Source organism: Chionomys nivalis, chromosome 19 (assembly GCF_950005125.1).
Source record: "Chionomys nivalis chromosome 19, mChiNiv1.1, whole genome shotgun sequence".
NCBI lineage: Eukaryota > Metazoa > Chordata > Mammalia > Rodentia > Cricetidae > Chionomys > Chionomys nivalis.
This window is the reverse complement of record NC_080104.1, coordinates 29,713,908-30,002,265: the sequence shown is the minus strand read 5'-3', so window position 1 is coordinate 30,002,265 and position 288,358 is coordinate 29,713,908. Positions and strand designations below refer to the sequence as shown.

The following is a 288,358-nucleotide window of genomic DNA, read 5'->3' as shown; positions in this document are numbered from 1 at the left end:
ATGGGACAGGTTTGTAAACAGTGGCTTCTGCAATGTGGCCTTGACTGGAGGTAAGAAGATAAGAAGACAGCCGTCCACCCAGAATGAGCTTCTTATGTAAGGGGGATTATAACAAGAAGACATGGTGGAGGCTCTCCTCCACGCTAGTCTGTCTTGGTGGCATGTATATTATAGGTACACACACAGGTACATCCCCAAACAGAGATGTGGACACAGACATGCAGATCCACACACAGATATACCCATACACAGAATCGTGTGTACACAGATATAAACACATACATAAGTATACCAACCCAAAGATACACACAGATATACATGGACACAGTTATGCTTACACAGAGATGTGCACACATACACCGAGAGATCAGCACACACATTGTCACGTGGACACACAGGTGGAATACATTCAAGTCAGCTAGAGAACCATCCCTGCTAAACTGAAGATTTTATGAGGATAAAATCAGTGTTCTTGCTCTGTTCTTTTTCACTTAAAAAGTAACATATAGCAAACAAGAGTAGGTATGAAATTATGATATTGAACATGTTTGGAGAGAAAAATAACAGTTCTTCTGACATTATCAAGAGTAAAATAAGACAGGTATGGTGATGAACACCTTTAATCCCAGCACTCAGAAGACAGAGGCAGGAGGATCTCTGTGAGTTTGAGGACATCCTTGTATATACAGTGAGTTCCTGGACAGCCAAGCCCACACAGTGAGACTCTGCCTCAAGAATAATAATAATTGATTCTTAATTATAAACCTAATAAAACATGAGTGGGATTACACAGTGAAAAATTACAAAATGCTTTTGGAAAAACCCTGGCTTAAAATTTTGAGAAATGTAACATCTTCATGAATTAGAAGGATTAATAAAAAAGGATGTCAATATTTAAAGGATTTTTCTAGTTGCTAATGCTATTCCTAGTAAGATTTTCAAAATCCTAGTAAGATTTTCTTTTTTGTCAAAGCACATCATTGTAATTTAAATGCATTAAGAAAGAAACATAGAAAAGAAGTGAGACAGAAGTTCCCTTCAGACAGTTAGGAGTCAAGACACTGTGGGGCTAGCAGAGCAGTGACGCTTTGTCCACTGAAAAAGGAGAGCAAAGGGAGCTGGGAGAGAACTTGGTGAGCATGTGTTTAGTTTCCAGAAGGCACAGACAAATCCCAGAAACGGCAGAACCCCCTCACAATCCCAGCACTGGGCAGACAGAGGCGGGTGGGTCTCTACAGCCCATTGGCCATCCTGTCTAGCCCTACTGGTGAGCTCCAAGCAAACAAGAGACCAGATCTCAGAGGAGGTGAATGACTTATATGTATAATATATAGAAAACTCTCAAAACGTAATGATAAGGGGGCTAGAGAGATGGCCCAGTGGTTAGAGCATTGCCTGCTCTATCAAAGGTCCTGAGTTCAATTCCCAGCAACCACATGGTGGCTCACAACCATTTGTAATGAGGTCTGGTGCCCTCTTCTGGCCTTCAGGCATACACGCAGAAAGAATATTGTATACATAATAAATAAATTAAATAAATAAATAAACCTTAATGATAAAAATACAAACAAAACAGTTAGAAAGTGACAATAAAAATGAATGCAATTTCTTTGAAAAGGGCATTTGAATGCCCAATGGCACATACCACACACTCAACACCATTGTGTACCCATAAACATACATTTAAACCATAAGACCATGCTGCACCAGGGAGAGGGCTCAGCTGGTGTAGTGCTTGCCTTGCAAGCGTGGTGACCTGAGTACAACCTGCATCGTGGTGTACCATTGAAATCCTACCCTGCGGAGCACAGACAAGTGCATCTCTGAGGCTCGCTGGCCAGCCTAGCTCAGAAAACGCAGTGGGTTGTACCTGAGAAGCAATACCAATACCTCTGGCCTCCACATACACAGATACACAGGCATGCACACAAAGATGCATGTGCGCGCACACACACACTTAAACACAAAAATACATACTAACAAGTTAGCACCACGTGCCTATTGAGATGATCAACATGGGGATGATGACAAAGCCACATGCTGGTGAAGATGCTGAGAAACTGGGACATTCCTTCTATTAAATGGGAAGACACTTTAAAAATAGTTTAGCAGTGTCTTTTAGGGCTAAATGTGTAGTTACACAGGATTCAGAAATTTCACTTTGGGGCATTTATCCCATAGAAATGAAGACTTATGTTCAAGGAACAATTCTGATATCACTCATCAGTATAACCAAAGATTAAGAGCCCACACTTCCTCAATGGATGAATGGTTAACACCCAACATCCATAGCACAGACTTAGAACTCAGTAATGGGAGTGGACAAACTAGCCACACCTGCAACACTTCCACTCATGAACACATCCAACACACACACTTGCAACACATGATATACATATATACAAGCAACATGTGCACACATGCAATAATATGGAGCAATGATTCTCCACCTTCATAGCGCTGCAACCCTTTAACATGACTCTTCATGTTGTGGTGACCCCCAACCATAAAGTCACTTTGTTGCTGTTTCAGAACTGTCGTTTGCTACTGTTATGCATCATAACGTAAATATCTGATCTGCAGGATGTCTGATATGTGACCCCTGTAAAAAGGTCGTTCAGCCAAAGGAGTCATGACCCACAGGCTGAGAACCACTGCTATAGAGGCAACTTTAACGAGTGAAAAGGACACTTTCAATTGGTCACACACTGCTCGCTTCCATTTATAGGTTACTCTTAAAACAACAATATTGCAGAAATAGTAGTAGACAGTAGTTAGGGTTTGACCGTCATAAAGTATAACCAAGTCTTGTGCTGGCATGGCTATGTGTCGGGAATGTGACGAAGATACATGTGATAAGGCTGCGTACAGCACTGATGCCTTTCCCCCCTCAGAAGCCTGCACAGCACCTTCTAGCACTTTGGACACTCCTGTGCACAGGGGACATTTCTGGTCAGTTTGAGTTTCACCTCTCCATGTCTTGAAGCTAAAATGAGTGGTATCTTCAGCAACGGGGTCTTACCGTGTAGCTATACTGGGTAGCCAATGGTATTGGCAATAGGTTGTGTTGCTTTGGAGACCTCTGCAGTCTCCCTGAGTGAAAATCTTTTTCAAGAACCATTTTTTTTAAAACAACTGCTCTCTGAAAGCTCTGTTGGCTGAATTTCCGAGCTCCTTGTAGATACATCACTGAGTTGTTGCTGACTGTTGGGGTGAGAACAGCAAACTGTAGCTTCACACAAGACAGGGAGTTGTAGGGGGAATGAGTCACATTTGAGTACCTGAAAGCCTGCTTTCTGGAGTCATGATTTCCTTGACCTTTCTGGATAAATATACGCCTTCTCTCAGTGGGCAACTGGCCATGAGACCATGAAGTTTGCACCCAGATGCTAGCTACTGTCTTAGAGAGTGTCTCCAGACTCTTAGGAAGGCTCTTTGCTTGTTTATTTGGTTTTCTAAGTTTATTCTATTTATTTGTGCGTACGCCTATGGTGTGAAGGTCAGAAGACAACTTATGGGAGTCAGTAGGCCCCTCCCACTATGTGGGTCCTGGCTCTTGGGCTCAGTTCATTTCATCTCACCAGCCCTTAGCTTGTTTTAAAATGTGGTCTCGAGTTTTAATGGCTAAGGCTGCGGAGGGTGACGACACTTCCTGCATCTGTCTCCCCACAGCCTGATCCTGAGGTCTGATCCCAGTTGACAGCTTCATTGGTGACGTCATTGAGGTATTAGCGTGCTAGCACACACAAGCCAAGAAGCTGACCTATGGTGCACAAAATTTCTTCCAGGGATAGAAATATTTTATCCCCAAGAGCTAACTAATTCCATTATAATTAAACTAAGATAAAAACCCCTCCATACCTCCAAAAATAGAATGCAAAGAAAACTCTGCCAACTCTACAATGCTATCCTCCTCTACCTGGTCTCCTGTGAAGTCAAGCTTCTCCACACATGCTCTGCAGGCCTGTATGGGAGGCACCCATTAGTCCAAGTACATCAGAGCCATGGCCCTCTAGATGAGCCCACATCTTTTTGAAAGCATGATTTTTTTTTGTCCCTTTCTTCTCTAAAAATAACGATTATCTGAATCTACTGAGATCACCTGTGCCGGGGGCTCGTCGTTAGCTTCCCACCGCATCAGCAAGATGCCTAGATGTAACAGATGATGCAGTTTTCTAGAGATTACACAGAATCTAAACCAGATTAACTTAGTTCTAAAGTATGAGCTTTCGCGATCACCCCACTGCCCCACGTCTGGCACTGAGGTAGATATCACGTAAACGGGAGCAAAACCTAGAGTTTCTCCTTCAGAGTGGAAACTTTTGGATGCATGACAACTGCAGAAGAGCCTTGAGTCCCGTATGTGTGTTTCAGGTCATAAGGGCTGGAAGGGGAGAGGAGAGGATATGGGGGAATGGGTACCACCTGGAAGAATTAGATCCATAGATAAGGTGGTTATTTGCTATGATATCAAAATTTGTGATTTTTTTCATTGTGTTTCATCTTACTTTCTGTTTTATATGACTTCCTAGAGCAGGTGTGCCTGAAGAACAGGTTGGCTTTTCAGAAAAGTTCTCATTTTTATTACATTATTTAGTATATCCTAGGTGCAGAGGCGATGACTCAGTAGCAAAGTGCTTGCTGTAGAAGCATGAAGATGTAAGTTTGATTCCCAGCACCCACATAAAAATCCCAGCACAGGCACATGGTTCTAATCTCAGCACTGGGAGACAGACATAGGTGCATCCTTGAATCTGGACGGATGGATGGATGGATGGATGGATGGATGGATGGATGGATGGAGAGTCTAACCTCCTTGATGAACCCTAGGCCCCAGCGAGAAACCCTATCTCAAAACAAAAGGTGAATCACACCTGAGGAACAATGCCTAAAGATGACTTCTGGCTGCGCGCGCACGCGCGCACACACACACACACACACAATAAAACCACTATTTAGTGAACTTTATATGCTTAGCTTTTATTTGTTCTAACATTGCCTATGAAAAATTTATGCAGACTGAAGAAAAATTGAGGTAGAGTTCCAAACCCTGCTCCACACTTAGAGTAACTGAACATCCTGGTGTGTGGTCAAGTCACCTGTGAGGACATCAGACACTACTTACTGAAAGAATAAATTTGATCTCCCACTATAATAATAATAATAATAATTTTATAATAATTTGGGGGAGTGAAATTATAATTGCATCATGTTCTCATCCCCTCCCCCCACCTGCCATGTATCCATCCTTTGCAGCCTACTAAATGCATAAAATGCTTTTTATATGATCTCAGGGATGCTCATTTGGTATTGGATAACCAATTGATTTCCCCTTCCCTGGGGAAGACTGTTTCTTCCATTCTCAACTCTCCTCAGTTGCCTCTTCTTTGCCTAGAGTTGAGGTCTCATGAGCTTTGCCCCTTCCATGTCAGCATGCCTATCGGTGTCATTCTTCTTCAAGTCTTGTTGAGGCAGCCATGTTGGTGAGACTTCAAGGGTGCAGCTTCTCTGAGTTGTCTAGGAAACACAACCTCATAGTGAACTTCCTGCTCCTCTGGTTACAGTCTTTTCACTCCCTCTACCACACTGACCCTGAGGCTTATGTGCATCTTGTCAGCACAGGTTTGCAAGCAGATCCCGGTGACCTCATTCAGAACAATTTAACCTACCATAAAAGATGGCAGTATCAGAGCTTTGTTGAGGTCAAGAGAAAGTTATAGCCTGCCCCCTCATCAGAAGAGTAGGATCTGAGTTCAGCCTAGAGCCCTGGGTGGAGACAGGACAAGCTATATAAGACATTACATAATATTGTCTCCTCCCTTCATAGCTAATTCACCTGTGCCTGTCAATCACTTGGCCAGAAGTGCACCCCTCGGGAAGGTCAATTTACTTGAAGACATCCTAAGGAAATGGGAGGAATAATTATCCTCAAAATGGTCATTCCTTGTTTCTATGCATGTGCGTGGAGTCCCAAAAACACCCCAGACTCCCATTGTGCCAGACTTTACCAGCAGTTAGAATCCTACCCCAGGAGAGGTTCATCTCTCTCCAGGGTCTGTTGCTTCTGTTTCAATTGGAAACTTTCTCAAGAAGAAACTTAGTAATGAAATCTGTTTATCAACCATTGTAGCCCAGGGTCTTGGTATAGTTTCCCTGAAACTGGGAGTTAGAGTTAACATGTTTCGGGAAGTAGACAAACATGCTTCTCCCTATTGTTGCCAGAAGAATGAGCTATAGACATAGTTCAGTATATTTTGATAGTATCAACCAGGAGCTTGTTAGGGGCTTTGAGAAGTGATACCACCACATCAACACACAGATTTGGTATACATTCTGGAGTAAACAGTGCTTCACAGCCATGGAGCCCTCCAGTAGCATCAACCCCTGAGTCAAGCTTTTGGGTCTTAGCGCTCCCCCTGCTGGCAGACCTGCACCATCACAGGCTGTTAGTCCTGTGTTCGCTACCATGGAGAACAATGGAGAAAGGATCTAGTGCCAGACTCCGCAATCAGGGATAGGGGGATATCAAGAATCTGTCACTGACCACCCAAAGGACATTTCCCAGAGAACACAACGTTAGAACTGAGCTTAAGAAAAGAGACACAGCAAAAAGCAGCCTCCTTGGGTGGAAGTACCTCCCACCTAGACCAGCGCCCTCACAACAATGGTGCACAGACTTGCTGACAAAGCTTGACAAAAACCAGCCGAGAAGAGCAGATGTCTGACGACACAGAAGGGAAAACCAGGCGGAGCCTGTGGGGCTCAGGAGGAAAAGGACCTCACATTGGAGATGAGAGATGGGGGAGAGGGGAGGAAGAGACAGGCAGGCAGGCAGACAGACAGAAAGAGACTGGGCTGTCTCATGTGGGAGTAGGTATTGAAACATGTTTAAGGTATGAACCAATTGTGTGTATGTGAAAATGAGTGCGTACAGGAGGCACACGAGATTGTGATTCACGTCTGGAGAGTACATGTGTGGGTGTAAATGCACGGTCAGCTGGCTCCCCGATGGAAATCGAGGATAGGCAAGGGGACCCTCTCCAAGTGCTGGCGATCAGTTTCCTCCAGTGTTACCCTAAGCAGACAGAAGCAGCCGCAAGTGGCGCCCTCTAGTGTCCCAGGCCCTCTGCAGACTTGGATTATTGGGACCCTTGGAAGAGGCTAGTGTTAGAGCTCTCAGCCAGGGGTCTCAGAATATTGACCCTCAAAAAGAGAGCTGACAGTTCTCTCTACTCTTCTGGCAACCAGGACCAACCATATTCTCCTCTCTGGCTTCTTTCAGGCTCTTCTCAGCTCTCTGCTCTCATCTACTTTAGCTGCTGAACTTCTCCCTGCCTGGCTGCTCCTTTTTGTTTTTTCAACTATCTTTTTTTATTTATTCTTTGTTGCTTTCACATCATGCATCTTCATCCCATTCATTTCCCTTCATATCTGCCCTCCACCCTTGCAACCTCCCTCACCAAAATAAAATAAAATAAGACTTAAGAGAAAGAGAAAAACCAACCCCATCCTGGAAACTGTAATGTCACATAGTGAACCATACATCTTTACTTGCAAGTGTTCCCTGCAAAGAGTCATAGATCTGGCTCGAGGCCTCTCTTGTTTCTGCTGAATCATTGATGCTGGGTCCTCACTGGAATTCTTCTTGGTTATCCTGATATTGCCCTGTGTTGTGGAGATCCTGCAGCTTTGGGTCTGCAGGACCAGTCCCTTCATGTGCTCCAGGAGATCATAGATGGGGTGGATGTTGGAGTGGACCAACACATAACCTTGGTTCTAAGCCTGGAAGGTTGCAGGGTTACTCAGCGCACCAGCTCTCCCGTGTCCTCAGCACCAGGGTGAGCTCTCCTGCATTTGTTCTGGCTAGTTCACCCCTTGCAGCCATGAGCAAGAAGCAAGGCCAGTTCTCCTACACCTACACCTTCAGGGTCTGCTCTACTGTGTTGCCCAGGTGTGACATAGGGGCCACTCTCCCAAGTACAGCAGCTGATGAGGGACAGGGACAGCTTTCCCACTCTTATGGCCTTGGGACCAGCTCTCCCACCTGCCTCAGGCACTGATGGAGTTGGACATTTCTCCCCGCCCATGCCACCTCATGACAGATGTGTGGAGAGGGAACCTCAGTTGTGGAATTTCTTCTATCCCATTGGTCTGTAGGCATGTCTTTGAGGCATTTCCTCATTGATAATTGTAGGAGAACCCAACACTACTAAATCAAGATGTAAGAGTTAGCCAATAAGAAGTTAGAGCTAATGGACCAGGCAGTGTTTAAAATAACACCGTTTCTGCATGGTTATTTTAGGTGTAAGGTGGCTGGGATGAACAAGTGGGCTCACCCTTGCAACAGTTAAGAGTGCTTGATACTCTTGCAGTAAACCAGAGTTTGCTTTCCAGCACCTGCATTGGGCAGCTCATGACCACCTATAACTCCAGCTCTAGAGAATCTGATACCCTCTTCTGGACTCCTTGGACACCTGTGCATGCATGTGTACACACACACATACACACACACACACACACACACACACACACACACACACTGTAGTGGTTTGGATGAGAAATGTCCCCCATAGGCTCATGAGCTTGAATACTTGAATCCAGGTTTGCTTTTGCTTTTAGATGGTTATGCGGACACAATGGCACTCTGATGGCTAATGTTCATTCTTTGGCTCCAGGCATCCAAAACAGCAAGGAAAATCTAACAGTTGCTAATTAAGGAACGCAATTCCCCCCTCCCGCTCCAATATTTTCACTTATTTACATGAAAATGAGCATTAGAAGTGCTTATAGTTAAATAAATTTTCATTAGCATTAGCAATTTTAATAGATTTTAACAATGTCAATGCTTGACCATTGTCTTAAGACAAGCAAACTCCCCCTGTGGCCGGACTTTTCTTTCCAGTTCACCAGTTTCCAAATAACCAACACATTGATTCGATATGAATTATAAATGTTCAACCAGAGCTGGAGAGATGGCTCAGAGGTTAAGAGCACTGGCTGCTCTTCCAGAGGTATTTATTTCAATTCCCAGCAGCCACATGGTAACTCACAGCCATCTATAATGAGATCTGGTGCCTTCTTCTGGCAAGCAGGCATACATGCAGGCAGAACACTGTATATAATAAATAAATAAAACTTTAAATAAATAAATGTTCTGCAAATACCTCAGGCTTATTACTAACTCTTACATTTAAATTAACCCATATTTCTTATCTGTGCTTTGCCACTTGGCTTGGCAACTTTTCTCAGTATGGCATGTCCATCTTGTTTCTGTGTCTGCTGGCGACTGCCCTGCTCCACCCTTCTTTCTCCCAGCATTCTCAGTTTGGCTCTCCTGCCTAATCTTATCCTGTTCAGTGATTGGACAGCCAGCTTCTTTATTAAGATAATCACAGTGTTATATATTCACACAGTGGGAAGGAACATTCCACATACCCCTGTCTGTCTCTTAGGAGTGAGTGTAAGAGTGTGTGTGTGTGTGTGTGTCTGTCTGTCTGTCTGTCTGTCTGACTGCGCACAGGATCTACTTCCAGCTCCTAGCTGACTCCTTGGCTCTTTTCCTCCTTGTCAGGATGCCACTGGGGCTTTGTTTCTAAGGAACTCTCTGAAGTCATTTATGCTTGCCTCATCCACACCTGTTAGCAATGCAAGGGTTTAATTTTCACCTTTCAGAGGAGGAAACAGGCCCAGGGTTAGAAAAAGAAGAAACAAAAGAGAAGGAGCAGCTCTCAGCTCTTTCCAATCAACCCCTAGGCTCAGTGTTTCAAGTCCCAAGGTGGCCCTTGGATGGGGACCGCAGCCACTTCTCAAACTCCATGTGAAGAAATGCCACTCCTACAACCAGAGAAATAAGGATGCCATTTCCCCTCAGCCTCTCAGGTTATATTCCCTCCACATGTGCCCAGAGTACACCCCCTCTGTCTGAGAGATGGGACTGGGATATTGTGGATATCTGATTCCCAAGGCCCCCTTAAGAAGAAAACAGATGCCACTGTGCTAGATGAAGCCTCATTCTCCCCAGACCAAGAAAACACGGCCCAAGGGATGCTCTCCTTAGATTCAAGCCACAGCATGGTCAACCACTCAGGTTGTTTCTACCTCGGAATGCCTCTCACCACCTTCTGTGCATGTGCAGTGCATTTTTGAAAGGCTTCTCACTCACCTGACATGAATATGAAAGAGGATTTTACCCCTTCGCCCACAGTGACAACGCCAGTCGATGCCACTACTGTATTAAAGAAGCTTTGCAGGAGAAAGACAGACAGGATCAGGCCAGCCTGGAGCCTATAGGAACCACAAAGCAAGCCACAGCAATACGTAGCCCCCTGGAATAGTAGTGTAAAATAAACCACTTTAAATCACTGGGGGAAAGAAGCAAATAGATGCAAATGGCCGTTCTCCAAAGAACAAGCGGCAATTAGTACCCTGGTGCAAGACTGACCTCACAGCCCATTATAGGGCACAGAGCTCAGAAGCCCAACTCAGACTTCTGGCAGGGCTGGCAAGATGCCCAGCTGCATCATCTTCAGTCAGACTCGGTTTCAACCGCAGGCTGGCTAGATCACAGGCTCCATACAGGGATGAGGCAGAGCCACTCGCCTGTCTCATAACACTCAAGCTGATGGGGACACAGATGCAGCGTCTTGCCTGTGCCCTTTGTGTCTGGATGATTCTGTTCAGACATTTGAGTGGCTGTTATAAATCTGATTGTATTCTATCAGCAGACAAATAGGCATCGCTCACGCAGCTTACATCACAGTGAGGAGAGAGAGACACGGTAAACAAGATAATGAGCATTAGTGAGCAATGAAGGCAGAGGGGGCAAGGAAAGAGGTAGGCATGACATGGTGCGTCTGTCAAAAATGACAAAATCTTCCCAGTTGCTACAATGCGGATGAGCCTGTGAGACTTTTTATACTAAATCAAATGGGGCACTGCTGTGGTTTCAATGTGAAATGCCCCCCATAGGCTCACATGTTTGAATAACTCGTCACCAGCTGGTGGCGCTGTCTGGGAAAGTTGTGGAACCTTTCGGAGGGCCTGTAGCACAATCTCATTCATACGGGGGTCTTGTGGAAGTAGGGAGTGGAATGGTGGTCCCCAGAGGCTAGGGTGGGAGTGGGGCGGAACTGAATAGCTGATACAGGGGTGCTGTTAGTGAACAGGAATAGGAGCGGGTGCAGGATGACTGTCCTCAACAATAACTCTTCTATGTTTCAAAATGGGTAGGAGATAATACTTCTAATGCTTTGCCGCAAATAAGTGATAAATGTTCGAAGCGTTAGATATATACCATGCACCGAATACCACATTGTAGCCTATGTATATACATAACAATGTATCAATTAAAGTACGTTTAAAATACAGAGATGAAAGGGCGTGTTTCAAGAGTGCATAAAGTATGTTCTTCAAAAGCTGTGTAGTAGATTGACAGGGATGTCACTCAGCCGGTAGAGCGTTTGCCTAGCACACGCTGAGCCTTAGGTTTGTCGCTAGCATTTATAAACATGGTGAAACATGTCTATAATTCCAGAACTCAGAAGGTAAAGGCAAGAGGATCAGAAGTTCAAAACCATCCTCTCCCTGTGTCTCAGGATCAAGCCAGCCAGATCTTCCTGAAATCTGCTTATTTAAAAAGTCAAACCATAGGAAAGGGGGCAAGTGCTGTCACTCAGCTCTAGGGACTTGCCTAGGCTGCAAAGTGAGTTCTTTTACCAGCACAGAAATGTGCATAGATTCTCACGACACAGTGAGCTCCTGAGGCAGGGCTTGGGTGTTGTCCTTCTCACACTAATGACGTCAGACAGGCCTTCAGTTTCCACTCTGTCCATGGGATTCCCAGAACCACACGGTGGACAGCCATGGCTTTTCAGTAACACTGAACACTGTGAGCAATAACGACAACAAGGGCACATGTCCAGCAGGGGGCCTCTGGCTCCCTGGTACTTCAGCCTCAGGACCCTGTTCTCAGCCCCAAAGAGAGAGAGGATGCTTCAGTCAGAACACATCAGCCTGCAAACAGTTGAAACCCCAATATTGGCAGGTTTGGGGGTAAACTATGAGATGTTCTGCTTGCTTCCTAATACAGTTCCTCATGTTGTGGTGACTCCCAACCATAAAATCACTTGCTTTGCTACTTCACAACTGTAACTTTACAGAGGAACAGTTAGAAACAGTATCTCAATTCCTAAGACCCTAAGAAATGTCTCCCCCCTCACCTCACCCCCTGGTCACGATCCACAGGTGGAGAACCACTGCTTTAGAGGAATTATAACATTGAATTCTATGTGTTTTAGAGTTATGATTTCAACTCCAATGTTCAAGTGATTTCTTGTTCAGCCTCTGTTGCTCCCTCTGGAACCCGTGGCAGAAACCACATTGATCTTACACCCTAACTGTCAATAACTAGTTATATTATTTCATGAATAAATATTTGCAGAAATAACATAACCCAACTATGCATGCTGCCAGAAGTCAATAAATGGAAGCTGTTAGTTTTAATGAGTGAGTTCTTTTCCCCAAAAGGGAAAGCTCAAAAGAAGTGTAATAAAGCAATCTTCTGCAAAGAGACAAAGACAGAGACGTCAATACTGATGGACACGAAAGATGTCCTGACTTTCTCGCGTGGGACTTCAAAACTTTATTTCATATGGGAAGCCTTTGGGAGAGGTGAATCCAAGAGTCAGACTCTGGAATGGTAATGTTTTCATTTTAACTATAACAGCTATGTATCGGTGATATGGCAACCACAGATGAGATATTCCTGTATGTATCGCGAGATCCTCCTATGTGTACCACAGTGAGGGTCCCTTGCTGAAATCCCCATAGAAGCTGTGGTCAGCAAGATAAGGGATGTATGAAAAGGCTCTATGGAAGCCTACAATCTTTCAGCTCAAGTGAAAAATAAAGAGGGAATAACAGAACATGTATTATATGAAGAAATGGGGGTGTCCAGATATCTTCAATTGGGATTAAAACTTTAAGCAGGGATCAGGGAAAGGAGATGGGTTAAACAGGTGCCCTGCATAGATAGACAACGCTTCCCCCAGAAGATCTGAATTTTTAAATGACACTTCGATGCCAGACATGGGTTACCTCTCTACAAGATACTGGTTAAGAAAGCCCCAGAAGCTTCCAAAACAACACATTCTGTTGCCATTACCCTTGGTTACCCACATACATGATAAGACTCTATTGCTTAAGAAGCCACACGCAGTGCTAGGGAGATGGTTCAGTGGTTAAGAGCATGGTTGCTCTTCCAAAGGACCTGGGTCCTATTCCCAACATTCACATAGGAGTTCAAAACTGTCTATAACTCCAGTTCCAGGGGATCTGGCATCCTCACACAGACGTAGGTGCAGGCAAAACCCAAATGTACATCACCACGGGTTTTGGCTTCAAGATACAGAGAAATCAGTCTCAAACTGACCAGGAAATTTCCTTCTTGATAGCTAACTGAATGGTGCTGGGCAGGCCACTGAGAAAGAAAAGACGTCAGTGGCCTTCCCCTGTACTGAGTCTTGCGTGCTATAACACTGACCTGCCAGGACGTGTGTGTCCACTAGTGCAGTAAAGGCATGTTTAGCCCCAAAGAAAATCACACATAGGTCTCTATAAATTATAAGCTGATTGTCCCATTAGCTCTATCCTCTCACTGGCTAACTCTCACATCTTGATTAACCCATTTTTCTGATCTATGTTAGCCATGTGGCTCAGTACCTTTTTCAGTGGGGCAGATCACATCCTGCTGCTTTGGTGATCTGGGCAGGAGTGGGAGGAATCAACTTCCTCCTTCCCAGAATTCTCCTGTTCTCGTTGTATCATTTCTACTTCCTGTCTGGTTTTCCCGCCTATACTTCCTGCCTGGCCAATCAGCGTTTATTTAAAACATGATTGACAGAATACAGACAATTCTCCCGCACCATCTATGCTTATATTATTTTTCCCTTCTTTGTTCCTTGTAGTCATTTGTGAGGTCTTATATATTACACCTAGGCTGTCTCTATGTCTAAACTATTTTAGAAGGAAAAAGAATTTGCATTTTTAACAGTTTCCAGAGGAAATGTACAAATACAAGTCTCCCTAAACAGAAATTACACATTGTCACAGTTCTATTGCTGTGAAGAGACACCATGGCCAAGACAACTCTTATAAAAGAAAACATTTAATTGAGGGCTTGCTTCCAATTTAGATGGTTATCCTATTATTATCTCAGTAGGGAGATAGTAATTGGCAGGCAGGCATGGTGTTGGAGAAGTAGCTGAGAGCTACATACTGATCTACAGACATCAGGCAGAGAGAGAAAGACACTGGGCCTGGCATGGGCTTTTGAAACCTCAAAGCCCACCCCCAGTGATGCACTTCCTCCAATCAGGCCACACCTCCTAATCCTTCTAATCTTTTTTGAACAGTTCACCATCTGATGAATAAGCCTGCAGATAAACAAGCACATGGGGGATACTCTCATTCCACCACCCCACCCTCTGCCCTGTTTGTGACCCTGTTATCTGGAAACTGCCTGTTGTCAAGAAGAAGAAGAAGAAGAAGAAGAAGAAGAAGAAGAAGAAGAAGAAGAAGAAGAAGAAGAAGAAGAAGAAGAAGAAGAAGAAGAAGAAGAAGAAGAAGAAGAAGAAGAAGAAGAAGCCAAAGGGGTCATCTAAGGCCACCCTAAAAAGTTGAACTGTCAACTTAAGGAGTGCCACTGAGCCCTATGTAAATGACAAAATATATATCCTAAAAACATAATCACTTAAACATTTATTAAAATGGTCCTAGCTACACACAGCAAATGAGAAGCACTTCTTCCATACAACCTAAAACTTTGGCCAGAAAGGCACGCACAGCAATTCCTCTTGTCTACAGTTCTACTTTCTGTAGTTTAGTTGCCTGTCTGTAGTTGACAGCACTCCAAAAATATAAAATAAAACATTCAAGAAATAGCTGGATGTGGTGTATCACCTTTAACTCCAATATTGGGAGTTAGAAGCAGGTGTATATCCATGAGTTCAAAGCCAACCTGATTTACATAGCAAGTTCTAGGCTAGCCAGGGCTATGTAGCCAGGCCTGGTCTCAGAAACAAAAAGAAAACAAAATACTCAAAATTTAAAAAGTGCATATGTTTTAAATTGTACAGTGTTCTAAAGAGAGTGATTAAATCTCACACAGACCTGTTTCCAAGAGCACAAATAACCTCTGTCCAGTTCATTCAACCCTGTGCTCCACCTGACTGTTAGTCACTGGGTGTCTGTCCCAGAAATCACTGGGGCTGTGACTGGCACTGCTGATACCATCTAGGGTGCAGGAACATGTGCATTTCCCCAGTGATTAAAGAATTAAAATGCATGAAAGAAAGTTTGCAAAGCCAAATGTTATTCATAATGAAAGCAATCAAACAGAGAGAACTGGAGCCAGAGTTCACCTTTCCCCCAGAGAGTTCAGGACTTTCACTGTGGGTGAGAGGACCGAGTCCCAGAAGGGCAAGCTTTTCCCGCATTCCCTCCAGAAGGGGTCACTCATATCAGAAGGGCTGGTTGGTACAGCCGTGTCAGACTGCACAGGTCTAGAGCAAAACAAACCCATATGTAAAGAACCCGTGGCCAGCTGGTCTGGGACTGAATAAGCATGGGTTGATTCCGGACTCTCTGAGCATGGCGGTCAATGAAGACTGATGAGAAGCCAAGGACAATGGCACTAGGTTTCGATCCTAATACATGAACTGGCTTTGTGGGAGCTTAGCCTGTTTGGACGCTCACCTTTCTGGATGTAGATAGAAGGACCTTGGTCTTCCCGCAGGGCAGGGAATTTGGACTGCTCTTCAGTATCGAGAGGGAGGGGGAATGGAGTGGGGGGAGGAGAAGAGGAGTGGGGATAGGGGGAGGGAAGTGGGGGGAGGGGCAATATTTGGGAGGAGGGGAGGGAAATGGGAAACGGGGAGCAGGTGGAAATTTTAATTAAAAAAGAATAAAAAAAAAAAAAAGATAGGCTCCAAAGCCACAGAGAAACCCTGTCTCGAAAAACCAAAAAAAAAAAAAAAAAAAAAGAACCCATGCTTCCTGGTCCCAAGGAAGAAGGAACTGGGCACCATCCTGCCATCTTAGGAGGCTTCAAGGTGAAACTGTATCCCTCAGAGCTCCTCTCCCCTCACCATCTGCCTACTGAAAGGACTAACTCCTAATATCACTCAGTACTGCGGTGCTCGTGTTCAAGACGTAATATCATACCTCACACATCTCATACAGCAATACCACATCTCAGAAACACCAAAATAGCTCTGCGATGTTTTCTTTGATTCATATGCAGACATTATTGTGGATTGCATTTTTAGATCTTTTAACCAAAGTTATTACTGCAGATTTTAATTAAAGGAATAAAGCTAATAAAAATAAAATTAAAGGAATAAAGTCTTGCTCATGCTCTGGGTTAACTTTCCCTAGATATTTCATACTTTGTACTATTGCCTCTCTCTGTGTGTGTATGCGTGCGCATGCGAGTGTGGGGGTGTATTATGTCCACGTGAACGTGGATGCCAGAAGACAGCCATGGGGAAGATAACCCCATAAGGCATCACTCCTCAGAGTACCTTCTACCTGGGTTATGAGGCTGAGTCTCTCACTAACCTGGAACCCGCCAAGTAGGCTAGGCTGACCAGGCAGCAAGCGTCAAGGTTCTTTCTGCCCATCTTTACCTCCCAGCACTGGAATTACAAGTGTGGATCCCTGCACTCAGTTTATTTAACATGACTTCTTTGGTTCAAATTCAAGTCCTTGAGCTTGCAAAAAAAAAAAAAAAAAAAAAAAAAAAAAAGCAAGCCTTTTATCAATTGAGATATTTCCTCAACCTGATGCTGTGATTTTTACATTTCAACTTCTCAACATGTCCTTGCAGTGAAATACAGTTGGTATGTTGATTTATCTCACTAAATTTGTACATTGGTTGAATTGCACTGTCAATACACTGAACATCCCACTTCTCCTATCTAGTCTGGACATCTTTTATTTCTTTCTTGCACCCTATGAGACTGGCTAAGCTTTCCAAGACAACGTTAAAAGCAGATGAGCATCTCCCATGTCTATCTGATCTTGGAGGGCTGATAGTCACATTTCACATTAAACATGGTATCACCCATAGGCTTTAAGCATATACTGTTTTCAGTTAAGATTATTCCTCTTATTCTTAATTTGTAAATAATTTTTACTTAAAATAAATATCATTCCCACTGTTAGGAGTCCTACAAGAACACCAAGCTAACCAACATAATATAAATGCAGAAGACCTAGCACAGACCCATGTGGGCTCCGTGATGACCACTTCAGTCTCTGTGAGTCCCTAGAAGCCCTGATTAGTTGAGTCTGTGGGCTGTATTCTCCTAGGGTCCTTGACCCCTCTGGCTCTTTATGATTCTTCCTTCCTCTCTTCCAGGAGTTTCCCCAAGCTCATCCCCAATGAGATCGCCAATTTGAACTTCCTCTCCACGTGATATTTGTCTGTGGGTCTCTACATCTGCTCTAATCAACTGCCAGAGGAAGCCTCTGAGAAGATGATTGGGCTACGCACCAACCTGTGAGGAGAGCAGAATATCATTAGGAATCATTTTATTGTTTTTTTTTTTTATATGAAAGTTTGTGCCTAGTCTTATTGTAACTCGGGCCATGTTCACTTGGTATCTCTGGGGTGCCTGCTCTCTTCTGAAGGGAAAGAGAGGAGAAGTGGATCTGGAGGAGAGTGGAGGTGGGAGGCCTGGGAGGAGTAGGGGCACTGCAGTCAGGATATATTTAATGAGAGAAGAATGAAAAAAGAATAAATGTCAAATTTTATCAGATGATTTTTCTACATCCACAGAAATGCTCCTACAGATTTTACTTTGAGGTTTAATAAAATGTCAAAAAGCAATAATTAGTTCTCTCTCTCTCTCTCTCTCTCTCTCTCTCTCTCTGTGTGTGTGTGTGTGTGTGTGTGTGTGTTTGTTGTTCCTCCACCATTTTTTTTGTAACTGGGTCCCCCACTAGCCTGGAACTCAATAAGTAGGTTAGACTGACCAAACAGCCCTAGGAATCCATCTACCTCCATCTCCCCAATTGCACACACTTTAACACACACACACACACACACATTCTGAAAATTGAAATCAGGTGTTCCTACTTGACCAACTCAGCCATCTCCTGAGGCCCCCAATTATGGTTTTTCAAAGGATAAGGCAATCTTGCATTCTTCAGATAAACCACACATGACAATAGTGTTTACTCTTTAAGAATATTTCTGATTTATTCAGCTAAAACTGTGTTTATAATGTTTGCATCTCTTCTATCAAGTGATGTTGGTGAGCAGATTCTCCATAGAGTCTTGCCCTGATTTGATGTCAGGGAAGTGCCCACCACCCTGGGTGAACTGAGAGTATTCACCCTACTGCTCTGCCTGACTGCAAACTGGATATCAATTCCCCCGAAGTATTTACTAATCTACGAGGCACTAATGAAGCCATCTAAGCCTGGTGTCCCTTTGTGTCACCAAATTAATGTGCGAGATGACTCCGTTTATCTATCTCATCTTCAATTAATTTTTTAGGAATGTTTGACTTTAAAGAGGTTTGTTTAAGTGGCTGAAGGGCTGGGGACATAGGTCAGTTAGCATAGCCCATGCCTAGCATGCGTGAAGCCTGAGTTTAATTTCTAGTAACACGTAGGCCTGAGCATGGTGATACAGTCTTGTCATCCTAGCCCCTTGAAGTGGAGGCAGGGGGACCAGCAGTCATCCTTGGTCAATGGTAAGTTCAAGGCAAGCTCAGGTTACATGAGACCCTGAATCAACAAAACACTAAGCTGGTGAATATATGGAGGTAAAGTTGCACAAAGACCCCTAGAGCTGGAATCTGACAATGTCATTCAGCTCATTATTCATTCAGGATGGTTCATACTATCCTTGTCAAAGGGGGAGGCTCTAGAAACATCAGCATTGCCCAAGGATCACAAGATGAATGCAGATACTCCATCCCTGTCTCCCGGAGCAGATAGTGTCAGATGACAAGGATGTGATAGACATACCCTAAACGGGCAGAGAAATGCTGCAACTATCTCAGCTGGGTGTTATCACACACCAGGTCCAATGTGAGCTTCAGGACTCCCTGGTAACTTAACTGCAGGTGGAAAACATGTGGATCAAATCAATGTGAGCATGTGTAAGTTCGCTCCTTAGGAGCCTCTGTAATTGACTCCTGTGTGGTGTCGGGCCCTCATAGGGCTCTGGGAATCCAAGCCAACTTTGAGAGCAAAGGGATGCAGCAGATGCAGGCCTGCCCAATGCAGGGATGAGAGGCCATGTGGAAGGAGATTATCAGGGCAAGAATAGCTGTCAGGCCGTTCCCCTTGCGATACCCAAAACTTACCACAATTCCTCATGCCTCTGGCTCTGGGGGCATTTCACAAAAAAAGATTATCCAAGCAGCAGGACAGTGCATCTCAAAGAATCAGAATTCTTCATTTCAAGCATAATAGTAAATTGTAACTGTAACTGATCTCTCTCTCTCTCTCTCTCTCCCTCTCTCTCTCTCTCTCTCTCTCCTTCTCTTCAATATTTTAACAAGAGGCACAAATAAACAAGCAACTGAAGCCACACACTTTTACAAGCAGAGTGAAGAAATAAGATCCCAGTCACAATGAGCTGTTAGCCCACAGGGATCAGGGTGGAAGGTCAGCGGTCTCTCCCACCCCTGTGAACACCAGCTAGCTCTGTGACTGGAAGCCATCAGGAACCCCTCCCTGTCCCTGTCCCTGCCCCCACTGTCTGAAGGGTGACAGAAGAGTCTGCCGAGTTTCCAAATTTCACAGAGGAGCAATAGACTGATCTAAGTACAAGGAAATGAGATGGCTCCAAAAGCTCTCATCTTCATGAAATGTCACCCACTTGGGGCCCTCCTGTCACCTCTGCAACTCCAGCAAAGTCATCAGTCCCGATTCTCACTGGAGATCTTTGTCCCTTTCCCGGGAGACAGATCCCAATAAAAGGCATAGAACATTGGCTAGAAAGACAGCCCCGGGGCTTCTCGTTTCTTCCTCTAGACAAGTTGTTCCAAAGAGATAATCCAACTCTCCCCATTTCAGGCCCCCATTCTCCAGGAGGAAAGTGGAATGAACCGCATGCAGCCTGCCAGGAATGAAGCAAGAAAAGCTTATGGGGGTGACCCCAGCCAGTCTCTTTCATAACCATTCCATATACCCCACAAAGGTCACTGCTGTCCTCACTCCGACTTTACAATTCCAGCTTGTCTGTGTCCACCACCTCCTCACAAGCCTGTCTCTCTTACCCAAAGAGCTCCCCCGTCCCTGTTCACACCCCCAAAGCAGAGATGCCAGGGGCACACTACTCCATTAAAGCAACAATGAGTCTTTAACCAGAGATGAGACATCACCCCCAGACCCCATACCAAGACTGGGGGAACACCACTGAAGATAGGGAAAGAGGGGAGGAGCTGGAGGACAGAGAGAAAAGGAGTGTGAACTGTTATCTTCTGAACATTACATCCTGCTACACACACAATCTCACAGCAGTTGTGCTTGGCTGCCCAAGGTCAAGCCAGTTAAAAATTCCAGCACGGATGGATCAAGGCTATTAAGCCTCCAGCCCTAGCAGAGTTGCTATTGGTAGTTGATGACCGCTAAGACAGCGAGAGTCACTTTTCTTTGGGTGACCACTGATAATTTGTCCATGCTCCAGCGGATAACCACACGCCCATGTGTGTATGGGTAGTACCAATTAGGCTCAGTGGATTCAATTATAATATTGATTGATTGATTGATTGATTAACTGATTCAAAAGAATCTTATTAGGAGAAACTTACTTAGCTTTCCTCTGACCCCCACATCCTGGTCCTTTGATTTCCAGAGCAGGTATGCGATTACACTATGCCTACTTCAGTCTCACATGGATCCCACAGATCTTTGGGGACATCTATTGTGATTCAAATTTTAATGTGGCCTAGTTTATCACACTTTTCCTTTGCACCCACTACTTTGTGTTTTAGTTAAGCCGTTCTCAGTTAGGCACATCATCAGCGCACGCCTGTAATCCCAGCACCCAAGAGACTAAAGAAAACAAGATCTTGAGTGCAATGACAGACTGATTTACATAACACGTTCCAGCGTCCCCTAAGCTGCATACGGAGTCCTGGTCTGAAAAACAACCCGAAAAACAAAATAAATAGGTTGGGAGAGTCATCTGGCTCAAAGAATAGAATTGCTTGCCACTAAGCCTGACAACCTACATTTAATCACCAGGACCCATACGGGTGGAAGGAGAGAACCAAGTCCTGAAAGTTGTCCTCTGACCGCAACACATGAGCCGTGGCACATGTATGCTGTTCTCCCCCACCCCCACATACAAATACATTAATGTAATTTATTGCAAGATTTTTAAATAAGAACAAGTAGCTATAATTAATTTTCATTTTTTTCATTCCTGGTATGTACTAATCCAACAAATTCCATGGCTGGACCCAACTGTAAGCCTATGGAGAAAAATGCTACCCATATATCCAGAAGTAAAGAGAGCTAGGTATCAGAGAACAGGAGTCCTGTATGGCACACTCCATTTCCAAGAGCCTGAAGGCTGGGGAAAAACACCAGGATTTACGGTTGCCAGCCTCATAGGAAATCAGCAAAACCTCCCAGCAAAAGTAGCTTCTGGCTGTGCCTGACCCTGGCCTTGCACCCCACTCACTGGCGGGCTTCATTGGCGAGTGCTGCAGCCAGCCCATTGGCCCCATCCTGACCTGGGTAGCAGTCTTCCCAAACCTAGGCACACAGGGTTGCTAGGACAGGAAGTGTTGAAGCTCTGTCGCCACTTTCATTATCTTGTTTCAAAAGTTCTAATTTTCCCTGGCAATGCTTTGCACTGAGCAAGTCAGTGCTAAACTTATTACAAGAAAATTGCCCTTGGTAATGATCTGGACTTTAAAAATCCATTTTCCATTTCTGAAATAAGAGCTCAATTTCTCCCACGTTCTATTTGTTTCATGACCCAGATTGGAAACAGTATCAATTTTCTGCCAGCATATTAAAACATAATTTTATTAACTAGCAATTGCAGTGAGACTTAGAAATCAGCAGCAAAATGCTTCTAGAGAATTGAAAAATATACATTTCTTACTTAGTTAATGAAAATTACAACTCTGTAGTTGCTTTAGTTTTTCGTGTTCATACATTCTAATACACAGTTGCATCACGGGAATTTTTCTAATCCTCTTCCCATAATTTCAGTATTGAGAAACCCAAGGTCAAAGGTAACTTGAAGGCAACACAATAGCCTTGAATAAGTACACTAACCAGGCTGGGGATGAGGCTTGGTGATAATACCATTGCCTGCCGTGTGCATGGTTCCAGGTTTAATACCCAGTACTGCAAAAATAAATAGTTAAGGGTATATCAATTTATTGAAAAGTTGGTTTCGTATCTGGAGAGATGCCACATAAGCATGAGGTCCCAAGTTTGGGAACCAAGCACTCAAGTAAAAAGCAAGGTGTGATGGTGTACATCAGCCATCTCAACACTGGGAGGTAGAAGCAGGACGATCCCTAACACTCACTGGCCAGGTGAAACTCAAGAGCTCCGAGTCTAGTGAGAAACCCTGTCTGTCCACAGTATAAGGTGAGGATTGATTGAGTAATAAGAAAAACATTTGACATCAACCTCCACATACATGCACACATACATGAACATCTATACACATACCCCACACACATGCACACACACACAATAAACAATAACCAGTAGACTTTACTAACAAAACAGACATGGCTGATGGAGACAGATCAGAACATCTCAGCCTGGGAAACAGTGGAAGGTGCAAAGTGCCTAGATACACGAGGTCCAAGCACCAGCCTCACAGATGTGTGAGCTTGTAAAATCTCCCTGGGCAGAATTCCCTTGCCCACATAGATAAAATCTGACTTGCAACATTATTACTATATACTTTCAAGTGTAGAGCCCAACTCCAGGGGTCCAAAAGAACACGTTCTCCCGGCAGTCAAAGAAATGGGCAGTGCTGAAGAAAGAAAGGCAACATCGGGGAGCTGGGTGGTGACCCAGATGTTAAAGTGCTGCCATGCAGGCCTGAGGACCTGAGTTCTGAGCCCCAGACTTCCACTAAAAACTTTGGCATTGAAGGGCTGGAGAGATGGCTCAGGAGTTACGAGGGCTTGCTGCTCTTGCAGAGGACCAGGGCTCCTTTCCATGACAGCCTACAACTGTTTTTAACTTTAGTTGCAGGAGATCCAACACCCTCTTCTGGCTCCTTGGACACCAGGCACACATGTGGTACACACTTATACATGTAGACAAGACAAAATATTAATGTACATAAAATAAAATTTTTTAAATATTTTAAATTGTTTTTAAAGTCTGACGTGGCTGTATGCATCTGTACTCTCAGCACTGGCAAAGGAGAAAAAGGAAGATCCTCAGAGCTTATTGGCCAACCAGCCTGACCAAATTAGTCAGATCAGGTTCAGTGAGAGACCCAGACTCAGAAACTAAGGTGGAGAGTGGGTGAGAATGGCATCTGATGTTAACATACAGCCTCTGCACGCAACCACACCCATAATCGTGCATACCTGCACCCATATGTGCATACACATACATATGCACACAACATACATCTGTGAAAGAAAAATGAGCTTCAATCAGCACAGGGCTAACAGGAGGGCATGGGGACCTAGCTATGCCTTGGCAGTACTAGCGTGCCCTCAGGCTTAACTAGGAAAAGAATTAGGGCAGAGGCCAAGAGTTATGCATGATTAAACAGTCCTAGTTATACTGAGGTCTGGTTGAAGATTAAACAATACACAAAACAGAGACAGCATGTCTGTTTCACAAGTCAGTAATCCCTTAACTCTGGCACCTAATGCACATGACTTGGAGGAACTTTCAGACAAATAATTTAGAAGAATGACTATGAGCGTGTTCAAACAATTCAAAGATATGAATATAAGAATAAAATGAGGAGATGCATGAAATAAGGAAGTTGGAAATGAAAGTATGAAAATTGAGCGAGAAATGCTGAGGAAGACACCAAATGAAATCACACTGGAAGTGGAAACCTCAATAAGCCAAAGAAAGCCTCAGTGGAAAGCCTCACCAATAGAATGGATCATGTGGAAAATACGAGAATCAGGGATGGAAGACAAGATAGAGAAATTGGATCACTCTGTAGAGGTCAATGACAATGTATACATGCGCATACACACACACACATGAACAGAAAGTAGGAGAGCTCTGGCACACTGTGGAAATATCTAACCTTTCAGACTGGGCAGAGAAGAAAGAGTGGAGGTATATATCACATACATTATACCATAGTGAAGGTATACCGAGTATTTTCTTTTATTATTATTATTACAAATTTTCACCTCCTCTCCTCCTCCCATTTCCCTCCCCCTCCCTCTTCAGTCCAAAGAGCAGTCAGGGTTCCCTGTCTGTGGGAAGTCCAAGGTCCTCCCCCCTCCATTCAATAAAACTGTAGAAAAAAATTCGCAGACCTAGAGAAAGAGGGTGTCCATTCGGGAACAAGAGGATCAGAGAGGAAATTCCCTATGGCATATTATGGCTAAAATATTTTTAAAAACACAGAACAAAGGGTTTTAAAAGCTACAAGAGAGAGAGTATACGTTACTTTTAAAGGCAAACCTATCAGAATAGCACCTAATTGCTCACCAGAAACTTTTAGAGCCAGAAATGCCTGCAAAGATGCATCCCAAGTTCTGAGAAGCAACCACTGTAACCCAAAATATTATACAAGCAAAACTATCTATTAAAAATCAAAAGATAATTTTTCAAACTATCCATGCCCAAAACAGATTAAAGGGATTTATGGCCAGTAAGCCAACAATACAGAAAATCCTGAAAGGAATACTTCAGCCTGATGACAAGAATAAACCTGCCCAAAGGCCAAAGGGAATCAAGAAACAATTCCAGACCAATTATTCAAAAGACACCTAAGAAAACACTACACAAAATAACAAGAACCAATACACAATTACTCAGTAATAACTTGCAGTTATTAACAGCCTCAGCAATGCCAATAAAAAGATACAGAGTAGCAGACTGAAGTATAAAACAGGATCCATATTTTTGTCGCCTTCAAGAAACAAACCTTACCACCAAATATAAAGACCATCTTAGGGTGAAAGAGTGGAAAAAGATATTTCAGGCAAATGGAACCAAGAAACAAGCAGGCATAGGCATATTGCTATATAACAAAAAAGGCGTCAAACCAAAACCAGTTAGATGAGTTAAGGAGAGTCATTTCATATTCATTAAAGGAAAACCTCACCAAGAAGATACTGCAATCTTAGAAATATGCACACCAACACGGGTGCACTCAACTTTATGAAAGAAGCACTAATATATCTGAAAGCACAGATTACTCCCCAACACAGGGATAGTGGGTGGGTAGCCTCCATATTCCACTCCCACCAATAGGTAGATCATCTAAACAGAAACTAAGGAAAGAAGCATTGCAGTTAAATGATGTCACAAATCAGATGGACCCAACAGATATCTACAGAACATTCTGAACAAACACTAAAGAATACATCCTCCCTTCCCCCTCCCGCCCTCTCCCTCCTTCCCTCCTTCTCTCTCTCTCTCTCTCTCTCTCTCTCTCTCTCTCTCTCTCTCTCTCTCTCCCATTTGCCTATAGGGTATCTAACCAGCAAACTCCACTTGTCTTTACCTCCCCGGTGCTAGGTTCTGGGGATTCAAACCCGGGTCCTTATGCTTGGGAAGAAAGCATTGTACTGACCAAGTCATCACCCCAGTCTACCCGAGTCTATCTACCGCTGATCTAATGCTCTATGGCTTGTGTCTGCCTCAGTTTCTTTGTCTCTATGATTCACATACTTTCAACCCATTTCCCTGAAATTATCAAGCATTCTTTATACTGGCCATCTGCATTGCCAGAAGTCAGTGTATCTCTTAGGCTGGCTGGCCGGCAAGTCCCAAGAATTCACCTGTGTCTTTCCTCCCTTGCACAGAGCTTACAAGATTGTGACCCCCATGCCTCGCTCTATTTCACATGGATTCTGAGGGCAGAACTCATTTTCCTGTTTGTGCAGCAAGCCTTTTATGAATGATCTGTCTTCCCAGACTAAAAAGATGTGTTTCCTTGAGGAAGAGTATTTTGAAATTACACGTCTGTGGTTTCAAGTGTTTCTGATATCTACCATATTATCGGTCTCTGCCATTAAGCTGGTCTACCAAGATGAACAGAAAATGCATGTGCTCTGAAACTTAAGCTCCTGCCGCTTTCCATGCAGATAAGTCCTTAAACTTTAACATTATGTATTGCTTAGGTGGAATTATAAGTGTGCTTTTAGGATTTATTTACAACTTCAAGTGAGTGTTTCTCAAAACAGATGTTTTGGCAGTAGAGAACAATCACTCTGTTAGAATTTAACAAATATCAAAAATAGACACACACAGCTCCATCCCTGTAGTCCATTCTTTTATCAGGTCCCTAAGGAAGCTAATTTAATTCTGAAGATCTGAGATACTGACTCCATTGTGTGCTCCCAGCTGAATGAAACCATTCATGAGGAAGCCCTTCTTGTATCTCTAGGAACCGTGAGATGTACAAAGACTTCCTCGTGGGGAAGCACCTATAAGGCACAGAAGGATCCAACATATGACTTCCATCAAACCCTGGTGTAGGAGTTACTGCTATAGAGAAGACAAAACACTCAAGGCAAGAAGTTTAGTCAGTGTGAGCCAGTTAAGTACATAATCACATCATGGGACCAATGTACTCTCTAGACATATAGTCTTCACCTCTCGCTTCACACAACTCGGTTCATAAAATGTGGGAATTTGAGCCTTGCCCTGTTGCATTAACTCTTTTTTTTTTTTTTTTTTTTTTTTTTTTGGATTTTTCAAGACGGGGTTTCTCCGTAGCTTTTGGTTCCTGTCCTGGAACTAGCTCTTGTAGACCAGGCTGGCCTCGAACTCACAGAGATCCGCCTGCCTCTGCCTCCCGAGTGCTGGGATTAAAGGGCATTAACTTTTTGAGTGAAAACATAACTCATGTCTAATCACTCCAAAATGGGCACCAACAGCAGACCAAACTTTTATTTCACCAAAAATCACCTTTGTGAAATAATGAATTTGTTGGGCTTTCTTATAGATCATGGGTGCTGGTTTACTTAATAAAGTGTAGTTAATTCCAAAATAGCTATATCCCTGCAAAGTCCTACCCCATCATGGATGGTGACCTCATGGAAGCTGCAACGTGAAATCTTGGTTTTCATAAGCCTTCCACTGCTTATCACAGTCTAGCTTCTCTCAAGACTGTTTACAGGTTGGGGAGGGAAAAACAATGACCAGAATTTCAAGCAGCCGTCTCCTGACTTACCTTACTCTAGTAACTAGAGAGCATAAATAACTGTATTAGCATTGCCATAGGCCTGGACATCATTATCTGTCCTGGTCACACTGGCTACTGAGAACAATTCTGAGATGGCATCCTGTTATAACTGGAAGAAAAAGTACCACATAGCACACTGAAACACGCAATTTATCTCTATCCACTGGGATAGAGAAAAGACAGATGCTCTCTCTAAGCAAGAGCATGACTCCATTGATCAATGGGTCTGTATTTATGACACTCCCATGCTGTTTTTATTACTATAGCTCTGTAGTAGAGTTTGAAATCAGTTGTTATACAACAAAGTTCCTTTATTATACAGTACTATTTTAGATATCCTTGGGTTTTTTGTTTTTTCATATGAAGCTGAGTATTGTTCTTTTGAGATCTGTGAAGAATTGTGTTGGAATTTTTGATGGGGATTGCATTGAATCTGAAGATTGCTTTTGATAAGATGGCCATTTTTTTTTTCCTGTGTTAATCCTACTGATCCATGAGCATGGGAGATCTTTCCATCCTCTGATGACTTCTTCAATTTTTTTTCAAAGACTTGAAGTTCTTGTCATATAGGTCTTTCACTTGGTTGGTGAAAACTCCCATAAATCTACAAAGGTAATCCCAGAAAATATTCCTAGCAATAGTGGATAGGTAGCCTGAACTGGCCATCTCCTGTAATCAGAATCGCAACTACCCCAATTGTCATCAGAGAGCCTTCATCCAGTGACAGACAGTAACAGAGGCAGAGATCCACAGCCAAGCACAGCGGTGAGTTGCAGGAATTCTGCTGAAAAGAGGGAGGAAGGGAACTCACGGTCATCGCAAGGGAATCCACAGGAACAACTTACCTAGGCTCATAGGAGTTCACAGACTCTGGGCTGACAACTAGGGAGCCTGCATGGGACCAGCCTAGGCCCTCTACGACCTAGACAGTTGTGTGATTTGATCTACTTGTGGGACTCCTATTGGTGGGAGCAGGGCCTGTCCCTTACACTTTGGCTGGCTTCCAGGAACAGATTCCTCTTACTGGGTTGACTTGCCCAGCCATAAATAAGGGGAGGAGCTTAGCCCTACCTCAACTTGATGTGCCTTGCTTTGTCGACATCCATGGGAGGCCTGGCCCTTTCTGAACAGAAAGAGAGGAGGAGTGGATGGCAGGTAGTGGTGGAGCAGGAAAAGGGAGGAGAAGAGGGAGGGAAAACTGTGATTGGGATGTAAAACAAACCAATAAATTTAGTTTAAAAAAAAAAGCATGAGCAAAAATCCAGCCCACGACAGCCCAGACGGCTCGCCTATGGGAAAGCCCACCCCACTCAATGCAATGCTTAGTTGAACGCTGGCAGACTTGTCAGATTTCTTGCCTTCACCTCTAGGCTCACAGGAAAGGGTGCACTTCCTGGAAACTTTTAGCTTTGTGTGGCTGATCTCTGACACTGGCCTGCTAAGGAAGGCAAGGGGGCCGTAGACCCCAAATGGGCTCCGCCAACCATGGTCTGCCTGTCTGTAGCCTTGTATCAGTGCACGGGGAGTTAATATTTGGGACTGACAGGAAGCAAGAAAACAAATACTAAGGTGTTAAGTCATGCCAGTAAGAAGCTAAATTTTATGTCGTAATGACTAGCTTTACCTTTTTGGGGGCGGGGGTGGGGTAGTTTCAAGGCAGGGTTTCTCTGTGTAACAGTCCTTGCTGTCCTGGAACTCACTTTGTAGACCAGGCTGGCCTCAAACACACTGAAATCTGCCTGTGTCTGCCTCTTAAGAGCTGGGACTAAAAGTGTGCGCCACCACCGCCCAGCTGACAAGCTTTATCTTAACAGACAGAAAATGAGCAAGTATGGGTGGCACTCCAGAGCTCAAGGGTAATACCCCATTGCTGAAGGTACCACACAGCGGTCACAGGACATGAGGAAATCAAGTCATCACTGATGAGGAAGATTCCTTCCCACCGGCTGCCTTTCATAGTACTGGAAAATGCTTGCTAGGCAAGCTGACTGGGGAGTCGGGTGGGGAGGTCATCAGCTGTCTTCCTTAGTTGTGACCCCTGTAAGCCAGTGTGGATGGTACCATCATGAGCACAACAGGGGCACATTGTTATGGGGATAACCAACACCTTTCTTATCAGCTTTATTGCCCACTCGCCAGGAGGAAACACATACCTGGTACTGCAAATCTGGCCAAGAACCTGTCATCGGGGAGCACATAAGCCCCAACCTACTTCTATCAATCTGCTAAATGGAAATGTTTCAAACCACCCTTTAAATGTGTCTCTCACAAGTTAGTACTTGTATGCCCACAGATCCGTACAGCTCTCAGAACCCATCAGCAAAGGTTCTGGGCAGTGGACAAGAGTTCACACAGAAACTCACAAACGGATGTGAGATGACCAGCTGCTTCAAGCGGCTGCTGCCTCCACTTCCCCATCATGGTGGACTGTACCCTTAGAACTAAAATAAACCCTATCTCCTTTAAGTTGCTTTAAAAAATATGGAGAAAATAAAAGACACCATCCTCATTCCTTCCACTTAATCCCCTATGTATCCAACACTGTCTTGTATGATTTTATGGAGGCAGAAAAAAATGAATGGCATTATCTTATGCTAATGCTGCTGGCTGCACTTCACCTCATGAATACCAAATTCCCAGTGACAGGCACGATTTCAAAACCTACTGGGTTCGTATCACTGATGAAGCTGGTAAAATATTTATAGTCTTGAAAGATAGAGAACCATAATCCCAAAGTCAAAACTGGAAAAAGATTTGAAATTTGAGAATCCAATTAATTTTCAATTCATCAGAATTTAATCAGGAAAGAAAATTGAACACACCCAAGACAGGGGAACATTCGGTTCCAATGCAGATGTGTTCATACATACATCTGCATGCACACGCCTGTCCATCAGACATTCGTGTTATCACAATATTCTCAGAGTGATGGCTCGCAGGCTGCTGCCTATTCAACTATCAATGTGCTGGCGTTCGCATCATTATTATCATATCTAAAACCTTATTTATTTCACTTAAAAACTGCCTGCAGTGGCCAGGCATGGTGGCCTTTTAGCCCAGCAGTTAGGAGTCAGAAGCAGCCTTAGCTCTATGTGTTTGAGGCCAGTCTGGTCTACATAGCAAAGTCCAGGACAGCCAGAGCTACACAGTGAGACTCTGTGGGGGGAAAAAAGAATCGTATGTTTTTTTTCAAGTACTTTTTAAGCTAGAAAAGGAGAGAGAGAGAGTCTTCAAGGATATCCTTAGGATTATATCACACTGGAGAAAGAGAATGAGCATCGTATAAGGCTGGATTTATTCTTTGGTGGAGAGAGAGCAGCTAAAATCTCCCACTAATGAGAAGCTTCCTTCATGCTTTTCTTGGTTCTATGTTATTAAACTTCATTTTCTGAAGAGAGAGATAAGGCAAATAAAGTTAGAAATCACCACATCGCTTGATGTAATTGAACTTGGGGGTCCCTGCACTCAGTAGCTAAGGCAGGTTTCTGGGAGTTCAAGGCCAGTCTGAGTCCTGATGTTTGGGTTTTAGCTACTGAATTGTTTAGCTACAAGACCTCTCTGCATGCCAAGTACAGTGGCTCACACCTTCAATCCCGACATTCGGCAGAAAGAGTAGATCTCTGTGACTTTGAGGTAAGCCTGATCTACATAGTGAGACCATGTCTGGGGGATGGGGGAGGCTCTTTCCCTCAAAGTTTTAAGAAACCATGATGAATGTCTTAGGAGATAAAGGACGTTCCCCTCCCAACTTCACATGTGTTAATACAGAGTATCAAGAAGCCCAGGCTGGTCTCCGACTCACCATGTAACCTAGGATGACTTTGAACTTCTGATCCTCCATTTCCCATGTGCTGAAACCGTAGGTGTGTGCCACCGGTCTAGATGATGCTAGGGGCTAGATCAGCGCTCACTCCACTCCATTCCGTGTTGAGGAGGCACTTTAACAACTGAGATACATCTCATCACCTTCTCTTTCCTTCTGAGAAGCCCCTGTTTTCTCTTATTAAGTTCGGGTTTCCTGCCCCCAGCAGTCGCCTGTTGCCCAACGAGTTTCTCAAGCTCTATAAATTCACGTCCCCCACAGATCAACACAAGCTCAGAAGGTCATGCATCTTTTTCTTTTTTAAGATTTATTTATTTATTATGTATACAACATTCTGCCTCCATGTATGCCCACTTGCCAGAAGAGGGCACCAGACCCCGTTACAGATGGTTGTGAGCCACCATGTAGTTGCTGGGAATTGAACTCAGGACCTCTGCAAGAGCAGCCAGTGCTCTTAACCACTGAGCCATATCTCCAGCCCCCAAGAAGGTCATACATCTTGATGGGAGTCCCAACCCAGCCTGCGCTGATTTGTGTCTGTGAACGTGACACAAACGAGAGTTATCCAGAAAGAGGGAAACGTTACTGAGGTATTTTTAATTTCACACACAAATTTTTAAAGGTTCTGACTGGACTCACAACATTCAATTTAGTAATGCCCTAAATCCCAGATACTCAGTCTCTCACTAGGTCAGGGCCAAATTCTGGGATAAAGTCCACCATACTCCTTCAATCTCAATTCCTTCTTCATCCTGAGAGACCGACATCACTTCACACATCCACTCTAAATCCATGATGCCCATATATGAGCCCCACAAACCTGACCCTCTCTTCCTGTAGTCTGCTCACAAGTCATTTTTAAAAATTTTCATCTATGTGTCATATGTGTGCATGTCCAAATAAGAGTATTGTGGGTATTTATTAGAAGCCTTTGCAAGTACTTATATACAAGCATATACATTTACTCTCTTAAAATCTATTAGCATAGTATCTTTGGGTCTATTAGATCTTTTTAAAAAATCTTAAAATTCCTTTTGTTTATATAAAATGAAGTCCATTGGGGTCATCAAATAAAACTTTTATTAGGGCTTAAAAGGTAACATTGCACACAAAGATTTTAATTAAAAATAGCTTATTTTTTAAAAAAACGTTCATTTCTTTTGTTTGGTAGTCACAAACAAATGATAAGATGTGATATTGTTCTGTATCAGCTGGGATGCCTCTGGGTAAAGCTGTAGATCTTGATTGGGGAAATAGTTAGGGACTTATCTTTCAGAATTGTTCCTAATATATAAAAGGGAAATGTACGATTTTAATTCAACTGTTATGTAAAATTAAAGATAGATGTTTATCATATATCTACGTGCAGTTTCCTTTGAATAGTGAGGATTATAACGGGCACAGCACCAGCCAAAAATTAGCATTCACAGTCTAGGCAACCTCATCCTGTACAAAATAGAGATGGTTGTGTTATTGCGATGGTTTGAATACAAATGGTCCCATAGGCTGTGTGTTTGACTACTTGGACCCTTCTGATGGAACTACTTGAGAAGCATCGGGAGGTGTGGCCTTGTTGGAAGAGGTATGTCACTGGGGTGGGCTTTGAGTCTTGAAGAGATTCCAGCCATTTCCAGTTTCCCATTTGGCCTCCCGCCTGCAGATCGGGGTGTGAGCTCCCAGCTGTTCCTGCTACCATGCCTGTGCTCCACCATCGTGAAATGTAACCCCTGGAAACCACAGGCTCAAAGAAATGCTGTCTTTACAAATTTTCCCTGGCAATGATGTTTTAATGCAGCAATGGGAAAGTGACTAAGACAGTTATTTCTGCGATAAATTTGACACATGCTTAGAACATTAAGAAGAAGAACAAGGGCTAGAGTGATGTCTCCGCTGTAGATCAGGCTCACAACAAAGGAAATGAGAAGGGAGAACCATCGTCATCCACCTGCTCTCCTCGCGAGAGACAAGTCTGTCAGCGTTTTTATCCTGTCCAATTTAAACAAAAGCAAAAACGTCCTCTAAAAATCAAGTTGCTAGTGTGTGCTCAGCCTGCTTAAAGCCTCATCAGAAGCCAGTTTAGCCTCTGTGACTCCAAGATCAGAGGTCTTCTGCTTTATATCAAAGCCATGCCTTTGAAAACCCAGACTTTGGATTTTAAAAAAATCACTAATGTGGTTAAAACGTGATCTGACCAACAGTCTAACCCAAAACTGACAGGTGGTACAAGACCCAGTGTGCTTTTAAATTTATTTTTGTGACTATGTTGTTCACGTATGCTTCTGTTTGTATGTATTGTTTGCACTGTATAAATTGGCAAAATCAGCAAATGATTTAATTAAGACTGTCAAATTAGCTCAAATTCTCTTTAATTCATAATATAACAAACTTTTTCTTTTTTTCTTTTTCATTTTTTTGAGACAGGGTTTCTCTGTATAACAACCCTGAGTGTCTTGTTGTAATAAGAGCGGCGGGGCTGCTTCCCACCGCCACCCGGCTAGCTTTACCCGAAATAATTACACGGAAACTGTATTCATTTAATCACTGCCTGGCCCATTAGTTCCAGCCTCTTATTGGCTAGCTCTTACATATTGATCTAACCCATTTCTAATACTCTGTGTAGTACCACGAGCTGGCTTACCAGGAAAGATCTTAACCTGCGTCTGTCTGGAGTGGGAGAATCATGGCGACTCCTGACTCGGCTTCTTTCTCCCAGCATTCTCTTCTGTTTACTCCACCTACCTAAGGGTTGGCCTATCAAATGGGCCTAGGCAGTTTCTTTATTATTTAACCAATGACCTTCCTCCATCAGTGTCTTGGAACTCACTTTGTAGACCAGGCTGGCCTACGAACTCACAGAGATTCACCTGCCTCTACTTCCCAATTACTGGGATTAAATGTGTGAGCTACCACCACCTGGCTACAAGGTTTAAAAACAAAACAGTCAAAAAGGAGTGATGATCGAGTCCGTTTAATGTTTTAAGTCAGTTTATTGTCTTGTGTTGAATCACTTTCTGGGGTACAAGTGGCACATGAGCTTTTGGTTTGGACAAGCCTACATCTTTCTATGTTATCTGCTAGGGAATCATGCAGGTAAATCAACCAGTGTTCCTTGGGGGCAATCACAGCAGTTTGAATCCAGGTGGCTGCAGTCATGTCCCTGGGTCCATGCAGCAGCCAGGTAGCCCCTCTCTTTACACAAAACTCTGCCTTTGGGTGTTTCTCACAGAGCACCCATTGCCGTGGACAAGTGTGAGCAGTTCAGGCTCAGCTGCAGCCGCCGGAATCCATTCTTCTGCTAGTGCTGTCGCTGCAGGCACCTGGGGACCTGTGCAACATCAGAAATCGCTCTGCAGCTCTGGCTCTGGCCCTGGCTCCCCAGCACCCCAAACACAGTTCATGCCAGGAAGGGAGGGACATCAGTGTCTTCAGGGACCATGGGAAATTGGAAAAGTGGATGTTCACAATATCTGGAATTATGTACTCAATTGCAGTCCGTCTGTTCTATTTAAAAAGTAGACAACAGGGGCTAGAGGGATGGTTCAGCTGTTAAAAGCACCAGTTGTTCTAGCAGAGGATTGGGTTCAGTTCCCAACACCCACGTAGTGGTTCACAGCCATCCAGAACTCCAGTTCCAAGGGATTCGGTGCTGCCTTCTGATCTCGGGGACACTGGGAACACACGTGGTGCGTGTACACATGTACAGGCAAAAGACTCATGTCCATAAAATAAAAGAAACTGAATCAAAAGTAGAAAATGAAAGTTGCTAGGTTTTAAAGAAAAATAAGAAGTAGAAAACATTCCGTGTCAGCTAATAAGAATTCCACCAGAACTGAATCCTTCCAAAGAGCAACAGTATTCCTGTGGACATTTCATCTCTGACAGCACAGAGAACAGCAGCCTTATCTTGTGTTGAGGAGATGCCTCGGCTTGTAAAGTGTCAACCACAAGGACCTGATTTCCATCCCCAGAATCCATGAAAAAAAAAAATAATAAAACCGGTCAGGAATGGTAATGCATACCTGCAATCCTAGTGTTTGGGGTAGGGAGAAATGAAAGGATCCCAGGACTTGTTAGACAGTTTGCCTAGCCTAGCTGGCAAGTTCTAAGCTGGTAAGAAACTCTGCCCGTGGGAGAGGCAGACATGGGGTCAGGGATAGCCAGGCATGGTCTGGAGGCAGAGGCAGGAGGATCTATGAGTTTGAGGACAACCTGGTCTACAGAGTGAGTTTCAGCCCTCTGCCAGGGCTACACAGAGAAACCCTGTCTCGAAAGGAAAAATGGAAGCAGAGGATAGCCCCTGAGGAACAACGGTTGAGGTTGTCCTCCAGCCCTACACAATCCACACAGGCACCCTCACATGAACGCATCCCTGCACACACGTGTGTAGTGGATAGCAGCGGAGCTGCATCCCACCACCCGGCTAGCTTTACCCAAAATAATTACACGGAAACTGTATTCTTTTAAAAACTGCTTGGCCCATTAGTTTTAACCTCTTATTGGCTAGCTCTTACATATTGATCTAACCCATTTCTAATATTCTATGTAGCACCTCGAGCTGGCTTACCAGGAAAGATCTTAACCTGTATCTGTCTGGAGTGGGAGAATCATGGCGACTGACTGACTCGGCTTCTTTCTCCCAGCATTCTGTTCTGTTTACTCCGCCTACATAATTTTCTGTTCTATCAAAGGGCCAAGGCAGTCTCTTTATTTAACCAATGAAATTAACACAAAGCAGAAGACTCTCCCCCATCACACGTGTGCAGCCATACACATACAAACATGCACAGACACACACACACCAGAAGAACCTTAGCCTGGGAAAACATCAGATTCTGAACAGGAGCCTTGAGCTCATAGATAGGATAGTATTGCTTATTTTTTTAAGATCTATTTGGGAAGTATGTAGATTTCATATAGTTATAATTCACAGACACCTGTGTGTATAGTTTTAACTGATAGACTGGAGATGTATTTCCCAATGGCCTTGTCTAATGGTCCGAAATTACATTTGTCTCCTTTACTGAGGAGACGATTTAATTGTCTCTTGGCAGTGAGACATTATCTGAAAATTAGTTCAAACAAGTTCAATGAACACGGACTCGTTTTTCAACCTCTTATTAATCATATTCCGAAAAGAAATGAAATTGTCTGCCTGCGGCATTTCCAAATTCCTTTCGGTGTAGATTTTGATGCTTGTTTGAAACTGCTTGACAGACTGAAACCAAAGAAGGACGCCTGCTATTTACCGTTTTAGTGCCTAGGGAAGCTGCAAGTGTCCCACGATTAAACTACTTGAAAAGTCCTAACGGCTTGGCACAGACACTTAAGAGAAATTGAATTGGGCCCTGGCTGGTAATCAATTTTAAAAAGCACTAATACTGAAAACTAAAATCACATTTGCCCATGTGTCTATCTTCCAAATATCTAGCTAATTTCATGTTTTACTGCCTCTTAAAGAAACTGGGGCCGTGGGAGGAGAGGAGAGAGACGGCTCAGCCGATGAACGTGCTTGCAAGTATGGGGACCTGAGTTCAAATCCCAAGCACCCACATAAAAACAAACTCTGTAACTCTAGTGCTGCAGGCGGCAGAGACAGGAAGATTGCTGGGGCTTGCGCGTCACCAGATTAGTTCCAGGTTCAGTGAGAAACTCTGTTATGCACAGGGGCATGCATATCCTACATACACAGAGAGAGAGAGAGAGATTAAAAAGGACAACTTGGAAATGGAGTTGAGGTCCTACAGTGAAATCCATCACTGTTGATACAATGGGTTAGTAAGCATTCTTATGGGATGTAAATTGGGAACCTTTCCATGAGAGAATCTGTCTCCAAAAGAGAGAGCATCACCACTGGACCTCGCCCCCTCAGTTATCAACTTCACTTTTGCCTCTGCCACACCTCCCTGCTCATGCAACATCCGAGCGATTGGAACACAGCCTTTATAGTTCAATAGAAAAGCCCTTGTTTGAAAAACTAAAGCAACTGCATAACCTTGGCCCCAGAGGCACATTCTCATTTGCACCTCAGCAAGATCTGCTTTGGAGCCACCTGAGGTGGGGAAGGCAGCAGCATTTGCTTCCCCTGGCTCACAGCAAGAGCGGACCAGGACCCAGCGGACTAGGACCCGCCAGGGCTCTTGGCAGTTGCGCTCGGCTTTCTGCAAGCCCTGGAACTGGAGGCTGGAAGTCAGCTGCAGTCCCTGCCAACCCCCGGCACCATGGGAGCAAGACACCTGCGGGTCACTCTCAGGCTAGCTGAAGCTCTTCTGCCCCCGACTGGGCTCACTAAGGTGGAAGTGGAAAGGGTAATGGTTGATGGGGGAGGGGTGGAAAGACATTTCTGCAGTGGCATAGCTGCTGGTTTTTCACGTGCTCTGGTAAACTGCTCCAGTGAACTCTCACTGGGCTGTTTTTTAAAGCAGAACCGTGAGAGTGGAAGGGGATAGAGGCCAGCAGGAGGACGAGGGAAACAAGGGAAACATGGTGGAGATGTGGCATGAATGTGATCAAAATATATTATACACATGTATGAAAATGTCATAATGAAGGGGCTGGAGAGAGAGCTCAGTGCCTAAGACGTTTGCTGCTCTTTCAAAAGACCCAAGTTCAGTTCTCAGCACCCATAGCCAACTATAATTCTAGCTCCAAGGAATCCAGCACCCTCCTCTTGCCTTTCTGGCCACCAGGCACACATGTGACACACATACATACATACATACAGGCAAATCACTCATATACATAAAATAAAATTTAAAAGTCTTTTAAAATAAATTATAATGAAACCCATTATTGTGTATAATTAATATATACTGAAAATTTTTAACTGTTAAATAACACGTTGCAATGGGAGTAGTGTACTACTGCAGGCCAGAATGTGCAGAGGCCCAGAACCAGGGTTTTCATGGGAAGATGATGGGGACTGGCTAAACCATCTTGGAATGGAATGTTAGTTCTTGGCCATGAAGATCGGTAAGGAGGATAGGGTCAGTCAACACCAGACAGCTGCTGTGAACAGGACCCCTTGTAGGGTGTCTTAGTCACTTACCTACTGCTGTGAAGAGACACCATGGTCAAGGAATTTATCAAAGAAAGCATTTAATTTGGGGCTCCACAATTCCAAAGGGTTAGAGTTCATGACCATCACCATAGGCAGGCAGCCATGGCACTGAATCAGGAACTGTGAGCTCACATCTTGATCCACAAGGAGGAAGCAGAGAGTGATAACTAGGAATGATCTGGGCTTTTGAAGCCCCAAAGCCCCAGTAAGACACCTCCTCCAACAAGACCACACCTCCCAATCCTTCCCAAATAGTTCCATTAACTGGGGAATGAGCAACCACTAGATGAGGTGTTTTCCTTTTCTTATTTTATTTATTATTATTATCAGTAGTATAAACCTGTTTTATTAATATATAAATTAGTATACAAAATAATGGATCTCCTTATAGCATTTTCATGCAAACTTCCTACTTGGTTGATTCTACCCCTGTCCCCAGTCTTCTTCCTTCTATGCCTGGCCATCTTCCCATGGAGATCCCCTTCTACCTTCTAGTTTTCCCCTTCCTCTTCCATATCGTTTGTGTTCTATTTCCTTCCCCTAAAGCTTTTCTCCTCTCATGAACCCTTTTCTAGTCCCTGGCCTTTTCCCACACATGTCTCCATATAAATGCACAAAGATGAGAACTAAGATCTGTGAAGACATTTAGCATTTTGTCTTTCTGGGCCCCGGGTTACCTCACTTAAGAAAATATTTTGCAGGTCTATCCGTTCTTCTTTGCGGGGTTACTTTCTAAATAAATTGCAAGGAGGATTTTGTGCAAGGCCTTGTGTTTAGTGGAATCGCCTGCAGTGACTTCTGAAGCACTTCACAGAGGACAGCCCTCCTTCATGTCCTTTGTCTCCATTCTGCAGGGACCTGACGTCCGTGACTTCACTGGCTTGTTTTGTTTTTCAGACATGGCCTCACTATGTTGCCCAAATCAGTCTTAAATGTCTGGGCTCAAGTGATCCTCCTGTCCCCAGCCTCCCTTCAGGAGCTAGGACAACAGGAACACACTATCACTCCTGGCCTGCGATTCTTTTCCATCTGACAGCTCTCACCAGAGAGAATGGCACCAAGTGGCTCATTGTGGTTTTTCTGCTTTTCCTTGGGGCTGCCTAGGCAACCTGAGCAGGTCCTGTCTTTTTCTCTGCCAAGACCCAGGGCCCTCACAGCAGCTCTGGCCTCCCCTGGGAGCTGTTCATGGATACAGGATTCCACCCAGCCCCCATATCAGCCTCAGTGACACCTTAATGAGCTCTCCAGACATTTGGGGTGTGGGTACATACAGTTGGATGCCACGTGAGACCGCCTGGCCAGAGCTAGCTCTCTGGTCTCTCGACTCCTTCTGAAAGTTGTACAGCACCACCGCAGGGGTTCTCTCCCAGGGCAACCCCAACCATCCTGAATCTCCTAGCACTCCTGGATGGCCTCTCTTTGGTGCCCAAGGACAGGGTGAGGAAGCGGTCATGGAGTGGTAGGATTTTTGATAACACAGACACAGAAGATGAGCTTCAGAAGAGAAAAGAGTTATCCACTGTCTAAGTATCTTTGACTGATGCCTTTAAAATGTGCTTCCTGGGTGCGAGGTTACAGCTCAATCAGTAAAGTGCTTCATATGCAAGTATGAGAACTTTTGTTCCCCAGAACCCACACTTAAAACGTCAAGTGTAGTGGTGCATGCTTATAATCCCAGCCCCGGGAGGCAGAGACAGGCGGATCCTGGTACTTGATGGCTAGTCGAGGGTTCTAAGCTAGTGAGATTCTGTCTAAGATAAGTCTGTGGCTTCCTGAAGAATGACAGCCAAGGTTGACATCTGGCTTTCATGTATACACATATACACGTGCACACACAAGTACACATATGTACACATCCATACACAGAGGTACACCCATACACATGCACAGATAGGTACATGCTTGTACACAGATACCCACATGCACACACATGTACACACATATACAAAACATACTGTATAAAATCCAAAAGCAATATAAATAAAACTGTGTGAGAGGATGGGGGTTTAAGGGAGACTTATCCATGTGTCCACAGAAAGGGCCCTTCAGAAGCCAGGCTCTACTCCAAGCAAAGACACCGAAGGCAATCAAGAGTGGTTATGGTTGAGGGCGTCATCCTGAGAAGATGTTGGGAGTCCAGGGAAGAACTGGAGAGAGGCAGTGGAGGGTGCATATACATTGCATACATTTTGAAATTTACAAAGAATAAACATTATTTAAAAGAGTGTGGTGTGGTGTTGCATTGATAACTTGACAGACTTTAAACCATCTGATAGAAGATCTTCTAGGCACATCTGTGGAAGGCTTATCTTGAAATCATTGATTAATGTGGGAAGACCTGCCTATTGTGGGCATCCCCATTCCCAGGCTGAGACCCTGAACTGTAAAAATGAAAATGAGCAATGGCGTGCATTCCTCTCTCTCTGATTCCTGATTGTGGGTATGACATGATCAGCTGCTTCAAGCTCCTGCCTCAACCTCCCTGTTGTGATGGATTAAACCCTCTAGCTGGGAGCAAAAATCAATGCTTTCTTCCTCCAGAAAATGTATTTTATCACACAACAGAAAAATACTTAAGACAAATGTAATTTTATCTTAAGTTATGTGTGGTGGGGCCTGGTGCGTGCTGAATGGGCACTCTGCTGCAGAGCTGCAGCTCTGGAACCCTAGTGCGTGCTGAGCAGGCACTCCACTGCAGAACTGCAGCTCTGGAAGCCTGGTGCGTGCTGAGCAGGCACTCTGCTGCAGAGCTGCAGCTCTCGAACCCCCATGAGCCATTTTATCTCTGAAGTCTCAATCCCACCAATTCCCAACCTCAGGACTGTCAGAAATTGCAGAAAGTTCCGTGGTAGCGAAGTAGGTTAAATCAACAGAGACAACAGACATTCCAGAACTACAGCCCTCTTCTCGGAACCGCACTTTCTGACATGCTGAGGCACCGCAGCCCTTCCTCTAGAAGCCTGCTGCTGTTGCTGCTGCTGCTGCTGCTGCTGCTGCTGCTGCTGCTGCTGCTGCTGCGACAATTCCTATGACAACTATAAGTGAGAAAGGACACCTCGTAGACCTTGAAAAATAGAGTCTGTCACTCATGGAGAGATCCAGAATAATACAATGTGTCTGTCATGTGCCTGAGTTTGTCTTCCATTTCATAGACAAAGCCTGGACAATCACTGGTACATTACCTTTGACATACATGGGCTGCGTCCTCAGATTATATCATAAGAGACAATACAGAACAATATTCTACAATACAATAAACAGAGCAGAGCTGGGGACATAGCTTAGTTAGCAAAGTGCCTGGAGTTCACTAGCCAGTCAGTTGTCTAACTGGTGAGCTCTGTGCCAGTGAGAAACCTTGTCTCACACATGCACGCGCACACACATGCACACACCCAATAAGTAAAATACAGGACAGTGTAACACAGTATCTTATTGGATACACATTGCCTGTCTTAGTCCCTTTCCTTGTTGCCATGACAAAAATACCAACAAAACACCTCAGAAGCCTATCTCTCAGATGATACTTTATCCTGTTAAGTTGTCAACCCCACAAAGATTCAATGCACAATATTTTCATTTTATGATAGTGCAATGTGATATGCATTCAGGAGAAGGCAGAACACTCCAAATTTTGAATTTGATCTAGTGGATTGTGATAAGTAGTTTCAAGACTTTGTGAGCCACTGAGTGGCAGCAGTGAGTCACAGCTCCCCCTCAGCCCAGCTCCACCAAAGGCGACAAGCCGCATGGCCCTGTGCTGTGGCTGAGCTGCAGTGCCCACTAGGATCTTTGATTCTTGCTGGGTTCACCAATAGGGTTGGAGCGGGTACATAGGCTGGATGGAAGTCCATTGTAAATAGGGGTGTATAGTGAATTACAGCCCAGTACAATATAATACAGTAGACGGTGGACTGAAGGGCTTACCTTGCAAGCAAGAGACCCTGAGTTCAATCACAAAAAGCTATATTTAACGGCCAGCCATGGATTGGAAAGATGGCTCAGTGCTTAAGAGCACTTACTACTCTTCCAGACGACCTGAGTTCAGTTTCCAGTGCCCACAATGCGTATCTCACAACTGCCCATAATTCGAGCTCTGGGGAATCCAATACCTCTGATTTCTACAGGCATCCGCACTCATATATGCAAAAAAACACACCTGTATGCATGCACGCCTGCACAATACATATATATATATATATCTATACACATACACACAAAAGAAAACCACGATATAATATACAACCATACAAAGCAACACAAAACAGCAAAATACAGTGTGGCATAAGAAGGTGGCAATTCAGTCCCTCGCCATGCAACAGGACCTAACACCACGCAGCATCACATGGCTCAGCACAACACGATAGAGAATTGGCTAGAATTCAGATGGTCAAGATATGATTCCGATTCTGACTGTGAGGAAGCCTGTGGAATACTGCACAGCAGGAGAGACCACTTCCAGAGTTGATGGCAAGCAGTAGGGGAAAGCAGCATGCAGCGCTACAGCCCCACCTTGTGTCTGTATCAGCTGCTTCAGCACCACTCTGTGCTTCTGGGAATGGAGCCTGTGCACAGGATGATACAGGCTTGGCATCTGAACTCCCAGATGCCTCTCACACCTGGTCACCTGGCTGGTGCTCACTTTTCCGATCCCTGCTTCCTCTCTGTGCTGATGAACCTTGGAGATGCCTAGCCATCAGCAGATAACCTTGGCCCCTTCCCTGCCTCTGAACCATGCCTTGAACCTTTTCCTGCTGCATTAGTCAAGTTTCTCTAGAGAAGCTGAACCAACGAAAGAAGCATATATTAGAAAATGGATTTATTAGATTGGCTTACGTAATGTGCACTGGGCAATCCAGCAGCGGCATTCTGCATGCTGCAGAAGATGAGACTTGATATCTTCCCATGCATATACCTGAGATGCTTCGGGGCTGAAGGTTTGAAGGATTCCTGGAGAGCCTCTGGTCCCCAACTTGGCATTGGGAAGCCAAATAAGCTGGGTGCTAGCATCAGAGTGAGAGACGGCAGCTGCAGTGATGGCACCAGTGAGATGCACTCACCAGCAAGGACTGCTTAAATAACACTGCAGGAAGGCAAAATAACACTGCTTTTCCCTGGGGCCTCTATATCTGGACTGTGCTGCAGGAAGGTGCTGCCTGATCAGAGGGGAAGTCTTTCCCCTCAGTTAATCCTCCCATCAAATGGCCTCACAGACTCACCCACAGCGCTGTCCCCTAGTCGATTTCAGAGCCAGTCAAGATGACAACCACTAGCAACCATCACACCTGTCAAGCCGAGAGCTGTACAGCCTGAACCTCTTCTGTGTCAACCCCAGAAGTGTTCCTGTCCTACAGCTACGGTGGACTCGCTCCTCAAACTAAGCACCAAGCCTCCCCAGCCTGCGCGGAGCTCCATGCCTCACTTGGTACGTGTTAGAATGCGACCACTTACCATAGCTGGCAGGATTTTTCAGAAGGAGGGAGGGCTCCATCCTTTGGCAGTATTTATAAGGTTGTCACCAGGTGATGCACACACACTCACAAAGATAAAAGGGCCTCCTGCCACCTCAGCTTTACAGTGAGCTGTGGATGCAGACAGCTTGAGCTACACAGAGAAATCCTTCTGACAGGGTGATCAAACCAAAACAAGCCTTCCACGTTTATGCACAGTTTCATCTCAAAAGTCATCTAAAAAGAGAATCTTCAAGACATTGCCAGCTCCAGAAGAGACACCGCTAGTCATTGGGCTTCGAGCACTGCACTCCAAACTCTTGTCCCAGGACAGAGATACCTAAGTGACTCATCTGGCTCACTGAGCACAGAGCCCCAAGTCCAGAATCACAAACCTGTGGCCACACCTAGCATGGCAGATCCCCGGAGTGCTCAGGACTGCACAGATGTTTCCACCACACCTGGCCTATGAACCAGAGAAGAAACCAAGGTCTCTGCCCTCTACTTCCATACCTGGATCGCCAACCTCCCCACAACTTCCCCTGCCACAAATGAGCAAGCTCATGTCAAAAAATGAGTTGCAGCCTCTGGTGGAGTTCACAATGTCCCTGGGCCCTAAACACCTCCCACCAGAGAATTCCTACTTCAAGGGAAGTCTTAAAAGAAAGTTTCTATAAACAGGTAAGAGTGGTAGCTCAAAATGGGGATCCCTGGTGCTCTACAGCAAATGCCTTCTTCCCGCTTCTGTGTCCAGGATGCTGCCAAACGTATAACCACAGAGCTGGAGTGTGCTGTCTAGAGCACCATGGAAACCACAGCATGATAAGGCCCATCCCAGAACATAGGCAAGGCCCTTATAGGATGTGCTCGTGGGGTTGCCCATGGAGGTGACAAATAAATGGCTCAGATTCATTCCTTGGGCTCTAAATGATATCCAGGCTGCCCTTCCACAGATCTACATCTATGGCCAGAGTATTGGCAAAGCCTTAACCCTCCCTCCTCCAGCCTCTGCCAAACAGACAGATGTTGGCCCAGCTCACAAGACCGACAAGCCTAGATGGGCCTCTGAAGCTTACTGACTCCACTGGACGGACTAGGAATCACCAACTTGCTCAAAGAGGTATTCTCTGAGTAAGGATTATGAGGACAGAGTGCAGCCACCAAGCTGGGTTCAGCTTCTTTCTCTTCCCTGCTCATTATGACAACCTCACCTAAGAGAAGCAGAACAGGCAGACAAGAACATGGAGGCGGTGCTATCCCAGAGCAGAGACATCTCAGCCCTGCGGCTACTGGCAACCCAGGCACATGGCACCACCAAGATCTTCACCCAACTCATGAGTTCCCTCTGCTCTCCATACCTGGCCTGGTCTTAGTTATGACAGAAAAGCAGTTATAGAGGTGGAGGAGAAAGGGGACAGCAGGGTGGCATGGTGGTAGAGCATCGGCCTTGCACAAATTCCTGGGTTCCATTCCCAGCACCCCTCCAAGAGAAAGAAAGAAGAGAACAGGAGAGAAGGGGAGAAGGCCAAAGGTAGGTGCTCTAGCAGCAAGCTATTCCTGCTAGCATCCTTTCTCCCCATCTTTGCAAGTGTTTGTCTACCATAACTGAGACTAGGCAGCGAGTGGTAGGGTGGGGTGGGATAACAACATATGTTTTCTTTTGTTTTTTTTTATTGTTTTTATTGAGCTATATATTTTTGACTCCTCTTCCTTCCTCTTCCCTTCTACCCTTTCCCATGGTCCCCATGGTCCCCATGCTCCCAATTTACTCAGGAGATCTTGTCTTTTCTACTTCCCATGTACATTAGATCCATGTATGTCTCTCTTAGGGTCCTCTATGTTGTCTAGGTTTTCTGGGATTGTGAATTGTAGGCTGGGTTGTTTGTTTGTTGTTTTGCTTTATGTCTAAAAGCCACTTATGAGTGAGTACCCAGGTCAGGGCTGGGGCTGGTAGGACACTCACCTGGCAGGCACAAAGCCCTGTGTTCAGTCCCTAGTAAACCAGACACAAGTCTCACACTTGTGATCCTGCACGTGGAAGTTAGAAGCAGGAGGATCAGGAACTCAAGGGCTTCCTTAGCTACATAGTGGGCTTGAGGATAGCCGGGGTTCTATAAGACCGTCTCAAGAAGAAGAAAGGAGAAAAGGGGAGAAGGAAAACGGGGGCTAAGAAATATTCACTTTGACGCTCTCAATATTTGAGTTTTTCTCCACGTGTTACAGGTTCACCTGGGGAGACTGAACCTCAACCAAGGAATTATCTCCATCAGATTGCCCTGTGGACGTGTCTATGGGGAGTTTTCTTGATTAATGAATGATTAGGGAGGGCTCAATCCATTGTGGGCAGTGCCACCCCTTGGCATGTGATTCCGGGTGAAAGCAAGCTGAGAAAGTTAGGGAGGGCAAGGTACATACAATGGATGATCTTGACTGTCCGCGTGACTGCATCTGCAGTCAGCTAAACCCAAGCAGCTTGGCAACGCATGAGGGAATTTTTTCTTGATTGAATCATTTGACATGGGAAAATTGGCTCTGAATCCAGACCATTATGGTGGAAAGACCCACCCTAGATTTGGGCCACACCTTCTGGTGCCAGCCTATGTAAAAGAAGAAGGAAGCATTTGCTTTTGCCTACTTGTCCTCGCTCTCACAGGTGAAGTTTGTCGATCTTGCTGCGGAGGCATTTCTTCACCTATAGTGGAACCTACTTCTTTGGGATTCCAACACAGACTGAAGACCAGATGAGAAATCAGCCTTGTGAACTGAACAACTATGGGATTCTTGTGTTTTTGAACTTTCCATCTTGACATAGCCACTGTTGGACTAGCCAGACAACAACCTGTAAGCCGCGCTAATATATCCCCTATATAACACAATGTTAATATATTGTGCCTGTTCTGTTCCTCTTAAGAACCCTGGCTAATACAATGCCCCTGTGCATTTCTACAAGCAGTGTGAGAGGATGCTTACCACTCTGCCACCTCAAAAGTGGCCCAGTGAAGCGCCTGCATCCATGGTCCCTGAGCAGAGCGGGACTAGCCTGCCTGATGAGAAGCCACTGAAGCTGGATCAGGTGTGAACTCTAAGCTGTACTGATTAGAAGGGGACACTGCCAAGAGCCTGCCTCTGGGATCTCTGATCCCACAGTGGGCACCAGGAAGCAGAGCCCACTGAACAAACGAAGCCAAGTACATGCTAGGGCCCGTTGAAGAGCAGGTTTAATTAACAACGCTCATCTCTGTCCGCTTTCTGAGGGCAGATACATTATTCACAGCAGCTACTTCAAGCTCCGGCTGCCCTGACTTCCCCTTGAACTGTGAGTCAAGTGTAACTCCTCCCTTCCTTGAGTTGCTCTTACCAGGTGTTTTTAATCAATGATCTTGCACTCTTGGCTGTAACTCCTCTTGAGTGGCCACCTGTGTGTCAACCTTCACCTTGTTGCCCCCCCCAGGCCACCTGCTGTCGTCATCCACCAAACAAAGGAGGCTGCTGGGGCTGGGAGAAGATGTGGGTAGGGAACAGAGACAGCCTAGTCCTCCTTTCTCTAAAGATCCTTACTTCTGTACTCTTCTGAACTAGACGTGGCCTCCTCGGGCTAGTGGCCACGGTCTCTTACAGACCCCCTATTGTCCCACACAGCACATGGGCAACACGAACAGCCACGTCCAGGCCAGTCATGTAGCTGATGGAAACTAACTTCACACTGACAGCAAAACGATCATCAGATAGAGGTAGCTACTTGCCTGCATGTAGGAGGAAGCTCATGGCCCACCTCCAGTACCTACAGTGTGAACATCCCTCCCTCACTCACCTAGGGTCTGCCACTGTGGCAGAAAGAGCAGGAAAGAGAGGTTCCCAACTCTTAGGGCTTGGCAAGCCCTCTTTTTTCTGAGTACCTCATCCATCAGACATCCCTTTGCACCTAGAATGTCAGCAACAGACAGGCTGGCTTCCCAGGACCAGGAGGGGTACACAGTTCAGGACAGAAACAGGAGTGCAGGGAGGTGTCTCCTCAGCCCAACTGACCCCCAGCACTTCCTCTTCTTGTGTGCTAAGCCTCCAGCTCAGCTCTAAGGCCACTCTGTAGGGATCTGTGTTTCTGTGTGACAAGAAGGGGCTTTTCCTGGGGGCACTCTGACACCCAGTGGCAGCTCCCAGAAGTGGCATCTGCCTGGAGGAAGAATAGAGAGTTAGTGGTGGAGGGTCTAGGCAGAGAAGAAACCCTTCCTCAGCTAGTTCCTCCAACTTAACTTGCAGTAGAAGCATGCTGAGGGCTGGTTTGGATTCTGGTCTGAGGGATTCTCAGAGACTGTGGAGCAATGAGGCTGAGATCCTTGGGAACCACAGGCCCAGGAGAGCAATGGAGAGGCTAGAAGGGAATCTGTATACCTACTACATGCCTGGGAGGTGAGACTATAACACGACAGGAGGAAACGAAGGTAAGAGGCCATGCTCATCCAGATCTAGAAGAGCAACGGAGAACTGAGTTCAATACCCGCTAAAGTACAGTGCCCCATACAGGAAGTATGGTCCTTCCTGCAGATTCTGCTGAGCAGGTTTCATCCTCCATTAGGTGAATGGAGGCAGCTTCTGAAAAGAGACTCACCTGATCATAATATCTCCCCACGAGTATCCAAGGCTCAGCCTTCCCCTGCCCTAGAAACCCATCAGGTGCCTACGTGATGGACTGGGCTGCTTAACAACATCCCTGCCTCACGGCCCACTGCTGGTGACTATGATTGCCAAGCTGGGCTGGACCTCCCTGAGCTGCCAGCTTTCCTGGGGGCCAAGGTGAGTGATCTTGGTTTGAGTCTCACTGGACACTGGACAGGTGTCTTTATCTCAGTGGGAAGGAGGACGGGGCAGGAGTGGGGGGATTCTAGAAGCATCCAAATTAACATCTGAAAGAAACCAGTTGCAGGAGATAACCATACCCACCCCACCTCTGCACACACTACCACCACCACTGCCTTTATTCTACACTGTGTGTAACCAAAAGCTGCATGCACAGAAAGAACACAGGATGTCTGACAGAGTATTGCCTTGCATGCACAAAGCCCTCAATTTAATCCCCTGGTAATGAAAAAGAAGAAAACATATGTAAATGACCCACGAATGGTCACAGAACACACACAACACACATATAGACACACACAGTCTCTTTGGAGGCTGCATCTGACTCCAGCTCCAATCAATTCCAAGCTTGGAAATGTTTCTTTCATTTAACAGTTATCTCCTCTTCTGTTACTAACCATGTATCTCTGTTCAAATCCTCGTTCAGAGATATGAGAACTTGGAAACTTTGAATTTGGATCTCCACCTGTAACCCAAAGCCGTGTAAAGCCAGGGCTGGGCACTCATCTCTTTCCCACTGGCTGGGGACCTAGGAAAGGAGCAAAGCCATGGTTGGCAGGCCTGGGGCAACCGTGCCCATCCAATATCAGTCCTTTGTAGAGCTAAAACAAGGTGAGAAAGGCATCCAAGAGAGGACATTCACCCCATACCTCAGGAGAAGGTATGTGGGGGCCGGAAACTCCCCCTGGCAGAGGAAGGCTTGTGTCTGAAGCACTAAGCAGGGCCTGGGTTGGGAGCCAGAGGCACAGAATCACCTGGTGGAGGGTATGAAAACGTACCCGACCCCAAGCCTCACCCTCAGGACTCCGATTTGAGATCTGTAAGATGTGGCTGTGTGCTGTTGTCAGTACACGTAGCAGACAACTCAGCGTCCTCCCACAAATATTCTCTATAATTTCTTTTAAGACGCGGTCTCTCGCTGGCCTATAAGTCACTGAGTGGGATACGGAGGCTGGCCCGCCAGCCTCAGGGATCTGTTTCTGTCCACTCAAAGCTGGAGTTACAAGAGTGTGCCACTGTATCCAGCCTTTGGACATAGGTCCTAGGGGTACAACTCAGGCTCGCATGCTTGCAAGATAAGCACTTTACTAACTAAGCTTTGGCTCAAACTGACAAAGTCCCAACCCCCCTCTACCATGGGGGGGGAGAGACCAGCAGTTCACAGGTGATTTGTGCTACTAGTTTTACTGATCAGCAATGTCAAAATCAACTGTCAAAATGAAGGAGGTTAATACAAGCATGACCTCCATTAAAAGTTGAGAATGGTGAAGATCATTTTAAGAACAATCTGTGCTTGTGTGTAATCAAATGCCTGTGTGTATTGGGTACACACGTACTCATGTATGTGTTTGTGTGTGAGCGTACAGGCCAGAGGGTAAGACAGTCTCCAAGATTGTTGTCAGGAACACTGTCCATCCCCTGAAACTTACCAATCAGGCTAAACTGGATGGACAGTGAGCCCTGCAGATCTGCCTGTCTCCTCCTCTTTGCTCTGGGATTATAGGTGCACACCAAACATGCCCCAGGGTATGTGTGTTGTAGTTGTTGACTTATATTCTGCCCACGTTGTCTTCCTTCACACAGAAGTCTGAGGGGATGCTCCACCCTGCCTACGACTCGGACTTCCTCAATGGGGTTTCCTTGGTCAGCTCTTGCTGGATGCTTTGCTCTCTGTTTCTTTTTGCTTGTTCTTTTGTTTTGTTTTTTTTCTTTTGCTTTGGTTTGCTCTATATAATAGGCTCACTCATTCAGAAAAATGCGGCTGGCTGCTGTGGGTTCCCTGGACCACACAGAACATCCATGTACCCAGAGAGATTGGTTGGAACTCTGCCAATTTGATCTGCTCAAGGAAACTCTTCTCACAGCCATTGTAGACGTGTGACCACACAGGCTACCACATGTTCTTGCACAAATCATATGTGGTGTGACATCAATGCAGACACACGCTAAAATGACTGACTTCCCCTTCCTCAGAATAGTTAGCTTCTGAGCCTCGGCCTCAACAACAGTAACGTGAAAAAAACTTCCCTTATATATTTATATATATATATTGCAAGAATTAGTGAGTCGGTTTTCTTTCAAGAGCAGTACAAGCTCTTAACCACTGAACCATTTTTCAGCTCCAGTTTTTTGTTTTTGTTTTTGTTTTTTTTCTTTTGAGACAGGTTTTCTCTGTGTAACAGCCATGGCTATCCTGGAACTATATTTGTAGATCAGGCTGGCCTCTAGCTCACAGAGATCCACCTGCCTCTGCCTCCTCAGTGCTGGGATTAAAGGTGTGTGCCACCACTGCCTGGCTGACCCTATCTCAAAAATAAAATGAAATAAAAGGAAGTCTGAAAAAAAAAGGATGGGTGGGTTTCTTCTGCCGACAACAGAAAACGCAGAAACTGAGCTACTCTTTTTTTTTTCTCCCTATATAATCCCAAACTGGCTTCAAATTCATAATATTCTTGCTTCTACCATCTTAGGGCTGGGTTTAAAGGCATATGTCACCATGGCCAGAAATTTATGTGTATGTGTTTGTGTGAAGACCAGCAGTTGATGTCATGTGTTATCCTCTATCATCCTCTGTGTTATCTTTAGAGACAGGGTCTCTCAATGAATCCAGAGCTCGCTGATTGGCTAGAAGGCCGGCCAGCAAGCTCTAGGGCTGCCCTTTCTCCAAGGCCCCAGGTCTATGATTACAGATGTCTGCAGCCATGCTCAGCTTTCCCATGGATGACAGGGATCTGACCTCAGATTCCTCTACTTGTATGACAGGCACTTAACTATCTCTCTCCAGCCACCATGAAATAATTTTAAAATACAACAAAAATCACAACAAAACATAGCTTAAGGTTAATGATCATTTAATATTTTAACAAGTTCACTCACAAACATGTGCACACAGGGGGAGGAAACGGGCTCTGTAGACACAGCAGAGTAACAGAAACGCAAAAGCAATCACAAGAAGATTGCCTGTGTCCTCCGCCTTTCATCTACACAGACTAGAAGGCAAAATGAAAGGTTACATAGGAGCAACAACACATGTGAAAATAAGTCTGGACCATCCTGTCTCCACCGCAGGAACTTCCTCCGCTCCACGAGCTACTGTGGGCACTCATGACCTAACATATGCGAAGCCGGGCCTTCTTGACAAGTGATGATCTGAGACATGCCATCTTTCACATGGAAAGTTGTTAATTCAAGGAACTAAGAGAGGAATGAAATCGGTCATGCACATGTCTGCAGCCAACCTCTTCCAGCCTTGGGTTATAATGTAAAAGTCCATGGACCTGAAACGCTCCTCAACCCTGAACTCATGGCTCCCGCCAACTCATGAACTCCATGACTGACTGAGGTGCAAAGGAAATGAAATGCCTGAGGCCATTCTTCACATCCAGAATGTATGTATATTGTTCCAGAATCAAGCAACTGGTGGCAAGATACCATCAGGCTCAGCTATGGCTGCCTGATAAAGCTAATTCCACTGGGGCCAAGGTCTAGGCAGGGCACACCCAGGGGACAGTAGGAGACAATTCTGTTTCAATAGCACTTCAGGGGCATGATTCAATACTCTCTGGTTCTAGGAACCCCAGTAACTACATTCGAAATCAATGTCCCTGTGCAACACTGAAAACTGATTTTAATGTTTTGTAAGTAAAGCATGGAGTTTAAGAATGATAACATTTGAGAAAGCCATTCTTACAACACGGGATGTAAAATCAACATTACATTCATCAAGGTGACACTATAAACCATCAGAACCATGTTGCCACCATGAAGCCATCTACCAGAGACGACAGAGAAGCAAATTTCAGCCAGAAATGGGCAGTGCTGTGTCAACAAGTCCCCTAGGAGTAGGCAGAAAAACACCATGGGCACCATCACATCTACTTGGCAACTGTCTCACATGGAGATACGTTCAAGACTTGAACCAACCAAGAGAAAGCTACCAAGCAGGGTAGCAAGGCAGCATGCATGTGCTGGGCTGGGCACAGTCAAAGTGTGTGCTCACTGGGAGCACTCTGGAAGAAAGGGGGCTGTGTGAGTAGAGGACAGGGTCTTCACTGTGCTGCCCCCCTTTGTGAAAGGACCCGGTTTACAGCACGCCAGTCACCAAGCTGGACTTAGAAGCTTTACGACGTGAATGAACAGAAGATTTAAATGTATGCAACATGTATTTTCTAATATTAGAAATACATTTTCCCCAGAAAATAGGACTGTGGGCTTCCCAGAGCATCACACATTTGGAGACTTTCTAGTTGAAGGCTTTTGTAGTATGAGTGGGTCAGGCATGGAAACGGGACTGGATCCCCACTACCATGGATTAAAACAAACCCCTGAGACTCGACCCAATCTCATGTCTCCCTCGGAACCTGAGTCGTCCCCACCCAGCTCTGGTTCATCCCCACACTCTGGACAGTCATAGGGCCCTACCACTGCTCAGGACACGCCTCTCCAGGAGTTCAAGAGTACCCTGGGCAGCCTGGGCCCCAGGTCTGACACAGGTACAATAGAACTAAGGCTCTCCCTCTTTCCCCTCATATACTTCCTCTGCAAGTAGAAAAATAGGCTCTAGACACACTGAGCTGGCAACCAACAAACCTAAAGCAAACACTGGCAACACATCACTGGGCAGATGTCAGCCTCTCTCCGCCCACTTGCCACTCACTATTCTTCATTCAGCAGGGTTTAAAGGTAAACGTCCCCAAATTCCGAGGCTCAAATCAATTCCTAACTTGAGACGATTTCCAATTATTCCCGGGAAAAGCAAACCGAAGCATAACAAGAGAATAAAACCGGACAGATTCCTGGGGCATAATTTATAAAGGGAGCGAGTGTCCCTTTTCACCCTGGGCAGTCAATCTGGCAGGCGCCTGGGAGCTACCGAGGGTAGATCATAGGGTTCTCACATCGCCGCCCTGCAGGGGCCACCAGCCAACAGCTCTACGGTAATATGCGGCCAGGTCTAGATGAGGTTTCACAGTTAAAGAAGCTGAATTCTTCTTACCACACTCATTCATAATCTCCTCCATCGGCATTATTGGCATAGCAGGGAAAATCATCCCTTGATTAAGTACTGGACCTAACTGAGCAGAAAATGCCCTTTTAAATGGGTGTGTTTACATAAGGCCATCCAAGAGCTCCCTAAGAAAGACTTGGTGCAAGCCAGTACCCCAAAGAACTCAGATTCCTGCTCATAATACATTTCAAGGTCGTCTCTGTGGTCCCATGCAGGTCAGTCACAATCATCAGATTACCACCTCCAAAAGAACTATTTAAATTATTACAAAAGACACTTGTCACAAACAGAAATGCCCTGCAGATCAATTATTGCACACAGGACTAACAGAAGCGATGCACAGAAGACCTTGAAGGTTCTAGAAGACCCAGAATAGAGATCCCAGGGCCATGCCTGTGGCTGCCCCAGCAAGCATGCCCAGGGCCAGGTCGCTGTCACTGTCTCGGTACCGCTCACGGATGATGACTTGATTGGCAGGCTGTTGTCCATAAACTCCTCCTATAAAAGAAGAGAAGAAGAGATCTTTAAGATGTCACCTGAAAATGCAACATTCACGGAAAAGATGGTGCTGTTGAGGGACAGCTGATCACACTGTGGGAAGACGTGCCTGTCCTTCCTCACCTGCCCAAGGCACCTTCTGATTGGATAATAGACAGCTGAATGGCCAATAGCAAGAGAGGATAGGCGGGACTCCTGGGGAGAGAGAGGAACTACTGCATGGTGGGGGATTCTGAGAAGCAGGGATTTGTGAGCAAGATGCACAGGGACTGAACTGAAGAGAAATAGCAAGCCACATAGCAGAGTGCAGAGTTAATTCAAGTTTTAAGAGCTAGTAAGAAACGAACCTAAGTTATGACCAAGTTTTCATAATTAATAATAATTTCATAATTAATAATAAGTGGTCCAAAGAAAGTCTGGCTGTATGGTGCCCTTAACATGTGACCAGTGTTCTCACTAGTAGGCCTTTGAGGTCCTTCCGATGTGTTAACAGTTGGTTCCAGTGTGTTCAACCCAAATCTCCCCAAGACCCATCACATATATGCTGAGGAAGACACTGTTATATATGAGGATTCACATATATATGAGATAAATTACGGTCTGGAGACATGGCTTAGTGATTAAGAACACTTGCTGCTCTTGCAGAGGACCTGGCATCCCCATGGTACCTCATAAACATCTATAACTGCAGCTTCAGGGGATCCAATGCCCTCTTCTGATCTCTGTAAGTATCAGGCATGCCCCTGATACACACACACAGCCCAAACACTCATACGTAGTAAATAAATAAATCTAAAAACTGTATTTTAAAAGACAGTACACGAGGCCTGGCATGGTGGTGTACATCTTTAATCCTAGCGTGTGGGAGGCAGAGAGAGGAGGATATCTGTGAGTTCAAAGCCAGCCTGGACTACACAACGAGTTTCAGCCCAGTCAGGGCTGCCTAGTGAGAACCTATCTAAAAGGCAAAAGGACGGTACATGCTTGTAGAGATGAAGCTGATCATCCAGAAGAACCTTATTATGGGAAGGTGGTCGTTGAGACGAGAATGGCCACCACTGATTCGCATGTTTAAATACTTGGTCCCCAGTTGGTTCAACTGTTCGGGAAGAATTAGAAGGTGTGACCTTGTTGGAGCAGATGTGTCACCAGGACTGGGATTTGAGATTTCAAAAGCCCACACCATTCCCAATTAGCTCTGTTTCTCTGCCTCCTACTTGCGGAAAAGGATGTAGGTTCTCAGCTACTGCTCCAGCACCATGCCTGCCTGTCCCCTTCTATGATGGTCATGACTCACCGTCTGAAACTATAAGCCCCAGTAAACTCTTCTATAAGCTTTATATTCCTTGGTCACGGTGTTTCATCAGAGCAACAGAAAAGTAACTAAGACAAAAGTGGTACCCAGGAATGGGCTACTACTGTCACAGGTCTGACCAGAAGTGTCCACGTTTGGAGTACTGTGTAAGACTTTGGGACATTGGACAAGGAAAGCAGTTGAACGCTGGAAGAAGGGCGGAATGAGTCATTTTAGTAGATACTTGGAAGACAGCAGTGCTGAGAACAATGTAGGCCATGAAAGCTCAAGAGGTTTCGGAAGGGAATAATATTAGCAACTTAACTAGAGACTATTCTTGTGGTATTGTGGCAAAGAACGTGACTGTTTTCAACCTCTGCTTTAGAAATCTTCCTGAGGTTAAACTGAGGAGTTTTAGAGTAATCTCATTAGAGAAGGTGATTTCAAGACAGCCTAGTACTGACTAAGTCATACAGTTATTAGTGATCACTCTTATGCAGATCTACAATGAAAAAGAACACCAGGAAATTAAATGTTGGAGGCAAGGCTTGTGCTGAAATAGACCAGAGACTAGATGTAGGCCAGATGAGGAATAAAGAAAGTGATGCCCTCGGGCAAGAACCCACCCTGCTAAGCTTCCAACTTGTAAAACATTGGTGCAACAAAAGAAAGCAACAGACAGAAGCTCATAGTTAACACAACTCAAGGAGGGGACCAATTGCCATCCCAGGTAGGCAACCAAACTTGGCAGCATCAGCATGCACTTTTGGCTTTAGAGTCAGGAAGGGCACGGGATAAAGAAGCTTTGAAATCTTCCTCCACACATAAGGGAAACCACTAGGCCAGGCACATGGCAGGGGAGTCCCCACACAGGAGCCCAGAGAGGCCACTGAGCCAAGCTGCGAAGGTGAAGCCTGGATTGCCATGGAGATCACAAGATATTGGCAATGCCAGAGCCATGGAGTGTCTGCCCAGGAGAGCTGCTAACAGGGAGTAGAACCAGCCCAGGAATGAGAAGTGTGTTGCATTCCACAAGGCTGGAAGGGAAGGGCCATGTGAGCCCTTTGATATCACACATAAGATTTGAAGTTTACATAGGATTTGTGTTTCAGCTTTGCTTTGGTTCAGTATTTCCTCACTATGTCCCTATGCCTCCTCCCTTATGGAAGGACAGGGTTTATTTCATACCACCATACATGATGGAAGTATGGAAAATTTTGCTCCTTGATTTCACAAGGGCTGAAAATGAATAGATTGCCTTGTGGATGAAAAAAAGAAAAAAGGAAAGGGCATGACTGCTCCTAGGTATGATGGAGAAGGCTCACTGTGGATAAAAGGGAGACATAATCAGAGGCAGGGACATCTAGGAGAGTCCAGGGTGAACATGACCAGACTGAGCCCAGCCATGTGAGAAGAGGGAGAGGGGGAAAGAGAGAGGAGTCACTGCCCAAGAAGGGCAGCCTGGAGGGCACGTAACCCAAATGGCTGGATTGCATAGAGAAGGGCAGACAGGAAACGCGGTTGAGCTCCTGGGCTGCAGAAGTCTGGGGTAGAGGGTGGGATATGCCAGCCATGCCCTGTAATAGGTAGGAACTGAGGGATTCTGGGAGAACCTGGCAGTCAACATCCATTTTGGTATGTCATAATCTAAGTCATTTGTCCAGGTTTAGAGACTAAAACATCTAAGTCTTAGGAAAGACTTGGAATTTGGACTTTTAAACTGTGTCAAGACTGAGAAAGACCATTGGGACTTTTGAAGTTGGACTAAGGAAATTTTACATTATGATATGACCACAAACATATGGGGCCAGGGAACAGAAGGTGGTAGTCTGAGTAAGAATAACACATTGGCTTATACTGTAGCAGAAACGTGCCCCCACCATGAGAAGTCACTCCACATACTCAGGGGAAGAAAGGGACAAAGTTCTTAACTGAGAGTGAGTGACTGGCTCTGCTTAGCACCCAAGAGTAGCTGGCCACGAGGAGAAGATTTTGCTAACTCAGATACTCCCAAGGTTTATGCATTCCACACATGCTGATATCCTGAAATCTCTTTCAGGTCCCAGCCCCAGGTTATACTTGGAATAATTTAAAAAGACACAGAGGATTGAAAGTCTGGCCGCTTCGGCAGATCTGAGAGTTATAAAGCAAAGACACTACATATCGCCAGAATTATCTTAAGTATGCCGGTGTCGCTCTTTCTCAAATAGTTGTTACCCAGGGTCATCTTGCCCACCTGGAAGAGACATGCTTTTCTTAAAGAAAAAACAACTGGGGGCTTCACGGCAGGCCAGAACTTGATGCTTGTCACGCTGAGCTGCTCCCCTGAGTTATTCATCAGGGGCATATTTCTCTAACAGAGAAATGGGCCTAATGGCTGTAATAATGGTTGTGAGTCCGATTGTCTCAGTTATAAGAACAAAGCCTATTGGCTGCCAATCCTGGTGAACAAGCATTTCCATCCTAGCATCATGAATCCACTCAGTTCTAACAGGCCTGGTTAGCATACTACAGATCCTTGGGGCATTGCAGAGGTAGTACTCCCTTGGTTACATTCTACTTTGTGTGACTTTATGTCTCCTAAGAAGTCTATTCATATATTCTTTGTAACTTCAACTCCTTTTTTTTGGGGGGGTGGTGTTCAAGACAGGGTTTCTCTGCATAACAGCCCTAGCTGTGTTGGAACTTGCTTTGTAGACCAGGCTGACCTTGAACTCACAGAGATAGGCCTGCCTCTGCCTCCTGAATACTGATTAAAGGCACGCGCCACCACCACCCGGCCAACATCAATTCTTCAAGTTACTTCTGTATCAATATGAATATGATCCCCAGTTGGCTGAGCTGCTCTGGAAGGATTAGGAGGTATGGCCTTGCTGGAGGAGATGTCACTGGGGATGGGACTTGAGAGTTTAAATGCCCATGACATTCCCAGTTAGCATGCACGCATGCACTCTCTCTCTCTCTCTCTCTCTCTCTCTCTCTCTCTCTCTCTCTCTCTCTCCCCCTTTCTCAGATAAGGAAGCAAGCTCTCAGCTAATGCTCCAGTACCATGCGTGCCTGTGCTCTTCCATGATAGCCATGGATTCACCTTCTGAAACCGTAAGGCTCAACAAACTCTTCTATAAGCTGCCTGGGTCATGGAGTTTCATCACAGCAACAGAAAAGTAACTAAGACAAATATAGCACCATGACCGCTGGGAAGAATGCCTTCAGTTCCTTTCAGTTCTGGGGAAACAAAGGGAGTTTCTTGGGGGGGGGGGGGATACAATCTGACCTAGCCACAAAGGCGAGGATAAGGGTGAGCCAGAACTCAAAGTGGCCTTGGGTTTTGGGTGGAGGAAGGCTCGAAGCTGCCTGGGGAAAGCACTCAACTGCCTAGAAGAACTGCAAGGTTACAACACAGGCTGTTTTTCAGTCCTGGGGAGAGAGCTGCAGGGGTGTGGCCTCCGGAACAGAGGCACTAGAGGACCTGAAACCTTATACACACCACTCTCTAAGAACTTACTGACAGATCAGGGTTCTCTGCTTGCCAGGGCCAAACCCCTTAACGGTGTGAAGATGAGAGCACTGATAAACAGTGCCCAATCCTAGACGACAAAACTGCAGAGGTTTGCCTCTGGTTTCCATGGCAGCCCTCTGCACCAAGCCTGCTGGGATGACAGACAAATGAGGAGAACGTGGGAGAGGCAGGGCAAAGCCTGACGGAAGGTGAGTCAGCCTGGCTCGCACCTGCAGTCCTAGCCCTTGGGGGCTTCCGACAACTGCACCAGTTACACCCCATCTAATGTCAGGACAGGTCTCTCCTGAGGATTTAATTGTTCTTTAAGAGGCCACTGCCCTGACTCTGTTATGGACTTTTAGATTACAGCCATGCCTAAGCTAAAAGATTAAAAAGAAGCTTCTCATTCACAGTGTGAGCTAGGTACATCAGTCCCAGCAGGCACTCCTTCACAGATACACTGTAAAGGAGAAACCCACTAGGGACATCTGGGAACTTCAAAGGTCGCAACATCAAAGATGTAATCAAAGAGGGCAAAGAATGTGGCTTCGTGCCTGAACTACTCAGCCCAGGAGCCAGGAGTACAGGAAGATACCACCTTCACGTCCTTACTCTACAACCGAGAATGTCATGCTCTCAGAGGATTTTGCAGAATGAATTGTGCAAACTCCAAGAAAACCAGAAGAGTGTCTGGGGAAAATCTTCTTGTCCAAATTGCTAAAATGTGTCACACGAAGCTACAAATGTGCTGTAACCTTGAGAATTCTGAGCTACGCGGCCTCTCACGGTCGTCCATCCATTCCTTGTCTCCTCCTCCACTTCCTCTGCCCCACCACCCCACCCACCTCTGCCCCTCACCCCATTTCCTTCTCTGCTTCTGCCTCTGCCTTCTACTTCCTCCTCCACCAGTACTAACAGCCGTACTGCTCAAATATACATCAGGATGGCCCACTAACAAAAGATGGACTCGCCCACATTAACAGTTAAAGATCTACGGAATGTGGCATTAAAGAAGCTCCAAGAGATGAGCGTGGAAAGCCGCCTAAGCTACCAGTGAACTCACCAGTTCCTGACTCTGCCTTGCAGTGAGTCACCACGAAGCCTTAATGCCAAAGTGCTGTCAACAAGCTAGAACTGTCTGAATTATGCCTGGTAAAAGCTAGGTATCTGTAGAGACAACTCAGAGAGTTCGCTGAGGAGGTGGATTTAGAGAGAAGCCTCGGTCCTTAAGAGCAGAAGACCCGAGTTTGGTTTCTAGTATTCAGGTTCATCAGTTCACAGCTGCCTATCACTCCAACTCTGAGGGGCTTGAAACCTCTGGCCTACTCGGTCATGTGCACGTTATCCACACACATACAGACAATTTAAAATAATTTAATTTTCAAAAGGAGAGAGAGAGAGAGGGGAGAGCTGAGGGAGAACTCTTCTCACTGATAAAGAAAACACAGAAACTGCAAGTGAGTTTCTTGCAGGCTCATTCTAGACGCCCAAATGAAAGTCTGTCACTTTAAAAAAAAAAAATTAGTCTATTTACTTATTTGTGGGAATTAGGCATGCACCACAGAGCACACATGGGGGTCAGAGAACAACCTGGGGGAGTCGGTTCTCTCCTTCAGCTGTGTGCATCTTAGGAATTGAACGCAGAATGCCAGGCTTGGTGGAAAGTGCCTTCCCACTGAACCATCCCACCAACCCTATCCCTGCCACTTTCTACAAGCACCTTTGAGAGCAAAACTGAAGCCAGCCCTGAGGTGACCCATGTACTATATAGACGAAATCACCAAATCTTTCTTAACATGGCCGTGTTGTCTTCGTCATGACCCATGTACTATTCAGACTTCCTGCAACACACCAAGTCTTTCTTACTGGAGCAGAGTGCTGTCTTAGCTACTTGTCTGCTGCTGTGATGAAACACACCTTGACCGAAGCAGCCTACAGAAGGGAGGTGTAACTTGGGCACATGGTTCTAGACAGATAAGAGTCCATCACCACCTCAGTGGGGAAGCATGGCAGCAAGTACTAGGAACAGCTGAGAGCTCGCATTTCAAAATGTAAGCAAGAAACAGAGAGTGAATTGGACATGGCGTGAGGTTTTTATTTACTTATTTATTTTCTTCTTCTTCAGGTGAGAGCACAAATGTAGTCCCCCTACCACAAATCATGCAGTCGAGTCTCCCACATTTGGGGAAATCGCAGGGGTCAGCAATGAATAAGCCTCACCCTAGGAAAACCACCTTCATCATCATGGTATTCTCCCTGCCATGTACGAGGCTTTTCAAACCTCCAACCTCACCTCCAGTGACGCCTCCTCCAGCAAGGCCACAACTCCCAACCCTCCCTGAACAGTACCACCAACTGGGAACCAAGTATTCAGCTGAGAATATGGGGGGCATCTCATTAGAACTGCCACATTCCACTCCCCGGCCCCCATAGTCTCACTGACATATTATAATGCAAGTTTCTAACTTCAGAAGCCCCCAAAATCTTCTAGTCTCAACACTAAAATTCCAAAGTCTCTTCAGAGATTCCAGGCAGCCCCCTAACAGTACCCCTTGTAAAATCAAAAAATATATTATTATTAGCATATAATGGCACAGAGGATGTAGTACCGTTCCAAAAGTTAGGTAATGGGGATAGCGAAGAAATGCTTGACGAAAGCAAGACAAGTATCAGATCCTATAGTTCATGCCCAATGCCAAAGTGCATAGATGCTCTGCCCCTCCAGCTCAACTGCATATAAGATCCATCCCTCCCTTCCCACTCTTCTTAGCTGATCCCATTCTCTGCGTGCAGCTCTCCTCAGCCCAGTACATGTCTTGGGCATCTGCAACACCCTGGGGTCTCCAATATAACTTAGGCTTCACTCCCACAGTGGCCTCTCAGGGCCTCCATGCCAAGATGTCCTTCCCACATGCCTGGCCTTAGAGGCTCTCTGTAACCAGGCAAGAAGACTCAACCACCCTATACTCAAGTATCTTTCATGACTATGAGGATGGTGCTGCCAGGTTTGATGGTCAACTTGAGATGGAATCTAGCCTCCTAGAATCACGTCTGCAGTAGTTTTTGTTTGCTTCTTCCCAGCTAGGTGGAGTCCTGCCTTAAGGCACCCTTCCCTTTATTCCAGTGCTGAAATGGCCTCCTCATCTCTTTCAGCACAAGCCTTGGTCGCAGCATTAAGTTTCCTGGTGCTCTTTTCCTTTTGAAACTACATTTTATATTTCTTTCTGCTCTGCTTGCTCTTTTCCATTGCAGACCTGTGTGTGATCACTAATAACCATGTAATGCAGTCAGTATTTCAGAAGGCCGTGAAATCTTTTCTGGCAAAGAAATTAGTCCGTTACTTTTAACTGGGTCTCAGGCAAGTTCTTAGGGCAAAGAGAGAAAGCAGTCACTTTTTTTTTTTTTTTTTTTTTTTGCCAAAATATCAAGAATGGTCACTAGACCAGTTTCTGACATTGGTCCCCTCTGAAAGCTCTAGAGCTGGGCCTCCACAGTCCACATTGCTCTCAGCACTGCTGCCTCCCAAGAGCCTACAAGGATGGCCCTCTGCTTACAACATTCAGCCACTTTTCTAGGCCAAGTCCCAAAGTCTTCCACAATCTTCAAAAAAAAACCCAAATGGTAAGGTCTATTGCAACAATAGCCCACTCCCTGGTACCAGCTTCTGCCTTAGCTACCTTTATACTGCTGTAATAAAACACCAGGACCAAGACTACTTTACAGAAGGAAGGGGATATTTAGGGCTTGCAGTTCCAGAGGGACAAGAGCTCATAATCACCATAAGAAGGAACTGTGGCAGCAAGGACCAGGCATGGCAGCTGAGAGTGCACATCTCAAACCATAAGCAGGAAACAAAGAGCTATCTGGAAATGGTCCAAGGCTTTTGAAACCTCAAAGCTTGCCTCCAGTAATGCACCTCTCCTAGCAGGGCCACACCCCTAAGCCTCCCCAAACAGTGCCACCTCCTGAGGATCAGGTATTTGAATGTCCAAGAATATGGGGGACATGGCATTCCAACTACCACAACTATGTATGAATACACTAACGCGTTTCATACTTTATGTGACAGTATGTGCTGTCACCCGAGTTGTCCTCTGACGTCCCCTTGTGAACTGTGACACACAGTCATCCACACACATAAATACAGCACATACGCACAAAATATAACATAGAATTTTTTAAAATTAAAATTACTCTAGCACCTCAAAGACTATTAAAGAAAAAATAGGCAAAAGTCAGAGTGACAGACTGATCTGGGGTCTCCAGTAGAAAGAGCAGCTCATTTAACTTCAAACTGAAACATGGGGATCCTCCCAAACCCCACACCATATGCAGAGACCAGGAGCAGCAGGCAACATGAGTTACCTGCATATGGGTACTGGTATGGCACAGCGTATGCCTGCCCATTGGCAGCATAGACAACTTGAGTTCCTGCTGGGTATGCGCCACTGTATGGACCGTAGCCATAGACCTGAAAAAAAGAGAAAGCCCTGTGAGAAATACAATCTTGAGAATTTTGAGGGACTGGTGATTTGACTCGGTGGGTAAAGGCACTTGTCATCTGGGCCAGTGACATGCATCCCATCCTGAAACTCACATCATGGAAGGAATGAACAAGTCCTAAAACTCACTCTCTGACCAGAAGCAGGGGTGTGTGGGGATGGAGAGGGGTGACACACTTGGGAAGTATTGGGGGGAGGAATGGAGGGAGAACAATGATGTGATTATATTTTAATTTACATACATACATGCATACATACATACACACATACATACATGGGTGTCTGCTGACCTCTACAGGCATACTATGGCATGTCTAAATGGAGATGCTATTAACTCAGAAATCCCAATGAGTATAGACAAAAAAAGACCTCAGAAGTACATTTTCTCTGCCCAAAGAAGCAAAGAAGAGACAGCCTAGCAAGAGGCAATATTTGCAGACAGTTAACTCCTCCACGCTAAGCAAACACATACAAACTACCTGTAGGAGACCCTACTCCTACTACCAAAGGTGCAGAGTTCAGCTCTCAGCATCTACACCAGGAGGCTCACAACCACCTAGAACTCTGGCTCTGGAGGACATGATGCCTCTGGCCTCTGAGGGCACCTGCACTTATGTGCACATTGCATCCACAGATACACGTGCACATAATTAAATAAAATAAATACTTAGGGGGGAAAAAAGAAGTCAAGTAATTAGTTATATGGCATCGGCAGGTAAAAGCACCTGCCGCCAAAGCTCGAGAACCTGAGTTCAAGTCCCAGGACCCACATGGTGTGAGGTAAGAACTGACTCCCACGGCCTCCAATCCAACGCACAAATAAACATGTATCATATACATACATACACATATATATATATATATATATCTCCTTTAATTAATAAATAAATCTATAAACAATGGATAAGATAGCTCAGTGGAAAAGAACTGGCCTAGCATGTGTGAAGCTTTGAGCTTACTCTCCATCACTCACATAAAGAAAAAGAAAAAAAACTTTACAAACAAAATATCTGAACATGAAAATATAAACACTAGACTTTTTTGTTTCTTTTGAGGCAGAATCTCTAGCTTAAGCTGGCCTCCTCTGTAGCCAAGAATGATCTAGATCTCCTGAGTGTTCCACCTTCACCACCCAAGCACTGAGAGTCCAGGTGTGTGTTGCCACCCCCAGTTTATGCGGTGCTGGAGACTGAACCGGGGGCCTCCAGTTTGTGAGGCAAATGCTCTATCAACCAAGCTACACCACCAGCTCAATAGTTGCTGTTTCACTGAAGAGGATGAGGAATATTCTGTGATAACCAGGAAAGATTCTGAGTTGAGTGTATTTCTAATTTCCCGATACTGACTCAAGATTAAGAATAAAACCACAACCAAAAAAACAAAAGAAAAGACAAACAAAAATGGCAGAGCAACAAAGAGCCCCAGCTTTCCCCACTCTCACGATCTCTGCTCAGATCTGCTCCCTACCTCAGGGGTCGGCGCAGCATAGGCAGCATAGGCGGGCGGTGAAGCGGCCACGGCAGTCTCTTCAGACAGGATTGTTGAGCCAACATACGCCTGTGTGAGACAAGGGGGCTAGGACCAACAGCATATTTACTCAGCAAATGAAAGATCAACAGGCCTCAGCTCTCTGAGAAGGAAGGGCCTCTCCTGCTGGTCCAGGGGGAGCCTCCAGCTTCACTAAGACACCCTCTGAGTGTAGCACCAAGTTGGCGGGGCCTGGCTCCCAGTCAGAGCAAAGGGAATGTTCCTGGCCTGGGAAGATGCTAGAGGCTCCATTGTTGCCCAATGCCATTTAGACCAAGAGTCACCTCTCTCCATCTGATCACATCTGAAGGGCTCCAGGAGCATGCTCTTCCAGTAGTTCAAGAACTACGCCCCGGGAAAAGGGGAAACAATAGCTCTTTTTAAAAATCCACACAAAGAATTGCACTGGGTGGGATTTTGCTGACTATATTAATTATAATACAGTCGTCAATACTAATTTCATGAGCAGGGGCTGTGCATTAAAGAAAGACAACTGGAGTCTGGAGTGAGCTTGGAGGAACAGGATCTGGCTGAGGACTGGGGTTTCGACTTCATTTCCACCTGCACACATTCTTTTGAAAGCCTGATATACTTTATTCTTTTCTCCCTACAAAGATACTGCAAAAAAGTAGAGCCCCATCTAAGAATGAACACGTTGACCACAAAGGTTCTGCCGGAGTTACAACAGGGTTTATGGTTTCTGTATCTCCTAAGGTCAGAAATAGAATTAAGGATAAGGACAAGAAGGTTTTGGTTTCTTAAGAGGCTGAGATCTTATGGATAAAGTGGGCACCGTGTACAGCAGAATTCAAGGTAACGCAAACCCGGAGAAAGATGACGGACAGCAGGAACCACTGGGACTGCCACCCCTGGGGGAGGAGGGTGTTGTCTTAGCTACTGTCTCATTACTCCAACAAAATAACCAAATGAGAACAATCCAGGGGAGAGAGAGTTAGTTCTGCATTACAGTTCTAGAGGGAGACAGTCCATCTCAGAGGGGAGGGCATGGCAGCAGGCAGGGGGCAGCTGCTCACAGCGCATCCTGGATCAGGACTGAATAGGAAGTCAAGACAGGCTCAAGGCCCGCCCCAGGGACCCCCATTGGCTCCACCTCCTAAGGTTCTGTAACTTTCCTACACTGCTCCACCATCTGGGAAACAAGTGTTCAAGCAAGTGAGTCTATGGGGGATGTTTCATCCTCAGACCTCAACAGGGACCTCCTACCGTAATCTGACGTGACCACTGTCAGTGAGAGCCATCCTGCTCTGTCCAGCTCCCAGCAGAGCACAGTCAGGACACGGCCCCCTCTCTCTTCCACTTCCTTCTCCCTACCTCCCATCCTCCAGTTTGCTACACAGAACCAGGATGTGCAAACAGGACAGGAAACACCACGGGCAACTTACTGTGTTCGTTCTGGAATCCTGCAGTGTAAACTTCCAAGCCCTGGAGAAAACAGAAAACAAAACAAACCCAACATTCCAGTGATTCTTAAATCCGACTAGCATCAGCAGTCCTGGAAAGGCTTGATTAAAGAGAGACCTCTAGCCTGTAACCCCAGCACTTGGGAGACTTAAACAGCAGGACTACCATGAGCTTGAGGCAAACCTGTGCTGTGGATGAAGACCTTGTCTTCTACCACCCCAACCACGTCAGAATAAACAGAACAAAACTTCAGGCCTTACCCCAAGACCCATCTTTTGTTCAAGACATGAACTAAGAAAAGATGTATATTTAAAGAACAGATCTATAGTCTATACTGTTTAAAGCATAATATACTTTAGATTTTACATTTAATATTTTCTCCCCTTTAATACCTGTGAAATGTGCTGTAAACTTTCTCATCAGCAGCCAACACTGGCTCGAAACCTACTGTGTAATCCAGGCTGACTCCAAAATTCAATATCCTCCCATCTCAGCCTGCGGAGTATAGCCATTCGGCTGTATGCCAACACACTTAGGCTCTAATTCATTTTTAATGACTATTCTATGTTCTATGATATGAAGCGATTTCAATTGTCTCATTTAGAGAGTTACTATCACTGTGATGAAAGTCCATGACCAAAAGCAACTTGGGGAGGAAAGGGTTCATTTCCATATAATAGTTCAGTATCAAAAACAGGTAGGGCAAAACTCAAGCAGGGCAGAAACCTGGAGGCAGGAACTGAGGCAGAGACCATGGAGACTGTTGCCCTTCTCGGTGTCAGGCGTGTGTCAAGCCGTCATAAAACCAGCCAGCACGCTCACAACACTTTTACCAACCGAAAGAATGCTTGCTCTCTGTTACCTTCGTGCCCCAGTTCTGTTTGTGAACTCCTGACCCTACCACCCCTACCTCCCAAGTGCTGGGATGGCAGGTGCACCCCAGCATGCCCTGCTTCCCTTGTAGCTCCTGTAAATATTTCCAGAGAATGAATCATAATGAAGGGCTCAGTCAGAGAACGCATCCATCGTATAAACAGATGGTAAATAAATAAAAGCTTTCGCTTCACTCCACAGTTGGAGAAGACCATCCAGATTTATTTCCCCATCTTTCCTCAGAGGTCTCTGTAGGGGATTGAATTACATGCCTTCAGAAGACATGCTCAAGTCATGGTCCCAGGACCGATGTGTGTGATGCAAAGACATAGGGTCTTTACAAATGAAATCAGATAAAAATGGGGTCAAACTTTAAGGTCCTCAGTCCAACATGACTGACGTGGTGCAGATCCAACAGGAGAAGGCCATGCAACAACGAAGGGGGAACACACACACATACACATTTTAATTTTAGTAAAAATTTAAAAATAAATCCAAAGAAAGTTTATCCAGGCATTGTGGCACAAGCCTTTAATACCAACAATGGGGAAACAGAGGTAAATGGATCTCTGTTGAGTGTGAAGTCTATATAGAGAGTTCTAAGTCAGCCAGGGCTGACTTATCAATCAGTTTCTCTCCCCCCGCCCCATCTCTTGTACACACATAAGACCAGTGTGAGTCTATCAATAAAAAGCACAAAGTGGCTGCTGAAAGGTTTTGCCATTCATTCTGGGATCCTGCATTCGTTCTATTAGCAAAGAGATACCATGACGATGGCAACTATGTTTTTTTTAAAGTACTTAATTGGGGGCTTGCTTATAGTTTCAGAGGTTTAGTCCATTATCATCACGGCAGGGGAGCATGGCAGCAGGCCAGCAGCACTGGGGAGTACCCGAGATCCCCATCCAGATCCACAGGCAGGGAGACTCTGGGTTTGGCAGGGTTTTCAAAACCTTGAAGCTCACCCCCAGTGCTGCACTTTCAACAAGGCCACACCTCCTAATCATTTTCAAACAGTACCACTCCCTGATGGCTGAGCATTCAAATACGGGAGCTTATGGTGGCCATTCTTATACAAACCACAACACTGCTTGAGCAAGAAAGAAGTCAGAATAAAGGGGACTCCAGAGACGACTCAGTGGGTGAAAGCATTGGCCTTGACAGTACAGGGACCTGAGTTTGAATCCCCAGAACTCATAAAAAAAATCCAGATGTATAACATTAAGATGCATAACTCAGCACTCCTACGAAAAAATGAAAAGAGACAGGAGACTCTCTGGGAGTTCATGGGAAAATACAATGAAAACCCAACAAGGCCATCTCAGAAACAAGGTGACAAATGAGGATCCATACTGATATTGTCTTCTGACCTCCACCCTGGCCATGGCACACGTGTGTGTTTCCACATACACACAGCCATGCATACCCATGTACACATGCACATGCACACCCAAGAAAGAAATCAGATCCAAGAAAGGCCCCTGCTGTATTTCTCTCCTACAGACCCCGCCTGGAGGGAACCTCTACTCCCACTCGTCTCCCTTCCTGACAAGTGGAAATCAGAGCAGAAAATACTGTCAATTACACAATCAAAATGAAATCAAAACTCACAGACAATCGTCTGTGCTCTCGGCACAGAGACTGACGGTTCTGCCGTCTCGGCAGACGATCTGCAGCAGGCAGTCTCTGGGCTTCCCATCTGGAGGCTGGATGTCTAGGAGAAACAAGCAGAATGAAGGACCACGCCGCAGCTTGTCTTTCTGTTTTTGTTTTTTCTCCCTCCTCACTCATTCTTAGAGATAACAACCCACGGAAGTGAAGAACAAGATGGTGCATCACTACGTGGGGGGGGAAACCTGGGGCCTAACTAAGAAGCAAGAGAGAAACAATCTCGCTGGCTGGCAGGGAAGACGCCATTTGTTCCCCGTAAAGTGAGTATAAAGCAAGGATGACTGAGCCCAGCACCCAATGTACTTCAGCATGGTTCCAAGAAACAACCAGACTACCACATATACGCAGGGTCTACATCACAAAACCAGCATGAGCTAAGAGCGTACCACCTTTCCTGGGGTTGCTAGCAGTCTTGCCCTTCTCCGAAGATGAAGAGAAGCAGGCAAGGCCTAACTCCAATGGGGGTGGGGGAATCCATCTATCATGATGCTGATGATGTGTGTGCCCAAGCCGCACTATGGTTGCCCGGCCAGCGCCCAGTTTGATACTGGCAGCAGGCTGTCAGGAAAGAAGGCATGGCAGTTCCGGGCACTGCTTACCCCGACACTCGTGTCCCATGCGGATATTGATGCAGTCCACCGGCATGTGCACCTTATCCTCTACACTCTGCCGAGTCTGGTCATCATAGTAGATCAGATGACCGTCAGACCACAGGTCAAACCAGTTCTTCTTCCAGCGCTTCAGAATAGTACCTGAGGGGTGGGGAATAGGGAAAGTCATCTTTGAGCTAAAACAATAAAGGTGCAGCGGAAACTGGCCACCCACAGAAAACTGACAGACACAGGTAAGGCCTTGCCACTCCCACTTGAACAGTGCAAGTACAGGGGGCTGGAGAAATGACTGAGCAGTTAAGAGCACACTGGCTGTTCTTCCAGAGGTCCCGAGTTCAATTCCAAGCACCCACATGGTGGCTCACAACCATCTGTAATGAGATCTGGTGCCCTCTTCTGACCTGCAGGCATACATGCAGACAGAACACTGTATATATAATAAATAAATAAATCTTAAAAAAAAAAAGTGCAAGCACAGAAAGGCTGCTAAGCAAAGCACAAGTCACGAAATAAATGAGAAACTGAGACTGCACCCCTCTATGGGAATATCAAGGAAGAGCGGACAGGGCACATGTAAACGCCAAAGGATGGAGAAGAGATCTGTGGAACATTGTCATCTGGATACTGCCAGACACTGAGAATATACTGCAGGTGACAACCAGTATTCCACGGGCTGACCCACCAGATGAATAATTCTCTGATGGGGAGCCCCACTTGGGAAGGTCATGGGGTCCCTGAATGTAAATGACTGCTTGTCTCTGTCATTTTTCTCATATGCCACTAAAAACAGCTATGGGTATTTTTCCTACTGCTTATGTGTTTATCTCATGAAAATGTTCCATCTGCTGCCACACATATAGGCATGGATGGTCAAGAAGATGATTTTTGCTTTATAATTCTGATGAACAGAAATAATACTAGGATATTTTTCATTACTCAGACTGACATAGAAAAGTATAGTACTCTCAGTCACAAAGACAGTTGATTTTAGACTTTATAACAAATTGAAAGCAAACTGGTTGCCCCTAGAGATGAAAATATAAGGTCAATTTCCCAGGTATTTATTGCTGATTCATGGTCAGAGCATGAAGCAACTTTAGTAGACATAACTCTCTCAGCAATGAACTTTCTGCACGCACTCCCCAACCACAAGGTTCAGTCAACTAACTGTTTAGTGTTTAAGTCCTGAATTTCAATGTCACTTTCTGCCTGGGAACCCTGACCACTTAGAGCTACGTGCTTACTTTGCTCACTGGCCGGTCAGCGCAAGCTTCCTAGACTGAGAGAAACTGTGTGAGCAGTATGGCTCAGTTTCTTGTTTGTTTATTCAAGAAGAGCTACATGACCCGGAAGATGTGATTCATATTTGTCCAGAAGCTTTGGCTATGAGAGGCAACGTGTGATGGGGAGAGAAGTGGTGTCAGGAAGCGGGAAGAGATGCAGCTGAGTGGTAGAGGGATACAGAAGATGTAGCTGTATAGAAGAGCGATGTGTTTGCAGGAGAGATGCATGTAAAAGAAGCATATGTGAGCTGTGTAAAGAGTTGTGACTGCATGTAGAGACATATGGCTGTGTAGGAGAGAGACATATGTATGCAAAGAGATGTAATTATATGTAAAGAAATATAACTGTGTAGAGAGACTGTCTGGAAAGAGAGATTACTCAAGATGAAGTAAGGTGGTTACCATCAGGAAAGCTTGTGCTTGTTCCTTTTTTTCTTAAGCTACCATCAGAAAGTGTGTGTTTCTCTCTTTACCCTCAGAAAGAAAAGTCTAGCCCAAAGACAGAGAAGAAATATTTTTAAGTTACTCAGTGCTCTGAGAGGCATTCTTTTCGCTACCCTGGGAGCAGTCCTGGGAGCTGGCCTCCCAGGCTGTGACAGTAAAGAACACAGTCATTGTACTCATGAACACAGCAGCTGTGGATACCTGCACAAGGCCCACCCAAGACTGGGCCTTTCAACATTCCATCATGGATGGGAAAAACATGTAAGAATGATAATAACTTAGAAAAAGGCTCACCTTCCAAGAGCATGGTGATGTTTAAGGAGAAAACCAGAGGCCACCCAAAGAACTGGCAAAAGACTTGTCCTTGGGTCTGAGCAAACTGCCTCATGTCCCCTATTCACAGGAGGATGGGGTCACAAAACTCAAGAGAAGGCAGCCCTCTGGGACTGAGGCCACCCTCTGAAATATCAGTAAATCAGCATTATTCTATTCATTCTAAGGCTACCAGCGGACCTGGGGAACACAGCACTGCTCCAGGTCTGGGAAGGGGTAACTGGCTCTCCCTGCCTGAGAGCAGGTCAGAGTGGCAGCCTAGGAGAACAGCTGGACGGAAGAACACATCCACAGCGGCCAGATCTAGGAGGCTGGACCTCGAGCCCAAAGAACAGAGTTTCCTCTGGAAACAGAAGGCCAGTGTGCCCACCAAGACACGCCTCCCTTCTGAGGCCCCACATAGGACAGGCTATCCCCCACACAGAGGCCAGAGGCAGGGAACCCAGGTGTGGTCAGACTCAGCAGCCTCAAGTCAGCCCTTAATAACAAAGCGCACGACTGAGGAAGGGAAAGGAGCAGGGACTTCCGCGCTTTCCGGTTCCTATCAACTCCGGGTTTCCACAAACAGTTCACGGGGCTCTAAAAATTCCCAGAAGAGATGAAAGACAACAGCTCTGACCAGACGTGACTGTTTACAAACATGATCTGCTTCAGCAGACTCAAGCATCTCTACTCACTCTGCCGCAGCAACCATCCGCTCTTCACAAACGCCATCCCGTCCACTGCAGGAGAAAGAGCAGACAGGTTCAGAAAACATCACCCTAATTCAGGGCATTCTGCTAAGCCAAAGGGGAGGTTTGCATTTTAAACTGGCTTGAATTAGGTTCCCAGTGACTAACAGCACTAAATATTCTCCCAATAGAATTTCCAATGGTTACTGAATGAAATCAGTAACTTACCTCAGAGCACCGAACGTGTTCCCAGTCTCATCCTAGACACTATAAAGACTAACTAAGAATGATGTGTTTGCTTCATTTACTTTCTAGGTAAGCATTCATGCTATAGAACCACTCATCGAGTGCTGGAAGGGAAAGGCAGAAGCCTAGTACCACCAGAGGGGAGCCAAGTCTCCTGGAAAGAGATGTCACTCAGCTCTGACAACTTGTGAGACCACCTTACAGGAGAGACAGTCAACCAATGACGAGCCAGTGATGCACGTCTTCCAGAACTGCTTAGTTACGTATACTTCCTAACCTATTTTAACCTAAACCTTGGGGCTGGACAGATGGCTCCGTAGTTAAGAGCAGGGCCCAGGTTCAACTCTCAGCACCCACATGGGGGCTCACAGCACATCCAAACACCTTCTTCTGGCTTCCGAGGGCACTACATACATGTAACATACAGATGTACACAAAACAACCCTACATGGAAAACAAAGGTAAATAAATAGAAAAATAAATAAATCTTAACCTCGTATCAGACCCTGAAAGGCAGACATGGTGGAAAGGGGTGTGTGGCTTTTTCATTACCACTTGTCGGTCTGATTGGTCTGGTAGGGATCAGTGGTTGTCTGGCTTGTTAGTGCTGCCAAGGCCCAGGCTCTCCCCATAAAAACACAGCAGCGTCACTGTCAACGAAATAGCACACGCTGTATCCCAAAAGTCAAAAACAGAATGTTCTAAAATCAAGAACATTCAGAGCTCTGGGTTAAAATAACCACAAGCAAAAAGGCAATAGGCCTGGGCTACAGTCCAGTGGCAGAGCACTTGCATGGGACCTGTGTGCCTTGGGTGCCACCCCCCAGCACCAGAAAAAAGGGGGAAGAGGAAAGCAGGGCAAGGAAGGGAGGGAGGAAAGGAATCAGAGAGGGAGGGGAGGGGAAAAAGAGGAAGAGGAGGTGGTGGTGGTAGTATCTTCTTCTCAGAAAGAAAAAGGAGGGGGTAGAGAGATGGTTAAGGAACTCTGCAGCCAAGCTTGATGACTTGAGTTCAGTCTCCATCCCCAGGACCTAAAGTGGTGGGGAGGAGAGAAGCGACTCCCTCCAGTTGTAACCTGGTTTTTATGTATAACACGTATGTGCCTCCGGAGCGCTGGGGTTAAAGGTGTGTCCTGCCACTGCCCAGCTTAGATAAACATTTTAAGAGGAAAAAAAATCTGCTAGGAACTAAGGTTACAACCCAGCCACAGCATAGAATGGCATAGAGAAGGGCTCTGGGCTCAACCTTCAGAATAATAAATAAATAGCCTGTTTATGTGATTTTGAAAACAAATCACAGAGAAAGAGCAAAAGAAACGCATGAGATATTTTCCAGAACAAAATGATTCTAGTTTCCTCAAAGAATTTTTCAAAGCTCCTTGGGGCTGGAGGGCAGTACCGCAAGCAGATGAGAGAAGGGAAGCACAGCAGTCGAGGGCACACACTGCTCTTCCAGAGTTCAGTTCCCAGCAGCAACAGCAGCAGGCTCACAACCACATCCAACTTTAATTCCAGGGGATCCTATGCCCTCCTCTGAATTCATCGACACTGCACACTCAGGCATGCTTGGCTGCTGTTGTTTAAGCTCCTCAAACTAGTTGGGCTTGGTGGTATGTGCCTTTAATCCTAGGGTTCTAGGACCTAGAGGCAGGTGGATCTGTAGAAGTTTGAGGACTGTGTTATCTACATAATGAATTCCAGGCCAGACAGGGCTAGGCAGTGAGAAACTGTTACAAAAACAGATAGACAGACAGACAGATAGAAATGGAAGTATATACTATATCAAAAGGGCAGCTTAAAAGAGTGAAAATAGGCACTTGAAACCCAGGGAAAAATGAATCCATATCCTGGGGCCATGGTCGTCACTCACATTTGTCTAAGAACAAACCACCACATTCCCTTTGAGGCCAGAGCTAGGTTTAACACTGACACATCAAAACTACCTTCACGTAGACTGTCTCAGGGTTTCTAGTGTTCTGATAAAGCACCACAACCGTAAAAACTTGGGGAGGAAAGGGTTATTTTGCTCAGTGTTCCACACCATATTCTATCATCAAAGGAAGGAAGAAATTTCTTCAGGGGCTCTGACCTTGCCACATGATGCCAAGCCTCAATTTCGTGGTTCCTTCCATCTTGGCGCTTCTACTGTGACCAAGACTGTACCTTTACTAATGGCCTTCTCATGACCAAAACAGGAACTCAGGGCAGAAACCAGGGCAGAGACAATGGAGAAACAAATGATGCTTATCATCTTGCTCCTTGGTGGCCTGCTGGTCTGCTGCCTCATACAACCCAGGACTGCCTGCCCAAGGATGGTACCACCCACATCAATCATTAAGTAAGAAAATTCCCTTCCGGTTACTTAGAATCTAATGGCATTTTCTCAGTTGAGGTTCCCCTTCCCAGGTAACTCTAACTTGTGACAAGCTGACAAAAACCAACGAAGACAACTGACCCCTTGTCAACTTGACACACAAATATAACACTATGAAACAATAACCTTCCCTTTTTTGTTTGTCCCCAAGGTCTCATGTTAATGTCAGCAGCACAATATAACATTTCAATTTTTAAAAGTCCTATTGTTACTAAAATTCAACAATTAAAAGTCCAAAGTTTCTTGAAATATTCAAAGTCTCTCTAAAAATCAACTCTCCCTAATATTCCAAAGTCTCTTAACTATGGTCTCCTGGCGAGTCTCAACTTATGTATGGATCCTGTAATAGGACATATCATGGCATCTATAACACGTAATAGTGACACGCAGGGGTAAACTACGGAGCATGTGGCACTCAGCATGACAAGCAAAGAAAGAGAAGCATTTTTGTCCTTTCAGAGACTGGTTGGGTCCTGTATCCTGGGGGTACTCTCCCCACCGCCAAGGTGAAGTATATTAGCTATTACTCTCGTCGCTGTAACAAGATAAGAGACAAGAGCGATTTAAGGAGGGAAGGGGATAGAGTCCATCATGACAGGGAAGTCATAGCGAACCCCAGCCCATGGGGGGTAGGGGGTGCCATCCACATTTAGAGTGGATTTTCCACCTCAGTTAACCCAATCTAGAAACACCCTCCCAGGCCAACTCAGAGTTCTGTCTCCTAAATGATGCTAGATCTTGTCAAGTTGGCAGTCGGTATTAACCTTTGAAACTGACTCTCATGGTATTTTTAACTTGCTGCTAAATAGCTACCTTGCATTGAGTTTTTTCTGTCAGGCACCATGGCAAACACTTGTATGTTATTTCAGCCATGTTTTCCATAATCTTGTCAAGTAAATGATCTATTTTCATTTTACAGATGAAAAAGCAAACCAAATGAGCTGCCCAATGTGACAAATTAAGATGGGATTTGAACACAGGTCTTCCGGGTCCAAAGTCTAAGCTTAGAAACATTAGTCTTTATGAATCTTAAAAATATATGATCATAATAGTGTTTCCTAACTTTCAGTTGCTATAATACAGTCACTAAAATTCCTCCCTCCAATTTGAAAGCAATGAGAATTATTAGAAAATAAAGTAGGTAGATTCATCAAGGCTGTTTTTGTTGTTATTGTTTTGGTGTATATTGTTTTTGTTCTGCCAACTTGACACAAACTAGAGTTACCTAGGAAGAGGGGCCTCAAGTGAGAAAAAGTCACCAACAGACTGCCAAGAGGCAAGTCAGTAGGGCATCTTGTCGATTAATAATTGGTGTGGGAGACCACGGTGGGTGTGGCTATCCCTAAGCAGATGGTCCTCGGTTGTTCCAGAAACACAAACTAATTACTTCTTTCCTCTCTCAGTAGTTGCTGACACTAATCAAATAATTATTTAATTTCTTTGGCATCCACTAATGCAGAAGAAAGGCTGGAAAAAAAGAAAGATGGGAGTTAAGGAGAACCTGCCTCCCATCCACCCACTCACCCCATCTCCAGCTAGGGCTACAGGAGCACATTTCCGTGTAGCCGCTCTGACAGGACAGAGGATGGAACAAATCCATCAAAGGCTGTGCTGTTTTTATAGGGTGCGCAAGAAACAAAAACTTCATGTTTCACAAAAGATTAAGACAGTTCATAACACTGTCTCTCAGATAAAAACAAAACACTTGGGGAGTTTCTTCAGTTCTGCCCTGGTCTTCTTGTCTCCTAGCTCCTGAGCCCTGCAGGCCTCAGGGAAACTTTTTCTTTACCCATCTCCCCAGCCTAACTGCTTATGTTGCAAATGGTATATACAGCTTTATGCTGGAAAGTTCCTTACAGGAATGAAGCCATAGTAAGCATTACCTAAGCGCATGGCACCAGGAGTCCACCATCCATATGATACAGTACTCACAGATATGACTTATCACTAACAATAGGGAATGACAAAAGGCAGGAAGGGCATATAGGAGCACTTTTAACCTCTATATTTTAAGGACACGTTTGTAACATGTGTTGTTGAAAGGAATCTGTTTATGGTTGGCTGTTCTGAGTTAACCCCTGACCCAGGTGGCACAGGGAGGAACACAGGACTCAGCATCTTTAGGAATGCCCAAACCCAGTTAAACGGAGACTATAAAGGAGAAGAGCAGACAAGAAGGAGGAATGCACAGACACCATAAACTTCAGGGACTAGGCTGACCTCCTGACCAGAGAGTCAAGACTGTGTCTGGAATGGCGGACTGCCTGTCCGTCCTGTTTCCCCTCCCCGCCCCCCACCCCCGGGCTATATCACCTGCTGGCTGCAGCTGACTCATTAGGTGTTCACTGGCTCTCTGCAAAAACTACAGCTTACAGGTTCAGTTTCCAGAGACAGAGAAATAAGAGATTAGAAAGGGGGTGGGGCAGACAGACAGACAGACAGACATGGTGAGAGAGGGAGAAAGATTGACTTCATAAACTCAGTCTTTATTATCAGGGAAATTACTTACAACGGAGAGCTAACACCCTTAAGTTACCAAACACTTACTGTGTGTCTGACAGGAAAACCCCCTAAGAGAATTTTGATTCCTGTCCTGAGGAAGATCCGTGGGAAATCTTTCACACACAAAATAAACATCACAGACACTAGAGAAATCCAGGCAAGCACCTGCCTGGCTAGAGGGTCCCTTCCTAAGACACCTGTCCTAACCGTAGCCCGCTGACCACCCAAGTCCTGGGCCCAGGAAACACTCCAAACACCCTAAGGAAGAAGCCAGCAGCAGCATTCCCAGTTACCTGCCCTTCTTCACTCAAGAGGCAAGCCCACAGCACAAGCTGGAGGACACACAGCCATGTTTGGTCAATGATTCCTTCAGCAAACACTCATCGCCCTAAGAAAGCAGGCAATAAATCCCAGTTGTCAACCTACCATTTCCTGTAAAGTGGGACAAGTCACTTCCTGGACTGGTTGCCTCAGAGACCACATGAGAAAAGTATTCCTATTTTAGTAAAATAGAACACACACACACACAGCTTCTTGGAAGGAATTGATCAGTGTGTTCTTAATCAGCTAGGCAGTCTCTAAACTCTGTGACCTCTCCACCTTCTCTAAAACACTGGGGATTACTCCACTCCTTTATGAACTGAGAGTTAGCTACAACAAACAATTTCTGCTTACCCCAAATAAAAATGTCTGACCTCCCAAGGTCTAGGTCTAGCTGGACAACAATTAAACACTTGTACAATCAAACTCCTAAAACTAAAGACGGTCTAAGACCACAGACCATGAAAGCGCAGGGAACGGGAGGGTCCACCAGAGCTGCTCAACGGTGACCCGAGGATAACCCAAGGGTCTTCGTGAGGCAGCGGCGGTCCCTTGCGCGGCCACAGGAATTATTAAGAGGGGCCAGAGAGGTCCCATCCTCAGCAGAGCGCCCCCCTCCCATCTCACCCGCCATGGTGGAGAAGGGGGAGGAATGTTAGGACTAAGCGGTTCTACGGAAGATACCATTAGGATAGGGAACACTGGGGAAGGGATGCGCTCAGTTGGAGAGGATACAATCAGGATGTGGGTCTTTGGGGAACCCGGAAAGGTCCCTTGGGGTAAGAGGAGGGGCACAAGACTGGACCAGACGTGGGACAGGGAAGGATAAGATTCCCCAGGGAAACACTGGGGACGCCCGCAGGGGCTCTGGAAAAGGGGGAGGGGTGCTAGGCTAGGCAAAACCATTAAGAGAGGCTATGCAAGACAGACAGATCAGAATGGAGACAATGAACGGGGAAGGGAGAAGCAACGGAGACTTGGGGGGGGGGGATACAACCAGGATGGGGGACACGGAAAGAGGCAGGAAGGGGAGGGAGATGCAATAAGGATGGGGGAAGGGGAAGGAGGTAGAAGATGGAGGGAAAACAAGCAAGATTCTGGACACTGGGGATGTAAAGAGGAGGCAGAGGCTGAGGTAGTACAATCAGGATAGGGACACTGGAAGAGAGAGAGGCAGGAGCTGCGGGAGGGAGGTTACAATAAGGAAGGCGACTTTTGGGAAGAGGGAAGGTTAGAATGGAGACGCTCGAGAAAGGGAAGAGAGCAAGAACAAGGGGGAGCTTCGGAGACGGGAGAAGGAACAGGGGCTGAGAGGGGTCGCCGAAGAAGAGAAGACTTGAGGCTGAGGAAGTGGGCGCGGCCAGCAAGGTTGGCGTCCCCCAGAGACAAGCTTGGAGAGGGGGGTGTAGCAAAGCGGGTTACCCCGGGTGGGCGTAGAGCACAGCCGGATGGGGTACGCCGACAGGGGAGGTCCGGGAAAGAGTCGCACGCGAGCGCAGTGGGGCACCGCGGGCACAGTCACCTGCGAAAGATCAGGCCGCTAGGCAGGAATCAGGCTGAGAATGCAAGGTCGTCGCTGGCTTCTTCCACTCTTGGCTGACCGCGCAAGTCCAGGGCCTGCGTCAGTGCCTGGCGCGCATGCGCGGGAGGCAGGTGCCCGCCGAGTTGCGGGCTGGAGCCTGAAGGGTTGCGCTTAACAGGAGCTTAGATACCAGCTCAAAGGCGGTTCTAAGTATCCTAATCTTGGCCTCTAAACACAGAGCTTCGTGGATAAGTGCATGGCAGCCAGACTGGGGCAAACCAAGGGCAAGCTGAACCTGGAACATCCGGGAGCCAGAAAGGAGGACTTGCGTGCTCAACAAAACGGGGAAATGGAGCTGTCAAAACTGAAATAGCAACCAAGGAGCAAAGCTGGAAGTCTCCGCAATAAGTTACATAGGATTGTGATAGCTTAGAATATAAAATATAACGATTAAAGAAATAAATGAAGAAGGATCCGGGTGTGTTAGTACAGAACTATAATCCCAGAACTGGGAAGGCTGAGTCAAGAGGATCACAAGTTTGGGGCCAGCCTGGGGTACATAGCCACTGTCTCAAAAACAAAAACAAACAAAAAGCAAGCTCATAAAGAGGGAATGGTGGCACACGCCTTTAATCCCAGCACTCGGGAGGCAGAGGCAGGTGGATCTCCGTGAATTCGAGACCAGACTGGTCTACAAGAGCTAGTTCCAGGACAGACTCCAAAGCTACAGAGAAACCCTGTCTCGAAAAAACAAACAAATTGAGAAAAAAAGAGAGAGAGAGAGCATGGTGATACACAACTGGTGTATATAACATGGTGATGGCAACACTTGGGAAATGCGGTGGGATGAAGAGGCCCACAGTCATCCTTGGCTACATGGTGAGCTCAAGGCCAGTCTGGAAATTCATGAGATTCTGTTTTCAAACAACAAAACAAAACTATCATACTTTTTGAATGATAGTTCCTTGTGTATCTCATTATGTTGTTTCTAGGCTCTTTGTGTCTCGAACAATGAATCAGACAAGGCACAGAATAGAAGTAGTCAAAGAGTGCATTCATTTAAAAAGAAAATGTGTAGAATACACTCCCCAGAATGGGAACAGGTCTGAGCAAGACCCAAGATCCTAAGGCCTAAGACCCAAAGTCCCCATGTCCTTTTGGAGTGTTCTTTTTATGAACTCAGGTAGAGGGAGGTGCAGATTCCCCAGATGAAAATTGGGAAGACCCCCTACCATGACTGAAAGATGGACTTAGTTTTAAATACCTTTGGATCATCTTTAAGGTGGTGGGTCGGGTTGTATGTTCTACAGCGTTAAGCATATGCCCCCTCATGCTTATACAGGGGACAGTAAGCAGGACTTTTATTTAATAGTCCCGTTCAAGGAAAACTTTGTGTCACAGCTCTTACAACCAAAACTGCTTGACAATGGGATTGTTTATCTGCCCTTCTGCCATGAAATGCCTGACCCTAAATTACCTAAAGGGAGGAGATGCTGGGTGCTGCCCCCATGGGAAAGAGACCAAGGGAAGGTGCCTGCCGGTCATCAGCCAGGCCCTATGTCCACCTACGTCAACAGAATCTATAGATACTGTGCTGGCTAGTTTTCAGTACCTTGACACAAACGAGGGTCATTTGGGAAGAGGGAACATCATCAGATCGATCCATGGGTAAGTCTATGAGGCGTTTTCCTGATTGATGTTGGGGAGTCTATGCTGCTATGGAGATGCAATCCTTAGGAAGGTGGCCCTGGCTTGTACAAGGAAGCAGGCCAATAAGCAGTGCTTCTCCATGGTCTCTGCTTCACTTCCTGCCCTGCTTGAGCCCCTGCCTCGGCTTCCTTCAATGACAGACTGTGAAAAAGATATGTGGGCCAAATAAACCGTTCCCTCCCCAAGCTGCTTTGAATCAGGATTTTTTTTTCACAGCAATTAAAAATGCAGATGTTTTTCTTCTTCCTACGTTTCTGCATTTACTGAATTTCCCCTTCACTTTAGGTTAAATATGTGTGTGTGTGTGTGTGTGTGTGTGTGCATGTGGGGAAGGGGGAGTATGCAGATGTAGTGCAGCTGAAGACAGAGAAGTGGTTAAGAGCAGCCACTACTCTTAACTGCCAGCCATCTCTCCAGCCCTACAAATTTTCTTTAATGAAGACAGACAGTCAGACAGATAGATAATTTAAATGATGAAAAGATAACTTATAATAGAAAAAGGTAGTGTTTGAATACAGGTTGGTATAAATATGTGGTCCAGGAACTAGTGAAAATGCTGAAGTGTCTGTTAGAATGTTTTCTGCCTTAGTGAAATGGGCTTTGGGTCTCAGTTCCCTATCAAGAAGAGGAGGAAGAGGAAAGCCCACTGTGGGTGAGGGAGCATGTGCACCTGCTCTCAGAAGGCCCACTGTGGGTAAGTGAGAATGCGCACCTGCTCTCAGAAGGCCCACTGTGGGTGAGGGAGCATGCACACCTGCTCTCAGAAGGTCCACGGTCAATGAGTGAGCTCCCACTCTAGCCCACAAGTGTCTGTACTGAAAGTTTAGCTTCCGGTCTAAACTCAACAGGAGGCCATGAGGGGCCACACTGGAATGTGCACACACCCTGCTGCCTCTGTGGCCTTCAGTCAAATTACTTTGTGACTAATCCCACTTCCTTGTTTACCTCAGTTACTAGTATGATAAAAGAAAGTGGAGTGGGGCTTGGTGGTGAATACCTGTGGGTTCAGTACCTGGAAGGCAGAGGTAAGATGGTCTAGATTCTGAGGCCAACTGAACATACTAAATTTAACTAGAACTTTACTTTCTCAAAAACTTTGCAACCTGGGGCCTGTGAGATGGCTCAATGGATAAAATGTTTGGCAAATAAACCAGAAGTCCTGAGTTGTGTTTCGTGAGTCATGTCAAGGTCAAAAAAGAAAAAGAATTCCACAAAGTTGTTCTCTGGCCTTCACGTGAACATCATGGTGTGTGTCCTCTCACATCATAAATGTACACACACACACACACAATAATAATAATACACCTTTGTCTCCAGCTAGTTGGTTGATTTAAAAACATATTTTCCCATTAACTCTTTATTTAATGCAACAAATTAATTGGCTAGAGAAACATTAAAACTCTAAAAAAGTGAGCAATGAACTCATAAGTAAGTCAGTCACAGAAGAGAAAGAGCACATGCAGCCAACATTCTACAAAGTAAACATAGTTATAATCTGAAAAGTACAGCTAAAATGAATAAAATATAGATTTTCAGTTATAAAAACTACAAAAATAGTGAAAATTCAATGTGTAAGAAGTTGGATAAACTGACAAATAGCAATCCTGCTTGTACATTTATAAGTTGGTACAATTCTTCTGGATAAAAGTTTGATAGTATCAAAAACTAAACGACTTCATCTTGAACAGGCATACCCTCACCTGTATTCCTACTTTAAAAGGTTCAGGAAAATCAGGAATTCAAGACCAGCCTCAGCTAAATAATGAGTTTGAGGCTAGCCCAGGCTACATGAGACCCAAACAAACATACCCACAAATCCATCTCTTTAATTCACCTATTTGGGCTGGAGAAGATGGCCCAGAGATTCAGAATGGGTACTGCTCTTCCAGAGAGCTCAGTTCAGTTACCAGTGTCCAGTTAACAACTTCTCATTACTCCAACCACAAGAGATATGACATCCTCTTCTTGATTTTGAGGGTACCTGCACTAATGTAAGCATGAACCCCCCATACACATGTACAAATAATTAAAATTAGAAAAACCAGTGATTTGTTTTTGAGATAACTATCCAGGGTACATAAAAACTCTAATCAAAAATTGTTTACAGAGAAGCCATGTAGCCCTGCCGGAGACAGATGCCAAAACTTTACCTGGTAAGCCACAGCCTCATGGCAATACACAGATTAATGAGGATGAGTTAAATTAATATGTAACAGTTAGCCAATAAGAAGCTAGAGCTAATAGGCCAAGCAGTGTTTTAAATAATATAGGTTCTGTGTAATTATTTCAGGTCTGAGCTGCCAGGAACAAACAAGCAACCTCTTAGTACAAATTGGCGCTCCAACATGTGCTTACTAAATCCACATAAAACCTGAGAGAGCTTTAAAAAGAATTCTAGAAACACACAAAAACACAGGATTTAACACAGCTTCTTGCTGTTTGCTGGCAGCGTGCCACAGCTCCTTTAAGAGAGGTCTTCCTGATTCAGCAGTAGCAGGAGAAAAGCTGCGCAGTTTCAAACCGGCAGCTTCCTGGGCCACACTGCCAGCACAAACTCTGGCTCTTTCAGGAGACCAAGCATTTAAATGGGGTCTGTGAGCAGAGTGCTACAACTTGCTTAATGGAGAAAGACCCACTGTGTGCCTAAAAATGGGGCCATGTGCATGGCTCTCAGAGGCAACAAACATGCCTTTGGCATGTTGGACTGGGCTGAGCAAGCAGGCAGGGCTGCATATTCCCTAGCCATACCTACTTAGCATAAAAAAACAGTTCTGGTCAGAAAAGGATTACAGATATGCAATAAAGACACAGTGTGTTTTAAAAATGTATATAGGCTGGGGAGAGAGAGAAAAAAAGAGTATAAAGAGTTATAAAAGCAAGTAAATGGTTTATAAAAAATAAAATAGAGTCTTTAAAGAGACAGAGTATAGACAGTCATAGATTAAAGAAATAAAGAAAATAAGCCACATAAAGATGGAATATACACAGAGAGTCTAGATTATGAATATCATTGTGTTTTCTTTAAATTTTTTGACTATTAAAGAGCTACATAATGAAAGACATTTCATTGTATGGACTGCTAAGTTAAGCCAACATAAAGATATCTTGATTCCAAAATTTGAGTCTAAGGATATGTTGCTTTGAAAAAGAGGTTCTTCTTTTGTTTCCACAGAGGATGAGAACCTGTGGAATCTTTCCAGATTAATGTGGTTTGATGGACCAAGATCCCCTGAAAAGTCAGCATGAAAACCCCCCAAAAAAGCAGGAAGCAGTTTGGAGAGAACTACACCCAAATTCCCTAAATGATTGCTTATAAATGTTTGTTTACATTTAAAGGGCATATGCTATAGAGATTTGCATTGGTATGGATCTTGCTTTATTGATAGAAATTTAAGGTCAATTTTGTTATATATATATATATATATATATATATATATATATATATATCTGCTCTTGGTTAAGGCATTGCATTTATCCAGCTTATTTAAAAATGTAATACATAATTAAGAAATATAGGTTAATAGCCATCTATAATAGTCAAACTTGTAGTCATGTTTGTTAAGTTTTCTAGATATATATAGAGATATATTTCAATTAGAAAGGTATTTTTTAAATCTTTCAGAGACCTTCAGAATAAGGCATTTAAGATGTTTTAAGAAGTTAGGACTTTTCATGACATGAGACACATTTGCTCCTGGTAGCACTATTACAAATTACTTCAAGAGGAAGATGGGCATCAAAGAGGCTCCTTATGAAGTTTGATAGCCATTTGGGCAAGAAACTGATCCTGCCTGGGCTGCTTGATGTTATGCTGTGTGAACTGGACATGCAGGACCCACAGAGAAATGACTGCTGAACTTGCCTAAAGGTGAGACTATCCTTCAGGATTCCTACTTCATGAAAGAGACTGACAAACATTCTGTAGGACACAGAAGAAAGTAACTGACAAATTGCCAATATAGGCAGAACTGTCTATGAGATTTCCTGCTTCATTGAAAAGTCTGCTGGATATTTGGGACTGTGGGCTGAAGATGGATGCTCTAACGATACAGAAAAACTTTGGGTGACTGTATAGGCAGCAAGATGTCTCTGTCAATTCTAGAGTTTTGGGAGTTGCTTACAATGTACTTCTTGTTTACTTAGGTAATATATCCTTCTGGAGTCTTTGATGGTGTTGAAGAATAAATAGTTACAGTTTTCTTTAGTTATGATAAAAGATAAAGTATATGTAAGTATTGTAACTGTAATTCTTGCTTGATAACTGTTTTGTATATGTAACTTTACTATGTTAAAATTAAAACTTTCCCTTTTATTTAAACAGAAAAGGGGAGGTGATATGGGATTCCCCTCTGTATGCTGTGAATAACACTGGTTAATAAAGAAACTGTCTTAGGCCTGTGCAGGCCAGAATAGGGTAGGCAGGGAGAACTAAACTGAATGCTGGGAGAAAGAAGGCAGAGTCAGGCAAAAGCCATGTAGCCCTGCCAGGGACAGACACCGGAACTTTACCCAGTAAGCCACAGCCTCGTGGCTATATGCAAATTAATGGAGATAGGTTAAATTAATATGTAAGAGCTAGCCAATAAGAAGCTAGAGTTAATAGGCCAAGCAATATTTTAAATAATATTTAAAAATTGTTTACAAAGATGGATATCATGAATGTAATGGGGAAACCAGAACAGCTATAGATACAATTAAAACATTACCCAGTTAGCAAAATTCATAAAGTCCATAGCAAGCATCATATCTTACTGGGCATAGTGTGGCTACCCTAGAAGTACAGACACCTTGAAGCATAGTATTGCACTTTACAGTGTTTTGGGGGATGGGTGAGTGCATGGATACTACCGCAGGCATGTGAGGGCAGAGGACAACGTTCAGGGATGAATTCTCTTCTTCCACTATAGGTTCCAAGGACTGAATGAAAAGTCATCAGGCTTTGACAGTGAATGCTTTCACCAGCTGTGCCATCTTGTCAGTCCTAGACTATAATTTTTAATAATGGCTGTACTTGGGAAACGACAGAAATTTGTCTTCAAGCTCTTACAACCACAAGCTCAATTACCTGCCTCCTAGTGATGGGTACGTTGTGGTTCCAAACTATAATCAGCGAATGGCTGTGAGCATTTCTGTATAAATCTTTGCATGAATGTATGGTTCCACTTCTCTGAAGCACAATTTGTAGGATGGTTGTTTAGATATATGTTTAGTTTTATAAGAGACAACCAAACTTTTTTTCTGAAAGGATTATGAACAGTCTTTGTACTTCTAGAAATATATGAGGTTTCTATTTTGCATCTAATTTTAGATACATTGATATGAGTCAAAACTGAAAGAAGAACTTCATGAATATTATCTTTCTCCTGATCATGCCCACACATGCTCAGGTCCCACTCTATCGCAGCCTCACCACAGGCAATTTATGCTGTTTGTTTTTTTTAATGCTTTTGAAATTTCATGACAGTTTATTTTTTATTATTTATTTCTTAATTTTTTTTTTGGAACAGGGTTTCTCTGTAGCTTTTGGTGCCTGTCCTGGAAATAGCTCTTGAGGACCAGGCTGGCCTCAAACTCACAAAGATCCACCTGCTTCTGCCTCCTGAGTGCTGGGATTAAAGGCGTGCGCCACCACCACCTGGCTTAAATTTCACAATATTAAAATTATATTATACATATATATAAAATACACACACATATACATCCCATTTTGATTCTGATGTATTTGGAGATACTTCTACCTTGATATGTGGAAAGGCTTCTTGTTTCTTTCTCTTTCTCTTTCTTTTTTGTTTTACTTAGAACTTCTACTACATAGATGAGCCAGAGTGCACTTAACCACCCCTAGTAATGGGCACTAGGGTTGTTTGTGCTTAGCAGGCTGAGACTGACAGGCTAGTGGAAGAATTCACCAAGACAGAGGGCAAAAATAGGGAATATATAAGATATATAGTAGGACTGTTACACTCTGTCTCAAAAAACCAAAAGGAAAAATAAAACAAAAACATAAAAAGATACATGGTAGCTACAGCCATAGCAGGACAAAATAAATTGTCTTGCTAGAGAGTTCTATAGGGCTACTTTTATGAGGCATGGTTCTGCGCAGGTGATCAGGCAGTGTTTTTATGTCACGGTGCTCACCTGTGTGGGGTTCTATTGGAGTGTGGTGGTGTAGATGTCCCTGAGGCTCAGGTATTTGAACAGTTGATTCCTTGGTGACGCTGTCTGAGGAGGTTGTGGACCATTTATGAGGTTAAGGTTTGCTGCAGGAACTAAGAGACTGGGGGCTGGCTTTGAGTGTTTATAGCCTAGCTCTGCTTCCAGTTCACCGTCTCTGTTTTGGGTTTGCAGGTGGAGATGTGACCTGTGAGCTTCCTGCTCCAGCCATCCACCACCCATCACGGGTCACATTATAAACTCTAACCTTCTGGATTGTAAGCCAAAATACAATACATGGTTGTTTATGGTCATGATATTTTATCACAGGAACAAAAAATAATGAATGCATTTAGTTTCCGTTCCTGTTACTGTCAGAAAAATACCCAGACAAAGCCAGGTGTGGTGGTGCTTGCCTTCAAGTGCTTGGGAAGCAATGGCAGATCTCTGTTAATCTGAGACCAGCCTGGTGTACATAGGGAGTTCCAGGTTAGACAGGGCTACAGCGTAAAACCCTCCTCAAAACAACAACAAAGCAAAAAAATTCTAACAAAAGCAATTTAAGAAAGAAAGGGTATGTGTGTGTGTGTGTGAGAGAGAGACAGAGAGACAGAGAGACAGAGAGAGAGAGACAGAGAGAGAGAGAGAGAGAGAGAGAGAGAGAGAGAGAGAGAGAGAGAGTTCACATGGCCCACAGTTCCAGGTTATATAGCCCACCATGGTAAGGGAGTCAGGGTGTAACTTGAAGGAGCTGGCCACATTGTACCCGCAGTTAAGAATCAAAGATGGAAGAATCTGGGTTGACATTCAGCTCACCTCCTGCATTTTATACAGGCCAGGGTTCCTGACACTAGGAATGGTCCCATCCACACTTAAGATGGGTCTTCCCACATCCATTAACACAGTCCACATAATCAATTTCCTATAGAGCCATACCATCTCCCTGGGGACTCTAGATCCCATCAGGGTGACAATTCACAGTAACCATCCATCAGAGGCTTGTATCTAGAAGACTAGAGGAGCAGCTCGTCAGTTGGTTGAGGAATAATGTTTGCTTTTTTTTTTTTCAAGACAGCCAGGAATACATTTTACAGCGTGAGACATTTTTTCTCTCGGAATTGGCTTTGGAAAGACATCATGAGTTACTGGGGGGGGGGGGGGGGGTCATATGAGTGACGGTCTGAGCTTGTTGGCTAAAGTGTAGATTCTTCTATAGTAGCATCATGATGTCCCAAGACAGCTTAGAACTTGTTAAGGAGAACTCTTTCAAACCATACTTGGAATGAAGAGCAGCCTTCTCAGATCATATCTTGTCCTGGGGCAGAAACAGCCCCATCCTTAGACTATAAAAGTTCAGCACAGCTATTTGTCCCAGACACCAGGATAGCATCCAGAGCTTCCTGCACTTTCCTGTTGTAAAGGATGCTCTCCAGAGTGGGCATGGGCTTGGTGTCTATAAGTGTGTGATGGCTGTTCTTGGTTATTACCGTCACTGCATCTGGAATTAAAATGGGGGGCACACCTGTGATGGGTTTTTGCTTAATTTAAAATAGGAAGATCAGCCTTTAATCTGGAGGTGGGAAACACACCTATAATCTGGGCCACACCTTCTGCTGGAAGCCTATATAAGGACATGGAAGAAGGGAAGCTTTTGCTCTTTGCTGTTTTGCTCTCACCTTGCTAACAAGTCCATTCCCTCAGTAGCATTAGAACCTACTTCTAGGATTCCAGCGTCTACTGAAGACCAGCTGAGACATCCAGCCTCTCAGACTGAACAGCTATTAGATTCTTGGACTTTTCATTCACAGCCAGCCATTGTTGGATTAGGTGGACTACAGCCTGTAAGTCATTCTAATAAATACAAAAATTTAATTATATATACATATATATATATCCACACACACACACATATATATATATATATGAATAAAATCATTCTATAAGTTCTGTTACTTGGAAAACCCTATATAGATAAGCTTTCAGAAATGATTTGCTTGGCTAAAAGCTTTGTGTGCACTGATCTTGATAAAAACAAAAACAAAAAAAACAAAAAACAAACAAACAAAAAAAAAAAAACAGGTGGTTTCTTCTCCAATACAGCAATTTGGTGCCCATTTTCTGCAGCTTTGCACCAATAAAAGATATTTCCTTTTCTTTTTTAATCAATGCTTCCCAGCCACTGGTGAGAAATACTGCCATAACATTTGCTTGTTCAAAGTTCTGTTTTGTTGTTGTAGTTTTTGTTGAAACAGGATCTTGTTGGTCTAGAACTCAAAACTCACCGTGTAGACCAGACTGCTTTAACCTTGAGACAGTCCTCATTGTCTCTGCCTCCAAAGTCCTGTGTCTCAAAGTTTTAACTTGAGTTTTTCTTTGTAAAGATAAGGTTGACTTTTTTCATATCCCCAAGACCCTATTTGTATGTCTTTTGCTGTGAACTCTACTAATTTCTTTACTGACTAGTGAAATTGGTTCTTGTTGGCTTCTGGAAGGTCTCGGAATACTGAAGAGAGTAACCCTTTGTGTTATATGTTTCATTGTTAATCATAGGCCCTTTGGTTTTGCTTAGGGTAATTTCTCCATGCAACATTAAACAAATGATTTATTTGTTAATTTGTGTGTGTTTGCATGTGCATGCACTTGCTCCATGGGGCCTGTGCAGAGGATAGAAAACAACTTGTGTAGTCTGTCCTCTTTCACCCTTGGGCTCTGGGGATCCCCAGGCTTGAGTGGTAAGCGCTTTTATCTGTTAATCTGCTCACTGCCCTGCCAGTCAGTGTTTTTCCATAGGTATTATTTCTGGCTTTTGAGAAAGATATTCTTTACTCCAAATTTAAAATTTCCCTATGTTTTCTTTTTTTTTTTTATTTCCACAATTAAAACTTGTATGCCTTTTTTTTAATTTGGAATTTATCCTGGTACATGAGTTATAGATACAATTTATACCGTGTCTATAGTTACATTTTGATCCTAGTACTATTTATTTAACAATCCTTCTTTACCCCAGCTAGTCATGCCTGAGAAAAGCCGGGCATGGTGGCACATGTCCTTCATCCAGGACTTAGGAGGCAAAGCAGGCAAATCTCTGAGTCTGTGTAGTCTAAGTAGTTCCAGCTGTCAGGCTAGTAGCCAAGGCATTGATGGAGATTTAGGCAAATGGTGAAGATCCAAAGTATAACACCCAGTGATTTGAAATACTTCATCAAATCTCAACTTCTCCAAATTGTTTGAGTATACTTCTGTTTTTTTTTTTTTTTAACTACATTTCATTGGTTTGTTTATCTATGCACTGGTGAGCTTTATTGACTGCAGCCTTTAAATATGTCTTTATATCTGGTAGGAAGTTAACAAGCTCCCCACCTCCCTGTTTTTGTTTGTTTTGTGTTGTTTAATTTCTTTCTTTTTTGAGACAGGGTTTTTGTTTCTCTGTGTAATAATCCTGTGTGTCCTGGTACTTGCTTCGTAGACTAGGCTGGCCTGGAACTCACAGAAATACACTTGCCTCTGCTGGGGAATGCTGGGATTAAAGGCATTCATTCACCCACAGGCCCGGCTCTTTATTCTCATATATTTCCAGGCATGTGTTCTTTCTGTTGGCTTTTCTGCTCTGTAAACTTAGTGTGGTTTGGGGCTTGCCCTAAGTGCTTGGTGTTTCCTAGCTCTTGTGACAGACACAAGCTTAATAAGGTAACAATCTTGGGGTGGCAGTGGAATGGAAATAGGAGTTCAAAAAGAAAAGGGGGTGGAGGGTGGAGACACCTCAGTGGTTAAGAACGCTTGCTGTTTGCTCTTGCAGAGAACCTGGGTTTGATTTCCAGCACCCACCCGCACGGTGGTTCACAACTATCTGTAACTCCCTCTTCTGACCTCTGAGGGCTATTAAGCAGGCACACAGCTGTGCACATACATACAGGCATACACACACACACACACACACACACACACACAAATAACATGAATAAAGAATGGGGGTGGGGAGTCCCAGAGATGGCTCAGCGGAGTTCCCAGCACTCACGCTGGGCGGCTCAAAACTCCACCTGGAGAAGATCGCAAGCCTTTTATTTCTGTGCCAACCCTCCGCCATCACTCATGCGAGCAAACCCACACACGGCTACACAATTATACGCATAATTGAAAACAGAAATACAATCTTAGTATTGTGTATGGTGATTGTTGTTTTAACGTCAGTACTCTAGGGGCAGGCAGGTCTGTAAGTTCAAGGCCATCACGGTTCAAAACAAAACAATAACAAGAGAAAAGCTTAAAAGAAAGAATAAAAAGAATAAAAAAATAATAAAAAAAGAAAGAAAATAAAAGGATTAACTAGGTTAAAAAAAAACAGAAAAAAGGAATTATTAAGTAAACGTAATGCGAACCGACATATATTTTCTCCCGAAGTTACTACGAGCCATAACTATTTTCTATGTTTCCAAATGAGCCTGAGCTGAGGCCTGGGGCCTGGGCGCGCGTGCCAGCATCCGGGCACCTCGCGCACGCCTACCGGAACGCGCGCGCGCGCAGCTACGTCACGTGCCCGGCGCGCCCCCGGCCAGCGCGCGGCGGGCGGAAGTGAGGTCGTGGGCTGCGGTGTCTGCGCAGCGTCGGCGGTAGCGCGGGCCGCGGCCAGGCGAGCGGGAGGCAGCGCGGGCCTAGCGGTCGGCCGCGTCTGTGCGTCTTCTGGGCACTGCCCGTCGCCGAGCCACACGCCGTGCCGGCTCGGGCCGGCGCGCGCCGGTGCCGGAGGCGCAGGCCATCGTAAGTACGGAAAGCTTGGGGGCGGCGGCTCCGGGCGGGCGCGGGCCGGAAGTGCGGTGCTTTGTGCAGCGCCTGGTCGGGCCGCGCGGGGAGCCGGGGCGCCGCTTTGTCCGCCGCGGGCCGGGGGGGCGGGGCGGCCTGTGCAGGGCAGGGGTGGGAAGGTTGCGGGCGGCTCAGGGAGCTGGGCGCCGCAGGCCCAGAGTCCCCTCTCGCGGGAAAACACAGGCTTTGGAGGGTACCTTAGCTAGCAAAGGACGTTCCGGGGCACGGTCCAGGTTAATCTTAAAAAAAAAAAAAAAAAAGGAAAAGACATCGTGTTTTACAGCATCTCTTGTTTTGTGTGAGCTGGTGTTTAATCAGTCATATACATATCTTGGGAGTATTTTGCATGCACGAAGATTTGCTAATGAAAAGATTCACACGTGCGCACACACACATTACATTTTATTTTTTAAAGAAAAGGGTGGTTGTCGTTCTTAGTCCTTAAACTCTCCACTTCGCATTGTGTAAGATGAGATTGCTTTCTGAAGTATATCACGATTTTAAATTAAAGGAGGCACTGTTCGGTGCAAGCTATTAGACTATTAGACAGCCTTTAAAACTTTAGAGGTGATGGGTGGTTTTTGCTTTGTCAGCCAAGATTTGAGAAACCTAGGCTACTTTTCCTAATGCCGTAGCTACCATGGTGGGATTTGGTCAAGATTTTGCTTTAAGTCTTTGTGTTAAGCAGGCTTATTTTGGTAGTATCTGTAGTTTACTCGTGCAGCATTTTGGAATATTTTGACATGCAAGAAAACCTTTAAGGATATTAAAATTAGTTGTGACCAGAAACAAATGAAAAGTTAGGGTCTGGTAGACGGGTGCCGCAGGCTTGAGTTGCTGGCCTCTGCGCTCATCCAGGTGGTGATGGAGAAGCAATTGCCGGGATTGCCCTTCACTCTCCTTCCTTTAAGAATGCAAGTGTAAGGCCAGTACATGGAACCCAAGAGGGAGGAGGAAGCGGCCACGGATTGGTTTGGGCTAGCTCTACACCTGCTTTTTAGCCCATTTTAACGTTAGAGAGAATGATAACATACCCGGTTGTATTAAAGTGATTTCAAACCCTGGGGAAGAAGTAGCATAACACTGCAGAGATAGGTGATTGGAGTTGAGAAAAAGAAAACAGGTGCTTTTTAAAAATAATTTTTGTAGGTCCTGTGTTTTAAGGAAGTTGTCTTCCCTAACTTGTAGTGAGTTAATTTTTCTAGACCGGTTGCGAACAATTTCAGAGCATGTCAGTGTAACAATAATACCTGCTTCTGCCTGTGTTTTGAGAGCTGACTGTTCTCTGCTGCCCTGGAAGGTCGCAGGCAGTAGTAAAAGCTGAGTTTGGGGGTGGGGTGCAGAGTTTTCTTGTGAGATGTATACTCTCCTTGCTATCAGACATCACTGGAACTTTCCACTATTGATTTTGTTTCTCTAAAGAGTCTATCTTATTTATTGGTGCCTCTGGGTAGAGAGATTAAAGCACTCTGAAATAAGTGCTGCTACTGTGAAACACTAGACTATCAGGCCTTGAACATTTTGCAATTACTGCTTCAGTAACGTATTATGGTATGTTCTCAGACTGAGACTAGGGGCTGGCAAGATAGCTCAGCAGTTCAAAGTGCGTCCTGATCCTGCAGAGGATCTAAGTTCTTTTCCCTGTACCTACTTCAAGCAGCTCACAACTGTCTGTAACCCCAGCTCCAAAGCATCCGGCACCCTACATGACACCCACGGCACTCTCACACACATGGCATTCACTCAAAAGGCACAAACATGAATAAAAATAATAAAAACCTATCCTGATTGCCTTATTTTGTAATTTTGTCTTTTCTCCTGGAGCCTTATGTGCTTTAACCACTGAGCTAAATCCCTAACCCCATAAAAACAAGTTCTAGAAAACTCAAGAAAGTCATTTTAAAGACATGCTTGTAATGCTTGCTGAATTTACAGTTGAGGAATCCTTGTCTTTTTACAGGTAAGTGTGGTTGGTGTGTTCTGATACAGGCATCAAACCACCCACAGTTAAGTAGTTGCAAACAGGAGACCTTAGAATTCTACCCGTGTTCAGCTGAGGTCCGGGATCTGGTCTGCACCAGCTCAGAATAGGGATTGGTGGTAGTTGTGTGATCACTGGCACCAGAAGCACAGGCAGATTGGCTCTCTGGGTCTTTCTTTGTTTTTTCATTATAAATGGAGATACTGTGTGCAGTCATACTCCCCATGTGATGAAGTCAAGTTTACTATCCTTTGCAGTATTTGTCCTTTCTAAAGAAATGCTTTAAATTACAGGTGTCATTCACATTGTTATATTCTTTTGTCTTTCTTAAAATTTACGTAGTTGATATAAACACGATCCATTACCATAAATAACTAACTACACTGTTGGGTATTCAGCCTGTGTTCATTTTCGAGCTATATCATTAAAATATAGGGTTTTTTTTTTATTCTTTTTCAGATTTCTATATAAATCAGAATCTAAACAAAATCTGCCTATTGTCTTTAGTGTAAATCTAATTTTATCTCAAACACACTCCCTCACCTGTGTTAATACCATTGAAGAACAGCCATTTGCCCTTGACAGTGCCCTCCTTTTGGGTTTGCGTGGTTTGCTTCATAGTCTCATTTCATGTATTCCTCAAACTGCTTGATGTTCCTGTGAACTGGAAATTAGGTATTGGCTCTCTTTCACACTTGGAGAGTAACACATGAGGGTACATATTGTATAAGTTGTTTGATGTGATAGGTTTACATTTCTCATCTGCTAATCAGATGTGCTTTGATAATTCTGAGTGAGACTTTAAATGCCTTAAATTAAGCTTTGTTATTAGGAGTCTCATGTACTGCCTGTATTAGCTAGGTATTTGTACGTTCCTTGTGTGCTGAGCACTGGGAGATGCAGGGAGACTGAGACGCAGGATTTCCCACGACTTTTGAGCTCACAGTCTTTGAGGGACTCTCGCCATTGAATAAATAATTCAAGGAGGGCTTTTGCATTTATTTGTTTCCAGAACTGTTACTGCTTTTGCTTGAGCACACTAAGACATTTTGCCCCATGGTTGGAACATTCTAGGCAGGTAGGTAGGTACATTGCCTCTTAGTTATCTCCCCAGTCCCAGCCTGCAGTTTTTAATTCCGTGAGACTTCTTAATCCCCTTAGGAAAAGTATCTTCGGTCTCTGGAGTACTCTGACTTCTCTGAAATGCCTCTTTCCTTTCATGGCCGTGCTGCCACGGCTCTCCTCACTGCTGCTCCTCTTGGAGTGCCGCCAAGTTCTGCTCTCTGCACTCGGTCCTCAGGGCACCCTTTTCTCTTTTGGCCCTTACCGTGGTTTGTACCAAACATTGTTAATCACGGTTTTTCTTACTCCTTAGAATAGTTATAACCTACATGTTAAGTGAAGTAAAAATCTCAGCTACTGTATCTTTTTTTTTTTTCATTTTTGAAGAAAGTATTGGATGGTGCTTTTTCTAAACTGTAAACTTAGAAGAGAACTGTGATTTGCTCTTGTTTCCTCAGTAGCCATGGCACTGTGCTTATCTTGAACTTCATTAAGAAAGTAAAATCCAGGGATTGGAGAGATAGCTCAGAGGTTAAGAGCACTGCCTGCTGTCCCAGAGGTCCTGAGTTCAATTCCCAGCAACCATGTGGTAACTCACAAAAATCATCAATGAGATCTGATGCCTTCTTCTGGCCTACAGGCATACATGGAGGAAGAATGTTGTGTACATAATAAATAAATAAATCTTTAAGGGAAAAAAAGAAAGTAAAATCCAGTTACTGCTCAGATTAGGAAATTAGTTTGGAAAGAATTTACTTCTTGAGAGGTGACAGGTGAAACAGAAGCACCATGCAGTTTAGAGGAATGAGGATTGGCGGTTGCTTTTTCCTTTCCTTCCCTTTTCTTCCCCTTCCCTTTCTTCTTCCCTCTCTCGCTCCCTCCTTCCTTCCTTTTTTGGTTTTTCAAGACAGGGTTTCTCTGTGTAGCTTTGGATCCTGCCCTGGAACTCACTCTGTAAACCAGGCTGGCCTTGATCTCACAGAGTTCCTGCTTCTGCCTCCTGAGTGCTGGGACTAAAGGCATGCACCACCACGTAAAGGCGTATGATAAAACACACTGCTGACTTTGCTTCTCTTATGCCTTTGGCTCTTGTTTTCTCCATTCATAGGCCTGTACTATCCAGTGTCTGGGAACTCAGGATGTGAAGTAGGCTGCCTTTAAAATTGTGATCCTCTTGTCTCTTCCTTCCATGTGTAGTTGTAGGCTGTTAAGCCCAGACTATCTATTTTTTTATTTTTTATTTTTAAAAAGAGCAATTTTGGGGGCTGAAGAGATGTCTCAGTGGCTACTAGCACTTCCTGCTCTTGAAGAGGACCCAATTTTGTTTCCCAGCACCTACCTATAACAGGGACCTCCCAACTCCCTGTAACTCGGCTTGAGGGGATCCAGCAGCCTCTCTGACCTCCATGGATGCCCCCACACACGTGTATTTGTGTTCTCTCATACAAATGAAACTTTAAAAGAGTGGTTTTAGGTTTCACAGCAAGCTAAAAAGTGAGTTTCCCCAACCCCTGTTACACCTCCCATTTTAAATTAACAATTACCTCAATTCTTAATGTCTAGTCAGCGAGTGAGTTACCAGATGAAGAATAATGCAAACTCACACTCGATCTCATTGGGGGATAGAATTAAGAGGCACTTCTTGGATATACTAATGAAGTGTTGCTTCTTTTGGAGATGGGGTAGAAGAATAGCTGTGCAAATTCTTTTTTTTTTTTTTTTTTTTTTGGTTTTTCGAGACAGGGTTTCTCTGTGGCTTTGGAGCCTGTCCTGGAACTAGCTCTGTAGACCAGGCTGGTCTCGAACTCATAGAGATCCACCTGCCTCTGCCTCCCGAGTGCTGGGATTAAAGGCGTGCACCACCATCGCCCCGCTAGCTGTGCAAATTCTTGAACTTTGCAGGAGAAAAGATTAGTAAATGTCAAAACGTTGAGCAGGTTGACAGTGTGTCTGGACAATAATCTTTTAGGAAAAATACATTTAGAAGGAGTCTTGGGGTGATTACATGTTTTATGCGTTTCCTTCAAGATTGACTGTTCCTATGCTGGGGTGCATCTACCCATCTGTGAGTGTAGATTTAGCCCATAGTGCGTGATGCAGTAGTTTGCCCTGTTTGTTTCACATACTATTATACATTTTGTTTGTTTATTGAGACAGACTCTCACACAAGCCTAGAATGTTATTGAACTTGTGGCAGTCAGTCCTCTGGCCTCGGACTCCTTAGTGCTGGAATTACAGAGAAGAGCTATCATGCTAGGCTCATGGTAGCCTTTTTTTTCTAGTGGATGATTGAAGCCAGTGCCTTGCACATTCTAGACAAGGGCTGTCACTAAGAAAGGCTCGAACCCTTTAAAAACAAGTGCATGATATTTTATATTCTGGATATGTCTTGATTTAACTCTCTGTTACAAGGGCATTGAGGTTAATTATAGAATTTTTGCATCTTAAGTAGGGCTGTAGTAGGTATCATTTCCCTTAGCTCTGATGGATTGAAGAGTTATGGAGAAAAGACTACCTATGGTTATTGGAACATCCAATATTTATTTTCTATTCTCTGTTGTTTGGGAGCAGCAGAAAATACATTGTTTTATAGTGGACTAGAATAACATTTGTTGCCTGCTCTTTGGTGCTAATGAAAAAATTCTGGAAGCAAGAACTGGGCTAAATCACCTTTTTTCCCCTCTTTTTAGTTCTTGAAATCATGAATCCTGTTTATAGCCCTGGGTCTTCTGGGGTTCCCTATGCAAATGCCAAAGGAATTGGATATCCAGGTAAGCAAATTGACTTTTGTTTTCATTATTGAATTTTGAACACTTTTCATGGCCATGTAACATTAACATTTACAGTGAATGTGCTGGCTAATTTTGTATCAGCTAGATGGAAGAGGGACCTTCAGTTGCAAAACTGTCCCCACCAGATTGCCTGTGGGGTTTTTTCTTGATTAATGGTTACTGTGGGCAGTGCCACCTCTGGTCTCAGGCTGTATAAGAAAACAAGCTGAGCAGGCCATGGGAAGCCAAGCAGTAAGCAGTGTCTACCATGGCTTTTGCTTCAGTTCCTGCCCTGATTTCCCTTCATGCTGACTGTAAGTTTAATATGAATAAACCCTTTCCTCATTCATGTTGCCGTTGGACATGGTGTTTAACATAGCAGTAGGAACCTTAAGACAGTGGACAAACCTAATTCAAGTTGTGGAAGGAAAGAAGATTCATGAGATAGAAAAGTCAAGAGATGTCTGGCCTAGTCTGGAGCTGGTTGTTCCTGTGGGTGGGGCCAGGACCTTCCTTTTTTGGGGGGGGGGGGGTTTAGAGACAAGGTTTCTCTGTGGTTTTGGAGCCTGTCCTGGAACTAGCTCTTGTAGACCAGGCTGGTCTCGAATTCACAGAGATCCACCTGCCTCTGCCTCCCAAATGCTGGGATTAAAGGTGTGCGCCACCACCGCCCGGCTAGGACCTTCTTTCTCTACCTCTCAGTTCATCTTACTTTCTCAGTCTTTGTGAGGTTCAGCCCCTTTGAGTAGGAACCTCATGGCTTCTGCCATATAGGAAAGCCCAGTGTGTTTTTACAACCCCTGTCCACACTTTTTTTGGGTTGTGTCCTAGTAAACGTGGCTTCCATCTCCCTAGACAGGGAGGAGATCCTGTTGGACAGTATCCTCACTCTCAGTGAGTGGAGTCAGTGAGAGCTGAGCTGAGGGAGGCCTTAAAGCAAAACATTGGGGAACTGCGACTTTGGTCAAAGATTACAGATGGTTGTCCTCCTTGGTGACTGAACAAGAAGTAGTGGTTTGTAATGTTAAAGTTTCATTGTGGGTCCTCCCCTTTGAGTATTGATGATGGAGCCCATAGCCCGTGGATGCTACACTTCTCCTGCCGACTGTATCTTTACCCCTTTTGTAGTTTTGAGACAGATTTACTAAGTTATTCAGGCTGGCCTGGAATTCACTGTATAGCCAAAGCAGTTTGACTTTGTGATCTCTGTACCTCAGCTCCGGAAGTAGCTGGTGTTACAGGCTTGTCACCATGTCCAGCTCTCACTCTGGGATTTGAAATACTTTGACTAAGGAAAACCATTTTGGGACAAAACTCTAAGAAAATGGAATGAAACTGAACTTGGAAGATGACAGGGATTTGAAAGTGATGCAAACCCAGCTCCCTTGGCCAGGGAGCTGTAGATATTGGCTGCCCTGGAGCATTTGCTGCTGCTGGTGGAATTCTAGCAGTCCAAATAGGGACAGAAAAGGATGTTAAGAATCTTCCGTGTGCAGGGAGTTAGAGTCACTGGCCTCTCGCCTCAGTCTTGAGATTGGGCCTCCCACTAAAGGGTTGGACAAAGTCTATTTGCTGGCTCCACAAGGAAGTTTGTGTATCTGTACGGGTTCTGAGAAGAACAGTCTTTCCTAGGTGCTTAGAGACATTCACGGGCATTGAGGCTCTAGTTTCTTACTTAACCTTTCCTAGTGGGGGCATCCAGAAGTTGAAAACATTAAACATAGTCACCCTGATGCATAATCTCTGAAGTACCTGGCAGCAGCAAATGCAGAATTACTGCATTTGCCTTTGATATAGGTTAATTGGCCTTCCTGCAGCAAGTACTACCTGCTCATACACAAAATTATTACAAGACACGGGTGCTGTTAGAAAATGGTCATCAGTCAGAATAACTGCTGTGTCAGAACTAGCAGGTAGAAGCCATGTCACAAGAAAGTGTAGAATGCTTGCATAACAGAGTGAAATTTCTAAGTGGAGAACAAAGCGAAGAGGGATTAAGGGGAAAGAAATAATTGAAACTAAAAGAAATGGGGTCCGGGGTGGTTAGTCCAGTGAGATCTAGAGGAATGTGAACATAGAGCACTGCTGAGAGTGAAGCCGAGTGCAGATAAGTGAAGGCTAGAGGAAATAGACCGGAGATGGCTCAGTGGGGAGAGTGTGGCTCTTAGTTACGGTCCCATATCAGGCAGCTCACAGTTGCCATTACTCCAGCTGCAGGAGGTCTTATACCCTCTGCTGGCCCTCCACCCCGTAGGTACCTACATATATGTACGTATTCTAATGTACACACAAATGCTTTTTTTTTTAAGAGAGGAAATAGACTGCTTAAAAATTTTGAGAATAACATAGCAGAAGGACTTAGAGAAATTAGAAGGGGGGGGCAAGTTTTCCAGTGTTGATGAAAAGCAATTTGGTATTAAAGTATTAACACTAGTTTAAATGGGATAGCAGAAGAGGACGCTGAATGAATCTGGAGCCAGAGCAATAACCAAACACCCATGAAGTTTATTTACCTACTGGTCTTCGCCTAAGACTTGAGTTCTCTGCTCTTTAGGTGGGCCAGGCTGTGGGTGCTGACAGGCTAACTCTGTTGCTCTTCAGGCAGGCAGGGGTTGGCATGTCCTGTGTGGAGATCCAAGCTGAGGCTCTGGGGTGTGCTCTGCACGGGGCAACTCTGACAAACCCGTAGTGTATGTTCTGGCCCTTTGGCTGTCACTTACCAGTCCACAGTCAGAAGATTTTTAGAGCAAACCATTATTTTAGGTGGGTTATATTGTAAAAATCACTTGAGAGAGAAAGCTTCTGTAATGCTGAAGCAATCTTAAGTATCATTTATGTAGTGTTTTATACTTTACTTCTTTACCTTGTATGTTTTTTTGGTTTAGGTATTTCAATTTCCCTGATGGGTCCTAGTAGCCAGGGTGTTGGATATGTGGGTTATGTGCTCATAGGGTCTTAGGCAAGCATAAATTAAACATAAAGACTGATGGGACATGGAGGGAATTCTTCCTCCAAGTGCTGACTGGGTAATAATTATTGGTATTATTGTTTGTTATTATCGTTTCCTCATATATTTGTTTGGTTTTTATTTTATGTGTTTAAGTGTTTTGCCTGCATGTATGTACATCATGTGTATGGATGATGCCTGCCTGTAGTAGTCAGACGTGGAACACTGTGATGTTAGGGTCCTTGAAATTAGAGTTAGGGACAGCTGTGAGCCACCGTGTGGGTGCTGAGAATCCAACTTGGGTCTTCAGCAAGATCGATATCTTCAGCTGTTTCCTCACTTATAAGATCTGGTCTTTATTTTCATTTATACCTTGTCATCTTCTTAAAGGAATTTATTTTACTTATTTGTTGTGTGTGTTATGTATGCGTGCCGTGGTGTACCTGGGGAAGTCAGAGAACAACTTAAGGGAATCAGTTCTCTCCTTCACCATGTGGATCCCAGTGATTGAACACAGGTTGTTAGGCTTGACCACGGGTGCTTTAACCTGCTGAACAGCAACTTACTGTAGTCTTGCTGGCCTTGCCATGCCTTTTTTTGTTTGTAGTTTATTTATGTATGTATGTATGTATTTTTTTTGTGTGTGTTTGGGGGGAACTCAAGTGTTCCTGCCATCTTTTGAACTAATAAAATTTTTATTAATTTTCTATTAGCCTTTGAACTTTTTTTTGGAACAGTGTTTGATTGTATAACTTAGGCTGGCCTCTAACACTCAGCCCTCTTTTGGACAGTGATTACAGGTGTGGGCCATTGTGTCCAGCATAAAAAAAAAAATCACATTTTTGTACTATGTCCTTATATGCTGTTGTCCACCTAAAGATCCACTGGTTTTGTTGTTTGTTTTGAGACAGGGTTTTTCTGCGTAGCTCTGGCCGTCCTAGAACTTGGTTTGTAGACCAGGCTGGCCTCAAATTCAGAACAGCCTACCTTTGCCTCCTGAGTGCTGGGATTAAAGGCATGTGCCACTATTTCTAAAATACGTCATTTGAAATAAAAAAAAACCATATTTCCTGTAGCTGTCACTGGATTTGTGTGTGTTATGTGTGGGTGGTATGGTGTGGGTGTGTGTAGTTGGGAAATGTGTATATATGTATAGTTGGGGGTTGTGGTGTTGGGTGTGTTAATGTCTGTTTTGCTTTTGTTTGGTGATGTAATTTTGTTTGTTCCCTATAATGTCTGTTAATTATCACATACTTTGTATATTGAAGCAGAAGTTTATGTCTCATCTCCCCAGAATTTAGAAATATGAGATTAAGGTGTTAGCAGAACTATTGTCCCTCTGGGAACTGTGAGGAGAGTCCACTTGAGCTTTTCCCCTTCCTTCTGAATATCAGTCTGTTTTTGCCTCTGCTCACATTCTGTCTGTCTTTTCTGTGTGTTTTAGTAAGAATGTGTATCATTGAGTTTATGGCACAGTCATATGTATAGTCTTTTTCCATATAAGGTCAAAGTCATAAGATTCCAGGGAACTGATATATCTTTTAGGAGGAAAGGAATTTCTCCCACCCCCTTTTTTACCTCCAACATTGAATACAGATTTTTATATTGGCAGTTACTTTTCCTCATGCTTTTAAAGATGCAACTACATTGTCCTTGGTTTCTAGGAGAGTAGTTTTTGCTTTGAATGTGCCGCTATAGCTGTTCTCCCCCATGTGCTCTGTTGTCTTTAAGATACTGTTGTTATTGTTGTTTTGTTTTTACCGTGCTGTGATTGGATGTAGTGTTTTTATTTTGCTCAGCATTAGAGAGCTTCTTGGGTTTGGATTGTTTTCTTTTCCAGTGGTAGCAGTAGCTTTTTGGCCTCTACTGTGATTCCATCCATAGTGTGTGAAAGCACTGTGTTTTGTGTTTCTTTCTTAGCTCTTTATGAATAACTTCCTGCCTGTTTCCATTTCACTAATCTTGCTAATGGTGTGTGAATCTACTACAGAGCCGTGTGTTGAGTCAGACCAGCTTGCCCTCCCTGTTCCTCCAGTGTATTGTTTAGCTGGCTTGTTGGTGGCTGCAATCTCTGGATTGCTGTGGTTCTGCTTCTCATTTCAATACCTATTTCTTGTTTCCTGTCATGTGGTCCTGTCCCTTGCTTAGGGTGTGACACACATTGTATTAGAAGTTGAGTTGTCTAGTTGCTGTCTTCCTTTCCCAGCTAACTGTGATTCTTCCTGTACTCAGAAATAGAATGTGTATATATTTCAGCATAGGCAAGGCTCAGGCTTCCTCTGGTCCTCATCCTGAAGTGTGGAGCTTCTATCAAGCTGGCATGCTCTGAGAAGCCCAACCGTCTTCAGGAAGCATGCATGCACTTCAGTGGGGTTTAGTTTTCTTAGCCCTTTGGGTGAGATAGCTTTGGAGTATGGCATGACTTAAAGAGGACTTCAGCTGGTTTCAGAGTTCTTCAAGGGTCTGGTTTTTGTTTGTTTTATCACAGCAGTGTTAAAAGACCACCAGAATTCACACTTGTTTTTCTTCCCCATGTTGTTGACACATTGTGCTTGTAGCTCACCTTTATGTGGACACTGGGAAGGATTAAGGAACACATGCAGTATTTAGGGCAATGATGTTCATGGAAGATAAAGGGAGAAAAGTGGTTGGGTAGGAAGAGCCTTGATCATGGGCCTCTTAGCCATCATCAGGTACCCAGTTGGAAGAGGCTGCTTTCCTCCATCCAGACTGCAGCCGTGTCTGGAGAAGAGATGCTGGGTGCATTTGTCAAACAATGCATTGTAGGAACCACTTCTATATGAGTTTGCAGAGACTTGCTTGTCCTGTTGTTTTTATGTAAATATAATAATCTGTCTATGTGGAATTTACTTATTTAGCCCACTTCCTTGTGATGAGTGTCAGTTATTTGAAGGTTTGCTATTCCCCAAATGTTTTAAGTAAATTAGCCTTGGGCTTTCGTTAATAACTGTGTTGGTGGCAGTGACCAGCAAGGTAGATTCCAAGAGAGTAAACACTTGAACAGCTTTTAGGATACTGTCCAGCTGGCTTGTGTATAGAGATTTGCATTGTTTTGTACTCTTGGGAGTGTTTTCATCTCGTGGCCTTGATAACAGCAATATGCTGTCCAGAGTTGAGTTTTAAGAAGTGATATCAGTATAGTTGGGATTCATGTAAGTTGAATTTTTGTCTTCTTTTTTGGGGTTTTGCTGTACTTATATATGTCTATGGAGGGCCCTGTGGGTTGCACTGCCAGCGCTGTCTTTTGACATAGTTCATGTTCTTTGAAGGCATTGTCATAAAGTGACCAGTCTCATAAAAATGGCTAGTGTTTAGGATCACTTGCTTCCTACCTGTCCAACCTCTCTATGCCAAGGAGGTAGAGCTGATGTTGAAGGGGACAAACCTTGGTAACAACTGAAGAACCCTTTCAGGAAGAGCTTTAGGAGTACAAGGAAACAGAATTGCCGTGCCTTGCTTAGAAGCCTGTGGACTAGATGTTGGAAAGAGTAAGAGTCTGGTTTACTGTAGTTCTGCAGTCAGCGGAGGGCCGTTCACAGCTGCCTCCTGGGGTTTGTGCTGCCTAGGAGATGGTCTGTGTTCAGTTTAGGTCAGAGTGATGAGTGGAATGGGTTCCATGTGGCTGTAGGAATGGAGCAAGGTGGGTATAGAAGAAGCAGGGCTCCTCAGGAGATGGAGAGGGGCGCTGGTGCCCACAGCAGACCAGGTGTGGCATGACTCGGTTCATTAGAAAGTGTGTGTTGGTGTGTTTTCTGTTGAATTTCAGAGCTGTAACTCAGTAAGAAGGTTGGACAGACTCTAGTAAGAAGCTCTGGAGCAGAGGGTTTCCTGAGTATGTATGAGGGACAAGAGGAAATTTCTGTTTTTGTGGCAGTTATTGAAGAAAACTATGGAATATGATCTAATTAGTGTCATTTCTGACTTTCCAATAATTAATCATTAAAAAGTTTTTTTCCCTAACCAATTCTCTGTTACCTAAGCACTGTCCTGTGGGTGAATGAATCCTGCTTGATCCGGTTTGCTTTGGGCCTCTAGTGGTTCTTTCAAGGTTTGTCCACGGGACATTTGTAAAAATCATTGCCTTTGATGCCCAAAATGAGTAAAGTTGATGAAACATTTGTGCACTGCACACTGCATTACTGACTGGAGAAGGAAGTGGGAAAGAAAGAATCCAGAGGAGAACCTGGCCAGTTCTGCTGAGGTAGAGGAGAGTCGGGTTGAGGATTAAGGGAAGCAGCCTGGATTCGTGGAGAAGAGAACTGAGCCCTTGCAGGGATTCTTCTGGGCACCACTCCAGCAGAAACTTCCAGGGTTTAGGAAGACTGTGGAGGTCAGATTGTGAAGCAGGAATGTCAGCTGAACTTCATGTGAGGACAGCCTGGCTTTAACAGCTTGTCGGCCTGTGCTTCTATGTGGATTCTGATTGCATTTTCCCATTCTGGGGATCACTGAGGTTAGTTAGAGCCCCTTTAGTAAAACGACTTGAGTATAATGTTATTGACAACCTGGGTTCCTAACTGGCCACCTTGATCTGAGGGAGCTGGGGATTAGAACTTCAGAAATGTGAAGATGCCTGAATTGAATTTAGGAGTTTGAACCAGTGCCTAAGAACAAGAGCAAACATTACTAACTTTTAAATATAATACTGTGACTCTTACCTTTGCAGCCACTAAGAATGTATGGCCGTAAGACACCTACACTGGTTATCAGCAGAAAGTAGGCTCTAGGGTGGGTCCAAGCTTACTTTGAATCCTGGTTCTTTCAGACTTAGTGTAGTGAAGCCAGGTGAGGGTAATGACTGAGCAGTGTTGCCGACTCACAAATGTTGTGATTGTGGAGTGAAACTGCCAGGGATGTTGGGATTTTGAGACTCTAGATTCTTTCTCCCTTCTCCCCTCTTCCTTTCTTCATCTCCTTTCTTTTCCTTATGCTTAAAATTATGATTTAGCTATTTACTTTTTATCTAGACAGGGTCATGCTATATGTAGCCCTCATTGGCAGCTGTCTACCTGCATTTGCCTCCCAAGTGCTTGGATTAAAGTTGTTTTGGCTCTGGTATTAAATTTAGGACCTCCCACATGCCACTCCACACTAAGTTGCATGCCTGCCCCTTGATTCAGCTATTCAGAACAGTGGACTGCTGACTCAATTTCTGCCTGGTCTTTTTTTTTTTCCTCCTAGTTGTAGAATGTGAGCATTCAATTATAGATCTAAAAGACTGGGCTGTTTGTGACTCATCAAAATTCTGGGACAAGAAGATAACTAAAGACAGTGTTGTTTGAGCACAGTCTGTGGAGTTCTAGAAGCAGCAATAAGGAGGCCTAGTGTTTAGGTGGCTGCACTTCTTCATTGGTAATACTATTGTGCTGTATGTTTCCCTACAGCTGGTTTTCCTGTGGGCTACGCAGCAGCTCCTGCCTATTCTCCTAACATGTACCCTGGAGCAAATCCTACCTTCCAAACAGGTATGTACTGCATGACAGATACCTTGTGTGTAGCTGGGGGAGGAGGAGGTATGGAACTAGGATTTGTGGTTGGGTGGCTTTCTACATTCATAAATGAACCTGTGGATGATTTAATTAAAGCTTAGTTCTCAGTTCACACAAGTTTTGCTTTATTGAGTTTCTCCCCCCACAGTCTCTGGGCTATACGGGTAATTCCTCGTGCCAGATATCTGTTCTTAGGATAGGACTTAATGCTAGGAACTGAAGACCGTTTGGTCATGGAGTACTGTCCACAGTGCTGTGGTTATATTTTAAAAAGCAAACTTTGTTTTCTGTATATAGTGTATGAGAATATTTTCAGATTTGAGAAATTGCTGGTTTAAATTGAAAATGACTTTGTTTGATTCTGAATTGCATAAAGATTATTTAGCAAGATTTTCTTTTGTACACACTGGTGTGTTGTCAGCTTCTATTGGGATAAGGGGTTCCTTTGAGGGTGTTGGCTCATGCTTTGACCTAGCTGAGATGTCTGGTGAGGCTGCTGGGACAGTTCTTTGCTCCACACAGCTTTGGGTAGAAAAGAAATTAGCAGTGTCCTTCCTATGAGTTCCTTACTTGGGACTCATAACGTCTGCCTCTTACCCATCTCTTCTGTGCCCAGCCTGACTGCCTTTCTCAGCTCATACCCCAGCTCATACCCAGACGAAAACTTGGACTTGCTCTTTCTGCTTCAGTGCATTTTGTCCTAGGTTCATGTTCCTGCTCACTTAAGCCGTATAAGTGTACATGGCAATGTGCCCAGAAGAAGGTTAATGACCTCCATCTCTGGAAGACAAGTGTCTCTGCTCAAACCTCCTAGTTCTGTCCCGCAGTGGCCTCTTTCTCTCCAGAAAGTTCCTTCTTTCCTCTTGTGATTTTCATCTGGCTCTCTCGCACACTCGGTCCCCGCGCCTGTCATTGAGACTGCTGTGAAACATCTTGAGCGGTTAGGCCACAGTATTATCAGCAGGGAGCCAGCCGTGCTGCTACCCTGTCTTTTTGTAAGGCCTTCGCACACTCTAGCTTCCTTTCAGACAGTGCTCGTGTCTGTAACATAACAAACTGCAGATATTTATGGGGTGCACTTCATCATCTCTGCTGTGACATGTATCTCTGTCATGTTTGGGAGCAAACATACCTGTTTGAACAAAATTTGTTTTGTCCATTTCAACTTTACTGGGCGCTAAAGAATCATAGATGTGTTTTCTCTTGCTATAGATGAGTTGTGTTTTCTAAATTTTTTGTGTAAATAGAATCACATAAGAATGCACTTGGTCATTTTGGGACTGGCATCTTTTACTTGGACTTTCCTGTTGTGGTACCTGTTACAGATTTCCTCCCTTCCACCGTTAGGTTGTGCCCATTGTGTGGGAAACATCACTTGCTTATCTGTTGGTTAGCTAATGGCATTTAATTTGCATTTAAAATTTATTTTGCGCCGGGCGGTGGTGGCGCACGCCTTTAATCCCAGCACTCGGGAGGCAGAGGCAGGCGGATCTCTGTGAGTTCGAGACCAGCCTGGTCTACAAGAGCTAGTTCCAGGACAGGCTCCAAAACCACAGAGAAACCTTGTCTTGAAAAACCAAAAAAAAAAAAAAAAAATTTATTTTGCAAGCGAAATTTTTTGTGTGTTTTTAGCATAAGTTTGGATATATGCTTTCAGTTTTTGCTGAGTAAATACAAAGGGATGGAGTAGCTGATTCTTAGGGCAGGTAAGAAACTGCCAAAACAGTCTTCCATAGTGACCACTATCTACCTTCCCCTCGGTTGTATATTTCTTAGTTCTAGTCCTCTGTACTGTTTGCAGCTTTGGTATGATCAGTCTTCTATCCTAACTGTACTAGTAGGTATCTAATTATTTACAGTCGCAGTTTTATTTTGAACTGCTGGGACAAACATTGATCATCTTTTCATATGTTAATTTACCATTTGACTCTTTGGTAAAGAGTTATGCTTCTGGGCCTGGTCTACCAGATTCTCTGGAGACTGATGCAGGAGGATCATAAGTTCAAAGTCTGCCTGGGCTAGAGTAAGTTCAAAGCTAGCCTGCAGAACTTTGAGAGACTCAGTTTCAGATAAAAAGTGAATGAAGGACTGGAGGTGGAGAGACGGTTCAGTGGTGGAGAGAAGTTGTTACCATGCAAATCTTAGGCCCTAGCACCCATGTGAGGCAGCTCACAGCTACCTGTAACTGCAGCTCCAGGGGATATGACACTAACCTGCACATATGGGTGCAGACACAGCATACATAATTAAAAACAAATGTTTAGTTTACAAAAGTAGAATGAGCTTTAGATAAAATCAGTGATGCACAATTGCCAGCTTTTGCAAGAACCTGGGTTCAGTCCCTGCTAGCACCCTCCAAAGGGAAGGCGGTTATGTCCTTCTTTAACACTATGCCAGTTACTGAGTTTGTTTTTTAAGGCAGTAATTTTATTTTTCAGACTTTGTTTGAATATTTGTTCTTCTTTTCTTTTTTCTTAAGAGATTTTATTTATTTGTGTTTACAGTGTTCTGCATACATGTATGCCTGCAGGCCAGAAGAGGGCACCAGATCCTACTATAGATGGTTGTGAACCACCCCTGTGTGGTTACTGGGAGTTCATCTCAGGATCTCTGGAAGAGCAATCAGTGCTCTTAACTCTGAGCCATCTCTCCAGCCCCTTGTTTTTATTTTTTCTGTATGAGCATTGAGTATGTGCACCACGTGCATGTTAAGTACCTACAGAGGCCAGAAGAGTGTTGGTTTCCTTGAAACTGGAGTTATAGGTGGTGTGAGCCACCATGTACATGCTGAAAACTGAACCTGGGTCCACTGCAAGAGTAGCAAGTGCTCGTGCTCTTAAATGCTTAGACATCTTTCCACCCCACTCTTTGTTTTCTTTGTAAAATGATTTTCATTTATTTTTACTTTGTGTGTGTTCCTGTGTGAGTTTTTTTTTTTTTTTTTTTTTTTTTTTTTTTTCCCTCCGTAGCAGTACAGGTGCCCCAGAAGCCAGAGAGAACGTCAGATCCCCTAGGTCAGGAGTTAAGGGGCAGTTGTGAGCTACCCAATATGGGTGCTGGGAACTGAACCCAGGTCTTGTGTGAAAGCAGTATGCATTTTTAATCACTGAGCCATCCCTCCAGTGTGTGTCTCTTTCCACTCAGGGTGTCTTGAACTCCTGGGCCCCAGCCTCCTGAGTAGCTAGAAGTGAGATCTACTCCTCACCTGCTTAGAGACTGAGTTTGTTCTATTGCTGGGTTTTTAAGAATTATTTTATTTATCAGATTCATGATTTTAGAGGTTTTTTTCTCCTAGTTTTTCTCCCTTCTGGGTATCTTTCACAGAACAGTTTTAAAAATTTGTTGAGGTTATTATTCTGTTCTTTGGGTTACATTTCTAGTATCCCGAAAACCTGCCCAAAATGATGATTTCTTGCTTTTTCTTCTAGCTGTTTTAGCTGGTACATTTAGGGCTTTAGTTCATTTGGAGTTACATGTGTGTAGCACTAGGTTAGTGCACTTTTGTGGGTTAGTGCTTCTTGCACTCGTGCTGTAGCACACCATTTGTACTTGATTACTTAACACCAGTTTCTTCCTAGCGTGCTAGCCTATGTGAGAAGGACTAAAATCTTTCCTCTGAGTTTTGTAATTTTCCTAAGTCTCGGGTTTGTTGAGGCCAGTGCAGATGTTCTTGCCAAAAGCAGGGGTATCTGTGGGACAGTGCAAACCACCTTCTCTCACTTCTCCTTTTTAAGACTGTTCTCATGTGGAGTTACGGTGGCCCAGGCCGCTGTCTTGGAAGCCGCTGTTGAAGAGTGCCAGGCCCTTTGCTGTCAGTCTCATGACGTAGTTGTGCCAGATTTTGTGTGCTTTTGTTATCAAAAGACTTGGGATAAAGGTTTTTATGTGAAATTGGTGAAGGTAGGGGAAACTTTGAAGGCCTTGGTATCCCACTGTGCTGTTGGCTCCTGATGTAAATCAGAACTATGTGCTCCTCTTTTATGGGTTCTTGAAATGTCATCTCCCTCTTCCGAGGATCCAGGCTAGGTCATCACTGTAGACACAATGAGAAAGGAAGTTTCTAAGAGTTCTGCTGCTCTCTTGATCTGCTCTAGCATAGAGGCGGTGGGTCTGCAGGATTTCCTGAGCACCTTTGCATTGCTCTGATCCTTTTTACTTTTTAAAAGATTTGTTTTTATTTTATTTTGTATGTGTATGAATGTGTGTCTATGTACCATGTGCATGTTTGGTGCCCACAGAGGCCAGAAAAGGGCATCAGAGCCCCTGAAACTGGAGTTACAGGTGGTTGTGAGCTGCCTAGTGGGTGCTGGGGGCGAACCTGGATTTTGTGCAGGAGCAGTGAGTGCTCTTAACCCCTGAGCCATCCTCTCAAATCCTTTTTCTTAGTCCATGTGTATGTCACAGGAGTCTGAGAAGCTTTGGATTTGTGGTAGCTTTTGGTGATATATTCCGTTACATGGTCTGGAAGTAGAGGAGATCCATTTGTTTTGAATAAACTTGGGCTGCAGACAGATAAATCTGGAGTGGGTTTTCCATGCTTGTAATCTCCTTAGGAACTGAGCTGGTAAAGGCTTAACTCCTGGTGGTGACCCTGGAAACTGTGACTTCATCCCTGGTGGAACTTAGGCTGTATTGTGGGAAGAACATGATTAGACTTTGGGCAGACCAGACACTTAGTAGTTTCAGTCTTCTTGGTCCTGGTCCCACTGAATGGCTCCGGTGCATCAGTGATCTGAAAGCCTCAGGAAAATGTTACTGATAGAGCTTACTATGTAGCCCTGAATAGTCTAGAACTTACTCTGTAAAACAGGCTAGTCTCAGATTCACAGGATCCTCCCTCTGTCTGTGCCTTGCTTCTGCCTCTTCCTCATGGTACACTAAGGCAGTAATTAATCAGGCAAACACAGGTACAAACCAATGCATCTTACAGCAAGTAACCGTTTCATTAAGCTGGTTATTACAGTGCTTATCTGGTTTTGACACTTGTTTATGAAAGATACTTAAGAGTAAGTGAAAATACAATATAGGCTCTGCTTCCTGAGTGTTGGGATTAAAGGCGTACACCACCATCTGGCTTTCTTTAAAAATTCATAAGTCTTTGAAGTGAGATCCAAGTTTGTTTAAATAATAAGCAAAAGGAAATAGCATTAGAGTGTTAATAGACTTTGGAGTTACAGAAGTCTTTCTCTCTTAAAGGTATGTATGCACAGAATCTTAGGATGCTTACACTTTCAGAAAGCTTTTTGAAATTAACACAAGGGGCTAGGGGTGCAGCTTAGTTGATAGAGTGTGCACAGTCCCCACTACCAAATTCACAGTGGTGGCTCAGTGGACCTCAGGCAGGAGGATAGGAAATTTAAGATAATGTTCTGCTATATAGTAAATTCAAGGTCTTCCTGGGCTATGTGACACTGTCTCAGGAAGGAAAAAGTGAGTGAGTTTGCTACCACTGTGTTTGAATGCCTGTCTGTCCTGACGCCATTGGACTCTACTGCTGTCCTTTGTTGTGGCTCTTCCTGTGTTCCCAGGGTGTTGGCTTGGCTGTCGGTGTTACTGTTTTGTTTTTGTTGACTTGTCTCTTTGGGTGACAAGGATCTAGCTGCTCTTTTACTTACTTGCCTGCCCTGTCCTTATTGTGGTCATGCCATGGATATGCGGTTCTTCTTCCTCTGTGTCTACTTTGTCCTTTGTGGAACCTCTCGAGGCTCAATAGAACTCTTGAGATCTCTGTCAGGACCTCTTGGTGATGTTTCTGGCCCATGAGGTATCCCACTACTCTGCTTTCTTGGAGCTCCTTTGGAAGGCCTCACTCCTGGCCTAGCCTGGGTCCTAATCTGGAGTACTCTTCTGCAGAAACCCTTCTGCCTCACATTTGCTCAGTCCTTACTTCTTTTTAGTTCCTACTTTTGTGGAATATTTCCTTTAGTAGCTTCCCAAGAGATTATGAGGGGGTCATGTTTTAGAGAGCTCCCCTCCATCCCCGGTAAAACATTTTCTGTACCTCTATCACCTCGTAATAGTTCTCTGGATAGTGACTTATGGGTTAAGAACCATTGCCCCTAGAATTGTGAAGGCATCTCACTGAGAAGTGGCCAATATTCTTGGATATCTGGAATGAGATTCTTCTTAATGCTATATATTAAATCTGTTTCCAAAGTTGAATTTATATCTTTTGCCTCATTTAAATCTGTAACAGCTTGCCTAACCTTAAACAATACTTTGTCTTTTTTTTAAAAATGATTTTTTTGTTTGTTTTTGTTTGCAGTGCTGGAGATTGAACCCAGGGTCTTGCACATGTTAGGCAAGTGCTCTATCTGAGCTATGTTCTTGGCCCTTTGTGTTTTGTTTGTTTGTTTGTTTGCCTTTAAGATTTAAAACACTCATGTGTATGAGTGTTTGCCTGCATGTCTGTGTGTGCACCATATGTGTGCCCAGTGCTAGAGGAGGCCAAAAGAATGTGCCAAATCCCCTCGATCTGGAGTTAGAGATATTTGTGAGCTGCTGTGTGAGTGCTGGAAACTAAACCCAGGTCCTCTGTAAGATTAGCCAGAGCTCTTAATCTGAGCATTCTCTCCAGCCTATACTGTATGTGTTTAATTGGGGTCAAACTGTATATAGCTTAGGACGATCTTGAATTTTCCATCCTCCTGCCTCAGCTTCCTGAATGCTGAGAGTCTACAGGTACTATTACTCCTTTCTAGGAACAATTTCAGGTGTATACCCAAGCTTGTGAGAATGTAGTTCCCACTTCCTTGTCACTTGGCTTTGATTGCCACAGCTCCAAGTTGGTATTTCATCTATCACTTTTCCTGATTATTTTGAAGCAACTCTCATACATCATGTTGATGATTTTTAGAAATATCTCCAACAGCATGTGTAATGATATTATCATACCTAAATTAGTCATCATTATTGTGATTATTTTTGGTTTTTTATTGTGCGATGTAGAAAGTGGGCCCTGTTTTGTTTTGTTTTTTTAAAGCCTTGTGAAAACTACAAGTTCTGAATGTGGTTCCAGATTAACATTCAGCATCTGTTCTCAAAGTGCGTCACATTTGAGCCTTTTGAGTGTTGCTATTTCCCTCACGTGGCTGGTGATTGCTTGGCAAATCTCCCTCCCCTTTGGTAGTTTGGTTTTGAGTAGACACCCACGCTGGCCTCAGCTCCGTTGTCTCCTACCTCCGCTTTCAGAGTGCAGAGCTTGCACACTTGAAGTCCTGGCAAGATAGCGCAGTTGAAGTTCATGGAGATGATGGGGCAGAAGCTGGATTGTAACAGCGGAGTGGGGTCACCTGTGAGGTGATTGTTCCCTCTGGCACGATTGTGCTTGTTATAGGTGAAGGACTGGTTTGATAGGGAGGGGCCCAAACCCTGTCCAGATCCCCGCTGTTTCTTTTGTGTCAGCCTTGCTCCGCACTCTGTTGGTGTCCCTCTCCTCCTGCATACACCTTACTGTGAGTGTTCTACTTCCCATGTTTCCTCCTAAAAGTCAAGTTCCTCTTGTAGAGGGTTGCATCCTTCTTGGTCGTCTACCGTAGGACCTGGCTCACTGTCTGTGGCAGACAGCTAGATGCTGTCCTGCTCCCATGACTTGGCCTAGTGGCAAATGTTTACTCTTTTCATGATGAGCAATTTTCTTGGGAGAAGTTGGGGCTCTTCCTGCAGTGTCACTGAACCCAGAACTGGAGGGATCTTAAATTGGTTTTCCCTAACTTAAAAACGGTTTACAAATTTGTTGTGGTATAATTGGCATATAATAAAGTTGAACATACTTAAAACTGCGTATACCGTCATGAATCAACAGCACTCACCTACAGATGTGTCCCACAGCCCACTTGGAGAGCATACCCCTAGTGACCTAAAGACTTCTCACAGCTAGGCTGTCTTAAAGCAGCAGCTACCTCTTGTACTACCACACCGCCACACCAGCCTTTACCACATGGGCCTTTTGGGAATTCTTAAGATCTAAGCTATGATAGTCTCTTTATATGCTCTTGCCTATTCACTTGCTTTATAAATCCTAATGGAAAAGTTGTATATTTGACTCTCTTGGCAAATTACCAATATTGAAAGCTGATATATTTAAAATTTGTAGATATTGTAGAAGTCATTAATTCTTTCTACTAATAATATAATTAAAACATTAAAATTTCAAATTAAAATTGTTATACTCAGTTCATTCTTTTAAAATTGAGACACAATTTGTGTACAAATAGTCACATATTTAGTGTGTATTGACATGAATTTTCACAATTGTACTTTGGTACTGTGGAGCCATCACCCAAAGAAAATTTGGGACACTTTCATTATACTGGAAGGGCTTTCCTTTCCTCTCCCCTTCCTGATTCCTTCCAGATATTTAAAACTTTGAAATTTTAAAATACATATGCCAGTCTGTTGCTTTCAAGGTGGATTAGGTGGTTGTTAGATATGTACATGATTATTTGTTATGTGTTCTGTGTCTGGCTTTGAAAATCCAGTGAGGTTTGTGCTTCATTTGTAAGTTTTTTTTAGTGATTGATAAGTAGTGTTATATGCCTAGATCGCAGTTTCCTGTTGATGAGGATTTATGTGTAGGCTGGTGAACATGTTTTCCAAGTTCTGTTGTGGCCCCTAGGGGGGGTGTGTTGCTTGCGTCTCAGAGACGTGTCTGTACCTTGAGTTTGCAGTTCTGATGCTCTGTGGACAGCTGAGTGCCCTGTGCCACAAGTTTGCACCAACAAGAATGTGAAGGCCATTATGGCCTCTTCAGAACACATTCATTGCCGGATAGAGTTGATGAGAATAGGAAGCTGTCTTCAGAGTGCAGTGTGATGTTTGCTGTATTTGGATGGTTGCACTCTGCCACCACAGTCTGTGCTTGATTCTTTTGAAAGAACCTTAATTGCAGGATGAAGAAGTGTATGTGCTGTTAATGCCAAGTTGAGCCAAGGGAGGCAGGCCATAACAGTTTCTGTTCCAGCAAGTCAGGAAATTCTCATTTTCCTGCCCTGGCCACTGCCTTGAAGTTTTCAATCACTGGATTCTTCCTAGAGTTTCCTGTTAGCAATTTGCAGCATGTATTCATCTGGCTTTCAGTACATACAGTTATCTTGGAGTTTGTCCTGTGTATCAGCAATTGGTTCCCATTGGATGTTCCAGAGAATGACTGTTGGCCAATGGCAGGTGTCTGAACTCTGCTTTCCCCCAGTCACTGGTTAGTCTGCCCTTCTGGAGCCCTTCCTCAGCTTCTGAATGCATCTTGTAGTCTGCAGCTCCCAGCTCTGATGAGATACTTTAGTGGGTAGAGTCAGGGTATGTATTCACCTTCCTGCCACCCGAGAGTACAGATTCTGGAAGTAGCCTCACAGGCCTGAAAGATCCCATCTTCTCTTCCCCTTTTGTCACGTAGCTTTATATGTTGTATTTCTTTTCCTTTTAAAAATTATTTGGTTATGTGTGTGTTTGTGTGTGGGTTTTTGCGTGTAAGTCAGTACCCTGGAGGGCAAAAGAGGGGGTTGGAACTTGTGGAGCTAGAGTTAAAGGTGGTTTTAAGTGATCCATTGTGGGTACTGGGAACTGAACTTGGGTCCTCAAGAATAGCAGTTTGTGCTCTTAGCAGCTGAACCATTTCCTCAACATCTTCTCATGTCTTCTGTTTCATACTCTGCTTTATTGTTATTTTCATTTTATCTTTGGTGAGGATGATGCAACTCAGCCTACTCCCCTTGACTCAGATCTTTATACTACAGTGCTTTGTCAGGCTTTAGTGTTTGGTTGGTTTTTTTAGTTTTGCTGTAACGAACAACTTAGAGATAAGCTTGCTTATAGTAAAATTTTTGTGTATACTTGCTTAATTCCCTAAGATAGACTTCTGTGCCTTAATTGCAGGATGAATAAATGTGTGTGCCATTATCCCAAGTTAAACTGAGGAGGCCATAGCAGTTTTTATTCCAGCAAGACAGGACAGGTTCTTCTGCGCATATATACTCACCACTATACATACATACTTAAACAGAGAGCCAAGATGCCCAGGTCTTACTAAAGGAGAGAGGCAAGGCTTCAGTGGCAACAGATTTTCATTGTGTTCATGATTGGTGGTAGCCCTGGCTCCTCTCTGCATAGTTGTCCTTGTTTGGCATTGGCTGGGTTAACTCAGGCTTTTTACTTCTTTCTTTCAGGCTACACTCCTGGTACACCTTATAAAGTATCCTGTTCCCCAACCAGCGGAGCTGTGCCACCATACTCCTCCTCCCCCAATCCCTACCAGACGGCCGTGTACCCAGTGAGAAGTGCCTACCCCCAGCAGAGCCCGTATGCCCAGGTATGCTTGGGCATGCCCTACACTTTAGGGAGGGTTGGTTCCATCATATCCCTACAGCTCTGGGACCCTCTGGCAGTTGTCTCTGTTTTCCCCACAGCAAGGCACGTACTATACACAGCCTCTGTATGCAGCACCCCCTCACGTCATTCACCACACCACGGTGGTGCAGCCCAATGGCATGCCAGCAACTGTCTACCCTGCTCCCATCCCTCCTCCTAGAGGCAGCGGGGTCACCATGGGCATGGTTGCTGGGACCACAATGGCCATGTCAGCAGGTGAGTCCTAGTTCTTAGTATGTGTTCTCTGTAGCAGCATAAGAGTTGACTGAAGTGGGGAGAATCCATGAAGTTCTGACCCTTGGCATTAGAGTCTTGTGGCTTCAACTGTGTGGGAAGACTGCCCCCTCCCCTCTTTTCTCTCTCCTTTGAGGAACAGGCCATGAGTCAAATAGCCTCTACTGTGGAGCATAACTCAACAGTATGCTTTGTTAGTGAGCGAGGTGGCCATCTGGCAGTAGGAACGAGGAGTGTCAGGTAGCCCTCATTTACCCATGAGCAGCTAAAGTGTGAACAGTGGGGTAGATACTTTGTGTTCCAGACGGGCCAGCTATTTCTGTTGTCAGGCTGCAATAATGAGGAAGTGTTCAAAAAAGCTGGTTTTGTGTTGCTAGAGGGAATAGCTGCTTGCAGAAACCCTGTGCCATTTATGCATTGAATCAGGAAAATGGAAGCATGGGATTGGAAGGAAGGCCTAAGGATGATTTCACTTCTTGACCCTTCGGTATATGTTGCTGCCTTTAAGCTTTTCCATGCATGGTCATTTGTTCCCTATGACTGGGATTTAAGAAGAAGAAAAAAGTCAAGCTGTTCTTTGTTTTGTTTCTCGAGACAGGGTTTCTGTGTATAGCTTTGGAGCCTGTCCTGGCATTCACTCTGTAGACCTCTCTGGGCTCAAGCTCACAGAGATTCACCTGACTCTGTCTCCCAAGTGCTGGGGTTAGAGGTGTACACCACCTAGCTTCAAGCCATTCTTTAGAAAATTTTCCTGGACTTCAACATAAGGAAATCATTGTCATACTTAGATCCGTGAGATTCTGTTTATTTCTGCTTAGAATCTCCATTTGATGTGTCCGAGTTTGTTGCTAAAATGAAGACTAGCATAGACTGCTGCCGCCTGAGGGTTTAACCTCCGTCATGCAGGCCATTGCTGAGTGTACATGCTTGTGGGATATAGGACTGCCTCGTGCCTGTGTGTTCACGCTCTTTGTCGCTTTCTCCTCCTCATCTCCTCTCGTGTGTGCTGTTTTTGTCTCTCTTCCTCTCTCTTCCCCTTCTCTCCCTCCCTCCAATATACAGCTCTGTGTTAAGTATACCCACGCTGCCGTGAAACAGGTCTCCAGAATGTTCACCCTGCAAATCTAAAACCCTCTACCCATTAAACACTCTTTTTCCTTCCACTGGTCTATGTTCTGTCTCTGAATCTGACAGCTTCAGAACCTCATGTAAGTGGGAACATGTGCTGTTCTTTCCTCGCCGGCTTTTTCACTGAGCACAGTAATCTCAGAGTTCACTTCGGGTACTCACATGTCGGATTTCCTTCCTTTTTATGGGCAGTAATACTCCCTTTCTCATTTTATAGCCATGTCATCTGGCAGAATTAGTGTGTATGACCTGAAGGGGAGTGACAAGCATATTATGACCACAGACTGCTGTGGTTATAATACCTTTCAGCACTTCGGGATAGTCTGTTCAGAGTTTTGACCCCTGGATCAAGACCGTTTCCTCTTCCCTTGTATATCTCTTCACAAGGAATTCAGGTCATGTGCTTTTTCAGAGGCCACATGGTGAAGATCTGCTCTCTGGAGAGGTCACACGTGCCTTTTGTATGAAGTGTTTCCCTTTCTTCCAGGTACTCTGTTGACTGCTCATTCTCCAACTCCTGTCGCCCCTCACCCAGTCACTGTCCCCACATACCGAGCCCCAGGAACACCCACCTACAGCTATGTGCCCCCTCAGTGGTGATTACCCTGCAAATTAATGTAAGTACTTGTCAGGTATGCTGGCTGAGCAGGGCCTGGTGAAGTGCATTTCCCTGAGGAAGTGGGAAGCTGACCTCAGAGACTTAGCACTGTTCCAGTTTGCTTCGCTGATAAAACTAATTTAAACCAGCTTGGGGAAGGGAAGGGTTAGTCCACCATAAGGGGAATCTAAGGCAGGAAATGAAGCACAGACCATGGAAGTTGATTGCTGATTGGCTTGCTCCCTCCAGAGCTCAGCTACCTTTCTTATATTTCCTAGTCCACCTGCCCAGGGATCACACCTCTAGACCGTACCTCATTAATTAGCAGTCGAGAAAATGCCACACAAACATGCCTACAGGCCAGCCTGGTGGAAGCAGCTCCTGTTCTTCTATTGAGATTTCCTCTTGCTAAGCACTAAGAGAAAGGTGCACCTGCTCTTTACATGGGGACAGTGCAGAACTTTGTTTTTATTCTTATGGAGATGTCCCAAAGTAGAGGAAGAAAGGAGGCCATTGAGTGTTAAAATTTTCACACTGCATCTTGCTGCTTCTTTAATGGGCATGTTTCACCCTTCTGCTTGCTGCAGTTTGTAGGGTTCCAGTTACAATAGGGGCATGGGGCACAGGGTATCTCTGGTATGGGGAACAAGTGCAGCAGTTGTGGCTACTGCTGTCCTCTGGAGTTTTTGAGGCAGAGGTGCCAAGAACCTGTATGACTGTTTGTCATTCTTTCCCAGATTTGAGGATGGAGCTGTGCAGTCACTTCATTGGGTTCCACAGCTGGTGCTGCAGGCCTTGTGCCTCCAACCAGGACTTTCTTCTTAATGCTCTCGACACTTAGCTAAACACGACTGCATCCCAGCCCAGCAGGTCCCAGCTCGCTAGTCTCCAACTAACTCTGGGTTGGTTTTAAAGCAAATCCTGTTTTGTGGACTGCCTGGCAAATTTTTTAGCTAACTGTAATGATAAAAAGGGAGTATTGCTCTATTCTGAATCATATCTAGTTGAATGCATGTTTATAAAAACAAACACAAAAAGCTTGCTCAATCTACCTGCAGTGGCTGATGCAAAACCATCACATGCAGAATCCAAAGGACTGGACTGTGTTCTACAGCCTGTGCCACTCATGCACTGTTGTCATGTATGCTGAGTCTCCAAGTTACATGTGTGCAAGTGAATGTCCTCAAGAAGCACCTAGAGTACTGAAGGGGATTCTTGGGGTGATGAGGGTTGCCAGGTAGGGACACAGACTTGTAGTTTTTGGCACTGACGCACCTGGAGGGAGCTGCAGGGACTGGGAGAGAGTGAGTCTGTGGTGGCTCCAGAGCAGCAGCAGGTATAGTAGGGTCCTCTCCTTCATTTCAGCTCAAGTACGGTCTGAGAAGCAGGGATGTACTGAAGCCCACCAGGAAATACGAGAGCTGGGAGCCAGTAGAGCTGGGATGAAGAGTGGTCTGTGTGTCAGGAGAGCAGTGTCTCTGCCATCTGAATTTCCATTGTGCATCTTACAGGATATGTTCTGTGTATCTGTTGGGAAAGTCCAGTGTAGAACTAAACTGTCTTCCCAGGAAGGAGGATGTCAAAGAGGAGCGGCCACACTGAGGTGGTATTGTCTTTTGCTTTATTTCGCTTAGGGAATCGTCCCTTTCTTTCCCCCTGAGAAATAATTGAGTCCGCTAAAAACACACAAGCACAGCTGTATTCACCCACAAAGAAGGGCAGAGATGTCAGTTGTGTGCTGTGGGGAGTGGTGTATATTTAAGACTGGTTAAAAGGGAATAAGTGTATTTTAAGTTAGTTCCCATGTTTCTTGTAGAGAAGCAGGGCTGAGATTATGTCTAAAAATGTAGAAGTAATGTAGCTTGTCCCGGGGTCATTTACCTGATGACGACCTGTCCTTTTGTGTCTAGCTGGGGTGAGGCCTTGAAAGTCTGTATAAATGTCCTGTGAGCCTATTTTGCCACCTTTTTCTGACAGCACTCAGAACCAAGCAGATGTGGAGAGTGGAAAGGGCCAGACAGTTTTGGACTATACTTGCCTATCCAGATGTGTTGTGGGAAAGATTTTGAGTGTGTAATCTGAGTATGTACATAAAATATCAAGAAGGTTCTTTTTACCTGTATATGCCCAGCTTGAATCTGTGAGAGTGTTTCTGTTCAGTGTGGGTCAGAAGGGCAGGACCTTTCTGGGGGCCGTCAAGTGGGGATGTGTTTTGTTCCCCCGTTGAAGTGCTTGGGCTTTGGTTGGAAGGGGTGCTTGTCTCTGGCAGCAAGGTCAGGGCTTCCAAGTTGGTGTGGAGGAGGTTGCCTCATTAGCAATCAACTTGACTAGAGGGTGGGTCATCCGAACATTGAGCCTTTGGAAACCTTATTTTTATAGTCGTGCTCTTCCATAATTTGTTTCTAGCATTTTATTTTATAAGAAGTTGTGGAAAATTTCTGCATGGATCAGTATAAACACAAGAGTTCTCATTCCTAATATCCATGGACATAGAATGTTTATGGATGAATATGTTTAATTGCCTCATGAGCACCTAACCGTGTGTGGGGGGTGAGTGTGTGTGTGCGCGCGCATGTGTGTAGAGTAAGAATGCACACAGTGCACAGAGATAGAAACATTTGCTGTAGACACACAGCTTGTATCTGTACTTCATGTTGGGATTTCCATCTGTGCGGTGGATAGTTTGCAGTGTTGCTGGTTCCAAGGTTTCCCTGGACCCAACAGAGAGAGGGTGGTTTTCCCAAGTGAATGATCATAGATAGTGGAACAAATGTACCCGTGATTTTCGCATGTGTTTTAAAAGGTTCCCTCACCCATCCCAACATACCTGTCTCTCTGCCTGTGAAGGGTAGGGTTGTTTGCCTACAGCAGGAAGTTAGCAAGTCCTTGGGTCTGCTCGCAGCTGCACACAGTGTGTGTTTCCACAGGCCCCGAGTTCTCAGGAGAAAGAATAGTGGGATGTTATCCCCTCCTGCTGATCCCTCAGCTTCACACACTTGCCCTGTAACTGGTAACAGACCATTCTTTTTCTTTCAAATTGAATTGAGTGACTATCAGACACTTGCGTATTATCCAGCTCATCTGTGTGGAAGCCTTTTCTGTTGTGAAACCATCAGGCCATCACCTGTGGAATCTGCTGGGGACAGATCTGTCAGGTGAAAATCTGGGCATACAGATAGTAACAGACTGTCACAGGTGGTGTTCAACAGCAGTCAGTCTAAAGTTTAGGACTAGAACTCGGGCCAGTATTCTATTACACAGCTGCATAGGTATCCCCAAAACACTGAGGAACATTCCAAGAAAGTGTGCTTTTTATGTGTGTAACATTCCCAACTAGAGTCCTTCAGCTAAATTCTTTTAGAAAGTAAGGCAGGCAGGCAAAGGGCCTGATTCTGTGAACATGGACATCGTTGCTTGGGTTTTTTCTTAATTTTTAAAGTTTATTCTCTGCTGCCTCCCCTGAGGCTAGGGAGCTTTCTTCCTCTGCTGCTATTTGTAGTTTAAAGCTCAGTAGCGCTGTTGGGTTTTTAAAGAACCTGCGAGCTCCCTGAGAAGTAAGGCCACCGTCAGGATTGGGCTGGAAGGAGTGCTCTTCCAGAACTTTTGTCTCCTGTCTTGTGGTCTTCCTTGGAAGAATCATTGAGTGGCTGTTGGCTGACCAGTTAGCATTCTGGGGAGCAGCTATTGAGTGTTTTGCGGAGGTGGTGTTTCTAACAGGAGGGGTAGTGGATGTTTCTTTGGGGATATGCTAGAGTGAGGGGAATCTCATTGGGGATCTTTGAGCTCACTGGCTTCCGACTTGGGCCTTAGTGAGTGAGTGTGCCTGTGGTTGAGAGAGGCTGGCAGGCATAAACCTTAAACACTGGCACTGCTTCAGATTTCCTCAGCTCTCCTTTCTGAATATTGGAGTACAGTATTACTTGTGGGACCACCTCTCATTCGGCAGCTGACGTCTGTAGTTGTGTACCTGGCACTGCTGGATGGCACAGGACCTCCTAGGGTGCAGTGGCAGTTACAGCTGCTGGTCCTTTTCTCTGGTGCTTTCTGAAGGTTGCTAGAGGGCAGCTGGCTGAACAGTGGAGTGTGGAGCTTACTCACGTCTAGCGCACCTCCCAGGTTTGCATAGTTCTTGAATTACTTCTCCTGCCCAGTCTTCGACGTTTGATGGACTGATTCCCAGAAAGAATAATATGGTTTCATAGGAACAGTTAAAATTATTCCCCATATCTTAGAGGATTCCTTTCCCCCTACCCCTCTTCATTTGAAGAACAGAAAACCTGTGGAATAAATCTTACTAGAATTATGGGATGGGAGGCAGCAGCTTTTTGGTCTAGGAACTGCCGTAGTTGTACATGAGATGCGAGGACCTGATTGGCATAACAGGCAGCTCCCAGGGAAGGGCTGTGGGTGGGTCTGGTGCAGACTGTGGGCAGTATAATAGACCAGTTAGGTCACACTGGGGACTGGCTCCCAGAAGGGTTATTGTGGCAGCTGGAGGCCCCAAGGAGCCTGATAGGCTGTGACTGAACAGAAAAGGTTCTTCTTTTTTTAAACTTTTATTTTTAAATAATCTTTTTTACACTGTTTTCTTGGTACTTTTTTTATGCTTAAGTCAGCATTGTCTTCCAGTGTTAAAGGCATCCCTTGCCTCTTCATTGAACTTATGTGTCAATACAATAGGAATGGACAGACTGTCCATCCCGAGCCAGTTCAACTAAATGTAAATTCATACTGTTTTAATTTTTTATGCAATCTGATGAGTAGATGAGCTCAGATTTAAAATCCTTAAAAGCACGTTTATTGTAACAGGAATTGTTATGTATTAATACTGCAGTTTTCAATAAAGATTGACTTGTGTTGCATATTCTGTTTTCTTTTTTTCTTGTAAGTTTTGTCAGAGGTGATGTCCTGACTGGCATATGCTGCTACTTCTCCCAGGCAGGAGATTGCCAGCGGGTTGGGGTGAGGCTGTGTGTTCAGTCCTCAGTTGGCTTGGGTGGAGGGGATCCTCCTGGGTAATGTAGGAGGTAGAGGCTTGTGTAGCTCTCTACATAAACTCCCGTGTCCTTCAGTTCAGTGAGGAGGATGCTGGGACTCAGAAATACCACCACAGCCATCCCCTTAGCTCACATATGCCAATTAGCTGGATCCTCCAGGGGGTAGGAGGGAGTCTGGGTACCCACTGCCATCTGTGGCTCTTTCACTTGCTTTCCTCCTTCTCCCTTTGGCCGTCTGCAGTAGCTTAGCCCACTTCCCTAGGCTAAGAACAGAGTAGCTGAGGGCAGAGAAGGGTACCAGCCCCAGGAGGAATGGGCCAGCACACGGAAGAGGAAATTCACACGTACATCAACAACTGATCAGCAGCCAGGTTACTTAAGTTTCTTTATGAAATTAAATGTGGTTTCTGGATTAGAGAAGGTGCAGTGCAAGAGTAACTGACCATGCTTCTGAATCCTATGGGCTCTGCACGGTGTGCAGGCCTGGCTGTGCCCCATGAGGGGTCAGTCCGCGCTAGGCCACAGAATTCAGTCCTTATGGCTTCTCACACTCACTAGGTAAGGCAATCTTTCTGTGTCATTAACAGTTCTCCATTGTTAGAGAAACAACACGACATAATCATAATGAAAAGGGACTGGGTTTGTACAGCCACCCCAGCTTCAGGGAACTGCCACTAACCTGGAACCAAGTACACGGCTGACTGTATGGTTTTCTTCTCGTTGCACATGTCACAAAGAGGGTGTCTGGCAGCCAGCAGTGTCTAGAGGAGCCAGGAAGCATAAGGACAGCTATGGGTAGAGTTAGGAGTGCAGAATTTCTGGTTCCTGACCTCTGAAGTTGCAAGTGGGCTGGGGGCCTGAAGGACAAATGGAGAGCAGAGGGGCACACACCTGCTTTTGCAGTGGCTCATGGCCACAGACTTTGGTCTCCTGCCCAGAGGAAACAGGAGTGGAGATAAACTTTCCAAAGAACGTCCAGAGCATATGAGCCCGATTTGCACAGCCTGGCCAGTGGTGGTTCTGAGCTGTGGCTTGCAGGCTTACCATGGTGGAGGCCCTGCGCAGGTCCAGAGTATAGGCAGAGGCTGGTACCCGTGCAACACTGCACTAGCAGTGGGGAAGAGTCCAGAGGCGGGACCCAGACTTAATACAGCTCTGGTGCTTTACCCGTTCACTTCCACTTTGCAAACCAGGCAGAGGGCTTGATGGAGTAGGCCTCGAGGGAAGGCTGGCTCCACCAAATGCTGTCAGACTGTCCGATAGGTGCTGGCTCACTTCCGGAAAGGTGCCAGTCGGCTGAGGCTGTGCCAGAAGTGAGATGGCTTCCGCCTGGGCTCTGCTAGCACCAACACCTGCTGCTGGGGCCGGCTGGCAGGCAAGGATGGATGCTTGTGGCGGGTCAGGTAGCCTGGCCTGCCGATAGCTGGGCAGGGAGAGACAGCAGGGGTCACAAGGTGGAAAGACAGAGGGGTTCATGTGTGGGTTCGTGGGGGTAGTTTGCCACACAGGATCTGCTTTCCAGGGGGTTAACCACAATACACAGGACCCCAGGGTATCAAGAGCTTTTGGCCTGAGGCTGGCCAGGGCCACTGTCCAAGGCATGGGATGCCTGCCTTCATCTACGTAGATGGAGAGGTGGCTCCCTCCCAGGCAGCTGTGTTGTGGCTATCAGCCTGGGAAAGTGAGCACTGTAGCCCCTGGTACCACTAGATCAGAGGTGTCAAGCGAAAACTGTACTGACCAACCACTCTTGTCATCTGCGGCTCTTATCACCTTTGGAAACATACACCCGTAAAGACAGTAGACATCTCCAAAGACCCAGATGGCTAGCTGGCTTTGCTTTTGAGGTCAGATGGAAACGTGATCAATGCTGGAACTGCCCGAGGAGTAGGATGGTTCCCCATTTACCTTTAGGCTTCCCTGTGGCCTGCTGCTTGCTGGCGTTCAGCATGGCCTGCTTCCTCTGCAGCTCAGTGATGGAGAAACCTGGAGGAAGGGCACACGTGAGATGCTGCCTTGCCTTCTTCAACTGCCCATGTGCCTCCTTGGAGGGCTTCCTGGTCCAGGTAATATCTGTCCTCCTGGTGCCCCATGCCTATCATACTTTACAGGTTGGCACGGCAGGGGACTGCTCCCTCACCTGCTCAACCACCCTTTCTTGCCAACCAAGGCAGAGAGCAAAGATCCCTTGAGCCACCACTTCATTCCCCCCCTTGACCCTATGACCCCTTCCCATTTCTCTCCTCCAGCTTTCTCTATACTGCTGTGGAGTATATATATACTGCTCTTTCCCAAACCACAGCATGAAGCTGGGGGTCTAGGCATAGGAAAGGCTGGGAAAGGTAGTACCCACCCCATGCTCTCCCAGGGCTCGAGCTGGTTGGAAAGGGACTCCCCCTGGTCTCAACAGATGGGCACATTCAGTGAGGCTGACCACAGAGGAAGAGCCCTTTCTGCCAGAGGGGTGAGCACAGCAGAGCCTGTGCCGAGAGGTTTCTGCAGCCTCACCTAGCCCTAGGCATGATCTCATTCTCAAGATGGCGCTGAGCACCTGGTAGGTGGGCCCCAGAAACTAGGCAAGGCCCAGCAGGGTCTCCCACCTGTCTCCTGGTCCAGCCGCACCTGCTCCCTCTCCCTGGCAAAGGCCTTCAACCAGCGCTGCTTCTGTTCTGGTTTCCTGGCACACAGTAAGTGGCTGTCGCCTGTGGCGCCACAGTACAGACGGAGGGCATTCTTGACGCTCACATGGAGGTCGCGGTCCTTCCCGTCTTCCACATCCACCACCTCCAGGTCATCCATGTCCAGCCGGCCCTTGTAGTACAACACGTCCCGGCGGAGCAGGTCCTGCCAGATGCTACCCTGAGCCCTGGCTGCCCAGCAGCCTGTCTGACCACCTAGTCACGCCCACTCCCACCCCCAGCTTCTGATGGACAGACAGGACAGTCTTTGTCTTTGAGGTGCACATTGACAGAAAGCCCCAGGAACTAAAGCAGCAGCCCGTATGGGAGAGCAGAGAGAACAAGGAAGGCTTCGTGCATGGGGCCATTGTGCCGTGGTTGAAAGAAGCAGAAGCTAGCAGTAAAGAGGCCAGAGGCTGCAGGAATCAGAGAACTCAGGATATGGAAGCGAAGGCTTGCAGGGAGAGACATGGTCTGAGGAGCAGGCAGGGACCAGGTTGGGAAGGAGGAGGGTGTTCTGAGCAGCACTGTTCCAACAGCTACCCCAGTGTCCCTGGGCTCGCTCTATAGAGAGTCAGTCCTAAAGGCCTGGAGATAGGAAATGGCCAAGGTAGAGTCGGCCAGGCCCTTCACTTCTAGACGAGAGCCCCAGCCCTTATTGCTCTGCTATAAGAAACTGGTCCAGCAAGGCAGGGTGGTTCGGATACCTTTTTACAGTAGATGAGCTGACGGTCAAAGAGAAAAAACATTCTCTGCTGACTCTTGGCTTGAGGCTGTGTTACACGAGTCAGCTCCCCCGAGTAGATGAGTTCTGAGCTCCTGACCAGGAGATCTTCCCCCTGAGTGAACCCCAAGGAGAGCCATGAGGTAAGTGCACCCAACCTTGGACTCTACTCCCTGCCTCTCTTGTTGGTGAGCCTTCCCACTTAGCCTGAATTGTGCCAGGCCAACAGAAGGGGATAACAGACACCCTTAAAGCCCAAAGCAGTCCTTGGGGCCTTGAGGGTGTGGCTGTGGGAGGTGAATGAAGGCAGACCTGACCGTCCTGTGGAGTAGGACTTCAGTGTAGCCTGTGGGCCTTCTGAGAACTTGATGTGCCACTCTAAGGTGCACAGTGATTTCAAAGGGTAGGAAACTGGAAAATACATTTGGATGTACTGAGTTAAATAAAATGTCAAAGCCCAGTTCAGTCATTTTCATTTTGTATGTATGTGTTCCACATGTGCGCTTATGTATGAGTGTGGGGGCCAGAGGTCAACACCAGGTGTCTTCATCACTTTCCATCCTTTTGTTCAACTTTTATTAAGTATATTTATTGTGGGAGGGGAGGGGTGGATGCCCGCATGCCACAGTAAGTGCGTGGCAGTCAGAGGACACCTTGCAGGAGCCTCTCTTTCCACCACGGGGGTCCTGGAGACCAAGCACTGCTCATCAGCTTTGGCAGCAGACACCTTTATCTGCTAAGCCATCTCACTGACTCCGGCTGGCTGGCCAGAAAGCTTCAGGGATCCTGTCTTTAACCATCTGGGACTGGGATACAGCCGTCACCATGCCTGGCTTTTTATGCGGGTGCTAGGAATCGGAATTCCCATGTGCATGTGACCTGCGCAGCAGGGGCCTCACCGTCTGAGCCACCGCCCCCACCCCACTGTGTTCTTACTTTTGGCAGGTGGCTACTAGAAAGTACAGAATCCTAGACATGGCTCATATTTTCTTTCGAATGGACAGTACTGCTTTAGAGAGAAAATAGGTTTGGCAGGAACTTGCCCCTGCAGCTGAATGTATTTAGGACCTGAAACTGGCAGTCTGGCGCTGTTGGCAACTGTCCATTTGGGAATGACTGTGCTCTCCAGTCCTTCACCAAGCACGGGCTTAAAACCAGTCTACTGCATTGTCCTCCTCCCCTACCCAAGGCTTAGGAGTCAGTGTGAGGACAGGGCCTATGCCTCTACTTCTCTGTAGCTCATTTGGGCATGCTTCCACTTACTTTCCTATCCTGACAGCTGGCATGGCATACCATGGCTCCAGATGGGTGCAGGCTAGAGGTGGCTAGTTGCTGGGTGCAGAGGAGCAGAGTCTTCCCGCCCCGACACCTCTAGGGAGCAGGCATGATAGACTGGCAGATCCGTGGGAATGCTCAGCTCAGAAAAGCTGACAAAGCCTTGACATGGGAGGATCCATTTCTAGTCCCACCATTGGCTCTAATCTCAACTGTTGACAATTCCAGAAGGTATCTAAAGCTTAGCAGTCCAGCCTGTCTCTTAGGGCAGAGAAACAGACCAAGATGTCTTAGAAACACAGTTCCTTGTGATAGGGCTGCCCCTGGGCTGCTGGTGGCTAGAAGGTGTGTGGTGGTGTACACAGAAAGGAGACCATTACGTGCCAGGGTGGAGGCACCGCCAAGGAAAGGCCCAGTGCAAGAGAACCTATCTTCCAGTAGGTCCTGGGAGCGCAGTGGATCCCTGCTTCTGTTCCCCTCTGGACAAGAACAGTTTTCAAGCAAGGACCCCACAGTATTTTCTGGGCACTGGGGCCCTCACCTCCCAGTCCTCTATGGAGCTCTGCCACTGAGCAATCTTGTCGATGTTTTCAAGTCTCCGTTTCCGTTCATTGATGAGCTGGGCCACATTCTTCATAGCATGCAAGGCAGCTTCAACGTTCTTAAAGTCCCTGGGGCAGAAGAGACAAATGTGCAGCGAACTGGGGAGCAGAAAGAGCTGTAGAGTCCCCAGAGGCCCCTCCATGTAAAGTTGTCACCTCTGGGCTGTATATCATGGCCACAGCCATCAGGTACATAGTCTCTCTCCTCCATAACTGGTAGGTAGAACAGCTTAATAGTCTATTGACGAATATCCTCCCCTACTCCAGTAGAGCTCAGGGTGGTGGGCTTGCTTTACCTAAGCTATTTCCCAGTGCCCAAAGCGGTACCCACCATTCTGCAACTGGTACCCACACTATAAATATTCATTTGGCTGGCTGATGGCATGCAGAGTCTCAGGCAGCTCCCCTCACCACCTCGTGCCCTCTACCTGTGCTGGGGGTGTGTGTACTTGAGCAGCTCCGCCAACTGGAGGGGATACTTGCAGATCTTCTGCACAGGGGTCAGTAGAAAGCCATCCAGGGAGATGTCAATCATTCTTTGCAGCAGCCGGCAGGCCTCGAAGAAGTACACATACTTGCTGAGCTTGGTGAGCCGGGAGAGCTCCACACAGGCGTTGGGGTGGTTGTTGCAGTACTCAGAATAGATCTGGAAGTCTGCTTGCTGGGGGCACAGCTGAAGGTCAGGGTGGCTGTCTCCTGTTTGCCCAGGCAACAGGCTACAGCCATGAGGTGAGAGGGACAGGAATCTCTGCATTTGTTTTAGGAACTGATTCTACCGACTTGGCTGTCATCCCAGGGATGGGAAAAACCTGTGCTACCATGCCCATCCTCGGAGCCACTCAGCTTTCCCAGCAGGGCTTCCAGGAGGAATTCTGATTATGCATTTGTTATTTATCTTTTAATGAAATCAATGGTGCTAATCAGGAAGGGTTATCAAGGCTAAGCAGGTAAGACCTTGGAAGGTAGAGTCCCTTAGCTGCTTCAGCAGAGGACAAGACAGCCTCTGCCCAGTAAGGCTAGCAGCTTCTATCTGTGAACCTGGTGTGGGAAATTCTGGGAAGACATAAAGCAAGGGAGTCATGCAGAAAGACAACAGGGAGTGGGGGGTAGGAGGGGCAGGCACTGCTGCGTTAGGGCTCAGGGATCCTAGCAGGATGTGTCCAGGCACACTCACGTGTTCCAGAAAGCAGGCACCCAGCTCGCTCAGGTGTGGCCGCTCTGTGTTGAACTTCTGCTCCAGAGCCTTCACGAAGGCCTTCTGGCAGCGGTAGATGTCCTCAATGTTCCCGAAGATGGTGCGCAGCTGCTCTTCACTGAACATGTCCTCCCGCTTTCGGCACTGGCGGACATAGCCCTGGGGGATGGGGTGGGCCCACGCTCTCTCTCTAGGGACCCACCTGCCTACCCTTCCACGTGCCACGCCCCCCCCCCCCCCCCCCGCACCAGTCCGCTTCACAACCCGGCCCCACCCATCCTGTTCTACTCATAGCTTAGGGTCACACATTTCATAATCCTCACCTCGCCAAGCAAGCCCTGCCTGCCTTCCTCACCTCGCAGATGTCCCGAAGGTGCTTGATATAGTCCCGCTCAGTGCTGAGGATCTCATTGATGACGTTGGTGCGCATCTGGTCCTTGCAGCTCTGGGCCTCTGGGATGTTGTCGTCGGCCTCTCCAGCCCCGGCCCGCGGGGCCTCGTAGTCATCCGCGGGCTCATCCTGGTTCACCCGCAGCTAGACAATACAAAACAGACAAGTGCCTGCCATCCTCCTCGTCACTCCCTGAACTCTGCTCCAGGGCATCGGGACACACAGGGCATACCTTCAGTTTCCCTGCAATTACCTCCTAGGCATAAGACCAGGGCGGGGGATGGTGGGGTTTGATGACCACAGCTGATGTCAAATTCACCCCTCTAGGAGGGCTGTGTTCTCAGCAGGGATTGGAGCAAGAACTAGGAATTTCTGAACTAGACCTCACCAGGTGCCAGGTAGAGGCCTTGCAGGCTGGTTAGCTATTAAGTTTAGGAAAGGGGGGGGTCTGCAAAGGAGGGGTTCTTGAATACCTGGGAATCCCCTCCCTTTGGGAGTCTACATCAAAATGTCCTTCTCTGGTCACCAGATGCAGCCTAAGGTTGGAACTGGGTCACCTGCTCTCCTGGGTATGACTTCACTGTCTATGCCTCCTGAGATTTCTACCTCCCAGGGCTGTCTGTATGTTACATGTTCCCCAAACACCTCAACTAAAACATAGTTGTGGGTAGAAGGCATGGGTTGCTTGAAGCAGTGGTATGCTAAAGCATCACAGTCTTACATTTCTGACCTGCGCTTCTCTCTAGCCCAGGAGGGCCGTGAGCAAGGGCCTGGGAGTGTGTGTGTGTGTGTGTGTGTGTGTGTGTGTGTGTGTGTGTGTGTGTGTGTGAGCAGAATGTCTGTCACAGTTCTGACCCTCACCCATCCAGTCTGAGGTACCAAGTAACAGCAAAACAGAGAGGGCAGTCCATGCTCCATGCCTGGAACTGCAGAGCTGTTTGGGGCTTGGACTTCTGAGCAGAGCCAGGAGTCTTCAGAAGTTTGGGGAAAGCACAGACTGGAGCCATACCCGTACAAAGCTGGCAGGGAACCACCCCTCGCCATCTGCGACGCGGCCCCACCACCATTCTCTGTTGGTGGCATCCATCACTTCGATGACATCGCCGGCTTTGAAGCCCAGTTCCTGGTCGTCCATGGTAACATGGTCCCACAGGGCTTCGGCACATACCACACTGCCATCACTAATGAGCTGTGGAGAGAGCCAAGGCAGTGGCGTCAGTGAGGCAAGGCTACCCTAACCTGCTCTTACCCAGCAGCCCTGGAAGCAGGGATCCTGGCCTGCTCTACCAAGAAACCATTGTCCCCGCCCCCGGGGGGCAGGGCTGTGTCTTGGGCATGTCAGTGAGGGAGCCAGAAGTGAATTCATTCACACCTTCAGCTACTGAGTCTGTGACTTCTGCTTCAGTGCCCTACACTGAGATGCCGGACTGGATGTGCACGGCGACGTGGCAACTGGCAGCTGCTACTCGCACTCCTAGGTAGCCATTTAAGAGAGGGAACTTGCTCCCTCTGCAGGTTTTTGCCTGTGAGGTCACCCAATTAACAGTGCTGTTTTTCCAATGACAGTGCCCATCACAGCAGCTGGGTCATTTTCGTTGTGTTTTATTAAAAAAACAAAAAACAAACAAAAACCTTGCAGTAGTAGTCACATGACGCCACTGCTCCTTACAGCCCCATCACCCACACGCACGCTGAGGGGCGGTCCTCCTCAGACTTTAGACGCTGAGCCCTGGAGGTCCATTTTAATCACTGTTTTAGTTACGGCCTCCCTGACTTTCCTAGGCTGGAGAAGGAGCAGACAATTAATTCTCAGAGCTGCTAACTCTAGCAGATAAGCCACCGAGTCAGTCACATTATGTCTGGCTGAGAGCTCTCTGCACTGGGATCCAATGACTGTCTGATGAGGCTCCTCTCTCTACTGTGTGGCCTGCCCCCGGCCCATCCCAGGTGGCCCTGGTGGTTGGACCTCGGTCCCTCATTCTGATTCGAAGGCTGTCTTCCGCTTTATGAATAGATGGCCGAGGGCAGGATACAGTGGGGTAGGGGATGCATATGGCCTCCTTGGCTAGCCAACAGAGAACTAGATGATCACCTCCAAGCAGGTCCCCTCACAACCCAGTCCTGCTTCTTCTAAGCTGCTTTATACCCTGTGCGCTCTCCTTTGGCCTCCCTGGGGACTTCCTGTTTGAATCCTCGCATCAGCCCAGGAAAGTGGAGTTCTTCCCAGGAAGATAAGTGGCCCCTCTGCCCCACTGTCAGGCATTGCCCTAGAGCTCTCTGTGCCCAAAGCCCCACACGGATCCTAGCACAGGGCTCTGGGTTCCTGGGGACAGCAGCCCTCCAACCTCTGGGCTCACTGTCTCTGTAACAGTGACTTTTGGTAGTTAAGTCTGGCTGACACACAGCTGGTATAAGACAGGAGGACTCGGCAGGACCACACAGTAGGAGCCAGTCTGCTGCGGGCCAGGAGCCAGCAGGCTTCCTGCAGCGGGCTGTCATGTGAAGCCTTGAAGATACAGCAGAAAGAGGTGGAAGCCAGTGAGAGAGAATGCCTGACCTGGGGTCTGTAACTCTGGCCACAGATTTGGGGAAATAACCCAGGTACTCCAATGTGGTCCAACTTCCTGCTTTGTATGAACTGGGTGAGGGATCTCCCTCTGTCCCCGGATTCCCTCAAATAAACATAGGGAGGGAGGCAGGCAGCCCTCTCCTTATTTTGTGGTCTGGGTAGACCTTGTGGATCCTACCCTGCTGCTGGGACAGCTACTGAGGATGTGGGACAAAGGCAGGGCTTTTCAGAGACGAGGGTCCTGGGTTGCGTTACTGACAAGTCCCACAAAGCCCAGTCACGTGGAAGCCTGTAGAGTGGGAAGGAGGCACTGGTCATCAATGTCGCTTCCAGACACAGAAAGCATCCAGTAGACACACTGCCGTGTCTCTGAACATATCCTCCGAACTCGCTGCGGCTCCCATCAGCACAGCAGTAAACAGACTCTCCGCGTGATGGGTATCACAAATGGAAAGCTAACATGCTCCAGCTCTGAAACCAACCATGTCCATGTCACTGCCCAAGCAAAATGTGGCTCCAAGAGGCAAGAAACACATTTTACAGAGTATCAGAGGCGAACCCCAGCTTCAGCTCGGTTCATTTCTCTGCAGAGCCCCTCTCGGCCCCACCAAGTGCACCTGCTCCTAAATCCGGCTCTCCAGCTGCCGCTGAGAATAGGAATCCAGCTGGCTTCTGCCTGGCAGGAGACAGAGGCTGGCTGGCTGCCTCTGAGGTGGAGGGGCATCTGGGGGCAGTTGGGGCTTGTGCCAATACCCAGGTAAGATAAAGATTAAGATAAGCCAGGGGCAGGGGCAGAATTCCTTCCTGTGCCTCTGGTTCTGCCTGGCTCTAAGGGAGGCCGTGATTTAAACGAACCCCAGTGGACCATCATCTCCTTTATCATATCGCCCTCCTCCTACCTCCTGTGTTCCTCTCACTTGCGGGGTGGTGGCGCCTTCTCATTAAGCTGTCCCTGAACACCGGATGTGGTGGGAGGGTGTGTTCAGAGTGGCTGCTGCAAGTCAGACAGCAGCGGCTCTGCCCTAGGAGACTGACTGGCACTTTTTAAGGCCTAAAATAACAAAAACGCAGGTATCGCCTGCAGAGGAGCCCCGATATCCTCTACAGGCCTCCTGCAGCCCCGACACAATACATGCCCTGCAGTCCGACGCACACCCTTTCCAAACAGCCCCCACAAACAGGTCATGGCTCCTCCAACATCTTCAGTCAGAGACCCGCCATGTTTCCCCACCCCTTCCTCCCCAGCCTCGAAAACTGATGAAAGGCCTATTGGGCAGGTGTGCCACCACGCCCCTCAGCCACCCTCACGGTGGCATCCTCGGGTCCTCGGGGGCACCCCCAGACCGGCCTTGACAGTGAGCACACGGGGTTGGGGTGGGGCTGGGGGAAATCTTTCCCTCTGCGTGGTGACAGCGGCTAGAAGGTGCCACTCACCCTGCGCGGTCCCCCGCGGTGCCGGGCGCGTGCAGCTCAGCGAAAGGCCAGCAGGAATATCAGCACGGCGTTGATGAGGACCAGCAGCGCCAGCACAGCCGAGACCACCACGCGCTGGGCGCCCGGGGGCAGGTTGCAGCGCAGCAGGGCGCGGAGGGCGCCGCCAGGCGTCGCAGGGCCACGCCGGGGCTGCGGGGGCCTGGCCATCACGCCCGGCCTACCTCCGGGCTCCTAGCGCCGGGAGATCCCAGCTCAGGGCTGGAGCCAGAGGCGTCGGAAAGGAGGCGGAGCTGCCTGCGCTCACCCGCCAGGCTCCTCCCTCACAGCTAGTTCTCTGAGTGAGCATCCAGGGCTTCAGTGGGTGCAGGGCGAAAAGAGTTCCAGAGTGGGGTGGGTGGCAAGGAGGGGACCTGTTAAAATCGCATGACGGGGTTGCTGCGGCTCTGAAGAGCAAGTGCATTGTGATCTGCCCTGGGCACTTCCCTGGGAGAGTTAGAAGACTCTAATATCCACACAATGTTAGGTGCACAGATAGCCATGGAAGTCCTGGGGGTGCCTGGGGACCTAGCTGACCCAGGCATTCCTAGTGAGCTGAAATCCTTGGTTGTTGTTGTGTGTGTGTGTGTGTTGGGGGGGGGGTTAGGAGTTTAGCTTTGTCATATAGTCCAGACTGGCTTTTAATTCATATATTTTACATAGATGACCTTGAAATTTTGATTTGCCTACTCCACCCTCCTCAGAGGTAAGATTCCAGGTATGAACCATCATGCTTGGTTTATGTGGTTCCGGGATCAAACGCAGGGCTTCCTGCTTGCCAAGCAAGTATTCCATTCTCAGTGGCAAATCCCCAGAGGACCAAGGGATCTTAATTCTAATAAGACTCCTTGGGAAATCGCTTCACAGATGAGTAAGTGTGCCTCTGTAACATTAGATAATTAGTTGTCACAAAAACGCCCAGCAAGACAGGGTGGGGGGATCTGAACCTGGGCCTGACTGTTCAGCCTCAATCACCAGAACAGGATTCTGAGCCTTTGGACGCACAGCTGTCTTCTTCATTGGAAGCACCAAACAGAACCCGCAACCTCAACCAGGCAGAGGTCTCGGTCTTACCAGCGTGGCCCTCTGAAACCTACTGTAGTTTAGGTGGGGGAGGCACAGCAGAGGAAGCACGGTGTTCATGTGTAGGTGACTGTCCCCTGATACCTGTCATCACCCTGCTGAAGAGCTCAGGCGTGTACACGTGTGGTCCCATGTACAATGTGCATACATGTGTATCTGTGAGGAGGGACACTTCTGTGGGTGTGTGGGGGTTATCTGTGCATGTACTTGTGTGTATGTGTGGGTGCCTCTGTGGATCTGAAGGGGCAGCTTACCTTCTGCACTACAGGCTCAGCCTAGACCATCGATCTGGGGTACTGCATCTACTCAGTTCTGCACAAAATCTTGGGTACCAGGTTTCCTCCCCCTATTCCTCAAAGGGTTTTGGGAACATGGTGGTTTGAAAAAGATGTCTCCCATTGTCTTGGGGCATGTGAATACTTGATCTCCATTTGACAGCACTGTTCTGGGAAGCTGAGGAGGTGTGGCCTAGTTGGAGGAATTATGTCACTAGAGGTGGCTTTAAGTATTTAGACTTTTGCACCACTGCGCTCTGTTTCCTGCTTTCAGTCTGAGACGTGAGCTCTCAGCAGTCCTTCCTGCACGTCTGCCGCCTGCTGCCTTAATTCTCTCTCACCCTCTGGAACTGTACATTCAAACAAACTCTTCCTTCTAAAAGTTGCCTTGGTCATGGTGTTTCATCGCAGCAGCAGAAGACTAATGCAGGTGGACATTAGAAGACATCCGAGGGCCACTGCCATTCCATGTCTAACTTTCCTCTAAGGCTGGGGACCTGCCATCTACTGGAGTGAGGCTGGGACTTGTAGTTCCATAGAGAGAAGGTAGCCTCTGCATCCCCAGGTACCTTAGCATAGCAGGGTCTATGGCACTGAAATCAAACATTCCATCTTTGAAGTAAGTCCTTTAAGACTCAGAAGGTAAACAAAATTTAGAAAACTCAGTAGGTGCACAACTCATAGTTCTCAAAAAGTTCCTAAAACATACAAGATTCACAAGACCCCTCCAGAGGGTTACATAAAAAAAAATGACAATTGCCAAGAAGAGGAGACTGACCAGCTGAGCTGCCCACAAGTCCTGCAGAGAGCTCCAGGGATGCAGCTGTCTTGAGAATCATCAGGCATGCTGGGCCTTCCAATGATACACCCGCTTTTAATTCAGGTATGCTCTTTATGCATAACCCAGTAAGCTCATTCATTTACTAAGCTAGACTTGGGTTTCTTTGTTTTGTTCTCAGTACCCCATCTGAGGTGAGTATATGTTTGCTCCCCTCAGATCCTGGGGTAAAGTCACACAACAGCACTCTGTTCACTGCTATGCCAGATCCAGAGAGGACCACCCCAGCTACGAGCATGACCTCTACCTCATGATGGCAGCAGAACCACAGGGGAGCATGAAATGGGACAAAAGGCCCTTGGGTTTGGGCTGGGTTAAGAACTATGTGGGGATACAACCCTACCCAGGTACTCTTAGCTTTTAAACTGCAAGAGCTCTGGGTATAACTCGGATAACAGTGGCAACAGCTTGACCATAAAACCTCAGGCCCCTAAGCTGGTGTGTCTAGGTGTCAACACTAACAGGAAAGGAGAAGGGAGACACAGATGTCTAAGGTAAGACAGCTGAGTCTAAGTTCTATAATTCTGGGTAATAATGGAGGGGACAGGAGCTGCTTTGGAAGAGTAACCACCATCTGGCTTTGCAGCTCTGGGCTCACAGGGCAGCAGTGATTTGAAGGGACTTACAGCTGCTCCTTCCCTGTCTCCAGGAGCTTCTGAGGCAGCTGGTTATCCAACCACCAACAGTGATCACAAGACAATGAAGCACCAACAGGTGTTAGGGTCCTCCTTCAGGCTGGGGAGTGTGAGAACCAGGCCAGGCCCGCTATGTCTGTCATCACAGGAGCCAGGGGAAGATAGAGACACTTGGAGCCAGAGGTCAGCTGACGCCATAGTGAGGTGGCCTTGGGTCCGGCAGTACCTTCACATGAATCACAAGTGCCGAGGGAGACGGCAAGCACCCTTGGGAGACAAAATGTCCTGAGACAATTTTACTTCCCACCGCTGTGTTGTTCCCATGATTGACAGCATTCTTGCTTACACTTTGAGATAGCACATTCTACGGCTTTCCTGTCTGTCTGCCTCCTCGCTTGGCCTTTTGGCAGGATGACACAGAAGCCATCTGTACTCTGCTTCTACCGTAGAATTAAAGGATCCAAGCAGCTATGGGCACAGGTAACAAAGAGACACCTGGCACCCCAATGTTCTCCTCTGTGTGGGGAGCAGCTGGAGCTAAGGGGACATTTCAGCCGTGGCCTGACCCAGAGGGTACGGGCTGCCATGCACAGGTGGTAAGGAGTTTACAGGAGACTGTGTGTTCCTCACCCACCTCTCCCCAGATCACTGCACACACAGTAGAACTGAAACGTAGTGGAGATGAGGCCATGGTGGGTGGTTGTAGGAAGGAAGGGCTGTATGAGGAGCCACAGACAGACACTTCCTACTTTTGCTAGTTTGGAAAAATGCTTGTGCTGAGGATGGACTCAGGCCAGGTAGCAGGCATGGCAGTGAAGCCTAGTATGGCTGAGCAAGGTAGGAAGCACAGGCATGCCCAGGCCCAAGCCATGGCATCTGGAGAAGGCTGTATACTGGATAATGCTGTAGGAGAGAGGCTCTTGCAGGAGCTGAGGACAATTAACTGCTTCATTTGCTGACTCATCCTGCAGGCATTGGGCAGTCCCAAGGGACCTGGGACAGGTATGTGAGAGAAATACAGAAAGCCTAAGACCCTGCACCACCTTCTCATGCTCCTCACACAAAAGGACAGGCATCGTATACACAGCCCCCTCCTGCATGCTCAGCTCTTTGCAGGAAGGACTGGGCCCTTCTACACTTCTGCATGCTATACCTACAGTGTGCACACGTGTGTGAGGAAGCACGGCAGTCACTCCCCAGGTACCCAGAATGCAAACTGCCTCTCTGATCCTCACTATCACACTCTGGGCTGGAGGGGTTGGGATCCCCTCTGTAAAAACTTGGGAAGTCTGGGGGGCTTTAGAGATGGTTCCGTAGTTAAGAACACTTAATGTTCTTGCAGAGGACCCAAGTTAGGTTCCTAGTATCCAACGCTGGTACCTTATAGCCACCCATAACTCTAGCTCCAGGGAATCCCATGTCCTCTTCTGGCCATATGTGTGTACCCACACACAGAGACATCATTAAAATGCTTTTTTAAAACTCTTAAAGAATTTGAAAAGTCCTTTTTTTTCTCCTAATAGTGGCATGAACGTGAAAGGTTCACAATCTACAATATGACACCCACTTCTTAGAAAGTACAAGTCAGTATGTGATCTACGGCAGGCCAAACAACACAGAGGACACTTTTCCTCTGACAATGTCCAAGGAAAAAGTTCGTGCTAACCCCCAATAGAGCTTCCTGCTGAGTCCCTACAGGCAGCAGACAATGCCCAAGGGGAGGGAAGGGGTACCCGAGGAAGGCAAAGGAGCCAGCCATCCCCCCAAATCACCCCCTACATCTTTTCCGAGTTCTGGTTAGAATCTACTCGATGCCTTCTGCAGGTCAGAAAGCACAGTCTTTCTTGACTCTATCCCCAGAGCCACAGTTAGATGGGCTGACTAGCCAGAGGCCTGTCCCTGGAATCCGGGGGACATCCTTTATGCCTGCCCTGCCCGTCCTCTGTCCCCTTTAGAGACCCACTCCTTGCTTTTTCTGTTCAGATCTAGGAGTACTGGTGCTCCGCTGAGGTAATTGTGGAGAGTGTACCCCGGTAAGGAGGCAGCCCCTTTCCCGGTACATCCCACTGTATCACTGCAAGGAGCTCCCATCCCTGACTGGCTGTCCCCTGAAAGACCTTGAGCCAACAAAGAAGTAAACTATTTTAAATAGTGCAATTGGCACTGAGAGAACTAACTCCTCAGGACACAGCTCGTCCTCTCCTCAAAGGCTCTTCCCACACGCACACCATCTATGCAGTCTTGCGGGCCCCTGCATGTGTGCACCACCTGCCTCAGAACTTCCCGGTTCTTATATGGTAGCCCTGGCTCTGGGGACTCCTTAGCCACAGTTCTGTGCCTGCAGCCCTGTCTACAACCAAAGAGCTCATAAACTCAAGATGTACCTTTCCAAAATTTCACCCTGGGAAGGAAATGCATAGCTGTAAGACCCAAGAACCCAGCAGTGTGGCATGGCAGGACAGTCAAGGAGCCTGCCCGCGGGCGTCTCTGTGTCTTTCACTATGGTTGCCATTATTGAGACCTACTCAGAACCGGCCACAGCAAGTTATGGTCATCTTTCCAGTCTGTCCCCATGCCATTTCCTGGTCATCTCGTATTGGAGTGAAGGAATCAACGTTCAGTTGCCTCCTCCATGCTCCATACCACACACAGGGTGTCTGGGATCCTTTCCTCGCTCTGAGGAAGGTGAGGAAGACAGCCTGGTTCTCTAAAGCAAAGCCTGACAATCATCTCTGGATTTTGTCTATAAAGAAGATGAGAATGCTCCATCGAAAAAGTTCATGAGGGTCAGTTCTAGAGAAAGACTGGGGGCTGGGAGTAGAGCTTTGTGGTATAGCATTCACTTAGTATTTCCAAGGCCCTAGGTTCAAGACCCCCTCCCCACACATACACACAGATTTACTCCTTTAATTAGAAACATTAACTTATTTGCATGCTTTTTTTCTGTTTCACAGATTTTTGCACTGGGTGTTAATACTAATAATATGTGTGTGAATACATGCATATGGAGATGTACGTGTGTGGGCCAGTAAAAAAGCGTTTGTGTGTGGTGTGTGTGTGTGTAGGTCAGAGGACAACCTCCAGTGTGTTTCTAAAGAGCTAGATTTTTTTTTAAGTTAAAAGTCTCTCACTGGCCTGGAGCTTGCCACGTAGGCTAGGCTGGCTGACCAGCGAGTCTCAGGGATCTACCATCTGCCTGCCTCTGCTGCCCCAGCACCAAGATTACAAGCACATATCACTGTACCCAGCTTTTTCACATGGGTTCTGTGTATCAGACTCAGGTTCTCATGTCTGTAAGGGTCATCTCCCAAGCTCTGCAGCAAGCATCGGGGAACAACTCTTTTCAATCATTATTAGAGTATTGGGGCGTAGCTTAGTGGAACAAGGCTACCTCACATGAGCAAGGCCTGAGCTTCAGCCATCAGCATCACCAAACAAAAACAAAAAATACAAAATAGGAAAAAAGAGGAAAAAAAAGGATGTGGTTCACATGTGAAATGCCCCTCGTACACTCACCTCCCTGGCTTCTGACACTGTTTAGGGAAGTTTTAGAACCTGGGGTGAGAAGACGCGGTTTTTGGACGTGGGTCATTGAGGATGGACTTTCAGAAGAGGAGCCAGGCCCTGCTGCCAGCCCAGGTCCTCTGCTTCCTGGCTGGTGTCATGAGAGAAGCTGCTGCTCTCCCATGGATAAGCTCCCTCCAGCCACCGTGTTGTTCACACCACTGTGAAGCACATCTTCTCACCCAGAGCTCAAACAGCCCTTTCCACCATCCAGATGCACTGGCAGCCCATGGCCATGCAGAAGGGCTACAAAGAAAACAGTCATTGTCTAGACCTGGGCCTCTGAGAAGAGGTCCCTGCTGAGAACTTCCCTACTCAGTTTTATGTGTATGGAAGGTGCCACACACCCAACAGTGCTTTTGGAGCTGTCTAAGGCAGGATGGAAAGAAGTCAGGGACATGAGAAAGGAGAGGAAGCCCCTTCACTCACAAATCTGCTTGAAGCCTCTTGTCTTGGGGGTGGGAGTAGGGCACTCTTGGGTGGGAGAGCAACATTTCCATCACAATTAGCAACTGCTTATAACCTTTCTTCTTTCTCAGCTACAAGCCTGCCATTTTCTAGGAACCTCACCAGACACTGCATTTACAGAGCAAGGACATGGTCTCCATCCTATGTGCAACCCTAGAAGTCACACAGGATGTCATGTTATCATGTTGTAATTATATTATATATATATATATATATATATATATATATATATATATACACACACACAAACACACACATATATAAAGGATATGATTCTATTGGGATGTATATATCTATATGTAAACTTATATATAGTTATAATATCCAGCATATCCCTCTCCAGAGCCCCTAAACCCCATTTTATCAAAAAAGGGAGAAAAGGAAGAGGAAAAGGGTTTCTTAGCAACCTTTTAAGAAGCCATCCGAGGCCCAGCAAAATAGTGCACACAGCTTAGGCAAGGCATTAGTGGTATTTTCCTTGAGGAGGCCACACCCACACTTGGTTACGTGTATCCTCCTTACTCAACATCTCTCTCTCAGCACTCGTACTTAAGTTATATTAAAATATCCGTGGACTCTGCTTCAAACTGCCTAGGCCTGAAATTCTTTTCTGGATTGGAGTCACAAATCTAGCTTTGACCCTAAACTGAGGTCCCTAAAAAAAAAACACCTCAGGCTGCTGAGGGTGACAGTGGAGCTGCGTCTTTGTCTCCTCACCACTGAGAGGTGCACTTGCCATCCACTCACAGATAATACAGCCGCCCGAGAATCATCTGCTAATGAAAACTCTTCAGTACTGCAAGACCTTCATTTGGGTGAAGCAGGAACACACACGGGGACTCATGTTTATGCAGGACAACAAGCTCACTGCTGTTATATTCCACCCTCTCCCCAGTGAGAAACAGGAGTGTGTGACTATTTAATGGAGAACCTAAGCTTCAAATTTTCTGTCTGAGGAAATGCTAGTTAATGGCTGGTTACAGTGTGTGTGTGTGTGTGTGTGTAGGGGCCTGCAGCTGGAAAGGAGGTATAGCCTCTAGTACTTTGTAGCACAGTGGGGTAGCCCTGGTGCATTCAATTAAGAACTGCTCAAGTGGCCTGGGGGAATTGCTCAGTGGTAAAAGTACTTGTTCTGCAAGCATGGGGACCAGAGTTCAAATCCCCAGCACTATCAAAAAGCCAGGCTACATGTACACGTAATGGCAGTATCGCAGGGGCCGAAACAGGCAGTGGCTTCTGCATGTGTGCATAAATTTATATGCGCGTGTGAATAGCTTAAAGGAGGGGCTGGGGTGATAACACAGTCTTGACTTACATGCATGACTTATAAACATGAGGACAAAAGTTGGATCCACAGAACCCATGTAAAAAAATAAAGCCAGTATGTACTTGGAGGCAGAGACAGAGAGACCCCTGGGGTTAGCCTGCCAGCCAACCTAGCCTACTTGAGTACCTCCAGGCCAGTGAGAAACCCTGTCTCAAAAATCAAAGTGAACAGCGACCGAAGAACAAGAGCTGAGGTTACCATGAGGTCATATGTGTTCATACATATGAACACATGTGTTTATCCGTGCAATATGAACACATACACACATAGCTCAAAGGAGCTAGTGGATGAGGTTCTGAATTTTTCCAACATACAAAATAGCAAATTTGAGGCAATGGGTATGTTCATTACCCGTCATACGACAAATAAATACAACATACACAATAAATGTCAGTTAAAAATTGAAAGGAGAACTTGTGATGGGAAGCAGTTCTGCCCAGATGAAATCTCTCACTAATTTCATCTGCTTAGCTAGGAAACAGAAAAACCTTTGAGTGGCACACGGTTGTCATAGCAACAGCAATACTCTGAGCTTGTGTCCACAGGGAAACTAGCTCATCAGTTTTCCCTTGCTTCATGCACAGTCTATGAGGAATTTGTCACTTGAGCTGGAATAACAGGAAGACCTGCTTGCTCGTTCTACCAGGACTACTGCCTGGCATTGCTCCTGCTCCTGGACTCTCTGCAAACCCAGAGAAGTTCTGTCTTTAAACACACTGTGCAAAGAAAAAAAAAACCTCACTGTGGGAGTAACAGCTACTGGATAAAGGGTGCTGTGTGTACCCCAGCTACGCCACGCCACATACTTCGAACACAACTGGCCGAGCCTCCTTGACACTACCTCGTTGATGGCCAGTTGCTCTCCACCTCCTCTCGGGTGGCTGTAGTGGTGCCCCGAGTTGTGAAGCTCTTCATACAGGTCCTCCTCACTGCCTGTTTCCTCTGCGCACACCGTGTCCAGAGTTCCATCCGGCATCCCTGGAAGGAGAGACAGCAGCAGGCAAAGAGCGTCAGCTTGGGAGCTGGAAGAAAGCGGGTGGCAAAGGACCCGGGTGATTGTAGAACCAGTATTACTTCCTAAGGAGGAAGAAGGCGGCCAGGAGCTACTTTGTCAAGCTGTCCTTGCCTGATGGATGCAGAGCACTAACATCAATAATGCAAGTCACCTAGCCCTGGGCCATAGCAACCTGGTAGCCAAGAAGACACCAGGGTTGGCTGGGACACATCATCCAAGAACTCTGAGTCCAATTAAGAGTTATTTACCAATGTCTATAAAGGGCCATAAAAGACCTAAGAGAAAAGGTAATCTCGGGGAACCTTTGAGATAGCTTATCCAGTTAAGGTCCTTGCTACCCATCCTGACCACACATGTTCAACACCTGGGATCTATATGGTAGAAGGGGAGAACAAACTCTTATAAGTTGTCCTCTGACCTCTACATGTATGCCAAGGGTCACACACAATGTGATTTTTAAAAAAAATTTATTATGTATACAATATTCTGTCTGTGTGTATGCCTGCAGGCCAGAAGAAGGCACAAGACCCCATTACAGATGGTTGTGAGCTACCATGTGGTTGCTGGGAATTGAACTCAGGACCTCTGGAAGAGCAGGCAATGCTCTTAACCTCTGAGCCATCTCTCCAGCCCACGCAATGTGATTTTTGAGGCAAAAACATGACTATTTTTTATTTTTGAGATTATCATTTAATTATAATTATTTCTCCCTTCCCTTTCCTCTCTTCAAACTCTCCCGTATGCCCTTCCCAGCTTTCCTTCAAATTCATGGACTTATTTTGTCATTAATTGTTATTGCATGCATATATGTATTTATATATAAATATACATTGCTAAATATAACCCATTGAGTTCATATAATGTTACTTGCTTGTATGTTTTTAGGGCTGACTGTTGGCACCACACAACCAATTAGTGTATTTTACTTGGAGAAGACCACCTCTCCTGCTCCCAAGCTCAGGTGCCTGTAGCTCTCTGTGGAGGATTGAGACCTCTTGGGCTTTTACCTGCCCCGTATGACTTGTCTATTGGGTGTCATCCTTGTTCATCTCATGCTTGGGCAGTTATGTTGGTGAGATTTTTTTTTTTTAAAGATTTATTTATTAATCACGTATACAGCATCTGCCTGCATGTATCCCTGCAGGCCAGAAGAGGGCACCAGATCTCATTATAGATGGTTGTGAGTCACCATGTGGTTGCTGGGAATTGAACTCAGGACTTCTAGAAGAACAGTCAGTGCTCTTAACCTCTGAGCCATCTCTCAGCCCCTGTTGGTGAGATTTTATGGGTGTAGACTTAATGTAGCTTCTGACATTACTAGGAGACAATCTCACAGCACACTCCCTGACCTCTGGCTCTTACAATCTTTCTGCCCCTCTTTTCTAACGTTCCCTCAGCCTTAGGTGCTGGAGTGTTTTGTAGATGCATCCGTTAGAGCTGGGCTACACAACCCTGCACTTTCATTAGCTGTGATGCTACATGTTGATCTGTGCGGTAGTTTGAATATAATTGGTCCCCATAAACCCATAGGGAGTGGCACTAGTAGGAGGTGTGGCTTTGTTGGAGGAAGTGTGTCACTGTGGGGGTGTACTTTGAGGTCTCATATATGCTCAAGCCATGCCCAGTGCCTCAGTTCACTTTCTATAGCCTTCTGATCAAGATGTAAGAACTCTCAGCTCCAATAGCACCATGTCTGCCTGCATTCTGCCTTCTTTCCTGCCATGAGGATAATGGACTAAATCTCGGAACCGTAAGTGAGCCGCCCCAATTAAATGTTTTCCTTTATAAGAGATGCTGTGGTCATGGTGTCTCTTCATGGCAACAGAAACCTAAGACAATTTATATTCTACCCTTTTGTTCATTTTGGTTAAGAGCTCTTGCTTGGTTCCTAGCATCCACAGAGTCACTCACAATGACCTATATTGCCAGCATGGAGAAGATCCAGTACCCTCTTCTGGCCTCCATGGGCACTGCACTCAAGTGCACATCCCACTCCCCATATGTAGAAATAAATAGACCTTAGAAGAAAGGATACTCAATGTCACTAATCATTAGAGAAATGCAAGCCAAGTCTCCCACATTACATCCTTAGGGGGTTATTATAAAAGTAGGAAGAATTTGAGGAGGCTGTGGAGAGGCTGGACCCTTTCAGTGTCTTTTTAAAAGTAATACATAGCTGCTGGAGAGACGGCTCAGTTGGCAGAGTGCTTCCTGTACCGGCCTGAGTTTGGTCCTCAGCAACCATGTAAAATAAAGAAAGCCAGGTATGGAGGTACATTTTTATAATCCCACTGCTTGAGAGGAAGAGGCCGGGAGATGCCTGATTGGTAAGTTCCAGGCTCAGAGAGAGAGAGAGAGAGAGAGAGAGAGAGAGAGAGAGAGAGAGAGAGAGGGAGAGAGGGAGAGAGGGAGAGGAAGGCACTTGGCATCCACCTCTGGCCTTCAGCACATGCGCACACCCACACCAACACTTATCCACATATACACACAGCGCAACACACGAAGGTCACATGTAATGTAATGTGTACCCTCTGTCATGGTTTGTTTCAAATGTCAGCTTGCCACAATTTAGACGCACCTGAGCAGGGAGCCTCAGTTGCAGAATTATCTTAACTGGAGTGGGAAAATGACTGTCAAGAGAGGAGGGAGGAGGGTTGGTGACAGCCCTGATGAAAAGCGGCTGGTGGAAGATTATTCACATTTGTTCCACTGACCTTGCCTGTGGCAGAGGCGTTAATCACCCCACTGCTGCTGAGGAGTCCTTCACAGACCCCAGAAGCCAGCTTTTCCAGCGCCTCTCCAGGACCCCTTCAGGTTTTCAGTGCCAGACGGAACTGAGAAACTACTAGGTCCTCGACCTCTCAGAAGTGAGACAGCTGCGTTGCTGACTTGACCCACATCGCATAAGCTAACTTACTAAATCTCTTATATTCATTCTATCTGTTTCTCTAGAAAACCTTAACTAACCCTGCTCCTAGGTATATGACCTCGAAACGTGGAATCAGAGACACTGATGAACACTTGGATACCAATGTCGGTGACAGCATTATTCCTGATAACCCCAAGGGGGAATCAGCTCAGCTCCACACTACAGAGGACTGGGCATGGGAAATGAGCAGAGTGCAGTATTTATGCAGCCTGAAGAAGAAATGAACCTTGAGAACACCATGCTAAGTGAGACCAGTGACACAGAAGAACCCGTACTGCATGACGCCACTTAATGTGCTGTCTAGACAGGAAAACGTATTTATTTTTGTTTTACATCCTGACCTCTGTTTCCCTTCCCTACTCTCCTCCCAGTCCCTCCCTCCCCTCCCCTCTGCTCACCGCCCCCCCCCCCATCTACTCTTTCATTTCTCTCTAGAAAAGGGCAGGCCTCCCATGGATATCAACCAAACATGGCATATCAAGTTGCAGTAAGACTAGGCCCCTCCTCACATTATTAATATATATTATTATATATTAAGGCTGGACAAGGAAACCAAGAATGAGGAAAAGGGTCCAAAAGCAGGCAAAAGAGTCAGAGACAGCCCCTGTTCCCATGTTGGGAGTCCCACTCAGAGACCAAGCTACACACTATAACATATGTGTAGACGGCCTAGGTCAGTCCCATGCATGCGCCCTGGTTATTAGTGCCGTCTCTGTGAGCCCCTACAAACCCAGTTAGTTGATCTGTGGGTTTTCTTGTGTCCTCCACCCCTCTGGCTCCTACAATCCTTCCTCCCCATCTTCTTCAGGATTCCTAGATAGGCAAACTCTTAAACAGCAGGAAATAAACAAGAGCCCACCCGCCAGGGAGCATGTGGTGGAAGAATAGAGAACTATTGCTCAGGAGCCACCAAGGCTTACGTGTGTGTGTTTTCCGTGTGGGTACATGTGCATGTTTGGGTGAGGGTGTCCGCAGAGGCCAGAAGCATCAGAGCCTCCAGAGTTGGAGTTACAGGTGGCTGCCTGACGGGAACTGAACTCAGGTCCTCTGCAAATGGAGCAAGCACTCAACTTCTGAGGCATCCCTGGGGCTAAAAGTTTATGTCTGAAGACATGGAAGTGTTTTTAATCTATAATGGTGACGGTGCTGCAATACTGCAAAAATAATTTATCATGCTGAACATTAACTTAAATGTCTCCACTTGCCTTAACTACTCTACCCATGACCTCTCTCCTTGACACAACTATCTGCTTGGAGCCATGATGCCATACATGAGGAACCTGGGGAACTGCGTTTCAATCTTGTAACATGAGGCTGTGATGTCCCAACTACTTCATAAAGTAATTTCAAAGACTGGGGTGATGACCTAGTTGGTAAAGTACTTCTTGCACAAGCATGAGACCCTACGTTTGATTCCCAGCACCTACATAAAAAAATAGGCACAACGGCACACACCTGTAATACCAGAGCTGGGGAGGTGGAAGCAGGTGGACCCCTAATGGGTGAACCCCTAGAGTTTGCTGGCTAGCCAGCATAGATTAACTGATTAGCTCAAGGCCAGTGAGAGAGCACATTTCAAAACACTGCGATGGGGAGACTGACCAGCGGTTAAGAGGGCAGATTGCTCCTGCAGAAGATCTGAGTTGGGTTCCCAGCACCCATGTCAAGCAGCAACGATTGCCTGTAATTCCAGAAGGTTCTAACACCTCTGGCCCTGTAGGAACCCACACACACATACATATAACACACCTCCCCCCCGACTAAATTTAAAAAAATCTTTTTAAAAAAATGCATGTGGAATGCTCCCAAGAAACAGTGCTTGGAGTTGTTCTCTGGCCTCCACTTGTGTGTGAGCATACGTGTGCACATGTATATGGTTGCACTCACACACACGAGAGAGAGAGAGAGAGAGAGAGAGAGAGAGAGAGAGAGAACATGCAATGGGAAACACCATACTCCAGTAGTAAACGGAGCAAGATTTTTGGCACCTGAGAGTTTTAGGCCTGGCAAATTCAGAGTGCCAAGTATGAGAAGAGTTATCCTGGGGTGCAAAGTTTGGGTCACAGCTATGATTTCTCGCTGACCCGCAGCACAGTATTCTAAAGCCCATGCTTGTGCAGGCCGGTGAAGTCTATACCTTATCAAATCACAAGCTTCAGCAAACAGTAACAGCGCTCTGTGACAATGTGCCAGGACACAAGATGATTGGATGACTATTTCCATTGTTTACACCCCATGCTCCACAGTGCCACAAAGCAAGTCACGGTTATTGTAATGATGGATTTTTATGCATGGGTATGTGTAGGCCTGAGGATAACCTTGGCTGTCATCTTCAGGAATGCTATCTCCTTTGAGACAGTCTCTCATTGATCTGAAGCTCACTAAGTATGCTAGCCAGCGAGCCCCGGGAATCTGGCTGGCTCTCCCTCCCCAGTGCTGGGATTACCGATGTGTGCTGCTACACTCAGCTTTGTTAATGTGGGTGCTTGCTATCTTCCCTGCTTCTGTTTGATTTTTCCTAATGTCCATAGGACACTTTGATCATATTACCCCTCCCGTGAGTACCAACAGTCACACACACACATGCTCACAGCCTGTTTCTGCTGTCCTATTTGTTAACTGTCTGCCTTTTAAACCACGGTTATGCTAGTCAGCAGTTACAACTCTGCCACTACCAGCAGCGGCGAGGTCACAAGAGCCATTGCCTTAAGAAATTCTGTTATAGCCGGGCGGTGGTGGCGCATGCCTTTAATCCCAGCACTTGGGAGGCAGAGGCAGGCAGATCTCTGTGAGTTCGAGACCAGCCTGGTCTACAAGAGCTAGTGCCAGGACAGGCTCCAAAACCACAGAGAAACCCTGTCTCGAAAAACCAAAAAAAAAAAAAAAAAAAGAAAGAAATTCTGTTTCCTCGGGCACCGCCTCTTTCAAAAATACTAAGGAAACTTATATAAATCTCTGTTCCTCTAAAGAATTCAAAATTCAAAAGTTGAGGTAGACTCCTGCTTCCCAGAAAGGTTGAATAGCAAGTATCTCGCCTCATTGCATCTCCCAAGAAATCCTCATGTTCTTTCTCGCCCCTCCATATAAACCGTTCTCCACCAGGCTCCTCCCTACAACTTCTGGTCAGCTAGTTGCTGACTCAGTCGCCCGACCGCAGGTGAATTTTATTTAATCAAACACATGTTTGCATCATTAAACAAACGTTCCAGAGCATAAACAAAAGTAACACCTTAAAATAATATTCTACAACATGCTTCTCCCTCGTCTGTCATTTTTTTTTTTTTTTTTGAGATAGAGTTTCTCTGCTTAGCTCTGACTGTTCTGGAGCTAGCCTCTAACCCAGAGATCCTCCTGCCTCTGCCTCCCGAGTGCTGAGATTAAAGGTATGTGCCACCACTGCCTGGCATGCCCTCTTTTTCAAGATTTCAATGTAAAACTTGCCTTTCTGAGTCTGGTTTGCATCATTTAAGATAATGTTTCTATAGTTCTACTTATTTCTCTGTAAATGGCATGATTTCATTCTTCTTAATGGCTGGGTCTCTCTACGTAGGCCAGGCTGTCCTTGAACTCTCAACTGCTCCCTTGGTCTCCTGAGTGCCAGGACCACAAGGGCTAGAATTTTGGCCACCTCTTGTCCCCCTCAGGCAGACAGTCATAAAAAGCAGGAAACTTCCTAACAGCCCCTAATATTCTCTTTCTTTTCTTTCCCTCCCTAATACCTTTATTTTCCTTCCTCCCTTCCCCTTCTTCCTCCCTTCCTCCCCCCCTTTCCTCCTTCCCTTTTTTTCTTCCTCCCTCCCTCTTTTCCTCCCTCCCTCCCTTTCTCTCTCCCCCTCCTTGCTGCTTTAATGCTGTCCTTTCCCCTACCCCTTCTTCTCTCCTACTTAAGAGAGACAGATGCGATGCTCGTCTTTGTCCTTCAGAGTCCGGCTGATTTCACTCGCCACAGTGACCTCAAGTTCTAGGACTTACCCTTGACTCCTGTCCTCTCAGAGTTCACACTCACCCCAATGGGCAAATCTGTGAGCCCTCCCTTTTTAATTATCCAGAACCTAACGCTGTCTTCTTATCCTTCCTTCCTCTGCCAACCCTTGGAGGAGGTCAAGTCATTTGTCTGCAGTGTAATCAAGAGCCTTCCAGCTGGTGTCCTCCCTGAGCTCCATCCCACTCTGCAAACAGCCAGAATGTCTGTAAAACACAAGTGGACCGTGCAAGCTGAAGGCTCCATTCATCTGAGAGTATATGTCTTTCTCACGGCACCCCACGATGGTTGCCAGTTGCGGCCTCTGCACCTATTCATCCCACTTCGCTGTTCATCCACAAGCTCCTGACCAAGCTGAGTTAATCAGTGTTGATAGAAGCCAAAGCAGCCACTCTTGTGGATATTGTATGCATTAGGGCTGGAGACAGCACACAGTTGGTAGAGTGTTCGCTTAGCGTGCAGGAAGCCCTGGGTTCAACTTCCAGCATAGCATAAACTGGGCAAAGGTGTACGTGCCTGCAACTCCAGCACTCAGGAAGTGGAGGTAGGAAGACCAGGTGTTCAGGGTCATCCTTGGCTCTATAGTGAGTTCAAGGCCAGCTAATGCTATAGGAAACCCTGTTTCAAAACAGTAACAAGAAAAACAATGTTCTCCTGGGGTGGCACTGAGGGATGTGTTCGTGGTCCTGATTCAGGGAATGCAAGCCCTGAAACCAGTAGAATTTACATAAGTTACACCTTGTTCTGCTGCTTCCTTTCTTTATAGGCTCTGACACTGTCTTTTCAATGGGTACATCCTTCAAGACGGATGAAGCAATTTGCTCATGGCCATTTTTGTTTCCTTGTCAAAACAGTTCTCATCACTTTCCAGGGCATGGTGTTGAACAGCGATGAGACTTAGACTAATTCTCCTGGCCAAACTGAGTTTGGTTGGGGTGGACGACTAGCGAACCCCAGTGTGTGAAAAAAGGAATGAAGGAAGGGAGGGAAGGATGAAAGAAAGGAGGGAGGAAGGAAGGAAAAGAAAGGAATGAACATACATGCAGGCATGCATGCAGGCATGCATACATACACACATACAAACTCTAAAGCTGTAAAGACTTCACTGGGCCACAGAGGGAAAGGCAGGGGACTGATACACACCTGGGTCCTTGCTTCAGGTCTGTTTGCTTCCAACACACACAAACATCTATTTCACAAGCTTTTCCATCTCTTGTGTGACTGTGCGCATGTGTGCCATGTGCACATCTTCATGTGTGTGTGCATGTGCTTGCGGAGGCCAGAGCGCGGTGTTGGGTGTCTTGCTCATTCACGCTCCACCTCATTCTTGAAACCAACTACACAGGATTCTCCCGTCTCTGACTCCCCAATATTGGGATCATGGGCACACACTGCCGTGCTTGGCTTTTATGTGAGCTCTGGGAATTGAATTAAGGTCGTCTATCATTTCAATAATAAATACACAAGTAAATAAAAATTTTAAAAGAAACATAACAGAATTCAGACACTTTATAGTCTATCACTCAGTGACTAAGACATAGTCCCCATGTATTGGCCATATGAGAAACAGGAAAGGATGATGGGTAACAGGGATGCCCATGAACAGAGACCAGCACTTTGGTAATACAGACACAGCATTGCTGAGCATGGTGACACACACATGCAATACCAGCACCGAGGAAGCTGAGACTAGCCTAGGCTACATGGTGAAATAGTGTTGTGTCTCAACAAAACAAAAACAAGGGGCTGGAGAGATGGCTCAGCAGTAAAATGCTTGCTGTTCAAGAATAAAGATCAAGTTTGGATCCCCAGCACCCATGCGAAAAGCTAGGAACAGCAGTGCATGTCTGTAATCCCAGTACTGGGGAGGCAGAAACAGTGGGAGCCTCTGGCCAGCAAGACTCGCCACATCCACCCATCGGCTCTGGGTTTGACTGATCTATCCTGCCTCAGGGAATTATAGGGAAGAATTATAATAATCATGATTCCTGATATCAACTTTGGGCCCCCACACACGTGTGCATAGGCACACATATACCCATGTATACCTACATAGATGCAAACATGCATATACACACATAAACATACACACATGAAAATGGAAAAAGAAAAACAAGGTGGTAAGGGAACCAACGCTGTAACCAAATAGCAAACGAAAATTCCAGAGTAGAAAATACAGCTTGTGTAATGAGAATACTCACTGCATAGCCTGACAGCAGAGCGTTAATATGAGAAGGAAGCCAGAGGTGGACCTGGCCCTGAGGGGGTTTGGTAACTCTATGGGATAAAGATCCCTTCCTCCCACAACTCTCTGATGAAGATACCCTGCAATCATTGGAATTTGGGGGTTTGAAATACTGGCACAGTCAAAACTGCCGGTGAGGGGCTTCTGGTCAAACTCAGTAATCACCACTGCCCGGACCCAGTTCTGCTCTTTCTCACTAAGCCCATTAACTTTACGGATGCCTGTTTCTGAGAGACTGGTGAGGAAGTCATCCGCTGATGGACACACAGCTGAGCTCGGCATTCACATTAGGCTGGGCTGTCTCAAAGGGCTTCCTCATCAATGCTTCTACACCTAGGTATTGGTCTAGCTGCTTTCACACAGTAGCTCAGTCAGGGCGGACCACTGCCCAGTCAGGGGTCATCCTAGTCTTGACACCAGTGTCTCTGGGTAGTCAGTGTCAGCACGACCTCAGAGGCTGGCGGGTCGTGTTCTTTCTACCCAGCCAGTGAGTCTGGCAGAATAACTGCTAGACTGCTTTATCCTCCTGCCCTGCAGCGATTCAGCCTGATGCCGAGTCCCAGCCGTGAGTGTGCACTGAGTGTCCTGGCCAGGACTCTGCTTAAAGCTGCAGAAATGATGAGAGGTGACTGGGGAGATGCAGCCACTTTGCACAGTCAGCAGAATGGGTATTGTGCAAGCAAGAGGAGCAGAATTTGGATCCTCAGCACCCACCTAAAAGTTAGGGTGCACGTCTATAACACCATGCTGGAGAAGTAGAGATGGGAGAAAGTCTGAATCTTGCCAGCCAGCTAATTCTGCTAAATGGTGGGCTCTCGGGTCAGTGAAAGACATTTCAAAAATAAGTACAAGATAAATCACAAACGATGGCTCCCAGATTTGAAAGCAAAGAGAAAACAGCATCTAAGCAGAGATCACGATGCACCAGGCATTTCCCTGTGAATCATCTTCTGTAACGCCGAGGCTCAGAACACTCACATATTAATATTACAGTTTGACCTTGACCTTAGGGCGCACAGTGCTGTGGCTGACAGTCCCTGGCTGCCTGGCCTCCCCATCACCTGCTGCTGATGCTAGTGGCAGAACGGAATGTTCATCATTAAGGCTGTGCTCACTAGCCCCACTCCTTAGGACAGCTATCCCATTGTGATGCTGCAGGCTGGCTGAAAACAGGGATACTGGCTTGCCACACCTGGGTCTCCAGGCCCCTGTACCCACATACAGCCTGACATGGAAGCACACATCTCCAATCCCAGAATTTCTAAGGCAAGGTGAGAGGTGGAGAAGGGAATGTGTGGACCAGTTAGCCTGGCGAATGCCGTGGCCAATCACAAGAGACCTTATTTTAAACAAGGTAAAAGGTGAGGACTGACAGCCAAGGTTGTGCTCTGACCTCCATACATACACCCTGGCACATGTGCATGCATACAAACAGGGAGGGAGGGAGGGGGAGGGGAAGGGGAGGGAGAGAGAGAGAGAGAGAGAGAGAGAGAGAGAGAGAGAGAGAGAGAGATTGAGATTGAATAAAAAAGAAAAGAAAGAAAAAGAAACTCCTGCACTTCTGGCTTAGATGACTTTGCGTAGGAGGCTAGCAATCTTTTAAAGGATAGTTCTAAACAGACAGTATGTGAAATTTCAAAACCATCTAAATAACAATAGAATTCTTTTAAATTAACCAGAGCCAACTGGCAGCAATCTGGGCATTTGGTGCTAGACAAAAGGGCAAACCACGGCAGGTGCCCACACGAGCAGGGCTGGATTGTGCGTGGCAGCACAAGCAGAAATGAGAAGTGCGACAGATCTCTGCCTGGGATAATGGCAGCCTGTAATTTAAAACTCCACCCCTGGAGGCTTGGCACAGTGGAGCACGCACACCCTTAATCTCAGCACCTGTGGAGGCATGTGGCTCTGCAGCTCACAGCCAGCTTGATGAGCCATAAGCAGGTTCCAGGTCAGGCGGGGTTATGCAGGCAGACCCTGTCTAAAAAAACAAAATCTGCTCGCGAAGAACAGTAAGAAAAAGCTGACATTAAATATGTGCTGGAAAGGCTGGGGACGTAGCTCAGTCTGTGGGATGCCTGAAGCCCTGGGTGCCATCCCTAGCACTTCACAAACTGGGCTCAGTGGCTCACTCCTGCGATCATAGGACTCGGAGGCGAGGGCAGGAGTACCTGAAGTGCAAGAGCATCCTTCGCTAAACAGCCAGTTTGAGACCAGCCTGAGGTCAGCCTGAAATGCAGGAGACTTTTTGTTTCAAAATATGCATATCCATGTACTTGAAGTCATGAGGAAGCCATAGATCTTCAAAGAACACCAGAAGGCATACTCAGGTGTGGAAGCCAAGTCCATGGTTATAGTGATACAATTTTATGAAAATATTTCTTGACACCAATATATTGAGAACTTCTTCTGGACCTCCCAGTCAAGTTAGTAATCCACCTTGGGATCCTTTAAGACTGTGTATTCAACCTGCTGTCCTACTATTTAAGCTTAATCTACCTTTAAGAGAACAATGTAATGCCTTGGATTTCCCATGCAATCAGCTTGTACATCCCAAGTCAAGGGACAGCTTTCATCTGAGGTTATGTACTTTCCCGTGCTCCTGACCCAGAGTGCATGTGTGTATGTGTACTGTGGTGCTCAATTGCTGAAAGCAGCCAACAGATTGGAAACAGTCTTATACAACACATATCCACCATAAATGTTGGAAACAACATATGGGTAGCGCTTGATATCATCTGTCTGCAGGACTGTTTGCTTTTCTGAGTGCTTCAGGGTCCGGTGACGTCAACGAAATGACTTCTTCTCTTGTAAAGCTCTGCTAAAGACTTGGGCAAAGCATCCTTCATCCTCTTCCCATGCCATGCTTTCTGTGTGAGTTGATAAATACAGAGCAGAGTCCTTCGTTAGGGGCAGACATGGGGACATCCAGTCATCAGCATTCAGGTAGGCACAGATACATACAATTGACATACAAAGATAGGCCAGTAACCACAATCTACAGATAGGAGATACTGGGAGAGAACTGGAGAAATCAGAATTAGGCTCGAAGAGGAAATGCTTTGTTTTCATTCTTTAATGTCTCATCAATGCATTTTAGTGTTCTCAGAGGTTCTCTCTGAATGTGTCAATCAATGCACATGGCTGCCTGTACCCAGGGACAGAGAATTCACGTGGCTGGCTCTCCCCAGAGACAGAGAATGCTGATTCCTATTATAAACAAGAGATGAGGCTGAGGGGCTGACCAGACTTGTAACAACTTAGGAAGGCTGTTGTAGAGAAAGGAGCTTGACACAGGAGTGACCTCCTCCTACCCAGGGACCAGCAGGGAGCATCTTGCTTTGTGTTTGGATTGAATGGTAATCAGAGGGCACTTTGGTTAATGAAGGACCCTGCTTCGCTCCAAGTCCTCGGACGCAGAACTAAAGGAGCTCTAGCCATCAGCTACTTAGCAAAAAGCAAATATGAATCCTCTCCAGAGAAGGATAATAACATCCAAAGCCATAAATTACTTGCATAAAGTATTCTGCAGACTCTTTGTCATCCTTTAGTACAGAATGAGCAGATGCATGAGGAGGAAAGGAAGCATAAGGAAATGAGCAGCTCCAGTTTACAGGTCCCTCTGAGTCCAGGCTGCAGAGGGTTAGGTCCTGGCCACAACAATGTTGTCTGAGCTTCTTCCATCTTCTATGATCTCCATGGACACTTTGCTTGCTCCCCTTCCATCTTCCAGTTATCATCTCTGTTTCTATAGTTTTTCTTCTACATGCATGTCTTGTACACATACATGATTTTTATATATCTATATGAAATCTAAGATCCATAAGTGAGAGAAAAGCCTCTTCTGGCTTCCTCAGGTACCGGGCACACAAGAAGTGCATAGATATACATAAATGCATGATATTTATTTTTCTAAGTCTGTTTTAATTTGCTTAACATGGTGGCCCTCTGGGTGTACCCATTTCCTTACAAACAACATAACTTCATTCTTCTTTACAGCTCAATTCATTATATGAGACACATCTTCTTTACCCATCCCTCTGCTAAAGGATGACTGTGTTGATAATATAATCACTGCAATAGAGATGACATGCAAGTATCTTCCTGGTGGACTGACTTTGAATCCATTCAAAATATACTCAGGGGTGGTATAGCTAGGTTGTATGTGGGAACGAGAATTCCCGGAAAGAAGCTGAATCTACAAAGGCTCATAAGAACCTCAGTGATGTGGAGAGGTTGGAATGCCGCAGTCCAGAGCCTAATTGCAATTTATCTCGGGCCATCATTAGCCCCCCCCCCCTATGGTGCAGCTCTCCCCATCCTGCCCTAACTCACTTACCTGGCATGCCCACCAATGTTCTTGAGCAGGGTCATGATTTATGGCTTTCTTTGTTCTGTTACCACAAAAAGCTCATGACTTTGCTACTTCATTGGAAAGTGGCATCTGGGGAGACCTAGCAATCTGTTCCCAGGCCATGTTCACTCATGTTTGTTTCCGGAGTAAACCATATCTTTTTTCCTTTGAAGCAAGTGCTATCTCTTTCATCCACATATGGTACTTAGTTTTCTGAGTAACCTCCATATTGATTCCCATAGTGAACTCGTTGGCACTCCCACCCCCAATCACAAGCATTTGTTTTCTTAATGATTGCCATTCTGATTGAGATGGGTGGGGATCTCAATGTAGTGGGGTCTTATTTTTGTTTTTGCCTTCAAACAGTATTGTTTTCTTTTTGTTCTATATAGTTTTAACGTGCATTTCCCTGATGACTAATGATTCTAGCTTCAAGAGGTGAAAGGCAAGACAGATGTTTTCAGTAGAGAAGGGAACAAATGGAAGCTTTGGAGCGAAAGAAATGTCAGCTACCAGAGCTGGCAAGACTGCTCAGTGGATAAGGCACTTGCCATCAGGAATCCATAGAGTGGAAAAAGGAAGCACATGCCAAGAAGTTGTCCTCTGACCTCTGCGTGTGTGCAGTTACATGGATGTGTCCCCACATAAGAACTCAAGATAAATAAATGTAATTTTCAAAAAGTCAGAATCAATAGTTCAATGAATGTGCTTTTTAAAATACAGGCTCTCATCCTGTAGCCCAGGCTAACTTCATACTTTCAGGAATCCTTACCCTCAGCATCTTGATTATTGGTAGTATAGATATGAGGTAGCACGTTAGTCCAGCGGTCAGTGAAAGTGTTTAACCACAAAATGGACAGTTTAAAAGAGAGACCAGTCAAATAGGTGTATTCAGCCAGAAACAGAGACAGAGAAAAGAATGCCAAGTATGGGAGAGGTGCGAAGCTGCAGCCTCCCTGATTCTCTCAGAAGCTGTGGCATCAGTTAAGTTGTCAATTAAACACACCTAGGATCTCTGGGGAAGAGAATCACAATAAGGGATTATCTACATTGGGTTGACTTGGGCATGTCTGTGGATGACGGTCTCAATTAAGTTCATTGATATGGGATGACCCAGTCCACCGTGGGCAGCACCATTTCCTAGGCAGGGGCCCTGAACTGTAAAGAGAGAAATCTAGCTAAGTACAAGCAAGTGAGCAGGAAATGTGACCATTTTGAAGTTCCTGCCTTGACTTCCCCACAATGCTGTATTGTAAACTGAAAACGTAAGTTAAACATATGTCTTGTCTCCTTATTTGCCTTTTTGTCACAACATTTTATCACAGCAACAGTGAGACAAGAACAGAAGATCTGTATCAGTTATAGTCCCGAGAGAAGAGAGGAGGGGACCATGCTGGCAGCAGCGGATGGGAACTTTCCAATGCAGTAACAGATACCAAGCCACTAGTTGAGGAATCCCTAGAACTATATAATGGTTAAATTAAAACCCACATGTGAGGCTATGGTTGACACAGAAAGAAAGAAAGAAAGAAAGAAAGAAAGAAAGAAAGGAAGGAAGGAAGGAAGGAAGGAAGGAAGGAAGGAAGGAAGGAAGGAAGGAAGGAAGGAAGAAAGCTGATTTTTTAACGGGAACAATGGAAACTAGACGACAATGTAACAATATTGCTACAATCTGGCTCTGGAATGTTCCACAAATGCCCAGAGTTAAAGATGTGGCTAGGATGTGGTACCTAGTTGGAGGGAGTTAGGTCACTGGGGACATGCCTTTGAAGGGGACACCGTGGCCCTGTTTTCTCCCTCTCTTTCTGACATCTTCACAGCCATAGCCATACTCTGCCACATACGTTTCTACCATGATATGCCCTGCCATAGGTCCAGCTTTAGAGGGCAAGAGGGCTTTCAATTGTTTACTGTGGTTAATTTGTTACAGTAACAGAAAGATAACCAAAACGGATTTTATGAAAGTCAACAGGTTGACTGGGAAAATGAAGGAATTTAGGTTAAAAAAAAACCAAAACAAAACAGGGGGCTGGAGAGATGGCTCAGTGGTAAAGAGCACTGGCTGCTCTTGCAGAGGACCTGGGTTCAATTCCCAGCACCCACATGGCAGCTCACAACTGTCTGTAACTCCAGTTCCAGGGGGTCCAACACCCTCATACAGACATAAATGCTAGCAAAACACCAACACATATAAAATAAAAATAAAGTTATTAAAAAAACATTTTTCAGGCAGTCCTGGAAAACTTGGTATCAGGATTTACACCACAGAGAAAACACCAGGCATAACCATTCTGATTGTCCAACAAGGATCACAGATGGGAAAGGCAAGATGGAGGAAGGAATAAAAATAAGAGGAGCACAAATATCTGGGGGAATATAAAGATACACTGACTCTACAAAGCTATAATTTTTTTATTGATCTAAAATAGACAGAGAGGGTCAGGAGAGATGGCTCCATGCTGAGGAGCGTGGGCTGCTCTTCCAGAGGGCTCAGGTTTGTTCCCTGCACATACACAGTGGCTCACACTGTTTGTAACTCCAGTTCTAAGGGACCCAGTGCCCTCGATTGGCTTCCTCAGGTACCAGGCACATAAGTGGTGCCTAGGTGTACATGCAGGCAAAACACCTATACATATAAAAAAACTACACAGAAAAAATATGAACAATTGGAATATAGATAACGTCTATGGTTTGTAAGTTGGAAGAGAGAGTGGATGCACCATCCAGGAAAATATTAAAAGCACTTACTTATAAGAAACTTGTATAAAATATTGCAGGCTCCATGATGTAATCTGAGTCAAAAAGTAAATTTCAAAATTAAGTAGAACTTTGGGTGGTAGGGATGGCTCCCTAAGTCTTGCATACGCTAAGTATATGTTCTACCACTGAGCTACACCACTGCCTGAGTAAGAAAATATTCTGAATGGTACTTTCAAAACCTTAAGAATGAAAGTGTGTAGGCTTTAGGTTTTGTTGGAAACGAGGAAGAACAACAACAGTATTTTAATTTTAGCTGTGCTCTTAAATGGCAGTTTATTTGAATAAAGAATTCTTAATACTCTATTATTCCATTATCTTCTGGATTCCACTCATCTGGCTAATAAGCAGGTTTCAGTGTAATTACGCCATTGTGTCTCCCTCTCTGCTTTTCCCTCTGTCTGCCTTTACAGTCTCATGAGTAGGCACTGAGGCTGGTGGAGAGAAGATCTGTATCATATAGCCATTTGGGAAAAGACACAACATTTATTTTTCAGTATTGCCTCTTTGTGCTCTCCCATCTCCAGCATCAACTAGACTGTAAATGTTTCTTACTTTCTCTTGGTTATCACTAAACAGGGTATGATTCTTGGGTTAATTCCTAGTTTATAGTCTGAGTAGATATAAGTTGGACCCCAAATCAAGGTAAGATATGGGCCCTGACTTCTAACCCTCAGCAGGACAGCAGAGCCCCTGAGGGTTAAGAGAATCAGATACACCATCTGCACCCCCAGCACAATTTTCAGAGCACTCTAGTCTTGAGTAAAGCCTTGAGTTCTGTGTTCAACCTCGAGGTCCCCAACAGAGTACAAAACTCCAGCTTCCGCTTCCCAAGCCAAATACTGCTCTCCTTCCCATCTATGAGTTCTGCATCTCTGGAGCCAACCAACTATGAATGGACTATAATTGGGGGGAAAATTCCATCTATACTGAACAAAGCATTGCTACTGCCCTTGGTGGCCCCCCTTCCCACCAGAGGTGGAAGGTAAATCCCTATTGCTGAAGATACTATATACTTCAGAAATAGGGCCCAGAGACTCCTGAGCTTGAACAGACCTAAATGTACCCCCCCTCTAAGGACTAGCCTTCATGGTACCGGAAAGCAACACATGGGTTTCCAAAGGAGGGAGGCAATCACCAGTTCTATCCGACTATGATGCCTGTAGACCACATCAATGACTAGTATGTCAGATAACCAGCCCTAAGTGTGCAGTAGTGGCATGCATATATTGGCGGCAACCAACTGCTTTCTAGTTGGACTTGAGATCTACTCAACAAGAGGGACCATACCTGGTACTGAAAACCTAACTACTCAGTGCTAAATCACGGTTATTGGAGGAGAATCTACAACCACTAATTTAGTAAACCAGCATCATCCCTAACAACAATCCATAAACACTTGTCATTATTTTCACAGCAAAGTGTAGTCTACACCCCTTATTAAGGAAACTTCTCTTTGCACCGGACAGAGACCACAACAGAAAGTCAAAACCAATCAAAATGCAGAGTTGGGGAGTTCAGTCCCAGTGGATACGTAAAGCAAACATTCCCTCATCTATGACTCAAGGATCATTGTGGAAGAGGAGCTGGAAAGATGTTAAGGGTCAGAAGTTTACTATGAGATTGTGTGTCCTAGTAAAGTCAGATACCTGACTGTCCAAACATGAGTTGAACAAGGACAAAAACAACAGACATGCCAAAGTGGAAGGGGAAGACCCAAGAGGCCTCAACCCTACACAGAGAACTATAGTCAAACTAAGGAATGCAGAGAGTGGGATAGTCTTTCTCAGGAAGAGCACACCAATTAGTTATCCAATACCCAATGGTCAGTCTGAACACATAACAAGTGAGAAACATTATATAAACTAAGCCGGTTGTATTTAGGAACACACATGTGAACACAGACAGACAAGTCAGACATCCATGCAATAACAATGGGGAAAGAGTCCATGAATTTGAAAGGGAGCAAAGAGAGGCTCACAAAAGTGCTGTGGAGCAATCTTTTTGTACACTATGAATATGAATTACTCTCATTGGTTAACAAAGAGCTGATTGGCCTATAGCTGGGCAAGAGGAGGTCAGGCAGAAAAACCAGACTAAGAAGATGCTGGTAGGAAGAAGGGCAGAGTCTGGAACTGCCAGCCAGATGCAGAGGGAGCGGGAGATGAATGTAATATTCTAATAAGGTACCACCACATGGCAAAGTATAAATAAGGAATACAGGTTAACTTAAAATGTAAGAGATAGTAATAAGCCTAAGCTATTGGTTCAGTGTCACGAGCCACCCTACATTGGGCGCCAAATGTCATGAACCACCTTTTTGGTGACTTTTGCTGCAGTACTAGTCACAGCAGGTTCATATGTTCCAGGGTAGGAGCATGAGGATTAGAAATGTTAGGTGGGAGGAACAAAAATAAGAGTCACAGAGACACAGGATAGTATCAGAAGGGCAACTCAGTGAACACTAATGCTAAATTCTGAGTTCTGAGTACTCAATCTGCCCATGTTTAATTTCCCATACACTTTTATACCCTAATACAAAAAGTGAGGGAGAAAGCAAAAAGGACTGCTTTAACATGATACAAAGGACAACCAGAACAGTTACTTGCTTCAATACTGTGAGACATCAAGCCATAAATTCATGAGAAAAGCATTCTGTTTTTCAGGCAGTAAACCCACCCTAGACCAAGTATCCTAAAGGCAGCCACTCCCTAAGTCAAACCTCCTATTTCAAAAGAAGGAGCAGAAGTGTGCTTGAATTCTCTGACCTTTGGTCAGGGTGGAGAGGATCTACCTCTATGGAATATCTTAATGTCCAAAACACCAAGTAACCACACCCTAGGTCAGGGTAGGTAACCACAGTTGTCTCTGATCTTCAGACAAGGTGGAATAGGCTCACATTTCTGGGCCTCCACAGCTGAGCATTTGTAATTAATATTAAGCCTCTGAGTGATTATTTGACAGTGGCTGTGGGACAGGAAAACTCCACCTACATGAAAGGCTTTAGTGAGAGCAAAGAGAATGGAAAATGTTATAATCTCAAAAAAAAAAAAAACCACACTGAATAGCTAACAAAAAGATCTATTTATGTACCATGAAATCATATGAGAAATTATAAGTAATTTAGAGATGCAAGCACACTATTTGATCTAAGGGACTTGAGCATTAATAGTTTTTGTCATCAATGAGGATTCAGTGTCAGCTGTCATCTTCAGAGCTGATGCTGACACCTAAGACTTCTCTTCTATCCCATCTAGTGTGCTGTGAATGCATCTTTCGTTGTGCATTTAACAGCCTATGAGCAGGTCACAGTGGGAGGGCTTTTCAAGTCCTCTGAGGTCACTGTCCTATAAAACTGAAGGTTGTAATTTCAACATTACCAGTAGACAAATCACAGCCGAACTGCAGATCCCGGGTGGTATGCACCCCATGAAGCTAAAAATAATGATTTAAATCTCCACTTTAGCAAGTTACAGGATCTTGCTCTGCTAAGCATCAGACCAGACAGTAACTCCTCTGCACTACCCACTCCGATGGGAAGCTTCTCCCCGCAAGGGTGACAGCATCACGTCTTTGAATATAAACATCTAGAAGGCACAGCCATTTAGGAAAATCACATCAACAGGTCTCCCTCTTGGACCTCTGCTGCTCCACCTTGGGTTTTGGCCATGTTTCAGCACTGTGCAGATTTCTTAGAAAACAAAACTTGCCGGCTGGTGGCGGTGCTTAGCATTCAGGGTTGGATCTCTGTGAGTTCGAGGTCAGCCTGGTCTACAGACCAGGACCGCTAAGACTACGTAGAGAAACCCTGTCTCCAAACAAACAAGCAGGCAAGCAAAGCAAAACCCAAAAACCTTTAGAAGCATCTCATTTGTTTATCATTTATTTGTTTGTGAGAAGGTAGTAAGCATGGGTGTGCATATGTCACAGTGCAAGAGTGGAGGTCAGTGGACAACATGCGGGGTTCAGCTATCTTTTTCCACCACGTGGGCCTCAAGGATCAAACTCAGGTCATCAGAATTCACAGCAAGCTGTGGCCCCTCCTTTCCTCTTCTTCTCTCCCCCTTGTCTCGGCCTCCAGAGTGCTGGGATTATAGGTTTGTGCAACACACATGCCTGTTCTTTTCGCCCACATTCAAAGTAACTCTTTTAACAAATATGCTACAGGTATCTTTAGATGGTTTAGAAAAAAATGCTTTCTCCTCAGCCACAGATTTAAAAAAAAAAAAAAAGAGAGAACAGTGATAACTGTAAGGTGTTACACATTTTGGATGTAGTTCACTTTCATTAGAGAAAAAAAATAGGCAATAAACTGCTACAAGGCTTTGTTCAGAGTCTTCAGTTACTGGCACAGGGGATGTGGATTCAAAGCATTTAAGGTAAAAATACTGTTAGGCCATCATAACTAGATGACAAGATGGTCACGCTGAAGACACTACAGACTTTGGCTTCAAGACATAGGGAAAGTGCTCCTGAACTAGCCAGGAGACCTCATCCCGGCTGGCTAGCTTTCCCAGCACTGGAAGGTGCTCTGTAGGCTGCTGGGGGAGAAAAGACATCAGTGGTCTTACCCAGTGCTGGATCCTGGACCTCACAGGTACGATGTGTTCACTGGTCTAATAGTGGCAAGAGTGTTTTCAGTGGTAACCAGCTGCTCTCTTGACTGGATCTGAGGCTTCCTCCACAGGAAGGAATTCATGCCTCCTATTGAAAATACGGTCAAAACCTAAAGTTGGAGATGTCATGGGCCCAAGCAGGGGAGCTACTGATATAATTTATCTAAATGCTCATGTAGTCAAACTGCTTTCTGGACATTTATGTTTATATTCATAGATTTGTGCTGCTCTCAACCTTGGTCAGAGAAACTCTTCTTACAGTGTGCGGTAGTTAATGGAGAGGTGTTACTATTCAAAGTGCGGAGGAAAAGCAACCAAATTACCCTAGAGCAGAAGGATATGGAGGACTGCTCCTAGATGCTGATCTACTGATGTGACAGGGCTCATGTCACTCAAGCTCACAGCAGCCATGGTTACCTGCCTAAGACCTGTACAAGGTTGAGCCAATGGAATATTCCAGCATGGAGGTGGGGCATCTCCTGAAGTTCCTGCCTAACTGAAGAGCTACTAGGTACCATGAGTTGTTGGGGAGAAAAGTCATTATTGGTAGGCTGCCTGTGTTCCTTTGGATGATCCCACATCCACGCACACATGGACAGCACAAATGGGATACAATGAGTTACAGCAACACAGGAAGAAGTGAAGATGGAGTTGGAGGGGATACCCACTCCAACATGGGTGGATATGCTCATGATACATTGTTTACATGTATGCAATTTTCAAAGAACAGTTTTTAAATTAAAGATATAATCTTTACAATCGAAACACTTCCCAAAGAATCTGGAATGCTCCTATCTTGGTTCACCTGAGCTGGATCCATAGGGTATCAAATACATAAAAATCTTTCCAATTAAACCAGACTCTTAAAGTTCACACAAAACCCCCACACTCTACAGCCTGACTTCAGCAAGTCAGGGCAGCAGGTGAGCACACTGATGGGGCCTGCAGCACTGTCGAAGACCCAAGGACTGCAGAGAGCTTCCAGAGAAAGTGGGGCTACTGTGGACCAGTTAACTGCAGGTGACAGTTCCCTACCCAGCTAACCCCAAAGAATGCGTTTTCCTTTGCTTCCCCGACGCACCAGTGTTCTCAGAGTTTCTAAGGAATGTGTAGGTGGAACACTGTATGGTGTGGGGACAGGAGGAGGGATGAAGTGTGTCTGTCACTGCAAAGCCCCAGAGACAAGCTCCAGAACACTTCAGGACAGGTTTTATGCAAGTACAACTCCTGAATGAAGGCGTCTTTAAGAGAACAGGGAGTAATTTCTAGAAGTCAATGCAGTAGGTACACACATTGCACATACATGCATACCATAGATACACATACTCATTCTGCATTCATCCAGGGCAGCTTTTCCTCAGTGCATCACCTGCAGAGCCATTGATCACTGGTGACCAACAAAGGGGGTTCTGTAGGGAAAACTCAGGGGTCCTTGGTGCTTACTGGCACTCAGAGTCCCTTGTCCACAGCAAACAGATCCGCTTCGTCTTTCTCCCAGAAATTCTTCCACTCGTTCCCTGAAATTATTACCTGCTGCCTATTTGCCAGGCATGAAATTGGATGCATTACACATGCAGTCGCGAGCTCCCCAGTATCATGCTCTAACGTCGATTTCACAGACGAGATGCCCGAGTGCAGAATTTCAGGCCACTTGTCAAACTGTCACAGTAAGAGATACGGCTGGAATCCAAGGCCAATGTCTGTGTAACTCCCGAGTTCAGCATCTTTCTCACACTGCTCCCCAAGCAAGCATGTTGGCTACAGCAAGGTTAGTGTCTATAATGAGCAACTACTGCGGCTTCACACAACAACTATGCTACTGGTCACCTAACGGGCTACGGTGGTACCACGGTGAATACAGCCAACGAAAGAGAAACGGGAGGGAAAGGAGTGGGAGAGGTGGCTCTGTGGTTGAGGGAGCTAGCTGCAAGAGCAGGAGGCTCGTGTTTGTATCCCAGAACCCATATGAAATTTCGGACACTGTTGTACTTTTGCCTGTAATACCAGTGTTGTGGGAGGTTGAGACTGGGGGATTGTTGGGACAGGCTGGATGCCAGCGCAGGTTCAAGGGGAGACTTTGTCTCAAGGGAATCTGGTGGAAAATATTAGAACATGACACCAGACATCCTTCTGTGGCCTCTGCCCACATGGGTGTACCCATGAGTATACACACATGCACACACCACACACATACATACTCCACTACTGCCATTGCCACTAGCATTAGCATCATCATCATCATCATCATCAGCAGCAGCAGCAGCAGCAGCAGCAGCAGCAGCAGCAGCAGCAGCAGCAGCCCAGCAATTACAATATCAAGTAGAAAATTCAGAGAGCTCACTGGCTTGGGAGAGAAGTGACAGCACACTTAAGGATTCTGAGCTCCCAGCTGCTATTCAGGAAAGACCATGCTATTCCTAGCTTCACTCTCATCCCCCAGTGCAGGTCCAACGTTCCCCTGCTGATAGACAGAGACTGGGAGAGATGTTTAGAGTCCTAGAGCCAGCCAGACTATGTAAGTGGCAGCAAGGGAGATCCTGGTTCAGGGGGCAAGCAAGGATTTGGAGGTGATTAAGCTGTTTATTTCCTCTGACCCTCATATCTCATCTCCATGAAATCCATTTTCAGGGAGATAGCTGCAGTATGGAATGAAGCGGAGGGGCACTGACGTAATGATGACCTTGGAAGGTGAGTGTCACTCTATGGGTGTTGCTAGAAAGTCCCAAGCTCTGTCCTGAGGTCACCATAACAACCCTGTGCTGCCTTCTGTGCACATAAAGCTGCACTCCCACACCCATGTAGCTCGCCTTCCCCGCAGCCAACTGCCAGCCTGCGCTGCTCAGTACGACGTCTCTCCTATTTCCAGGCTTTAGCACCGTGTCTGGGCTTCAGTTTCTAGCAGTCTGTCTTCTCCACTTCCCCTGTGTGAGCTGCATTTTAAAATGGAACAGGCTGTGCAGCAGATGCTGTTGGGAGTGGAGTCTGGCTGGCTCCCACAGGGTTTCAGGAGACTACACACGGTGAGGCACCCAGGTCCTGCCCTGGGCTGGAGTTGGGAGGAGACATGGCCTGGCTAGGCAGATAGACTTCCACAGCTGGCCCTGTGAACTGTGAGCTTCCTCACGTGATCTGGGCGGCTGTTTTCCAAAGAAGGTGGAGAAGGTGGCGAGAGAGAAATGCAGTAAAACATACAGACACACACACACACACGCACGCACGCGTGCACAGATCTAACATATTCAAGTGACATAAACATCACATACATGCATACCATAGATACGTACCACCCACTCACACCACATACACATTTACATTACATACACATGTACACATTGCATGTGCATGCTATACACCTATATACATTACACATGTACACAGCACATAATCATATATACCACCTACCCATAGCACATGCATCATACATATATGCACACACACATACCATGAATGCATGCACACATATCAAATATACCACAGTCACATCATAACCCATGCACACCACACACATTACTTATGCACACACACTATACATACCTTTATGGACCACATATACACACACAACTACTACATGGTTTCTGAGTTTCTGTGGCACACAGTCTTTCTGTTTGCTATGTCACTGCTCTTTGCTGGCACAAGCCAGCTCCCTAGCTATGGACTCCTCACCTCCTGACTACTGTACCTCCCATTTTACCTTCAGTGTGTTTCGCCTTCAATGGGCTGGGCTCTTGGACCCAGAGGGAGGCTCCATGCCCTCTCTCCTCTCACAGGGACTCAGTGGCTGGCAGATTTTCATGCATCATTGGGAAGCCTATCAGGGCCTGTCACCTGCCTGCATCACTGCTCCTTCCCCTGAGCTGAGAGCCAGGCAGCCAGTGCAGCGTGTCCCCAGGTGTGCCCAGAGTTCTGAGACACATGAATCTCTGTGAACCGTGAGTCCTCAGAGCCCTCTAATGTAAATGAGAATATTACAGAAGCTGAGCTACTCAATTATATTCTCAAACTTACTGACACACGGATCCCTTTCCCTACTCAACACCCCTATTCAAGCTTAGATCTCTATTAGTTTTAGGCTCCTGGACCCTGCTGTTGAAGGCATGGTCTGCAGGGAGCATGGCTGTCAAGTGGTGACTCCTTTAGGAGAAAGGACCTGGTGGGAGGTCCTTGAAGGAGACTGTGTGATTCCCTCTTCCGATATTCTGCTTGGCGACCTCAGCTCTTCTACTTGAGCATTCCCGTCACCATGTGCCACGCTGTTTGGCTGCTCTCACCAGTAACCGAATGGCGCTAACCAGTTCTGAACCCTGAACCAACACTGAGCTAAACAAGCCCTTTCTCTCTAGAAAGCTTGCCGCCCCTGGCATTTTGTTGCAACAGTACAAGGCTTACCACTACCTGCATTCCTGGAAGACTCATGTTTTGAGTTACAAAGCCTAGTTCCACCTCCAAACTCTGCCTTGGGCTAAGTCTCTAAGCCCCCATATTTCCTTGCATTTCCTCAGACAGTGATATACAAAGGCAGACAGAACAAAACACAGAGAGATCAGGCGGAGCCGAAGACAAATCTGCTACTAGACCAAAAAGCTGTGGGAGGTGACCCCACAGGCTAGCCCCTTCACTCCACAAGACAGTCCCATAAATAAGGACACAGAGAGCAGTGTTCAGTTTTGTGGCACTGTCCCCTCCCACCCCTCAAGGCTCAGTGGTGCAAGTGTACCCTCAAGAGTGGCGTGCCAGGGGCACTGTGCTAGGCAGAGAGGCCCAGGGCCAGGTTAGGAAGCCATGGTCCCTAGAGCAATTACTTGCAGGGTAATTAGTGCCTTTAAATGACCCTAGGATTGATTTCTCTCTCTCCCTCTCTCTCCCCTAGTCCCTCCCCTTCCTCCCTCTCTCCCTCCCTCTCTTTCATCCTCCCTCCCTCCCCTCTCTCTCTTCTCTCTCTTATCTCTCATCTTCCCTCCCTCCCTCCCTCCCTCCCTCTCTCTCCATCTCCCCCCCCCCCCTCCATTTCTAAGACAGGCTTTCCCTTTGTGAACCACGCTGGTCTGGAACTTGCCGTGTTCAGATTACAGTTCTGTACCACCACATCCAGATCTCATCCAGGTTTGCTCAAAGCACAGACTGCAAGAACATAGGTTAGTCATGAAGGAAGACATACTCTGCATTCCTCAGACAGGAGACAAGGGATGCTGCTGAGGACCACATGAGAAAGCACCTGCCAAGCCAGATGACCAGTGTGGGATGATGCAAGGAAGAACCATTCTTGGAAAGGGAAGGTGGGGTAGGCTGGTTAATATGGTTTAATCTGAACTTGCCAGTGGGCTCTGAGCCATAAGGACTCTTTTTCTGGAAAGTCAGATTTTGCTATGGAGTCATTATGGGAGAAGAACACGCTCAGCACAAGCAAGCTCTATTGAGGGCGTGGGCTGGGGCACAGGTTGTAAACTGGTGGATTTGCAGGAAGCATCTGCTGTGATAGGTACTTGCTGTCTCTGAGAATTAGCCCGCTCTAGCAAGGCTTGGAGTTGATGGAGCGCCATGAAACACAAGCCACTTAAAGCAGGTGAACACAGTCAGCTCCTCCTGACTGACCTGGGAAGATGAGGATGAGGGCTTGAGGGATTTGGCTCTGTCGGTGGATTGATTGTTTAGCATACACAAAGCCTTGGATTTGATCCCCAGTGCTCCATAAAACTAGATGTGGCAGTACCCACCTATAAAACCAGCACTCGGGAGGTGTGGGTAGGAGAATTCAAGTTCAAGTTCATCCTTGGCTATCTAGTAAGTTTGAGGCCAGCCTACAAGCGACAGAAAAGGAGGGTGGAGAAGAGGAAAACGAAGAAGGGGAAAGGGAAAATGGAAAAGGAAGAAGAAGGAAGAGAGGAAAAGGGAAAGAGGAAGAAGAGGCAAAGGAAGAGGAGGAAGGAGAAAAAGGAGGAAGATGGGGGATTAAGGTCAGCCCTCAGTGACAATCACATATCGCATACTGTCAACACAACCAAGCAAAGCTTGGCACTGTCCTCCCCCAGCTTGTTGGTCCTGACTATATGATGCAGTGAGCACCTCCATCCCATGGTGTCTCTTTACAGCAATAGAACAGTAACTTAGACGGGTCCCATAGACTCCCAAACACCATAGGCTATTCCCATTGCTCTCAATTATCCCCCAGAACTTGACAATATGACCCTAATGCTGAAGATAACATATATGACTAGAGTCATAAACATGGAAAAATCAAGTGGGTACTGATACTGACCTGGAAGCTTCAATCCTACTGATTAGCTTTCATAGTGCTAGAAGGGGCAATGACGCCATGGGAGAAGTTGTCATCAATCTCACCCAGATGTGAGCACTATGAGCTATAACAATAACCAGCCTGGCTAGAGATACCCACCGCTGTAATAATGACATGAATGCTATAGGAGTAACAGCGCTTTCTGGTTGGATTTAAGGCTCACTCCATGAGAGGAAACCCACACCTGACACCACTAATAGGGTCGAGAGCTCAAAGCTAGCCTGGTCATAGACCCCGGGGGAGAATCTACTATTAATGTGACAAACGGACATAGTATTAAAATGACTCCTGATGATTTACTGCTATACCCATTGATCGGCACATCTCTTAACCCTCATCAGCGAAACGTCTTGCAGCTGGAAAAGAACACAGAGACCCACATCTGGTCCATGTGTGTAGAATGTGTATACACTACGGAGTGTTCAGCTCTAAATGGGACATCTGTATCGCATCTCTCCTCCCAAGAGGAGCGATTCTTTGAAGAAGAGGGGAGAGAAAGAGCTGAAGAGTCAGAGGTGGTAGATGAGCTCAAGGAAGCAATGATTTCTGGACACAATACAGCAGTTGCACATAAAACTTCATAGATTGTGGGAGCATGCACAAGACCTGCTTACGATCAAGAAGAAAAAATTCCCAATATGGAGAGGATATGGCAACAAAATCCCTTAGCTGATTGACATTTGACAGGAGATGGGAGAGGAAAAACAAGTTTTCTTTAATGGTATGCCCCCTTGCCGACTGACTACATTCCTGTAATAAAAGCACTTGAGGTAGAGGCAGGAGGATCATGGGTACAAGTTCAGCATTTTCCACATGAGACCCTGCCACAAACACACACCTTCAGACCCCTGTCTGCAGCCCACAGGTGAGGGCCTCCTTGTTCCTGGACTTAGGTCCTGAGGCCTACTGAGCACACAATTGTTGGGTTTCTTTTGGTTTTGTATCCTGAATGGCTGGTGATCTATATGAGCAGAAGAGTTGTGCCCAGACATGTCCTTGTCAAGTTGAAAGACGCAGAGGAGTCCAAGAATCCAGTTTGGGTTGTTTCTGTTTGTCTGTCTAGAGTGCACATCAAGGAATAATCTCAGGCCTACCAGGAAAGGCTATCCAGATGGGCGTGCATTCTCTGTTCCCAGAGGGACTGCACTTGAAAGCACATTGAAGCTACAAGCTTTCTGTGACTGCTGTTTGCACATCTGCAATTCAGCAAGGCCTCTTCCTCCTAGGGAGCAGTGTGGAGCAATTTCCTAACTCCAAGTGGTATCCCCAAATTTGATATAAAATCCCTCACAGGTACATTGCTCCAAATGGTATGCAGATAAACAAGCACTCAGGCAAAACGAATATTCCCCAAAATTACCAGGAGTTAAGGTTATTGAGCCTCAATATCCAATGATTGAGCAGGGAATAAAACAAAACAGAAAATCTTGCAAGAAAAAACTTGAAAACTTTTTATCACTTGTGGTCACAGTTTCCTTAAAATGGTGATAAATAAGACTAGCTTAATTGTATCTTGTCATTTTTAATTTGCGTGTGTGTGTGTGTGTGTGTGTGTGTAGGCCAAAGGTCGACGGTGGGTCTCTTCCACCACTGCTCTCTGACCTTTTCCAGACAGGGCCTCTCACGGAATCTGTTCACCAAAGGACTAGACTGCTGGGCAAGCAAGCTTTAGGGACTGTGCTGGCTAGTTTTATGTCAACCTGACATAAGCTAGGATCACCAAAGAGGATGATTGAGAAAATGCCTTCATAAGATCCAGCTGTAGGCAAACTTGTAGGGCATTTTCTTAATTAGGGATTAATAGGAGGGCAGCCCATTGTAGGTGGTGCTATTCCTGGACTGGTGGTCCTGGGTTCTGAGAGAAAACAGGCTGAGCAAGCCAGGAGGAGCAAGCCAGTAAACAGCACCCCCTCCATTGCTTCTGCCTCCAGGTTCCTGCGCTGTTTGAGTTCCTGTCCTGACTTCATGATAAATAATGAATAGTGATATGGAAGTATAAGCCAAATAAACCCTTCCCTCCCCAAGATGCTTTGGCCATGGTGTTTCATAGTAATATCAGAAACCCTAAGGCAGGGATCCACCCGACTCTCTCTGCTCCCAGTGTTAGACGTACAGGTATACATAAAAGACTATACCTGTCTTTTATGGGGTGGTAGGGACTTGAACTCAGGTCCTCAAGCTTGTGCAGTCTCCTCTCCAGCTTCTCTTCTCTGGTATATTAGCGGTGAACATATTTGTAGATTTTTATTCTACATGCACATGTCCTTCTTAAAGTTATAAGCTCTAATTCATGCTGAAGATTATAAAATGAACATTTATGTTTGCTCAGACTGAACCATCATTCCGGCAAACCTTCCACAGTAAGGTAGAAAGGAAGATAATTTCTGCAATTTTCAGGTAAATTAAAGCTCTGCGCTAACTAATGAAGACTTGAACCATCGCCAAGGTCATTTCTAAGATAAAATCCTGAGCTGCTAATTACTAACCATATTTTTTCCCACACTCTTCCCACTGTTGGAGTGTTGCAGGCAGGCTGTATGTTAAGTTGGTTAATGAAGTCTTGACTTTGTTTTACTTTGATTTGTACTGTGACGGCTGTAGACAGATGCACATTATAGGTTTCTCTACAGGGACTTATTTGTTATGCCCATAGCTGCCCACAGCTTGATGAGTATTTAGACAGGATGTCACTAGTGCCCAGACTGGCCTTGAACTTGCCATCATCATCTTGGCTCAGCCTTAAGAGCTGGAATTGCAGGTGTGTGCCATCACTGCCAGCTTCAAGAATTTTCAAGTAGCATTTTCAAAAAAATTAATAAATATTATACTTGGTACTTATTTAGTATTAAAGTTATTATTAAATACTGTTATTAGTTTAAAATGAAAGAATTTGCCTTTTGCTCTCTTAAAAGCAGAATTTTCCTGTTCCTAATAAGCAGTGGTAAACTGCTGTTACTGTTTAATAATCCCAAACACTAGAAATTCAGAATCATCTCTTGGCTTTATATTGATCTTGTTATGCTCTTTATAATTAAGACAAACAATTAGACAAAAATAACCCTAGAAATTCCCCACTTAGGAAAGAGTCAGGATCCTTTATAATCATATTAATTTAAAATATTTTATTGTCAGGCTGGTTAAATAGGTAGGCAAGATGGTGACATGGTGAGCGTGGTTGCTACACGAACATGAAGATCTATCTGATTTGGAATCCTCGGCACTCACATACAAAACTGTGCACAAGCCCGTCTTAGCAGTACTCTGGGTTAGCAGAGATGAGGAGCAATGGTTTTGTTGGCTGTCAGCCTTGTTCTTGGTTCGGTGAGGGAACCCTTTCTCAAGGGAATAAATCAGGACACATGACATCTTCCTCTGGCTTCTGCATGTGCAGGGGCTTCCCTATTGTCATACACAATCACACAACACACAGGGAAGCCAAGTATTCTTGGTCACTCCTGACCCTATCTCAGTGTTCAAACTTGACATCTTTTGATAAAGACAAAGTCCTGAAGGACAACTTCTGCATGGCTATCTTTGAGATTTCCCAGAAGACCTATGGAAAGTTGGAAGGTATTGATTCTCCCACCCTGTACAGGAAACTCACACTGAGATTCGTGGGATGGGCTACTCTTAAAGGATGGCTTGGAAAGAGATGTTTGGCTTTTCCTGGACTGAAGCTGGATGGGCAAAGCAACCGATATTTCGGAAACTGTACAATCTAGAGTGTTTCCTGGAAACATAGAGGTGTCCTGGCTGTCCATGAGATATGATGTCACTTGCCAGAGTCCTGGTGCCGCTGCTGTGTGGCGTCAAATAAAGGAATGATGCCATCCGCCATCACGTCACTCATTTGCAAAATACTGACTGGGTCGCAGCTTGGCTTCTTTAAACTTAAATCTAGCTTCTCACCAGTCAGTAGTTGACCAGAGTTCCCATCATTCCCTAGAGAGTGTGTTCACACACACAGTCATTCAGTCTCACCCCGTCCCCAGGAAATCTACAGCTGCCCGTCATACCGTACTGGTGTGTTCTGACCATGACATGACATGGTTTAGCTTTCCTCAGAACTTTCAATTTGAAATTCACCATTGTATGAGTTGTGTTTCTGTTGCTCTGATAAAATACTCTGAGCAAAGAACGCTAGGAAGAAAGGGTTCGCTTTGGTTCATGGTTCCAGACAGCGTTCACCACGACCGCATCCAGGGAAAGCATGGCAGCAGGGCTGGGAAGCTGGCTGACCGCACACAGGCACCAGAGAGAGGGAGCAGGGAGCAGGCAAGGCTATCAGACCTCAGAGCTCATCCACCAGTGACAGTGACATACTTGCTCCAGCGAAGTCCCACATCCTACAGGTTCCAGAACCTTCCCCAAGAAGGTTTGGAGATCAAGAGTTCAAACCCATGAACTAAGAGGGACTTTCCTCTCTCAAGCTGCGACAGTGACTAACAGGTTCATTACAGTCACCTGACGTCTTTCACGCATAGTTCATAAAATGGCTTCCTTGTCATTGTCTCATTCTGGCGCTTCAGTGGCCAGCGTGAGTGTTTATTCTTCCACAAGAAGACAGGCTCAGAGCCACGTGAAAAGGATCCTACCAGGTGCTTTCATGTGCTCTTTTCTAACCAAACCAGGACCTGGGGTGTCTCTAGTGGGAAATTGATGGCTGCAAGCAGGGTGGAGCTGAGTAAGAAGTGAAGAAAAGCAAATGACAGGGTGGATCCAGCTCAATGCCTGAGAGCATTTGCTGTGTAAGCACATGGACATGAGTTCAGTTCCCCAGAACTCACATTAAAAAAAAAAAAAAGCCAAACAGGCATGGTGCCAGGTGGGGCCAGCATCAAGGGGATTGTAGAGCTCGCTCGGTTCTCCTAGCTCGAGATTCAGCGAAAGACCCTGTCTCAAAGGAGTAAGAAAGACAGCAAAAGCCCTCTGGCCTGGGGATTGTGTGCCTGCACACACATGCTCACACATGCACCCCACCCCTGTGTATCCACACAAAGAAAACCAATGAGCTGAGAATGGATGACCCTGGTTTTTATTTAGGCCACTGTTGACATTTCAGTGCAATATATCTGAATACATAAAGAGTTCATTTTAAAAATAAATTATCTTTAACTCACAAACAACCATTTAGACCTTGCATTTCAACCGAAACCAACATTTGTATATGTGACATATTTCCTCTCTACCACCCCCACCCCAGAATTTGAGAACTCTTCTTGACTATTCTTATTTTTGTAAAAATATAATTATAGGTTCAGCAAAAAAATCTGTCCTCCCTCCCTCACGAGTTCTCCAACTCCCCAAGGACCTGTATATAGTTAATGGTACCTAGGGGAAGAATAGACATTTTCGTCAGTGCTGTAGCCACTGGTAAAATGCCCATATTCTGTGAATAGCTCACTGTCCCTCTTGTAAGCAACCTTTAAAACTTATCAGCGTTCTCACTCTCTTTCTCTCTCTCTCTCTCTCTCTCTCTCTCTCTCTCTCTCTCTCTCTCTCTCTCTCTCACTCACACACACACACACGCAGTCATGAAAGTAGAAGGAAGGCTAATTAGGATGAAGGGGACAATGGAAGCATGGATTGAACAGGAGGGGTGATGTGATGGACATGTGTACAAAATGTCATCATGAAACCCATGACGACGTACGAGTGACACACACTAAGATGTCTAAAAGCAGCCATGCTCTCCTTGTTAAGACGACATCTATTGAAGACACTGAGAACACAATCCAAGCTGAAGCAGCAGATTTGAGACTAATGTTCTGTTCAGTAAAAGCACCCAGGCAAGTGTACACCACAGCTGCAGCCTTTATGAAAGGGCACCCTCGGTTCCCGATTACCAGGTTTCCAGCTTTACACACTAGAAAGGAAAAGTCACTCTTTCTAGCAGCCTGGGAAAGCTTAGTGTCTTGTGGAAGCATCAAGAAATGAAGAATTCTGGCCTTGAGATGGCTGAGCTGAAGAAGGTGTCTCCCACCTAACCTGATCGCCTGAGTTTGACCCCTGGAAGGAGAGAAAGACTCCTGTGCAGATACATGCACACAGAGTAAAGAAATAAATGTAGTATTTTAAAACAAAGTTTAACTGCTCAGAACTTAGATATCAAAATCCAAAACAAATGGAATCCACAGAGGTGTACAGGTACTGCAGTTGGTGTGTGGGGCAAAGTTCTCGGCTTAGCTTCCTACCTATAAATGGGAAGATTCCATATTGCCACGATTTCAGTTTTTCCTAAACTACTTCACAGGCTAACTGAAAATACACATGAAAAGACTTAAAAAGATACAGAATAACTGAAATAATATTAAACAAGAGCAAACTGGAGGACCTCATAGGGCTTTTGAAAATAGTAGGAGAGATAGCTCAGCACTTAAGAGCACTGCCTGCTCTTCCAAAGGTCTTGAGTTCAATTCCCAGCAACCACATGGTGGCTCACAACCATCTGTAATGAGATCTGGTGCCCTCTTGAGGAAGAGACCTGGTCAGTTGCCCTCATCAACTTAGACCATGAAACCCAATATGGACAAGTTCAACAGAACCACCATATATGGGCTGCCCATGCGTGCTTCGGCATTGCCAGGGCGTACATTTCTTTCTTCCTTTCCTTCCTTCCTCTTTTTCTTTCTCTTCTTTCTTTTTCTTCTTTCTTTCTCTTTTTTCTTTCTTTCTTTCTTTCTTTCTTTCTTTCTTTCTTTCTTTCTTTCTTTCTCTCTCTGTATCAGTTACTTTTCTGTTGCTGTGACAGAATACTATGAACAAAGACACCTTAAGGAAGAGTTTACTTTGACTTACGGTTCCATTCACAATGGCTGGGAAGGCACAGCAGCAGAAAGCTGAGAGATAGCATCTCAGTCACATACCGGAATCAGAGAGAGTAAGCGGGAAGGGAGACAAGGTTATATATTCTCAAAGCCCACCCCAGGGACATACTTCCTTCTGCAAGGTGCCACATCCTGCAAGTTTCTCAACCGATCCAAACAGCACCACCACCTGGGGACCAAGTGTTTACATTCAGAAGCCCGTGAAGGACACATTTCATTTGAAACATAACAGGTGCAAAAGAAATCTATGCTAAAATGATGCTCTCTTTCTGATGTGGACTCTGTGTAGGTCAGGCTGCCCTCCGATTCTCAATCTTAAAGACTCAACCTCTAGTGTCCTAGGATACAGATGTGCGCTGCCATAGCCAGCTGAGGACAAGAAATGGTTCTACCATTTCTAGTGTCTATGGTGCGCCACGAGTAGGCACTAACACCACCATAGGTATGTCAGCAAGCAAGGGCCAGTCTAACACACACCTGGGCCAGGCATGCAGCTGAAGTTTGCAGAAGAATAAGGAAGAAGTGTGAGTTCCCTCTGTAGAAAAAAAATCACACCACCTAGACCAGACAAAAGCCCTGGAAGCGAGCCGGTCAATCTGTCCAGCCCCGAATGAGAACTATGCTTATCAGATGATACATACAGCACAGGAATGAAAAGGCACAGTGAAGAGACAGCTGAGAGCTCTGGAAGCTCCCACTGGGCTAGGAGTAGCATAGGAGATGAAAGGAGGAAGGCAGAAAGGGTAGTGGAAATTCCACCCTCTAATCCACACTCCTTTCTCAGATGTTTCTCAGGGACTCTCCACAGGAAGACTGGGGATGTTTTAGTGGAAAATGTCTATATTCAACACAAAGTTTTGGAAACAAGAAGGCCCTAAAGTTCCTGTTTTTGTCACTAATCCTATCTGCACTCACTAGTTCAGGCCCTAGTACTATTCGTATAGGTCTTTCTGGGAATGATTATATTACCACTAAACCACTTAGCAATAATATAATTGTATGTGGTAGGTGTTCTTTCTCTTTGAGACAGAGAATTACATAACCCAGGTTGACCTCAAACTCACCACACTCGTGGTACTGAGGATCAACCCCAGACCTTCATGCATGTCAGGTAAACACTCTACCACTGAGCAACACCCCAGTCCTCATAATTAATCTAAGGATCTGCTAAGAATTTCTTGCTGGCAGTTGTCTTTCTTAAAAGATAATATGTTCAATTAGTAGGCAGGCACTGGTCATACAACCAAATAGAAAACAACATGCAGCAAATACCAGCTCCGTGGGAGTGTCTAGCTCAAATGAACACTTCTGATCTCAGTCACGGGGCTTCACAGAGTTTAGCTGGAAAGGTTTGTGGCAGTTTAAAAATGAAATGTCCTGTGAAGGCTCATGGTTTGGACACCCAGTCAGTGACTTATAGAGCTACTCTGGATTGTACGAAGCCACTGGATTGTACATCCAGCCACTGTATGCAGCCAGCTGGCTTGCTTCCTGGTTGGTTGTGAGATGAGAGGAGGCTTTGGACACACTTCACTGCCATGAACTTTCCTACCAGGACATCTGTCTGTCACCACGAACCCAAATACATTTTAGGTTGCTTCTAACCAGTATGTTGTCACAGCGACACAGTTATTAACATAGCCTCAGGCATTTGATTTTCATCTTAAAATCATTTATAATCCATTTATTATTTTTCTCTATGCTTGATTCTACAGAAACCCGGTGACCAAATGGGAGTCATACTGAAGGAACCAGGCTAGGTCAATGTTAACTATAGTAGGGGGCAAACTGAATTTCTCTTCTTAGTTTGAAACCAACAACAACCAGGTCTTGCTCAAGGTAAACTGTGATGTTGCCCTGCACCCAATGGAAAAAAAAAATAAAACCCAAAGGGGAGGAGTCATGAGCAGCTAGTGATTGACGGTGGAAGTCAGACCTTTCTTATCAGAGCTGTAGTCACTGGTAAGGGGCCCATAACCCTATAAATAACTCTAATCCCAGTCAACACACACACACACACCCACCCACACACACACACACACACGCACGCGTGCGCTAACTGCTCTTTTTTGCCTGTCTCCTCCATCCTGATACTGTGTTTCTTCTCCTCACTTGAGACGTAAACACAGACTGTGATTTTAAGTTCTGTTTTGTTGTAATTGCTGAATTCATAACCATGGAGAATGTGTGAGCTGCCAGAACCACTATTCTAATGTGCCTACTGAGCCTGCGCCACACCCAGTGGAGACCCATTCCATCACATCACATCAATCCAGACCCGAAACAGTTCAGGTGGCAAGTCTCTGCCATTCTTTGACCCTGTGCAGGGCTTGAATCAGGCTAATCCCTCTCTCCTTCTCCCATCAAAGGCTCCTCCCTAGCAGCCTTCCTCCCAAGCAGATCTCTTCATCTGAAATGAAAACCTACATAGAATGACTAAAGGGCATGTTTTCTCAGTTCTTCCCAAGGATGGCACATAGGTAGCAGCACACCGTAGGCGGGAAGAGAATTAATTCACTGAGTTCTGTGACTGTCTCTGGGACCAGGGGAAGTTCTGCCTAGGAATCTAGATGAGAAACCGTGATGGTGTTGATGTTTCACACAAATCCACAGCGTACATAGAAGGACCTTCTAATTTTAGCACCCATTCCAGGTCAGGCGAGGTTTTACCACCACAGCAAGGAATAGGGAGTGGAAGGAAGAGGGGCAGGAAGGATGTGAAAGTGACTCGAACCTCCTTCCCCAGTGCCTCTGGATGCTGCTGAAGGATGCTGTCTTCTCTATACATCTAGCAACACCCTTCCAGGCACCTCACTGATCCTGTGCCATGGAGGGCATCTGGCACTTGCTTCCGAGTCTCAACCAACCCTAAAGCACAGGGTGGCTTTTTACACTGCTGTTACATATTACAGGACAGCTCAGAACCCCTCAAGAAGCAGCCCTGAGTCATGGTTTACCTCATGCCCCTCTCCTGACCTTCAGGGAGATGGCATCGCTGTGTCTGAGACTCATCATTTTGTCAGTGCTCTTGACTGGACTCGGGACTCCTCAGATATGAGGATGCCTAATACACCCTGCCGTCTCTGTCACCCCATTCTGCCTTACTGGTATACATATGCCTGAGACAGAAAAGGGAATAGGTCTCAGGGAGTCCGAGTCATTGGGTCATCAAAAAAGAGACTCTGGGTTGGGTTTGCTGTTCTCAAAGCCAGAGGAGGTATACCTTTCCAACTCCAAAAGACACGGTATGCTTTGGGATAAAGACAGGGAAAGGGCTGTTTGCCAAACTGTTTAAAATCTCTTAGGGTATTATCTACCTTGGTACTCTCAAAATAGGTTCTATTTAAGCTCAAGAGAACAGAGAGCTTCTGAGGAAGTCACCAAGGGAGAGGAGGTCATCACAGTGTAAAGTAAAACTTGTAGCCGAACACGCCAACAGTTGGGCGATCAGACTTTGCTGAACGTCATGTGTCTGTTTCGGGAGCGCACAGGAGTACTAAAAAAACAAAGGTCTGCACATCCTTCCTTCCCTCGACTAGCTACAGAACCTTCAGAACGAGGTTCACATCCCTCCCTCACAGTCTAACCACTCTGCGAGAGCAACTTTGATTCTACTCCTCAACACAGCCCTTGCTGTCCTGGAGGAGGGGTGGGGATGGGAGAAGGGGGCCCTGCTGCCCGCACAGATCCTTTGCTCCCCTCTGGCTTCGATACGCACACTTCAGTCTCATGGCTACACCTGGGTGGGGCAGCAGCGTTCTCAGGCAGAGTGCCACCGCTGCCGCACAAGGAATAACGGTCACGCTACCTCCCTGATTTCTCAACAGCAACTGTCTTCCTCCACAGCGCTCACTGTTGAGTGCTCAGACGCCGAAAGGTAAGGAAACTGACAATTAACCTAAGACAGATGATCATCATCCATGAAGTTGCTCTGGACTTTCTCACTCCTCACTGAGGTCCAAACTCTTCTTTCCTGTTGGTTCCCAGAATTCTGCCCTTCGGGTACACCAGGAGCACTAGGGGGCACACAGGACAGGGGGAAGCCAGAGAATCCCATCTGAAGAAACTTCACTCTTGTTCCAGAGCGCCCAGGGTGCACCTGACTGGGTGGCTCCATCTGAGACTGGGACCCACACACTCCCCGGCGGGTGGCTGGCCACACGGAAAAGGGGCAAGAGGCTGCAGAGAGTCAGACACTTACTGTACAAAAAGGGGTCTAGACGAACCAACTTCCAGCCTCACCTTAAGCATCCCTCTTGGCAGCTGCAGCAGGGACGTGCCAAACAAGGAGCACCCTGCTAGAAGCTGGTCAGAGAAGGGACAGGTGGTCGGGCAGCCATAAGCAAAAGGCGGCAAAGGGGCAAAGCCGTGGGAAGGTGGGGGTCAGGAGATGGAAGGGGAAAGCTGAGAAGGGCGAGGAGAGGCTGCGGCGAGGCCAGAGGGTGCGGGAGAGCAGGCGGCGCCCTTACCCGCGGAGGCCGAGCGCAGGCTCTCCAGGCTCCGGGAGCGCGACGGGGCGCCGCGCATGCCCCCAGCGCGGCCGCCGCACACCACACCGCTGCTCTCTGAGTCCGAACCCGGGGAGAGCCCCGTGCTGCTGCTGCCGCTGCTGGTGCCCAGGTCCCCACTGGTAGGACCGCTCGATTCGCTAGGGCAACGCGGCGCCCCGGGACAGGCGGGCCCGAGCTCCAGCCACAGGCCGGCGGGATCCCGGGCAGCATCCCCGCCGCACGGCCGTGGCTCCGGGCCGCCTGACATCGTGGGGCTCCGGCGAGAAGGCTCCCGGCCCGACCCCGGTGCGGGCGCAGGACCCCGTGTGCGGGTTGCCGGGCAGCCACCCGGCAGGGCGCAGAGCGCGCGGGCCCCGCTGCGGGTCGCCGGCCGGCCGGGCGGCGCGCTCTCGCCCGCGCGCACGCAGACCTGGGACGCGGACGCGGGCCCCGGGCCGCCCTGGGTCCTCACCGCGGCCACCAGCATCGGCGCGCTGGCGTCCGGGAGGAGGCGGCGCCCTGCTGCGGTGTGGGCGAGGGCGGCTCAGCTTTGCCAAGGCTAGCACGGTTCCTACGAGGTGTCGTCAAGGGGCCTTGCAGCCCTAGATGGCACCTGGGGCCCCACAGCAGCGCACACTGGCTAGGGGACGCACCCGCTAGGTGCGCCCTCGTACACAAGTGAGCGGTGACCGCGACACTCCTGACAGCAGTGGTGACACTAACCCACCCTCCTTTCAAATAGTGTCACAATTCATGTTAAACAGTTTGACATCGCTGGAGCAAAGTCCAGTGACAGACAAAATTGGAGATGACGATGGCAGGTGACAAGGAGCCAGGGGTTACTTGTCCTTTCCGAGAAGAAAGTCAGATGCATTTTCTCAGACACTCTGGGGGCCTTGTGCGGGTTCTTGGAGTATGCCTGGAGGATGAGCAGCCGTCAGAGCGACAACTAATTATGAAATCAGAGGCAAGATGGCGGGAACCACCTTAGTGTCCCCTGGAAGTTGAGAAGAGTGAGGGCAAGTCCTGATGGAGGTTGATCATAGTTACTGACCCCCTCCCCTTCCTTTCTCTCCTCTCCACCCTTTCTCAGCAATAGCATTCTTTGTTTTGGGGAACTAGATCCACTCTAAAGTTCTACAGACATTTCAGGCAAGGACAACACTGGGCAAGGCAGAAGGGCAGGCTCTTGTTCTTGCATCTGAAGCCTTCTTTCTTGCGGCCACCTCCATCCCTAACTGGCATATGTGTTCTTTGTGCCACACCACCAGCAACCTTGTATGTTCGTAGATCCCAGTCCCTATGCCCTGGATGCTCGGTGACAGCCTCCAGGGTTCTAAGTCAGTTACCAGCTCTGAATGATACTGGTGCTGGGTTTCACTTGATGGACATTGGAGGGTGTCTTAGCCACCATCCCTGGTCTATTTTAGCTAGTTTGGGGGATGTAGGGAGAGCGTGTGCACTTCCTGGTCCCTTTATACCCAGCTCCCCTACTTCAGACACTGCCTCCTTCCTTTCTTTGACCTCGGGAAGAGCAGTTGCTCCCTTATCCTGCTTCCCCAGTTAGTCTGCACGGAGGGTCACCATCTATGTTCTCCTAGGTTGTCCTCTGGAGAAATATACAAGGACCCTCTGTCAGCATGAGTCACACTCCCTCCCATGTTGCCCTCTGTGCACAAGGCTTTCGGCTCTTCCTCTAAGATGAAGGTTGTTTGTTTGTCCATTACTCTGCTGTGTCTGGAAGGCAGTTTTGGGCTGACCACAGAGCTGCCAGAGGGAGCTTGAGAGTATAAACCACATCAGGTCATTCTCCTGCACCAGTTTCTTCCAACGCTTCTTTTTATACCCCAGATGAGTCCTAAGGCTTACATGCTATGGCTGTACCGACTTCTGTAGCACCCTGCCTCATCCCCACCACCCTTGTCCCTTACTCTCTCTGTTCCAGCCACAGTAGCTACCTTCCTCGTTCTCTTTGCCTCTGGGCTTTTTGCACAAACTGGACCTGAGCCGCTCTTCTCTCTGCAGTCTATGGTACTGATTCCCCCTCGGCTTTCACATCTTGGTACATATCCTTCCTCAGCTAGATGAAAATTATCCCTTTTCAGAACTTGCTCCCACTGGATCCCCATCTCCTGTTTATCCCTTTTCTGATGTGAGGCTATGCCACCTTGCCCAGTAGTGTTCCCAGAGTGTGCATAACACTGGCCACAGGCTCCATGTTCCGTGGGCAGCTATGGAGGGATGAATGGGACCTGGAGCTGAGCAAAAGTCCAGGTAGGCAGGAGAAGGTTTTTTTCTTTTAAGCTAAGACTTGGAAGAGACTGAAGTGTACTCAGTATGGTGCAGGGCTGCATGCTGGGTGGCAGCAGCTTGTATAAGCTAGTGAACTCCACATGCCTACAGCGAGTCCAGTGCCATTTCAGGTCTCCCTGAGACTTTAGTGGGTTTCAGTCAGGTAACTGGTCTCTGTTGTACTGTGGAGAAGGATGGATGGCCCTGGAAGTGAAAGCTCCTGCATGGGCAAGCTATTTCCAAGACCATAGCCATGATGGCCGTTTATATCAGGGCTTCCTATTTCAGGGTCTAAGGGAACATAGGATGCTGCTGCTCCACTGTGGGGAGATTCCACAAGCCCGCTGTTATGGTCTGAATAATGCCCCATCTGGTGGTACAATCTGGGAGGTTATAGGACCTTTAGGAGGCACAGCCTTGCCAGAGGGATGTAGGTCACTGTGAGGTGCCTTTGAATGCCTAGGAAGCCTCTGGTCCTTTCCTGCTTCATGTCCATTGGTGTCATCCTCCACATGCTTGTGCCAGCATGATGTTCTGCCTCCCACCCAGAATTCGAGCAGCCAAGGATTGAAATCTCTGAAACTGTAAGTAAAAATAAACCCTGCCCCGCTTCGGTTGCCCTGTTAGGTAATCACTGAAAGTCTGATGAACCCTTTGACATCAGTCAAGCTTTTAGGCTTCATTTCTGACAGTATTAAGGTGAATGGGAAAGTCCCTTGCTATCACATAGTAGGTCTACAAATTTTTCAATGAAGCATGCACATAGTGTGTGTTTGTTCATGTATGTGAATACATTCATATGTGTATATGTGTCTGAATTAACAGTGACATCATGTATCAGAAAGCACAGCAAGGAAGGGTTAATGCAGCTTGATGAGGTGAAAGATGAGGAGTCAGCAGCTCCATGTGGAATTAGAAGAGGTCAGAACCGGTCCGAGCCTAAAGATCATTTCTGTCTGATCTCTCTCACAATTAACCCCATGTGTCGGTTTCCGGAACAGCGCTGGCCAGAAAGAAGCAATCTTGACTTCAGTCTGGATCTACCCCGGCCTTAACCTTAACCTTGGGTAGATCGTTTAACTTTCTGGACAACAAACAGAGATGTTTTCTTTTATCTTTTCTATTTTTAGATTTATTTATTATGTATACAGTGTTCTGCCTGCATGTATGCCTACAGGCCAGAACAGGGAGCTAAATCTCATAACAGATGGTTGTGAGCCACCGTGTGGTTGGTGGAAATTGAACTTGGGACCTCTGGAAGAGCAGCCTGTGCAATAACCGCTAAGCCATCTTGGAACTAACTGGGATGACGTGTGATCATTCATGATGATTGTCAGCTTGATGAAAATCATCATGGAAACCAGACTCTGGGCATGTCTGAGAGGGTAGATTAGGTTAATAGAGGTGGGTAACACTCTAAATGTTGATAACTTCATTCCATGAGCTAGAGTCCCTGATTGAATAAAGAGGAAGATACAGCCTGAGTGCCAGCCATCATTGCTCTCCGTTTCCTTACTGGATACACTGTGTCCACTGCCTCACACTCTGGCCGCCATGCCCTCCCCATCGTGATGAACTGCACCCTTGAACCGTGACCTAAACAAGCTCTTCCTTGATCTGTTCCTCACCAGGCATTTTGTCACAGAATAAAGAAGTAACCAATCTTAAATGTGCAACACCTGAAATATTGTCTGGCACTTAATAAACATACATTAGGCATGTTCCATGGAATGTCCACACAATATTACCTAACATGTACTATTATTATCCATGTATTACAATTAAATTTAAATGAAATGGGGAATAGGCAAAGGTCATGTTCCCAGGGAGCGACGGAATGGTCCTACGGCTTCTCACCCTTACTTGGACCATTGTGTAACTATTATTTCTCTTCTTTTTCCCTTGGAGGATTCCCAGACACTGGAATACAATTTGCCACCACAGGCAAGTGTTACTGTGAACCTACTGTGTGCAGCACAAAACACAGCTGCTGGGCTATGATAAGAAGTTGAAGGCATGGACTTAGACAAGATGTGACAAGCGTTGCCATCCAGTTTATCTCCTCTGAGCCCCTCACTGACAGGCTGTAAAAACAGGAGACTGGAGCCAATTTTAGGGCAGCAAGCGAGAGTAACTTATAAACACCTTTACAGCCTCTGGAGTGGTAGTCAGGCAATAGAAATAAAGAAAACAAATTCAAGAATATCAGTTGACAATTCAGTAAGGGAGGTGGAGTCGGTGGCATTTCTGGCTCCAAGATTTTTCTGCCTGAGGGGGAAAAGCTGGCTACATAACAGCTCCATGCTTCTTCCCAAAGGGACAGATCACATTTGTAACAGAGCATAAAGAAGTATAAGCTTAAAGGTGCCTTCAAGAACAGTAGAGGTTTTATGAAGGGAATGGGTCGGAGGGAGGGGATTCAAGGATGCAATGAGTTGGCCTAAACTAATCCTACTAGAGGGAATCAGATAAAGACAGCTAAAATGTTCCGTCTAGAGTCAAATGCCAAATCCTAATCTGAGAACACATTCTTACAAACAAACCAGAGTTTGATTGGATTACTTAAATGATATTGTCTTTCAGGAACAATACTGAAAATAATAAAGCAGTCAGCTGCCACTTAGCACAGTTTAATAATGTGGTCAAGTCTGAGAAGAGGGAGAAGAAAGCCCCAGCAAAGCCACTGTCATCTGGTAACTGGGCACATGAGAACGGCACCTGCGGAGCCTGAGAGGCTTCGTGCTGTGGAAAGTGAAAGGTCCCTAAAACAATTGCCTAGTTATTAAGCAAGGAAATGACAGTATCAGGTCTAGTCAGAGAGCAGTGCTCAGCATTGATACAATACACTTCTTAAAATACTCCGTTTCTAACAACAACAACAAAAATGAAACATGTGAAGGAAGAGGAACATAGGACCCTACTGAGGATGAAGCACCCAGACCACTGATGCTTCATGTCAGAATGCTCACATATCATTTGCCACCACCACACACAACAAAAACCATGCAGCCATTGTAAGTCTGTCCACAGAGCCAAAGGAAACCATAGTTAACAGAAGACAGCATTGTGCTGCACTGATGGTCAAACAGAAACAGGGTTAGCAGAACCACATGAGGTTAAGTACAAACAATGAATTTACAAGGAGACTCAATAAGGAGTCTAACCTGCAAGAAAGCTCCACTGGCTGCTGAGAAAAACGTGTACACTGCAGATGTGGGCGGGAATATTCTGTGGGTGTCTTCTAAGTCATGTGACCTGTGGCGCAGAGTCATTCTGAAGGTTCTTAGCTGACCCTTTTGTCTGGATGGTTCATTGATTGGTGAGAGGTGGATATTGATTACCTATGAGGATTGTATCTGGATATATTTTAGACATTTGTGTATAATGGCATTTGATTTATAATACTGACTGCACCAATGCGCCGTGTGTATGTGTACTTAACAATTGTTATATCATCGTGGTGGATTGATTCTCTTGTCATATGTGATGATGACCTGTGTCCCTTCTGACTACTTTCAGTTTGATGACCACTATGTCAGATATGAGTATAGATACTCATTTTTTTTAATTGTTGCTGTATTGCTACTGGCCAAGAATCCAGTGGTAGAGAAGGATAAGCAAATGGCAGAGTTTCACCTGCTAAGGCCATTGAGGTGGCAGTCAAGAAAGTGCTCATTGTGCAAGCGAGAGGACCTGAGTTCAACCCCCAGCCCATAGAGAAAGCTGGGCATCAGACATGTGTTTGAAGTCTCAGAACGAGGGAGGCAATGACAGGCAGAACTCTGGGGCTTACTGACCAGCCAGCCTTACTTCAGTGGTGAGTTCCAGTTCTCAGCGAGAGCGCCAGTCTTTAAATACAAGGTGGACAGCAGACAAAAAAACAATACTCAAGGTTGATGTCCACATGGATGCACTTTCATACCCACATCCATGTGCACTAGATGTGCACAGCACATGCACACATGCATGCATGTGCATGAAGATTTTGGAGAAACAGCTGTGAGAAAGAGCAGCCTTTCTCATCAGACGATCCATCGTCAAAGCTGGCCCTGACCCTTGAGCTCATCCCCTTCTTATAACCTGAAACCTTCACAATTGACAGGTATTTCAGAGCATTGTTTGAAATCATTGGCAGATAAATTTGTGCAGAGTTAAAATAAAGCCGCTCTCACGTGGGTCCCTACCTTGAGGACACACCAAAATAATAATTGTCGAGGTTGGAGAGATGGCTCAGCTGTTAAGAGCACTAGATGCTCTTCCAAAGAACCCAGGTTTGGTTCCCAGCACTCACAGGCAGCTCACAACTATCTTTAGACTCAGCATCCAACACTCTCTTCTGGCCTCCAGTACACTGGGCACACACATGGTGCACAGACATACATGGGGACAACACAGCCATACACATAAATCAATTAATTAAAAAATAATCATCATAATGAAGATGATAGCAAGGGCAATTGCTTTGTAAGCAGAGCTAGAGCTGGCTACACTTTCTGTTGGGTGAGAATTTAGAGATACACCCCGATTCTATCTCGGTTGTCACAAAGGGGTGATAGTTCCAGCCACCTTGTCTTACAGTTGATGTAGGAGAGCCTTGGATCTCAGGATTCAGCTTAGCTAAGCTTCCTTTTCTTCCCTCAATTATTGCTGCTCCAGTTCTTGCTTTTCTGCCCTCCAAACCACTCACATTTAACTTCTTTTGATCTTTTCCCTACTCGGTTCTGGTGGGAGAATTTGCTTCATCTCCTTTCCCCTTTCCCTGGTCTTATCTGTCCTCTGCCCTCACAGGACTTGTAAGTCACGTCTCTCACTTTCTTAGATGTGTTCCGGTGCCCTCCTGGAGCTTAAGGATTTTCTCCAATTCATGGATTTTCAGTTGATTTTCAAATGCATCCAGACAGGTTTACTTTTTTTATTGGCTTAGGGCTCACCAGGCAGGCTAGGCTGGCTGGCCAGTGAGCACCACTGTTTCTGCCTCCCCGGTGTAGGGATTACATGTGTGCGCAACCACATCAGCCTTTTCATCTGGGTTCTGGGGATCAAACTCAGGTCTGCACTTGAGTACTTTACTGACCGTCTCCATATCCCCCACTTCCACAGTTTTCTGAGTGATTCCATCACTTCACAGAGGGACCATAGGAGAAAGTGGCTTTTCCTTGAAAGCCATTATTTCAGCAGATAGCAGATGCTTTCTTGTGACTTGGATTGTTGTTAGTTTGTGTCTGCAGTCACAGCAGGCCCCTTTGCTGAAAGAAGGCCCAAACCTTGCCAGAGACCAGGGCCCAGCATGCACACATTGCATTGTGAGCTCAAGACCCAGGCCTGTTGAGGCAGCTGTGTGTTCCTGTAGACAAATGCTACTTTTAGGGTGGACCACCCTTCACCCTCAATGGCCTTGACTAACAGCCTGGGTGCCTCCCGCCCCTGCCACACCTGGCAAAAGGGAATGTATTGTTTTTCAAGTGTTTTTGGTTTTGAGGTTTTTTTTTTTTGTTGTTGTTTGTTTTTTTTGTTTGTTTTTTGTTTTTTTATTCTGTTTAGGGCTTTGCCCTGGTTGACCCATCTTACAAACCTGCCTCCCTGGCAGCTAGCTGAATGTTCCTGATTGCGCATACATAACACACACCTGCCTAGGAATACAGTCTCTAAATCTGTCTGTCAGGGAGCATCACTCAGCACCCAGCCCCTACCTCCAGATATGGCTAAGGAAAATGACACCTGTGCTGGAAGAGGTGACGCCTGGCTCATTTGGGGCACTCTGCCCCTCTGCATGATTTGGCCCTTTTGTGAACAAATATATAATATGATGCTGTTTAGTTTGGGGAAAGGAATCAAGAGGCCGCCAAGGTAAAACTCAAGGAAGGGAGGCGCCGCTGGCTAGATCTGAGACAGCAAACCACGTGGGTTGTCTCTACAACCATTTACTGCAGACGCTCATCAACCACATGGCATGGAATACCCTCTTCCTCTGAGGCCTGTGAGAAGTGACCCTTGCTCTGCTGCATAGGCTTGAGCTCTCCTCACAGCTCCCACCATGCTGTTCCCTGATGTTAATTACTCTTTGAACACATATCTTACCCCAAAGAGCAAATCATTGCCCTCTTGAGATCAAATCTGAGACCTTTCAGAGCCAGGCCTGGGGACTCAAGCATAGCACCTGCCCAATGTTGACCATGCCCCTTCTTTGGATACCAGGAAGTCCTTGATCATTGAAGGGGTGGGACAACTGTCAATTCCTCTCACCTTTGGGCTGCTTCTCTCTGACAAGTAGACATAGCACTCACCCTGTTCTTGACATCACACCCAGGGATATAACAAAAGAAAGACATAAAGCTCACCGGTATCAGACGTGAGCTCCGGCCAGCCTGTGCAGTCCAGTCCCACTGGGGCACTCTGGGAGAGCAGGTGGCTTCTTCTTCTAGGGAGGTGCAGAGATTCTGGCGAGGTGGTGAGTGTCTTCTTCCAGCACTGGGGTAGGAGGCAAGAGGCAGAAGGCAAATGAAGAAACAGACCACAGGCTATTAATGCCCATTCTTAACTTCTCTAGTTGCCGAGACTCTTTCCGGGCAGCATCCACAGCCGGAGTGCACACTACCCCAGGAGGTACGGTTTATACCAAAATCCATGAGGGAGGTGACTCCCAGAGTCTGCAGAGTGTGAGGTCTGCAAGCCCTGGTGGGACAGATTGCCACTGTGTGGAGTAAGGTCTGCAGAGGAGGCTTCGGGCACCACCCCTGCAGGCTGGGCAGCCAGACAGCCTTATAGTTTTCCCCAAAAAATGTTAATTTACTGAAAACTTATTGTTTGGAGGGAAGTTTAATAAAATGCAATTCATAAGGTCGGTGAAACGGCTCAGTGGGTGTCTCAGTAGCATTGCAGGTGCCTGTAGACCTGGTCTGACATAAGAAACAGCCAGTCAAGGCCAGCAAAAGCATGTGGTCTGAACTTAACTGGGTCAGTTACCAGAATGAGGCCAGAGTCCCCTAGCACAGGACTTGCGAAATTGACTTCCAACTTGACAGGATCTAGAACCACCTTGGAGATAATCTCTGGGCATGTCTGTGCAGGTTGGAAGAACCACCCTAAATGCAGCCATCCTATGGCTTGGGGCCCCATTCTGAGTTAAAAGGAGGAAGCAAGCTGAGCATTTATTTCTCTCTGCTTCTTCACTGTAGGCACACTATGACCTAATGCACGTTGTCATGTCTCCCCCTCCATAGTGAATTTCTTCTCCAATTCTTAAGTTGAAACAAATTCTTCTCCCTCAAATTGCTTTTATCAGGCATTTGGTCAGAGTGGTCCTAGAGGAGAATGAAAAGCCTGATGCCGAAAACTGTCAAGAGCTAATAGCTAACGCCATAAAAATCACTGTGGTGGTTCCTCGGGAGGCTGGGAATAGATCTACCTCAAGACCCAGATATATGACTCTTGGGCATCTACCCAAAGAACTCTCCATCCTACTACAGAGATACTTGCTCATCCATGTTCAGTGTTGCTCTATTCAGAACAGTCAGAAAATTAGAAATAGCCTAGTATCTGTTAATGGGTGAATAGATAAGGAAAATGTAGTACATTTATACAATGAAATACCACTCAACTTTTTTTAAAAAACATGAAATTCTCAGGTAAATTAATAGAACTAGAAAAAAAAATCATCCTAAGTGAGGTAACCCATACCCCCAAATATAATATGTTTGGGATTTTTATTTTTTTTAACCTTGCTGGCTTTTTGTATATTATGGTTTTCATTTTGAAGGTTTCTTTTGGGGAGTTGTGTGTTTGGGTGCATTTCTTATGCTTTCTTCGTTTTTGTTTGTTATATTTGTTCCTTTTGTTTTATTCTTGGTTGTTTGTCTTTTATATCTACATGTTCTCTTAGGAGAGAGAGAAAGAAGGCATGGAATTGGGGAGAATCTAGAGGAAACAAGACAGGGGAAATGATGATCAGAATACATTGTAAAATAACTATTTTCAATAAAAATAGAGTAAGAAGAACATATGGTAAACACACACACACACACACGCAAAGAAATAATAGCTAAAAAAATCTTCCCAGATGGGATAAAAGATATTGACATACAAACACAGGGCTCAGAAAAGTTCAAATAAGAAATACCAGCCTGAGGTGGGTGGATCTCTGTGAGTTCGAGGCCAGCCTGGTCTAGAAGAGCTAGTTCCAGGACAGGAACCAAAAGCTACAGAGAAATCCTTGTCTCAAAAATCCAAAAAAAAGAAAAAGAAAAAAAAAAAAAAGAAATACCAGCCTGTCTGTTCCAAGGAGCACTGTAAACAGTTTTGGAGATTTATTGATTTATGATTTTGTGTGTGTGTGTGTGTGTGTGTGTGCCTGTGTGAAATTATATGCACACAGATGTCTGAGTAATTCAGAAGAGTACACTGGATGACCTAGACCTGAAGTTACACAGTTGTAAGCTGCCTTATTTGGGTGCTGGGAACCAAACCCAGGTCCTCTGCAAGAGCAGCCAGTGCTCTTAACCACTGAGCCATTTCTCCAGCCCTTAAATAAGCAGCTTGGTAAACTAAAGACAAAGACTTTTGAAACCAGCTAGAGGTCAACCAAACACAAAGCAATAACCACTCTACTGATGATGAAATCTTCCTTGAAGGCAGGTTAACAACTGCCTTTATAATTGAGTCTCAGGGGCATTTCTCTAGGTTCCACTTCCTCTCTTCCTTGAAAATGGACTCCCAGAGGGTATTTCATCTCTAGCATCAGTGAAGCTCATTCCCTTCATTTTTAGTCTCGCAGCTCCTGAGCTTTCTAGACTCATCTATGTGGATGAACCAGAAGTACCACTGAGTCAATGAATTCAAAACTGAACTTCAATTCTAATCCTGGTCCACATCCCAGGTACAAGATGATGTTGTCTCTTCAAATATTATCTGCTTAAGTTCTGATGCCACTATGCTGGTTTAAGGTGGAAGGTGACTAGGTCAGCAGAGTGGAATCATCTTGGATGAATCAGGATTACTATAAGAAGAGGCTCAGAGAGTTAGCTATACGATGAGAGTTCAGCTACCTGCAGCCCAAAAGAGGATGCTCACAGGAGTCCAACTATGCTGGTGGGCAGAAGCTTTCTCTCTGTAGGGAGGGTGGGGACAAGCCTCTGGTGCAACGACAGGCTGCTCACAAATGTTGCAGTGAGTACAGGCTGGGGTTTTAAAGGAAGAGCTAAAATGACCAAGTCTAGAACACCGAGGAAGATTCATCTGGGCTTGTAGCTAGGTATGAGGTAACCAGGATAAATGGAGAAGAGGAGGCATAAAGTTCTGAGCCAGTAACATCAGGCTAGCTGCCCCCACCAAGGCCCTTGAAGAGCACATGTCAGGTACTACTGTCCTTCCTTTCTTCCTGTCTACCAATAAAATGTTTATTGTCTTTTTTATATACCCATGGAAAACAAGAAAAAATATTTTTGATGCAGAATCTCTCCTTGTAGCCCTGGCTGTCCTGGAACTCTCCACCTGCTGGGAGTGAAGGTATGTGTCACTATGCCCAGATTGAAAAATAAACAAAACAATTCCTTACACATCATAAAACTGGAGATTTCAGGGGAGGGGATGAGATGCTTCTTTGAGGCCATGCACTTGCAGGAGCGGAGTCCAAGCCAGAACAGCAGTGGGGTAGTGACTGGGTAGAAACCAGGGTCATACCACACCCTGCCTTAGACAGGTCTTAATAATCTGGATTTAATGAAATGCATTTGGGTTTTGAAATGACCCATGTTTGCTAAGAAGCAGGTGCAAATACACAATGGAGTTTGGTTCTTCATTTTCTTAGTGTTGACAAGTGAGAAGAACAGTTGGATTTTCTTAGTCCTCATGTATGTTTGCATACATGTGTTTGTGTGTGTTGTTAACTGGATTGGACCTAGAACCTACTGCATGTTAGGCAAATTCTCCACCACTTAGCTATAACCCCAGCCTTCTTTTTACTTTTTATTTTGAGACAGAATTTCACTAAGTTGCCAAGGCTAGCCTTGAACTCACTCTGAAGCCCAGGCTGACCTTGCTCTATACCAATCCTTCTGCCTTAGCTTTCTTATTCACTGGGATTACAAGCCAACCTGGTTTCCCTATTCCTCCTGTTCCTTTCCTAGAATGCAGACTCATCATGACAATCTTGAAGACACAGACTTGACCAATAGAGAAGATAGCACAGACAAATGGAACAAGTGCAGAATCCGAGATCAAAGGTAAAGACAGTGTACAGAATTATATATACATTCAAATATATAACAACATGCCTTATCCATGTAAAACATGGCTGGGACATTGAAGAAATCATGCAGCAGTGTTAGGCATTAGCCCCTTCCCACATGCACTTTAGATTAAAGATGACAATGTGAGGAAATGGGAAGAAGAAATTATAAAATTTTAAACAAATGAAACACAAAGGTTTTGGGGGCCAGGGACCCAGCACTCTCTCTCCCTTCCTTGCCAGTCTTCTCGTACACAATCTGCATGTCAGCCTAGAACTCAGGGGTCCAGTGCTCTCTCTCCCTTCCTCACTAATCTTTTCCTTCCCAGTCATCTGAACGGCAGTCTAGAGTTGCGTAGATGGTCAGGGAATAAGAACATTTACACAGTCCTCCCTCTGACACAAACATCAGTAAACCTGCCAGTCATGCTAACTGCGTTGAGATCTGTGCACTGAAAGGGGGAGAGAGACCGCAGCATCTTGAGCGGTTCTCACCCTGGCTCTCCCCGCCATTAACTAGAAGGTGACATTCATTAAGATCCATGACGACCTGCTGGACAATGAGATTAAAGATTCGGGCCACCCAAACCACCTTGTCTTGTGTTTGTTCTTCAGTCGGCACTGGACTAGAACTGGGTGAGCAATGCCCCGAAAGATAGACTTCTCCATCGTCCTTCCCTAGCCCCCTCCCCAACCTCCCCCGCAACGAATCCACTGCCACAAGCCTTCTGCTGCAGCTACGCAGTCACACTCTGCCCTCGGGACCTTTCTTCCTCGCTCCCTAACAATATGCCTAGCATCTGATTACATCCGAAGCAGCCTCCACGTGGGCATGACCGAACCTGTTTCCTCGGTCCCATCCACTCTGATGTCAGAGCAACTTTGCAGCAGCCAGGACCTCACTGAAGACCCAGGAAAGAGGGTGCAGTCTAGAAACTTCCGTGTCTATCTTCTTCAGCCCCACCCCCATCCCGGGAAGATTACCCTGTATATGCAATTCTGTTGCCTGTATGTATGAACATCAAGCCCCAAACTCTCTCCCTTTATACTCCATATATTCCTGGTTTTACAGAGTGGAGGCTTGACCATGGGCCTTCCTCACTTTTGATTTCATGTGAACAGCATAGTTATAAGCAGGGATAGAATTTTTGAGTCAGAATTTGCAACTGCACGTTTAATTCTGTTTTAGAATCCAGAGAAGCTAGTGACCCTACCAAGGTATATACATCATCACTGATAAGACTGAGTGGAACCAGAGCCCAAATACTTTGACTCCTAAACCAGTGCTCTTCCCCCATAGTACTTCCAAAAGCAACGCATGGGGAGAGAGAAGGCATCCATTTTTCGTGAACAATGTCCATCAAACTTTACAGCCCTTGATAACCAGTAGTTAGAGGTAGTTAGCAAAGGTTATCGAGAGCCCTGTAGGCAAGCAAATCTTTTTCCTTTATGAACAAATCCTTTCTTACTGCCCCCCTTGATGGAGGAAGGTCATTGGTTAATTAATAAAGAAACTGCTTGGCCTCATAGGTTAGAACATAGGTGGGTGGAGTAAACAGAACAGAATGCTGGGAGGAAGAGGAAGTGAGCTCAGATGCAGGGCAGCTCCTCTCAGAGCCAGAAGCGATGCTGCTCCTCTCTGGGGCAGACGCGATGAAGCTCACCCATGATGGACATAGGCTAGAATCTTCCTGGTAAGCGCACCTCAAGGTGCTACACACATTAATAGAAATGGGCCAGGCAGTGTTTAAAAGAATACAGTTTGTGTGTTATTTCGGGTTTAAAGCTAGCCGGTGGCCAGGAGCCGGGAGGCGGAACACAGCCCGTAGCTCCCACAACTCCCCCCCCCCATGATAAAGCACAGTGGCCTAAGATGCACATAGAGTGTGTCTCTCATTCTGTCTTTCCCAACATGTCATCCTCAGCCTTGGGACACTGAAACCGCCAACTCTGCTCCAAGACTCAAGACTGTCCAAGGAATTTCTCCTCCCGAAGGAGATCTCACATCTTACGTTTCTCACCACAGAAAAAGCTGCAGCATTACTGGGTCCTGATCGTCTATTTCTGGGTCCCTACCTGAGGGTGTGTAAGTTTTAGTGTCACTCAAGAAATGACCTTAGAGAGCCTCCCCAGCTGGCAAGGTGACTAGATGCCTGGTCTCTGCCTAAAATATATAAAAATCCAGACTGGGAGGAAGAAGGGGCTCACGGTACCCTGCAAGCTTGCTGGTGGCAAGGTGGCAGGGTTTTCTATGGGGCAAAGCCTATGGGGTGGGGATGTGCCGACAGTCGCCAGGTTCTTGTCTGGTCCTGTCCTTGGCAGCTGCTGCTTCTCCACGGCTTTGGTCATGTTGTAGTCTCCCAAGTCTAAGCACATTCATCTGTTCTGAAGTTTCTTCAGGAGGGGGTTGGAGCCGCTGGGCTTTTGTCCTAGGCTTGGATATTTGGCCGTTTATCTCTGCCTCCTCAGCACTCTCAGGGAGAACACCTTCTTTCTCCTGTGAGGCCTGTGTCTCCTTGCCAATCTTCTCTGCAGGGTTATCTTGTTATTTCTAGGGCATGGCAGGATCGGGACTATGGAGTTTAGGGCCTAGGAAGTCAGTTGAGAAAGAGAGAGAGAAAGGGAGCGGGGAGAGAGGGAGAGAGGGAGGGAGGATGTGGGAACAGTCTTAGCGGCTGCTTCCTCTCCTACCACTACGGTGGCTCAGTCCACATTGTCTTTCCTTGTATTCTTGCTTCTAATGCAGCTAACGTCAACTGACCAGGATATCGTGAAACAAGATTCCTCTGCCTAGGAGACCATTCCAGACCACCCCAGAGACAAGGCGTTAAATATGATGTAACCAAGAACAGCTTCTTTTGGTAACCACCAAGAACAAAGAGCGCTTAGTACAATTAACAGCACTCAAGACACCTGCAGGCCAGAAGGGAGCGACTCTGGCCAAGAGACTTAACAGCTAGCAGACAGTCGAGGCCAATAGCTAATAAAGTCAGAGATGGACAGGGAAAGTGATCACAATTGTCCCCCTGGCTGGTGGAAGATGCATAGTGTGTGTTGGCCCTGTGTTGGCTTGGCCCACAAGAATGAGCCAATCTCAAGGTCTCTGCCACGGCCCTATAAAAGTCCTCGGGCACAGAAGCTCAGTGGTTGTTTCTATCTCCCTTCCCTCAGGAGTTCCTCTCCCTTTCCTTTTATCTCTCACCTTTACTCAAGTCTCCCTTCCTGTGATTGTCTTTAATAAAGCCCACTTCTGCTTAGCATACACCATGAGAATCCATGCCTTCAATCTCTGTTGGTGTGAGACCGTGAACTTGAAGCTACTTGTCTTAAGTCAAATTTTGATAACCTTGAGTATTTAGCATCCTAGATCTTCAAGCTGTGCACAACCGTGCCATGAAAGGACCCATCATACAAAAAGACTGGGTATCCCTGGCACTCTGGGTTTAGATTTCCAGCCTCCAGAGATAACTGCCTATGGTGGTTTGAACGAGAATGCCCCCTATGCTTAGTGCCCCAGTTGAGCTATTTGGATGTATGGGCTTGTTGGAATGGATGTGCCGTTGGAGGTGTGTCACTGTGTGTGTGTCTGCTGCCTGTGGAATAGGATAAAAACCCCTTTGCTATTGTTTTTCCATTGTCATGCCTATCTGCCTTCTGCCATGATGATCATGGACTAACCCTCTTAAACTGTAAGCAAGCCCCCAACAGATGCTTTTTGAAGTGAGAGTTGCTTTGGTTCTGTTGTCTCTTCACAGAAATAGAATAGTAACAAAGGCACTGGCTATTGTTAGGAAGCCACACATTCTACAGGCCATTGTGAAGCAGCCCACAGACCACACACCAGGACCTGATATCATTATTCATCTGTTCGACTGAGTCACGCTGGTATCCAAGGACCTGTTAGGTCCTTTTGACCACTCCAATGGCCAAATCATGATCAAGCTCTGAAGGATAATTAGCAAATCCCAGATGGAGATCTTTTAAATACATCTGTGCTCTTCTCAGAGAGAGGTTGTATCATGTGGCAATTAAAATGTGGACTGAGGCCAGATTTTCTTGGTGCAAATCCTACCAGCAGTGCCTTTTTTTTTTTTTTCTTTTGAGACAGGGTTTCTCCGTAGCTTTTTGGTTCCTGTCCTGGAACTAGCTCTTCTAGACCAGGCTGGCCTCGAACTCACAGAGATCCGCCTGCCTCTGCCTCCTGAGTGCTGGGATTAAAGGCGTGCGCCACCACCGCCTGGCCCAGCAGTGTCTCTTATTTCTAGTGTTGAACAGCCATTTTCTTCACTGAAAGTCTCCTGCCTGGAGCAACCTCAAGGTTCAAGAATATGAACGCAAAGTTCTCATTAGTTACGAGGGCATTGCTGCTCCTTCCGCTTTCTCTTCTGTGTTTATCTGCTTACGTGTGTGTGTGCACACACACGTGTGTGTGGAAGCCAGAGGTTGGTGTTAGGTGTGTCCGTCTGTCATTCCTCACTTCATTTGCTGAGGTGACATTGCTTTGCTGATCCTGGAACTCACCGATTGGCTCAATGGAAAGCTCTTTGGATCTGTCCATCTCCGCCTTCCCAGTTCTACAGTTACAGACATGTGTGGCCACATCTGGCTTTCTATGTGGGTGCTGGGGTCTGAATAGGGAGCTTTATGCTTGCTTGACAAAATGTGACTGACTTGGGAGGGGCAGCCCCCATTCAGCACCAGGGCACACAGTTCCTAGGCACAGCTCCTCCTCGTAGCTCTCATAAGCATGTAAGCATGTTCACATTCCTAGGCACAGCTCCTTCATGTAGCAGCAGCTCTTCCACACAACTCTCTCTCTCTCTCTCTCTCTCACACACACACACACACCCTCACACACTTCCACATATTCACACGCTCTTTACTCACCCACTCTCACTCATTCACCCTCACACACTTCTCTCTCTCCACAGCCGCCTTCTCTCAACACCACCACTCCTGCTCTTTTCCTCCCAGCCAAACTCTGGACAGTCATGGGTTACAATCATAGGTTGCAATCATAGGTTACATTTTCCAGGCCCGACCCATTCTCATAACACAAGGTAAGTCACGTAGTTTCTCTTAGGCTACCGATGTCACATTGACCCATGCATGTAGCTCTAAGTTGGTGAGGGTTCCCACACAGCAAACAATTGGCCGAGCCTTGAGCCTGAACTGGGACTATGTGCAAAAAGTCAATTCCTGAGAAAGCTATGTCTAGTAAGGTTGCTTCTATCCTGACCTCGAATTGGCAAAACACCAGGGAAAATGACCTCATGTATTTGTCTCTAGGAGCAACTAGATATTTGTCTCCAGGGGCAACTAGCCTGCTTTGAATTTGTTCTGCAGTCTGAAGTTAGCTGTCTGTGTAAAAAGCTGTCTTTGTGACTGAGAATCCTATGTCAGTCTTAGTAATGAAAGATATTCTAAGTATTATTTATAGTCATCAAAATGAGACACTTAAGCAGAAATCATCTTCCTGACCATCCACAGCTATGTACGTCCAATAGATGGAATATTTACACAAGATAAACACACACAAGTAGTGGGAATACACCCAAAGCTGTTCTTAGGGAGGAAATGAAATGACTCATGAGAGAAATTACAGACAGGAGAAACTGGTTGACCCCACAGCCAGTGACCCCACAGCCTTTCCAGGTAGGGCTCCCCACAGGGAGGGACGTACATCTGGTGGGTCGACCCGCTGAACACTAGGTGTCACCTGCTATATACCCCCAAGGCTCTCTGTGACTTTCCCCCACTGAACTATCTCCCTAGCCCTGTGGGAAAGTTATTTAAAAGTGAAGTTATTAAGTGAGCTACAACGGAATGTGATAGGTTTCTATACACCTGTAGGTGGACCCTGACTGAGGAAGTTCCACTTATAATAGTCCGATAGGGATGTGTGGAAACAGTCTTTGAATTGAATTTGGGTCTTTCCGTGGGCTGGTGGTTGGCAGCACAGTGCTCCCTAGTGGTCACAGGAGAACAGAAGTGCCAGCATTCCCTGTTGCTGTGTGGAGTAAGAGCACAATAGACCTTGGGGGGGGGGGCTTAGTTGCCATTTGAGGTATAAAGGGACTATATCCTGATGACTTCATCTAAGTCAAGAACCATGTGCATTCCCAAGTCCCTGACATCTAACGGGAGGCTCTGACCTCCATCTGAGTTATTATGTTTCTAGTTGTGGGTTATGAGGCCAAACACTGAATTGGTGAGTGCTGAGCTGTTGCTTTGACGGGGAGAGAGCAAGGACCCAGTGAGTTTCTGGTTATTCTTTGGGAGGGACATGTTGGGTGTTGCGAATACCAAGCACCCACTCTCCTGTGAGCTACAGTATCTCCACACATGGCAGTAGTTTTGTGGTTAAGATGCTATTTGTCTTCTTTGGGTTCATTTTGTCAGCATCCTTCTAAAACAAACTGACATCAACACTGAAGATTTAATTTTCCACATAATTGTTGTCCCAATATAATTCTTACTGGGTTTTTAATTTTTCATCTCTGCCCTAACTTTTATTTATTCTTTCAGTCACATAATGAGATGGAAACCTTAAAAACAAACACATCACCCTGGGAATTTGAGAACCATGTATTTGGTTTCTTTTCTCACACACATTTTGGGTTGTGTTTTCTTCTAACACAGATTCTAAGGTGATGCTGGAGACATGGCCCAGCGATTAAGAACACATGGTGTTCTTGCAGAGGACCCGAGTTCAGTTTCCAGCACCCACATCAGGTAGTTAACAAATACCACACACACACACACCACATACTAACATAACTTTAAAATAATAAAAATATTTTGAAATATTTTAAAGTATATATCTGAAAGTTATCCTTGCATATATTTGTGTGATAAAAACTAAAATCAGGTTTTTTTTTATTTTATTTTTTTATTTTTTTTAGTACTGAAGGTGAAACCCTTGCATACACTAGGTGGGCACTCCACCACCAAGTTCTTCCCCACTCCCTCAGGGTCTCACCATCAGCCCCACCTGGCCTGAAATGTCTGAACTTCCTGCTCATCCTCCTGAGTCCTGGAGTACAGGCTTGAGGCACCATGCCCAGGCTGATGTGATGATTTTCAGCAAAATGTAAGATGATTAAATTGAGCTAATTAACCCATCTATCACATCAAACATTTGACATTTTTATGGGAAGAATATTGGGGCTTATTTTTTTTAGCACCACTAGAATGTATGACACTGGAGGCTGGTAAGATGGCTCCACAGGTGAAGGCACCTGTTTCCAAGCCAAAGAGAATGGATTCTTACAAGTTGTCATTGGCCCTCCACACATACACCTTGGCACATGCCTGCATACACTAAAATACATGTAAAAATGTTAAAGCAATGAATGACACTCAATTATTCATTGTGCCGAGCAGGAGATATAAAAATCAAATTCGTTCTTCCTGTGTAACAGGATTTGCCCCTTGGATTATTCCCTCTCCAATCCCTCCAGCCCCTACCCCTGTCCCTTCCTCACTGTCCACCATCATTCTACTCTTGATCTGGATGATTTCAGCTGCTTTGGAATATGTGTATGTGTGAGAACATGTGACATTTGTCTTCAGTGTCTGGCTTACATTGCAACCCTTGATGCAAATGACACAAATCGCTTCCTTTTCAAAGGAACAATATTCCATCGTGTGAATGGACCACATTTTATCTGTTCACGTGTTGATGGACATTCAATGTCTATATCCTTTCTACTATGAGTATTGATGTAATGAATATAATGTAATGCAAATGTCTTAGTGTGCTGATTTTGAGTCTGTAGGTAAATACTAAGAAGTGGGAGGTTTGATTCAGATGATAGTTCTATTTTTAGCTTTTTGAGGAACTTTCATTCAGTGTTTCATGGTGGCTATCCCAATACAATTTTTTACTAACGGTGTGGAAGCCTTCCATTTTCTCCATTCTCACCAGCAACTGCAAGCTTTCAACAACAAAACAGAAAGAAAACAAGTTTCAGTGGGGAGAACCTGAGGCCATGCAGCCCCCAGTGCTCATGGGAAGATAACAGGGTGGCCAAAGTGTCCATCAGGCAGCTTTCCTACAAGTTAATCACAGAATTACTATCCAACCCACAAACTCTACTGCTAAGTGTATACCTCAAAGAACAGAAAACGTGTATTCAAACAAAAACTTGTATATTGTTTCTGTATACTGTTTCTGTATTGTTAACCTTAACAATAGCCAAAAATCGGAACCAGTCCAAATGTCTGTTGCTGAATGAATAAACAGATATCTACACATAATAAACCATTCATATCCATAGGAAGGAATGGAGTCCTGATAGGTGCTAAGACTTGGAAGGACCTTGAAATCACGACATTAATGAAAGAAGCCAGCCACGGTCACGTATCATACAATTCCATTTCCATGAAATAGTCAGGATGGACAGAGTCATAAGAACATAAAAAGCAGATTCATGCTTCCCAGGGAAGAACAGTGGGCACTGATGGCTCAATAAGTATGGGGTTTACTTTTATGATAATAAAAATATCTTGGAAAAAGATACTATGTTTTTAGAAAAGTGGTTGGATTCAGAAAACATAGCGTGGTAACTCAGACTCAGATGGACAATACTGTCCGGCTTTCTCTCATATGTGGATCTTAGCTGTTGATTTATGCGTGTGTTTATTTATGTGGAAGTGAGTGTAGGCAGAGGCCAGGAAATTAGAAAGGGGCCATGGGAGGGGGAGATGGATGTTAAGGGAAGGGGTATGGAAGATGGTGGAGCAAGCGTGATATGAAGATGCTAGGGGAATTCTGAGGCAAAAGGGCACAAGCAGTGGGGAGGGGGCTTCGGGAGAGTGGAGAAGGGGGTCAATCAAAACAAAGTATACTTGAGAATGGCATTGTGGCACCTATTACTTTGCATGTTAGTTCAAAAATAATACTTTCAAAAAGCAAAAGATAAGCCTTAGGTTTAGATCGAGATATACTTGCAAAAACACTATGAGCGAGCTAAGCCGTCTCAGGTGTGTACTTCACAGATACATGGCAACAACTTTATTTTATCAAATGAAAGAAAAGCGGCAAATTGGAAATCGAGAAGGTTTTCTCGTAAAGACTGAAGTTATTTTAAAAATTTTTTGTTGCATTTTATTTATCTTGTGTGGGGAAGTCAGAGGACTTGCAGGAAGCAGTTCTTCCTTCTACAATAGAGGGTCTAGAAGTGAACTCAAGACATCATCAGGCTGAGTGGGAAGTCCTGCTACCACCAGCTGAGCCATCTTGCTGGCCCCATGTGAAGTCATTTTTAATAGGCTGTCAGTTGCATGTAAGCATGCACGGGATCAAATGCTGACCACTGGACAGAGGAGGACTGGGGAGCAGTGTTTTAGAAACCCCGGGGCAGTTCCTGTGGTGTGGTATCTTTTTATACTGCTCTTGCTTGGTCCAGGTGTCCCTCAAATGTTTGTTTGTTAAAAGGCTTGGTGGTCCTTGGCGTGGAAAGAACGGAAACCTTCAAGAGTGAGAGAAGTCGGAAGATTTTATGCAATGAGTACCTGCAAAATGGAATATGGGGCCCCTATCTCTTTCTACCTCTTCTTTTCTGTTTTATTTTTCAGAATCTGTATGTACTTTTTCTTTTTTTATTGATTTTATTGAGTTATACATTTTTTCCCTGCTCCCTTTCCTGCCTCTCCCCTCCCCTTCAACCCTCTCCCAATTTACTCAGGAGATCTTGTATTTTTCTACTTCCCATGTAGATTATATCTATGTAAGTCTCACTTAGCGTCCTCATTGTTGTCTAGGTTCTCTGGGATTGTGATTTGTAGGCTGGTTTTCTTTGCTTTACGTTTAAAAACCACTTATGAGTGAGTACATATGATAGTTGTCTTTCTGGGTCTGGGTTACCTCACTCAATATGATGTTTTCTAGATCCATCTATTTGCCTGCAAATTTCAAGACATTATTTTTCTCTGCTGTGTAGTACTTCATTGTGTAAATGTACCACATCTTTATCCATTCTTTGGTTGAGGTTATTTAGGTTGTTTTCAGGTTCTGACTATAACAAATAGTGCTGCTATAAACTTAGTTGAGCACCATGCACAAAACTCAAGTCCAAATGGATCAAAGCCCTCAACAGAAAACCAACCACACTGAGGAAATAAGTGGGAAGTACACTTGAATGCATTGGCACAGGAGACCACTTCCTAAATTTAATCCCAGTAGCACAGACACTGAGAGAAACAATTGATAATGGGACATCCTAAAACTGTAAAGCAAAGGACACAGTCAATAAGACAAAACGGCAGCCTATAGAATGGGAAAAAAATCTTTACCTCTTCTTAGCCGCCATGGGTTCACAGGGTTTCCTCTGTCATGCACACCCACTGTGATATCCCTGAGCCACCACAAACCCAAAGCAATAGGGACTGAGACCCCTGAGGAAATAAACTTTTTTTTATCAGTATGCATATTTGTATTTAGGTGGGTGTGCATGCATACATGTTAGTGTGAGTGCATATGATGTGTGTGTGTGTGTGTGTGTGCAGATGCACATGTGTGTACATGTGTTTAGGGATCCAGAGGACAACAGAGTGTCATTGCCCAAACATTGCCCATCTTGTTTTTTGTGACTGGGTCTCTCACTGGCCAGTGTGGCTATGCTGTCTGGCGGTCAGTGAGCTCCAGGGATCTACCTTTTTCTGCTTCCATGCAGCTGGATCACAAACATGCCACCAAGCCTGTTTTATTTTTCAAAATGCAAGTTTAGGGATTTGAACTCGGGCCCTCAAAGTGCTTTACTGACTGAGATATCTCCCCAGCCCCAACTCTTTTATCTTTATCTATTAATTTATTTCAGGCATTTATGACAGTAATGAGAAGCTAACTAACACATGGTTCATATTGGTCAGCTCCTGTGGCTCAGGGGGTCAAGGGTGACAGTGTCAGTTCAGGATAGAGTCAGAAAATGGCAGGCACCCGGGCCACGTCAGAAGATGCCTGGCCTGTGGCCAGCTTACCTGAGCTTGGTCCACGTGCATGATCCCTGTGCCCATCTTTTTTCTAAGCTGCATCTGCTTCTCCAGCTTCCTCCTCTGAGTCTTTTCTATCCACAGGTCATCCAAGCTGAAATGGGAGTGCCGAGGGGCCCCCCCGAGCTGTGAAGGGCCCTCTCTGGGGACTTGCTCTGTGGAGATGGGGGGTGGGGCCCATGTCACTACTTCAGTGGCAGATACCAGCCGCTGAGTAGGCTCTGCGTAAGAAGTTCTCTGATCACAGGAAGAACTGGCCTTCTTGTCTGGAGGTTTTTCCAGGGTGCTGTAGCTCTAGAGTGCAGAGGAGATGTCATCAGAGATGAGAGCAAGGGTAAAGCAACTGGGGTGCTGTTTCTTCCCCCTCTTAGATATAATATGTTGTTCTGACTTATTTTCAAAGATTACAATGAGATGCTTCATTGTCATTTCGAAAAGTAGTAAGATGAGACAAAAATAAATCTTGTTCCTGTTATAATGCATTTCAAAGGCTTCTGATTCGATCAATGATATCTGTTAAAGTACCCAATGGACTTGGCATGCTCATTAGAAATTCGTGTGTGTCTATGTGTGCTGATCCACACATGCACAGGAATGTGAAGGTCAGAGGTCAACTTCAGGGGTCATTCCTTAGAAGTGGTCACCTCATTTTCTGACACAAGGCCTATTGCTGGAACGTGGGGCTTACTGATTAATCTGGGCTGTTTGGCCCACAAGTCCACTTCCCCAATATTGAGATTCATGTGTACACCATCATGCCTAGCTTTTTGATGGGAGCTCTGGGGACTGAACTCAAGTCGTCACACCTGTGATGAGAGCACTTTCCCGACCGAGTCGTCTGTGTGTCCCAGAGCTCTTGATTCAGTAGGACACATTGTAGACACAGTTCTCACCACCCCACTGCTCTCACTGGCCCAATTTACAGCTAGCACTGAGGCATCATAGCCATCTCAAGATAAAACCCGTCCACAACCGAAGACTAGTTGGACTTTGTGTTCACATTTCCACTGTCTGTTGAAATCAACCCATGATCACTGGGAGAAGAAACTCTTATTCCCATGTTCATGAAAATGAACACATTAAAAATAGTTCAATCAAAAACTCCAAATATAATTGGAGCTACCCTACATAGGGGTTTATGCCTTTTCCAGAAATAATTAGATTACCAAATACAAAACCAAGTATCAGATGAAGGCTGCCTCCCCTCAAGTTGTTAGAGGTGTCCAGAGATCTCCAAACAAAATAGACTACAATCAACATAGCTCATTGCTGCCCACGTGATGTTGAGAGTCTATTGCTGAAGATATCACACATGGTGATCACAGTAGACATGGAAAAGTTAAGTTGGTAGTGACCAGAAGGTCTTCCCTACTGACTAGAAGGTGCTACACAGGTTGCCGGGGAGAAGAGACATCAATGGTCTTATCTGTCAAAATATGCCCATGGGTCAAACCAAAACACATATGTTACAGGGGTAACCAACTGGTTTCTGATTAGATTTGAGATCCACAGCACAGGAGGAAACATGCTTGGTACTGCACATCTGGCCAGAACCTATGACTGGGGAGTTCTCTGGCTATTTACTATTGTTATTTTGCTAAATGGACATAGAATCAAACTGTTCTCTAAATGCATATCTCTCTACTGTAGATTAGCACGGCCCCCAGACCTTATCATATTTCTGTGTCATGGATGGCAGTTAATGCAGAAATATAGCCAGTCAGAGTGCAGAGAGTGTCAGCGGAGAGTTCAGTTACAAACAGAACATCTATGCCACACCCCATGGGTCATGGACCATCACAGAAGAGGGAGTAGAGGTTGGGGAGGACTAGAGACAACCCATATCTTCTGTACAAGACAGGGCCATTGTTCTCATGAACTCATGGCAGCTGTGGTTGCCTGCACAGTTCCTCCACAGGATCAAGCAGGTCAACACCCTGCTATAGAGCAGGAAGAGGCGTCTGAGCCCCGCTCCTGGCTGAGGACCTGTTGACAGTAGATGGCTTACAAGGGAGAGAGAGTTAGTATTCTTTAAGGATATGGCCCCTGACAGGTTGATAACACTCTAGTAGATAGACCTATACTCAGGAGTTTATGAGCAGCACAAACTGGATTCTTTGGATTATTTAAAGAAAAGAAGACTCGAAGTTGGGAGCGATGTGGAGGTTAGGGGAGGATCTGGGAGGAGTTAGAGGAAGGAGGGGGAGGATATGATGAAAATGCATTGTATCAAATTCTCAATGAATTTGTAAGTGTGTCTTAAATTACATAGAGATTAAAGAAAGAACTTCAACTATGGCCCTGGAGAGATTCTGAAGAACACTTGCTGCTCTTGCAAAGGAAAGATTTGGTTGTCAGCACCCACATTGGGGGACGCTCACAAGTGCCTTTACTGTCATCTCTAGGGGGTCCAAAAATCTTTTATGGGCTCACACACACACACACACACATATACATAATTTAGAACTTTTTAACACCCTCCAATTAACTGCCTCAACTCCAGTTTCTGCAGGATGCTGGGAGCACTTGATTTGATGATGTCATCTCTATCTTTGCTATTTATTTCTTTACTTGGGAGCCTCACCAAAGGGAATGAGGGGACGCTCTGCCCTGCCCAGGACTTTTGAAGGGGAGCTGCAGCTGGCTGCCTTAAGGAGTGTCCTCAGCTGGTTTCAGCAGGATGTTTTAAGTTCCTGATTTGACCATGTTACTTTTCTGTTGATATTTATAAAAAAAAAAAACTGGGCAAATACAGCAGACGTCTTTCTGCAGAGAGATTTAATTATGTTTGATTGTGAAGCAAAAATTATTATATTGATGGAATTCTCATTATATATGAAGGAATTATTTCAGACAATTAAAATGTAAACAAGGATAACTGAAGGGATTTAAATGAAGTAAAATTTCTACACTTCATGTCACCTGGTGAAATGCCTCTACTGGGAGACTGCGAGACTGGAAAGACGTATGTACACAACATAATGCCTGGAGCTGTCATTTAAAAACCAAATATACTACATATACATTAAGCTCTGAAAAATATTCGGGTGACCCATAGACCTTCAGAAGAGATCAGAGAAGTGATTATATACACACACACACACATTAAAATGGGGACATAAGTCATGAATAATTAATTTGTGTGTGGTGTATGCATATATGGTATATATACACATGTGGTGTGTATCTCCTCCAACAAGGCTGCCACAACCCTTAATCCTTCTCAAACAAGTCCACTCCCTGGTGACAAAGCATTCAAATATATGGGCCTATGGAGGCCATTCTCATTCAAACCATTGTAGGTAAACATGTAAAATTCTTTAAATACTAGCTAATGTAATTTAACAGTGTATTAAGAATTATATGTCACCGAAGCAGCAACCTCCATGGGAGCAGGTAAGAGGTAGCAACTCCTGAGGGAGCAGGCCTGAACCAGAGACCTCTGCAGGGCCAGGTACTAGTGAGGGACCTCTGAGGGAGCAGGCCTGAACCAGAGACCTCCGCAGGACTGGGCCCAAGCCAGGGACCTCTGTGGGAGCAGGCCCAAGGCAGTAACTTCAGGGGGAGCAGCACCAAGCAAGCAACCTCCATAGGAGCAAACCCTAAAGACCTCCAGGATTTCAAAACAACACCTGGGAGTGCTAAGCAACCTCCAGGAACACAGACTGACCTCCGAGGTGACTGTAACCATGGCCCTGAATGGACCACAAGGAGCAATGATCTGAGTCTTGGATCCACTGGCACCTGGAAGATTGGTCACCAGAGACACAGCCCCAACTACACTAATCAGATGAAAAGATGGGTAGACAAGGTCAGAACACAACACCACAAAGAGCAACATGCTGCCATCAAAAACTAGTGGCTCTGCAATAGCGAAACTTAACACCCAAATATGGATGAAGCAGGAAAAAATGATCTAAAAAATAACTTTAGGAGAATGTTTGAGGCCCTTAAAAGAGGGAATGAAAAATTCCCCCAAAGAAATGGAGGAAAAAACAAGAAATCAATAAACTCCTTAAAGAAAACTAAGAAAAAATAATCAAACAGATGAAAGAAAAAATTCAAGACTTGAAAACCAAAATAGAGACAATAAAGAAAAAAAAAACCGAGGGAATTCTGGAAATGGAAAATATGAGAGAAGGAACAGAAACCACAAATACAAACATAAACAGTAGAATACAAGAGATGGAAGAGAGAATCTCCAGTGCTGAAGATACAATAGAGAAAATAGACTTATTGGTCAAAGAAAACATTAAATCTAACAAAACCTTAACACAAATTATCCAGGAAATATGAGACAACGTGAAAAGACCAAACTTAAGAATAACAGGGATAGAAGTCCAACTCAAAAGCACAGAAAATATATTCAACAAAATCATAGAAGAAAACTTTCCTAACCTAAAGAAAGATGTGCATATGAAGATACAAGAAGCTTACAGAACACCAAACAGAATGAATAAAAAATAATCCCCTCGACACCTAATAATCAAAACACTAAACACACAGAATAAAGAAAGACTATTAAGAACTACAAAGAAAAATGCCAAGTAACATATAAAGGCAAGCCTATAAGAATTACACCTGACTTCTCAATGGAAATAATGAAAGCCAGAAGGTCCTGGTCAAGAATTACGCAGACATTAAGAGACCACAGATGCCAGCCCATACTACTCTACCCAGCAAAACTTTCAATCACCATAGATGGACAAAACAAGATATTCCATGACAGATCAGATTTAACCAATATCTAGCCACAAGGAGCCATACACAAAGTACTAGAAGGAAAACTCTAACCCAAGAAGTTAGCTACATCCATAAAAACACAGATAATACATCATCTTACAAGCAGCAAGTCCCAAAGAAGGGAAAACCATACACTATAATATCACCAATAATGAAAACTAAAATAACAGGAACTAGCAATCACTGGTCATTAATATCCCTTAATATAAATGGACTCAACTCACCTATAAAAAGATACAGGCTAACAGACTGGATACAAAATCAGAATCCATCCTTCTGCTGCGTGCAAGAAACACACCTCAACCTCAAAGACAGACATCGCCTCTCTCAGAGTAAAGGATTGGGAAAATATTTTCCAATCAAATGGACCTAAGAAACAAGCTGGTGTAGTTATCCTATTATCTAACAAAATAAACTTCAAACTAAAAATCAAAAGATACAAAGAAAGACATTTCATATTAGTCACAGGAAAAATCCATCGAGAGGAAATCTCAATACTGAATGTCTATGCCCCAAATACAAAAGCACCCTCATGTAAAAGAAGCATTACTAAAGCTGAAATCACACATTAAACCTCACACACGCTAATAGTTGGAGATTTAAACACCACTCTTTCAGCACTGAACAGGTCTGTCAGAGAAAAAATTAACAGAGAAATAAGGGAACTAACATGTCATGACTCAGATGGACTTAACAGACATCTATAGAACATTCCATCCAAACATAAAAGACTATATCTTCTTCTCGCACCTCATGGAACCTTCTCAAAAAATGACCACATAGTAGGTAACAAAGCAAACCTCAACAGGTACAAAAGATTGGAATAACACCGTGTATATTATAGGATCACCATGGCTTAAAATTAGAATTCAACAGCAACACTAATTCCAGAAAGCCCCAAAACACAGAAATTAAACAATGCTCACCTGAATCATCAATGTGTCAAGGAAGAAATAAAAATTAAAGACTTCCTAAATTTCAAAGAAAATGACCACACAACATACCCAAATTTATGGTATACAATGAAAGCAGTGTTAAAGAGGAAAGTTCATAGCACTAAATGCCTACATAAAGAACCTGGAAAAATATCAAACTAGTGAGTTAACAGAACATTTGAAAACTCTAGAACAACAAGAAGCAAACTCACCCAGGAATACTAGATGGCAGAAAATAAATAGAAAGCTTCAATAAACAAAATAGAAACAAAGAAAACAATACAAAGAATTAATGAGACAAAGAGTTGGTTCTTCAAGAAAAATCAATAGACAAACCTTTATCCAAACTAACCAAAGGCAGAGAGAGAATAACCAAATTAACAAAATCAGAAATGAAAAGGGAGACATAACAACAGACATGGAGGAAATATTGAGAATAATCAGGTCATATTTTGAAAACCTGTACTCCACAAAATTGGAAAACTCAAAGGAAGTGGACAATTTTCTTGATAAATATCACTTACCAAAATTAAATCAAGACCAAATAAGCAAATTAAACAGACCTATAACTGCTAAAGAAATAGAAACAGTCATCAAAAGTCTCCAAACCAAAAAAAGAGCCCAGAGCCAGATAGTTTCAGTGCAGAATTTTATAAGATTTTTAAAGAAGAACTAATACCAATACTCCTCAAATTGTCCTACACAATTTGAAGAAACAGAAGGAACATTGCCAAACTCTTTTTATGAAGCTACAATTACCCTGATACCAAAACCACACAAAGACATTACTAAGAAAGAGAATGACAGAACAAACTCCCTCATAAACATTAATGCAAAAATACTCAATATAATACTGGCAAACCGAATCCAAGAACATATCAGAAAAGTCATTTACCATGACCAAGTCAGCTTCATCCCAAAAAAGCAGGGATGGTTCAACATACAAATCTGCTTCATTGTAATCCATCATATAAACAAACTGAAAAAAAAAACACATGATCATCTTATTAGATGATGAAAAAGCCTTTGACAAAACACAACAATCCTTCATGATAAAGGTTTTGGAGAGAGCAGGGATACATAACCATAATGAAGGCAATATACAGCAAGCCAACAGCCAATATCAAACTAAATGGAGAGAAACTCACAGTGATCCCACTGAAATCAGGGACAAGACATAGTTGTCCACTCTCTCCATATCTATTCAATATAGTTCTTGAGGTTCTAGTGAGGGCACTAAGATAACAAAAGATCATGGTGATACAAATAGGTAAAGAAGTCAAACTCTCATTATTTGTTCATGATTTGATAGTTTACATAAGGGACCCCAAAAATTCTACCAAGGAACTTCTACAACTCAAACACCTTCAGTAATATAGCAGGATACAAAATTAACTCAAAAAATCAGTAGCCAAAGAGAAAGTGGGAAGTACACTTGAATGCCTTGGCACGGGAGACCACTTCCTAAATATAACCCCAGTAGCACAGACACTGAGAGTAACAATTAATAAATGGGACCTTCTGAAACTGAAAAGCTTCTGTAAAGCAAAGGACATAGTCAACAAGAAAAAACACAGCCTACAGAATGAGAAAAGATCTTCACCAACCCCACATTTAACAGAGCACTGATCTCCAAAATATACAAAGAACTCAAGAAATTGGTAATCAAAAGAACAAACAATCCAATAAAAAATGTGGTACAGATATAAACAGAGAACTCCCAACAGAGAAATCTAAAAGGACTGGAAGACACTTAAGGAAATGCTCAACATCCTTAGTCATCAGAGAAATGCAAATCAAAACAACTCTGAGATTTCATCTTACACCTGTAAGAATGGCCAAGATCAAAAACACTGATGACAACTTATGTTGGAGAGGTTGTGGGGTAAAGGGAACACTCCTGCATTGCTGGTGGGAGTGCAAGCTGGTACAGCCCCTTTGGAAAGCAGTATGATTATTTCTCAGAAAATTAGGAAAGAACCTTCCTCAAGACCCAGTAATACCACTTTTGGGTATATACCCAAAGGGTGGTCAATCATGCCACAAGGACATGTGCTCAATTATGTTCATAGCAGCATTGTTTGTCATAGCCAGAATTTGGAAACAACCTAAATGTCCCTCAATCGATGAATAAGGAAAATGTGGTACATTTACACAATGAAGTACTATAGAGCAGGAAAAAAATGACATCTTGAAACTTACAGGCAAATGGATGGATCTAGAAAACATATTGAGTGAGGTAACCCAGACCCAGAAAGACAAATATAATAGGTACTCACTCATAGGAGGTTTTTAAACATAAAGCAAAGAAAAACCAGCCTACAATACAATTCACAATCCCAGAGAACCTAGACAACAAAGAGGACCCTAAGAGAGACATACATGGATCTAATCTACATGGAAAGTAGAAAAAGACAAGATAGCTTGTGTAAATTGGGGGCGTGTGGATCATGGAAGAGGGCTGAAGGGGAGGGGAGAGGAAAGGAAGGGAATGGAGAAAATATATAGCTCAATAAAAACATTTAAAAAATAAAAAAGAAAGCAATTGATCCCTAAAAGAGCTGTGGCTTTGTTGGAGTAGTTATGACTTTATTAGAGGAGGCTTGTCACTGTAGGAGTGGCCTTTAAGGTCTCCTATGCTCAAAGTATGCTCAGTTTGACACAGTTACTTCTGCTACTTGATCAAATTGTAGACTTCTCAGCTCCTTCTTCAGCACCATGTCTGCCCACATGCCACCATGCCACCTGCCATGACGATACTGGAGTAAATCTCTGAATTATAAGCCATCCCCAATTAAATACTTTGTTTTGTAAAAAAAAATTGTATGTCACAACTAGATGGAATGTACTTAGTACTCAAATGGAAGGTCAGTATTTAAAAACTCAGGATTGTATACATTTTAATAGGTCAAAGAGAAATCTCAAGATCAATAGAGGAGAACTAACAAAAATACAACACATACACAAGTTTGAAAATAAAATTCTGAATGAACTAGGAAAAGAGGGGTGGTCCTTAACTATAATGAAGGTTATCTACAAAATCCTACAGCAAGCATGGCTGTTATTGAAAAATTGGTCTCTTTTGTGACTAGGGGCAAACCTTCTTGTTCCCATCATTTTACTTAACACAGCATTGACCCTTCTATCCACTGAAGAAAAAAATAATGAATCTGTCTCTTTTTTTTTTTTTTTTTTTTTTTTTTTTTTTTTTTTTTTGGTTTTTCGAGACAGGGTTTCTCTGTGGTTTTGGAGTCTGTCCTGGAACTAGCTCTTGTAGACCAGGATGGTCTCGAACTCAGAGATCCGTCTGCCTCTGCCTCCCAAGTGCTGGGATTAAAGGCGTGCGCCACCACCGCCCGGCTGTCTCCTTTTTTTGTAGATGACATGGGATACAAATTGAATGCACAGGTTGTTATATTTCTATATATCAACAATTAATATGTATAGCCCAAAATTTAAGATATAATGCCAGTTATAACCACTTCAAAATTATGAAATGTGTATGAATAAATCAAACTAAACTTTACCAAAATTAAAAACTATAAAACACTGAAATAGCAAAGAAGATCTGAATAAATGGAGACATCATTTTATCAATTAGAAAATTCAGCATGGTAAAGATTCCAGTTATGTCCCAATTCACACACTGCTTAATTTCATTCCTATCACAGCCTGAGCAAAGCCATTTGTAAGTAAAGTTAAGAGTTTCTAAATTTTATATGGAAATGGAAAGAAACTAGAATAAAATTATTTTGAGAAAGAGTGTTATCAATTAATTTACTAGTTTTTAAAATATTATTCAATGACATTCATTAGGACACGGTAGAACTGGGGACATGATGAATACAGGTCAATGCAACAGAATAAAGACATATGAGTTGCGCCCCATATGCACTATTCAAGACCTGTTGCTAATGTTGCAAACATTTCAGTGCTGGAGCAATTGACTACCTACAGGCAGAGAAATAAACTTCTTCCTAAATCTCACACCTTAACAAATTTTTTTCAAAATACAGAAATTAGTATGGAGGTTCATTCAGAAACTCAAAATAGCTCTATCTACCGTAGGGCAATGGTCTTGTACCCTGTAAAGACTTGTCACTTGTATTGGTTTAATAAAACACTGATTGGCCAGTAGTAGCCAGGCAGAAAGTATAGGTGGGGTAACCAGAATAGGAGAATTCTGGGAAGAGGGAAGACTCAGTCTGTAATCACCACTCAGACGTAGAGGTGGCAAGATGAGAATGCCTCACTGATGAAAGATACCAACCCACGTGGATAACGAGACATGAATTATGGGTTAATTTAAGATGTAACAGTTAGCTAAAAATATGCCTAAGCTATTGGTCAGTGTTGTAATTAATATAGTTTCTGTGTATTATTCTGGTCTGGGCAGCTGGGAAATAAACAAACAAGTCTCCATTTACATTTATCCTACCAGACTCAAAAGATTCCAAGTAAACATATAGCAGAGATACCTCTACATCAATGTTTATTGACACACTCTTCACAAAAGTTAAATTAGGGACCAAACTGTGTCCTTCAACCGAGGACTGGATAAAGAAAATGTGGTCTGCATGCACAATGGAATTAAATCAGTACAGACAAAAGTTACATATGTTCTTTCCTGTGGGGTCTAGATTTTATATAGGTTTATAAAAATCACATATGAGCAGATGACATGAAGGTAGACATGAAGCTGTTTAGGGGACAGTGGGGACTACTGGGAGGGAGACAAGGGAAAGGGGGAGAGCAGGACAAGGATGGTGCAACATCCTCAATGTACCTTATGCACTTGTGTGAAGGCTGCACTATGTAATCCAGGACAATAAAACACAAAAATAAAAATTAATGATAAACTTCAATGCAAGAATGGAAGGAAGCACAGGAAACAAACCTTTGGGGGGTACTCAGGGATGGTTAAGCATCCTTAGACATTACACTAAAAACATGACCTATTTTACATGATTGCCCCAAAACCTAAAGTTGGACTGCCTCAAAATGAAAAGTTTTATCTGCCCCCCTGGGCTTGCTTTTTTTTTAAAAAATGTGTTTAATTGACATAGAATTACATAACTCTCCCCCTTCCTTGAAAAAGTCTGCTGTATGAGATCTGGTTAGGAAGACAACTTGACCAACTGCAGACAGAGAGAAACAGTCGAAAATCACATATAAGACTTGAATAAATATTGGCATTTTAGAAACTCAACTGTGTGGACAACAATAATGAAACTAGAAAATGCGCAACACACATACAGAGATATTTTACTAAAGAAGCTGTAGCTGGATGTGATGCATGTCTTTAATCCCAGCACTTGAAAAGCAGAGGCAGGCAGATCTCTGTGAGTTCGAGGCCAGCCTGGTCTATAGAGGGAATTCCAGAACAACCAGAACTACACAGAGAAGGTCTCTCTCCGAAAACAAAAACAAAACAGCAACAAAAAGAAAGGTAGATGTATGGTAAATAAGAGAGAAGAAGAAAGTCCAGCAGCCTAGTCCTAGTGACAGGTACATTAAGAGCAAAATGAAACATTACTGCATGTTGATTATTACAATGCATGTTGACTGTGATGGCATGTTGGTTACAATGGCATGTTGGCTGACTACGATGGCATGCTGACTACCATGGCATGGCATGCTGACTACCATGGCATGGCATGCTGACTACAATGGCATGGCATGCTGACTACCATGGCATGGCATGCTGACTACCATGGCATGCTGACTACCATGGCATGCTGACTACCATGGCATGCTGACTACGATGGCATGCTGACTACCATGGCATGCTGACTACCATGGCATGTTGACTACCATGGCATGTTGACTACCATGGCATGTTGACTACCATGGCATGTTGACTACCATGGCATGTTGACTATGATGGCATGGTATGCTGACTACCATGACATGTTGATTACAATGCACGTTGACTATGATGACATGTTGACTACCATGGCATGCTGACTACCATGACATGTTGATTACAATGCATGTTGACTATGATGGCATGTTGACTACCATGGTATGTTGATTACAATGGCATTTTCACACACTGACAAGGGCAGGGAGCACAACATTTCTCATTGACTGATGGTGATACTGTGAAATGACACAGCCCCTCTGCTAGGTCACACAGGCAGGGAACATGCCTCTCTAAAAACATGGGTTCCAGGCAGCAGAGCCTTAACCCCAGGAGATGAAAAGCAACACAAAATGACACACACCTCACCCCAGGCCCAGAGGCAGGTTGACCACAGTCATGTGGCGTAAGTCACACCCTGTCTAATTCCATCATTCCTCCTCCAGATGTCCCTTATCTAGAAATGTCACCGGAACCCTCCAAACACCTGACTCAGTTGGGAACCATAAAACACGCTGTCTTTCATTCTAGTCTGATGGTTGCCTGACCCTGGACCCACTTCCTATAGCACAACGACCCCTCCCCCTTCCCTCACAAGGGACCTTCAAGCTTTTCCTCAGTTCCTCTCGCCTATCTGCACAGTCACAGCAAACCTCTTGTCTGCAGGATGATCAGATCCCAGGTCTCTCAAGGCCTGTTGCTATCCTCAAAAACCCACCACCCTATAGTTTGGCAACTCTTCTTTCCAACTGTGTGTGGGGTACATGCATCTATGTATATATGAATGCATATTCATGTGTGCATATATGTGGGAATACATGAGAAGGGTTGAGTACAAGAAGTCAATCTCAAAAAAGTAACATTTTTGAAATTTAATCATAGACTAGTGCTTGAAAGTAGTTCATCCAGGTTACAAGGATATGAGCATAAAGGAGGTTAGCCCAAGGGCAAGGAGTTTGTGTCTTGGTTATGATAGTCATTACATGCCTCTGTCCATGGTATACAACAGAAGCTGTGGAGATATACACTGATCATCCCTCATGTGAAACCAACATCCAAAAAGATACAAAACCTAAAAGATTTTGAGTCTTGATGCTGTGTCTCAAATGGAAAATTCTGTATCTGGCCTCAGGCAGTCCCAGCACAAAGGGGCACCAAAGACACTGAATGAATGACCTCCAAGCGGTGTGAGCCGGCCAGGACACCAGCGAGTTCTGTGCTTACTATTCATTTTATTTGTACTTATGTGTGTTTACACACATCCATGCAGGTACCCTTGGAGGGCAGCAGAGGGCTTTGGATCCCCCAGAGCTGGAGTTATAGGGGGTTGTGAACCTCTTGAGGGCGCTGGGAACTGACACCACAGGTCTCATGCAAGAGCAGCAAGTGCTCTTAACCTCTGAGACATCTCACTGATCCAGCTTTGAATATAAACTTGGGTGCCATCCTCAAGCTGTCTCATTTGTGTGTATAGCCATGTTCTAGAACTACAAAGCAATTGAAACTTGACATACTTATTGTATTCTCACTGTTGAGTTTTGAGCCTTATTTGTTTCATAGGGTATTATTCTGCTGTTGGACACGCAAGCTGCAAATGAGGGTTTTAAACCACCTTCCAGATCGGGTTCTCTGTGTTTTTCTCCTGAAGCTTTATAATGTTGTATTATGTTTTGTATTCGAGATTAGTGAAGTTCCCTTACACCATCCTATATTTTTTTGGTTGTGAGCCTAGCCTTTAACAGCTGAGCCATCCCTCCAGGCCTACTGACACTGTCTTTTCATACTTGAATATTTTTCAGTTTTACTTTAAATCTAATACAAGGGGTGTTAAGGATGTAGCTTAGTTGGTAGAGTGCTTGGCTAGCATGCATGAAGCCTTGGGTTCATGCTCAGCACCCTATAAAACCGGGCATGGTGGTTCATACCTGTAACCTTAACACTTGGAAAGTAAGGGTAGGAGAGTCGGGAGCTCAAAACCATCCTTGGCAACACAGCAAGACCATGGCCAGGCTGAGCTACGTGAGACCCTGTGTCAATACCGTAAGTCTAAAGGGCAGAGGAGATGGCTCAGCGTCTTGATGCACTTGCAGTCACAACTGACCCCCTGAATTCCATCCCTGAACATTGTGGAAGGAGAGAGCTGGTGGTCCTTTGATATGAAGCATGCCCTGCTCCACACAGACGCACAGACACATACACACACAGACATACACACAGACACATACATACAGACATACACACATATGGAGACACACACAGAGACACACACAGAGACACACACACATATGGAAACATACAGACACACAGACACACACATGGAGACACACTGACACACACAGAGACATAGACACACACACACAGAGATACACATGCACTAAATAAATAAATACATTTTAAAACCATGACAACACTAACCCAAGGGAACATCCCTCCACTTGCCTTAAGAGGTAAAGAAAGAGTTGTTGCCACCAACAGCTCACTTACCTCACTCCCAGGAAGGTCCCTGAGGAAGGGTGCTGTGCCCAGGCTGTGGTGACACTGGCACACAATTGCGCTGTCTTCCTTCTGGCCGTTCTGGTGTAGCGTTTGCAGGGAAAGTAAGAGGCTTGCCCTGGCCTTGCTCTTGGGCCTATCCGAGTCCTCTGAACATGTGTTAGCCTCCCTGTAGCTTCTAAGAGAGACCATGGAGGCTGCACTAGTCCGGCCCCCAAGGCAGAGATCCACCCTCTGAGCCCCAGGCATGGGACTCGTGGGCTTGGGGCTTGTGGGTCTGCAGGGCATGCCTTGGTTTTCATAGGCTAAGTGGCAGGCAGAGCTGCAGGGGTGTGTACAACCGATGCCAGTGTGCTGGGCTCGAGGGCTGTTGGGGGAAGTCAGCCAGGGCGGCTCTGGGAAGATCCCAGAAGAGAGGTACCTACTGCTTTCCTGGGTAGCAGTGCGTTTTATGGTTGGTTCACTTTTCCTCCGGTGTTCCGGAGAAGCCAGACAGCCGGAAGGTGGAGTTGCAGGAGGCTGTAAGGGTGTCCAGGACTCCACACACACGCGGCTGTCCGTGCTAACTGTCCACTCTTCACGGTGGCCTCTGGTTGCTGGTGGGGAAGAGCGGAGGAGTTCTGGAAAGTCTGGTCCCGGAACACCACTCCCTAAAGAGGGCCGTTTGGAGCCTTCCACATCCTTGCTTCTCAGAAATGTGCGCCAAGAACTCTGGCCTCGTCTGCGCTTCTCTTTCTCGCCTTTGACAGAGCCAGCATTTGCTTTCTCTGTGGCTTTGGCCTCAAAAAAATTGGTAAACGTCTTATGGGCTAAGGCCAGCCTTGCCCTGATCTTGCTCTCTGTTTTTATTCTCTTGACGTTGCCGTTTTCTGGGGAAGGTCCTTCGCCGCTGAGGTCCCCTAGTGTCCCCTCTTGAATCTCTTGCTGTGCACCAACAGAATGGGTCTCCAGAGACCTCCTCTGGTGCACGTGGTGCAGAGGCAGCTCCACCCGGCAGGCTGCAAACCATGGACTCTGGAGCACACCTTCCTCGGGGCTGGGGCAAGCCGGGTTCAGGCCCTCTGAGGCCAAGACCGGGCTGCAGAGTATGTCCCCTCTGGAGCTTTCCCCAGACCAGGACCCGTCAGTCCTTAAAGGGGTCATCTGGAGAAAGGCAGGGCACTGCCCTGACTCTTGTGCACCCCGCTGAAGCTGGCTGCAAAGTCCCTGGAACTGCTGCGTTGCGACTTGGGCAGAAGCCAGGACTCCTGAATGGGGGACCTCTATTTCGCCAACCCATGCACTGGAGACTTCTGCATCCTCGGCAACGTCTGTAGTACGCTCTCCTTGTCTGAGTTCTGGGCTGGGTGACTCCTGGCTCCCCTCGGGATGGATGCCCAAGCCAGAGTGTACACACTCAGACTCCAGGCGCGAGGTTTCTCCAAGCTGCTTCTCCTCCAGAGTATCTTCTGAGCTCAGGGTGTCATCTGAAGCAGTCCTGGGGACCAGAGCACTCACAAACTCTATGCCTTGGGCCAGCAGCTGAGGAGCACCATCTTCCGGCCCTGCTGTGGGGCATCCTTGCAGTTCACGCTCACTGCCATACATAGGCATTTCTGGGGCCCTGGGAGACTCATAAGCTGTGGTGCCTGTACCTTGTAGAGACTGAGGTCTTTCCTCCGGGAAATCATGGAACTGTGATTCTAGACGATAGCTGGCCTTCCTTGTGGAGGTCTGTTTGCGTTCTTGCTTGACTGCTATCATAATGAGTTTGCAGCTGTGCTTACAGGCCCCATGTACTTTGGGCACCTGCTGCTGGCCAGAAGGGAAAGGCTCCCGGCCATCCCTGGTTCCCTGCGCACACTCATCCCCAGGGCGGCAGTAAGTTCTTTCAACTGTTGAGAAATCCAAAAGGCTCTGCAACGCATTTCCCCTGCATTGGGGGCCTAGAACCGCTGCCTCTTCTGCCGCATCTGAAGCATCAATTACGCTTGATCGCAGGGTGCGCTTTGGGGCGTAGGCGCTATCATTCACTTCTGGGGAAACCACGAGCCTTTTGTTCCACACAGCTATCTCACCATGGCTGCAACAATGTGGGAAGGGGAAGGCCCTATCAGGCGGCTTTCTCTCCTCATTGAGAACGCACTTTGATGAGTAGGTCTTGGTCTGGCTTCCTGTCTTGGCAAGGATGTTTTGCAGGCACCTTTGTTTACCGATAGCATCACCAGGGTGTACACCTTCAGGCTCCACAAGGCTGCTTTCTGGGCTGTGTCCTGGCTTGCATTCAGCTGGTCCAGGCACTTCCTCTTGGCTGCCAAGCTTCAGCAGTTCTGAAGTAAGGTGGGAAGGGTCTGGGCATGACCTAGAAGCCTGTTCTACCTGGTTTTCCAGTGGGAGGCCTACACAGGGTGTGTCTTGAGATGCCCTTTTAAAGCTACAGTCACTCAGCTTGTGCTCACCCTGAGAAGGAGGAGCTCTGCTTGGAGCAGTGGAAGGTGAATAAGACAACTGGGTGGGCCCAGGGGAGAGGGTGTTAGGAATTATGGGGTGACCGGGTTCTAGTTCTGTTCCTTCCCTTAGGTAGGGCTCAAATGTTACACATTTCCACTTCAAAGGCTCCTTAAGGCAAGCCAAAGGAAATGCTGCTATAGAATGAGCCCTAGCCAGAGTCTTCTTGCGCTGGCAGAGGTATCTTTGGGGTGTCTTGCCATCGGCACCAAGGTTTTCTGGGACACTATGATGACAGTTGGTGTCTACGAGACAAAGTGTGCCCAGTCGTGGCTGGCAGGCAACATCCAAGCAGGAATGAGCCCAGAGTACATCTGCGCCCACTGTGGGCCTGGGGGCAGGCCCCTTCTTTGTCCTGATCCACAGAGGGAATTCATTGTCCTGCGGGCCTATATGAGGTCGCTCTGCTGCCCCAGTCCGGCTGTGGATGTGTGGCCAGCTCTGACCGAGTTTACAGTGTTCAAGAAAGCAGGGCCAGACCATAGGGACATCCAGAAAGCCCCTAGACCTGGCCTTTTGCAGTCGGAGACCGCTGCTGTTGGTGGCACTCTGTAAGAAGGGCTCTGCCACTGGCACTGACTTCCCCACCAAGCTGGTCACACAGTCGCAGAGACTTTCTCCATTCTGCTTTTCAGCAGTGGCAGCCGCTGGCGCGCGCAGTCTACTGTGGTGAGAAGCTTCCTTTAAGCCTGAGAGCAAGTCCAGGTCTTCCTCTGTCCCTTCAACACAAGCCAAACGCTGTCCTTGAGGAAATCTACCTGCTGAGCCATCGGGGCATGCCCAGCCTGCTTCTCTACCTGCAGAGAGGCCATGTGGAGAGCTGCAGAGTCCACCTGTGAGGTCACCAGGCAGGGACTCCGCTTCAGAAGCACTCTCAAAGGGGTCTGTTTTTGTGTCTGATCGACTTTCACTCTTGTGGGACAGTGTCTCAAAATCCTCAGGGTCTACTTCCTGGCGCCATTCCTGTTCCTCTGAGTCTGCAGGGGGTGGGTGGAATTGGTTATCTTCACTCTCACCTTCCCCTGGAGGGGGTGCATCCGACTCTGGAGTCTAGAAGGACAAAGGAGAAGAATCAGAGAAAAGTCTCCAGGACCTCAGCGCACATACTTACACCATCATGCATGCCTTTATCTGAAGGAAGTAGCCTTCATCATTTCCTGCATAGCCCTGGGAAGGAAGGGAAGCATGAAATGCTACTTTGCATTAACACAGAAAACAAGCATGCAGGGCTGAGGAGATGGCTCAGTGAGCAGAGCCTGCCATGCAAGTCTGACAACCCCCTAGTTCGGATCTCTGGGACCAATATAAAAGCCAGGCAAGCAGGGCAATGGTGGCGCATGCCTTTAATCCCAGCACTCGGGAGGCAGAGGCAGGCGGATCTCTGTGAGTTCGAGACCAGCCTGGTCTACAGAGCTAGTTCCAGGACAGGCTCCAAAGCCACAGAGAAACCCTGTCTCGAAAAACCAAAAAAAAAAAAAAAAAAAGGCCAGGCAAAATAGCTTAAACCTGTTAACCCAGCACGCCTATGACAAGGTGAGTGGCAGAAGCAGAAGAATATCTAGAAGCTCAAAGACTAGCTAGCTTGGTGTAGGCAGCAATGAATAAGAGAGACCTGGTCTCAAGGTAGAAATTGAGGACTGAAACCCAAGGTTGTCCCCTGACTTCCTAATGCTTACTGTGGTATATACATACCCTACCCCCAAACATGAGCACACAAATACATAAACATGAACAATTACTGCACACACACACACTCATACACAATACAAACATGAACATACACACATACACACATTCATATGCACATAAACATGAGTATACAAATACATAAACATACATATATCACACGTATACACATACTAACACACACATACTCCTATATGCACACATACACACAAAGATGAAAAAAGAAAAGGTAAACAAGGAACAAAGCCAAACCTGAACAATGGGGAGAAAATGTCATACAAGTTAAAACAAAACCACCAAAAGGCCCAACAGTTTAAGTAAGCATGAGCATGCCATCTGAGTCAGAGTGAGAAGCAGCCTTCTGTGTGGGGTAGCCAGCAAGAAGAAACAGATTAATACATGTCTACCGGAGGTTCTGTTTGTTCTTGTATAGCCCAGTGGCTTACAGCAGATGCTCTTACATTTAGCATTGTTTCTTAAGTTCGCATAGCTAGAGGGGGAAAAGAAGAAAACAAAAGAAGCCTTGAGAACTATTGAGACTACAGACATGGGAGGGTATGTGTGAGCAAGGCAGCGTAGAACAAGAAGAAAGAGAATTTGGCAGAAAGTTTGCAGCATTTTCTCTCTCCTCTCTCTGACTCTGTCTCTCTCATTGAAGTGTATGTGTGTGTGTGTGTGTGTGTATGTGTGTGTGTGTGCGCGTGCATTACATCTGGGACCCACACAGAGGTGTCATTGCTTGGCTTTATGTTTGAGGCAGGGTCTCTCAGTGGCCTAGAGCTTCACCAAGTAGGCTAGGCCAGCTGGCCTGTGAGCTTCATGGATCTGCTTGGCTTTTTGCCAACTACATTTGGCCTTTTTTTGTGGTACTGGAGAATCAAACTTAGGCTCTAATCTGTACAAGGTTGGCACTTTATCAACTAAACCATCTTCCCTGCTCTCTAACTACACCCCCACTCCCCTTTAAAGACAGGGTCTCTTTATATAGCCTGGCTGACTTGGAACTCCCTTTGTAGATCAGGCTAGCCTCAGACACAGAGATCCACCTGCCTCTTCCTCTAGTGAGTACTAAGACTAAATCCATTGCCACCATGCCCAGCTTATACATTTCTTAACCCATTCTCTAAGCCATGAATTCCCATGCATCCTTTTAAAGGGTACAGACCTGAGCTATGAAAAAGGTATCCACCTACAAAGATCTACTTCCCCCTAAAAACCTCTGCCCCTTTCCAGTCAATATTCTCCTCCTCCCTGTCCTCTCAGGGTCAGGGATCTGATTTCTGTTAGTCTTGATTAATCTTCCCTGGAGTTTGACATTGACAGATTCTGCAATAGTCTTTTGGGGTCTGGCTCCTTTCCCGCAGGGGTGAAGCCGGTATCAAGCATATCCAACCTGCAGCCTTCATGTGGTCCACATGCAGTGAACGCAACCTAACCCAAAACTGTAGAGTTACTTAAAACATGAGGTGTGTGTATGTGTGTGATTCTTTTAAAAACTGTAACTGTACTACATGGTTAAATTTCTAGATGGCATCGTATGGTGATGTTTAACGTTAGACATGTCTGCTAGCATACCCTAGTACATGCAGTAGCCTCGGGTGTGAGGTTACACTGTACTCGGCATTCAGCCATCAGTTTCCATCATTCCCTCAGGCTGGGAATGGCACAGGCACTTGTTCCCGAGTCTAGTAAGAGCTGCTTAAATTCTGTACCTTTCCCAAGCATGCTTTCCCCAGGATGCGTGCGTGCACGTGTACGTGTGTGTGTGTAATGCATGCCTGTGCACCTGTATGTGGAGTCAGGTTATCCACAGAGGCCTTCCCTCCAACACCTTCTACCCTTTTTGACCTTGGACTCACTGACTCCGCGAGTCTGGCCATCTGGTAAATGCCTGTTTCTGCAGCGCCACCGTTGGGATTGTAAATGCATGCACCATGCTCAATTCTTTACAGGCATTAGACTTGAACTCAGGCCATCAAGCCTGAAGGGCAGCACTTCACCAACGAAGCTATCTCCCTAGCCCCTGAACACATACGTTTAAGACAATTCCACCTGGAGCTAAGGTGATGGCTATGGAAACCCAAGTTTGGGCTCCTGGCACTGACATAAAAGACCCAGGATCAGGGAGAGTCCTTGTCTTAACGGAGTAAGTAGGACAGAACAATAGGACACTGGACATCCTCATCTGGCTGCATACATGCACGCACGCACGCACACACAATACACTCATCTGTTGCAATCTAAACTCCTTACTATAGATATGTTCAAAAACCTTGTAATTCTTAGCACAAGTTAATAGTACATAAATAGAAATAAACAGAATAAAAGGTATTAACTCTCAGCAATAGAGAGGCAAGAAATATTTTTTTTGACACTGAGGCTCAGAATGTTCTAGGTAGGAGAGAGGATCAGATTGGGATGTTTTTTAAAAGGCAGGCTCTCCACCCTCTTCTTGGGCAGCACACTGCCTCAGAGACAAGGTCCAGAGTTTGGCTGTTTTCCTTTGACGAACACTGAGCTCTCGTGAGTTTTTGCAGAGCTGAGCTGAGAACATGACTTCACGGAGGTAAGAGTGGCTGCCAGGGGCAGGCTCCAGCCCTTCCGCTCTCCCACCTCAGCATCACAGCGCCTCTCTCTCTCCAGATGGCACTGGAGACACACCTCCCCTCAGCCAATGTGAATCTCACCATGTCTCTCCTCTTCTCAACTCCAAACATGGTGACATTTAATCTCCACACTTCCTCATCTACCACTTCCTCTTTTCAAAGATGTCAGTATTGGGGGACCCGATGTGCCCTCCAAACAGCAATTTCAGTTGTACAGATGATATATACGGTGCTTGGGATTCAAACTCACAACCTCATGCCTGAGCAGCAAGCACCCTTACCCACAGAGTCATCTCCCCACCCCAACAACCCAGTATCTGTAACATGAGATATTTCAATGAACTCGGCAAGTCTATTGTTTTCCTAATTCCCGTTATGATTTCCTATTCACTCAAGGTTTATTAGAAGACTATTTTAGTCATCTTTTTTGGTTTCTGATTTTTATTTAATTATGCCACGGCCTGAGATGTTGCCTGTCTGGTACAGATATTCTCAAACTAGTTGAAACTGGTTCTACTGGATGGTGCGAAGCCTAATTTCATAAAAGCCCAGAGGTGTCTGAGAATGACGTGTATGGTAGCTCACTGCGGCGCTTGCTAACCGCTCATTAGAGGAAGCCTGTCGGCTCTACGTAAATCCCCGGGGACCTTGCTAGTTTCCCCTCTGCTACGAGGAATGCCGAGTGAGGATTTGTCCGTTTCCTCTTTCAACCCTATCATTATCAATGCACATGCTTCAGCCTTCCCTCGGTCAGGAGAGACCAGCTCAGCGCTGTCACATCTTCCTGGGACTTTATTCTTTTTTTTTTTTTTAAATATTTATTTATTATGTACACAATATTCTGTCTGTGTGTATGCCTGCAGGCCAGAAGAGGGCACCAGACCCCATCACAGATGGTTGTGAGCCACCATGTGGTGGCTGGGAATTGAACTCAGGACCTTTGGAAGAGCAGGCAATGCTCTTAACCTCTGAGCCATTTCTCCAGCCCCTGGGACTTTATTCTTTATTAGGACTCTTTTGTCCTAAGAGTGGCTGTTCTTTTAAAGGCCACCTTCCCACACAGTAGTTTGTTTTCTACTTCCCTTAAAGTGTGCTTTTCATAATCATCTACAGCTAGGCTTCCAAAATTCAAATTTTCATTCACTTTTCAAAAATACTATTTATTTGTATGTACGAGTGCTCTGTCTGCGTGTGTGCCTGCATTATGGAAGAGAGCATCAGATCTCATTATAGATGGTCATGAGCCATCATGTAGTTGGTGGGATGTCTGGAAGAGCAGCCAGTGCTCTTAACTGTTGAGTCGTCTCTCCAGCCCCTTTCAGGCACTTCTACCCAGAGTTTAGCTATGAGGCTTTATTGCAATGCTGACATATCTGGATTACAGTCCCCCTACCCGTTCCTGCTCTCTGAACTCCATCTTTGTATGCCCTAAGAACATAGAGTAGACACTCAATGAAGATGGGATAAAAGGTTACATCTTAAAGGATGCTATCCTTAATCTCAGGTCTGGGTCCTTTGGAGTCATCTTGTTCTTGATGGTTCCTAAATAGCAGGCATTGAGTTGCTTCCTGTCCCCTCAAGCACAAGGTCAGCTTGCTGGAGCTAGTGACCTTCAGATTGCCAAGTCAAAGGTTTTCAGTTCTTTTCGCCATCTCTTCCTCTCCCCCCCCCCGTGTGTGTGTGCGTGTGTGTGAATGTGTGCTCTATTTAGTGTATGTATTTATGAATACATTTGCACGTCAGATGTGCATGTGTGAGAGTGTGCATGCATCTCTATGTGTGAAGGGCAGGTATTAATGTAGGTGACTTTTTCATGTTTCTTCTGGGGGTTTTTTTTATTTTGGGGTTTTTTTTTTTTTTTTTTTTTGGTTTTTCGAGACAGGGTTTCTCTGTAGCTTTGGAGCCTTTCCTGGAACTAGCTCTGTAGACCAGGCAGGTCTCGCTCGAACTCACAGAGATCCGCCTGCCTCTGCCTCCCAAGTGCTGGGATTAAAGGCGTGCACCACCACCGCCCAGCTTGTGTTTTGTTTTTTGAGACACAGTCTCACTATGTAGCCTTGGCTGTCCTGAAACTTACTATGTTGACCAGACTGTCCTCCAACTCAGAGTCTCCTGCCTCTGCCTCCCTAAGTGCCAGGATTAAAGGTGAGGGCCCAGCTATCCACCCTTCTTTTTGAGATAAGAGCTCTCACTGAACCTGGAACTCATAGATTTGGTAGCTGGTCAGTGAGCTACAGAGATTCCCCCTGTTCTGCTCCCCTGCCCTGGGATCCTCACCCAGTTTTTTTTTGTTTGTTTTTTGTTTTGTTTTTTTGTTGTTGTTGTTTGTTTTTTCGAGACAGGGTTTCTCTGTAGCTTTGGTGCCTGTCCCGGAACTAGCTCTTGTAGACCAGGCTGGCCTCGAACTCACAGAGATCCGCCTGCCTCTGCCTCCCGAGTGCTGGGATTAAAGGCGTGCGCCACCACCGCCCGGCCCTCACCCAGTTTTTGATGTGGGTGCCAGGGATTCAAACTCAGGCCCTTCTGTTTATGGCACTGCACAGACTGAGCAGTCTTCTCAGCCCTCCTGGCTCTTAACTATTGATACATAATTGGTACAAGGAAACCACACAGACTGCAAGTTTTGACACTCACTTGAGAAACTCCAGTTAGTTAATTGCTGTTTGTTAATTGTTCCCTTTAGTCCCTCTTTGTCCCTCCCTGATTGTCCCCCTTCTACCAACCCAGATGATCTTTATATGCTTTCTGCCACCACAGGTTACTTTGTTTTATAGAAGTGTTGTCTTGAAGTCTACGTTTGAGGGCGGGGGCGGGGGCGGGTAGCTGGTCTTTTCCACTCAGGACAGTTATCGTGAGATGCATCTGCTCAGTACCCTGTTTTATCACTAGGGAGTTGCATTGTGTGAATGGCCTTATCACAGTTTGTTTCTGTGTTCATCTGTGGATGGTATCGCAATCATGCAAATTTTAGCTTTTCAAATAAAGCTGTAGTAAGGTTTGTATTCAAGTCTTTTTTTATGGTAATATGTTTGTGTTTCTCTTGTATAAATACCAAGGCGTGGTGTTATGTATGGTGTTCTATGTTAAACATATACATTTAACTTTACAGTTTTTAAATATTTTATTTTTTGGGGTGTGTTCTGGGAAGGGGAGCACATGTTTGCCACAGTGCACACATAGGGGTCAGAGGGCAACCAGTGGGAAACTGTGGTTCTCTTCTTCTTGTGTGTTTGTGTGCATGGTGTCACATGTATGTGTATACGTATGCATGTGTGTACGCACAGGAGGCCTAAAGTTGATGTCTGGTATCTTCACCAAACACTCTTTGCCTTATAGTGAGGCAGGGTCTCTCAGATGACCCCAGAGCTCATTGCTTCTGCTAGTTAGCTTGCTCTAGCTGGGTTGGGTTTTGGGGATCCAAACTCTAATGTTGCTTGTGGGTATGCTTTCCTCACTGATCCATCTCACTGAAGATCATTTCTATGTTTGTCAAATTAATAAAACATCAACCTGAGATCACTAAGATTTTTCCCATTATTTTTCGAGACTATATTAGGCAAAATAATGCTCCCTCTGTCAGAAGGTCATCTTGTCCTAATTCCTGAAACCTGAGATCTTACCTTTCATGGCAAAGAGGGCTTTGCAAAGATGACTAAGGGACCTGGAGGAGGAAGCCAACTTGTAAAGCTTCCGTGGGTCTTTATGAGGGAAAACAGGCAGGAGTCCTGGGAGGTGCAGCAATGGGAACAGAAGCCTGGGTGTCCAGGAAAGGGACTTGAGCCAAGGAATAAGGGTGGGAGCATTCCTAGCAGCAGATGCTTCCCCGCAGAGCAACCAGAAGGGAACAGCCCTGCCCACACAGCACTCAGAGAAGCTTGTTGGACGGTCTGCCCTCCAGAATGGAGTGATAATGAACACACGTTGTCTGAATCAACTGTGCTTGTGGAAATTTGCTACTATCACAGTAGGGCATTGACAGGTAGACCAGCCATGTCTTGACTATCTGCTCTCTCCCCCCCAGTGTGTGGTTGTGTGTGTGTGTGTGTTAGGATATTGCTATGTAGCCCAGGCCATCCTTGAACTCTTGACCCTCCTGTCTCGGCGTTCCCAATGTTCTACTTCAGCCTGCTCCAGTGAACTGTCCCTGCCTCACACAGTGTGGAGTACAGGTGTGTGGAGTTACAGGCTGGCTTTCTAGATGGGCACTGATATTTGAACTGATGTCCCCATGCCTACACAAGAAGTACTCTTTTCCCATGGAGCCTCTCACAGTCCTAAGAGTGCAATCTTTTAAAAGAGATTAGATACAACTGAACGGAAGTGATTCCTGTAAAAAGACAGACCGGGTGAAATTGACAGCATTTGCTCTGTGGAGGATGGCGTTGGGAAGATGAAATACAAATAGAAGACTGGGAGAAATGCATCCACCTGTCTGTGTGACAAAGCTCTAGAGTTAACAATATGTAAAGAGCACCCAGCACTCAATAACAAAAATAAGTGATTCAGTTAGAGAAACTGGAAAAGCTGTCAGTCACCATTTTACGGCACGTGGCGCACAAATGGGAACGAGCACCTGAAAAGATAGTAAACTTTGTTCGCCAGAGGTAAATCAAATTAAAACCTCGCCATACTCATCTACTAGAATGGCTGAAAATCAAAAGAATGAAATTGACAACATCAAAGCTGGAAGAGAAGGAGAGGGACTCGGCTGCTCCACACATCTCTGGTGGAAGGCATGGCCGTGACTCTGCCTCTCCTCTCTGCCTCCCTTCCCACACCACCAGTGACAGCTGCAGACCTTAGGGCTCATGTGCAAGTTTATCAAGCTGGCATGGAGGAGTGTAGTCAGGTTCTGAGAGTCAGGAGCCCGTCAAACATGTTGACCTGTGTTCTTTGACTTAAAAGAAGGCGGTGACGGGGAGTTAGCTCGCTGTACTTACTACGCACGCATGAGAACCTGAGTTGGATCCCCAGAACTCATGTAGGAAAGCCAGGTATGATGCCAACTGCTTGGAATCCCAACACTGGGGAAGCAGAGCCAGGAGGATCTCTGGGCTCCCTGGCCAGCTTGCCGCACTGTCTTGGCCAATTCCAGGTCTGTTTTGACAGACGAGGTTGGCGGCTCCTGAAGAATGACACCCAAGGTTGGTCCCTGTTCTCCCCAGGCACGTACACGCAGTGAGGCAGTAAACAACTAAACAAGGGGGAAGGGCAGACCAATGCCTCCACATGTGTGTTGTAGCATGTGTGTGCTCGAATACTTCCTTTCCTCCCTCTCCAGTAGCCAATAGAAGAACCCGGTGCTGTTGAAGATCCCTGACTCTGACTCACTTCATTTGGTCTTCCAGAGCTCTGGGCATCTGAAGACATCCCACCCACAGCAGGAGTTGGCTCACAGGAGCGCTCTGGCACCACAGCCTAGGCCGTGAGTCAGGAGTCCAGGGACCCGCAAGGCAGGGCCAGTCTCTTAAAATGCATGTGCCTGAAACACATCCTCTTAAGTCTTCTCTGGTGTCCTTGATTTCCTCACTTTTAAGGGCTCTTTTCACGGCAGAGAGAATTTGCAATTGGCAGTGCGAATTCTGTCCGTCATGTACAGTTTCATTTGGCAGAGGCGGCTTCTTTCAGCAACTGAAGAGCATCTATCTTTGCTCTTGCCTCTGGTCTTAGACGAGAAATCTGCTGTCATTTAAATTTATGAGGGAGCTTTGTTAGGAATAAAAGGAGCTTAGTTGGAAGGATATGTAGTATAAACATATAGATATGTGTGATAACATAATTTTGAAAGAATAAATTCATTCAAATAAATAAGTAAAAGGAAACAACAAAAATCAAACATTACTTTCTCTATGTAAAATTTTACTGGGAACGGTGTTGTTTTTCCTGTCTTTAGTCTGTAAAGCTCAGTCATAGTCTAGTCTGACTCTGATACACTGTGCTTGTACAGATTTCTTCTTGTTTCTCCTACTTGGGGTTTGATCAACTACTCGACTCTATAGGTGTATAATTTTTGTCAAACTTAAGACATTTTCAGCCATCATTGTTGGACTATTTTTGAGCTCTCCGCTCAAGTCCTTCTCCTTTGAGACCGAGGACGTGAGTCCCCCACTGAGATTCCCATAGTGCAGAATGCCAATGCTGTTTGCAGCTCATCCATTTAGTTCAGCCCGGATAGTCTCTGGATCTGCCTTCAAAAATCACTTACTCTACCCCACACCATCTCCAAAGTCATCAGCAAGGACTTGGTTCTAACCCTATATTTTAACGTATTTGATACATTTTTATTAGAAAAAGAGAATTTCACCTCTTTTACCATTTTTGCTAGGGACGTGGAGTGGAGTGGGTCCAGCCTTTTGGAGGGATGTGTCCTTTGCATACATGGATTAATAAGCTATTTTTTTTTTTAAAGACACTGTGGAATGCTCCATTCTCCTTGCTCTTATCTTTAACATTCACAGGGACAATTCCATAGTCACATAGCCAGCGCTGCCTGGTCCTTTGCATGGCCACTAGGTTTCCCCTAATGGATAGAGAGAGCATCATGTTTGTGCCAACTTTTGAAAAAGAACTTCTAAGTTGTTTGCATGGTTACAAATAATGACACGTGGAGAAGAAGTGTCTGTAGAGAGAATGCTTGGGGCAAAAGAACTGTAAACTTTTTGACCTGCAAAGTAATCAAAATATACGAAAAGTGCACAAAAGAAATAACTGTAGTGCACATAACATTAGTCATTCCAAAAGAGAATCGCATTTAGTAAGAAAAAGGGAAGTAATAAAGAATGAAATAAATTAGTAGTGCATGTGGAAACATTTGCCAGTGGCTATATATAAGCTCTCATGCTAAGCAAGCTCTCATGCTACTTTAAGACCTCTGATCTAGGGTCTAACATTCATCTTGGTGGGGGTGTGCACTCCAGTGCATTTGGGGTACTCTGATTAGACAGTGGATTTTTTTTTTTTGGTTTTTCGAGACAGGGTTTCTCTGCAGTTGTGGAGCCTGTCCTGGAACTAGCTCTTGTAGACCAGGCTGGTCTCGAACTCACAGAGATCCGCCTGCCTCTGCCTCCCGAGTGCTGGGATTAAAGGCGTGCGCCACCACCGCCCGGCAAGACAGTGGATCTTATAATCTGTTTTTTAGCAGTTGAGGTGTACTGCCAGGGTCAGAGGTTGAACATAGACACAGCCTAAGAAAAGCAGAGCCCTGGTTCATTCTGCCATCTTGCCTGGAGTGAAGCTGCTGTAGGGAGAGGTGGAGGCGCAGCACCTGGGCCTTAGTGATTACAGACAAGAGGCAAGAAGAGTGCCAGCCAGTCCCTTCTCCCTCCTTTCTCCTACTTCCTGATTGTGAATGAAGGAAGCAGGGAGGTGCAGGGCACAGCAGTGAATCACAGTGGGTGTTAACACCTCACACTGTCTCCTCTCATCAAGACTTATTGCTATCAGCTGAGGGCAAGGCTTCCACTCCTCTGTCCCTCCTGACCTTCCCTCTGCAAAGATATCAGAGCCCACTAGCTTCCCACCCAACCGAGCAGGAGGTACGGCCCTGAGACTCCCACAGGGGGATGCCCTTAGAGAAGCGCACTGGGTACTGCCTGCTTCCTGGGAGAGGGTGGAATGTCAGCTCGGCTCTTGGTCCTACTGAGATCATGGGAGAGGGAGCATGGTTGTAAGTGTTATTTGACTGAGAGTTAGGGGGCAATGGGCTTTCCTGAGCCTTGTTTTTGTGAACTGAGGTTAGAACTTCTCTAGCATGGGATCTCAAGAGGAAACTAGAGGATTAGTGACTCGGGTCCTCAGTCTGAGCAGCTGCCACCTTCTTCCCCCTTGGGTGTTTGCTGCCTGTGTGCTGTGTTATGCCTAGCGTGTTGTTGTGAAAGAGGTGTCGGAACAAGACTCACTCCATCTTTAATGGAATCAGAAGTCTTTTAAAAATTTCGCAGAGGTGCGTTTTCAAAGAAATGTGTGCTGGCTAGTTTGATGTTAACTTGACACAAGCTAGAGTCGTCTGGGTGGAGGAATCTCAGTGGAGAAAATGCCTCCATCAGATTGACCTCTGGGCAAGCCTGTAGTGCATTTTCCTGATTACTGATGTGGGAGGGTCCAGCTCATTACAGGTGGTACCATCCTGGGGCTACTGGTTCTATAAGAAAGCCGGCTGAGTGAGCCAAAAGGAGCAAGCCAGTAAGCAGCATTGCTCCATGGCTTCTGTGTCAGCTCCTGCCTCCAGGTTCCTGCCTTGAGTTTCTGCTCTGACTTCCCTCCATGAAGGATTATGACCCTTTCCTCCCCAAGTTGCATTTGGTCATTTTATTACAGGAACAAACACCTAAGATGAAGCTTAAGATGAAAATTTATAAAGGTTACATTTTTCTTATGAAGATCTTGGATGTAATTTTTAAACTATGTTCTTCATATCTGGCACATAGAAAACACAAAAATTGTATGTATATATACACATACAAGAAACAAATGTTACACTTTTTTATATTCAAACTTACATACATATATTACATGTTATTGTTTAGAATTCTCTATACGCAGAAATGCTTGTTTGATCAACACATACACCCATGGACACCCAGTGCCCTAAGGACAGCAACTACAATTATACATGTTATTTCTGTCCTCAATGCCTGCAGTGCATGAAGGATTTAAAACTACTTCCGGTGCCAGATGAAGTGAGTTCATCTCCTCCTCATCAAGATTTGTTGATCTGTCCCATGCAAGGCATAGTCCTTTTCCTGCCTCAGTTCCAAACTTCAACAATTCACTGAGCACGAAATACATTGCTTATATGGATTACGTCAATGCTTCTTAAAAAACCCTATTTTCTACTACACCGAGGAAAATAAATTCTTCATTTCTCTCTAGGTCACTCATGAGGAGTATAAATAAGGAGCTGTAGAAGCTCTTGTCATGCAAGCATGGTGATGCCCAGCACCCACTGTAAAACTTCTGGGGATGCTGGCATGCACCTGTAATCCCAATGTTGGGTGCGAGGATTCAGGCAGGGTCTGGGGCTTGCTGGCCAACTACCTTAGTAATCACATTGTGCCTGCAGCCAGGACGCTGCGAGAGATTTCGGTGCTCGGCTCTCTTTTTCCTTTTCATTCAGCCTGAGATCCAGCATGTGGGATGGGCTGTTCACAGTTAGGGTGGGTCTTCCCAGGTCAGTGCATCTAGAAACTGCTTCACATACACGGCCATGGCGTGGTCTCTTTAATAATTCTGGACCCTGACAAGTTGACAGTCAATATTAACCATCACACCCCATGAACATGATAGAGTAGATGTAATTAAGGAAATGATTCTGCTGGTCTTAAGATGCAGTAAAACACTTTAGATTACAGGAGTGATCTGCTGCCGCCACTGTGAGCCCTGCAGCTGGCTCTCACATCATATCATGGTGCTCCAGGGAAAAGCCCTGCTCTACTCTCAAATAGCTGAAGGACGGAATTCACCATAGCATCATTTTTGCACACAGCCATTTCCACCTGAGCCGTCAAGGTGGTCAGAGTTTTGTCAGAGTTGGCACCTCTAACTTCTGTCATGTCTGACTGGCTTTGAGCACGCGATTAGCTCGGCCCCACCCAGCAAATCCAGAGGGAGCTTTATCTTAAGGCCAGGTGATTAGTAACTCCAATTACATCCACAAGATCCTCTTATCTAGCATATCATACACCTGGGGCATGCTATTGGGAGGTAATGAGATGCCTGCATATCTGGGCGGGCAGCCACAACACTGTTGCTGCCTTCAAGTCCAATGAGGGGTCAAAGAAGCACTAACAGGCAGTTTTAACAGTATGGTGAAGTCCGTGTCAGCGTGGTTGATTCTTAAAACCATCTCGGGGATGGAGAGGACACCTCTAGGTATATCTGAGGGCTTCTGGGGAGAAGATCAAATGAAGGCACTAGACAAGATCTAGAATATATCCCAGGAGATAAGGCTCTGGGCATACTATGCAGGCATTTCTAGATCAAGCTAATCAAAGTGGCAAATCCTGCTTTCACTGTGAGCAAGGCTGCTCCAAGGGCTGGAGACTTGGACTGTATAAAATGGAGAAAGGAACTTGAGCATCAGAAATCATCTCCTTCTGCTTTGTGACTGTAGATGATGTCTCCTGGTGCCCACACTGCCAAGCCTTCCCATCCATAATGGACTGTACCCCAACTGAATCAACATAAACCCTTCCTTAAGTTGCTTTGTCAGGTATTTTCTCACAACAGTGGGAAAAACCACCGACACATGGGCATCATGCCAGATGGCCACAGTTCTGGCCCGAACGTCTCTGCTGCCTTCACATCTGATAGACTCAGAACTGCTGATAACAGAGACAGCGAGGGAAGAGTGAATACACATGCTGGCAGCTCCAATACCGTTGTGCAGGGCGCTGCAGTCCTTTCCCGTGCCCCCTACTCCTCAGTCCTGAAAAGGGTTCAGCTTCAGCTTACAGTGTCTCTTTTGCCTGTCACACTCCTGTCCTGCCCACTACCTTATTCTCATGGAGACCAATGGGCCCGACTCATGTGATGTCCAACCAGAACACTGAACACTATTACCCCTCTCGTCTCCTTGACTACCAGCTCAGCAGCTGAATCAGTGCTGTTCCCCAATCAGCCCTCCCAGATTAAAGCCATACTCATGTGTCCCTTCCTTTAGAATGTCTGAAGACATGTTCGCTGTTTTATGTTGGGTCTGGGCTCCATGTCAGTCCCGGAGCCAGTACTGGGAATGTGAGACAGATACAGGCTCAAGTCACATCTCCACTGTCAGCTTTCTGGCCTTTGAAGGGTCCTTCATCTCAGTCCCAAACTTGCAAGGTCCTCATGGCCCAACGTAAGGGTTTGGAATGATGTGTGTAAACACAGAGAGCCCAGCACGCTGCCTGCATGTCCCACAGTGCTGCCTGCACCATATCTTATCCCACATCAGAGAGAGCCTGGCACGCTGCCTGCATGTCCCACAATGCTGCCTGCACCATATCTTATCCCACATCAGAGAGAGCCTGGCACGCTGCCGGCACGTCCCACAGTGCTGCCTCCACCATATCTTATGACCACTTCTGTACCAGACTGCAGAAGACCTACTCGTGTCCCTGGCCTAGCAAGGACTTCCAACTAAGGATTGTAATAACGGCAGTTTTAAGCCGGTGAATCGGGAGAGAAAGTGCAAATAAACAACTGCTCTACAAACAAAAGAAAGTCTGCTTTCCTGGTTCGTTGCATTTTTAACTATTAATTTCAGCACCTACAGATGTAAGCCTATTTTCTTTTTGTGCTTGCGTGCATCTTCGATCATGTGTGCCAGACAGCACAGGGAATCTAAACACAGACACAGCTGGAGCAAGCCTACTGCATTTGGCGGCACAAAGCCTTACGGCCACTGTCTCGTTTGGACGGCCCACTTTCTTTATGTACCCCTTCACCTTTAAATAGCAGCAATATAGTGTTTTAGAAAAATTAAAAGATTTCTTGTTTGAATGAGAATGGCCCCCCTAGGCTCATAGATTGAATGCTTGGTCACCAGGAATTAGCACTATTTGAAAGGATTAGGAGGTGTGGCCTTGTTGGAGGAAGTATATCCCTGGAGGTGGGCTTTGGGGTTTCAGAAAGCTCTGTTCCTGCTGCCTGTGGATCAAGATATTAGAACACTCAGCTACTTCTCTAGCCCCATGTCTGCCTGCATGCCGCCATGCTTCCTGCCATGCTAATGAGCTAATCCTCTGGAACTATAAGCAAGCCCCAATTAAATGCTTTCTTCTATAAGAGGCTTCTGTTTTTTGCTTTTTATAAGGTCGCCATGTCTCTTCACAGCAATAGAACACCAACTAAGACAACTCTAATGTTAGAAAGTCAGCAGCCAGCTATGCACCTGATTTAGTGTGTAGACCTGAGACTTACCTGTAAAGCTGAGAGGAAAAGGCAATTCTATGTACAGTCTTAACTTAAACGAGCTAGTACGTGAAGCCAGGTATGGGGGCCACACACCTTTTATCCCAGCAGTGAGAGGCAGAGGAAGGTGGATCTCTGTGTTCGAGGCCAGCTTGATCTACAGAGTGAGTGCCAGTGCAGCCAGGACTACACAGAGAATCCATCTCAAACAAAAACAACAAGCCAACGAACAGATGAACTAGTAGGTGCAAGATGGCCTGCAAGTGGTATATACTCCGCAGTTGTTAGACTCCTCCTTTTTTCCTTTTTAGATATTTTAAAACTTTTTTTGTTATGAATGATGTGAGTGAATGGGTGGGGGTGAGGGGTGAATATGTGCAAACAAAAGGAAGTCTGAGGAAGATGTGCAGAGTCAGCCCTCTCATTTCAGCCATGTGGGTTCTGGGGCTTGAACTCAGGTGGTCAGCCTTGGCCGCAAGCTGCCTTCTCCTGCCGAGCCATCTCGTCATCCCGCCCGCCTCTTTTCTTTTTATGGGACAAGCTAGACAATGGAACACAAGGCCATATCTCTGCCTTCAGCTTGGGGACCGTCGTGCTATTGCAGGGACACTACAGTGCCACACCTGAGAAGCCAGTGTTCCCCTCCTCCCATTATTCAGAAAGTGACGAAGCGATTTTATTCCAAACAAACCTGGTTGCACACCTCAGACATCTTGAGATATAGAGACAAGCAATGGGCAGTTCGTGAGTTAAATCCAGCCTGACACCTTTCGTGTAAATGGAGTTTTATCAGATACGCTGGTCCACACGCTTTTGTATGTCACAGCTGCTCGGGCCGCTTTTTGAGCTGTGCCCTCCTGTGATTTCTGTGCTGAAGCCCTAACTTCAACGTGCTTGCATTTGGAGGTGGGACCTTTAGCGAAGTAATAAAGGTTATATGAACGCATCAGGTGGCTCCCAAATCTGATAGGCTTGGTGTCCCTAAAGAAAAGAGAGCCCAAGGTTGTTTGCACACAGGCTAAAGGTCACACAAGGATACGACGGGAAGGTCCTATCTACAGATCAGAAAGGAAAGTCTTACCGAAAACCTGGCAGTTCTTCGCTGTTACTTCAGCTAGCCCTGACTGAGATGGACTTCAGTGGCAGGCCTAAGAGGTTTATTATCTAGCCCATTGCAGAGAAAACTTCCCAATTTTTCTTGATTTAAAAGGTTGTAGTTAGGGGTTGGGGAGATGGCTTAGAGGGTAGTGTTACTGTGTAGGAATGACAACCTGAGTTTACATCCCCCGCACCGTACAGCATGACGGCACACCCTTGTAATCCCAGCACTGAGAAGTGAAGACAGAAGGACCCATGGGGTTCCCTGGCCGGTCAGACTAGCCAGTTGTTAACCTCCAGGTTCAGAGAGAGACCCTGTCTCAGAAAATAAGGTGAAGAGCAAATGGGGAAGATACAAGCATCCACACCAGCCTACACACATGCACGTGCTCATACACACATGAAGTTCATAGTTAAATATACCCTCAGAAGACAGGACTCAAATGTGTTTCTTTCTATTATATTACAGGTTCAGCCACTTATACAGTCCATTCCTTTGAGTGTGTTTATACGTCAGCTCCGTAACCCGAACACCCCAGCCACAGTCATCAAATATGTGCCAAGTCTTGTCCTTGGCATGTATTACAGGGACATGTTAGAAGCAGTCCCTTTGTCCAAAGAGCTCAGAGGAAGTTCCCTTAATCTGTGTACTGGGACCAGGGGACCCTGAACAGCACAGTTCATCTCTCTGTAGAAGCCCAGTGTCTCAGTTTCCTGTTCAGTTGCTTTAATAAAATAACCTAGCAAAAGCAATTCAGGGAAGAAAGTTTATTTGGCTCCCCAGTCCAGGTTATAATCCATTGTTGCAGGGAAGTCAAAGCAGCTGGGATTTGAAATATCTGGTACCACTCACAGTCAGGAGCAGAAAGAACAAGGATTTGTGTGTGCTTATGCTGAGGTCACTCAGGTCACCTTTTCCTTTTTATACAGTGCAGGACTCAAACCCAGGGGATGGCAATGCCCACTTTAGACTGGGTCTTCCCTCCCGAGTGAATGCAATCAAGACAATCACCCATGCTGTGGAATATTGTTACATTGTGTGAATATATGTCACTGTGACTGATTTAATAAAGAAGCTGACTGGCCAATAGCTGAGCATAATAAGGTTAGACAGGAAAACCAGACTAGGAGAATGCTGGGAGGAAGAAAGGTGGAGTCTGGAGTTGCCAGTCAGATGTAGAAGGAACAGGAGATGAAGCTGCCTTGTTAATAAAGGTACCACCATGTGGCAGAGCATAAGTAAGGAATAGGTTAACTTGAAATGTAAGAACTAGTTAGTAATAAGCCTGAGCTATTGGCCAAGTGTTTGTCATTAATATTAAGACTCTGTGTCAGTTATTTGGGAACTGGTGGGTGGGAAAGAAACTTCTGCCAACACCCCCACAGACATGTCCACAAGCCCAAACCTCATCCTCACTGAGACTCCTGTCCCAGATGATTTTGTAGTGTGTTAAGTTAAAACCAATCATCACACCCAAAAAGGACTGAGTCCAAAGCTGGAGCTCCAAGATGCACCTACCAATGGCAGAAAAGGACAGCAGTCTAAAGTCACATTTGTGTTCCTACCCCAGGAGTACAATCCTACCACATTGTTGGTCCTGGGGATCAAACACATGGAAAAATGCCTGAAATAAAAATAAGTATGCTTACTACGCTTGAAGAAATAAAGAGCAGGCTTACACAGGCACAGTGAATGGAGAGGTAGAAACTGACTCGTTAGAAATTATAGCTACAATTTAAAAGCTTAGAAACGCAACACCTAGCTTAAACAAATTTAGAGAATCAGGATAGGCTAAAAGAAACTTGCAAGTTCTAGTAGACAGAGGGAAGTGATGCAAATGACGGGAGAGAAGGGAGGAGAGAAGGAAATGGGAGAAGTCGAAAAGTCAGCTGGGGCTGGAGAGAAGAGGGCAGGGCGCACCGTTTGAAGGGCTGATGGCTGAGAATTTTAGACAGCTGGCAAAACACACCCATTCATACGCTCACAGAGCCTGGCGAGTCTCAAGCTGAATTAGTAAGAAACAAAATCTATTTCGAGATACATGGAGGCAGGAGAGAAAGGCAGAGTAAATGTGGGAGACGTGAGGAAGGGAAAGGAGCCCCCCTCACTCTGGAATCAGGTCGGAACCGCTTGCCAGCAGCAAGCCATGAATGCCAGCGCAATCAACAACCGCTTCAAGCTGTCCTCACTTCCCCGCTGCAAGCCTATGGTTTTCTAGGAATCTCATCAGAAACCCCATGAAATATGTGCCTAGTGGCTTCTTTATCAGAATCTAAGACCATGTAAGGCAACGCCTGCGCCACCTCATGAATCTTTATTATCAAAAGGAGCGGGGTGGAGATAGAGAGGGAGAAGCATTCTTATAACCTTTGAGACGTAACTTGAGAGCCACAAAAATGGTATGGATGGCTGTGCTAAGACAATGACTTCTCCCCTGAGGAGCCCACATCCACGTTTAGATGTGTCTTGCTTTTTAAGACTCTTGTTTGAGAGGCCCATGCTCATAGTTTGAGGTGTTTCTTACTTTTTTATGAGCTCTTACCCTCCTCTTAACCTCACTGCTTAAGCATATACTAATATGATAAAACATAGGGTTGGAGAGACAGCTCAGTAGTTAAGGATGCTTACTGCTCTTCCAGAGGACCTGTTTGGCGCCCAGGACCCCCACACGCATTGGGTGGCTCACACATGCCTAAAACTGTAGCTCTTTGCGATCTACCGGCATCTGCACATTCATCACACACACACACACACACACACACACAATTTAAATATATAAATATATACATATTAAAATTATATTTAATAGAAACCTCCAACTCATAAACCTATTAATCCTAATTTATTTTTTGAGAGAAGTAGTTAAAGCTACAAAACCTCGGTTGGTCTGAGTTCAGGTCTTTAAAACGCTTGGGTAGTAGTTCTCAACCTGTAGGTTATGACCCCCTTGGGGATGGAATGACCCTTTCGTAGGGTAAACATATCAGATATCCTGCATATCAGATATTTACATTACTACTCCTAACAGTAGTAAAATTACAGTTATAAGTAACAATGGAAATAATTTTATGGTCGGGGTCACCACAACATGAGGAACTGTATTAAAAGGCGAAACTGTATTAAACATTAAGAAGGTTGAGCACCATGGCTCTAGGGGAATCCTCGGGCTACTGAGAGCGGCAAACTGGAGCTGTATGTCTGTCTCCTTGTTGCTGACAAAACCAGAGCAAATATGAAAAACTCTCGGAAGAGTAGGTGATCAGGTTTAGAAAGATGTCTCCGGAGTTAAGAGCGCTTGTTGCTCTTCTAGAAACCTGAGTTCAGTGCCCAGCACCCACATTTGGTGGCTCACAATAGTCTTTAACTCCAGGAATTTGGCGGGCACCTGAACTCATGTGCACACACTCACATGCAGACACACACACACAAGGGGGGCCTTAAAATCATCCCGGGGCAGAGTGGGAGGAAAAGTACTTGAGAATTAGGAAGCATCAGCATTGCAAGAAAATGTCGATAATACTGAAAGAAAATGGCTAGCAAACAAGATGATGTTTGTTGTAGCTTGACTGACAAAAATAAAGTACCCTATAGCTCGAGTTTGAACAACTGGTTCCTAGTTAGTGGAACCTTTCTGTTTAGGGAGGTTAATGCAACCTTTAGGAAGTGGAGCTTTGTTGAAGGACTCTGTTGCTTTGCAAGTTGCTTAGTCATGATATTTTATGATAGCAACAGAAAACTAATAAAAAAAACTGGTTTTTTGTTGTTAAGAACCCGACTATGCTTTTTGTTTGTTGCTTATTTTTATTATTTTTCATTTTGTTTCTTGAAATGCGGAAGACGGTGAAGCTTTGGACTAAAATAAAATCTGTGGAATGGTGTCAGCAGAGCTTAGTGGGTCATTGCACCAGATGCCTGGAAGACAGCAGTACTGAAGCCATGGGGGTGGTGAAAGTCTGGCTTGTAAGGTTTCAGATGGGACCAAGGACTCTATTAGCAACTGGGGTAGAAGCCATTTGTGTGATATGTTGGCAAATACTTTGGGTGCATTCTGCCCATGTCCTGATAATTTATGTAGGACAAGAATATATTGCAGAAGGAAAGTAACTTCCAAATAAGTATGATGTCCTTTCATGAAAATACCTTTCAATAATAATTATAAAGAACTGAACAAAACAAAAACACTAATCAAATTCACCCATAGTAGATTTTTACCAAGGAACAATTAAAGATACATGTCATACAGAAAGGCAGTAACCACAGATGAGAGAAAATGAAGGAAGAGCCAGAAAACCAGAGGCTGAGTCAGTAAGAGTGAGCAAGAACATAGTATGTAGTCCTAACCCACAGAAGTATTAAAGAAACTTAGGGGCTGGGAAGATGGCTCATGTAGAGGAGTAATTGCTGGGCAAGCACATGGACCTGAGTCAAATGCCAATCACCAGTGTCAAAGGCTGCCTGTGGTCATGCTCATACTTAGAACTGCAGCGCATGGGGAGTGGAGGTAGAGAAGCACTGGACTTGTTGATTGTCTACCTAACTCCAACTTCTGTAGAAGATTATTCCTCAAGGGAATAAAGTAGAGAATGGTATATCTGGATAACAATGTTGGTCTGTGGCCCTTGTACGATCACATAAGTATACGTATGTGCACACACACATACACTTCACACATATTGTGTGATATATACATACATAATACATACACATGTACGTAATACCAGAAAAACCCCACAGAACACAAAATCACAGACATCAGCAGAGGTGTGGAAAGAAAGTTCTGGGGTCATTATCCATGAAGGGCATAAGAAAAATATGCACATTGCGAGTTGACCAATGTCCTTTAGTTGAATTCTTCCAGTATTGAGGGAGGCTCCCTAAAGCTAAGGAAGTTCTGAATTAAAACATCTTCTCCAGGGAAAGGGGGATAGGTTCACGCGACTTAGGAAGTAAATTGCTTTAAAGTCTCAAAAAGATTCCCCCAAAGACACTGGGTCCCCTCACCCCTGTTATAGAAGCAGCAAACAAGTGCCAGGTAGCTCCCAGGGAGCTGAGCTGCCTAGAAGAGCTTCCTCGACCTGCCTAGCTGCTTGCTGGAAGCCATAAGGTTGCAGCTTTTGAGGGTCACCACCTGTATTGGGGCAGGCTTTTTATTGACGCAGCTGAACTTGAGTCTTCCCGGCTTCTGTAAGCAACTCTTTATCAATGAACTAATTGGTCCATCCCGTTGGAATTTTGTGTAATCGTTAGTTTGGACTGTGGTTAGTTCCTTCTGAGGGGAGTAGACATGGATGTGTGCCACGTCTGTCCAGGAAAAGTCTCAACACAAACTGTGCAGGAACACTAAAGGAATAGTAGAATTCCTGACTTCCAAACAAGAGAAAAATATACAACGATTGCAAAATTCAGAAGATTATATTGAATCAGAGACACAGAATATCAATCAATAAAAGGGGCCACCCCTGTTTGTGTGGGGTAGGGTGGTGTCAGTGTGCATGTGTGTGGACATTTCTAGAGGTTAGAGGTTGACATTTAGGTATTTCTGAAGGTCGGAAGTTGACATCAGGAGTCTTTCCTCCGAGTTGATCTGTAGATCAGCAGAATACCGGTAGATCCGAATTTCAGCAGGCTTTGCAGACAGTTTAAGGAGGCTCAAAAATGTCTATGGAAATTCAAATGTCTTAGACTAGCTAAAATATTGAAAGGATGTATAAATTTAGGGTACGACACTGCTTGGCTTAGAGATTTCAAGAAGAACTATAGTCAAAGAAGTATGGCATGGAGTAAAGACATTAAGTGGATCATTGGAACCAAATAGTGACCCCAAATTGAGCTCTGTGGATTTAGAAATTGTTGGTGTCAAAGGAACTCATTAGGGGGAAAGCACAGTCTTTCAATTGGTGGTGTCAGAAACACTACACATCTTTATTATCAAACTGACTTAACTACTAACAGAATTAAGACAATATTAAGATCTTTGGATCATTTGGAGGAATTCAAGGCTAATCTATGCTACATATCAAAACTCTATTTCAAGACTCCAAAAGCTCAGCATAAGCATGCTTGCTTGGCATGTGCCAAGCCCTGGGTTCAATTACTAGAACCACAAAGCAAATAATAAAAATGTCAGTTTCTGCCAAGAACTTCTGGCAGTTTTTACCATGCTATTCAAGGGATAAATAATCAAGACCTTAGTAAATCACCGAGCTTGAAGCTCGGGGATTCAGCTAGAGTGGATGGTCAATGAGTTGCATGGATCCACCTCTGCCTCTGTACCCAGCCCTCCTCTTCCCCCTAGCGCCTGGGTCATAGGCACGTGCTATCACACCTAACCTTCAAAGGACGCTGGGGCTCTAACTCAGGTCGTCATGTTTGCATGGCAGGCACTTTACGAACTGAGCCATCTCCCCAGCCCCTGTCTGTGCCAATACTCAAGAGTTTCCCTTAATAATAAAAATGATTACATTCCCACACACTAGCTGATCAGAAACCACCCAAATATCATCTTTTAAGGAAGTTCTCATTGGCCATGTAAGAAAGAAAAGGCAGAAAGAGATTAAGAGGATTATCTGATCCCCTTGGACAATGCAAGCTATGGCAATGCCACTGGCCAGGGCTATGGAGAGGGCCATCACAGCAGAACTTTAGACATCTACCTATCTCAGCTGTGCCCCCCTCTGGCACGCTCGTGCGTGCGCATGCATGCACGCGCGCGCGCACACACGCACACACACACACACACACACACACACACACGAGGAAAAAACCAGAGGGCAACTGCTTACACTGCCACCTCAAGGCTGGTCTGCAGAAAACAAGAGAAGAGAATGAGACCAAGACAGAAAACCAGTGATGTGAGTGAGGCTGTGGCTTGCCGATCTCAGAGAGGCAGGCAATTTGCTGGCCCCGAACAGTAAAGCGCTTGCTGATTTGTAAAAGGGCAGCAATCAGAATGGATCTGTGATTCTGGAGGAGAGGAACCAAAAAGGCCAGGACAGAGGCCGGCCGCCACCTTCCTGAAGTTGGAGCGTGTCTTCCAGGGCAGCTTCCTCCAGGCTTTCTCACCCGGGCTGGAAAGCGCCAGGAGCAGCTTATCGCCACCAGAGGGCACCAGGGATCTCACCACAGCTGCCGTTTATTGCCAAAAAAAGCCTTACTGAGGGCTACCCTGGGGGACTCTGGCTGCAAGAAAGCCCAAGGCAGTGAGTGCCACTTGTGGCCATCACGCCACCAAATGCCCTACCCCTTGCCCTGGCTGCCATACAGCTTGCTCCTATTGTCCAGTCACGTGGGATTCACCTGTTCTGATCACAAGAGGTGGACTGGAATATTGAAGACTGAAATTATTCATGTCCCAGTTAGTTCTACCCTTTGAAGCTAAGGAGAAAGTAGCCAGTGCCAACCCATTCCTTCATGTCATGGGAGTCATGACAATAGCAGTATTTGCTGCAGCCATAGCAACAACTGAGAGACCCACAGTAGCTGCATCTTACCGATGTGAAGAAGAGGCTCAGAGATCTTCCACCTTATTCTCTATGTGTAGTGTGTCCATGCTTGGGAGTGTGGAGAACAAAGGAAGGCATCAGATATCCTGGTCCCTCAGTCTCCATCTCACGGCTTTCAGACAGGGTCTCTCTCTCTCTCACAGGGCCTAGATGTAGCCAGTTTTCTAGTAAGCCTGGCTGGCTCCCAACCCCCAGCCAGCCTTTCATTCCTTACACCAACAAGGGAATTACAGACACACGTGGCCACACCCAGCTTTTACACAAGTCTGGGAACCTGAAGTCCGGACGTCATACTTGCTCATGAGAGCTCTTATCCACCGAATCATCTTTCCCAGCTCTGTTTTATCTTTTGAAAAACAGTTTCTTACTGAGCTTGAAGCTTGCTGATTTGTCTAGACTGGTTGGCCAGCAAGCCCCACTTATCCTCCAGTCTCCTTCCCCAGCCCTGGGATTACAGACATGCACCACCATGCCTGGCTTCTAAGTCTGACTTTTTTTTTTTTTTTTAATTAATGTGGGTTCTAGGAATCAAACTTGTTTCCTCATCTTGGCTTGGCAAATACTTCACCAACTAAGACATGGAGAAGCTTTAATAACAGCAGAGAAAGGACTAATTCTCTTTACTAACAAGGTGAAATGACTGAACTGGGCACCTGCTGGTTCTTCCAAAGCAGAGTCTGCTGCCTGCTGTGTCTAACCTTCCCTGCAGATCCAAAGCCCTGTTACATTGTTGCAGTTGGTTGCTTGCATCAAAGTTGATGCTAACCACAGGCTCCCTCCGACTCAGCTCTCGGGGAGCTAACACTGCTGGTGGGGCTAACAAAGTCTGATCTGAAATCACAGCTCAGCTGCTCCCATTGCGGGGCTGTTTTTCTTTGAGGCACTACTGAGTAAGGGAAGAAGAATGAGCCTCATAGCCAGAAACAAGGTTGCTCTGTTTCCTTTGCTCCAGTAGCAAGTGCGAGAAAAATGACTTTTCCTTCACAGGTGCTCTGAGGGTCTTTTCCCAGGATCTGGGCGAGCAGGGCTCAGTTTGCTAGGATGCTGGCATGAGTCAGTTCCTCAAGTCAGGATTTAGAGAATATAACACATGAACAGACAGATGTCAGGAAACTTTGGAAAATGCCAAAGTAGTTTTTCTCTCTCTCTACAGACTTATTGAAGCTTTTATTCATGAATGAGGTGTTGGTATTTGTTTTGTTTCTTCCAGACATAAGACATTGAGGTTTAGAAAAGTCTCCTATAGGCTGGGAGATAACTTAATGGGAGGGTGTAGCATTTGAATTGTGTGCATGAGGATTTGAGCTTAGTCCCCAAATCGACATGAAAAAAGGAAAGTGGTCCAGTTGTATGTACCTATAATCCCAGCACTGAGGAGGCAGAAAAGGGAATGCCTGAGACTCACTGGGCAGCCAGTCTGAAAAATTAAGTGGAAGGTGTCTGAGGAACAACAGCTGAGGCTGACCTTTGACTTCCATGTCCATACGCACATACACATCAATACAATACACCGTCTTTATCTAAGGCAACAAACAAGGCCACAGAGTCTCTTCCCGGTCCCCATTTCTGAACAGCATCCTGGAGCTGGGGACTGGGACTCGTTCCTCTTCAGCTGAGTGGTCTCCACCCCTGCCATGATCGCTTCTGCTTATCTACTTTGACACGCCCATCCTTCCTTCTGAAGTGCCTGACCCTTCTCGCCCACTCAGCTCTTCCAGAGAGACCCCTGCTCCACAATCCAGGGCTGCATCTCAGCTCGTCAAAGAGCTAGACTAGTCTTTACCGGCAATGAGCTGGGGAGGAAAGGCCACACCAGAGGGGGGAGAAGGCACCAATGATTCTGGAAGGCACCGTGTGGCAAGCTTCTTTTCACTGAATAACAGTGGAGGAGGAGGAATTTTTGCAGAGGTACGGAGCCTTTCACATGCCCCGGAATTCCTCTTCAGCGGAACGTTCCCAGAAGGGTAACTAATAGCTCCCAGCTGCTGCCAGGCAACGTGAAGGCTGAATGGCTCCCAGATTAGCTTGCTGAGAGCGAACCTTCTTCAGGCTTTCGGTGCACACTCACTGAGGCTGCCGAGAAGCCGCGCCACCCACAACTGGAGCCTCTAATCCGGAACAAAAGCAAGCATACACAAGACATTCTGTCCCCTTCCCCTCTAGGCTTCGCAACAGTAAGACATGGACCTCACCAGCCTAGGAAGGACTATAAATACAGCTCCTTTGCACCTTACTCCATCAGGAACAACACATTCCCCGGAGCTCACCTACCCACCTACGCACCTACGTTTCTTCCCTACTCTCATTGGCTCAGATGTAAAAGCTGTTGTTGGGACTGGGGACATAGTTCAGTTGGTGCTTTCCTCATATGGGGAGTCTGAGGACTCAAGTTTGATGCCCAGAAGACACAGGCACACACAAAGCCAGGTGTGGTGGCACGCATATTGTAATTCCCCGCACTGAGGACTCTGAAACAGGCATACAGATCCCTGACCTGAGGCTTGCTGGCCCATCGGCCTAGCCTACTTGGTTAAGCATTAGGAGAGCGAAAAGGTCTGTTTCAAAAGACAGGTTCAACAGTGCCTGAGGAGAGCCACCTTCTAAATTGACCCCTGGCCTATATACACATATGTGAACACATTTGTACATGTGTGCATGCATTCCCTCCCTGAGAACACACACACACAGCACACAGAGTGAGAGAGAGAGAGAGAGAGAGACAGAGAGAGAGAGACAGAGCGAGAGAGAGACAGAGCGAGAGAGAGACAGAGCGAGAGAGAGACAGAGCGAGAGAGAGACAGAGCGAGAGAGAGACAGAGCGAGAGAGAGACAGAGCGAGAGAGAGACAGAGCGAGAGAGAGACAGAGCGAGAGAGAGACAGAGCGAGAGAGAGACAGAGCGAGAGAGAGACAGAGCGAGAGAGAGACAGAGCGAGAGAGAGACAGAGCGAGAGAGAGACAGAGCGAGAGAGAGACAGAGCGAGAGAGAGACAGAGCGAGAGAGACAGAGAGAGACAGAGCGAGACAGAGAGAGAGACAGAGAGAGAGACAGAGAGAGAGAGACAGAGAGAGAGAGACAGAGAGAGAGAGACAGAGAGAGAGAGACAGAGAGAGAGAGACAGAGAGAGAGACAGAGAGAGAGACAGAGAGAGAGACAGAGAGAGAGACAGAGAGAGAGACAGAGAGAGAGACAGAGAGAGAGACAGAGAGAGAGACAGAGAGAGAGACAGAGAGAGAGAGACAGAGAGAGAGACAGAGAGAGAGAGACAGAGAGAGAGAGAGACAGAGAGAGCCATTGTTCTCTGCTAACTTCCAAGCACTTTGAAATTGTAGACTCAGCTCTAAATTGTCATTCCCTCTCCGTTGGTTAGAGTAAACGTGACACAGCCTAGAGTCACCGAGGAAAAGCGCTGACACATGGAATTGCCTCCATCAGACTGGCCCGTGGCTAGATCTGTGAAGCACTGTCATGATTGCTAACTGATTTAAGAGGACCCAGCCCACTATGAACATCATTGTTAGGTAGGTGGGTCTGGGCTGCGTAACATAATTAGCTGAGCACAAGTCAGAAGGAACAAGCCTGTAAGCAGCTTTCCTCGTCGTTGTTCCTGCCCCGACTTCCCTCCATGATGGACTATGTTGTGAAACTAAGCCAAGTAAACCATTTCCTCCCCAAATTACTTTTCATAATATCATCATAGTAATAAGAATAAAAATAAAATCTTCCATATGTCAGGCAGGACCAATCACCCAACACCATCACCTCCCCAGGGTAGGGACCAACTGCCTACGAGGATTCCTTGCTTATCTTGTGATGCTTCCTCACCTGATCAAAAAGGGCACTATCCACCCAGCCAGGGGAGGCAGAACCCAAGGCTTTCTTGTCCATCCACATTGCTAAGCGCCACCCAGCCCATGGTGCCTTTCCGGCAGAACCTTTCTTGATGCCAGAAAGACCTTCCTAAGTCTCAAACCTGCCAGTTTTTCTATATAGCCTCATTCAGTTGATACCCGTAAACTGCTTCCTCGAGATAACCTGATTCATGACTGTCCTAGTTATGGTTTTTATTGCAATGATGAAACACCATGACCAAAAGCAAGTTGGAGAGGGAAGGTGTGGTGACATTTTGTTTGTGCTGGAATAAAGCTTGCCTAAAGATCAGAGTGCAGAGCTAGCCACACGAGTTAGCCATACAGGCCAGGCAGTGATAGCACACACCTTTAATCCCAGCACTCGGGACACAGATGCAGACGGATCTCTGTGAGTTCAAGGCCATCCTGGGCTACACGAAATTGATCCGGTCTAAAGGAGAAACAGCCAGACGGTGGTGTCTCACACCTTTAATCCCAGGACTTGGGAGGTGAAGACAGGAAGGAATATGGCTGGGTGGAGAGAGGAATATAAAGCGGGAGGAGACAGGAGCCCAAGAATTCAGTCTGAGGCTTCGTAGAGATGGCAAAGTCAGAGGACTTGTAGAGACAGGATCTTACCCCCTCGGGTCTGAGGATTTTTTAGAGGTAAGAACTAGTTAGTGGCTGGTTGTTCTGCCTCTCTGATCTTTCAGCTTTTACCCCCTAATATCTGACTCTGGGTCTTTATTAAGACTAATTAGAGTTTGTGTTACAGAAATGGCTTATTTGGCTTACATTTCTGCATCATAGTCCATCATTGAAGGAAATTAGGACAGGACAGGAACTCAAACAGGGCCAGAACGTGGAGACAGGAGCTGATGCAGAAGCCACAGAGGGATGGATGCTGCTTATTGGATTTCCCTTCATGGCTTGAGGGATGACACCATCCACAATGGGCTGAACCCTACCCTATCAATCACTAATTAAGAAAATGTCTTACAGCCAGACCTTACGGGGACATTCTCTTAACTGAGATCCCTTTCCCTTCAGATGACTTTAGCTTGTGTTGCTAAAGTTGACATAAAACTAGCCAGTACAACGCTCCAGGATGACCATGTCTGAGACCCAGAGACAGTTACCTTTCATGAGAATGGGGACTTTCTGACTGAGGTTCCTGAGATGGAAGATGAGCCTGGATATCTGCAAAAAAAAAAAAAATCCCTAGAGGAAGCAGACGAAGGAATGGAAGTGGGAAGACACGAGGAGATTCAGCCATACACGGAAGTAGAAAATGAACGTGGCAGGAAGTGGATTCTCCCTCCGAGCCCCACAGATGCCTGGACTTTAACACTTCAGAGTTTTGCCCTTCAGAGTGCCTAGAGAATACATTTGTGTTGTGCGGCACTGCTCCATCTGTAGTGGTGTGTTCTAGCAACGACAGGAGAGGGATATAGTCTTACACAAAATCTGTAAAAAAAGGACACAACAGAATGCATATATCTGACTCCTGCCTGCCAACATCACCTCTATACTGTTATACAATGCCCCAAATGTGTAAAATCCTTTGCTTCTAGTCCCTAGAAATGCAGGATTTGTCATATCTAGAATACCCTTCCTTCTTTAATACCCAGCCAAGAGACAGCAAAGTTTTAGTTCTCTAGGAAACCTGCCACCACAGACAATGTCTGATGCCCAGGGTACATGACTGTTATATAGAGATTTTCTCTGAGTGGAAACATTCCATCTGGGAGAGAAAATCTTGAAGACTCCAGAAGTCTGGGACTGGAGATATGGCTCAGTGGTTGCAAGTTTTCCAAAGGACCAGAGTTTGGTTCCTACCTCCAACATTGGGTGACTCACAATTGTCTGTAATTTTAGTTTCAGGGGATTGGCACCTTTTTCTCACTTCCATACACAAGGCGCACACACAAAGATTTAAAAAAAATGACACAGAAATTTCTAAAGGGGTGTTCATTAAGATTTAAGAAGTAAACAATGCATAAGTCTCAGAAGTCCCTGAAACTGACCAGATGCACAAAGCCTCTTCCTCCCTAATGTTACGTAAGTAACAAAGAGACTGCAAACTGGTGAGCTGCCTGCAAGTCCTGCAGAAAGTTCCAAGGTTGCAGCCTTCATGACTCACTTCCCATTCTGGATTGGGTTTTCAGTGACACAGCTGCCTTTGAGTCACCCATGCTCCTGAAAGTAACCCCAATAAGTTCACTGGGTCATCAAGTTGAACTCTAGTGGTATCATTAATTTGGCCTGTCATCAGTGCCCCATCTAGAATGAATAGACTTGTTTACATCTCCCCAGAAAGAGTCACACAAGTGACCACCTGCTGTCTCGAGTTACTCTGATTTTATTTTTATCAAAGCCTTTTATATTGAGACATACCTGGTAGACTAATGATGTGTGTGTATGTGTGTTTATGTGTGGGCATGTACATAATGTGCTAACTTTTTAGATGAAGTCATGAGAACTCTGTCTTAATGGTTTGAAGAACTGATGAATTAAATATCTTAATAAACGATTGAGAGATAGTAGAAACTATGCAAAGTGGAGCCTGGTTGGAGGAAGTAGGTCACAGGGATGTGTCTGTAAAGGGCACACCTGGCCTGGGTCCTCCCTGTCTTCACTCTGCTTCCTGAGAGCTATGACCCAAACAGCTCGCTTTACCAATCTTGTCATGAGGGACTGAAATCAGGAGCTAAACTGAACACCTCTCCCCTTTCTCTCTCCCAGGCACTTGGTCACAGCTATGGAAAAACAATAAATAATGTAAACAATTACTAGTGTGATGGCTAGTCTTGGTTGTCAACTCAACCACAGATGGAAGGCAAGTCCAAGAAGCTGGCGACACCTATGAGGGATTATTCTTGATTAGATCATTTGAGGTGGGAAGATCTGCTGTGTAAGTTCAGATCATCTGAGGTCAGAAGACCTACCTGATGTGGGATTCCCCTCTGTATGTTGTAAATACCATTGGTTGATAAAGAAACTGTCTTGGGCCTATGCAGGGAATAGAGGTAGGCCGGGTAAACTAAACTGAATGCTGAGTGAAAGAAGGGTGGAATCAGGGAGAAGCCATGTAGCCCTGCAGGAGTCAGACGCTGGAACTTTACCTGGTAAGCCAGAGCCTCGTGGCAATACACAGATTAATGGAGATGAGTTAATTTAAGATATGAGTTGCAGAAATACACTTAAGCTATGGGCCAAGCAGTGATTTAATTAATATAGTTTCTGTGTGGTTATTTCAGGACTGAGAAGCTGGGAACTAACTAGCAAGCCTCCTTACAATACCTTCCTTAAATTTGGGCTACCCTTTTGATGACAGCCTAATGAAAGGACACGAAAGAAGGAAGCTTTTGTTTTTTTGCCTGCTTGCCCTTGCTCTCAAAGACAAGTTCATCTATCCTGCTCCTGAGGCATTAATTTGCTGGCATTAGAACCTACAACTTTGGGATGTGAATGAATCCTGAAGACCAGCTGAGACATCCAGTCTTGTGGATTAAAAAGCTGTTGGGTTCCTGGCCTTTCTATCAGGCGACAACTATTGTTGAATTATCTGGACCACAGACTATAAGCCGTTCTAATAAATCCCTTTTAAGATAGATAGACAAGTAGATCGGTAGATTCACTGTATCAGTTCTGTTTCTCTAGAAACACCCAACTAATATACCTGGTATCTGTAAAAGACTAGGTTCAATCTTACACACACACAAACACAAATCCTCATGGAAGTTCTGTCTCCAGGCAGAGATGGAGTAAACACACCCCACCCTGTCTCTCTGCTGAGCAAAGTTATGAAAGCTTAGGAGGCAGAGGAATGGATAACACACAGAAAGAATAGGTGAATTTGATTTTCATCCCTGTGATTCCTTATGTCTCAACAGAGGTCACAGCTGAAATTAGAAAATATTTTGAAGCAAATGGATATAAGAATAAAACATATGAAAAAGAGCCAGAGCCAGTGAGAGGGTTCAGTTGGTAAAGGTACTTGTTGCCAAGGCTGAAAAACTGAATTTGTTACCAACCAGGGTAGGAGAAAAATCAACTCCCAAAAGTTATCTTATGAACTCCGTACTTACTCTGTGGCGTGTGTTGGCATGTGCCAACACACATATGCACACACATACAGTAAATAAATGTTTTTAAAAACAAGGAGCCATAACCACTGATATCATAGATCTAAATAGAATAATAAAGCTACATTATGAATGTATCTCTACCCATAACTTTAATTACTTAGATGAAGTCCTACTTAGTAGTCACAAAGATAACATAGCTGTACCAACCCACAGAGCTACATGCCATATATAAATGGGCATTACAAAATAGCACCATGCCCAGTTTCACCAATGAAGTATAGTGAACATTTAAGGAACAAACGATACCAGTTCTTTAGAGTCTCTTGTAGAAATCAGAAGTAGAGGAAATAGTACCTAACATCCTTTGAGGTCAGCATTACAAAATCAGAAAAGATATGATCATAGCCAGAGACCATTGCCTTCCACATATACAGATTCAGAAGTCCTCACTAAAAACTAGCAAATTAAATCCAATAATGTATAACAGGAATTATATTCCACAACTGAGTGGGATCTACCTCAGATATATAAAGCTGGTTCGATATCTAAAACTCAAGTAGTATAACCATCATATCAATAGGCTGGAGAAGGGAGACCAGATGACCATATCAGTGGATCCAGAGAGAAGGAGTATGACAAAATTTAACATCACTTCAAAGTGGAAACTCTCAACAATCAGAACACAGGCATTTCCCTTAAACCTGATGAAAAACAGACAACAACAAAACACCCACAAATAACCCACAGATAACATCACACCTTATGGTGAGAAATTAGCCGCTTTTCTCCTGAGTAGAATGCTCTGTCACGTCAATGGTGCCCACACTTCCATTCCTATCCACCATCATATTGGAGATTCCAGCCAATGCAACAGGGCAAAGAAAGGAAATAAATCTTATAGAAACAGAAGCATGGACTAAACCCTTCTTCACAGCTGTCATGATGGTTTGCACAGGAATTCCCAAGAATACTAGGCAAAGTTTCCGAATGAGTAATGAGATACATAGCCAACAAAACTAAAAACAAAATAAAACAAAAAAAAACCCTATGTATTGGTATCAATATACAACTGGATATGGACACAAAGAAAAGCAATATTTGGGACAGCTACGAGAAGCTAAGCACTTAGGCATAAACGGACAAAATGGTGCCACCGTCATGGTCTCCTTTCCAGTCTCTCCATACGTTCCCAGAACAACAGCTCCAGCTATGGCTGTTGGTCACACTTCCCCATCCCTTCTGCTTCCATCATGGATTCCTTTCCCAGCAAGAGCTTTTACCTAAGGGGTAAGGGAGGTCAAAACAAGATCTAGGAATGGCAACAATAACTCCAGCATTTAACAAGGCTCCTTATAGCTGAGTTCTGCAGGGTGTTATAAACATCAGTTTTTCTATGTGTTTGCTGCTTCTGTCTATTATTCGAAACCAAAACCCAGGTTATGGTAAATAACTCTGTGCACTGTATAAGTTAAAACAACTTTCTGTGCTTTAAATAAGGTTTACCTGTAAACGTTCAAAGCTGCATAGTTTAATGGTATATGCACAGGTCACACTAATTCATCACATTATCCTAGGTATGTATTTTGGATTCAGCTTTCCTTTATTATGGTGGCACTGAACAGCATTGTTTTCTAAGCCAAACAACTGCCATCTTCATAAGACAGGCTGTGTCTGCATATAAAAGATCATCACGACTGGCTTTATTAGTTGTTGGTGTTCCTTTATAGAAGGAGGGGGTAAGGAGGGTCATGGAAGCCTCACCTGAGTACCCAGTCATTCTTCCAGCCAGTTGCATGCAATGCTGTCCTGATTGCATGGAGCCTCACAGTGTGGGAGAGGAGCCAGAACATATATAGAGTATAGCCTAGAGAGCAGGGGCTCCACCCACATAAGTATGAGGAAGCCATGAGCCATGCCGGGTGCAGACTGCCCAGTAAAGCTGCTTTTGTGGTACCCATACCTCTGTCAGTAACTCCACACCTATGCTCTGTGAGTAAGCCCAGTAACTCACTGGGTCCTCACGCTGAACTTCAGTGAAATCAGATTTTGTTTTATCATTGGGACCTTATCATTACTCACCCCCCCATAGGATAAAGCTCTCAGAAAGGATGGTAAATTTGTTAATGTCCTCATAGCTCGTAGAATTAAAAAGAAAGAAAGGAAGAAAACCAGTAAGCAGAAGAAAATGTAAGCAGGATATAATAATGGGAATTAATTTAATATTTTTTGAGACAGGGTCTCATTATGTAACCCTGGCAGTCCTGGAATGCACTCTGTAGACAAGGCTGGTTTTGAACACAGAGGTCCAATGGCTTCCGCCCTCCAAGTACTGAGATTAAAGACATGTGCCACCACACCTGACTAAGAATGAAAAGATTTTTAGTAAAAAGGGAAAATATTTAGATGGCTGGATTTTTTTTTCCAGAATGAAAAAAAAAAAAAACAATCATTTAAACAAGTTACAAAGGTCTGAGAAAGTCACACAAAGAATGAGACTTTATGTATATGAAGTTAAAATTTCTAAGGTCAAAGTATAATTCATCGATATGAAATGTTGGCTTAAATCAGTGGAATTAATGTTCTGCTCTTCCTAACAATAACAAGGACTGGCTTAAGGAACCAAAATGTATATTTAATCAAAATTTCTTTAAACGTGTTTAGGATTTTTGCCTAAACTTAACTATTTCACATCAAATAAAAGAACCGGAAGCTGATCTTCTGCATATTATATAACTGTATGTGGAGATCTATACTGACATGGTCAAAGGGGTCAAAAAAAAATCGGACAATGGTTTGCCTATTTCCCACTGTGGTGGTTTGAATGAAAATGACCCCTGTATGTCCATAGGGAGTGGCACTATTAGGAGATATAACCTTGTTGGAGTAGGTGTGGACTTATTTGAAGTGTGTCATTGGGGGAGGGCTTTGAGGTCTCAGATGCTCAAGCCAGCCCCAATGTCATGCTCTCTTCCTGCTCTCTGCAGATCCGGATGTAGAACACTCAGCTCCTGCTCTACCACCACATCTGCCTGCATGCCGCCATGCTTCCCACTGTGATAATGGACTCAACCTCTGAACTGTGAGCCAGACCCAATAAATGCTTTCCTTTAAAAGAGTTGCTGTGTCACAGTGTCTCCTCAGAGCAATAGAAACCCTTGCTATGACACCCACCAAAGTCAACTAAGTCCCAGGAGACTGTGGGGCACCTCTTTAAATGTCCTGTAACTGTAGTGAGCCACTTGTTCTCTTGTGGAGGAGATATGAAGACCCCACCTAGAGAACTCTATCTGGGTCCCAGTCTATGAAGAATAGTGTCAACACAGAGGAAAAACTTTGTTCAATATTTTCAAGTGAAGCCATGTTTTGAGACAGGGTTTCTCTGTAGCTTTGGAGCCTGTCCTGGAACTAGCTCTTATAGACCAGGCTGGCCTCGAACTCAGAGATCCAGCTGCCTCTGCTTCTGCCTCCCGAATGCTGGGATTAAAGGCACATGCCACCACCACCTGGCTTAGATACGTTTCTTTAACATTCTAAGAGATCACACTTGCCAGACATTAGACTTAAATTAGACAACTGTTCCTCAGTGATAATTTTCTTATAAGAAAAAGATTGCCTATAGTTATAGAACTTCAGACATTGACTCACTGAAGCACCCACCTATAGCTGAGAGATCAGGCCTACTAACTGTTCTGACCTAAAGACTAAATGATGGCTGTGTCTTTTCTTTCCCTGTCTAGAAGCCAGCAGGGAAGGACCTCACACTGACTCTAGTCACTCCAACAGCAATCAAAGGGCCTGAAAACAGACCTTGGCTTCAGCTAGGGCTGGAACTAAAGGAAAACAGAAGAGGAGCCAAAGACTCGATGTTCTGTAAGCCCATCAAGAGACCCTACTGGACTTTGATTTGGACATTTAAAACCCACCCTCTGTCCTGGCTTCTCCTAGGCCTGGCCCAGGACTCATGCTAGTGACTCTTCTTTTCCTTCTCCCTAACATCTCTTTCCAGGTATTAGTCAAGGACTTCATTTCCCCCCTACACCAGGCTGTTATGATAACAGAACTACTGATGAACTTATGGGGTCGTGGTGTTGGAGTAAGAATGGCCCCCATAGGCTCATAGGTTTGAATGCTTGGTCACCAGGGAGTGGCACTATTTGAGAAGGAGTAGAAAGAGTAATGGTTTTACTGGAGTCAGCGTGGCCTTGCTGGAAGAAATGTGTCACTGGGGATGAGCTTTGAGTTAAAATGGCCAAGTCAGGCCTGATCTCTGTCCCCGCCTACAGGATGTAGCCCTTAGCTCCTTGAGCATCACATCTGCCTGCCACCATGTTTCCTATGATGGTAATGGACTAAGCCTCTGAAACTGCAAGCAAGCCCCAAGCAAATGCTTTCCTTTATAAGAGTTGCCTTGGTCATGGTGTCTCTTTACAACAATAGGCCAGTGACTAAGACAGGGTCTTTGAGATAAACCTAGTGCAGGGTTACCCTGACCTCCACACCTGACACCCCCATTCGGCTGAAAGAAGACAGATTGGTCATCACCCCAATTCCACAATGGCAGTTAGGGTTGCCTCTTAGAGGTAGGGATGATGGAACAGGAGTTTAAAATGGAACTAGAGTGTCTAGGGTGAAAAGACCCCAAAGAAGAGCAGTCATTTTGTCTCTTGACCGAGAGCCAGGGATGTTGGTAGGTCTCCTTGGCAGGCTCATCCTCATCAGAGGCCAGAGACGACAAAGATGTTTTGTGGGCTCTGAATTCTGATCTGACTTCTAAGTGATTCTAAGTTTACCCTTAAAGAGGGGCCATATCATAGCGAGAAGAGTAGCAATGAAGGCCTGTTAAGAGAAATCTCCTGGCCAATAGAATAGAATCTCTGGCCTGGTAGAGACCTAACATTCCGGTTGGGCTAGGTCAATTGTCTAGCAAAGGGACACCCCTCAGCTCCCTCAGGAAAGCAGAATCATAAGCCATGCTAAGTAGACAGCTAGATTAACTCATTCTTGAGGTTAGGGGCTTGCCCAGGGACTCATTGAAACCACTGTCACCAAAGAATCTTGTCACTTACTGTTACCAGAGACTCCAGGAAGTCTGCTTAGGCTAGCCGGGTTCAAAGGGGTGTTTGGACGTAAGTGAAATCACTTTGTGTAACTTGGAAACCATTGCGCACACTTGGAACGATGTAGGGCTTACACGATAAGGAGCCAGCAGCAAGGCGGCTCCAATATAAGCCAAGCCTAAGGCGGGCTCTGGTATGTTAATGATGAACCAATTACAAGATAACCCAGTATGTTAAAGACTCAACCTTAAGCTCAGATAGCACAAAGCTAATGCCCACTGGAACAATACAGCGAAACTGGACCTTTGGAGGGGGCCCAGGGTGCCACTGCCGTGCTCCTGAGACATGGTGTCTCAGGCCGATGTGCTGGTCCTCACAAGCAATGGACTAGCCCCCATCTGACCCTAGATCCTGTGACTGTCAAGTTTCTGGCACCCTTGCAGAATTCCCACAAGCCCATCTGTCATGGAGCTTCCAACAGTGCCATCCTCCTGGCGTGCCTCAGCTGAGGGACCGTTCTGCAGACACAGAGCAGTTCGAACCCAACCCCAAAGTGCTCTCACAGGAGAGAGAGAGGATTCCCTAGAAGATTTCAGCATTCCTCACGTGGTTACATGAGACTACATGAGAGATTACCGTATTGTTTCTAATAGCCCAGTATTGAGAGGAACGGTTGCATGTCTAAACCAAGCATAGGTCAAAAGGCAAATCTCTTGCAGACATCCTAATTTGCCAACTGCTTTACAGGTCACTGGCCCCACTAGTCACAAGGGAAAAAATACATAGTAAAGAGGGAAATTGCTTGAGGGGTTATTTTCTCTTTTGTGGTCCTTTATGGGACACACTGAGGTTTTTTTTTTTTTTTTTTTTCCTTAAGGTCTCAGGAAATTTCTCTTGGGAAATAAAAATCAGACACTCAGAGGCAGATTCTCTAGATAGGGTACCTGCCATTTTCTTTTTCAATTGGGAGAAAGGGGGAGAAGAAAGAAGGAAGGGATGGTGAAAAAAGGAGAGCTCCACAGGTGAGGGGCTAAATTCAGCATCAGGAGTACACACTGAGCCACCTCTCCAGCCCCATTCACCTAATTTGAAACAGGGTCTCAGTCCATCTGGAGCATGAGGATTTGGCTAGGTGGGCTGGCTATTGAGCCTCAGGGATCTGCCTGTCTCTGCCTCCCTTGTAACTGTGGGTATGAGCACTCTCCATCATACCTGGTGGGGTGGGTTTTCTTGTGTGTGTGTGGCAGGGGTGGGGGGAGGTTCTGAGCATTTAATCTAGCATTTAATTCATGTGGTAAGCTCTTTACTCTCTGAGCCATCTCCCCAGCCCATGGCACTCACTTTTTAAGAGTTACGATTTATTGAACTATAATTCACATATTGCCCATTTCCAGGAATTAACTGTTTTAAGTTGACAGGCTCGTGCAGACATTTCCTTAGTCTGCTTTGGAACACTTCCATTCTCCCCCAGAGAAATCTCCACTGACTAGCCGTGGTGCCTACCGCCGCTCTCTCCTAACACCTAGACCTAGTCTGCCTTTGTGTCTGTCTCTTCTGGAAAGTTCCTATAAAAGGAACTACACATGCTGTTACTGGCTCCTGTCTGCAGGCGGTTATTTTGAGTCTCAGTGTTGATTCATGTGTCAACTCATTCTGTTGCTAAACAGGATTCCATTGTATGGAGGTGCCACAATCTGCTTATCTTCTCACTGCTCAGAGATCCCTGCGGACCTGGGAGATGGCTCAGTGGTTAAGACCACTTGCTGTGTACACACAAGGACCGGAGTTCAAATTTCCACCTCCAAATATAAAAGCCTGGCATGGCTGTAGAGGATCCTGCACTCCCATTGCTAAGGTGGCAGAAATAGGAGGATCCGTGGACCTTTCTGCTGGTAGCCTAGCTTCAGGCTCAGTGAGAGAGCTTGTGTAAAGGGATCACAACGAAGAATTACAGACACCTGACCTGAACACACATGTTCATATACCACACACATCAAAATGCACACAAAAGACACCTGAGCTCTTTACAGTTTGGGGCTCTCCTTGCTAAAATAGCTTTAAGTATCCAGGACTGAGTCCCTGTGGCCATATGATTTCAATTCTCTTGGCTGGATGTACTGGAGGAGATCACTTGGTCAAGCGGCAACTTTGTATTTAGCTGGTGAGCTGTTTTACAAAGCACAGAAGCCATCTTACAAAACCCAACAGGAAAGTTCAATGCTCCACGTGCAAGGCACCTATAACTGCTGGTGTCTTCATTACAGCAGTGACAAGAGGACACAGAGGGTGTCACCATAATTCTTGTATACATTTCCCAGTAACTTACAACAGCGAAGGAATCTCTGTGCATTTATTAGTCATGTGTGATGTCACTGCGGAAGTATCTTCCTTTAAATTGACCTATGTGGCTTATATTCTAGGTGCCAAGTCCCTGTCAGAGATATCCTTTAAAAAGATTTTTCTCCCTCTTAGTGGATTGTCTCTTAAGCCTTTTCATTAGTATTTTGTGTACTGTGTACTTTTAAAATTCAAGCCAGTTCCACATCAACTTCACTTATATTTTTGCCACTTCTGCTTTTGTGTCATATCCAAAAGCCATGTGTAACCCAAGTAGCAAACATTTCATGTTTTCTTCTCAGACATTGGCCTTATTAAGTTTATTTTAGCTATTTGGAGTCACTGAAACAAGAAAATTTAAATTTTTTTTTCTACCAGAGACAAAATTTATTGGCATTAAGGAAATTGTATTGAGCAGGGCTGTAGTGCTGCACGCCTTTAATCCCAGCACTCGGGAGGCAGAGGCAGGTGGATTTCTGAGTTCGAGACCAGCCTGGTCTACAGAGCAAGGTCCAGGATAGGCTCCAAAGTTGCACAAAGAAATCCTGTCTCGAAAAACAAAAGCAAAAAGAGATTGTATTGAATCCCTGGCGCAGTCTAGGAAGTGCTGACATCAGTCCCGGAGCACTGCAGGCAGTGCTGAAACCGGCCAGTGGAGCACTCTAGGCTGTGCCAATGTCAGTCTGAGGAGCACCCTCGGCAAGGGTAATGTCAGTCTGTGGAGCACTGAGTGCTACTAAGGTGAGTTTGTGGAGCACTCTAGGCAGTGCTGATTTCAGTCTGAGGTGCACCCTCGGCAGTGGTGATGTCAGTCTAGGGAGCACTCTCAGCAACACTGACATATTAACAATATTAAATGTCCAAATTTAAGCTGAGCGGTGGTGGCACACACCTTTAATCCCAGCATTCAGAAGGCAGAGGCAGGAAGATCTCTGAGTTCGAGGCCAGCCTGGTCTACAAGAGCTAGTTCCAGGACAGCCTCATAAGCTACAGAGAAACCCTGTCTTGAAAAACCAAAAAAAAGAAAAAAAAGAAAAAGAAGTTCAAATTTACAAACCAAATGCCTTTTCCATTTATTTGTCTTGGTAAATTTCTTTCAGCAAAGTTTAATTATTTTCTTTCTTCTGTATAAGTCTTCAAAACTATCCCAGTTTATGTGGTATGGGACTTCCTTAACAGTGGATCCAAAGGAAGGGAGCACTCATGCGCCCTGACCTGCTGCCATGTCCCCGCATGCAGAAGGCAGATCTCCTAGGGCAGCCAAGGACAAGAGCAGACGTGCCTGCTCCTGGAAGCTTATTACCTGAACATCCATCCCACGTGCAGCTCACCCCGGGGACAAACTAAAGGGCAGACCTAGTTAGCAGACACCAGGAGAGATCCTAGTCCTTATGAAAAAGTCAGGTTCAAGACCAGCCTCGGTATGTGGCACATGATTGACAGCTGGAATGAAAGCTCACGAAGCCAACACGACACTGCGAAGCAGGCAGAGCGCTCCAGAGAAAAGGCTGAGGCCGGACTGGGCGGCGCAGTGCATTCAGGGTGGAGCATCTACCTCATGGCAGCAGGAGAGCTGGCACTCATTCAGCCCTGCCCAGTGTTCCGCCTGAGATGCTGAATTTTCCATCCCAGTGGTACCATCCCCACTGCAACTGCTGTGTGGGGATGCTCAAGGTGGGCCTCGGGATAGGTGCAGGACCCTCCAGGGACTCCTGTGGTGCTGTGCCAACCTGTATCAGTCGGAAAGGCTAGGCAGAAGTAAGGGCCTCCGGAACTAAAGAATGGAATACATGTGGCATCTGAGGCCTCAACGTGGCCATGGCAACCATGCTGGCAGCCCTGACCTCGAAGCATCAGGCTGATGACACAAGACAACTCTTTCCTGAAACCTAAGCAGCTTCTCCGGTTGTCCTTGGCAGGCCCAGAACCCCCAGGGTCAGCAGCCTGCTTTAAGCCTAAGAGGCCTTTTTGACAGTGCCCCTGCTTCAGAGACTTTCCCCTCTCCAGCTACGTGTTTGCATCCAGTTCCCGAGTTCTCAGCTCAGAGAAGCCAGGGCCTTAGAAGTTGGTGCCCGTTAACAGTGCGTCAAGTCGTAACATAATCCATGCTTGACCTGTGCAACCCAGCATACCCCAAAACACAGGAAATGTCAGGGCTCAGCCCGGCTTCCAGATATCACTTCCACAGCCTAATTCCTGCCCAGCCCCTCTAGGGGTCAAGCCCTGTCCTTCTCTCTGCAGAGGATATCCTTGAGAAACTCTCAAAAGGATACACATTGTAAAAGTGGAAGGATTTCTCTCAGTATAAAAATGTCATGAGAGATTAGATCAACATGGACGAAGTACTTGGCACATGCCCTGTGCCTGTCAGACACACCTGGAGTGGCACAGGTATGGTGGCCTATCCAGGCATGTCCAAGATGCAGCCTTCAGGCTACATGTGACCCAGTACACGTGAGGATAGCAATGTCATATCCCAGTGTCCAAGGCTAGACAGCCCTGCATATAAGACATAGACGCTTAAAACAGTTGAGAGTCTTGTCTAAGCTACTCAGTCATGGTGTTGGGATTGGGACAGGGGCTCTCAGCCTTGCCTTCTAAACAGACACATGAACTCCTGAGTCTCAAAAGATCCAGAAGACTCTTACAGAACCACACAGAGACCCCAAGCAAATCTCTTGGCTGTTGTTCCCAATGGTGGGGACAGAACCCAGGGCCTAGGGCAAGCTAGGTAAGTTCTCCACCTGAGCCACAAGCCCTGCATTCCCTGCTGGTGCTGACTTGGAAGGTCTGAGACAGTCATCTGCTCAGGCTTCTAGAAGAGTAGATGATGGTACCAGTCAACAGGTCACAGTCCCCAAGTGACATTACCCAGCTCAATTGTGTGACACCCACAAGTTGCCAAGCTCTGCTCTTCTGCTTTCTATCCAGTCAGGAGGACCCCACTTCACTCTTTCAGCTCAGAGCCAGTCACAGCCTACTCCAGGACTGACAGCATCCCCACATTATCCTCCCAGCGTGGATCTGTCTGGAAAAACCAGCCGGAGACGCCCTAGCCCCTGCTCTGCGGGAAGTGCCAGCTGAGAACACAATCACACCCGCAGTACTTCCTGGGTGCTCATCCCCCTCAGCCTGGAAAGATCCAACTGCTTGGGAACAATGCTATGCAATTTACTGACCAGATCAGAGCTGGCAGGGATCCCCAGCCTAACAGCTCGCAGGCACACAATGCCAATTACCAGCTATGGAGACAGGCAGGCACTGCTTCTTGGGTCACGTCACAACCCTCCCAGTCCCCAGGCCACCAGAACAGGAAGAAGTCATCCCATTTGCGACCAAGAGCATCCTCCCTTCTCTAGGCACAACTCAAAAACACAGGTCAGTGGCCTTCATCTCCCAAACCCCAGGTAGTTCATATCCATCTTCCCCACCCACCACCCTGTGGTGCCCAGCAGGGGTATCCTCCAGCTGAGTGCTACAGGGAAGTTGTATGTTCTGGCAGACTGCAGGCAGGGCCTGTAGTGCATCTACCTGCATTGGGACAGAAGCCACCCCCTCCCATACAGCACACAGACCAGGGACATCCAGGGCTCTCACTGAAAGCCTGCACCGCGGGAAGGGAGCTGACACTTTGACACTGACACCCGTTCCGCTTCTTCTGTGGGATTGTCTCTCTCCTCGTCTCCGCCCATCTACAGAGAGGCCCCAGTTATAAGTTTTAAAGACAGGGTGCATCCTTGTGGTGTGATGAGGTGTGGATGTGTCCCCTGTGAGGGCTGCCTATCATGTTCCATAATCTATCGCCATCCCACATACACGCAGCTGGGCTCGGTGGCTTCACACGGCGAGAGTCTTGTATCCTTGCCTCAAAGAGGTACCGGGTCAAGTTGACTGCGTTGTAAAACAAGAGAGAGGTTCCTCAGACTCAAGGATGAAAAGAAACTGGGAAGCTCAGAAAGGGACAGTATCCAGCAGGTGCCATGGGAACAACTGCCGGGGTGGCGACACTGCCCAGCTGGTCAAGCTCTCCCTAGCTGTGCAGGGAGCTACAGGGACACAGTTTACGTGAGTTGTCACCCACACCAGGGTGGGCTTTTCAGGGATGGCTATGAGTCATTCACACGTCTGTAAGCAACATCCTACAGACAACTCCAGTAAGACCCCTGGTTCACTGGGCTGGATGAGGGTGGGATCGTTTCTTGGGTCTGTCAGCTCATCAGGGTCCTATCTGGGGTGAAGAGATGTTGTTTGAACTCTCCCGTGGTGAGTCTGGAGTCTGAGGATCCAGTTGCTGCGGCTCTTTGCCTCTCACAGATGCCCACAGGCTCCCCCTGAGTCCTCAGCTCACTGACTTCTAGTTTCCCACCTGGGGAAGTGAGTTTACATTGAAGTGGGTATGAGTGGCCTCATGACCTGCACCCCACCCCTTCCCTGTCTCCTGCCTGGGAGTCAGAGAGATGGCTTCAGGCTTGTGCTGTGGAACCTCCCCCATGCCCAAAAAGGTCTAAGAAGAGACAGCACCTGTCACGTGGGCTCTGATGTTCTCAGCTGACTCCTGCAAGCTGTCCTCTTACCTCCATGTGTACACACACACACACACACACACATACATGCACACGCACACATACGTACACCAATAAAGGTAACTTAAAAACAGAAAAACCAAAAACTGCATCTGGATCTGGGAACATGAGGACCTAAATTTGGACTCACAGTTGTGGTTTCCTGTCTCTTTGGGAGACAAGCCACGCCCACTCCCACTACCTCTGACCCTCCGCCGCCATCTTCTCTCTTTTCTCTTCCTGCTCTCTTGGGGTGCACACGGGTTCTTGTCTCTTCCCTCTCTCTTTTCCTCTCTCTCCCTCTCTCATTTAATAAATGCTTATGGCTATTTTCTGTGTTGATGGGTCTATTTATACAATTCTGCCACGCGTTGGGAATTCCGCTGCACGGCCCTCTGCTGATGGGAACACTCTGGGGATCCACCGGAGCTCGCTGCTGCTCCGTGAGCCCGCCAGGGACCTGCCAACATTTTAAGAACAACAGTACCTACATAAAAATTCAAGCACAGCACCAAAGCTACAGATAAACCCTGTCTCGAAAAAACCAAAAAAAAAAAAAAAAAATTTCAAGCACAGTGCAGTATGTTTGTAACCCCAGCACTGCTAAGGGGACAGTGGAGACCAGAGGACCATCAGTGAGCTCCAGGTTCAAGGAAAATCCAGGTCTCCAAAACTAAAATGGAAAGGAACTAAAGAAGTCACTAAACGTCTATTTCTGGCCTACACACACGCATGCACAAGTGTGCACTTGTGCACATACACACAAGAAAAATGTAAAGCAAAATCTAAACTAGGTCTTGTATACAGTCTCAGCGACTAGAATGTGTGACACATAGTAGGTGATCAGCAAATATTTGTTGAGAACTCAATAGTGATGACGCACACCCACACACCATTAGTCCCAGGACTAGGGAGGCAGAGTCAAAGCAGATCTCCGAGTTCAAGGTCAGTCTGGTCTACAAAATGGGTTCCAGACAGCCTGAGCTATACACAGAAACTCTGTCTCAAAATAAATTTTTAAAAAAAATTTAAAAAGTCTATTTGTTGAGTAGACTCCACTGCCCTCATGCAAGTCCCTGACCTGACTCTGAAGACCCATAGCTTGCTCACGGTGTGTGAGGGGGTGGGGTAGGGCGGAGACTGCGCTGTAGTTTGGAACGAGACTGTTCATTGAAGTCCATTTTCAGAAGGATTGTCTTTAGATTGGTGCTAGAGAGAGGTGACAGATCGGTTAAGAGATGTGGTTTAGAGAAAGATTTTAGGTCAGAGCCACCTCCTCCTTTGATGCACACTCTGCCCCCATGTGTTCTCCTCATAGCCCTAAAGCATGGGATCAACCCATCATTCATGGAAACCCCTGCACCCTGTCTTTAGAACTGACTCTCTCAAGTGTCTTGTTACCATGGCAGGAAGCTGACTTGTACGTACCTGAATCAGTCCCATAGGCACAGTGTAAATCCTCCAGATGTCTATATAGAGCACTGCATAGACCTTTTTAGGAAGTATTAAACATTGGTTCTGAGCTAACTCCTGATGGCTCTGGTGTCACCAAATTCCACCATCAGGAGTAAGGGCTCAACAGATGCAGAGGCATGGCAGATCGCAAAATAGAACCACATCCCAAGTCCACCTCATAGAGACTATCGAAGTCCTGAGCCTGCCCCACATGGTGACTTCCTCGTTCTGAGTGCTCGGCTGTCAAAGGCATAATCAGTGGCTGAAAGAAACTCCACCCTGTTCCCTGACCCATCACTTAAGTAGCGAGAAAGGCTACCAGTCCAAAACAGTGACTCACTGCTGATCCTTCATCCGTGGTGACTAAAGGCACACCACCAACCAGGAACTGTCTATTCTGCCTGTTGGGTTTGTGCAGCAGCCATGAAGAATGCTGTAGGTGACTGGCTGGCGAGATGGCTGATGACCTGGGTTTAATCCCTGAATCCTATGTAAAGGTAGACAAGGAGACCCGATTCCGTAAAGTTGTCCTCTAACCTCCACACATGCACCATGGCATGTACAAGACCATCATATGTGTGTGTGTGTGTGTAGTAATTAAAATGCTAATAATAAAAGGAGGCAGTGGGCTGACCTAGGCTGACCTATGGGGATTCCCTCATCACCATGTGGCCTCCATACTGGAACACATATGTTATAATCTCTAGCACTGATACAAAGCTATTTCTTTGATGGAGTCCTCTTGCATGTACCTGTGTATATGCATGTACACAGACATGCCTGGGAGACCACATTCATATGTGTGTGTCCTGTTGTATCTGTGTGCATAGGAACATGCCAAGGTGCATGGATGTGAACAAGCATGCCAGTATACATATACCATGTGTGTACATGTCCCTTGGAGCATGCTGGTGTGCATGTGTGTGCATGAGCAACAGTCAACAGATGTCTATTTATGGCCTACATATAGGTACATGTGTGTGTGACTAAGTATGCCAGTGTGCACGCATGTGTATCTACAAGAATGCTAGTGTATATGTGTATTGTGTAACTGAGCACATTGGTGTGTGTGTGTACTGTGTGTTTAGGTGTACACAGGAGCATGCCTGTATGTATGTACGTGTGTGCATAAGCTTGCTGGTATGCAGGCACAGGCATGTGTACATGAACATGCCAGTGTTTGTGCCCTATGTCCGAACATATATACACAAGTATGTTGATATGTGTTTGTCTGTGTGCACATATGAACACAAGCATGCCAGTGTGTGTTCCCGTGTATGCACATAGGTGCACAACATGTCAGTGTCCATACATGTATTCAGGAATCAATAGAAACAGATCACCCTCCCGGGACAGGGGTCACAGAAACCTTCGCCGCCTTGCCCACTAACTCTGTGCCATCCCTCAGCTAACTGAGACATGTCCTTTCTGTCCCCGATAGCCTCTTGATGGATGGCCCATGACATCGTATTATCTCAGGCACTGTTTCTCCTGGGACTCAGATTAGCTGTGGCTCTGTTAACAATCCAACTGAAGACACTGAGGTTGACAATCAAGTTCCTGTCCAGACAATTCTTACAGAAGCCCACTGGAGCCAGTGGTGCCCCCATCACTTCCCACACGCCAGTGTCATGGAAGTAAAACTGTGATATTTGCATTCACATGTGGCTCTGTAGACTGGACCTGCACAGCCAGAAGTGGATGTGGTGGCCTCCAGTTTCTCCCAGGGGAGCGTCTCCAAGGCATGGTGACCCTGCTCTCAGTATCTATGAAGTGGGGTAAGAGGGGAAGGTGGGAACCTTCTGTCCCCAGTTCCCAGGCCTGGCTAGCAAACAGGCAGACAAGCCGTCCCAGAGTTGCCAGCAGCCTCCGGTAAGCTACACTCTGCCTGTTCCATGAGCTGGGACAAGCACGACCTGGAGTCTCTGCCTAGGTGACCTGTCACCTAAACCAACTGTCGCTTACTATTGCCTACATTGGTCGTAGGTGGGGAAGAACCAAAGTCCCTGGGGCTCACAAAAACAACACCCAAAAGGTTGCATAAGATCCTCACCTGAAAGGAGCAAAATGAATTACCCACACTATTCCAAACAGTAAACCAAAACCCTAAGTGGTTAATTAGTCCAGGACCAAATAGCTTGGGATTCTGTGACAGGATCATTATTCCAAGAGCCTGGATAGCAAAAGCCAAAGCCCGGACAGCAGCCAAGCATGGTCTCCCTTCCTGGCCTCAATGTGCAACCCTAGAAAGCACCCCCCCCCCCTTAATAGTGTTGTAACCACCTTGGTGGTTACAGGTATGCCTCACTCTTGGTCATTCCACAGGGCAGCCGCAGAGCTGTGACAGCTCCTCCCAACATCACCTGCTGGCCTGACCCTGGGCTTCCTCCTACGGGCCTCCAGCTGACGCTTCCGGATTCTTAAAGCCTTGGTCCTGAAGTCGGGACACATTCCCACCTCCCACACCGCTCACCTGGAGGGGTGGGGCTTAGCAACCTGCAACCAGCTACCCCTCTCCAGCGCTCTGCAGCCAACTACCCCTCTCCAGTGCTCTGCAGCCAGCTGCCCACCCCGCGATCTCTGTGTAGGCAAGAAAAGTGGTAACATCCCAGTACAGTGAAATCTCCAGCCCAGGACTCGGCTCATCTAAGTTCCCATTCTCCTATAGTGTCTTTGGCACTTGTTCACGATGTTGCCCCAGCCCAGATTCTGATACATATCTCCCTCTGATACATTCAGCCCAAGTAATAAAATTAGCAACCACTTCCTGGGTAGCTCCGGGCCAACACCAACCAAGGCTTCGAGAAACCCAGAAGCGCCCGGACTCTTGCCAGTCTCTCCAACCCGGTCAAGACGGTCTTCCCGCAGCCCCTCCTCCCCTGTGCGTTCCCACCTCCACCCCTTCGCGGTGCCCACTGACACCAGGGCCACACTTGTGCAGTCCTCCGGATCCAGCCTCCGGACCCAGCCTCCGGATCCAGAACTTCTAGAAGTTGTGACCGCAGCACAGGTCGTTCTTGGGTACCTCGTAGCCACCCATAGACAGCCTAGAGCGCGGCTGTTCCCCGTTCCCCGCCAGGACCTCTGCTTAGACGCTGAGAGCAAGTCCGGCTTTAGGTCCCTGGGACGATTTCTCTCACCTTGAAGAAGCTGCGAAGGAAGTGCACCACACCGAGCATAGTGCCGCCCGGGCGCAACGGCCACCCGCTGCTCTGTCTGCACCGCAGAGCCAAGCTCTAGACCCCACCCCGCGCCCCGCCCCGCCCCATGGTCCTCCCTGGATCGCCGAGGCGGCGCCTCTGCTACCCGGCCACTCTGGGCACGTGCAGGTCCGCAGGGACTTGTCCAAACACTAGTCCTGCCCGCTCCCGGGTCTCGGCAGGAACGGGACATGCACACTCACACACGCGCGCGCACACACACACCCCGGAGCGGGACAAACACGCACACTCAAAACACACACACACCCGGGACAAACACGCACACTCAAAACACACACACCCGGGACAAATACGCACACTCAAAATACACACACCCGGGACAAATACGCACACTTAACACACACACACCCGGAGCAGTCCTTGGAAGTGGCGGAGGTTCCTGAGTCCACCAGGACTATGAACTTCATCTAAGTAAGAAACGGACAAGTGAGGTGCCTCTGCCACACACCGGCTTGCATCCCCGCCCTTTGGTCCCCTAGGCCTGTCTGGTGCGCAGTGCTGTGACTAGTACCTGGCCCAGGTCCTATTGTAAACGGCCGCCTCCCTTTCTGAACTTTGATTGTTAGCACAGTATTTTAGGCAGCGCTTTAGTCTCTGCTCACACAGATTGTAGGGGCAACTGTGAACTCAAATCTGTGATTTAAGTCTTGACTCAGAACCCACTTTTTGCTCCCCCTTCCCTACCTTTTCAGGTTCGCTTTGACAGATAGAGGTGTGGAGGGCCGGGCGGTGGTGGCGCACGCCTTTAATCCCAGCACTCGGGAGGCAGAGGCAGGTGAATCTCTGTGAGTTCGAGACCAGCCTGGTCTACAGAGCTAGTTCCAGGACAGGCTCCAAACCACAGAGAAACCCTGTCTCGAATAACCAAAAAAAAAAAAAAAAAAAAAAAAAAAAAAAAAAAAAAAAAAAGGTGTGGAGGGCAGGTGACGGGTGTCCTGGATAACGGCGAGGATGGCATGGCGAGACTTCCAAGGCTGCAGAGTCTCTAGGGTCACACTTCTAATGAGCCATAAAAGCTTTAGCTTCTTTCATGTGTTCATGCACAAGCACACACACACAAGAGGATGAGCAGGGTCTTTGCTATTGCTCTCTGCCTTTCCCCCTTCAGACAGGGTCTCTCACCGACTCTGAAGCTGGTTTTTCTACTAGACTGGCTGGCTATCAAGTCCTGGTAACTGGTCCTATCTCTGCCAGCTTCCCTGACCCAGGAAAGGAGTTATGGCCAGATGTGGTCACACCCAGCTTTTTATGTGAGAACTGAGATTCAAATTCAAAACCTCATGCTTATACAAGTGCTGTTAAGGACCAGTCTCCCTAGCCTCTAGTTCTAATTCCTTGGCAGTAAAAAAAAGGTTAAATGCACTAACAATGAGGCAACCTTGATTATATTTATCTTTATATAAATGCAGCTGGAGCACACTAAAACCTTCACACACACACAGTTGTAAAACAGAATAAGATATTCTAGTTTTCTGCAGGAAAATACAAAGCCAAGAGCTTGTGTACATCCCACTGCACTGGATGGGATCACATATTGTTAATAAGCTGCTAATGACACCTTCTGAGACCACACATGAAAACCTGGTCCTGGGAGAGGACCTGGACCAGACCTGGACCAGCAGGTAGACCTTATGCTGGAAGTATTCCACGGAAGGCGAGCGTCTGTCCACACCGGCTTTGGGCACCCTGCCAAGCCTGCCTTAAGTCCTAGCCCCATTGATCATTAGCATGTCACCATGGTGCTGGGTAGAATGTTGTGTGTTTTTCCCATGTTCACACAACCTCTGCTTCTCCGCTTCTCAGCTCGCAGGGCAGCCCAGACCAGGCTGAGCAGTAAATGCCTAGAACTCAGCTGGACAATGGCCTCAGGAGGTACCTGGAGATTATAAGGGCCTGCCGCATCCATCACCCTCTGTGCTGCCCAGATTGCTGGAAACATACCCCCGAGCCCCAAACAGTGGGAGAAAAAAGCCAGTATTGGACTCTTGGCTAGCTGGGCTCTATGTATTCAGTCTTGGACACCGGCCTTGAACCTGTGTTTGTCACCTGGGAAATGAACACTGCCCAGAGACGTGACTCATTGTTGCAACTTTCTGTGGGGAGTCTGTTTCTATTCACCCCAGATAGAGGCAACCAGGAACCAAAGAAAGGATTCCTGCAAGTCCATCTTGGTGGGCCGCTTTGCTCATAGGGGTACTTATAAGACTGTGGGCAATGGGCTACTTTCAGAGGATTGGGAGATTCAGGTAGCCACATCACTGAAAAACTTACCCCTGCATGGGCGAGTACTCATGAACGCGGTGTTGCATGGAGTCCCCTCTCCTCCAGCAGTGGCTTGCAATTGAGTCCAACCTCTGAGGAGGAGCCTTGGATGAGTTTCCTGAGAGTCATCAGCTTCCAGGTTCTCTGGGGTTTCCTGAGAGTCATCAGCCTCCAGGTTCTCTGTAGGCCTGAATGCTTCAGTCCAGAGGAGGTGACGGTGCAGCGCCCACTAAACCTCCCAGGTGCTGACCCGTGAGTTCTGGCTCCTTGGAAGACTGAGCGCTAAGCTTTCCCAGAAGACGGTGGGATCCACTGCAAGCATACACACTTGGCCACTTGTTCTGCTGCTGTCTGACTACTGGACTGGGCCAGCGTGAAGTTCTACGCCTGTCATGCGGCACCTGCACTACAGGACGGTTAGCGCTACGGTTGCAGTTTTCGAGTCTCCGGGCAACAGGCTGGAGATTGAAACATGCAGAGACACAGAAACAGACGGAGACACGGCTCGTCCTCGATACAAGAATGCCCACTTTAGTGTGCTCAGGGGCAGCTTATGTAGAGCTCCTGCCACGCCCCAGCTCTCGGGCTCTTTCAGCTGCAGACCCATCAGAACCCACTCCCCTGCCATCAGGGTCTCGTGCGCAGAGCAGCTGCAGCCTGCTCAGAGCAGAGGAAAATAAGTCATTTTGCTCAGAGCAGCTGCAAACACAGGAAAAACAAGCAGTTCACAGGGAATTCAGGGTCTGGGGGTCCACAGCCCCCAATATCTCCCAACAGGTTTGAACCACATAACGGCCTGCAGGACATCAGGACTCAGCCTCCAATGCCTTCCAAAATTCCTAAACAGTTGGTCTGGGGTGAAGCCTGATAATTTGCATATTAATAAGCTGCTAGTGACACATGCCAGCGTATTAACAAGTTGTGAGTGACACGCTCCGCCCTCACACCCCTGAAACCACACAGGGAAGCCTGGTCCTGGGAGTAGAATCAGGGGCAGCTGCCATGGCTGAGGGGCAGGCAGACCCTATACAGGAGAATACACATCCTAACGGTTCCAGTCACCATAGTCCTTTATGTGTCTCAAGGACCCTTGCTATGAGCTCACTTCTCGGTAGTCTTGAAGGAGTTGGCGTCTAACGCTTAAGAGAAACTCCATCAGATACAGCCTTATGCTTAACTGACTTCTTGTGGGGAACAAGATTTCAGGAGGGACTTGATTGCAGGGATATCCCTTCTTTCATTTTTGTCTCTAAAAAAAATAAAAGGCAGTCTTGTTTTCGATGAAAGGTTTGTGCAATAGGGTTTTGGGGTATCTGAGTCCCCCACCTTTAAATATGACCCCAACATCATGTCTGTTGTGTGCAATAACTAAACACAGTGTCCATAGGGAAGTGGGGGTTGCCTGGACAAGAACCATCCCAGCAAATGCCAAGAAACAGAAAAGATGGAAACAAACAGGCAGGTTTGTGCCCTGTTCCTGTGTGCAGATTTCCTGGGCACACAAGTAGATGAGCTTATGCCATCAGCGAGGGCCTGGGATACAATTCCCAGAAACTTCCCTTGATTGACATGGCAAGAAAGATGTGTTTGGAAGAATATGGGCTTGATCACAAATCCACAAGAGGGATACTGACTCAGAGCAGGCAGGGAATTGGAAAGGCAGGTGCGTTAGTTGCCACAGAATTTTGGCTGAGGAGCTGCCGAGGAGGCTGAGGCTGGGGCTGAGGCTAACATTGTGCTGCTGGACTCTGGTCTCCCACAGCCTCGGCCAGCAAACCTGGGATCCCTGACCCTTGATGATTTCTTAGGATATAAAGTATGGGATTGGCGTCATCTCTCAGAGGCTCTCCAGGTAGCCTAGAAAGTAAGGGGTGGCTTTCCACTTCCCTGGTCAGAGGCCAGCCTGCCTGAGCTCCTGTTCCAAGCAGGAGATACATCGTGGGCATGTGGGAACTGAATTTTGAAAACGGGATACCACATGGCGGGGTGAGAGCTCCGAGAACATTGTGTAATGAGATGGTTAGCAGGGTCAGGAGAAGTGAAAGTGCCGGCTAGCTGAGCGCAGCAGGGTTAAGCCTTGGAGTGGCCGACCTTCAGGAAGCTGCATGGAGTCTTGAAAGGAGGCAGACTGCAGGCTGGGGGTGTCCCTGGAGCCCTGCTGTGGACACCAGGCTGACTGGACCTGGAGAGCAACAGGGTCAGGAGGAATAACCCATGGGGACTTCTCCAAAGGTAACGACTGGAAAGCCTGTCACCTCTGGGCACCCGCTAACCCCTGCTAAGCATGGAGATGCTGAAGATAACGCTGGTGCTGGGAAGAATTTGGAGGCACAGAGTGGTGGACAGAAGAACCCAGGCTAGGAAGGACACCCCAGAAGTCAGCACAGTGGATACTGGAAACCATCAGCATGCCAGAATTTAGCCATCCTTGCTTCTTCAAGTCACGGACCTGCACCATTTGTGATAAGTTCGGGCCAGCTGGACAGCATGCATCCGTTAAAGAGACACTTACTGTACACCCATTACAAGCCTATAAACTTGGGGTAGGGGGGAAGATCTGGTTTGTTTGATGTGATGCTTAATAATGGTTGTCAACTTGATGGGATTGATAATCCCCTAGAGGACAAGCTTCGGGGCATGTTGGTGAAGTCATTTCTTTCTTTTTTTAAAGATTTATTTTTAGGTGCATTGGTGTTTTGCCTGTATGTATATTAGTGTGGGGGGTGCCAGGTTCCCTGGAACTGCAGTTACAGTGAGCTATCATGTGGGAACTGGGAGTTGAACCTGGGTCCTCTGGAAGAGCAGCTAGTGCTCTTAACCCCTAAGTCATCTTTCCAGCCTCTATGAGGACATTTCTAAACTAGGCTGATTGAAATGGGAAGACCTCATCTTGAAAGCAGGCAGCACCCACTCATGAGCTCGGGTTTTGGACTAACTAATAAGGCCAAAGTAAGTTGAGTATGAACGCTCATCTCTTTCTGCTCTCTGACAGTGGATGTGATGCGACCGGGAGCCTTGTGTTCCTTCGGCCGTGCCTTCCCCACCATGATGAACTGCATCCCCTAGTAAACTTGTTTCTCTTTCAATTGCCTTTGTCAGATATTTTATTACAGCAATGGGGAAAGCGACTAATAGATCTGTCCTCAAGGACTCTTGCGAATGAATCATCAGACAGGGAGAAACTAGATTAAGAGCTTTAAAGTAAAAAGCGCAGCAGTTGCGGAAGGGGAGAAGTGATTGATATTGTCAGAGAAGATCTTTCTGAGTTCTAGACCCTTAGAAGCCACAGGGGGGTCCAGAGGTAGAGGGTCCTGGCAGAGGCAGAGAAGGGCAAGTGCAAAGGTCCCAGTAGTCACAGCAAACTGTGTGTGTGGGGGGGGCAGGCAGAAAGAAAGCCTGCCAGATGCACCTCAAGGAGCCCAGATGGAAGCTGAAGACGGGACGATGGGGGTGGAATATGGGGAAAGCAGAGACAGAGAACCCCGGAGATGGACAGGAAGGACTTATCATGGTGACTTGAGCACACAAGAAGCAAACTTTTGAGACACATTAGTGGGTCTCAGAAGATAGGGGCAGGGAGGGGTGGAGGTGAGGTGCAGGTTGGAGGTAACTCCAACAGGAAGTGGTAGCAAGTAGGATGTTACGCTTTGGGAAGAAAAAAGGGCTGATTTGGACCCTGATCAAGGAGAATGATGTTAAGACAGGAACATGAGAAGAGCCCCAGGGAGGGCAGTCATTGCATGAAGATGAGGGGTTAGCTTAAGGTCCTGAGTCTGTATCAAACACTAGGGACCTGAGTGCCTATGAGTAGGGTCAGCACAAGGAATGCTAGGGGTGAAGAGGAGGATGCTGGCTCGGCCTGGCTGACACAAGGCTTGCAGATGGTCCTGTCCTTCTGCCTCATGGTCCACACTGCTGCAGACGATTCTCTGACCTCCCCTGAAATGTCCTTGCATTTACACAGTAGTCAAACATGTGCCTTGATCTAGGCTTGGATCATGTACTGAAATGTCCAGGTTCTCATGTCCTGAAACAAAGAATCAGACCGGAGATGTTGGGACCATTTGGAGTCCTGGCCTCCAGCTGCTCTTCCCTGCTAGAGATCTTTACTTCCCTTCTGATTTGAGCTACTGAAAGCTGTGTCAAAGTTGTTTACCAGCTCTGCTTCACAAGCGCGTGTTGCCTTGCCTTGAGGATCAGGGGATGAGGTTTTCACCTGTTGACCCACCTGACCGTGTTGGGTATCTAAGCCTCCATGGTGCTATTCAAAAAAAGGTCGTCTTTACCAGTCCATGTCTCTGTGTCTTTGTGTGTTTCAGTCTCCAGCCCCTTGCTTGAGGCTCACAAACTGTTTGGTAGTGCATAGAGTGCAGTTGGGCATTGGGCACTACACAGAGACTTGTGGATAGTGGCAAAGGAAGAGGAAGTCATTGGCAAGAAAGGAAATGGACTAGAAAGCTGTGGACCAATGCTCAAAAGCCCTATGCCCTCAGCATGGCATAGCCTCTGCCTTTTCCTGTATTTGGAGATCTTGGGCTTTCTTCACATGTTATCTGTTTTGTTACATGTAGTCTTGAGAGAGAGAGAGAGAGAGAGAGAGAGAGAGAGAGAGAGAGAGAGAGAGAGAGAAGCACTTTCCTGCCATTTGATGGCTGGCTCCTGCTCAGCATCTAGCCTTGCCCCTAACCACCCACCCTCTCCTACACAGACAGACCTGCTCTTAGGCAGGAGCCCTCTTTGCTCGGTCTAGTACTGACTTCACTCTTCTTGCAGGCCTTGGGGTGCCTGGGTACAGGATGTGCCCAGCCGAATCAGGGATAAACTCAGTCCAGAGCGACCCTGAGTCTATCAGCTGAGTTGGGGTACGAGTGGAGGGTGGACATCACTCAAGCCTCAGAGCCTACTAGACAAGCTGCTTGTGTTGCAGATGGCAGAGCTGGAGATGTGGAACCATGTAAGCCCTTTGGGGCCTAGAAGATCATGAGTGAGCCCAAGATCTCAGACACTGAGCTACGAGGTTTGGAGCTACACTTCTGGTTGTTTTTATGCCCTAATCCTGGAGAAAGAAGGTGTTTAATTTAATTTTGATTTCACAGGAACTCTGCGTTAAAATACTTTGGCTAGCTTCAGGAGACTAAACTTTTAAAGTGTTCGAATTTTTTTAAAGACCACGGGACTATTAAAGTTATGCTATGCTTTATATTGTGATGTTAACATGAGATCTTGGGGTAAAGAAGAAAGAAAAGGTGATGGTTTAATAGTTATACATTTGTATATATGTCAAATTGACAAGGGGTCCGTTGTGCCGGTTGGTGTTTTCAACTTGAAACAACACAGAGTCATCTGGGAAGAGGAAACCTCAGCTGAAGAGCTGTATCTAACAGGTAGACTTGTGGGCACTTTCTTGATTAATGTTTGATGTGGGAGGGCCCAGATTACTCTGGGCAGTGCCACCCCTATGCAGGCGGTGCTGGGTTACGTAAGAAAACAAGGTGAACAAGCCAGTAAGCAGTGCTCCTCCCTGGCCTCTGCCTCAGCTCCTGCCTCCGGGTTCTTGTCTTGAGTTGCCTGACTTCATGATACACCCTAAATTGTAGCGAAAGAAGCCTTCTTCTCCCCAAGTTGTTTTTATTCTGGGTTTTATCACAGCAACTAAGAGCAAGCTAGGGTAGTCGACAAGCATCTTACCAAACTGATCTATCACCACAGCTCTCAAACTAAGAACATTGATGTGTTCCTCCTGGAAAGGTTACTCTGCAGAGAGCAGAACCAATGGCTTTTTCCCAGGGACCTGACTTCATGACAGAGTTGCAGGCTCAGAGACCTTAAGTAGAAGGACATACCTTGTCTTACATAGTTATAATCACTGATCCCAGAGAAAGCTGGGCTAGGCCATAGTTGGGAGGAAGTCCCATTTCCTCAATGGCTAGGGCTCCATGGCTCAAGGAGGAGGCTCTGATGTTGGCCCTCTAAGTCAGAGCTACTGGAGTAGGAATGAGGTTCGGGGTCACCAGACCTAATAAGTGGGACATTTAGCCGCAACGTGACTGGTTCAATGTGTTAACAAGGAGCCCTCTCCCACCTCTAACCTCTCAGCCTGAGAGAATCTCAAGTCTGCCTCTGTGTGACTTTCATTCAGGGCAAAGAAAACACCTGCATGTTCTGGCCAGAACTGCATATTGTGTATCACAAAGGGAGAGAAAAGAAAAGGGAATGGAAAAGGGAAGGAAGGAAGGAAGGAAGGAAGGAAGGAAGGGAGGGAGGGAGGGAGGGAGGGAGGGAGGGAGGGAGGGAGGGAGGGAGGGAGGAAGGAAGGAAGGAAGGGCCAGCACACTTTTTTTGGAAACAATAGGGACCTTATTTCCATCTTTGCTATTGAACACCCCACCCCCACCTTGGAGCAAGGGTGTATCCCAGAGAACCTTGTACCTCTGCAGCCACCACAGTGGTTCTGCCTGCAACGGTCCTGTTTGGAGCTGAAGATTCCTGGCCCCTTGACTTTCTTTGTTTGCTTTAGACCCTTTGCCTGCTGGAATGAACTGAGCAAAACACCTCTGCCTGCAGCTGCTCTGAGCTTGATGAGTCTACAGCTGAAAGGTCCCAAGAACTGGGCGTGGCTAAGGATCCCTATGTAAGCTGCCTCTGTGCACAATAAAGTTTGGGATTCTTGTATCAAGGATGACTTGTGTTCATGTCTCTCTCTCTGTGTGTCTCTGTCTATGTGTTTTTAAGTCTCCAGCTTCGTTCCTGGCTTGTGTACCGCCTTGTAGTGGCATGGTCACTATAGGACCATTTGGCTTTTTACACAGTCCCCTGAATGTTCCAGGAGAGTTAAAATCATGGAAGGGGGAGCTATCAGAGAGCTGGGGCAGGTTGTGGGTGAGCCAGAGCTGATGGAAGATTTTCCTGGTGTGGGGTGGGCTTAGGGTGTCATACCCCCCCCTGCAGTTTCTGTTTATGCGGGGGGAGGCTCAAATAGAGAGATGGGGCCTGCTGAACCCTGCATGTGCAAGACCCTCCTCCCTCCTCTTCCCTCTTCTAGCTACAAGGCAGCCTGGAATGATTCCCTCTGGCCTGTCAATGGCACACTCTGCCTCCACACTTCCACTCCACACTCCTGGGACGAGGGCTATTATTTGGCATTTTATAGTGTTATGTTGTAGTTTTAATCAATTATATGTGCGCATGTCTCCTTGTGGATATGCACACACGAACGTGGATATCCACAGGGGCCAAAGGTATCAGATTCTATGCAGCTGAAGATACAGGTTGTTTTCAGTCGTCTGATATGGGTACTAGAAGTTGAATTCAGGTCCTCTGAGAGAGCCGTATACATTCTTAACTGCTAAGTCATTTCTTCAACCACTGCTGGATATTCGTGTCATAGTTAAGCCCCCTGTTTTTCAATGGAAAATATTGCTGCCCTTTAGCATGGATAAAAATGTACCCAAGAATGGGCCTTCATTTAAGATAGGAGAGCTAGGGCCTGAAGGACTCTAAGTCCTGGCTAGATTGCCTTAACGGTGGGTAATGAGCTGACCACACTGAATACTGCCTAGGGGGCATGGCATCTGAGGTCCCTTGGCACTGACTGTGTGGTTGGAGGCAAGATGCTGACTTTTCTGCAGCTCCATTGTCCCTGTCTCCTGGCCTGCTATGACCCAACCTGGAGAAGATATGAGAGTGGCGGGGGAGCAGGGTAAACAGTTCTGCTGAGTGAACCCCCCTCCAGGGTCTGGCCTGAGAGTGGACATGGATGGAAGAAATGACGACAGCTAATTTGACACCTTCTTGAGATGAGCATTTTCTGTGCCGTGGTCTTGTATGTTTAACATTCATTGTACCAACAAAAGAAGGAGGGATCCAGCAGTAAAGCAGATGAACCCCTAGCTGTGCTGGGACTCTCTCTACAGCCCTGCTCTGCTGACTCCTTTCCACCCAGAACTGCCCAGCTGAGCCCAGCAACTCCCAGACAAGAGACGCAATCATAGACTAATTCTGTTAAGACCCACACCTAAGGACTGGAATGAAATACTGATTATCACCTTAAGGGGATCTAGCATCACGGATGAAACACACTTCTGAGTATATCTGAGGGATTATCTAGATTAAGTTTGTTGTTACGGGAAAATTCATCTGAACGTGGGCTGTACCGCTCTGTGGTCCTGAATTGCATGAAAGAGAGAAAGCAGGGTGTGTACAGCTCTCATCATTCCCTGCCTCCCAGCTGCGGATGTGATATGACCAGCTACTTCCGGCTCCTGTTGCTATGACTTCTGCACCGTGATGGACTGTATCCACAGATTGTGAGCCGAAACGAACTCTCCCCTAAGTTTTTTTTTTCAATAGGTTTTATGTCATGTCTATGAAAAAAAGAACCAACACTGGGAGCTTCCTTGGTTCTAATGTTGAAGTTAGGCTTAATATGTCAACATGTGAGACAGTTGGAAGCCATGACACACACTGTCTAGTACATCATGCCTCCTGCGCTTCCATGCTCCCTCTTTGGCTACCATACACAGCGACATGATCTTCTCGGAGGAGCCATGTGTTTATCTGCAACAAGCACCCAGCATGCTGTGATGCTAGGCTGCACTTGAAGCAGGTGCTGGAGACCCGTGGGGCCTGACTCTGGGAACCCCGAAGGACTGGAGAGAGGAATGTTGTTGGTACGGATGGCGGGCAGGGACAACATATGGGCTGCTAAGGATTCGCCAGGGTAGCAGAGGCCGTAGAGCCACTGGGCTCTTGCTGGCAGGGACACAGCAAGAAAACAGAGGACGTCAGACTTCAGCCACAGAAGGGAAGCCAGAGCGGGCGCTGGGGTCACTGGGCAGGACTCCAGGCAGCCTGGGAGCCAGGGGGGCTGGGCTGCTGCAAAGAAGACTGCCCAAGCTGGAAGGCGCCAGTCTCCAGGGTGACGCTGGTCTCAAAGAGAGAGGACAGAATGGGCTTTTTGTGTGCAGTAGATGGAGCAGTGGGGGGAGGCTGTCCCAGGAGAGAGACGGTAGAGGAAGGAATGAAAGGGGCCATAAAACATGGCGGAGATGCCTACTTTGTAAGCTCGCTAGGCAACAAACGGCTTTGATTTTAGGCCGACCAGACAAGGAGACGGCATATTCTGAATAGGGGTCTGACTGAGGGAGGGAGGTGAGGAAAGGGGTTCTGGAACCTGAGAAGGTGTACCCGGTTCAGGTGGGGAAGTCTTTGCCACGTCTGTCTAATGGGGCATGCATGCCTGGAATTGCCAAGCCAAATGGCATGGTTCCCATAGCAGGGTCTTGTCCCTTCTCTCCACGGCCAAAGAGGACAGCAGACATCAGATGGAAGAAGGAGTCAGGCCTATAGTGTTGTCTCTTGAGCATCAGTTATACAACTGCAGTGGGCATCCCAGGCTAAGTACTCTGCTCCTGTGTGGGTGTAGACTTGGCCATGAAGCGTCAGCTGCTCAGCCCTGTGTCTGTACCTGGTCAAATGCATGTGCCCATGCTTCACAGTTGGACCTAGAGGAGAACAGGGACCTTCTGATGGGTTGAAAGCATGAGTGTGGTCCTCTTGTAAGGGAAGGATACTGTAGGCAGGGATTTTGTCTATGCTAAAGACATAAGACCTGCTATCTGAAAGGGAGGACAGAGGAGGCTACTGGAAGCCTGGGAACCTGTGAACATCTCCTTGATGGCACACAATCAAGCTCAGATTAGGCCAACAACGTGCCAAGTCAGCCTTTGTGGAATGGGGATTCCCTAACCCCATCTCTCTTCTCAGATAGTTTATGGATTTCCAGGGAGAACGGGCTGAGCGCTTCCATGCCAGCAGCCGCCCCTGTCGCGTCTTGGCAGGAGCTGGATGGAAGTCCCTGCAAGATCCTCTTCACCATGTCTGCTGCAGTGCTTTCCACACCCCCAACGTGAGATGACCCCACTCACCCGATTTGAACCATCCAATCCGAAGTTCACACAGCCAGCAAGATGCGAGTCGGGCCCCTGTGCCTGGGAGCCAGGCCAAGGCTGCTCTTAGCAACAGGGTGTTCAGGGAAAATTGTGCTTGCGTTCAGGGCATGTGTGGTCATTTGCCATGGAGACGGTGTGCCTGTGTGAGGAGTCTTTACAAAAGGACAGTGTGTGTGTGTGTGTGTGTGTGTGTGTGTATGCACGTGCACTTGCATGTGCATGAATCACTTCTGCTCACACACAAGACAGCTGCGCTTATACAGAACCAAAAGCTGAATGGAGACCAATCACAGATCAGCTGCCACTGGAAGCAGGAAACCGAGAAGAGATCTAGAGGATTCCTGCACCGTGTGCAGTTGAATTCCTAAGAATTAATATCTTTACACACACACACACAAATAAATAAATAAATAAATAAATAAATAAATAAATATAAATAAAAACTATCAGTTTTCAAAGTAGGAGATGATGGGGCAGATGTTTACACATCATGAAGAATTTCTTGTTTTGCACTGAAAAAATGATCCAAGTGTCTGTTGCTGTTGCTGCCGAGGCTGCCTTGGCCGTGTGTGTGTGTGTGTTCAGGTCCATCTATGGCTGCAGAATATAGCCCAGCGGACCACCTGCCAGCCATCTTCCAAGGGCCCAGATGAGCACTGCCTACAGTAAGCTAGGTACAGACTGCGTGCCGCTCACCACGCCCGTCTGTGCTCTATGTGCCACCATACAGTTTGTGAACCGGGCAAAGGGCTGGAGATTGAAACACACAAAGACACACAGACAGAGACACGGGTCATCCTTGAAACAGGAATGCCCCAAGACTGCCCCCTTTATTGTGTCCAGGGGCAGCTTATATAGGGATAGCTATGCCCCAGCCAAACGCACCGGAAACCATTCCCCTGCCATTAGGAGCTCCTGACGGTCTCGTGCTCAGAGCAGCTGTAGGCACTCAGATCAGTGGAAAACAAGTTGTTTACAAAAAAATTCAGGATCTGGGGTTTCACCGCTCCTAACACTGGGAGCATAAGTCAATCAGTGGTTCATCTTATAGATGAGCAAAAGAGGTTCAGAGGTCATACCCTTCAGCCCATGAATGACAGGTCAAGACTTGAGCTGTACAGAAAGAGGATCCAACTGTGTCCTGAATCTACTGAACTTCTAGGTGTGTCCTTGGGGGAAAAACCTCATCAGAGGGGCCTGGTCAAGCCTGGGAGGGCTCAACTAAGACTGAACAGCTGGAGAAATTATTCAGGGTTCCTCAGTTCCTTTGGCCCTCCGCCTTTAAAAGTCAACCTTGTAGTGCCCAAGAGAACAGAAGGACCCAGTCAGTGTTTGCATCCAATACTAAGTCCTTAGAGAAAGACCAGCCTGGAGTGGGCTTCTCTTCTGTGGTCAAGGCCTCAGAACATGCCCCCTTCCCTCACCCCGGGGCTGGCCCATGGAATAAATGTGAGTCCATGAAAAATAGTCTCTGGGCTTGAACCTGGGAACCCAACTTGGCCACTCTCCCCAAGAACTGTATCCTAATGCTTGGTGCCAAGGAATATTGCTTGATCTGAGTCCAGAGAGCAGAATAATGCAGAGCCAAGACTTAAAGCACAGCCAGCCTGACCCCCAATGGCTATGCTTGGTGCCAGAGATGGAGATCTAGCCCCACACTGGAGTCACGAGGCAGAGACATCAACCCCAGCTCAGTGAAGGGGGCCAGAACTAAGGACAACCCTGCCTGGCTCTGCCCACAGATATTCAGAAGAGAGGTGACAGCAGCAGCCCCTGCCCCAGCAGGAGCACTTTTGAGTCCCTGCCCAGGCAGACTGCACAACCAGCTCAGACCAGGGTAGCTTAAATGGGAGTACCCTCTTGTTCTTAGACACCAGACCCCAGTTCCTAACAGGGTAGGATAGCCTGTACTATCAACCTACCAGAGGCCTGCTCCAAGCTGGCTGCCAATAGATTCCTAGTAGGATGTCAGCAGCTGGTCCAGTACAATAGTTCTTGCCCTGTGGGCAGCTGATGTGTTTCTGGGCAAAGGACTTTACTCCAATAGCCTCCCTTCCCTTTTGCCCCCTCCCATCCTATCCTATGCCCTTTCCACTTCTCCTCTTTCCTTCCCAACACCTTTCTGCTCCTGCTTCCAGACACTGAACTCCTTCCTCAACCCCTCCCCAAACTCAGTGACCGCTGCAGATCTTCTGTTGAGATTGTATCTGTAAGGGACCTAGTGACTTCATCAATTGCCTTAACTAGCAATCTGCAGTGTCTTTTAAAACAAAACCTCTCTGACTGTGTGTTTGTGTGTGTATACAGGTCAGAAATTGATGTAAAATGTCTTTCTTAGTTATTCTTTGCCTTATTTTTTTTTCTTGCTTTATTTTTTTGAGACAAAGCATCTCACTGAACCTGGAGCTCACCAATTCAATTCAACTGGCCAGTCAGCAAACAGAAAGGCCCCTTTCTCTTACCTCTGCCTCCTCAGCACCGGAGGCAAGTGTGTATTGCCACATCCAGCTCTTTGCACAGATGCTGGGGATCCGAACTCAAAGCCTCATGCTTGTGCGGTAAGCACTTCATTCACTGAGCCATCTTCCCTGCCTCTGTGGTGTGGAACGTCCTTCTGTCTATGTGTTGATTTTATTGGTTAATGAATAAAGAACTGCTTTGAGCCTATGGCAAGGGCAGAACAGAACTAGGTGGGAAAAGCTAGGCTGTATGCTGGGAGGAAGAAGGCAGAGTCAGAGAGAAGCCATGGAGCAACTGGAGATAGATGCTGGGAACTTTACCCAGTAAGCTACAGCCATGTGGTGATACACAGATTAATAGAAATGGGTTAAATTAATATGTAAAAGTTAGCCAATAAGAAGCTAGAGCTAATGGGCCAAGCAGTGATTTAATTAATACAGTTTCTGTGTGATTATTTCAGGTCTAAGCCATCTGGGTGTCTGGGAACCAACAAGTGGCTCTCTCCTCCAACACCTCTACATTCTGGAAACATGCAAAGAGGAAAGATTACCACCACGCATACCAGGATACCAGGTATTAATCATCTTGACTGTGCTTACCATGTCATGATGTATCAGTGTATGGACATCAGGACATCACATTGTGTAGCTTCCACAAGGCTAGACAAAGAGCTACATCTATCTCTAACTCTGTTGACTGTACTGACTTCATTTCATCTGATCCAGTCATCTACCCATGCCCACAGCATAGCATAGTGACACTGCCTACCCAGGGGAGAGGAGATCCCTCAAGTGTGTAGTAGCCCTCACTGGATCTGATGATGGAGGGTCCACCCTAGCAGAAGTGTTATGCAAAGAGCATCCCTTCCAGACCACCAGCATCTCTAGGCTGGTAGGTCTCACTCTTAGAAAGAGGGCTTTTTGCTTCTTGCAAGTCCTGGTATGTCCTTGTGGGAGTGCTCTATGTGAGAGGCTGTAGAACACTGTCCTCAAGGCATGGCATGGCCATTGCCCTCTTGGATGTTACCCATAGGAAACGTACACAAGTCTGGGCCAATCATGGAGGAGAGAGGGGTTCTTGAGAGCCTGCCCCTCCCCAAAGATTTATAGTTGATGGTTGCTAGGGGAGGTGCTCATAAGGCTACATCCTTCCCCAAAGATGTAGACTGTTAGAAGTTGCCAGGGAAGAGAATTTTTTCTTCCGTGGTGAAGCTGCCCTTCAGTTGCCCATGCTTCTGTGTGTAACCCCAATTAAACTCACTGGTTCACCAAGCTACACCCCGATGGCGTTGTTTCTGTCATGAGTACCTGGGCTGTTTAGTTTCTTATTAACTTTATACAAGCTGAGAAGAGGAAATCCTAATTACAAAAAATTGCCCCCCTGCCCCATCAGACTGGCAAGCCAGGAGGCGAAAGTCAGTAAGCAGCATTCCTCTGTGGCCTCTTGCTTCAGTTCTTGCCTGAGTTCCTGACCTGACTTCCCTTCATGGTGGACTGTGAGCTGCACACCGAAACAAACCCTTTCCTCCCCACGTTGTTTTTGTCCATGGTGTTTATCACAGCAATGGAGACCTAAATAGAGCTATACCCCATCTGGGCACAGGCATTTGTTCATGACAGATATTTAATTCACATAGCTTCTAGCTTGGGCCCAGATTCAGCTCTGGTGGGAATCTGTGTGGCCCCTGGCTGCAATGTGGGCCAGGGACATCAACACAGATCCTGGCCATAGCAGGACCATGGGCCCAGACATGGTCTTTGGCAGAAGCCTGGACCAGATTGTCACCATGGCCCCAGGTGGCAGTGTAGGCCTCCAAGATTCATATACCAAACTTAATGTAGCTTTTGGAAGTCTGTCCTCTTCTGACATAAGAGAAGGGGGTTAGATTGTGTGTCCTGGGATGGTTGAGTAGTGAACTAGATCAGACCTGTATGAATTACTATACCATTAAGTATTCATACACATATAGTTTTATTGAATTTTCTTGATACACAATTTATACCCATGCAACTAGCCCCTTTAGGTTTAGTTTAGCGTTGATGGTTGTGGTGGGTTGAAAAAGATAGCCCCCACGGGCTCATATATTTGAATTTTTGGTCACCAGGCAGTGAACCTATTTGAAAGGATTAAAAGGATTAGGAGGCATGAACTTGTTGGAGGATGTGCATCCCTGGGGATAGGCTTTGTGGTCTTAAAAGCCTGTGCTAGGACTGGAGAGATGGCTCAGAGGTTAAGAGCATTGCCTGCTCTTCCAAAGGT

General features: G+C 45.9%; 4 protein-coding genes and 2 pseudogenes across 12 annotated transcripts; 1 reads left to right on the top strand and 5 right to left on the bottom strand.

Annotated features, from left to right (window-relative positions):
• Positions 1-51,430: 51,430 nt before the first annotated feature.
• Positions 51,431-79,314, bottom strand: Plekhb2 (pleckstrin homology domain containing B2). 3 transcript variants are annotated; one of them, XM_057751604.1, is made up of 8 exons: positions 79,188-79,314; positions 72,230-72,274; positions 69,481-69,633; positions 68,822-68,924; positions 66,319-66,358; positions 64,856-64,963; positions 63,252-63,357; positions 51,431-54,093 (listed from the first exon to the last, which is right to left on the bottom strand). In XM_057751604.1, the coding sequence occupies exons 2-8, from the start codon at positions 72,264-72,266 to the stop codon at positions 53,954-53,956; spliced, it is 687 nt and encodes a 228-aa protein (XP_057607587.1). In that variant the 5' UTR covers positions 72,267-72,274; positions 79,188-79,314; the 3' UTR covers positions 51,431-53,953. The 3 variants fall into 3 exon arrangements, with proteins under 3 accessions (XP_057607587.1, XP_057607589.1, XP_057607588.1); XM_057751606.1 differs by having other exon boundaries at positions 64,856-64,945; positions 79,188-79,313; XM_057751605.1 differs by having other exon boundaries at positions 79,088-79,292.
• LOC130862465 (U1 spliceosomal RNA) lies at positions 61,009-61,157 on the bottom strand (annotated as a pseudogene).
• A 12,289-nt stretch (positions 79,315-91,603) lies between the features above and the next one.
• Positions 91,604-123,302, top strand: Fam168b (family with sequence similarity 168 member B). 4 transcript variants are annotated; one of them, XM_057751209.1, is made up of 8 exons: positions 91,604-91,805; positions 97,581-97,661; positions 106,014-106,094; positions 112,384-112,419; positions 116,279-116,421; positions 116,519-116,696; positions 118,330-118,459; positions 119,178-123,302. In XM_057751209.1, exons 2-7 carry the CDS (start codon positions 97,592-97,594, stop codon positions 118,440-118,442), a joined length of 621 nt encoding a protein of 206 aa, XP_057607192.1. In that variant the 5' UTR covers positions 91,604-91,805; positions 97,581-97,591; the 3' UTR covers positions 118,443-118,459; positions 119,178-123,302. The 4 variants fall into 4 exon arrangements, with proteins under 4 accessions (XP_057607192.1, XP_057607191.1, XP_057607194.1 ...); XM_057751208.1 differs by having other exon boundaries at positions 116,498-116,696; XM_057751211.1 differs by lacking the exon at positions 112,384-112,419.
• Positions 123,303-124,556: 1,254 nt separating this feature from the next.
• Positions 124,557-271,418, bottom strand: Arhgef4 (Rho guanine nucleotide exchange factor 4). 4 transcript variants are annotated; one of them, XM_057751204.1, is made up of 14 exons: positions 271,347-271,418; positions 219,573-223,118; positions 205,536-205,841; positions 190,669-190,798; positions 143,373-143,509; positions 131,312-131,491; positions 130,267-130,446; positions 129,891-130,070; positions 129,145-129,377; positions 128,656-128,785; positions 126,823-126,954; positions 126,038-126,281; positions 125,346-125,423; positions 124,557-124,860 (listed from the first exon to the last, which is right to left on the bottom strand). In XM_057751204.1, exons 1-14 carry the CDS (start codon positions 271,383-271,385, stop codon positions 124,709-124,711), a joined length of 5,667 nt encoding a protein of 1,888 aa, XP_057607187.1. In that variant the 5' UTR covers positions 271,386-271,418; the 3' UTR covers positions 124,557-124,708. The 4 variants fall into 4 exon arrangements, with proteins under 4 accessions (XP_057607187.1, XP_057607189.1, XP_057607190.1 ...); XM_057751205.1 differs by having other exon boundaries at positions 124,722-124,860; positions 126,060-126,281; XM_057751206.1 differs by lacking the exon at positions 205,536-205,841.
• Positions 134,342-134,560, bottom strand: Smim39 (small integral membrane protein 39). The gene has a single exon (XM_057751212.1). The coding sequence runs from the start codon at positions 134,510-134,512 to the stop codon at positions 134,342-134,344; it is 171 nt and encodes a 56-aa protein (XP_057607195.1). The 5' UTR covers positions 134,513-134,560.
• LOC130861961 (alpha-endosulfine-like) lies at positions 196,717-199,110 on the bottom strand (annotated as a pseudogene).
• Positions 271,419-288,358: the final 16,940 nt, after the last annotated feature.

Bases quoted from the DNA above. Each gene is read 5' to 3' on its own strand.
- Plekhb2 (XM_057751604.1), bottom strand. From the start codon at position 72,266: ATGGCGTTTGTGAAGAGCGGATGGTTGCTGCGGCAGA. The intron at 66,359-68,821 runs GTGAGTTTTGAT...TGTTTTCTCCAG, and splicing joins GAGAGCACAGACGATTGTCT to GGCTTGGAAGTTTACACTGC. The intron at 64,964-66,318 runs GTAAGTTGCCCG...TGTTGGTCCTAG, and splicing joins AGGATTCCAGAACGAACACA to CCCCCTTGTCTCACACAGGC.
- Fam168b (XM_057751208.1), top strand. From the start codon at position 97,592: ATGAATCCTGTTTATAGCCCTGGGTCTTCTGGGGTTCCCTATGCAAAT. The intron at 97,662-106,013 runs GTAAGCAAATTG...GTTTCCCTACAG, and splicing joins CAAAGGAATTGGATATCCAG to CTGGTTTTCCTGTGGGCTAC. The intron at 112,420-116,278 runs GCAAGTGCTCTA...TCTTTCTTTCAG, and splicing joins CAGGGTCTTGCACATGTTAG to GCTACACTCCTGGTACACCT.
- Smim39 (XM_057751212.1), bottom strand. From the start codon at position 134,512: ATGGCCAGGCCCCCGCAGCCCCGGCGTGGCCCTGCGACGCCTGGCGGC.
- Arhgef4 (XM_057751204.1), bottom strand. From the start codon at position 271,385: ATGCTCGGTGTGGTGCACTTCCTTCGCAGCTTCTTCAAG. The intron at 128,786-129,144 runs GTAGAGGGCACG...CTTCTGCCCCAG, and splicing joins TACACACACCCCCAGCACAG to GGACTTTAAGAACGTTGAAG. The intron at 124,861-125,345 runs GTAAATGGGGAA...CTCCCTGCCCAG, and splicing joins GGCCACAGGGAAGCCTAAAG to CTATCGGCAGGCCAGGCTAC.